Genomic DNA, 288,358 nt, shown 5'->3' with positions numbered 1-288,358 from the left:
TTAACGTGAGCTCCATCTTCTCAAACATCCAATGGGTTACAGAAGATGGCCATTTTCAAAAGGTTCATTTACATTAAATGGGAGACTTTTTTCCCCCCTCAACTTTCACTGCATGTATGCTCAAAATGAAAATCCCAAAGATCAGTAATACTAGATGCTGCAAGTCTGTGACTTGGTTAGACATTTTCCAGGTAGAATTTTTTTACTCTCAATTTTGATTCATCAACTAAACCTGACTGAATCAGTCCCTCCAGTTTTTCCACAATCGTTGACATTCACGCAAAAACAGATACATTTTCTTGTTGTCATGTATAATTATTGTTTTCCCTCTAAAAGTGGTCAAAAACATTGGAATTCAGTGACCGTCTCCCACCTGCAGGTGACAGGATTTCTCACTTCTACGACAGTTTCCCCAGCCTTACTTGAGGTCAGGTTATGATGAGGGACAAAAAGTCACATTTGACATCCTGCATAAGCATCTAAGCAATACATAAGCACACTACAATCTCTATTTTTGACTTATTTTATTATTCCTGAACCAGTTTTCAGACTGTCCAATATTGATTTGAAACATCTAAAGTTGTTCAGGTTATGTGGTTATTTGAGTGTCTGTAAATATTAAGCTGTTTAAGTTGTAGCCAATCTCTTATTATACCCATATTTTTACTCCTTATGTAGATGTTGGAAGGTGCTTAAAGGCAGGGAAAATATTGAATAGTTTTTGCAAATATCTCTGTGCGGTTGTGAGGTATGGACCCAGGTATGAAGAGTAAATAAAGGTTTAATGATGAAAGTACAGACATCCAGGCAGCACAAGTGAGCAGCAGCAATAACTCAGACACTGGTAGTAACTGGAGAAGACGAGAGACTAGCGACAAATGACAAGCGACAGCATAGAGAAGGAGCAAAGGACACAATGGTGGGATTAAATGCACAAGGAAGGAAATCAGGGGAAACGAGGGACAGCTGGGGACAATCAAGAGGTAGACGGGACACAGAAACCTTAAATGAATACTCAGAAAAACCAAATCCTCACAATTTCTACAGTTGAACCAAAAAAAAAAAAAAAGACTCACAAAAACAATCTCAAACTTTTGGAGGGACTGGTTGTTTTACAAAAGGAATCAACTTTGAATCTGTGGAATCAGTTTCTGGTTATGGACATCGTTTAATCATTTGCAATTATCTGAGAGACGTTTTCTTAAAACAGTAAAATGCTGAGGTAGTTCTTTCTTGAAAACGATCCAGTGATTTTCCATCAAAGCACAACTACATGTATAATGGGGGTAAAAAAACGAGATAAAAATGCATCGGGTTCCTCAGTAAACCACCTCATTCTACAATGAAAACGGCACACATGTATTAAAACTCTGATTAGCACCATTATAAACACTCACACATTGCTCTTTGTATCTTTGTGATCACTATGTCACTTTTAGCGACCCGCTCCCTCTCCTTCACACACGCACACACACATTAAATACACACTTGCACATCACCATGCATGACTGGCAGAGCTCAAGCCTGCTGCCCCGGGGGTTCCGCTCCCTTTATTAGAAATGTATTCTATCAGTGCTTTTAATGTAAAAGCGCAATAAAGTCATTTCACGGCATGTTGAGCAACTTTGCCACATTATTGTGGGTTCTCTTAGGCTTCCCGCACCGGAACAACAGGACCCACGCGCACAAACGCACCGAGCAACCTCGTGAACTTCCACTGCGACGGGTTACGGAACAGGAATGAACAGATGACTAGCTCCGCAAATCATTTTGCAGGCTACATGTGGGGCGAGGGAATAAAAACTTAGAAGAAAGGGTTGGTTGAGGTCATAGAAATGTATACCTCAGTTTCAACCGTAAAGTAACAGGATGCACAGCGATAACTTTTTTTTTTTCTTACACCGCATGAAACTACTTCTCAAATGTGCTAAAAACTCAGATAAAATAGCGTTTTATTAAATAAAATCAAAGGTTTTCTCAGTCCAACCTTTCTCGGCCAGCTGGCGTCATAACTCTCGTCTGAAACAAACTATTTCTACTAATCTTCCCATCAGACATTGCAGATGATCTTGAAATTTGATTTTTTATTTGATTTTTTTTTTATTATTCCTCCCTCAAACATCCCACACTCAGGAAACAAAGTTTTTTTTTGTTTTTTTTTCTTGCAAACTTTTCACAGCTGGTACTCCAGGGAGGGAGAGAGAGCTAAAAAGACAGTGGTGAAGGCACATGAGTTATGCAATCAAACAAGTCAGGGGAATGCTCATTATTTTACTTTTTGAATTGTTTGTTTTTTTTTTCCTGCAAGGTTTTTTTTTTCTCTCTCCTATACTGTCTCTGCTATTTATCTTTCAACTGCAAACCGAGCTTCTCATCTGAGCTCAATCCCTATAATGTGGCACATCCTCTCGATTTTCTAAGTAAGCCCCTCTAAGCGGTTCAAAATATTCCTTCAGCCTTTTCCTAGCCTGACATGGCAACAAACAAGTGGCCCGATGCTTTATACATGCGTAGCTTGTTTTAGGAGGAAACTTTGCCTTCTACAAAGGGAGAAATAGTTGAAAATTTGCTAAAGTCCTAAAATGGATGTGAGAACTTGAACACGTTCTCACTTTCACTGCACGAACAGGCTCAGCTGTTAGCAAGAATTATGTTTTGATGGTTTTCAATTGCAGCTGAAGTCTATTTCTGTTAATCAATCAACCTAACATCCAAAAGAAAAGGAAAAAAAATTCTTGCATCCTCATTTTATGCTCTGCTTGCACTTATTCAACATAAAGGTATTTTCTGTTTGACTTATTCCAAAATTCAACATGAACTAGTATGAAGCTATCGCTGCTTCTTTGTCCGTTTGTTTTTGTGAAGGATTCTTTTTCAGACTACTTTGCAGCGGTTCACAGCAGCTTTATAAAATGGTGAATTGAATATTGTCAAAAAGATGCATATTGAGCGTTCACGTGTTCGTTTCGCTTCCGTCCCGAGTGAGCAGGCTCATTAACAGTCATTAGAGACTTGAGACGTCACCCGGACTTGGAATAACGATTGATGGTCTGCAAGTGGGAAAATCTCAACATTGGGAAACACAGTTCAAAGAGCACAGAAGGACATTAAATGAGGGTGTGGAAAGATCTGGAAATACTGAATATTTTCTCATCAAAGTGAAGCGAGTCTCATGGAGCAATTGCTGCCTGCATGTAGCTCCCTTTGGTAAAGTAGGTGTAGGTCTCTAATACTATTATCAGCGCCAGATATTAAGAACAGAGATTTTAGCACTTCTTACTTTGAAATTTGAGAAGAAGTCATTTTGGCTTTGCTCCATTTTATTTTTCATTACATTTTTTTTGGTTTGTTTGGTTTTGCTTGAAAAAATATACATCTTATCCGTTATCGCATTTAGAAAGTTTGCCTGCTTACTTACATGAACTGAGTTTTAATTTAATTTAATGATCAATGAAGCTGTATTGTCATTCACACACACCCTGCCTTGATATTAGAAAGGGAAAAAGGAAAAAAAAAATTATTATCTTCAAAAGCTGCAGTTTCATTAACTGACAAAGTCATTGCTCAAGTAAATTTGAGTCAGAATTAGTTATGTTATTCTATTAGTCCAAAAGAAATGTTAGGAATGATGAAACGCTATAATTCCTCTGACAAACTTTGAAAAACCACAGTACATGACAAGGATGGATTTCTGGATTTCTGTGTGTGGAAAAGCCTCAACCACACACGCACGCACGCACACACACACGCGGTCACCAAGCTCGTCTTTTGTCGAGAGATTTTGCCATGTTAACAATTGATCTAAAAGTTTTTTTTGAAGTTTTTAATGTTTAAATAGAGCACTGCTTGGTGAAAACACAAGTTCTCATCTGTGTTTATTTTAGGTTTCTGTGTCTTTTGAGTCTCTATGTTGTCCTGTTTACCCCTTGATTGTTCCCAGGTGAGTCTCGTTCCCTGATTATCCTCTGTGTATTTATTTATACCCACCTGTGTTTCTTGTTCTTTCGTTGGTCCTTGTCAAATCTGTCTTGTCTAGCTGTCAGTGTTGTTGTCACCATTTGCTACCAATTTAGAGCCTTAGCCGTCTGCTCTACTGTACTGTGCTGCCTGGATTTTGGAACTATTTGTGTGCTTTTCTTCATTAAAACCATCATTTTGTTCATTTTAACCTGGGTTCATTGCGTCTGCCTCACCACCTCGCACTGCATTTCATGACAGATGTCTGTACCCAATTCCCCTTTCAAGGTCACGGGCAGGGGGTCTGGTGTTCATCTCCAGCGGTCATTGGGCAAAAAACAATAAAAATAAAAAACAAGGGCAAAGCACATAAAAAGTCATTTTAATAAGTCATTTTTCACAAATGGTGAAAAGACAAATAATCCATCCGCCAGGTGGCGGATGGATTATTTGTCTTTCACCATTTGTCACACGAAATGTGTGGTTTGATTTCATATTGGGCTTTTTTTTTTTTTTTTTTTTTTTTTGAAAGTGTACCAGAATTTGTAAAGAAAGTTTAACAAACTATGGGTTCGAGATGGAGCAGAGACTCAGATAGACAAACTTTGCAAGTCCTGCTTGCTGCATCCATGTTGTGCACATTTGAGCTGTTACAACCGCAGTACAGTTTGGACGATAAGAGCAGCTCTTGCAAAGCTGGTTTCGCGATGGGATATTTCTAATTTTGGATCCGTGTCAGCAAAAGTGTGCTGCAAGCGGAATGAGTTGAGATGCTCTGCATGCCCTGGCCCACAGCGAGAAAGGGAAACGGATCTAGTGCGATTTCAGCTCAGACCATCCTTGAAGTGGTAGTGATGGCAACACGGAAGGGATCATTGTTACCGTAATGGCCAGCAACGCTGACTCGTAAAAGTCCGAAAAGGTGTATATTTCTATCGTTCTGTTCTCCTGGCAATTACAAAACTTGAACTTGTACATTAAATCACCAGAAAGAAGGTTGTGGTCCTCTGCACAATATTTACCTCGGGATCCAGTTGTGTTCAGAAATGTTTGAGGGGCAGGGGCTCTAGTGTATAAAAAGGGCACCTTTTATTTTCTTCTTTTTTGCCCCTTCTGGACAATTGTCTGGACAATTTGTTACTCATAAAAAAGCTTAGCCTTTAAAGTTATTTTTCATTAAAACAGATGAGAATAATTTCATAAATTTGTAACGGAACACATACCCAGTCACCCATATGTATTAAACACCTATGAAGGGCTCGACCAGGGAAAAATACTAAGTCAATTCAAAACAAGGGTATATTTTAAGTGCATGTCACAAAATTCTTAAGATGAATAAAACTACAAAAGCACTATAGATTGAAGAAAAGGTGACATGCTTGTCTTGTTGGGCAAGACAAGCATGTGAGGCAGAAGCAATACAGATTTTCATGTTTTTTTTTTCTATAGGAACAAAAGGCCGGTGCTCTAGCACCACCTAGTGTCTGTGTGCCTTCCTGTCAGCATCAGTTAACCCAGTTACGTCTTTATTTGCTGTGCCACTAACATTAGACTGGAAAATTTTGCATCAAAGAGATATTTACTGCACAGGATGGCCTTCTATCATATTATCACTCCAGAATTCACTCAACTCCTGAGTGGCCCACTCTTTCACAAATGTTTATAAAAGCCGTATGTATTCGTTAATACCAGATTGCGTACACATGTGACAATGAAAGGGAGTTTCTGAATTTAATTGGCAAATTCCACGGTGTGTGAAATGACGCCATTGACAAACAAACCTTATGCTTACACCTCAGCTTCTACTTTAACACTTGAACTAAATATTTGAAATTTAGTTCAAGCCTTCTTTCTTTACTATGAAAGAGTTTTTTTTCTAATGAATCACTTTCAGTTCATCCACTTGATATTGAAAAAAAAAGTTTTTAATAACCAGCTATAGTGCTCAAGAGGATAACAGTTGATCATAAAACCAGTACGGTTCAACCTCATCCTTTACCCCGCAACGGTTCAGTCCTGAGAAGGGAAGAGGTGTGCTTGAGTTCAGTCTTCATGGCCGTCTACATTATGGTACTTCATGGCGACTGACGGCGCTGAAATCTGCAAAGCGACCACATCGGAGGTTAAGCAGTGGTGGACACAATTATCCGTCCGTGTTCTTTGTGTAAAAGCTTTTCTGTGCGCGTTTGCTTTCTGCCCCCTTGTATGTGGGTGTGTTGTTGCCACGCTGTGATCACTCTGACCCAGAAAAGCGGTGAAACAGAGAGCTCAGAGTCTGCCCTGTGACAGAAGGACCGGGGATTCCATGAGGCGGTACTCAACTCTGCGAAGGAAGACGACGAGTCTCACCCTGTTAGCGTCTACAATCGTTCCAACGAGCCACCGAAGAGATACGGCAGTAAGATCAGATTCTCAGTGTCTGCAGCAATCAGATGCTGAGGCACATCTTAGTAAATTTTGATTATCACAGGAAAGCTTATTATTTCTGGGATTCTTAAAATGGAAAAAAAGGAAAAACATCTTAACTACGTTGGTAAAAGATTTGAATACCAGAATTCAGTAAACAATTTCCACACACAAGTTCCCAAGAAGAAAGGATTTCATGGTTTGATCACGACATTGTCTATTTTCCTGTTGAGCACCTGCTGTTTTGTTCTGTAATGCCACACCTCACCAGGCAGGTGAAACTGAAAGTCATTTGGCTCTGATTTCCTGGCATTCAGGTGGTGTCCTGACTTTGTCATTTGGATCTTAATCACTAATTTTGTCAATTACTTCAGGCACTTATGGGTATTCATAGCTCAACCAAATCATTGTCGCACCACAGTGGTCTTCATTTTATCTGCATTGTTGGGTCTGATGTGTCTTATCTGACAACAGATACTCTATGGTCTGGCTTATTTTCTGGCTAATCAAGCACAGGATTCGGTGGTCGGTCAATCAGGTACCTTAGACAATGTGAGCAGGAGCTGAAAATGAAGTCAGGACCGACATTTTACTTTCCTTTATTTAAAACCCCATTGAGATCCAGATCTCATTTTCAAGGGGGACCTGGGCAGAAGTCTGCAGTGCACAGCAACCTGGTTACAAAACAAAATTGATTTAATACATATACACAAGTATGAAACAATTTAAAAACAGTGACAATGTTTAAAAGAATCTCGTTGCCTGTTTTTAAGGATCACTCGAAATGAGTCCAGTGAAATGAATTCTGACATCTTGAGTTCAGACTGGAGCTGATTCCAGGCTGAAGGAGCATCATACTGAAAGCTTGCTTTCCTTTTTCAGTTCGGCAACGTGGAACATGCAAAAGAAAAATGTTGTTGGAGCGTGAAGAATGGGAATTAACAGATCTATGTAAAAGAGTTTAAATATGCTGGAGTCAAACCGAGTAGAGATTTATAAATCAGGATCATCAGGTGATTGTTTCACCGTACGCTTAAAGGAGGCCATTCAGCTTTTGCATACAGTTCACAATGATGCGTGAGACGTCTGCTACCGGTTACAAACCTTAAAGCACAATGATGAACAGTATTTAGTGATTGAAGGAATTTGGTCGAAGCATTCATATTTAAAACATCTCCATAATCCAGGAGTGGCAGGAATGTTGCAGCTACCAATTTACTTCTAGCTTTGAGAGAAACGAGATCCATTTCTGTAATAATAAAACCCAATCTTCATTTTCAGTGTTTGTAGCAAATTTGCTATGTGATTTTTAAAAGAGAGCTCTTTATCTAAAATAAAGCCAAGATATTTATAATTACTGGCAAACTCAATTTGTGTCCCTACAGCAGTGGTAAGCAATGGAGGGATCTCTGATAGTTTGTTGATTTTATCTGTTTTTAGCTGCACCATGTAGCACTTTGAGATTTTTATTAATGAAAAGTGCGCTATAAATTAAATTTATTATTATTAGTTTCGTAGAGTGTGAAAAAACCATTGCCTTTCGACATTAAGTTAACAGAGGAAATGTAAAGTGCTCTATAATTTCCAGCTGTACTGATTTGGACATCATCATAACCAACAGCAACAGATGACATGTTTCACTTTGGACTTCAAGCCTTGTTGGTTCGGTCTCTCTCCACTCTCTCTTGTCTCAAGCTGCATTTCCATTGATCTGGAAATTGCACAAATTGGAAAAAGAATTTTGCTTAACTGAGATTAAACCAATTTGGACATCATTTCCAATAAGTTTTTGTGTCAGAATGATGTGGTTTTTCAGTTGTATCAAAATGAGTGTATTTCGAAAAACCACAATGGAAACTGGAAAAGATGAAGACAAAAGAAAGTGGCAAGAGTATGCTGGTGCGGCATGTTTTTTAATGACTTAATGCGTAAACAAACTTATTTACGTGTGATTTTAAGTGCGTTTCTTATTTAACGGAAACACGGCAATTGCGAAATTAGTTTTTTTTTGTGTTTTTTTTTTTCCCCGACACAAGCGGAATGACAGTTTTGCATACATTTGCAATGGAAATGCAGATTCTGAGACCTTGATTTCCAAATGAAAAGCCACATCTGTAATTAATATACTGTAATCACGTGCACCAACAATGAAATGTATAATTCACACAAGATAAAGTATACACAATATTTACTGTGTATATATGTATTTCAATGACTAGGTGTGTATATAGAAGCAGATTGTATTACGATTTTTTTATACTGCAAGGACAGTATATTTTATTACATTATACCTCACAATATATTGCGTATCTTGCATGTTTGTGTAGCTATATATGTAACTGGCTTCAGTGCCACAAACTAGAATACCACACACCATAGCAACCACACAATTTAGTTATGACAAGGGAGTGAAAATTAATAAATTTTTCTTCCCACTCACTTTCGACATGTTGTTGCTCATGCATAAATACAGTATGCATCATATTACACTTACGAGGTGAATTGGATAATTCCTTGGTTACACTGTAGGCATATTACAGCGTATGTGTGTGCGTGTATGTATATATGTATGCTTGTTAGTTCCCTTGACCCCTTAAGGGATGCAATATGGATTTTTCTCTATTTATGTGGCTTGAAATAAATCGATAAGAAATAAAATCAGTTTTACTTTAATTGAATTACTGAAACAAATGATCTTTTCAGTGGCGTTTCTATTTACTGAGATACAGCGGTGCTGTCTCATTTCACTGCATTTACAATGACGAAAACATGACATAGTCCGGGTTCATTCATGGATGTTAAACATCCAAACAATTTTCCATGGCTTGCAGTTCAGATGGTGCCTCAGTGTGCAGTCATCATACTTCCCTGATTTTTAATCTCTGGTGCAGCTAATGTGAGCGCACCTACCGGTGTGCAATATAAACACTTCGCCGTTTAACTTGCTCGTACACTGTAATGAAAAACAAAACAAAAAAAAACGGTGCAGAGGTGAAAGACGAAACACGTCTGCTGTGAATCAGTGCAAATGAGCCAGATGGAGGGAGGGAGTGTCAAAGGGAGGCCACACACAGCTGCACAATAGATTAGTCGCACACCCTCACAAAAATTAACGCCAGCACATATTATCCTGAAACATTAATCAAGCAGGAAGCAAGCACATTGTCTTCAGAATGGATCGCCTACTCCACACACTCAAATGAACTCTATTACACTGTAAGCTAAACCCACTATGTCAACTCAAAGAGAAAAGAGAAAAAAAACTCATTCCCACAAGCATCTTCTGCATCTAATTTTTCACTGACTGTTAATGCATCGCTCGCATTCAGTGAGAGCTTTGTGAGGCACAGGGCTGAGGTGGGTTTTGTGAATGAAGAGGCCAACCAATCAGACATCGCGGTCAAACCTATTCGCCTTGAACTTATTCGGGGCTTTTGTTTGAATCCAAAATGGCATCGCGCAAAATCTGCTTGTTAAGCTCATTCATTTCAAAGTAATCAGACGAGAGGTCACAATAGGTCGCGGCATGAGCCACCGACTTCGGCCTGTGAAAATAATGTTCTATCTGTTGCCGGGTTTAGCTTGTTGGTTCTCTGAGGACATTCAGGAATTGTTCTTTGAACACGGAGCGGGCCGGGCTACGGGCTGTTGCTCTGTCCAACCGATTAGCGTCTTTTCCTTCCGCAAAGGAATGGATGTTGACGTTCCGGTTGGGCGTGGTTTGAGGCAAGCGTGTTGATTTATTGCACCACTTATGCACCTTTTAGCCAGGCCACCAGGAGGAACCGCAAGGGTAGAAATAAACTCATAGGCTTTGATTTTTATCTTCAAGATAACATCTCCCACTCCTTCGCACCCCCCAATGAATCCAAACACACACACCCCATTTTGGAAAGCAGATATGAAACATTGAAGGTGACATAATGTGCCCTTTTGTCAGAAGCCGACAGTTTCCTGAGGTCTTAAAAAGCGTCTGTAAAATGCTGTAGAAAATACAGCAGGGATACAGATGGACTGCAGTATTCTCCACCCGGCTGTTGCACCTCTTTTTTTTTTTTATTATTTTGGCAGTCAATTTCTGAAAGTGAAGTGGAGTTAAGCACTTGACTGCACTTCTCCTTTCTCCCTTCTAAAGATTGCACAACTTTCGAGATCACTTGTAATGATCAAACCCACTGTGCAAGTCACACTAAATTGGTAAAAAAAATAATAATAATAAATTACACTTACACGAGACCCCGTCTGGCTAATAACCTTAACATGAGTTAAAATATGGTAGCACGAAAAGGGAAATGTTGTTTTTAATTTAAAACAGAAGAGCAAGAATAAAACACTCTTACAGCTTAGTTAATATAATGATTATTACTGTTATAATAATGTTACATATGACATTTAATTATTTGGATTGTGAAAGGTAGACTTTCGCTTAAGTCGGAGTTGCCTGTTATGTACTCAAAATCCTGATTTACCAGTTCAGATAAAGATAATTATGAAACTCCAGGAAGACTTAAGGGAGCATTAATGTAATGGGCAGCACTCCTTTAAGTTTCATACTAACACTTTCCAAACACTCCAATCTCTTTCTCAACAGCAAGAGAAATGAATAATGTATGCTTAGTGTCAGCTAGAGCCACAAAATGAGTAAGAGATAATCAACCCTGTTCCTAACAACCAACAAATAAAAATTTGGGTTACTAAAGAATTTTTACTGACATATTTTGAAGAGGATTTTAGACTATAAAAATAACATGAGTGTTTCCTGGAACTGGTGACCAGTCTGTGACTGGTGAATTTGATGGGAGTTCTAGGAAGGGTGTAGAATGTTATGAAAAGTTTTCATGGCACAGAGACGACGAACAAAATAATTTCTGAGAAAACCCGTCCTGAGATATATTTGTCTGTTTCTAAGCAATTGATTTACATGAAAAGATATTATGATATAACTTTAAGTCCATTATTATTTTAGCAACAGTAGAATAGATTGATTTTAGTCAGAAGAAGCAAAACAATCACAATGTCTATATTTCTAAAATATTCTCATAGTTATACAACAAGAATATCATTCCAACATCTGTCTAATTACAACAAATATATGTGATTAGAAGTGAAGGCGAAGGAGTTAAACGGCATGAATATAAACTTGAGGCTGACATTGAGTACAGGTTGGGGTTGAAGCTTTATGAATTCTGCAACATAAGCTCAGACGTAATTAGAATATGAAAAATACTATGTTGCTGGTTTCAAATCAAACATTTCGTGTATGCATTAAATTACCTCAACATTGCAGGAAGCTTAAAGTATTTAAAAAAAAAAAAGTTCAGTCTGATCCAAGTTTCTTTGGAAGCTATAAAAAAATCATGAATAGATGTCATTAGAGACTCAGAACGGAGTAGCTATCACACAGCTGACAAAAATATTTCAGAATATTACTAAGAAAACTGACCTTGGCTCTCCGTCTATATACCCAGCAGAAGCCGATCAATAAAACGTCTCCAAACGTTTGTCCACACACTGAAACCAGTAGAAAAGACAGTTAATCAAAAAAAGTCAAAATAGAAAAAAAGGAAACTGTTTCCAAAACCATTCACCCCTAAAACATTCTGAGTATTTAAATAAAAGGGGATTTAAGCATAACTGGAAGTGAAAAAGAAAGTCCTGAATGCTTTTTTTAGTGCTGTTTTTGGACACGATGTTGCATAAGCTCATCTGAATAAAAACCGCACAGGTGCTGTCGGGTAACTTGAAGCAATTTTGCCTATACTTTCAGCCGTATTTATGCTAACGAAAGCAAAAACGACATAACCATAATTATGTCTTTACATTCTCTCAACTGCAGGGATGCTAAATCGTGGAGCGGGGGGGGGGGGAAGGAAATATGAGCATAGACCATATCTCCACTTAAAAAAAAAAGAAGCTTTAGAGCATCCCCAGTGTGAAAAGTATGGATTATAATTTCAGTCTCTTTTAGGTCTGAACATGTTTGGAAAAAAGAACGTTGGACGTCAAAGGTATTTCCAGTTGCAGACTTTGATGAACTTGTATCACATTGTCAAACATGTTTCTTTCCTCTTGTCCTTCTCTTTACCTTTTTTTCTGTTGTAGATCTTTCCCTCCTTTTCTTTCCTTCTGAGCTTCCATCCTTCATCCCAATCTTCTGTCATTCCTTCCTTTACTCTCCCTTGGTTGCCATTGTTACCATCTTTCCTTCCTTGTGATGTTTCTTCTGCTTTTTTCGCAGGTGTCCCATTCATTGCCTGTTGAAATCTCTACCGTAAATTCTCACAATAAACTTTGACGAGACATCACTGCAAAGTGGTTTGGCTAATATTCTAAACTAGAAGACAAAAATTTCTGGAGGGGACCTTGGAAGTCTTATTAGTGACAGCTTCCACACCGAAAGGTGTTGCTGTTTCCCAACTCTGAAGGGAAACAGAGTTGCTGACAATTGTTTTGTTTTCTATTTTTAAAAAAACTAATGATTGGCAAAGCATTGGGTGTCTAAGGGAAAACACGTGACTAACAACTACTAACAAATTTTACCCTGAAGGAGCAATTTATGAGCTGGAAGGCTTTTCACCATATGTAACCAGCCTCAGCTGGAAAAATTGAAGATTTTGAGAGAGTGTAATTGAGATGGTGTTGGTTTAAGTGAAAACGTGTCGTAAGATAATAAAAACTAACCATACATCCATTCCATTTTTAAATGTTTATTATTATTACTTAAGTGAAGCCCTTGTAAAATGAGCAAAAGGGGCATTTTACTGCTAAGAAAAGAAGCAAAAACGGATCCTTACATTGAGTCCTTGAAACGGCATAATAAATGGATGCCGTGAAGTAAAAAAAGTTTAATATCGGCGTAATGAAGAGGACTCGAAATTAAGAAAAAAACAGTTTTGGAAAAAAAAAACGAGGCGGCAAATATGAAGTCTGCTTCGGTGGTGAGAACGTACTGAAAACAGAGAGAATGTTGGTCCTCTCTGCTGCAATAAGCCTCCAGCAGCGAGGGTAAGAGGCAGAAAGGCCAGGATTCCTGACAGAGCCTTATCTCATCTTCGGCCTGGAATAAAACCCATTTTCCAGCCCCGAGACAATAAAGCACAAGGTTACTAAACCTCACGCCCGTGACACCCCTATTTAGAGAGAGGCCTCGGCCCAACATAAAAATGCATAACACCATCACTGCGCCGAGAGATAGCGCATGACACTGGGTCTTAGCTTTCTGTGTCTGTGAGCATATATGTGTGTTTTATGATAATTCAACAGAGGAGTGTTAAGCTCCACTGTGCCGTGCTGGAGCTAGAGAAAGTCTACTGGGGCAAGTAGAGAGAGACGGAAAAGTCACGACGGTCCAACGCTGGCGTTAGTTTTTGTCTTTTTTTTTCTTCTTTCGCTGCTCGCACACAAAGGTTAATTAAATCACAGAGCAACCACGCGAGTGCACGTGCACGCTTTCAAACAACTAAACGGAGACGCACATGGAGTATGTCTGATTGCTTCCTCTGGGATTTCTTCCCCCCGCATGCTGAAGTGAATGTGACATGCGGTCTCTCATCATCACTAAGTGAATTGAGCATTGTGATGGGAAAATCGGGCACCCTTAGAAAAAAATGCCATACGGATAATGCGTTAATGCGATTCGCCTCTTTCGTAACGTGCAACTGGCGTTTCCCGTCTTTCCGTCCACCGTCCTTAGCCCTGTACAGACGAGAATGCCACCTAGTTCACTTCCTGAGCTGACATGCTAAGTAACGCATAGGTGGGATGCTGGGTTTATACGCTGATGGGAAAGTCTTCAATTTGATTTCAGTGGGGTTTTTTTTCTAATATTTGTGTCTTTTTTCTTTTGCCTTCTTTCCTTTTTGCTGTCTGCTGGGTCTTTGTTGTTGTATCTTTCCTTTCCTTTGCAGTCTGAGCTTTTTGTGTCCTTCCTTTCTTTCGTCTTCAGTTGTCTAACCTTTCTTTTGCCGTCCGTTGTGTCCGTCCGTCCTTCCTTACTTGTCTCTTTCCTATTGTCCTTTCTTTTCTTTATTCCTTCTAACTGTTCATCAGTTTTGTTCATTCCTCCACTTTTTTGTTTATTTTGTATATTTCAAAATAAGCATTGAGTACTTAGGAGATGGGATGTATTTTTTTACAAGTTGGTTAACTTGAGAGAAGAAAAGTAATCAGACAGGAGTAAGGCACCAAAAGATGACTTTATGGACTCCATAAGAAAGCCCACAAGTCTCAGACTTCCTTGCCTTGTTTTTTATCCCCGCCTCAAAAAAAGCACGAAGAAAAGTGAAATGTCCAGTATAAGGGCGAAATACTTTCTGGCGAGAGCAGATGCAAACACAGGGTGGCTAAGGCAAGCATCTGCCCAGAGCCAAAGTCTGCCCTACATAATTACTGGTATATCACACACGCAAATACACCCAAAGAGATAGAAATACAAAGCCAACACTGTGTGGGAAAAAAAAGTCTGCTCTGTTTTGTCATATCATTGCAAATTAGGTCAATGCAACCAAAGCAAGTTTGGCATCGGTGAAGCATTAAATTTTTTTTGTGTGTGCATGTGTTGCATCACTGCTTGACTCAGAAACAGCCACTGTGAGATGACCGATCTTGCGTGGCCTCACCTCGCTCATCAGAGGGTTCTGGCAGAAAACCAAAAACTGGGGAAGGCATCCACTGGTTCATTTAAATGGCAGAGTGGTAGCAAGCCAAGATTTGGCATTCAGCAAGACTGATAATTACATGGGAAGCTCCAATGCAGGGAGAGGAAAGCTATTTTGTCTGGAAGAAACACCTATCTAATCTTCCTTCAATTATCTAACTTGGTAATAAAGCTCTGGGAGGGATGGGTGGCACTTTTCAGCACATACCAAGGCGGATCTGAGTTTCGGTTGACTTTTCAAATCAGTCTGTTTATTTTTTGCTTTTGTTTCATGACACGAACTCCCAAAAAGACAAAAAATAAATAAATAAAATCCTCCATGCAAACACTATAATTACTATAATTTATCTCTACATTAGCATAGAGACAAATTATAGTTTACGGCGTAGAATTCATGGAAAGGAAAAACTGTAAAACTAGCCATTGTTTACTTGATAAGCGAAGTTATCTGTATTACCAGCCCTTTGTATGGTACAGGACACAACTTGAGTATTATATGAGCTTTGGAAATACTCATAACCGCCAGATAACCTCATTTGTTACTGGCAACAAAAACATCTCTAGAATGCAAGATATATTTCTGTTTCAATCTTCTATATTCTGAAGTGGGCGGTTGCAAAGAGTACTTGAAGGCATGCACCACCATAAGGCAATTTGCAGCGAGAAAAATAGCTATAGTTAGCCGGCATTATTTGACAATGATGAAATGTGAGCTCTACATTTTCCTTGAGGTGCTTCAGACAGTGCAGTAAACTGTAAAAATGTGACGGAGGCTGAACTCCTTCCACGGAATTAGGGTGCAAGTCTCACAACCTGGTGTTTTTATTCGCCCGTGCACACATGAGTAACTCTCTGCGCGAGCGTGCGCGTTTAATGTGCGCGCGCGCGACATCCAGAGGCCCTTTATCAGATGCTGGCAGAGTGGAGAACAGCCGGATCGATAGAGCGTTGGCCTGAAACAGGGAGACGGTACCTGGATCTCGACCGGCCTCCACCTTTCCTCTCATTGATCTTCATTACCTGAACAGACTGGAGCGAGCAAAGAAGGAGCTGCTCACACCGCCCATTAAAGACGAGAGGATAAACTGCGTGTGTACACACGCGCCGCACAAATGGGAACACGTGAGGCACGCACACGCTAATACGTTTCAATTACAGTCACAGCTATCTCCATGACTTTGTAAGGACCTTAGGTCTTCTACATTCAGACGGTGACCACCGCTGCTTAGAGCCACGTCCAAAACAAAGCCGACAAGCAAATCACCTGTAGGCTGTTAAAGCAAAAAAAAAAAAAAATGAATAAGAAATTTAGCTAGAAGTTACTTTAAATATGTTAATACTTGAGTAAAAATATTTAGAAGCAATGGTACTCTTTGGTAAATACCGTCTAAAGTTGCGTTTTGCCAAGTGTATTGAATTTCAGCTAGATTAAATCGAATCGTATGCAAGCGTGATTGATGCTCCATGCAGGTTTTTTAAAGTCATCCGAGAATTGGGCCTGTTTGAAAAATGTCACACAATTACTTTATCCAATTAAATTGTTGGAACAAGAATTTCTGCCAACAGCACAAAGAACAAGCAGAACAAAGAATTGATGAAATACCTATATACAAAAAAATTACTTGCCAAGTCAAGGCTATTTCCAAGCAATAAAGAGAAAGCAATGAGAAAAAATTAAGAAAGCAGCATGAATTTGACCACGTGGGTTGCTTTTGGCATTTTTTTAAATGCATCTTTCCTCTAAATAGCGAGTCATTTCATGCCGAAGTCGAGCGAGTTCGAGAGGAAATGTGAGGGGAAAGGTGGAAGTGAATAAAAGGCAGTTTATCGAATAAACAACACTGTCAGGTACCATTCTCTCCCTGTGTCTTAAGTTAATTTAATTCTCCCCCCATGTCCCATCAAGTCTCATTTGGAAGTAGACGGCATCAAAGCCGAGCCGGAAAACAGCAAATGAGTGTAACTCAATTGTTGTGCGGCCATCATTGATTGTTTGCCCGGAAAGAAGTTGGAAGAGAGACAAGACACTTATTTTCTTCACCTCTCCCACCCTCAGCAATCACTTTTTGAGATGGATGAAAGTGTATCAGAAAGTGCCTGTACCTGTTAGAACGAAGACGCCTCAGTTCACTTAGCTGTCAGCTGTTTCATAAGGTGCTGTAGGCACAAGAAACACTAATGGCACACAGAGGCAATTAAGAATAATGTGGTAGACTTGCATAAAAAAACGGATAAAAAAAAGAGAGCACTCCGTGGTCGCAGAATAAAACAGATGGATCTCTAATTAAGAGCCTATAGCAGGTCATTTTGCCCGTTGTTACTCTCTCAACACTGGCACTAGTGTCTGGATTCTGACAGCAAGGCAAACAACTAATGCTCTTTAGCATATTGGGCTCTTTAATTTATTCTTAAAAAAATAATACAGGAGTAAAAAAAAAAAGAAATCTGTTCAAAAACTCTACACATACAGAAAATGCTCTAAGATACAGATGGTCTCTGATTTTGTAACCACAAGGACTTAAATTCAACTGAAAGAGATTAGGTTTTGTCCACTGGACAGAGGCCATGCAGGAAGAAAAAAAACTACGGGGAAAAATCTGATTTTATTAGAAAGTCTGAAAACTAGATTTGAGTGAAAAAATAAACCAAAGACTGTTTAATTTTTACAATTATAAGAATATTGAACATAATATTTAATCTTTTTGTTGGGGAAAATTGTTTTACTTATTTTTTATTTTTATTTTTTTTGCCACGGTATTTCAACCTGGAATGCTTTTCTTAATTCCAATTTGGAAAAAATATATTATGTGCATCACTGCTTGTTCGTGTTGTACATGTTTTAGGGTATGGTTGGAACAGCATTTCTATTCCACCCTGGTATTGTTTTACTACGTTGAGCTCATATTTTTGATATGTTGCCGCTTGCTTTTGCAATTTTAAATACATTGGTGCTGTGTTAGTTTAGTCAGTCATCTTAAGAAGTCAACCAGGCTGTTTCTCCTAGCTGTTCCAGGACTTCCGATAAAATGTAAAGGTGCACATTTCCAGCAATCACACACCACAGTTAACTTTCTAATCTAGAACAGTAAAGAACTGTGTGAAGTTGTCATCAGCGGTTGGCAGAGAGTGGTTTTGCCTGACTGGCAACATGTTTGGAATGTGTTTGTAATGTGTGCTGGTTCATCTCTAGTATATTTAGACGGGGCCTAGTGGAAATACATAAAATCAGCATGACTCATTAACGCCACATTATGTTCTTGGGCCAAGTGATGTGTTAAATTGTATTCCTGTACCACAGAAAGCAACAAGCTTGTCCCATATTGGCTAAACGGTGTGTCAAAGCTGTGCTTACTTATATACCTCCTGGTTAAGATTGCAGCCTTATTTCATGTAGCTATATGACCGCAAAGGAGAGCAGTGTTACAAAGAAAGCCTAATTTACAAGCTGGCATTGTCATGTCTGCGTTCTTAATCGTTAAATAGAAGGTAGTTGTGCACTGGCATGAGAAGAAAATCTTAAAGTAGTAGCTTATCATTGTAAAATGGCTAAAATAAGGCACAACTGCAAACATACCAGGAAGTGGCGGTTCACCTTAACTGAAAGTCTATTTAACGAGAGGATTGAACAAGGAAACCAGCAATAGGATTGTGAAAATTATTGTAAGAAAGTAAATTTAAGACTCGTTTAAAGATTACCCTTAGATATTGTTATTACACAGTAATCAGCCACGCCCCTAACATCTCCCAAGTCTAACGGACTGACTACTGACCAGCTCTCCAACTAACGGGTCCGAAAAGCCTCTAATTCCTGGGTATTACCTCGGCTGAATTGTAGAGGACATTTTGTTTAAGCTGGCTGCGAGAGAGACACGTCTAAGCTCTAACTACCTTCAATCCGAACGTTATGACCCACTACAGTTCCTGTATCAGACATCGGAGTAGCTCGCCGGTGCCCGAGAACAAAAACCACATTCGTTAACGGTAGCTCTCTCTCTATTAATAACGTGCACTTGTTACAGCTTAGATAATTTTAGAGACTCGGCGTGAGTCCCAGGGTCATTATTTATCATAACCAAAGAAACGTCTGAAGCCCCCATTTTACTAGGATCATGAACATTGATTTTACATTAACCTGAAAAACTAGTTTCTAAGTGACTTAATTAATTTAACTGTCCACAGCATCAATTTAGACTTTAGTATTTTATTAGCAAGCAAGGGAAAATGACATACAGCTTCTTCAATCAGAAAGAAAAAATTAAAAGATTAATATAAGTAAAATTTTTAGAAATCACACTCCCTACCAGTCCCTACTGTGTCACTAACTAAAAATGAGAGGCTTTGGGATGCAGCTCCACTCGACCCCCGATGATGTTAAACTTGGCAGCAGAAAACTTTAACATCCATGGACAAGGTCCTGTCTTGAGAAGGCAGAATCCCATTTAGAATAAATCCAAAGTTGAACTGGTGAGAATCCTCCATGAAATCAGTTCTTTATCCATATGCGATCTTTGTTCATTCCCCATGTCTGCTGCTGCATCGTTGAGATGGTCTTGGGTTGAATGTAGGGTGGTTGTCGAATCAGAACTCGGGTTGTGGGCAACCGGATCTTGTTCCTTTCTCGAGCGGCGCAAAGTCTTCACCTCCCCGTAGTCCCGTTGCCTCGCCCTTATCTTAATGCTGCATCTTCGTGTGGTCTCGACTCGAACACAGAGGAACTAAGAACACCGTTTCCTCGCCTGCATATATTTTTATACCTTTTACATTGCGGGGGGGGCACATACACAGTTCTTTCACTTCCTACATCCCCGCGTACTTTCCCTGATGTCAGGTGCCTTCAGTTAGCCTCGACCTTTACTCCACTCAACTTCTGACCCTCCTTGTTCTTTAAAACTTCTTGCTGAAGTCCTCTATCTGTACTCACACCTAGTGCAGATATAGCCTAAAAATATCACTTCCTCTTTCCTCTCTGCTTACCTGTTCTTTCACCCCTCAGACACTTTTTATCTATCTATGGTCTTTTCATTTCTACTCCAACCTGTAACCTTTAAAGAAAGGATTACATGTATTTAACTCATCTTTAAAACATAATAAATTCATTTTGCATTTAAAAACAAAGATTGCATGAGTTTGCTTGAATTTTATTCAACATTAAATCATAATACAACATTACTAGTAGCCCCAGGCTTTTGTGACCTGTTTTCTGTGTGTCCTGGAAAGATCTCAACCAGTTCCAGCCAGGTTTCACGACAATATAAAAGGGATACAGCAAACATCCAGAAGAAAGTTCTCTCATCAGGTGAGATGAAATTCAACCATTTAGCCTACACTACAAAAACACATCTTTCCAAGAATTTTTGAATAGATTTTAGTGCAAATACGTTAATATATTTTAAATGAGACAAAACTAACTTACAAGTCATGTTTGAGGAAGGTGTAGGAGCTTGTTTGAAGTTAATAATTCCTTAATGTTGATTTAAAAAGTACCTGCTCCACTATCAGATTGTCATCCATCACCGATGGACTTAAAAATAAATTTGTTCTAAAAGTATTACTGATTGCACTTTAAAAATTAGGTAACTTTATGTTATTAAAGGTTAAGTTTAAACAGTAATGATTTCTTGGTTAATGTCAAGTTGTCAGAACAAAGACATTTTGAATAATGTCAACTTTGTATTAAAAGTGTCATAATTTACTGAATGACGCTTTATGACAAGTCATAGTCATAAAGGCTTATTCATGTTCATGACAGGTGTTATATCATGTTTATGATATAACTGTCATGACACTTTCATAAAGTGTCATGACAGTCTTATTCACCCCCCTTCAAATAAAGTGTTACCGCAATATCTTTGTGTGTGTGGGTGTGTGTGTGTGGTTGTTAATATTATCAATTAAATAAGACGACAATGAGATTTCTGTGTGAACCCCAAACTACCTGCATATGCAGAAGTAGACTTCACACAGCAGTGCACCGTTTTCGGAAGTAACGGCAGATAACGGAGGACTCGCAGCAACTTCTGCATAGAAGTCACTTTAGATGTGTAGTCATAGAAGTAGTGGGATTATGATGTGATGCGCGTCACATCATCTAAGATTTTATCATTATAATTTTCCCCCATTGTTTACACCCAGGTTAACCATGTCTGGTTTCTTGTGGGGCAGAAACATGATGCACACGCCACATCAGTGACGTAAAATTTGGATAAAATGCAACACGATGAGACTGCAGATGCTTTGAACACTATTGTAAAAGTTTTCAGATTTAGTACCACATATGAAAGTAGGACAATTCAGATCGTTTTTGGATGTGAATGTGGGCAAAAGAAATTGGATTTCAGTCAGGTTCACAAAGCGAGCAATCGTAACACCTTTGACACCAAGTTCCATTGTGAAACATAGCATCATTCTGTGGGGATGCTTTATGGATGTCCTCTCATCCATATTTAAGATCCATATGTCTTTGTTCACAGTTATTTTTTTTCTCTTATTACACTTACACTGCACATGTTTCTTATGTAGCACACACTCAGAATAGTCTCCATGTCTTCGCTCCGTTAAAGGAATCCACATTTGTCCGAGCATCAAACCGATTTACATCAGTGATGGATGACAATTTTTTTCTTTAAAACCATTTTCTTTTTGCTTGCACTCATCTCATTACACATATTTAAAAGGTCAAGCTCGAGACTCGAAGCCCCGACGTACTTAATAGACCTTTGAATTTTGCTCCCGTGAGCTGTGAATGTGGATCACGTGTGGCGCTTCTGATTTCGCTCGACGGCCGAGCTCGATGGGAATTCTCTCTTTCATCCTCCCTCCTCACACGCACACGGCAGTGTTTAGCGCAGTTCTGTTCCACGCAGGCCAGTCTGTTTCATTTTCATTCCTCGGAGCTGAGGCCAAGCTCGTTCACATGAACGTACGTCATTACACGTACAATTTCATGTAGAAGGCGTAATCACCTAACTCTGCCGAGCATGTCATTCTGATTGCCATGGCAATTACCAGTAGAAAGCTTTGCTCTGATTGACGGGATCCAGCGCACAGTGTTGTGCATACATATACCACTGAATTGCACAATGTTCTTGCATTTTCGAGTCAGAGTAAAAAACACCCATAACTATCAGTTTTTGTTGCCATAGTGTTAATGCAAACAAAGCACTTGAAACTAAAGCGCATAAGAAATCACTTGTTCAATTACAACGGTGTATAATCTGAGTTCACAAGCTGTGTTTTGTGAATTACTAGAGTGGGATATTTCAGATGCAGCAGTGAAGTCCATAGTGGGGGGAAAAAAGTTTGGTTTTAGATCCAGCATGCCTTCCAAAAATGAAAACATAAATGGAAACAGCCGGCTTAGAAGACTGTAGCCACAGAAGAGAATTTTGACTTTTTTCAGGAATCCTTCAATGCAACACAGATTGGTTGCCAAAGGTTGACGCATTCTGTCAAAATGTGTTTTTCTTTTTAACAAAGAAAAACATTTACAGGTTCTTTCACCACAATTCATTGCACAATTCAAATGAAAATCACATTTGAAAAGAGGAAAAGTGGAGAAGAAACCAAATTTTAAAAAGCTGTAGTAACCAGGTTGAATACATTTGCCACAACATTGAATCCTCTGTTGCTGCTCCTTTCAGTTCAAAAACAGCATTTTAGTTTTGTTAGATGTTGGCCAGCATGCCAAGTTCCCACCTAACCTCCCAGATTGCCCTCTGTAGTGGATCCCATAGATCCTCTGTCAGATTCAGTTCTGAAGTCTTGGCTCTATTCCAAAAGCTGCGATTGTTCTTTATTTGAAGCTCAAGTTTTATTGATTTAGATCAATGTATGATTAGACTCACTTTCCTGCTACAAAATAATAATAATAAATAATAATTCTTTTAAATCTACATTCTAGTAGGAAGGTTAAAATGTCTAAAATCTGAAATTATGCATAATTTTCTTCACTTTGACGAAAAGCAACCCCAAAGGGTTATCGTCCAGGTTATTCTGCTCCCATAATGCATCACTGTGGGTAAGGTGTTCTTTGGTTGATTCACACTGCTGTTTCTGTGCCAAACACAGCTTTTAGTATTGTGGACCAAAAACGTAACTTGGATTTTATCAGACCATAACACATTCTACCACAGGCTTTAAGAGGCTTCTAACTGGAGGTTTTGTTTGCCATCAATCCTATTTCATTGGCAACGTCACTAAACGGTTTCTATTGTTTTGGTTTTTGCAATTATTTACAAAATTGAATAATTACTTCTCCTTTTGATTACATTTCCATCTCCCCTTTCTTGACTGAATTGGACCAAACCGGAATGTCTGTATTTGAATCTATAACCCCTGGCGTCAAACTTATTTTCATTTTGGGCCCCATCATAAACCTCAATGTTCTTAAAGGGCCAGTTGTGCCAGAATGTATCAATAAAACTATTAAACTGTTAAAATATCAATAAATAGCTGTTTGTTTCAGCATTCAATAAGTGTTTCTTAAAATTAAATCTTTTCACGCTTATCAGTCCATCCAGGATTTAGTGGTTGTTTGCAATCAAAATCACAGATTTTGTGATGCTAATTTAGAAATATCTGTTAAAGTTTTACGATATTTGCGCTAATGTATGCCGTCAAATGTGACTTTTTATTACTCGCCATATAAATTACGGACTGTAAATTGACATCCAGTCAGGCTGAGGGCAGTAGTCACTGAAACCCTTTTTTTTTTTTTTGGCCAATTTTGAGAAAAAATCATCAGTAAAAATCAGAAAAAATGTGAGCATGTGTTGGATTTTGTGTGAATTTTGCGTATTTGTGAAAAACTGGGGGGCTTATTGATGTAATTTGGGCCATATAAAATGCTACGGCAGGTCAGTTTTGGACCACTTGCCTTAAGTTTGACCCATGTGATCTATATGACTGGACTCATTTGGCTATACATTTCTGAATATAAATTAAATCTGTTTGTCTTGCAAAGTCCCACAAGATGAATTTTTGTTGCTTGTGAAGGAATAATAATATGTGACCTTTTAATAATAAATGCAATACAGATGAACTGAACTGAACTTATAAATTCCTTATGGTCCAAGAACGCCTCAACAAGCCCCAGATCGACCCTGTAGTGACCCAAACGGTTTGCATTGTTTGCATTTGAAATCCTGAAGACAATGTATAACTTTCCTACAACTCAGCTATACTGTGCTTAGACCTTATATGAAATGCACTGAAACACTAACTCATTTAAATCAAGTATTACATTTCTGAGCCACAACAAAATGGAAGTACCATCTGACTGCGTAGGTATCGGAAGAATTACACAGTCAAGGCAGGCATCAATTGTCCAACATCATTGTGTATTGAGATTAAATGGATGTTTGTGAAGCAATGATTAATCCTGCTGTGAATTGCTCCATAGATTGCGAGAGAGCCCCAAAGGACGGGGAACCAATCTGCCGAAAATCTCCCCACAATAGCACTTGTTGTGCATGCGGCGCCATCACTTAGCATCATCCTAAACTTCATTACCATGCAGGAACAAACTCAAAGCCTCACTTTGTCGCCATGATAATTAAAGATAATTTATAAATAACACCATGCATTATTTATAAAATGAGGTTACATGATAATTGGCATACAAATTTGTTTCCTCCCCCCCCCCACTCATCCAAACTCATAACAGTAATAATAAAAAACCGAACAAAGAAAAAAAAGTAACAATTTTTTTTTACCAGCAACCACAATTAGTCTTCAATTAATTTGTTTCCCAATTAAACCACGAACCTCCAATTAATCAATCTTCAATTATGATGAGCATCTTATACACATCACATCGTGGCGTAAATACACAAAGTCAGATTTATGCTCTGGCAGACATGATAAACAATGTGTGGGGAGTTTAACATGCACCACACCGATCCCACATACACAGAGGTGCCTGTACTTTCTGGAATACCAATTGTTGCCAGCTCAGAATGGAAGAAAAGTTAATGGGCTGCACATGAACAATAAATCGTTGTTTTCCTCAACTAATCACTCACACACTGCGTCTTACATAAAGTATTTTGCAGATATCAGTTAGATCGGGTTACAAAACAATCAGAAAAAACATTCAGAAAAACCAGGAAAGCTGTAAATAAAAAGCAACATTTAACAAGGCTAGTTAAATTAAATGAAAATTAGCTACCGCAAAAAACTAAACATCTTTGTTGGTTAAAACGTCTTTTCTTCACTTCACTTCTTCACTTTAAAAAGAGCGTCTTTAGCATGTAGTTAGTGTGACCCAGCTGAAAAGATCACATTTAAACAGTGAGGCTAGGTATATATTTCAATCCTAATGGATTTCTCAGTCATTCCAAAAAACTAAAATGCAACTTTAACAACATTTAGATCTATTTGTACATTCCCGTGTGCTTGCTGCTGCTCTGAAGCACGCATTTTCAAGAAATGTTCTGTTGTGCCTGCATGAGACATGTATGGCAATGTATATAAAAAAAAAAACATTAAATGTTAACTTCCTGTTGAGCTTTTCCAATTTCTTCTGAATATCCTGATAATTTCTGGATGAGAGTGTGTGAATCTTCAGGAGGATTTGCTGAAAGTAAAATCTGTGTGAACACCATTCTTTTTACACTGTGTATTTCCCATCCACATCCCACCCACTCAATGTACCTGTCACTGTGTTCTTCGGTTGCAGTTCTCCATTTATGAGAAAGTATACCTGAAAACATTCCTGGTGTTAACAGAGTGAAAACAAATACAAAGCAAAAACCTCAGCTAAGAAAGCTGAGATGTTGTGTGGTCCAAACAAAATGCACATTGGGTCATTATGGCAATAACTCAATAATGTTACTTGGAGATGGTCTGTATGTGTTGATGAAGAGCCACTCACCTTAGCATGCTGAATGTTTGAAATGGCTCACACAGAAGGAGGGCTAGACTTGTATTAACAATTTCTGACCACTTTGGACCAATCAGACATATTATAATCTAAAGATAAAAAATTCTAAGCAAATATAGAATCAAATACTTTGTGTGTTGTTGGGTGTCAAATAGCTAAAAATGAATAAATATAGTTAATTTGAGTATAGCTCATAAGATGTGTACAAATGTATGTCACCAGTATGCATAATAAAAATCTATACTGCAACACTGGTGTTTCCAAATATGATATTGGGAGGGATTATTTTTGGATCAGTGTAAAATGTGTTTTAAAATGTCGGAACATTTGTGGCAAAACAAGGAATGGTGTTACACAGTCTAAGATTACAATAGTTTTCCTTAAGGTGCTGGTTGTATTCTGAAAAGTACTTTCTGTGGGTCCAAGGGAGAAATTCTGTAGCTTCTGTTACACCTTTGAAGTATGTGTTATGCCTTTTGTCAACTCTGGTTCTGAATAGTGTATTCATAATGAGATCAATAGAGAGAAATTCTCAGAAAGCCAGGGGATTATTAAAATGTTGTCAGACCTTACAGAACAGTCATTGTGCGCCAACATCATCATTAGCTGAATTAGTCAGACTGAAAGTAGAACCATAAGTTTTACTTTCATTTTCAAGCATTCTGCACCTAGAGGTGAGTAAGGACAGTGTGAGACTAGTTAATCTTGTCATGTTAATCTTATTTATCTGGTGTTTATGTCGCGTATAGCTGCGTAGAATGCATTGAAACTTGATGCGAGAGAGTTATGTTGAAATAAAAGTCAGAAACACACAGGTGATGGGAGTATTAGAGATTAGGTTTTCACTCATTGGTAGATAAAACATTTAAAAGGTTTAAGATAGAAGAGACAACTGCATTAGTAGCTGTGGAGTGCAACAAACTCCACAAAAACCATTTATTGAAAATTGAAACATTTATATCAATTTTAGGTCTTAAGATCAGGTGACTCTAACGTTAATGGGCAAAAAAAAAGCCCATTAGTTGAATTTTTCATGATGAAATAGAACACCGCTTAAGAAGCCAAGAAATACTGGAATAGAAGAGTGAGAATTTCTCCCCATTTCTTTGTTTTCTATTTTTTGTATGCAAAGTCAAACTGTTGGTTAAACACGAGGATTTGCGTAAAGAGTTGTGTTTCTGGAAGATACTCTTTTCATTGCTTGTCATTTTAAAAGGCATTTCTTTACTCTGGTGTCTAAGAGGAAAGGGAACGATTTTGTCGACATCCTTCAGGGGACATCCTGACATCATCCACAGTGACAGTGGAGATACGGTGCTGTTACAACACAGTGAAATGAGAGGGAGCTTAGTTTAGTGTCATCAGCTTCATCACTCAGGGGAATGACCTAAGCCTTAACAGGGACTGTGACAGTAATGGCCTGGGTTTCTGGGTTAAAAAAAAAACTGTTGCCAGGGCAAAAAGGTGCAGGGTTATGGAAAAGCTGTCGAAAGTAATAAAGTAGAACAGGTTTGATGAATTTCCACTTGTAATTTTTGATGTAAAGTTAAGAACTGACAGAGGAAAGTGGTTAGAAAAGTTGTGCCAAGCTTGTAAAGTGTATCACTTATTGAAGAGCTGGCACAACCTCACATTTGTTTGGGGTTTGTACAAAAATAATCATAGAAAGACCTTAAGTAATACGATTTTTTTTTTTCATGGAACTGACGTCTTCATACGTACGCAGTCAGAAAATGCTTCGAAAACCAATTAATTTGTCTGTAGTGAATGTAAATAAGCATATTGGCAGATTAAATTGTTAAGTTGAAGGTGAATGTGAATTTCCCTCTCCCATTCCTCTCTGCTGTCTGCTTTGAGCATAAATCTTAGGAGACGTAAATTTCATCATCTTTTCCTGGACTTATTCAGGATGAGAAATCTCTTATGGTGGATTCTCTCTGTAATTGGACTTGTGGGTATTCAAGTTCCAGATAAAAATAATAATAAGAAGAAGAAAAGGCCCCTTGGAGTGTAAATTTGAGCTTGGTCCATTGGAGAGCCCAGCCACCAAGAGGTTCACACTCAGTTTAGCTCAAGCACATATAAAAATTGAATGTTGTTGAAGTAAACTGTTATTTTTTTGTAAACAAAAAAACAAACAAAAAAAAAACAGTTTTATAAAGAAAATCTGTTGAAAGTATTCACTGCTCTGCCCTGTACAATATAAAACTAGCTTCATGCTGCACACCATTAATGGGAAAATATTAAAGCACCGATGGGAAAGATTCTGATTTAAGACATCTCAGCCAAAAGTTTCATCGTTATTTCTCTTACATGTCTTGGGATGGAAAATGTTTTCATGGTTCATTTACCGAAAGATAATTAAGTTGCTCCACTGTTTTATTTCGCACATTTTAATTAGGGCTTTGCCACTCATTAGTTTCTGCAATATGAGGACGCCTGCACGGTCAACCAGTCATTCTACTTAACCTTTCCATTTTACTGCAACGAGATTCATCTGCGAATCTGTCAGGGAGCACACGCTGTGCAGACTATTCGTAATCCGCCGCCTCAAGACGCACTGCTAAACAGTTCTTACCACTAGCAGTGTACGGGGGAAGAGTTGTCTGCCCTTCCCTTTAGATTATTTGGTCACAGTTCTCCTCCATATGCACTTCTATGCATACTTTGGAGAAAGCCTTATCAAAAAGCTCTCTCTGTTTGAAAATGTGTTTTTAGGGGGGGGGGGGGAAAACTCCAATGATGTATTCTTCCATTGCTTGGTGGGTGTTGCATTTTCATCACTTTCATTCTTCAGCCCTTAGGAACATTGTGAACCAGCGTGCTTAGAAAGACTCTCTCTCAGATTGCTACTGCTCAAATTTGCCCCGCTGATTCACAGAGGTGAACAGCATGTGTATTGTTACTTGTTTTCCCCCAGTTTCTTCCAGATATATTCTAATAAAAACTGACCTGAATCATATCTTTTTTTTGTCTTTTTTTAAACGGGTACAAAAAAGCAGCATGAGTTTTTTATTTATTTATTTATTTATTTTTTGTTATATGGATTTGATTTAGAATCAGGAATGAATCAACCTACCCACACAGATGGATGAAAGCAAGGAGAGACCTCATTGATTCTGTCTCTTTTATATCTTACAGTGATATAGGTCACACAGTGCCTTGAAAAAGCATTTATATCCAATGAACTTCTTTTGCATTTGCAAGCACAAACTTCAATTGGGATTTTATGTGCCAGACCTTGGTAAAGCACCTTTTGCTACATTTAGCAGCTTAGCACATCTGAAAACTGAAATTTTGGCTCAACTTTCTTTGCAAAAAAATATGAACATTAGCTTTACGCTCAGAAATGGTTGCTTGTTGGAGGCGTGGACTCTGCTGAAGTTTTAAATGTCACCCAATCACTAACGTTTGGCCATGACGTATGGAATGCACCAGTTCGACGCTTTGAAGCTTACCAGAAATCACGTGTTGTAAACAACCATCCTCCACCGTGAAAACGGAAATGCCGACCTGAACGAGACGGCTGTTGACGTTGGCTTAATATTTGGAGGCGCGGCCAACATGAACTGAAGGGCTTCCTTCACTTCTGTTCGCTGATTGACTCTTTTAAAATTTTACAGGACAAATCCAGGTCAATGGGAGAAATCCCACACAGAATACTGAATTGAGATTAGAATTGAGTGGAATTGTGTAGGAAGGCAATGGCCAGGCTAGCCACTAACTGGTTTTCATCCAGGGTCGCCCTGTGTTTGGATCAGTCCATGTTAGCATCAACTGTGACTTTGTTGATTATTCCTACTGCTTCATTCTGGGGTTTGGAGTGTTCAAGCAAAATGGAGTTTTAGCTTTCTGTCATACAGAGCTTTTGTATAAAGGTCAAAAGAGTTCAATAGCGATGTGACCTGTCCAGCAAACCTTCTTCCACATGTTCCTTGTGTCCTCTAGGTGGCTCATGGAGAACTGCAAAATACTTCTGGATGTCTTCCAACTACTTTCTTCTTGGAACCGTTCCATAAAATCTAAACACATTCAGTAGTTCCTACAGAGCTGCATTTAATTACCATTTAATTGCTGCTTTTTCTCAATGGTGTTTTTCAGCTTGCTTCACGTTCAAAATTCATCCAAGATGGCGCGAAGTGACAAAAACAAAATCACGTCTTTCATCACACCTCTTGTGTCTAAGACGGGTGTTTCCGGCCGCGTTTCCTGGCAAAGGCAGTTGACACCTGCGCCACAATGATGATGAAAAGTGCATGCAAGCAACCCACATGTTGCAAAACACCAGCAGCGAGGGGCAGGGCGGCAGAGATATGGCAGTGGTTGCAGGTCCAGCCACAGAGCTCAAGTTTCATCTCAACCACACAAACAAAACAAGTGCAAAAAAAACATCTTTTTTAAAGCCACAGGCTTTGTTGCAATTGATATCAGGTGCATTTAAGAGGCCATCTCTGATTGGCTGACACTATCCTTGGCGCTCATGTAACTAACGACAACCAGTTTTGCATGCCAGGCGGACTCTGTTTTTTTCTTATCCCTGAGCGTCCAGATGATATTCTTTTCTGTATTTTTGGTCTACTTAACAATACTTGCCTTTCTTTCTCTTTCTCCTTCCTGATTTACAGAAAAGAAAAGAGTATTAAAAGGATGGAGCATTAGCATTCTCTAGAGGCCAACAGAGGGAATGACATACTCTTTGTTGAAAAGTATTCATCTTTCCTCTCTGTCTGATCTTCTTCCTTTCTGTGTCTGCTTGGTGCAGAGATGGGATCATATTTATTGCAGAATTCTGCCGTCTCCAGACAGTTCTATTTTGAGCCGGGTAGACTCTATTAGTTTTTTTTTGTTTTTTTTAAGGGTTGACTTTTGTACATGTGAACATAACCTAAATGAAATAACCTGTCTCGTGGCTTACAAAGATCCTACAGGTAACTTTACTTTGACACACCCTAACTGAACTTTTAATAATTGGCTGTGGGGAACTTTGGGTTTCTTTTTTAGCTACTTTACCTCAAAATTTACACACACAAAAAAGAGCTCAATGAAAACGTCTGTTTTAGTTTCCACTTGACACATTGCAAATTCTCCCTGCAGGCGCCGTGCGTTGGGTAATTCCACCTGGTGAACATGTTGCATTCATGACAAACCCTGTAAGTAGGTGTGTCGGCATGGCACTTGGAAACTAAAAGGAAAACAAAGCAAACAAGCGCTCTTTATGGAAAGAAAAACAAAACCTCAGCTGAGACTAACCCTCCCTCCAGAGGAATGTGAGGGATTTTGTGCCATGAAGATGAATTTATTTGTTCTTTTGCAGGAAGTCTGAACTAGTCTGATTAAATTGTATGTGCTGAGATGGAAGAAAAAAAGAATTCGCTTTAGGGAACTTAAATGTGACGTTATAAGGGACTCTGGATATGTTTTTACTCGCACCATATTTGCATTGACATTGTTGCGCCTGTAACATTTTCCATAAAACATTTACTGATAAATCCTGCAGCGCGGTTTTGTTACACATTGTTTAAAGCTGCTGTTTTGATCTGTGTGAGATTTCCACGTTGTGTCGGCCAAGCCTTGGTCTGCAATGCTTTGCGTATTCAGCACCATGCAAATACCAACTTCAGTATTTTTACAGTTTGGCACCTGACAAACATTTTGCATAGCTGAACAACAGCATAATTGTGAAGTGCAAAGAAAATTATAAATGGTTTGTTTTATTACAGTTTGTTGTAACAAATGGAAATCTTAAAGGCATTTGTATTCACCCCGTTCCAATCAATGCTTTGTAGAATTACGTTTCAATGCAATTTTTACCCAGAGTTTTATCTCCGCCAGACTTGCACATCTAGATGCTACAATTTGGCCTCATTCTTTTCAAGATACCTTAAGATTAGACAGAGAGCATCCATCCACCCATTCATCCGTTGTCTATTCCTGCTTATCTTTATAGTGTCACGGGGGCTGGAGCCTGTCTCCATTGGTCATTGGGCCGGAGGCAGGAAACACAATGGACAGGTTGCCAGTTCATCCCAGGGTTACACAGAGACACACAGGACAAACAGCCATTCACTCACACTCTCATAGAGCATCTAGGGACAACTCAAGCTGCTTCTCAATCGTCAAGTCTCACTTCAACCAATTAATGTCTGGTTTGGTTCTAGCAAACTAATACTACACAGTTCCAGAGTTTCGCACCAAGGTGGCACAAAACCTTTGCTCCAACCTAATGCTGACCAGAATGCACCGTTTCTCGCTTCTTCATTGCATCCCCTTTCTGTCAGAAATCTTCAAAAATTGATGTATGTGCTGTTGGTGCTGCTTAAAATTAAACTCAGAATTGTGCTCCTCCACACTGTCAGTGTGTCAGTTATGTTTGTTTTTTTTCTGTGTTTTTACTGTGTTCTCTTGCCATGTTTAGAGTTTATGTTTGTTCCATGTAGTTTCCCTGGTCTCCAGTTTCTCTTATCCGTTTGTGTCTCCCATTGATTAGTAATTGCCTTCACCTGTTTCCTTTGTTTTTTAAGTCCGCACGCACCTTGTGGTGGCGCGGGATCCTCGTCTGACCTTTCCTGAGGTTGTGTGAGTAAAAGTGGAGTAGTTCCGAGTCTAGTCTAGTTCAAAGGAAGTAAATTCAGTTCCTTTAGATGGTTTTTGAGTTCTGACGAAGCTGTACCTCAGAGCCTAACTGCTGATCTGTGGGTGCTAAGATGCGAAATAAAAAGAAGACATCACGCCGCCGCCTGCCTGAAACTTTGACGACTCAAAGAATCTACTTTAGTCACTTTACTTTATTTTTAAGTGTAGCAAAAGCGTTTCTTTGCGTCTCTCTTTCTCTTCTGCGACGCAATCTCTCCGCCTTGAATTTCATCTAAACACTGGGCAGGTTTTCTCATGCCCAGCCAGGACACATTGGAATTACCTATGGGTGTCTGAGTAAGACGCTCCACCCATCCTCGACTGATCCGACAGGTCCACACCTAAAACCATCCAGGTGTAACCGAGTCATTTTCTGTCAACGCAGTAGGAGCTGACACACGACACTTCCTCATCAGCCAGGCAGGATTTCTGTGTTATGCCTTCTTCTCCGTGTCTTTGGTAAGGTTCTTTCTTTTTTCTTTCTTGTTTCATATAGACAGACGCTTAGGCAATTAGATGTAATTCAGATAAGTTGCCGACCTTCAGTACTTTTCTTTGAATGCTAAAAATGAAAGAGAAAAGACTATAGAAAAAACAATGAAACAATAAGAGGAGGTCATGTTAAGAGGTAAGATCAGTCAGACAACTTATGGATGACATACATAAGGAAAACTAATGAACCGCTACTGAATTGATTGCTCCCTATTTAAGACCGAAATTATAAACGGAGACGAAAGCAAAGTGAAACTGGTCAAAAAGAGGAATGCATGGGATGTGCTGTGGTGGTGCAGGGGTTAAGCACAACCCACATTTGGAGGCCTTAGTCCTTGATGCAGCTGTCGCAGGTTCGATTTCCGGCCTTGGTGACCTTTGCTGCATGCCTTCCCCCTTCTCACATTACCAACTTTCCTGTCAATTAACTATCAAATAAAGGCCACTAGAGCCAAAAAAATCTTAATAAAAAAAAAAAAGAGGAATGCATGGAAAGTTCCAAGAGAGAATGCGACCACCTTTTACAGTAAAGGGGCTTGGAGATGTATTTTTTTTAGCTGCAGTAAGATGCAACTAGTTTAACTCATAGAGCAAGTTTTAGTCAGTTTATTTCTTCTACCACGGGGGTCATGTACAACGTATTAATGCATTAATCAGAAATATAATATTGTATTTCTGATGCAATACGCTACATGAGAATTAAAACGGTGTATTTATTCTGTAAGAGTCGCATTGAGGTTCTATGAAATGCCGTTGCTTAGAATGCGGGTACATAAACTCATTGCACAGTCTGAGAGAGATTGTGTGTGCTTTGTGAGAAGAAAGAAAAGGACAAACCCTTAGCAAAGAGATGATGGGACCAGCTGCGGTCGTCGGGAAAGGCGATACTACATTTGGTAGCAAATAGGAAAAACAAATTGCTGGCCGGCTATGATGTGTTTTTCACTCTGAGATACACTCTGAGATTTCTTACCACCCATTTTTGAGATGTCACCTAAATTTCACTTGAATTTATGTGGGATTTGCTGAGGAATGGCAATACTTCCTGAAAAAGAGTTTGGAGACGGACCAAGAAGTTGGCTGGCGGCTGGAAACTAGTTATTCTCAACCGAAAAGACACCAACTATGATGTAGGACAGTTAAAAATAATGTAATCGAGGAAGGCGCCATAACTGAGCACAACCAACTCTTTAAAGTGGAAGTTGTTAGTGAGCGAAGATGACTCAAAGAATGTTGTTTTGACCTTCAGTGAGGTGTTCAAAGATTAAGAGAGATATCCAAGCAAGTCAAATTAAATCTGGTTTGATTTGATGCAATGAGATGAAGGAAGCTACTTAAAACAGTATGTCCTACAACACACAGAGACATATCTTCAGTCAAAAAGAGCAATACTTCTAAGAAGATAACAGGAAGGCCACATGTGGAGTTACCATCTTTGTCTCTGTAGTTATCAAGTAAACCCCTCTGGAAACAAGACATGAAAAAAGCATCTAGACTTTTTCCTGATGTCATTGGAGTTAGCATAGTGCTCTGAATGCTAACTGCCCAAATCATTAACTTAAGACAATACAAACATTTTAAAATATCAACTCCACAAACATATTGGTACTGAAATGAATGGAAATGAAATCACAATTATTTTTTTCAAAAGACGTATTGGTAGGACAAAACTTTACCAAAACCAGAGGTTAATAATTGCCCTTGGAAAAAGTTAATTATCATTAGGGACAAATGGGTGTAAATGCAAGAAGCCCATGCTGCACAAAATGACATCACAAAATGATTCCCAAAAAGCATCGCTCAGCATCCAAGTCTGAGAGGACCGGGACGAGGCGTACTCTGAGATTAATGCTCCTGTCTGGATCATCCACTTATGAGGAAAGGTAAAGTGTGGGTAGCATCACACTGTACATGTCTGCCTTTAAATAGACTCTTTTTTGATCCTGGTGACATTTGTAGAGTTGGGCCTTTTTATGCTGTTGTAATTTAATAGTCAGAAATGCTGGACGAGAAAGTAAATGGAATCTGATTTGACAGCTCAATATGTCCACAGTGATGCTGAAACGTTGACAGAGAGCATTTATTTGAATTCAGTTGCGAGGGATTAGACGAGACAGAGCTGAAATGGAACGGTGGGCAGTGAAGCTGTTATCCAACCTTTTTTTTTCCTCACTCCCTGTCAGACTGCCAACATTTATCAGAATGAGATGTAAATATAAAAAGGAGTTTTGAGAGTGGGGGGGGGCACTTTTTTCTTGTTATTGTAAAGTCTGACACTTAAAGGTACAAACTTTTTCTGATGACTACACTTGAAAAAAAATGTTTGTACTTAAATGCTTTGAAATACAAAACATTTCTTTACAATTTGTACTCGATCAGGACAGTACATTAACTATCAGGAGGGACTGACGTCAGTCAGACCACAGCTTCTACGTTCATACGCACAAATGAAAGACTTTTCATACTTTAAACAAGTTGGACTCCATTGGATAAACGGCATCAAACTGACGGCTGCGTTTGCCTGTTAAGCGACATGTTTCAAACACTGTTCAAACATTTCAAGCGGCTTGCTAATAGAGTCAAGAGTATTAGTTTGTCCTCTCTACAAAGGCAGGCTCTGATGATGACTCGCCCACTGAAGTGTAATGAGTCAGTTTTAGAAAACTCCACTCAGACTGAATGTGAAACATCTTTTTAACTGGGAATACATTTGTGAAAGTAATGCCAGGCTGGATTCCACCCAGTTCATTAACATGAACATTTTTTTTTGTTAGGAACTGATCATACCACTAAAAGAACAACTGCAGTGGTTCTATTGCTACTATTACAGTTTAAGCATCATCAATGCAAAGACTCACCGGAAGAATATGAAATGTGTCTTGCTTCCCTTTGCATTTTAAGATATTATCAGAGTAAACGGGGATCTAAAAAATATGATGTGGCACATACAGTATATTTTGTTTGAAAAATATCCTTTACTCTCCATTTCACAATTATCCACAAAGAAAGCCTTTGGGCATAGAAATGGCCAAGAATTTGGTCTTAATTGAAAGAAGTCAGAAGAAAGTCATTGTTTACAAAAAAATCCTTAAGAATTCCCATTTGCCACAACCACAATACATGGTTATGCGTTGGCCATTGTTTTCCTGAGTGAGTACAGGGAAGCGAAAGGGGGAAAATAACCAGTGCTCCATTATCAGCCAACATGGTTTTGATAAACGGGACTCAGCAATTTTACCCTGTCAAACAGCCCATATTGGGAAAACAATCTAGTTTGTCAACTGAGGTTAGGACTGTTAAAAATATCTTTCTTTGGTTTATAGAGATTATCATCCTTGTTTATAAAGCCTCAACCAAACGTCTAGGGAAAAATATTTATTATTTTATTTGTCAAGCTGAAACATTCCACTTTTGCTTTCTCAACCTTTAGAATTTTAATTCTTTTTTTCTTTCATCTCAGGTTTAAATCATCAGGACTTTTATCTAACTAGGATCCTGACGATTTCCAGCTTCTCTCCTGACCTTCTTCCATCCAAACACGCACCGATAAGTGGGCAATCATGAACTGGGGTTCTCTACAGGCTCTTCTGAGTGGAGTTAACCAATACTCCACTGTGTTTGGCCGGGTCTGGCTTTCTATGGTGTTTGTCTTCCGGGTCTTGGTGTTTGTGGTAGCAGCTCAGCGGGTGTGGGCAGATGAAAGCAAAGATTTTGTGTGCAACACTTGGCAGCCAGGCTGCACCAATGTCTGTTACGACAGTATCTTCCCCATCTCTCACATCCGCCTGTGGGCCCTGCAACTCATCTTCGTCACCTGCCCATCGCTCATGGTCGTCGGTCACGTCAAGTACAGGGAGAAGAAGGACATGGAGTACACTACCTCCCACAAGGGGAAGCACTTGTATGCCCGCCCTGGAAAGAAACGTGGAGGCCTGTGGTGGACTTACCTGGTAAGAAAGATGGATTTAGCAAAATTTGGCATCCTTGATTTGGCTTTTACATGAACTAGTTGGGCTTAGGAATTCTGGGGATACATTTTTTTTACCTAGTTTGACACAAATGCATCCCATTTTACAGGTGAGTTTGGTCTTCAAGGCGGGCTTCGATGCTGGCTTCCTCTATATCTTGCATTACATCTACAAGGGTTACGACATGCCCCGCCTGACCAAGTGCACACTGCCACCTTGCCCCAACACTGTGGACTGCTACATATCCCGGCCCACGGAGAAAAAGATCTTCACGCTCTTCATGGTGGTCTCCTCAGCTGTCTGCATCTTAATGTGCATCTGTGAAATGATTTACCTAATCTTCAAACGTATCAAAAAGCTTATTCTAAGGAAGAAGGAGCAGGACATTCAGAGGTTCGTCGAAAGTCACGAAATGGCCCCTCTCTCACATCTAAGGTCGATGAACAGATCTAAATCCTCAGTAAGAGTGGATCCTACAGTATCTCTTCAGAATCTCAACAACATCAAGGTTGAAGAAAAGCCTCTTAAGCGAGTGGAGGAAAGCTAGAAGTAAACTGTCCAGAGTGCTTTTGTCAAACTCCACGGAGAGAGGGAGTTCTCCAAGAGAGAAGACACCAGTTGCTTTTAAGCAATCCTTTAATGTGGATTTGTAAATAATTTAGATGATATTCTGAAGGACACAATATGCACCTCTTCTCTCTTAACACAAAGGTCTCCAGTGTGAAAGGATTGTGTGTTTGACTAGTCTTATTTGACTGGTTGTTGTGTCATGGTTGTAATTGTATTCTGGTTGCACTGACTGTGATATATGTATAAATAACTACAACACAAACAAATAAAGGCATGTGGCCACTGATGAGGATGTAAGCATTGGCTACGAATATAAATAATATTGAACAATGCTAAGCATCGTCTAGTACAACTGAATGACTCGGTTGGATTTCTCTCATGTAAATAGTCTTATCACAGCCTTTCATTGGAACTGCTTGACAGTAAAAGTTTATACTTTTTATGTAGCTGAAGTTGTGCTTTCATTATAGTCATTTAACAATAAAATAGTCAGAAAATAGAGTTTGAAAGGGGAGTAAAGACATTGAAGATGTTTTGCCTTATATTTTGTATTTATTGATTTATCCAATGAAGTCATTTACTGACAAATGAACAGTTTATTGCAGTTTATTCTTTGTGATAAAACTACATATTTCTTTCAAGGAAGAGAAAATTGTTGTTCATTATTGTCACAAGGTGACATAGTGAGTGACTCATTTAGTAAGTATTGGGTTGGATGCACAGTAGGGAGGGGCTTGTTGTGGTTGTTTTTTTTTACTCTCCTTTTTTTCTGTTCGTTCACATTTTTTCCCCCTCTGGCGTCCAATCAGAAGCTGAGCTCACGTCCGGGGTGTCAGCGTGACAGAACAAACGGACCAATAACACCCGTGGAAAAGCCGGCCTTGTTTTCCATATTGCAGATGTATTTTTGTAGCAGGAAGTGAAGAGTTGTCAAACAAATCAAGAGTTTTCATTACAGGCAGTGTAGGTCCTTAAGATGCAAAATATTGTTCAGTGGTCTCAAATCTGATTCACTGGGTGCATAATGGGAATAAATACAAGGAACAGAAACACTGAAAGGATATTTCCTGGGTTTTGGCGTTTAGAAAAAAAAAGAAACAATGCTGAGACACCTCATCTTTTATTCCAACCCACCCCCATACATTGTCATACATTGCTGGTAATGCAAAATATTAACACAAGAACAGAAGCTGTAATATTGGGATTAGATGCAGAAAAAGCTTTTGTCTCTCAGGTGGAATTTCTTATATAAGGTTCTACAAGAATTTGGTTTTGACAAAACATTTATCAAAACTATTCAATCATTATATTACCAACCCACAGCTAGGACCGAAATTAATGGGAACCTTTCAAAAGCATTTACATTACAACGAGACTGCCGCCAAGGCTGCTCCATTAGCCCGCTGTTATGTGCGATATATTTGGAATCGTTAAGCTAATGGATAAAACAGAACAAAAACATAAAGGGCCTACGCATGGAGGGATAATGCTAACAAAAGATAGCATTATTTGCGGATGATGTTTTGATTTAGCTATATCAACTAGGCAGGCCGCTTCCAGCACTAATCAATACAGTGGATGAGTTTGGTATGATGTCAGGCTACAAATTAAACACAAAGAAAACCCAAGTTCTCTTCTTCAACTATTCACCAGATTAATTAAGCAAATGGGAGAATGGAGATGGGTGTCTGAGTGAGACGCTCCACCCATCCTCGACTGATCCGACAGGTCCACACCTAAAACCATCCAGGTGTAACCGAGTCTGTCAACGCAGTAGGAGCTGACACACGACACTTCCTCATCAGCCAGGCAGGATTTCTGTGTTATGCCTTCTACTCCGTGTCTTTGGTAAGGTTCTTTCTTTTTTCTTTCTTGTTTCATATAGACAGACGCTTAGGCAATTAGATGTAATTCAGATAAGTTGCCGACCTTCAGTACTTATCTTTGAGTGCTAAAAATGAAAGAGAAAAGACTATAGAAAAAACAATGAAACAATAAGAGGAGGTCATGTTAAGAGGTAAGATCAGTCAGACAACTTATAGATGACATACATAAGGAAAACTAATGAACCGCTACTGAATTGATTGCTCCCTATTTAAGACCGAAATTATAAACGGAGACGAAAGCAAAGTGAAACTGGTCAAAAAGAGGAATGCATGGGATGTGCTGTGGTGGTGCAGGGGTTAAGCACAACCCACATTTGGAGGCCTTAGTCCTTGATGCAGCTGTCGCAGGTTCGATTTCCGGCCTTGGTGACCTTTGCTGCATGCCTTCCCCCTTCTCACATTACCAACTTTCCTGTCAATTAACTGTCAAATAAAGGCCACTAGGGCCAAAAAAATCTTTAAAAAAAAAAGAGGAATGCATGGAAAGTTCCAAGAGAGAATGCGACCACCTTTTACAGTAAAGGGGCTTGGAGATGTATTTTTTTTAGCTGCAGTAAGATGCAACTAGTTTAACTCATAGAGCAAGTTTTAGTCAGTTTATTTCTTCTACCACGGGGGTCATGTACAACGTATTAATGCATTAATCAGAAATATAATATTGTATTTCTGATGCAATACGCTACATGAGAATTAAAACGGTGTATTTATTCTGTAAGAGTCGCATTGAGGTTCTATGAAATGCCGTTGCTTAGAATGCGGGTACATAAACTCATTGCACAGTCTGAGAGAGATTGTGTGTGCTTTGTGAGAAGAAAGAAAAGGACAAACCCTTAGCAAAGAGATGATGGGACCAGCTGCGGTCGTCGGGAAAGGCGATACTACATTTGGTAGCAAATAGGAAAAACAAATTGCTGGCCGGCTATGATGTGTTTTTCACTCTGAGATACACTCTGAGATTTCTTACCACCCATTTTTGAGATGTCACCTAAATTTCACTTGAATTTACGTGGGATTTGCTGAGGAATGGCAATACTTCCTGAAAAAGAGTTTGGAGACGGACCAAGAAGTTGGCTGGCGGCTGGAAACTAGTTATTCTCAGCCGAAAAGACACCAACTATGATGTAGGACAGTTAAAAATAATGTAATCGAGGAAGGCGCCATAACTGAGCACAACCAACTCTTTCAAGTGGAAGTTGTTAGTGAGTGAAGATGACTCGAAGAATGTTGTTTTGACCTTCAGTGAGGTGTTCAAAGATTAAGAGAGATATCCAAGCAAGTCAAATTAAATCTGGTTTGATTTGATGCAATGAGATGTAGGAAGCTACTTAAAACAGTATGTCCTACAACACGCACAGACATATCTTCAGTCAGAAAGAGCAATACTTCTAAGAAGATAACAGGAAGGCCACATGTGGAGTTGCCATCTTTGTCTCTGTAGTTATCAAGTAAACCCCTCTGGAAACAAGACATGAAAAAAGCATCTAGACTTTTTCCTGATGTCATTGGAGTTAGCATAGTGCTCTGAATGCTAACTGCCCAAATCATTAACTTAAGACAATACAAACATTTTAAAATATCAACTCCACAAACATATTGGTTCTGAAATGAATTGAAATGAAATCACAATTATTTTTTTCAAAAGACGTATTGGTAGGACAAAACTTTACCAAAACCAGAGGTTAATAATTGCCCTTGGAAAAAGTTAATTATCATTAGGGACAAATGGGTGTAAATGCAAGAAGCCCATGCTGCACAAAATGACATCACAAAATGATTCCCAAAAAGCATCGCTCAGCATCCAAGTCTGAGAGGACCGGGACGAGGCGTACTCTGAGATTAATGCTCCTGTCTGGATCATCCACTTATGAGGAAAGGTAAAGTGTGGGTAGCATCACACTGTACATGTCTGCCTTTAAATAGACTCTGTTTTGATCCTGGTGACATTTGTAGAGTTGGGCCTTTTTATGCTGTTGTAATTTAATAGTCAGAAATGCTGGACGAGAAAGTAAATGGAATCTGATTTGACAGCTCAATATGTCCACAGTGATGCTGAAACGTTGACAGAGAGCATTTTTTTGAATTCAGTTGCGAGGGATTAGACGAGACGGAGCTGAAATGGAACGGTGGGCAGTGAAGCTGTTATCCAACCTTTTTTTTCTCACTCCCTGTCAGACTGCCAACATTTATCAGAATGAGATGTAAATATAAAAAGGAGTTTTGAGAGTGGGGGGGGCACTTTTTTCTTATTGTAAAGTCTGACACTTTTAAAGGTACAAACTCTTTCTGATGACTACACTTGAAAATAAATGTTTGTACTTAAATGCTTTGAAATACAAAACATTTCTTTACAATTTGTACTCGATCAGGACAGTACATTAACTATCAGGAGGGACTGACGTCAGTCAGACCACAGCTTCTACGTTCATACGCACAAATGAAAGACTTTTCATACTTTAAACAAGTTGGACTCCATTGGATAAACGGCATCAAACTGACGGCTGCGTTTGCCTGTTAAGCGACATGTTTCAAACACTGTTCAAACATTTCAAGCGGCTTGCTAATAGAGTCAAGAGTATTAGTTTGTCCTCTCTACAAAGGCAGGCTCTGATGATGACTCGCCCACTGAAGTGTAATGAGTCAGTTTTAGAAAACTCCACTCAGACTGAATGTGAAACATCTTTTTAACTGGGAATACATTTGTGAAAGCAATGCAAGGCTGGATTCCACCCAGTTCATTAACATGATCTTTTTTTTTTTGTTCGGAACTGATCATACCACTAAAAGAACAACTGCAGTGGTTATATTGCTACTATTACAGTTTAAGCATCATCAATACAAAGACTCAACGGAAGAATATGAAATGTGTCTTGCTTCCCTTTGCATTTTAAGATATAATCAGAGTAAATGGGGATCTAAAAAATATGATGTGGCACATACAGTATATTTTGTTTGAAAAATATCCTTTTCGCTCCATTTCACAATTATCCACAAAGAAAGCCTTTGGGCATAGAAACGGCCAAGAATTTGGTCTTAATTGAAAGAAGTCAGAAGAAAGTCATTGTTTACAAAAAAAATCCTTAAGAATTCCCATTTGCCACAACCACAATACATGGTTATGCGTTGGCCATTGTTTTCCTGAGTGAGTACAGGGAAGCGAAAGGGGGAAAATAACCAGTGCCCCATTATCAGCCAACATGGTTTTGATAAACGGGACTCGGCAATTTTACTCTGTCAAACAGCCCATATTGGGAAAACAATCTAGTTTGTCAACTGAGGTTAGAACTGTTAAAAATATCTTTCTTTGGTTTATAGAGATTATCATCCTTGTTTATAAAGCCTCAACCAAACGTCTAGGGAAAAATATTGATTATTTTATTTGTCAAGCTGAAACATTTCACTTTTGCTTTCTCAACCTTTAGAATTTTAATTCTTTTTTTCTTTCATCTCAGGTTTAAATCATCAGGACTTTTATCTAACTAGGATCCTGACGATTTCCAGCTTCTCTCTTGACCCTCTTCCATCCAAACACGCACCGATAAGTGGGCAATCATGAACTGGGTTTCTCTACAGGCTTTCCTGAGTGGAGTTAACCGATACTCCACTGTGTTTGGCCGGGTCTGGTTTTCTATTGTGTTTGTCTTCCGGGTCTTGGTGTTTGTGGTAGCAGCTCAGCAGGTGTGGGGAGATGAAAGCAAAGACTTTGACTGTAACACTAGGCAGCCAGGCTGCACCAATGTTTGCTACGACAGTATCTTCCCCATCTCCCACATCCGCCTGTGGGCTTTGCAACTCATCTTCGTCACCTGCCCATCGCTCATGGTCGTTGGTCACGTCAAGTACAGGGAGAAGAAGGAAATGGAGTACACTACCTCCCACAAGGGGAAGCACTTGTATGCCCGCCCTGGAAAGAAACGTGGAGGCCTGTGGTGGACTTACCTGGTAAGAAAGATGGATTTAGCAAAATTTGGCATCCTTGATTTGACTTTTACATGAACTAGTTGGGCTTAGGAATTCTGGGGATACATTTTTTTTCCCCAAGTCTGACACAAATGCATCTAATTTTACAGGTGAGTTTGGTCTTCAAGGTGGGCTTCGATGCCGGTTTCCTCTATATCTTGCATTACATCTACAAGGGTTACGACATGCCCCGCCTGACCAAGTGCACACTGCCACCTTGCCCCAACACAGTGGACTGCTACATATCCCGGCCCACGGAGAAAAAGATCTTCACGCTCTTCATGGTGGTCTCCTCAGCTGTCTGCATCTTAATGTGCATCTGTGAAATGATTTACCTAATCTTCAAACGTATCAAAAAGCTCTTTCTAAGGAAGAAGGAGCAGGACATTCAGAGGTTCGTCGAAAGTCACGAAATGTCTCCTCTCTCACATCTAAGGTCGTTGAACAGATCTAAATCCTCAGTAAGAGTGGATCCTACAGTATCTCTTCAGAATCTCAACAACATCAAGGTTGAAGAAAAGCCTCTTAAGCGAGTGGAGGAAAGCTAGAAGTAAACTGTTCAGAGTGCTTTTGTCAAACTCCACGGAGAGAGGGAGTTCTCCATGAGAGAAGACACCAGTTGCTTTTAAGCAATCCTTTAATGTGGATTTGTAAATAATTTAGATGATATTCTGAAGGACACAATATGCACCTCTTCTCTCTTAACACAAAGGTCTCCAGTGTGAAAGGATTGTGTGTTTGACTAGTCTTATTTGACTGGTTGTTGTGTCATGGTTGTAATTGTATTCTGGTTGCACTGACTGTAATATATGTATAAATAACTACAACACAAACAAATAAAGGCATGTGGCCACTGATGAGGATGTAAGCATTGGCTACGAATATAAATAATATTGAACAATGCTAAGCATCGTCTAGTACAACTGAATGACTCGGTTGGATTTCTCTCATGTAAATAGTCTTATCACAGCCTTTCATTGGAACTGCTTGACAGTAAAAGTTTATACTTTTTATGTAGCTGAAGTTGTGCTTTCATTATAGTCATTTAACAATAAAATAGTCAGAAATAGAGTTTGAAAGGGGAGTAAAGACATTGAAGATGTTTTGCTTTATATTTTGTATTTATTGATTTATCCAATGAAGTCATTTACTGACAAATGAACAGTTTATTGCAGTTTATTCTTTGTGATAAAACTACATATTTCTTTCAAGGAAGAGAAAATTGTTGTTCATTATTGTCACAAGGTGACATAGTGAGTGACTCATTTAGTAAGTATTGGGTTGGATGCACAGTAGGGAGGGGCTTGTTGTGGTTGTTTTTTTTTACTCTCCTTTTTTTTTCTGTTCGTTCACATTTTTTCCCCCTCTGGCGTCCAATCAGAAGCTGAGCTCACGTCCGGGGTGTCAGCGTGACAGAACAAACGGACCAATAACACCCGTGGAAAAGCCGGCCTTGTTTTCCATATTGCAGATGTATGTTTGTAGCAGGAAGTGAAGAGTTGTCAAACAAATCAAGAGTTTTCATTACAGGCAGTGTAGGTCCTTAAGATGCGAAATATTGTTCAGTGGTCTCAAATCTGATTCACTGGGTGCATAATGGGAATAAATACAAGGAACAGAAACACTGAAAGGATATTTCCTGGGTTTTGGTGTTTAGAAAAAAAAAAAGAAACAATGCTGAGACACCTCATCTTTTATTCCAACCCACCCCCATACATTGTCATACATTGCTGGTAATGCAAAATATTAACACAAGAACAGAAGCTGTAATATTGGGATTAGATGCAGAAAAAGCTTTTGTCTCTCAGGTGGAATTTCTTATATAAGGTTCTACAAGAATTTGGTTTTGACAAAACATTTATCAAAACTATTCAATCATTATATTACCAACCCACAGCTAGGACCGAAATTAATGGGAACCTTTCAAAAGCATTTACATTACGAGACTGCCGCCAAGGCTGCTCCATTAGCCCGCTGTTATGTGCGATATATTTGGAACCATTAAACTAATGGATAAAACAGAACAAAAACATAAAGGGCCTACGCATGGAGGGATAATGCTAACAAAAGATAGCATTATTTGCGGATGATGTTTTGATTTAGCTATATCAACTAGGCAGGCCGCTTCCAGCACTAATCAATACAGTGGATGAGTTTGGTATGATGTCAGGCTACAAATTAAACACAAAGAAAACCCAAGTTCTCTTCTTCAACTATTCACCAGATTAATTAAGCAAATGGGAGAATGGAGATGGGTGTCTGAGTGAGACGCTCCACCCATCCTCGACTGATCCGACAGGTCCACACCTAAAACCATCCAGGTGTAACCGAGTCTGTCAACGCAGTAGGAGCTGACACACGACACTTCCTCATCAGCCAGGCAGGATTTCTGTGTTATGCCTTCTACTCCGTGTCTTTGGTAAGGTTCTTTGTTTTGCTTCTTTTTTCATGTTTCATATAGACATACTTTTAGAAAATTAGATTAATTCAGATTAGTTGCCTGATCTTCAGTGTAGTTTTCTTTGAATGCTAAAAAGATCAAAGAAGAGACTAGAAGAATAAAGAAAAAAACAATAAAACTGTTACAGGAAGTCATGTTAAGAGGTAAGATCAGTCGCAGCACTTATAGATGACGTAAATATTAATTTTAAGGAAAACTAATCCTGAATTGATTGCTTCCTGTTTAAAACGGAAATTACAAAGGGAAACAAACTCAAAGTAAAACTGGTCAAAAAGAGGAATGCATGGAAAGTTCCAAAAGAGACGATGCTGACCACCTTTTACAGGAAAGCGGATTGGAGATGTATTGTTTTGGTTAGAGAAGTAAATGCAACTAGTTTAACTCTTAGAGCAAGTTGTATCAGTTTATTTCTTTTGTCTTAGGGGCTCATGTACAAAGTACTATTGTATTACTCAGAACTACATCATTATACTATGCATACTATATGAAAACGAAAACTGTATATATTCTGTGTCCTTTAAGAGTTGCCTGAGGTTCTATGAAATGCAGTTCAGTTGCTTAGGATGCGGGTAAGTAAATGTATTGCACAGTCTGAGAGGGAGTGATGTGTGTGCTTTGTGACAAGAAAGAAAAAGGACAAACCCTTAGCAAAGAGATGATGGGACCAGCTGCGGTTGTTGAGGGGTTGTTCAGAGGCCCATAAATGCTAATAGAGGGCTTTTTTTAATTCAGATGCGAGGGATTAGACAAGATGGAACGGTGGGCAGTGAAGCTGTTATCCAACCTTTTTTTTTCTCACTCCCTGTCAGACTGCCAACATTTATCAGAATGAGATGTAAATATAAAAAGGAGTTTTGAGAGTGGGGGGCACTTTTTTCTTGTTATTGTAAAGTCTGACACTTTTAAAGGTACAAACTTTTTCTGATGACTACACTTGAAAAAAAATGTTTGTACTTAAATGCTTTGAAATACAAAACATTTCTTTTCAATTTGTACTCGATCAGGACAGTACATTAACTATCAGGAGGGACTGACGTCAGTCAGACCACAGCTTCTACGTTCATACGGACAAATGAAAGACTTTTCATACTTTAAACAAGTTGGACTCCATTGGATAAACGGCATCAAACTGACGGCTGCGTTTGCCTGTTAAGCGACATGTTTCAAACACCGTTCAAACATTTCAAGCGACTTGCTAATAGAGTCAAGAGTATTAGTTTGTCCTCTCTACAAAGGCAGGCTCTGATGATGACTCGCCCACTGAAGTGTAATGAGTCAGTTTTAGAAAACTCCACTCAGACTGAATGTGAAACATCTTTTTAACTGGGAATACATTTGTGAAAGTGATGCCAGGCTGGATTCCACCCAGTTCATTAACATGAAGGAGCTGCCTTTTTTTGTTGTTGTTGTTGTTAGGAACTGATCAGACCACAAAAAGGAACTGCAGTGGTTCTATTGCTACTATTGCAATTTAAGCATCATCAATACAAAGACTCAACGGAAGAATATGAAATGTGTCTTGCTTCCCTTTGCATTTTAAGGTATTTTTATTTATTAGTGTAAACGGGGGCTAAAAAAATTCATGTGGCACATACAGTATATTTTGTTTGTAAAGTATCCTTTACTCTCCATTTCACAATTATCCACTTGGAAAGCCTTAGGGCATAGAAACGGCCTGACTTCTATTCTTAATAGAACAGAAGTCAGAAGAAAGTCATTGTTTACAAAGAAATCTTTAAGAATTTGTAAGGATTTGAGTTTTCTGTGCGTTTATTTACGTTTCTTTGTCAGTTGAGTTTCTGTGTTGTCCTGTCTACCCTTGATTGATCCCAGCTGTGTCTAATTCCCTTTGTGTATTGAAATCCACCTGTGTCTCTTGTTCGTTGTTTGGTCCTTGTCTAATGTCATTGTCTCCAACTGTGCTTCCTGTTGCTACCAGTTCCGAGCTCCTAGCCTTCTGCTCACCTGTGCTGCCTTGATGTTGTGCGTTATTCTTCATTAAGCCATCATTTTCTCTACTACCTGGGTCCACTGCGTCTACCTCACCACTCTACAACCGCAAAACATGACTGATTTCCCCTTTGCCACAATCACAATACATTGTTATTGCAACATTATGCGTTGGCAATTGTTTTCTTGAGTGAGGACAGGGAAGAGAAAGGGAGAAAATAACCAATGCCACATTATAAGCCAACATGGTTTTGATAAATGTGAATCTGCAATTTTACTGTCAAACATATTGGGAAAACAATCTAGTGTGCCAACTGAGGTTAGGACTGTTAGAAATGTCTTTATCTGGTTTATCTTCTTCTTTTCCTTTCGACATTTTCCCTTTAGGCGTCGCCACAGCAAGTCATCCGTCTCCATATAATCCTGTCTTCCGTATCTTCTTCTCTCACACCAACTACCTTCATGTCCTTTTTCACTCCATCCATAAATCTCCTCTTTGGTTTTCCTCTAGGTCTCTTTCCTGCCAGGTCCATCCTCAGCATCCTTCTACCATTGTATTCAGTGTCTCTCCTCTGTACCATGTCCAAACCATCTCTGTCTGGCTTCTCAGACTTTATCTCCTACACATCTGACATGAGCTGTTCCTCTCATGTATTCATTTCTGATTTTATCCATCCTTGTCACTCCCAAAAAGAACCTCAACATCTCTGTTACCTCCAGCTCTGCCTCCTGCCTCTTCTTTATTGTCACCTCCTTTAAACCAAACAGCATTGCTGGTCTCACTACTGTCTTGTACACCTTTCCCTTCATTCTTGCTGATACTCTTGTCACACATCACACCTGACACTTTTCTCTGCCCGTTCCACCCTGCTTGGACATGTTTCGTCACTTCTTTTTCACATTCACCGTTGTTCTGGACCAGGGGTGGGCAATCCTGGTCCTCGAGGGCCGGTGTCCTGCAACTCTTGGATGTCTCCCTGGTCCAACACACTTGAATCCAGTTACTGAATCACCTCCTAAGTGCAGTCAAGTTCTCCAGAGTCCTGTTAATGACCTCATTATTTGACTCAGGTGTTGTGAAGTAGAGATGCATCTAAAAGTTGCAGGAGACCGGCCCTCGAACCCTAACTACTTTAAATCTTTCACTTTCTTTATTTCTGTTCCCTGCCCCTCATGTCTCCACTTGGGTCACTCTCGTTCACACACACACATGTATTCTGTCTTGCTATGGCTAACCTTCATTCCTGTCCTTTCCAGAGCAAGCCTCCGTCTCTTGAGATTTAACTCCACCTGTTCTCTGCTCTCACCATAGATCACAATGTCATCTGCAAACATCATAGTCCATGGAGATTCCTGTCTAACCTCATCTGTCAACCTGTCCATCACCACAGCAAATAGGAAAGGGCTCAGAGCTGATCCTTGGTGAAGGCCCACTTCCACCTTGAACTCCTCTGTCCCTCCTACAGCACACCTCACCACAGTCTTACAGTTATAATACATGTCCTTCACCACTCTAACATATTTCTCTGTTACTCCAGACTTCCTCATGCAGTACCACAGCTCCTCTCTTGAAATTCTGTCATATGCTTTCTGTAAGTCTATAAAAACCACAATGCAGCTCCCTCTGACATTTTCTGTACTTTTCTATCAACCCCCACAATGCAAAGATTACATCTGCAGTACATTTTCTTGGCATGAAACCATACTGCTGCTCACAGATGTCCTCTTCTGACCTCAGTCTGGCTTCAACAACTCTTTACCATAACTTCATTGAATGACTCATCAGCTTTATACCTCTGTAGTTGCCACAATTTTGGACATCTTCCTTGTTCTTGAAAATTGGTACCAGCACACTTCTCCTTCGTTCCTCAGGCATCCTCTCACTCTCAATGAGCTCCTAATGTATGCCTTGTCAAAAACTCTACTGCTGGCTCTCCTCGACACTTCCATATCTCCACGGGTATGTCATCTGGACCAACTGCCTTTCCACTCTATCCTTTTCAATGCCTTCCTTACTTCCTCCTTACTCATCTTTGCTACTTCCTGATTCACAGGAGCAGCTTCTTCTCCTCTTTGTTCTCTCTCATTTTCTTCATTCATCAACTTTTCAAAGTACTCCTTCCATCTTCTTTTCACACTTTTTGCATCTGTCAGTAGAATTCCATCTTGGTCCTTAATCACCCTAATCCAGCGGTGGGCAATCCTAGTCCTCGAGGGCCGGTGTCTTGCAACTCTTAGATGTCTTCCTGATCCAACACACTTGAATCCAACAGCTGAATCACCTCCTTAGTGCAGTCAAGTTCTCCAGAGTCCTGCTAATGACCTCATTATTTGATTCAGGTGTGTTGAAGTTGAGATGCATCTAAAAGTTGCAGGAGACCGGCCCTGGAGGCCTGCAGTTGCCCAGCCCTGCCCTGCCCTAACCTGTTGTACATCCTTCCCATCTCTATCTCTCTGCCTCGCCAACCTGTATAAGTCTTTCTTTCCCTCCTTACTCTCCAGCCTATTATACAAGTTAATGTATGAACTTTGTTTGGCCTTAGCTACCTCTACCTTCACTTTACGCTGTACTCTTGGTGACTCTCTTCAGTCCTCACATTGTCTCACTTCTCCTTAGTTGCTCTCTTTTTCTGTACCCATATTTGCACTTCCTTATTCCACCACCAAGTCTCCTTGTCAACTTTCCTTCCAGAAGACATATCAAGTATTCTCCTACCTGTCTCCCTGATAGCATGAGCAGTAGTTGGCCAGTCATCTGGAAGCATGTTCTGGTCACCCAGAGCTCGTCTCAACTCCTCCCTGAAAGTCACACAACATTCTTCCTTTTTCAGCTTACACCACTTTTTCCTCTGTTCTGCCTTTGCCCTCTTCACCTTTCTCACCTTCAGAGTCATTCTACACACCACCATCCTTTGTTGTTTAGCAATATTCTCACCTACCACCACTTTGCAGTCACTGAATTCCTTCAGATTGTCTCGTCTACACAAGATGTAATCCACCTGCGTGCTCCTACCTCCACTCTTGTATGTCATCCTGTGTTCCTGTCTCTTTTGGAAGAAAGTATTCACTACAGCCATTTCCATCTTCTTTGCAAAGCCTACCACCATCTGTCCTTCTGCATTCTGGTTCTGGATGCCAAATCTGCCCATCACTTCCTCATCACCTCTGTTCCCTGCTCCAACATGTCCATTAAAATCTGTCCCAATTACCACTCTCTCACCTTTGTGGATATTTTGCATCACTTCATTTAACTCACTCCAGAATTTCTCTTTCTCTTCTAACTCACATCCAATCTCTGGGGCATAACCACTAACCACATTGAGCATTACACCTTCAATTTCTAACTTCAGGCTAATCAGCCTACCTCACACAGTTTTCACTTTACAATAATCCCTACACCATTTCTCATCTTGTCTATACCATGGTAGAACAGCTTAAACTCTGCTCCTAGACTTCTAGACTTACTGCCTTTCCACCTGGTCTCCTGGACACATAATATGTCCACCTTTCTCTTCTGCATCAGGTCAGCCAACTCTCTAGCTTTTCCTGTCATAGTTCCAACATTCAAAGTTGCTACTTTCAGTTCTACACTCTTACCTTTTCTCTTCTCTCTCTGTCTACGAACATGTCATCCTCCCCTTCCGGTAGTCCAATGACCAACCGTAGTCCAATTTCCACTGGTACCCTGTTGGTCACCAGCACCAATGGTGGTCGTTAATAACCCCGGGCCTCGACCGGTCCCGTATATTGGAGATCATATTCTTGAATCGCATGTCAGATTTTCAAATGTTTTACACCGGATGCCCTTCCTGATGCAACCCTCTGCATTTATCAAAGTCTCAAGCAAATTGCTATGGAAAAATTGAGATTATTTTATTTGTCAAGCTGAAACATTTCACTTTTGCTTTCTCAGCCTTTTAGAATTGTAATTCTCTTTTTTTCCCTCATCTCAGGTTGAAATCATCAGGACTTTAATCCAACTAGCCTCCTGACGATTTCCAGCTTCTCTCCTGACCCACTTACTTCAAAACATGCACCGATAAGTGGGCAATCATGAACTGGGCTTCTCTACAGGCTCTTCTGAGTGGAGTTAACCAATACTCCACTGTGTTTGGCCGGGTCTGGTTTTCTATGGTGTTTGTCTTCCGGGTCTTGGTGTTTGTGGTAGCAGCTCAGCAGGTGTGGGGAGATGAAAGCAAAGATTTTGTGTGCAACACTAGGCAGCCAGGCTGCACCAATGTCTGTTACGACAGTATCTTCCCCATCTCTCACATCCGCCTGTGGGCCCTGCAACTCATCTTCGTCACCTGCCCATCGCTCATGGTCGTCGGTCACGTCAAGTACAGGGAGAAGAAGGACATGGAGTACACTACCTCCCACAAGGGGAAGCACTTGTATTCCCACCCTGAAAAGAAGCGTGGAGGCCTGTGGTGGACTTACCTGGTACGAAAGATGGATTTAGCAAAATTTGGCATCCTTGATTTGACTTTGACATGAACTAGTTGGGCTTAAGAATTCTGGGGAGAAAAAAAATCAAAAGTGACACTCATAGATATTTTTTTTCCCCAAGTCTGACACAAATGCATCTCATTTTACAGGTGAGTTTGGTCTTCAAGGCGGGCTTCGATGCCGGTTTCCTCTATGTCCTGCATTACGTCTACGAGGGTTACGACATGCCCCGCCTGACCAAGTGCACACTGCCACCTTGCCCCAACACAGTGGACTGCTACATATCCCGGCCCACGGAGAAAAAGATCTTCACGCTCTTCATGGTGGTCTCCTCAGCTGTCTGCATTTTAATGTGCATCTGTGAAATGATTTACCTAATCTTCAAACGTATCAAAAAGCTCATTCTAAGGAAGAAGGAGCAGGACATTCAGAGGTTCATTGAAAGTCGGGAAATGTCTCCTCTCTCACATCCAAGGTCAATGTACAGATCTAAATCCACAGTAAGAGTGGATCCTACAGTATCTCTTCAGAATCTCAACATCAAGACTGAAGAAAAGCCTCTTAAGCGAGTGGAGGAAAGCTAGAAGTAAACTGTCCAGAGTGCTTTTGTCAAACTCCACGGAGAGAGGGAGTTCTCCAAGAGAGAAAACGCTAGTTGCTTTAAGTAGTCCTTTAATGTGGATTTGTAAATAATTTAGATGATATTCTGAAGGACACAATGTGCACCTCTTCTCTCTTAACACAAAGGTCTCCAGTGTGAAAGGATTGTGTGGTTGTGTCATGGTTGTAATTGTATTCTGGTTTCGCTGACTGTAATATATGTGTAAATAACTACAACACAAACGAATGAATGTAGCCACTGATGAGCATTGGACATGACTATAAATAATATTGAACAATGCTAAGCATCGTCTAGTACAACTCGGTTGACTCAAATGACTCGGTTGGATTTCTCTCAGGTAAATAGTCTTGTCACACCCTTTCATTACAACTGCTTGACGGTAAATGTTAATATTTTTCATATAGCTGAAAAGTTGTGCTTTCATAATAGTTTGAAAAGGGGATAAAGAAATATTGAAGATGTTTTGCTTTATATTTTGTATTTATTGATTTATCCAATAAAGTCGTTCACTGACAAATGAACAGTTTATTGCAGTTTATTCTTTGTGATAAAACTACATATTTCTTTCGAGGAAGAGAAAATTGTTGTTCTGCATTGTCAGAAGGTGACGTAGTGAGTGAATCATTTAGTAAGCGTTGGGTTGGGAACTATGGCAAGCCGTTTTAACATAAATTCGGTTTTACCGCCCTTACATTCCAGATATCAAATTGTTTTGTGACTAGACGTTTTAGCGATTTAAGATATCTATAATTATATTTCGACTAGTCCAAATGACGTCAGATTTACCATTGACTTGTATGAAGACTTCAATTCAAGATATCTAAAATGAATTACTGACATACTGACAATTGTAGATGACATACTGACAATTGTAGATATCTGAAATAAACATTTCAGATATCTACAATTAAATTATGATAGTCATAAAGTAAATTCAAGATATCTCGATTTTGTTTTTGACTAATCATAATTCTAATTAAAGATATCTCTAATGGCTCCATAATTCAAGATATCTTAAATGTCTTTTTGGATAGGAAAAAAATTAGTTTTGACTAGTGAAAACTGAATTATAGATATCTTATATGTCTTTTTGGATAGGAAAAAATTTAGTTTTGACTAGTGAAAACTGAATTATAGATATCTTAAATGTCTTTTTGGATAGGAAAAAATGTAGTTTTGACTAGTGAAAACTGAATTATAGATATCTTAAAAGCAAATAACGACTAGACAAAGCTAAATTAAATATATCTTGAATTGTGATTTTGACTAGTCAAAATTCCTTTTAAGATATCTCTAAATGAATTGGAGATATCTTGAATTACACAGCTTTTCTATTTGAGATATCTTAAATTGACATTCCGACTAGTCAGAATCACATTACTGATATCTTGAATTAGTATTCTGTCTAGTCAAAACGTCCCAGATTTACGTATTAATTTGAAAGTTTAATAAAACAATGAATAGAGAAAACAAAAAAAGATGTTTGAAAATCCACTGCTTTCATGTTGAAAATGGTTTGAGCAATTTTAGCTTTTCAAAACTTTTTAACTGCATTCGGTCAATCGAAAATGAATAAACAGGAAATTCTTTGCAGATGTCAGAAGCAATCTTATAGTTTATGAAATTTTGCTATCTCCGCATTTCCAACATTGTCGAGCTCTTTCTAATTTGTGGCATTTACTGACAATTGTGTGCAGGAAACATAAAATTCTGCAGGCAACTGTTTGGACATCTCGAAGGGGCTTCCACGTCATTCTTAATTCAGATATCTAAAATTGTAATTTTGACTAGTCATAATTGTGTTGAAGACATCTTAAATCGTAATTACGGATATGTGTCCCGTCAAATGACAGATCCAGTGATGTCATTTGAGATATATTGAAAGGAATTTTGACTAGTCAAAGTGTAATCGAAGATATCTTGAATTATTATTCTTACTAGTCAGATTGTAAATACAGATATCTTTAATTACAATTCCGGATAGTCAAAATGTAGTTTTGCCTAGTCAAAAGGCGTTTTTAGATATCTGGAGTGTAATTACGGATAGTCAGACGAAACCGAATTTATGTTAAAACGGCTTGCCATATAGATGCACAGTAGGGAGTGGGCTTGTATGTTTTTTTTTCTCTCTCTCCTTTTTTTCCTGTTCGTCTACATTCCCCCCTCACCTCCCCCTCCCTCTAGCGTCCAATCAGAAGCTGAGCTCACGGATGACGGGTCAGCGTGACAGAACAAACGGACCAATAACACGCGAGGAAAAGCCGGCGCTGTTTTCCATATTGCGGATGTAATTTTGTAGCAGGAAGTGAAGAGTTGTCAAACAAATCATGAGTTTTCACTACGGACAGGTAGGACAACTTCAAGTTTCTCTTTTGTTTCTTGCTATAGTGACATATTTAATGGTGTAATTAGTGGATTGTGTGTTCCCAAGCTTTCGTGTGACCCCGCCAGTCGTTTATGTTTTACCACAAAAGACTCTTATTCATGTGTTAGCTGAGGGGTTGTTCCAGCCTCGATTGTGTAGTATGTTCAGAAATATAGGCCCCCTGTCACCAAAACTACTCAGCAATAGCAATAGTTTTAATGTATATATTTTTTTTATGTGCAAGAGTTAAAATGAATGTGATTTCGGAATACTGCATATTCTAAAAGTTCGAAGTTGGTTTAATAATAAACTAAACTGCGCGTCCTAATTTGAATGTGTCTTTTAAAGTGAATCACCACACCCACTTTCTGAATGTTTAAAATGTTTCCTCAGTGTTTCATGAAATTTAATAGTAGCAAGCCATTAATAGAATCGCTTTCAAGTGGAAAAATGAAAAGATTGTTCTCCATGAGTTAAATTTTTATTCTAAGGAATATGAATTACAACACCTGATTAGCCACTAATTATTAATATTTCTTTTAATAGTTCCTGATATGTGGTTGATTTTCAACAACTTTATATTTGGACATTACTTTTCAACAATTTGACAAATAAAGCAAAACCTTTTCTCTATTATTATGCACTGTTATGAAATTGTAAACATCTCATTTATGATTAAGTCAGTTCATGTAAACAGGGAAATATTTAATTTGGGCCATGCATCAATATTGATGACCTTGACTGAAATGCATTCCTCCACACACTTATTGGTGCTCTTGTAAATATGTGTACTTATTTATCCTTTTAGTATCGATGTATTTTTGACTTTGGAAAATAATTTATTGTCTTGTTACAATAGCTAGATCTAAATTGTGTATCTTGAGAGAACATACAAACTCCACGCAGAAAGACCCCGAGCTGGGATTTGAACCCAGAACCTTGTCGTTGCAAGGTAACAGCGCTACAAGCTGCACCACTGCGCAGCTCAACTTTCATTTGTTAAATTTAGTTAGTAAGAGCACATCGTTAATATGTATATTTGCTGCTCTGTAGCTCCATAAACTTTCTTATCTCATGCAAATTTGCATGAGATGAGATGCAATTTATAAATTAACACAATTTATAATGTTACACAATTTATAACGGAAACATTGTTAAGATCTGGTTCTACTATTATATTTTTGTTCGGTTGCTGTAGAATCGACTCAAAATCACTTGAATTCACCTGTTTTCCTTTGTATTACTTTGTAGGGGTATCCAAGAGGAGGCCACCCACCTCAAGGTAACCCATATGGTGGAGGCCAAGGAGGTTATGGGGGTCCCCCTGGAGGTGGAACAGGCCCCACTGGGGGCCCATATGGGGATTATGGAGCTCCAGGTTATGGTGGGCAATATGGGCATGGACCTAGTGGCGCGCCTGGTGGTTACGGAGGACAGCCTTATGGAGGACAGCCTTATGGAGGACCTAACCAATACAACGCTCCTGCAGGTAATTCCACTCTGCAGCTGCAGCTCTGTAAAGACTTCTGTAGCTGTAAGAGTAAAATAAAGCACAATAAGACTGCAAGATCAACCTCATACTTCTTCTTTGTTGCTTCTTTCTTTTGCTTCGCGGTGGGATGATTGATAAAAAACAACCTGCGCTCCCAGATAGTCACGAAGAGACGCGGCTCAGTTTGTGGACCCTCTGCAGGTCATATGAAGCTGGAGTAATGACTCTCTGGTAAAACAGAGCAAGGCCTAAGCAGAAGTCGGAGATGGATGGGCCGGGAGCGTGTGTTTTGTGTGTGTGTCTGATTTCATCAAATTCTATGTTTCCATCTCTTCCCTGCAGAGACAGATGTCAGGATGTCACCTGTCGTTCTTCCCATTCATGTTCATGACAGTCAGCCATCTCTTTACTCCTCCTTTTTGCACACTACACTGTATTTTCTAAGTCTCCATGTATTTTCCACCATATAATCAGGTGGTGACCTCTTGGCCGAGTGCTGTTTCTCTCTTCCTCATAATGGCTTTTCCAGCCCTGTTGGGCATATTGACCCGATTTCTTCTTCTTTTTTTTTTTGTCTGGAGCAGTGAGTGTGAATGTTGTGGCTTTTCAAAATATTAACACCAAATTTTCACATCGCACAAAATCTGTTCAATGTGCTTTTGTGCTATTTGAAATAGGACAATGAAAAATTACATCCAGTTGTCAAGTGGAAGGAAAATGATACATTTTTTCACAATACACAGTATTTCTTATAAATAAATATCAGAAAAGTGTTGCTTTTTTTTTGCCACAAAGCACAGCATCTGTCTCATCCAACCAGAGCATCAAATTTGCTTTGTCCTCTACATCAGTGGTCCCCAACCTTTTTATTAGCGCGGACCGGTCAAGACTTGGAAAATTTTGCTGCAGCCCCGGGGGGTGAGTGAGGCGGTGTTGGTGTTCCCGCAAATCCTGAATATACTCAATTTGGGTTGTCTTGGAGTTTTTATCGCAACCTGTGGGGTTTTCCCTGACTGGGAACGAGAATATGACATTCTGAATGTGACAGATAGCCAATCAAAAAGCGCAGTGACATAAGAACAGAGGGGAATCCCAAACAGCTGACATATCGCGCAACAGTCCGGTGGATATCGGAGATGATATGTGGAAATGTTTATTATTAAATCTAAAGGTCATTATTATGTTTTTTCAGTTAAAAATGTTAACTATGAAAAAACATATTCACCTCCAAATCAATAGTGCAGCAAATAGTGCGGCTGCTCCGTCGTCTTTTATCCACTGCCTTTTCTTTTTGTTACATCTTTTATCTCTTAAAATGAGTCCACAAACTATCACTATTGCTTCTACATCGTCATCCGTGTTTGGTTATTCTAAATTCCCGCTATGTTGGGGGTTTTACTGGATTATCCTCTGGAATCGGAATGTTTGTGACTGGAATCGGTTCGTGTTGCTCCTGCCTTGGAGACACGAACTGATCGAACCTGTTGGACTTTAATCAGCTCTGTGGTCACAGAGGTTTGGAGAATCGGCCGACATTCTTAAATCTTTCCGTCTAAACCAGACTTAAAACTCACAAGCTCTACTCATCTCCTCTCGACCACTACCCAAACGCTCTGACTCTGGTCGCTATGGTAACGTTTATATATTCCTTCAAAATAAGATACAGATGTGGCACAAAAACGAACATTTTACTTTGTGAAAATTGTAACTCACAATACTGACTAATGGGAGCCCTGAGCTTGTTTCTCTGCAATGAGACGGTCCCATCAAGGAGTGATGGGTGACAATAACACCCGAAGTGTTGCTTATATCCACAGCCTGCTTGGTCTCTACGTGGCGAAGCAGCTTGAAGCTTCATGGCCTCATTAGCAGCCGGTCGCTGCATGTTACGCAGAGCGGGTTTGTAATGTGGGACTCAACTACCGGTTCGGGATAAATCCATCCTCCTGTCTCTTCTCTGGGCCTTTTCCCCTTCGCAAAGAAACTTTCCAAAGACATCTGATCTGTTTCTTACTCATTTTGCTGCTTGTGGCCTCAGTGTTGGCTCGCAAGTAACTGAGAGAATCCGGTTAAAGAATTTTCAAAATAAAAGATCCTCCAGACTCAAATAATACATAAAACGGAAATATTTCACTATTTCTTGCGCGGCCTGGTACCAATTGGTCCACGGACCGGGGGTTGGTGATCACTGCTCTACATGGTTTCTGAGAAACTTTAAATAGAATTTTTTTTTCTTTCAAAAGTGTTTTTTTCTTTGTCCACTTTTCCTTTTAAGCCACATTTTCGTTATCGTTGTGATGCTGTTTATTTTTATTTATTTAATTTTTTTCTATTTTTTTCTTTTAATTTTTTCTGTGTTTTTCTTTGTTCACTAATGGTTTAACAAACATCTGAGACCTTCACAGAAGAGCTGGATTAATATAGGGATTAGATTTTGCACAGGTGAACTCTGTTTACTAATCAATTTCTAAGGGGAATTTATTATTCAAGATTTTATTTGGGGGTTTCTATGTAAAAGGGTTTTATCTAGGTTTTAGAGTAGGTCCTTAAGAAATGAAATATTATTCAGTGGTCTCAAATCTGATTTACAGGGTGCAGAATGGGAAGGTTTTAGTTAAATACAAGGAATAGAAACGCTCAAAGAATATTTCTTGGCTTTTGGCTTTTAGAAAAAAAATATGAAACAATGCTGAGACTGCTCATCTTTCATTTCCCCCTCTCCTCTTATGTATATGTAGGTAACATCCCTCCTGGTGTTAACCCGGAGGCGTACCAGTGGTTCTACAGCGTCGATGCCGACCAGAGCGGCTTCATCAACTCGAAGGAGCTGAAACAGGCTTTGGTCAACTCCAACTGGTCCAACTTCAACGACGAGACCTGCCTCATGATGATCAGTGAGTCACACGGCTGCGAACGGTTTAAAAAGCCAAACACGGACAAACCGGTTTTTAGCATGTTGACAGTTCAACGACACAGCAGTGTGGCAGTTTTCTCCCTTCGGCAAAGTGGCACAAACGTCACCTGGAAAAAGCAGACATTAATTCAAGCCACAGCATTAGACATTTTTAAACTTTAGCTCAGTTTCTAGTCCAGGGGAAGGAACAGGAATGTTCTGTCTTGATTCCTGCTCCATTCCGATTACATTTGCTGGCAGGGACCTAATGTTATCTCCGGCCATAATGAGAACAATGTGACCTCTGTGGACCGGTGTTAGAAGCAGAAGGTCTGTGGTGATGGATGGGGGGGGGGGCTGCAGGGAAACACACTAAAACATTTATGCTTTAGTTTGGAAAGACTGTGAACAAAAAGTTGTCTTTTTTTTCTGAGGGTTGTTTGTCTGAACTTGTGTTTCTCGTGTCTTCTGCCAGATATGTTTGACAAGACGCGGTCGGGTCGGGTAGACTTGTTTGGTTTCTCAGCTCTGTGGGATTACATACAGCAGTGGAGGGCTTTGTTTCAGCAGTATGACAGGGACCGCTCGGGATCCATCAGCGGCACAGAGCTGCACCAAGGTATCCATGTTTCATTATGTTGTCTTAAAGGTGCTGCGGGTCATTTATTTATATATATATATATATATATATATATATATATATATATATATATTTCACTGTATACCTCTCACCTTTTTTCCTCTGCCGTCTCTCCTTTTTCAGTTTTAACTCAGATGGGCTACAAGTTCAGCCCCCAGTTTTCCGAGATGCTGGTGCAACGCTTCGGTGGGAGGGGCGGCCCCCACGGCATCCAGCTGGACCGCTTCATCCAGGTGTGCACGCAGCTCCAGAGCATGACGCAGGTGTTCAGGGAGCGAGACAGCGGCATGACGGGCAACGTCCGACTCAGCTACGAGGACTTTCTCACCAGCGCCGTCACGAGGCTGATGTGAGCGCGGCTTCGCCAACGAGCCCCGCTCACAGCTGTCGGAAGGCGCACCGTCATTTCGCACGCAGGCCGACAGCCTCCCGGATTTTCCCTGTGCTTCGCCAGAGGTGCCTCCCACCCCCACACATTGCGGTATATTCAGTGTAGCGGCAGTCGCTGCATTTAATTTGACGGTTAGAAGCCTGACGTTGCACTACGGATGAGGTGCAGAACATTCACTGTGTGACGGGGTTTCTAAGATCTGATCCTGTAAGATGTTTATCTACATAAAACCAGTCTGACCAAGGATAATGGTTATTGTTAGAGAATTTTTTTTTTTTTTTTTTTACTTTTTTGCAAAAGTCTTGTGGGGTTGAATTTGAGTTGATATGTAATTACAGATGATGGGAACATTACAGTTATTAGATTTATTGTTACACTGAGGCCTCACAGTTTCATCAGGCCTTTTCCAACTAAACTTGTAAAAACTTGTCTTTTTTTATTAGCTGTTTTTTTCTCACTGCGTTTAACACATTAATCAAATATTTCTTTGTACAACTGTACAGATTAATATACAGTATACAAAAATATTATGTGGACCTTTTAAAATGGACAAAATTGTGTGCAAATTTGAGTTTTTTCCGTAGTCTTGAGTTTTGCTAAATGATTTGTGATGCTAATGAATAAATGTTTTGCCATTTGTACTCATCCTTGATCTTATTTACTTACCTGATATGCATACAAAGCAGCTAGAAGCTAGTTTTTTGTTTTTCTGGTGATTTTAACAGCATACAGTAATTTGGTTGCCACTAAAATAATGACATGCCAATCAGTTTGCACCGGATTTGCTCTGACCGGTGATTGGCAGATCAACACTCAGAGCTTAATGCTCCTAAGTCTGGACATAGTTATAATATCAAGAAAGAACATCAACCAAACTTGATATCTGTAGATGTAAAAGGAAAGCAAGAAAGCAGTTAAACTAAACTTAGTATCGCTATTATAATGAGATGATTATTTATGTTTTAAAAGTTTTGAAGAATGACTGTCTACACCCGATTCTAGAGAAATATGCCACAATTGGCACCTGATCTCAGGATTATAAATGCTCACGATTTTGACAGAAAGTTGAGTCCGACCCTATTTGAGCCTAAAAATGCACATATAGTTACTTTGTTTTCTTTTTGTCTGTGAAGCGGTGTGAAAAAAATGAATAAGCAGTTGTCTCTTCTTCCCACATCTGGTTCTTTTATTCTTCACCATCTGTCCCCCTGCTTGATTAGTTTGTGGAAAGAATCGTTCTGCCTCACTCCGAATTGGGTAGACATGTAATATGAAAATCCTATTGTTATGGTGAGCAAACTGATTATGGTTATGAGTATTATCATGATTTTGTCAAAATATGCAAAAAGTATTACTACAGATTACGGGTAATTCACCAACGCTGGAAGACAATCGCATAAATGTAGTTTGTAATACCATTACCATGATGATCATTTGCATTTCCCAAACCTGGCCTGTATAGAAGAGTTGTGTTTGCAGTTTGCCACTAACTGTGTTCTGAAACGGCAAACGGGCCGTTTCAGAATTGTAGTTTGCCTGTACACTGTCGATGGTTTGGCGAATTACGGCGGAGGAAGTGAGCGAAGCTTTGTCCGCGCTGACCACGGTTCCATGTGTGGAGCAGCTAATGTCGGGACAAGAGAAATGCTTAAGACAGCTTGGTGAAATCGGATCAGGTCGTTTCAAATTTCAAGAGACCACTCCTTCAGCAAGCAATTGTTTCTGAGTAGCCGAGGATCTGGGTCCTCCGTACGAAGCAAAGCGTAGAATGAGGGACTGATCTTACCAGGGTAGAGTTGAGTTAAAGTTTTTATTAATTTCCTACAAATTTTCATCACTTCCTGTTGGTCTATCATCCCATTACAACACTTTATGATTTGTTATTACAATGTAGCAAAATGGGGGAGGGAACCGAATACTAAAGGACTTGAAGCATGTCCAAAGGTTTAACATGTTTTACGGTTCAGTTCACTGAAACCCATTTCCTTTTGCATGGACTTTTTTTTTTTTTCCTGACTTCTGTGATTCAGCAGTGATTTAACTTGAGTCCTGTCATTTTCCCCCATGTGTAATGAGGACATTTCCCACCACTGACCATGCCTGACATCTGTAATTAACTTTAACAAATAGGTCGAGTCTACAGGGCTTTAGTGTGACACTCTGCTCTGTCAGGCTGGGCTCATGATTTGGATTGATAGAAATAGCTGCTTTTTTTTTTTTTTTTTTCATTTGCAAAATATTGGCGAGCGCAGCTCTAAATCTCATTTAACGAATAAACGGACATTTATTTAATAAACCCACCGCTGCCAAGTTCAGCTGGTAAAGCAGAACTGGCACGGGCAATGTTGTTAGCCTGCGGGACTAAGTGTGTGTGTGCGTGTGTGTGTGACAGAAGATGAGCACATTTCTCCTTATTTGACAGCACTGATCACATGCCAGTCCTGGCAACTGAGGGATTCAGGGGTTTAAAGAATGATTTCAAACATAATCACCCACACAAGATTCAACTTGATCACAATTCCAGTTTCATTGAAACTAATTTTAACAAATCTAGACATGGATCAGTGTTTTTTTTTGTTTTTGTTTTCCTCCTCTGGAGCTTTACTACAAGAAACCATTAAGTGTTCCAGCCACCGCTCTGTGACAGGCTGCTTTCCGACTGCTATAGATCAACTAGGTGGCGAGGATCGTTGTTGTTGTTAAATGGAAAAGTTTCCAGAGTGGGGGCCGAATAATCAGTGTCATCAATCAGACATAGCTTTGCAAAGAAGGCTTACTGATTCACTACCCAGAAAACCATCGAACCGAGTCTGATATTGCTTCTCCTATTGGGTGAAAGGAATGCACTTTGAGAGAGACATGGGCTTCCACTTTAAATCTGTATTTCTTCACAGAAATGCACCAAGCTTTCTCTGTTAGTGAGACGTTTTCTCCGTTTCTTTGTTTTCTTAGTCTTGGTGTTTCAGATAAGCATGTTTTAGTATATTCAGGAATCAGAACCTGAATAAATACAAGATGCAGTTTGTAGGCAAATTTCTCTTGCAACATGAAAATGTTTTTTTTCATGTCAGTGTAAAGTATTTTACCTGGGACTTTAGCTGCCAATTTCGTCTGATCAGGAAAAGTATTGAGTGTGTTCCTTTAGGCAGTGTTTTTCAACCCTGGTCCTCAAGACACATTGCTTTGCATGTTTTAGATGTTAAAATACGGAAACATGAAGGGCACTGTGCCTTGAGGACCAGGGCTGGAAAACATTGTCTTAAAGTATTTTTGCAGGAATATGGAGTGTTTGTATACCCAAAACAAGATCCAGATACGGTGTGGTACTCGAGGCGCATGGAGAGGACGTTGTCTGGTTTGAGGTCTTTATGTAGTCAAGACCCAAACCGGTATAAACCAGTCTGCTACCGGAGCAGACTGGAGCTGAGATAAGCGTAAAGTCATCCAGGTCTGTAATCCTCCTTCCATGTTTCTTTGATCTTACATAAATTATATGTTCTCTGGGTGTGGAAACTTGACTGATTACTCAGGAATTTTTACCACATGTAGCTATGTAAACATTGTTTAATTTGGAAAGTTACCAGTTTCCTATGTTAAGGCTGCTTAGTTTGGAAAGTTACAAATGTTAAAGAGGTTTTTTTTGTGTGTTTTTTTTTTAGCTTAGACATGGATCAGATCCCTCGTAATAGGAAGAACTGGACTTGGCAAGGATGGAGCCAACAAAGAGAAAAGACCTACACCCATTAAGACTGTGGATTTTTTGTTTATTATATATAAACAAAAACAAAATTAAATACGAAGATACATTTCATTACACATCATTTTTAGTCACTGGAAGAAGTAGCTGAGGGAGTACATACTGCTGGGCATTCAGCGCAGTGTACTATATTTACCAGTAGGGGGTGGTAAAACGCAGAAGAAAAACTGGCGAATGACGTTGATACAGGAAGAAAATGGGAAACTCACGGAAATGACGTCTCTGTAGAACAAATGTGTTAACTGCAGAGGTGAGTGTGGTCTTATGAAATGAATTAACGGCGGTCAAAAATTGTCAAAATAAATAGTGTGATAGTAATTTGTTTCTTGATAGACACAGTAAACTAGTAGGTTAATGTTCATACTTCCGGTGCCCGTCTGGCTAAGATTATGAATATCAAATACTTTAAGCTATCCTACCGACCAGGGTGATGCTGACTTTGTTGACCGATATTCGTGCATAACTTCATCAAAACGTGTTCGTGTTTTGGGGGGGGGGGAGGTTTATGTCAGTTTTTAATTAAACTCGTGGTCAGTTTGGGCACCCTCATTCGACTTGTCATTTTTTGTTTTGCGGTATTTTAAGTCAAAAATGGCGAACTCTGTTAGAATGTTGAACTATATTACCAGTAAGGAAGGTGAAGCGAACGGTGTCGGACATCAAATGAACGCTGTAATAATAGTAGACACCAGGTTTTCCAATTCGACACTGAGAAAACTGGCAAATTTGCGACATTGTAATTACTTTTTGACAAATTTTGGTACAATAAAAATAAAGATTTGAGCTAAAGCAGCAAATAATCATGATAGAAATTTGCTGTTAGAGAATTAACAGTCCTCCATCTGTTAATTGTAATATTTTGGCTGACAGGATATAACATTGATATAGTGTCTGCACGTTTCTACAATTGCTTAAATCTGAAATATAAACAGAAAAAGACGCCAGATTTCACAACATTAAGTCATAATCAGTTGAAATACTTTTTTTTTTTTCTTTACAAAATTTGCCTCCGTGCTGCTTCTATGGGATTTTTGAGAGTAAGTAGCAGCCAGGTGTTGCTAAACTGCCTGATTAACTAATTATCAACAGGTGGCTCCTCTAGAGAATCTGGAGTTGCAGTCTGCATGCAAAGTGATCAGCACGCACCTTTTTAGAAACTTATTTTTTCCCCCTTTCTTTCAGATGAATTAAGTCTCTGCTGAGACCAATTGTCATAATCGACTATAATTTGTCAACATCAATATTTTTAATCGACACACTTAATTTTTTTTATTTCTTAATTATTTTTAATTTATTTGTATTACACGTTGAAGCCTAAAATCGTGAAACTGACTGTAGCAATTGATTATTTTCTGGTTAAAAACACTAGACTTTATTTCCCCGTCATTGGAACCTAATTTGGTTTAACTGTAGGGATCTGGTTTTGACCACAAGAGGGGGCCAGTAGACCGAAAATGACCACTCTGGCATTAGAAGTTGTTTCCTAAATATATATTTTTTTCTATTACTGTTCTGAAAAGAATAATCTATGCCACAATTTCTCTCTTACTATTATATAATTTACTTATTTTCTAACCTTTAGGGCACCTGGGAAATTAAAGCAGCATGTGGCCCGTAGTATGGACTGCGATGCGGACCTACGCTCCATACGTCACCTTCCCTGTCGCTTTCGTGGTCGGCGCTGTGGGCTACCACCTGGAGTGGTTCATCAGAGGCACTCCCAAACCTCGGGAGGAAGAGAAGAGCATCTTGGAACTGAGGGAGGAAAGAAAGCTGCAGGAACAGGTGGGAACAGACGGCACTCAGGTGCTTAGCCTTAAAGAGAAACTGGAGTTCACGCCTAAAGCTGCTCTCAACAGGAACAGATCTGAGAAGAGCTAACTCGTGTCGCGACAGACTTGTTCTTGCAGTTTTTTTTTTTATTATTTTTTTCCATCAAGAGGATGGTTCCCTGGGAACCGAAGAGGTGAACCGGAGGACAAAAATCAACCCGCTGTTCTACTCACCTGAGTAGTTTTCACTTGCCACCTCCTGAAGAATCAATGCCAGCCCGGCCGATAGTAAACACATCAAACCAAACACACTCTTGCTATTTCTTGTAACCAGGTACAAATCTTCCATCGATGAATTTTCAGAAGATTTGACGATGCATAGATGAACATTTTAATCAAGCCACTCACTTAAGTGTTGATCTAATTGATTGTTTTTACTTGCCCATCTCCACTTACAAAGAAAATCGTTTCTATTCATGTCATATTACAGCAGTATGAGCCAGATATTATTGTGGCTTCATGATTAAGTCACTCCCAATTTTCTTTTGGTAGTTTCATTCGAAGATATTTTCAAGATAAATGTTTCTCAAAGTGAGTGTCCTTTAATCTTTTCTGAATGTTAGAAAAGACGTAGCAATTATCTTGCTGGAAGTGGGAAAAGAAAGACGGCTCTGTGTTGTTCCTTTTATCTCATCTGGCCTTGGAAGGCGTGTGGCAAAACAAGCCAGCAGTACAGGAGGTTCCGTTGGAGCTGTAAGCTTTTTAGGAGTATTATTTGTAACCTGAACATGATGCTTTCATTTTAGAAAGTCTGCATGGTTAGTACTCCCAGGTGTATAAATTGTGTGTCCAAGAAATGATATGAAATAAAGGAAATCTATGTTCATAAATTGAAAAAGTGTCCGTTGCTGACAAATCACACAAAACTGGCTTAATATGCTTCACACACAAAAAAAACAAATACTCCCAAAATTTCCCTTCTTAATAAAAAGTAACTTTGCTCATCAAAAACCTTCTCATTCAGCTCTGAAAAGCTAAACTTATTCCTGAAGGGAAATCAGCTCATTCATCTTTACTCTGTTGGATCATGTCAAACATGATCATCGAAAAAGCATTGATGCATCTTGGATTTTCACATTTCACCACCATAATTCTATTTGTTAGCATTTTACTTTTGTTTTTTGTACTATTATTTTTTTGTAATCTGAAAAGTGCGGTTTGCATTTGTATTTTGTGCCTTGTATTCCGATACCCTTGAATACAATCGGAGGAATTGGAGTAACCAGCTACAGCTGGTTCACCACAACATAGCCTGCTACAAATGCTAATGTTAGTTAGCATAGCCACTGATGACTGCAGATAAGTACAGGTTTTTCTGTACTGGTAAGCTGATTTTCCGCCATTAGCACGTTGAACAGCATACATGAGGTTGATTGACAGCGCCAAGACCCTCCTCCTGGCTCTGATTGGTTGTTTTTGACTGAGAGCGGTTTGCTAACAGTAGCATTAGGAGGATGAGGAGGAGCTTGATTTTTTTTTTTTTTTTTGCACAGATTATCTGTCATACTGACGGCATGCTGTCTCAACATGGTGTAATTTTAATAGCTATGGAAAAAAAAAAATTTTTTCCTAAAAGTTACATACTGCAGCTTTAATACCAGACATCTTTAAATGATGCAGGTTTAACCTTTAATACAACCTTTAATAATAGGTTAAACTTTTAAGACTGTCAGCATCTTTGGAAATATAAAACAGGCTAAGTGTTTCTCTTCAAAGTTAACTTTTTTAATTTTTTTTCCACCGTTCACCTGATTTTTGTTTTCTCTCGCTTCAAACTTCCAAAAAACTCCCCAGGGAATGAATGTTAACAAGAGATCTGACATTTAATGTGCTGGTAAACATCCACGCTTGAGTCAAGGCCGCTTTTACTTTCGTCATCGCTGCAGTGAAATGCGGGTCTGAAAATAAAAACTAACTGGAATTAGTCACAGGCTGAATCAGACAAATGAGACAAATAAGCAACAGAACTGATCCCACTGTTTGAGGTTTTAAAAGTTGGTCCCAGACTAGTACTGTGGTAATAAAATAAAAGTGGTCTGCAGCCTTTCTAGTGTGCCAGGATACGTTCTGCTACATTACCCTGCCAGCTTGTGAAATAGGTAGAAATCATGAAGCCCAGACTTCCACTGGCACCACAGTGGTAAATGCTGTGCTATCTGCAGCCATCTCCAGCTTTTTCTTCTCTGCTCTTATGTTTGCTATCAGCGAAATGGCCCACTCCACGCCGGCGACTCTGGGTGAGACAGGTTTGAAGAAGCAATTACCGCAGGCTGGAGGAAGTTTCCATTCAAAAAAACAAAAAACAAAACAAAAAAAACACAAAGTGAAGATGCAGAGGTGCCGCTGGGAGTTATAGCGAGCGCGCTGTGAAAAGTGTATGTGTGTCCTCCTGGGAACAATCGGAGGACAGGTCATCCTGCGTAACAATGGCCCTCCGGCTCCTCAGAACGGGACGGCACTGTGGGAACGGAGGGCCGAGGTTCCTGGGAAAGGAGGAAGGGGCGGTAGCCATTGTTCCTACTGGATGATGGGGATAATGGGTGCGGGTGATGCTGGCTGGTCTTTTTTTATTTCAATCTGCTCAAGGAGGTTCAATCTAACATCCTGAATGGACAGGCTGGAGACTGTGTTCCAAAGTGTCGCATGAACAATAGATCTATCTGCCTCCAGGTCGGGCACCGCATCCTTTTATTAAGATACTGTAGCTACACACACATGAACAGCTTTATGTCTGTGGACCTGAGAAGTAAAAATGTCTGTCTTCATAACAAAGTCCTTACTTTAAATTAAAACTGAAAGCTGTCTCCTTCAAAGATACTTATATATAGCAATAAAATGTTATAGGCAACTTTCAACGTCATCCCTGTGACAATAAATGCAGTGAGTTCTTATAAGAGACAAATGTTTCAGCAAATCCAATTCCAAGCTCTCCTAGTATTTTTTTATTTATTTTTTTTAGTGAAGATAATGCTGAATTATTTTCCAAATGCATAGCCTACAGAGTAAACTGCCAGTCAGCTGATGTCAAGTTAGAAAATTGGCAAATATGTTTGTGTATTTTTGTTGGGAAGCTTTTATTGCAACACATACATTTATATATCGTATTTCCTTTGACAGCCAGAGACAGAATATTTGTCGTCATTCTTTTTTGTGAATTGATCAAGCTCTGATTGGATGAAGAATCAAGATAAAAATAAAATACAAAATAAGTTTAAGATACTTTTTCTGGAAGAGAATCTCAACTGGATGTAGGTCTGTAAATATGGTTTGATCTGAAATATTTCATTTTAACTTTGTTTGGTGAAAGTCAAAGTCAAAATGCTTTGTTCTTTCTGGTTCATCTAGTTTAAGTTTGGACAATGATTTGTGAGAATTTTCTCTATATTTTGAAGATTGATCTGTTGGAAACAAAAGATTAACATTCTTGACCGACTTGATTTTTGATAATTAGGTCCACATTACAGCAACAGCTTACTAATGAAGAAAACTAGCTATAGAGCTTTGGAGCTGACGTCACAGAGAATGACATTTACGTCGCTCGGCGCCATGTTTGCAGCCCACAGACCAAAACAAACTAGTCAGAACACTGGTGTTTTCATTGTATTACCGACCGCAGCGAAGTTGTTTTGCAAATTGGATACTGGATATTTGCCCTCCGCGGAGTAAGGGACGTTCAGCTCAAGGTTGATCCGATTTATAAACGGCAATTTCGGCCAGCTGTCCTCTACCGATGCCTCCTCAAGCGCTCGGAGGTTCACATAGGGACCGTAAATTTCCGAACACTCCTGTAAATAAATGCCTTGTCTTGTGACCAACTAATACAAAAAAGTGGTAATTCATGCTATTAAACGAGGCACACTATCCTCTATAAGGATTTAAGTCATATTCAATATTTTAAATATTAAATGTTTTCAATAGCTTCCAAATGGTGTGCCCCATTAACTCAAAATCTGTGAAATTATTCTACTAGACTAGCGGTTCTCAACGTGGGCGGTACCACCCCCCAGGGGGCGTTCAGAGGACGGCAGGGGGCGCTGGCGGACATTTTTACAAAAGGGGAGCGCTGGGATGCTTTTGGGGGGCGTTTGGTCGAAGGTAAACTTTACACCTTAAATCCACAACAATACCAGTTTAGACTTTGGTATCGATGGCAGCTCTTCTTCTATTCAGTGTTTGTAGCTTCATGGCTCCGCTCCGCATCAGTTCAGCGTTACACCGGCTGATGACGCTGCTGTGATTCACTTTGTCTGGTATTTATGTAGGCTACGTTTTGGCAGTTTTGTGATCATGTCAAAGCAGCAATTTATATTAAAAAGTGTTTTATTTCCGTTTGAAAGCTGCCCGCTTCCATGGAAGGACAACAGAAAATCGCTCTTATAAACATGTAATTACTAAAATCACGATACCCTCACTGTGTATCCCTCTGAAAAATGAACCCATTTAAATAAAGAAATCCCTCCATGGGTGATACCTCGATAGAGAGCTTTTTTTTTTTTTGCGTTAACACGGTGCTGTAAGTGGTCCGGTATGAAACGGGGGTAATAAAACAACACAGCACTTTTAAATTTCAATAATCAGAATGCAGAAATTGTTTCCGTTGTTTTAAAAGGTTCATGTCAGTCTGCCTTTTCCCCATCGACATGTTTCCCGACCGCCCTGCACCTTAGGGAGTTAAAAAAAAAACGCAGCGCACATTGCGCAAAACTCTAAAACAGGACAAGTGGGACATAAAACGGAGCGACAAACTAGATGTGAATTATGACATAAAAACAGAGAATCCAACGCTGAACAGTGAAAAATCAACACATGATGTAAAAATATCTGAGACAGTCGTTTTTGTCGGTGGCAACAAAGATGGCGCTAATACCCCTCTGACTAGAGCAGTGACGTCACATTCCGAAGCTCTATACCACTCATGGACCTTACCAAGCTCAGCCCAGAAACGCCCCCCCGAATGTCCCACGTGACTTCATGTCTCACATTAATCTCCTCGCAGAGCTTAGCTTCTATGGGATTTTTCGTTTCGACTGACTCTGCAGAGTATTTCTGAGTCGATTAGTTTAGCATTTCTGCCGGATTTTCACAAAATATCAGCCACGACAATGGACAAGGGAACCAACAAGTTCATGTCATCTTTTTTGGACGACATCAAGATGTTTTAGCCATGCAATGCCTCTAACATTGTGCGAGTTGCAGCTAAATGCTACCAGTCGATGAGGAAAACAGTAGATCCTCAGACCCTCAGCATAAATATAGCTGTGGACAAGATCACTGATGCCTATTGTTCTTGCAAGGCTGGTTAAGTCCGGCATTCATGGTTTTGAGGGTTCGAATGTGCCTAGGACTTATACACGGTACTCGGTGCTAGCGTGGCTAACACGATTACAGTTTAGTAAAAGTTAGCGTGGCTAACACGATTACAGTTTAGTAAAAGTTAGCGTGGCTAACACGATTACAGTTTAGTAAAAGCTAGTGTGGCTAACACTATTACAGTTTAGTAAAAAGCCTTTTCAGGTGAAATAAAATCTTTAATGTATGTCAGATACGGTACACATTGCATATTGATCTGTTCAGCTAACGTAAAGCTGTGTAACAGACAGGCTTCAGGATGTAGAAGTTGTATCGGTACTGTCATGCTGTACTTGGCTAAAAGGTTTTCATAATGGATGTGTTTATTATTGACTTTTTTTTTTCATTTACTAAACACAAAGAAAGCAAAGCAATAATACTTACACCAGCAGACACTTTGTTCTTATTGATACTACGATGGTTGAGCTGCAAATGCGGTCGTGCACAAGCTTGGATCCAAGCAAGGCTTTCCGTTTCAGATTTTGGAAATCTGTGAATTTTAGTTCCACAAACACGATCAGGATACCTGACATCGCCTGTACAGGTACCACACTGACGGAGAACCATTTTTTTTCGAGTCCTGACACAAAAATTTTCTGTCGGTCTGAGAGTCCACAATGTACATTAGCATGAGTTTGTGAGACGGTAAGGCACATGATGGCTGCACTGTGATGTAAAATGGGCATTAGCCAATGAAAGGTGGGCCCTGTGGTAAGGTCCATTGAGAGCTTGGGTCAAAATTAAATAGATACAGTCTCTCCTCCAGCAAAGTAACATTCTTTCTTACATGCCAACTGTTTGCAAAAAATACTACCGTATTTTCCGCACTATGAGGCGCACTGAAAAACCTTCAATTTCCTCAAAAGCCGACAGTGCGCCTTATAATCCGGTGCGCCTTATATATGGACCAATACTGAGCCACAACAGGTCTAGAAACTAGGGTAAGCAGCCGCCGATTTCATTTTGCCCGTACAAGAAGAAGTGCGCGGTGCATGCTGGGATAGTTGTCAGAATGCTGGTTTGTAAAGTTTGACTGACCTATCTACCTAAGGACCTGATAATCAGGTTGTTCAGGTCATTTAGCACCACGTTCTCCACGAACATGCTGTGCGCGAACGGAGAACGGTGACCATTGTCCGGCCACTCCCCGGCCCAGTCGCGGAAGGCTCTCCTCGCCAACCGAGGAGGGAGGGAGGACGGGGAAGAGAGACGGAGACTGCGGCGATGGCAGCATGCCGGTTGGTCTGTGTCACCCAGAAAGCAGTTGAGCACAATATCGCAACACCAACATCGTGAGTGAAACAATGATTGGGACATCCTACCATATAAAGTACTCGAGGACCACTTCTTTATTATTAAACATCCACATTTGTACGGGACGGGTGGCAACAATAACTATAGCGTCTATTCTATGCGCCTTATAATGCGCCTTTTTTCATGCCTTATATATGAAAAAAGTTTTAAAATAGGCCATTCCTTGAAGGTGCGCCTTATAATCCGGTGCGCCTTATAGTCCAGAAAATACGGTATTCAGGAGAATTCTCAATTTTTCATCTTCTCTAATAACTATGCAACAATTTAATAGCATGTGTTCCTTGTCTTTGTAAACAAAACACAAGAAACCATATCTTAAAAGGACTATTACATCGTAAAGCCAGCTGATAATTGCTCGTTAGTGTACTTTTTTTTTAAACTAATTCACTAATGCAAGTGTTCTGAGGTTTGGAGCACTGATGTAATATTAGTGTTTACCAGGAAAAGGGCTGGTAGGGGAACACTTCTACTTAAGCGTATTACAAATTAATCATTGCTTACCTAATCTGAAAGTGCTCCAGCAGAATATTCGGATCCTAGATGCACCCGAGAGTCATAATTACAAGCACATTTTAGTCTACTTGTGCAACACGGCTTTGAATGTTAAAAGCGAGGTACGCAGGTTCTACCCCCCCAAACCGTTCCCTTTTGCAATAAATTATTCCTACACATTAAAACGGTAATCATTTGCAGATGTTAACACTTCAAGCTACAGCGCCTTGCAAAAGTATGTTTGGCCGTTACATATTTTCACATTTTCTAAAGGTACAACAAAAAACAATGTCTTTCATTGAGATTTTGGGGCAGGCCAGCAGAAAGTAGTGCAACTCCAACTACAGCACTTGGTGAGCAAACACAGGGGAACAAAAAGCAAAATAATACTGGGATACCCACAACAGCACCATTGTCACGTGAAACAATCCCTGACCACCAATGCCCCCAGGGAGCAACAATACTGGAAAAGGAAACAGATACAGACTCACTTCCTGTCCCAGCAGTAAATTTAGAAATCGGCGAAAGCCTTTTCGGTTTGTTTTTACATGAATAGCACAAATGCCCAAATGAAATGCACGGTGCACAGACGGGAGACTGTTATGGATACAGACAAATCCGTCCTCATGCGTTGTTTGAACGGATGTCAAGGCAAACAAAAGGAGTTGGCACACGTCTGCCTTTTCCTCAAATGAGCTCTGCACAGCGTAAACAATAAATCACAGAGAACGGCCCCATGCAATGCCACAGAGCCCAAGCTCCGACTTGATCCAAAAATACAGATTTTTACATAACTTTCCTGACCTTGTCTACCCTGCAGCTGCTATTTGAAGGCCAGTTAGGTCCTTGTGGATCAGGAAAAATGTGAGTTTTTGAGGTGAAATTATGTCGGCCCTTTCTGAGTTCACCAGGGCACATTTTTACCTAACCACTACAGCCTTCGGAAATAAGTCGACCTTTTAGTTTGTACGACAGGTAGGAATGATGACACCTACTTAATGTTGTACATTATGTTTCAGCAATGCCCCTTTGTAAATTCTTGAGATTGTGATTCACTATATCACAAACTCTAATGTATATTACTGAAATGTTAAGTGGCCAACACAAAATGAAAAGAAAAAGTTTAAGGATAAACAATAAAGGACTTCTGCAAATACCAATGTCCACGTCTTTTCCTTGAATTATTAGTTCAATTTAAGTATGGCTAAATAATGTCTTAAGTCTTGAAAATAAACCTTACTTAACCTTAAAGCAGCGCAATTCAGTTGAAGCTTAAATGATCAAGGACGGCACATTAAAACAGTGTTGCATGTTAAAAAGAAAGCAACGGTTGTTTTGTCTGTAGATTTTCTAGCCACAGACTAATTTTCTAACCCAAAACCATCTGTTGGACCTTTTTTAAAAGACAGGAAAGTTGAAAATGAAAGATTCCCGTCTGACACCCACACACCGGCACTTGCATTAAATTTATGACTAATTACATGAAAAACATGAAAATGCATATTAGAGAAATCTCAACAACGTAAGCTAGTTATACATCAGTGTTCACATTTGTTTTTGTTTTAGCTGTTGTTTCACCTGGAAATTAAAACGCTTTAAGATCTGTTACCAGTTTTTATAGCTGAGCACACAGCCCAAAGTTACAATGGTGTGGTTTGTTAGCCAGTAACTTTCAAATTGATGTTAACAGACTCTTCCCATCAAACCTGTTTGATCTTTAACTGTTTTGCAAAAAAAAGAACAAGCAGAAATTTTGCCTGGTAGAGACATACTGCAAAGAAAGTTCAAGTTCAAGATTGGTGGATGTGAAAAGATGGATCTACAAAACGTTGACTTGGACTGGTTAAGTAAAGGTGCCCTCCAGGCTTTTGCTTTTTGAGTTTCTAAAACGAAAACATGTATGCTGTTCCTTTCACTTCACAAGAACTAAAATGTTACTTAAAAGAAAAAGGCCTGATGGGCTTCATTTATTTTCATTGGATAAATTGAGGAAATGGATCCACTGTGACTCCAACAATGTCGGGAAGTATAGAGTCAGTGGTATCTGAACTCTGATGTTCCCTGGGAATAACTTTAAGGGTTATTTGCTAAAAAAGTTGACTTTAGTTTGTACATTTTTCACAGTTTTACACAAGCAAAGGTCTCTGTTTTATTAGCTTTTTCTAAGGCACTCCTTAAACATTTTTGCCCTGAACGGTTGTGTTGAGGAAGGGAAACAGTCTAGACAAAGCAGATAATCAAACCAGTGATGGCTGAAAAGCTTTATTAATGCTCCATTGTTCTGAAGGAGGAACCAAACCCTTTCTAGACACTCATAGTGGGTTTTGAAGTTTCTTGGACTTGTCAGTGGGAGAAGCAGATGATCAAGAGTCACTTCAGTCAACCTGAAAGTTACTGAATGGTAGTGGAATGTTTAGTCTGTGAAAAAAGAATAGAAGGTGCCCATTTAGTTTTTTTTTCTGGTTTGTAATCTATAAGAACAGATGAGGCAAAAAGCTCGTCTGCAGATTTTGCTGCTGGCTTTGCCTGGCACCGGCGGGTTGCCCTCCGCAATGTGTTCCTTGACCCCTACGGCTTTTCGCTGAAAACACCGAGGCCGACGCATGCGCACACAATGGAAAGTGGAGATAACAGAACCGCTCACAAATGCCAGAACAGTTTGGACATGCGGCAGGGACTGAACCCGTTAGCCGTTGCTTCCTCAGCGGAACGTGCACATTTGTCCCCATCAAGGGCGTGTGATAAAAAAAAAACACATTCCTCTAAAGGTTGAGGCGTCTCATTCCTATCGTTATTGGAAGAGAAAATCATGGTAACCCACAGGGAAATAAATGATTTCACTGTTTGTTCCAGTTTTTTTTTACTTTGACCACTCCTGAAGTTGAAGCTGTTCCAAAAACTAGGTTCCCTTAAATTTTTCTATTAACCCCTTTTCCTGCCATAAAAATTGCTTATCATCACGCCAACTGGTAATGGAGGTGCCGCATACTGCTGAAAAGAAATATCACCTTAATGTATCAGAACACAAGCAGGAACTTTTGTTGAAGGCACTGACTTCTGGGTTTTATCAGTTGCTCTACATGAGAAAAGAAGAAGAAGAAGAAGGGAAAAAAAAGCATTAAGAGCCCGGCTTCTCCAGGGGAAATTAAATAGAGCACATAGTGCCGCTACGGCTTGTGCAAGCTTATGGTGCTGTATGAGTGATGCTCTCTTTTCACTGCGAAGCCATAACCCCCTGATTAGAAAACAGACATTAAATCAAAGTTATTTCCCTCCACAGGTTCCCTTGGCAAGCTGCACTGATGATATCGTGAAATATTCTTCCATATCTTTGTTTCTATTTATCCTGCAGGCATGAGGGATTCATTTTCTCTGCGTTAGCAACAACGCTTGGATGGCAAAAAGTGTATTGCTGGACAATGAAACAACAGCTTTTCCAAATAAAAAATCTCATTCTGTAAAATATCATGGGGGGGGGGAGGAACATAAACACAAGAGATCAACTTGAACTTCAGAGGTGAATAAATGGTCCAAAATTAAATTGTGTCCCTTAGACTTTATTATGAACTGACATCAAAAATTATGAATAATTCTTGTTTTTTTTTTCCAAACAATAATAAATATTATGACCAGGATTACTTTACAACACCATAAAAATTACATTTAAATACATTTGTCCAAATAATTCAACCACTCCCTTTCATTGAATTTGTACATTTCTGTACCGCTTTTTGTCCATTCAATGGGCAATTACTGGATTTGAGTTCCATAGAACAAAAGTAAAAAAAACCTTTTTGGCATTGTATTGCTCTGCAACCTCAAACCTCAGTGTATTTTATTGGGATTAAATGAGACAGATTTACATATAAGAGTGCATGAATGTGATGTTAATAAAAAGAAGGATATGTGGTTTTTATTACCCTGAACACACCACCACATTTGGAAACATGGTGTTGGTAGCCTTATGCTGTGGGAGTGCTTTTCTGACAGATGGTGCTAAACACATTGAAATCCTGGAGAAAAACTTTTAAGACACTTAAAAAGATCTCCACAAGCATGACACTACCACCACCTTGTTTTACTATGGGGATGCTGTATTCAGGGTAATCAAAACTGCATGGTTTTTTTTATGTGTGTGTATATATATATATATATATATATATATATATATATATATATATATTTACACAGGAAATAGGTCAAATCAATAAAATCCCAACATTGACGTTTGTGGTTGTTAAACAACAAATTGCAAAGAGGTGTATTTCTGGATGGCTCTGCAGCTATTGCTTATTGAAGTTTCCATCCGTAGGTTCACATTAATGCTATCACACGCAGCATGGTCACTTCCTCCAGTCTCTTCATAGCTGAAATGCTACGGTCACCATTACTGTTTCTCCATCCCACAAATCCCAATCTTTTGGCTTCTCTTCCCACTTCCAACCCCTCGCCTTCCAAGGCCACATCTCCAACTTTTGATTGACCGGAACTCACTGGGCGAAAGGAGACGAGCATATTGTGTGCGTGCATGCATGCGTGCCTTCATCCATGCCGCAATTATCCCTCTGGGAGCCGAGCAGGGTCCAGAGACCAGTGCATTCCACAGAGAGCACAAATCCATTAGTAGAGAGCAAAGTTCCAGAAGACTCTTGGGGTTTCAGTGCAAATCTCAGAAGAGTACGTTTAAATCTAAATTTTCTTGCATAAACACTTAGTAGCTCCCTTTGCCAGACCCCTCGGCCTGTTTTTTCCACATCACTTTGCTATTAAACTTAGCAGGGAGGCATCTTATGACTTAAATCTCATTATAGAGTCACATTTTTATTTCGCCTTTGGCAGAGTGTTCTCAAAATGCTTCATTTTGAATAGATTTGTTTATCAAAAAAACCCCTGCAAATGTCTGTGCCTCTGAGGCATGGAGTTCACAGTGCAGTGGTTGTTATACTGCTTTCCTTCAAACTGTGCACTCCTGTTTGTTAAGTGTCATGTGCAGAAACGTCAAAAACCAAAGGAAAAAAAGTACACCGAGCTACAATCAAACATATTGTTTCTGATTTTTTGCATGTCCATTATGGGCACCTTTCATATCCGTCCCTGTGTGATCTGAATGTTTCGAATGACTGCATCTTTTGGAACTTGCTTTTCCAGCGGATTTCATGCAGTTCATGTAGCTTGGAAGCAAGTTATCCCTGGTCTCTCCTGCATCCCAGTTCACTTCTATTACCGTTTCGGCATAGCTTTCGCAGGGGTTGCCCGGTAATTTAGCTTCCCTGCCCTGTGTGGGGATGTTGATGTCCCTGCTGGTGTTATAAACCTGGAGCGTCTCCATTCGTAGTGCTGGAGTTACTTGTACCTGCTTTCTTAGAGGTAGGCAGTCCTCATCCCACTTCTCTAGGCGATAGGAAAAGGCTAGGATCAATAGATGGATGAGTTCAATCAGGTTGAGCAGAAGGGAGATGCCGGCTATCACCTGAGAGTAGACGGTGAAGATGGTCTTCTCCGTGGGCCGAGAGACGAAGCAGTCCACCGTATGAGGACACGGGAATCTCGTGCACTCAAACTTGGCTGCAATGAAGAAGCCGTCATAAAGGAACCAAAGTCCGGCGATAAATCCCGCCTCCAAGAGGACCTTTAGGAGGATGCTGAACGCATATGCCCTCAGAAGCCTCCCTTTCAATTTCGGAGCTTCACTAGATGCCTTTTTAGGCACTATCCCTTTCCCACAACTGTTTTCTTTCTCTTTCTGCTCTGCAGTCTTTTTAGTCACGCTGGTATCCTCCCTTTCTTTCACAGTTTCACATTTTTTACTCCCGCTTTCACCTTTGCCCTCCTTGGCTTTTGGGTCCTTCCCACCTCTGATGGCCACGTATCCATAATAGAAGATGGAAGGAGTCGAGACGAAGATGACCTGGAGGACAAAGTAGCGGAAGTGGGATATGGGGAAGGCTTTGTCGTAGCACACGGAAGTGCAACCGGGCTGCTTCGTGTTGCAGACAAAGTCGGCTTGCTCGTCATCCCACGCCGATTCAGCAGCTGTTCCCAGGACCAGAATGCGAAACAGGAATAGTACAGTGAGCCAGATCCGACCAATAGCAGTTGAGTACTCTTGGCCCTCCTCCAGCAGGTGTTCCAGGAAGGACCAGTCAGCTCTGGACATCCTCTGCTCCTGAGAGGGACAGATTATAGATGGGAGGCAATGAGACACATTAGAAAATCAAAATCAACCCAAAAACTATGACTAAATGTTCCCTGAAAATGTACTGAAAGAAAATACTTTTTAAAGCAGAATTTTTTTAATTTTTTTTTCCAATTTAAATTTATTTAGCCAACTCCCCTCAGAGATAATGTTACCAATACAACAATGGGAATGAATATTGTTGATTTTAACTATGCCTTTGTACTGTTCTTTTCCAGAGCTGTGTCGAGTTATACAAAGTTATACATATAAGTTCAAACATAGGCATACACGCCTACTAATATTTGGATAAGTGCTGCCATTTCTAAAACCTACAGGCAGACTAGAACAGCGCAGAAAATTGACATCGTTTGCAACTTCTCCTTTTGTTTGCTGATCAGCCCGGTTGAAATTCTACTGGAGGAATCCAAGTGAATGGGAGAAATCCCAGTCTGAGCTGTAAAGAGAGATTAGAATTGTGCAGAATAACGCAGAAAGGCGATGGCCATGCTAGGTTTGTAGCATTCCAGAAGCTTAATATTATGATTATCCCTTAAAAAAAATTGATGTGTGTTTGGGATGTTTGTCCTGTTAGAACACCCAACTGTGCCCAAGTTTCAACCATCTACATACAAAAATCCTCTTGGCAAGGAACCAGACTCTCAACATGATAATAGCTCCTGACTTTTTAAATCTACCTGCTAAGTCAAACCAAGTAATGGGGTCAAGATGACCTGGTTATATAAAACTGTGGTTACCGTCACTGAAATCCAAAGTTTATTTATAGTAACTTTTTTACCACTTTTCCATTTCACTTGTTAAGGTTAGCGACTCACACCAGTTATTTCCAGTTTTATATCTGTAAATGAGCACATTCGTCGAAAAAGCACCGAAAAATGCTTTAAGAGTGATCATAAAACTCTGGCATCAATGCATAATTGCCAAAGCAAACTGAATGTACTGACAGCATAGTTTGTCACTTTAATATAACTTCATAAGTTGAAAGCAGAAGAAAGATATAAGAAATGTTGTCCGAGAGCTGCAGGTTGCAGCCGTATCAAACCGGCAACCTATCTAGGGATTTAAAAGAACCCTTTGGCCGGCCCAAGCTCACCTTAATCTGGCAAAGTTGCTTTGATGATCTTGCGACCGACTGTGTTACAGCTGTTTGTTTTACCAGTGACATGAACTGTGTCGTGTCAACATCCTGCAGCCTGTGGCTGTTCCCTCTCTTGAAGCCAAGATTTACATAATTTCAGGGCAACAAGTGTTTCAAATTGAGAGAATGTTTCACAATGGGCTAAATCTAAATCTACTCTTTTCACCTGTTTATTTTCACTGAGCTTGTCTATTTTTCCAGTGTAAAAAGGATTGTTGGGCCAAAGTAAGAGTGCTCACTTTAGGTTTTCTTTTCCCATTACCAATAAACAGCCATACGTCCTTTCAACAAACTTCCACAAGAGAGGCTTTTCGCATAGAGAACAATTAGCTTTGTATACAATGACTGGCTGTGACATCATCATCTTTACATGAAGCTGTGAAAAAGGTTTTGCTCCTTTCACATATCTGCTGTTTTTGCTTTTATGTCTCAAGTTTCAGACCCTCAAACAAATTTGGGAAAAAACAGACTTGGAAAAAAACTAATTATTGATATAATAATGGGAAGTTAGTGGAGGGGGGGGGGGGGGGCGTCAATGGGATACCTTAAAGGGCAGCATCATGTAAAATCAACTTTGTTACAATGTTATTCCCTCATCAAAAGCGCATGTGGAGTGTTGCCTTAATTCTTTTATGCACGTTTGAGAAATCCTTTAATCTCCACGGCAACCGTCCAGCTGTGAAAAAACACCTTGTGTGGCTCTCGAGGACAAATCTCCCCTCTGAGCTGTGGCTTCTTAGCTACCAAACTTCCACCACACAGAGCAGTCCGAGTCTCAACTCCTCCGCTCAGCTCAGCTCCTTCAGACTAGCCAGCAGCAGTTAGCAAACAACTGGTGGAACTGCGCATCTGCTGAGCTCATTATAGGAGCTGCTTCTCTGTGCAACGCCGGGGAAAAACGTTGCAAAAAAAGTTAATAGAGGAGCACTGTTGTGAGACGGAGGCCCAATTTGACAGCGTCAAAGCAGAAAGTCACATTTCTTTTAAGGCACATAGCATCTTTATACCCGAAGTTAACATAGTTACTTGATTATGCTATAAAACGGTACTATGTTCCTAGAAAACACATAATGCTGCACATTTAAAGGCACACAAACTATTGAGAGGAATATAAAAGACGTGGAACACGGGAATGCGGAGTGCCAAAATGAAAAGCTCACTTTCTCTACAAAGACTGTTAAGAACCCCAGATACTGAGAATCCCTTCATTACAGGAACCCCTGGAGTCGTTGTGTGGGGGATGTTCTACTGCAACGAGGACCGGGCTGCAAGATACACAGAGCAACCCATTCAACGTTGTTCAGAACTCCATGCTGGAGCAAAGTTCAAAGAATACAACGCTTACAGGTAATGACGGACATAAACACTGACACAGTAAAGCCTCGAAAAGGTAATGGTTCTAAGTTTAATTTGGGGGGGAGGGAAAAATGTCTAATTAGGTAAAAAAAAAAATACACTATATGCACCAAATGCATATTCTAAAATGCATCTGAAAACATTCCAACTTATGGCTATTTTTACAGCATGCAAAACTTTCCAGTGGAATTTTTTCTTTTTTTTTTTTCTCAAAGAGGTTCTAAAATCAGCATGTGGGTCCTAAATCCTGACTGCGTGTGGGGTGAAGACAAACTTTGAAACCATGGACAGTGAAAGCTTTTTTGGACTAATCTCACGAGTTTGGAGGGGGAGGGGGACAAAGAAATTAGATTAAGCAATTAGATGTAAGTGGACAATATCCTTTTACATGCAAGATGTGTTGCATTTGTTGCAGGAGTTTAATTTTTAAGGGCACGCAGCCCAGATACGCTGTGAGGACTGGCTTAAAAATGTACCAATTACATTTTAATTGGTACATTTTATTTCCATGACAGAATTCTCACCGGTTTTCGAGAAAAGGAAAAAAAAAAAGAAAAAAGCAGCGGGTTGTTTTATTCTGTAAGTAACAAACAAGCTAATTTTCTCCAACCTTTTCAGCATAATGGTTCCTTCTCCATGAAAGAGCGTGCGTATCTGGCGGCGGTGCCTTATTAGTTCTTCCATGAGCTCACACTGTTCTCAGGGGGCTCTGGGCCCTCTTCATCGAGCTGCAGAGGAGTAACGCTTCCATACACTAAAACCAACTAAAACAAAAACATATGGCACTAAACTTAGCATTTTATGTGAGCGGGAGTAGGGAGCGCTGCAACTGTTTACGACTAAACTTTGAAGGACCCGTCCAAAGAGAGGCCGTTATCCCTTTTTACAGAACACGACTACTGGCCATTTATGCGTTTGGTGAGTCAGGTAATGAGGGTAAGTAATGTGTAACGCGGCGTACTGTGGCTGAATTCAATAAAGTATTGTCCTGACCTGTGAGGATGTTGGGAAACGGAGGATGTTGGACATTGTTGAATGACACAGCAGCTTGCTCAAAGGGCAACACACACACACACACACACACACGCACGCGCACACACACAAACGCTCGCATACATGCACACACACATCTGAATAAACATCCTGTGTGGGGGAGTTCAGGCTTTGCTGTGATGCTTGTCTATTTGTTTATGCTATTAATGTTTTTATGTTATTTCTTCAATCTCAGGGAAGAAATAACTCTTCATATGTGAAAATAAAAACTCCTATGACAGGACGAGGAGACAATGGGCTGCCAAGCAACTGGGATACGATAATATTGTAGTAACTTTGCTGTTTCTGGGAAAATTCACAGGAGGAATTTGCTGACAATGTACCTTTGAGTAGGCTGGTATGAGAATAATAAATATACTAAACCTAAATGAAAATATTACAGTATCACTGAGTTAACACAAAATTAAAGCGTAAAATGATCCTGCTGCTACTGAAATTATATAAAATATTTCTTATTGCTCTTACAATAATGCCTATATTATTTATTGTTTTGATAAGCTACATCAGTAAAAGTGATCTCATTCCTTTTGCTTGGATACAATTATAGAATTAACTGTCACACACCTTAATATTAACACTATATCCATTTAAATATCTTTGTTTATAGTTGCTCCCTATATTTATGGTATTCACAACTTTTTTGTTCCCAGGAAAGAATCCCAAAATAAGCAACAACACGTAAATAGTAGCATCTAAACTAGCTGAGTAGCAGTGCGTAGCAACAGGTGGGGGAGGGACAGAGGTTCATGATTTTAAAAAGCTGGAGAAAATATACCTGTAGCTCTTTCTCTGGCTTCCAGTTAACAGGACTTTTAGCTGTTGGGGCTCAGCAGTTTTGTAAACTTTTCAAAAACCTCCAGACACTTTGAAACACTTTAATGGTTTTAATAAAAAAGATTCCTGTGGCATGTAGTGAGTCGTGACACATAGTGGTAATGTTGCTTTAAAATTACACTCTATTACACAACATGATAACAGTTCCTCTTACAATAAAAATGTGTAGAAAATTACACTCTCAGATGCTTTTATTAACTGATGTTTAATTTTAAGCAATGTAAAGGAGACAGTTTTAAACACACATCAGTAACAATCCTGATGAAAAGATAAATGACATACAAATCTAAATGCTGACATGTTATTTCTTGCTCCCGCAATCAAACTTTAGGTCATTTCAGGCACATTTTCTGTCATTTTAATAGCTGGATATTAAACTGTAGAAACATCACGACATGTAGGCTTAGGCTGTTTGGAGCCTCAATTGTTTCTTGTTTCGGTCTTACAAACGTCACTGGTTACATTACAGTTAAAAACACAGCATGGCTAAAGTTCATCTTACAATAACAACAAAGAAAAAAAAAATGTAAAAACAAATCTTCCAACTGCTTCTAGGGCTTCTAGATTTTACACAAAACTATTTGTAGGTTATTCTAGTGATGCCTGTAGGAATGGTGCATTTGCACATGTACACTAAAGTAAGTAAACTGGTGAGAAATTGAAATAAAAATGACAATGTGTGCCTTACTTTCTTTTTGAAATCTCCCTAAGGACTTATAGAGAAATGCCATGATAGAAATTGTTAGTTTTGAAAGCACAGCTTTCTGAAAACGTTGTGCATGTTTATACCAGTAACATAGTTGCCAAACTACATTTAAAAAAGTCAAGTTTTTATCAATCACCAAAAAGTCACATAAGAAGTAAGAGCCTGGTTCAACTCAGAAAGCAAAACTAGACTGAATGAAGGCATTGAAACCAGTCATTTCTCCCACTGAAACTTTAAAATTTACTAAGGGGATTGAAATAAGATACAGTGTCGCCTATTACAATGAGATCAAAAGCCTTCTACAGGAATTATCCTTAAAAATGTTATTAAAACGCAAAAATGAAACTTTCACCTGCCTTTCGCTGTAAACATAAACCACAACCTTTATTCAATCACGATAAAAGAGAGTTCACACTTCATAATGCTCTCACATTTCCATCCGTATTTTTTATTATTATTTTTTTTCTTATCCAGGTGAACCTTCTTACCTTTCTCTCTCTTAAAGCGCTTTATGTCTCCTCACCGGTTCCGAGTCCCTCTGCTGTGTACTGCTGATGTTACGCCGCTTGAAATGTGCTGTTGCCTTCTTTATAAAAGATCCGCTGTACTCGGAAAAAGTGGGGAGAACTTTCCCATGCCTGCTTCTCTTCCCCTCTCCGCTCGGGCCCTCCCTCAGGAACTCCGTCCAGGAAACGTGATGCATGAACTCAGAGCTGTTCTGGGTAACTGCGCTCCGACGCTCGCGCTCTGACCCCTGTTTAATGAAGGCGCGATCAGCGCGCGCGATAATTGCGCGATGGGGGAAATGCCGCCTGTTGCGCTTAGTTTGACTTTGGAGGTTCGCGGTCATTGAAGATGAAACGGAAGAACGAATGAAAGCTAATAATAATAATAATAATAATCAGCTTAAAATAAACCGATATAGTTATTATTATTATTACTATTACAAAAATAGAAAGCTATTTATCCTAATCAACATTTGAGCATCTGAATTTATGGCTAGAATGAAGACAGCTTTGTTGTTTTTAGGTAAATGACTCAATGTAATCTGCTGTATTTCCTACTTTGAATAATTGAGCTTACTGTACTGTTTGATAACTATATCAGTTGGATGATTTCTCTGAAACATTATTTTTCAGGTTTTTTTTTTTTTTGTGAAGTTCCTCGAGACATTTATTGTGAATTGATTTGAATTTAATTTATTTTCTGACGCCTTCGAGCCCCTTAGAGTTAACTTTTACGCATCAATTTACGAGATAGCTGATACATTATCCATCTGATTATGTCCACCAGACTGTAATTTTGCATTACACCACATAATGGCGCCACTTACCTTATTTCCAGTCAGCGCGCGACTTTCAGGAAGCTCTTCAAGCGGCTGAAACATTGTGTGGATTTATAATCTCTCGCTATATTTTGTAAACTGTCGGTCATAATGTATATAGCATCATGGAAAAATATTCATGCCCCTCGAATCTTTTCACATTTTTGTCTTGTTTTTTAACATGATGGACCAACGTGACCAATGTGAATATAGAGTGGATGTAAAATAATATATAGTTTTCAAAACTGTTTAAAAATAAAAATATGAAATGTGTGGAGGGTTTGTTTTTTGTTTTTTAAGATTTATATGAAATCTTCATTCTGTTGGGGTAAGAGTCTAATCTCTTTTTCCCCAACTGCAACATTTTCTTTAATTTACCTGAATTTAACTCCATTCACCTTTCGGTAAACCTTGTATCCACATCCCTGAACCTGCTAAACTACAGCATTCCCAAATCATGAAGGTGCCACCACCATGTTTTCATTGTGTTGTCAAATGGTAATTTTCTTCAAAATGTTCACAATGACCTATGTTCATATACATGTTTTTTTTAAATCTCATTAGTTTGATTGGAAGAAAAATCCTCAATTGTATTTAGGTCTGGACTTTGACTTGGCCGTTCCATTGTATCTCTGGCTAGGGGTTGTTCTCCCAGTGAAAGGTGAACATACAGCATTATCCTACCTCCACCGTGTGTCCTAATTTCTCCCATAGATGCTGTTTTTCATGTAGGTCAAAACTGGTCACTTTTGAACTAATCTGACCAGAAAACATTCTTCACAAGTTTGCCATACCCCTTTCGTGGTTCACATCAAACTGCATAGTTTTACTTCCAGCAATTTCTTTCTTCTTGCTGCTGTCCCATACAGCCAAACATGACCAGTAGTTGACCTGTGGTAAGATTTCCCCCATAAGCCGTGTATTTCTGTTCACTAAAACAGACTTCCGACACCTTCACAGGAGACCTGTATTTATTACGTGACCTCTGAAGGCAGCTGGCTTCTCTGGGTTTTTATTTAGTGGCTGGATTACAGAGCAGATGATGACACGGGTCGAGTGTGGTTAAAGCAACAAGTGTTTTATATTTCCACATTCAACACGTCTTCACGAAAGAGAGGTGGGTCAAGCTTTACAACAGCAGCAATCACCTTGTGTCAGTCAAACTACAAAGGGCTCTGCTGAGAAAGGATTAGACCATCACTCGCTCACTGGGGCAGACCAGATCCCATAATTTCACTACTTATATACAGAATGCATTAATATAAATGCATGTTATAATATTTAGCAGCTCACTATAAATGTGTAAATATCCAATCGCTTAACTTAACACATTATTCCTATTGTATTCATACAACCTCAGAAATTTCCCACACTCTTCGGAACCTTTAAATGGTGTCCAAGAAATTTTCCCCTGAACATCCCGGGGAAGACACAGCCTAACATACAATTTGTATTTATATATTTACATTTATTTATGCTATGATGTCACATGATCGTAATGGAATATATTAAAAACGGTTGTCTCATTCTGAAAAAGTTTAAAGTCTTTTTGAAACTGAACATTTCTGAAACTGGATTTTTCTCAAAATCCTAAATTTCCCCAATAGCTCTGTGGAAAAAAAAACAAACAACCCCCCTCCCTCGCCAAAACAATAGAGACCAGTTTAGCTTTGTTTGGATTCAGGTCAAGGACATCCCAAGGAGCGCATGAAATGAAACTGACGGCATTAATAAACATGAAGGCGGATGAGCAACTTTCTATTAGGTTTATGCGCAAATAGATTTGAGCTGCAAATCATTTTACTGTGACCGTTAAACCATGATGGGTTCTGAAATTATAGCCAAGCTTAAGCAAATGGCGGCAACGGCAGTAATCCTCTTGTAAAATGAGTTATTTTGCCTCCACCATTTCATTATTGTCTAATTTATCAATAAGGATGCTACTGCAGTCTTCACATTGGTCTTTAGCTGGAATGACGCCAGTGGTATTACCTGAACTGTAGCATGATACGGTAAACCGGTAGCATTTGGCTCCTGACAAATTTGTAATGTAATACTTTCATGCTGCTTTGGGTCTGCTTTACCTTTAATTACTATACTCCTTTGTTGTGGCACATCCATCTGCATTAAGAGTGGTTTATTTCCCAGAATCCTGTTTATGGTCACACTACTACATCTTTTCCTTTGTAGCTCATGCCAAATATTTCCCAAAGAAGTTTAAAGATGGTCTCTGCGGTGACTCAGAGCATTGGTTAAAATTATGTGTCATGCTTCCTGCAGAACTCTCTCACAGCCTGATCCTGTTGAATCATTCAACGTTAAATGGCTTTTTAAATAATGACAAGCTGCTCACTCCATCATTTATGATGAAGTAACTTGCTACCAGTAGAAACATTTTTATGCTATTTTTTTTTTATTTTTTTTTTACAATTTCTGGTTTCTGCATGCGTACCTATGCTCGTGTCGTGTGCTGGGGTTTTTGTTTGTTTTGGCAGGATATTGCCACCGTATATGTACAAAAAGAAACGCAACCTTTTTTCCCCCCCTCATTGTCTGACATTCCTACAAAAAGTGTGGCAAGTAGTCAAGCTTAAGCAAACAGTGAGCAAGTAGTACCAAACTAATACGCCCAATGTCAAAATAATGTAGCTATATCATCCAAACTACCTCTCTCAGACAATGTTTCCCCTCCACATTCTACTCACTGGATAAATCACCAAATAAATCTTCCTTTCAGCTTCAGTCTGCAGACTCTAATGGTACCATTTTTGACCCGGTTGAGCAGTGCTTGATTCACAGTTTGATACTCCAGACATGACATCACTCATCAGCAACTCTCAGCTGCATTTTTCATTTTTGACTGTTATGTGGCAGCTGCTCTGATACTTTTCTTGCACGCCATCATGAAAAGAACATGGTTGAGTGTATTTTGGGCTACAATAAATGGATATGATTGTTATTATTGTTATTAAAGTTTAAGTTGGCATTCCTTGTAAGCATATATGCTGAGAAGAACAAGATTTGGCGTGTGGTTGTGTTCGTGTTGAAGGTGCATGCAGCTCTTTTAAGCTTTAATACTCTCAACTCCTCTGTTTGGACTGCACACAAAGCTTCTCTTCTATTTCTGTTTATTGGGAGCTCTTTTATTATGTTCAGGGAAGGACTTGGCAGTGAGCGGGCTTTGTTTACAGATGTGCTGCCACAGTCGAACTGAACAAGCTGAATGTGTTGTCAAAATCTAGACTCTCTTTCCCTCCCTGAAAATAATCACCTAATATTTCCAAGTACAACTCTCACTTGGGAGGCAACAATAACAGATAGACAGTAGCTGTGTTTCCATCGGCCAGATAATTGCACAATTTGACATTACGGAAATAAATTTGCTGGATAAAAACATGGCAACTTCAAAAAAAAAAAAAAAAAAAAAAAAATTGCATGTTCATCTTGTAGGAAAATGTGGAGATGAAACACTGCTGTCAACCAAGGTTTTCAGTCCTAAGTCATTTTGGAAAACATTCATCTGCATGGAACTCCATTGGAAACCCCACTGGAACCCTATTGGAAGCCCATTGGAACCTCATTGAAGACCCATTGGAACCCTATTGGAACCTCATTGAAAACCCTTTGGAACCTTATTGGAACCCCATTGGAACCCTATTGGAACCTCATTGAAGACCCATTGGAACCCTATTGGAACCTCATTGGAAGCCCATTGGAACCCTATTGGAACCTCATTGAAAACCCTTTGGAACCTTATTGGAACCTCATTGAAGACCCATTGGAACCCCATTGGAAACCCAATTGGAACCCCATTGGAACCACACTGAAGACCCATTGGAACCTCACTGGAACCCTATTGGAATCTCATTGAAAACCCTTTGAAACCTTATTGGAACCCCATTGGAACCTCATTGAAAACCCTTTGGAACCTTATTGGAACCCTATTGGAACCTCATTGAAAACCCTTTGGAACCTCATTGGAACCTCATTGAAACCTCATTGAAAACCCATTGGAACCTCATTGAAAACCCACTGGAACCCCATTGAAAACCCATTGGAACCTCATTGAAAACCCACTGGAACCCCATTGGAACCTCATTGAAAACCCACTGGAACCCCATTGAAAACCCACTGGAACCCTATTGGAACCTCATTGAAGACCCATTGGAACCCTATTGGAACCTCATTGGAAGCCCATTGGAACCCTATTGGAACCTCATTGAAAACCCTTTGGAACCTTATTGGAACCCCATTGGAACCTCATTGAAGACCCATTGGAACCCCATTGGAAACCCAATTGGAACCCCATTGGAACCCTATTGGAACCTCATTGAAGACCCATTGGAACCTCACTGGAACCCTATTGGAATCTCATTGAAAACCCTTTGAAACCTTATTGGAACCCCATTGGAACCTCATTGAAAACCCTTTGGAACCTCATTGGAACCTCATTGAAAACCCATTGGAACCTCATTGAAAACCCACTGGAACCTCATTGAAAACCCACTGGAACCCTATTGGAACCTCATTGAAAACCCACTGGAACCTCATTGAAAACCCACTGGAACCCTATTGGAACCTCATTGAAAACCCATTGGAACCTCATTGAAAACCCACTGGAACCCCATTGGAACCTCATTGGCTCCCTGACGTCAAGGTGAATTTTGAACTGTTATTCATTGTCAATCAGAGTCCAATTCAAATGCAGACACCACAACATACACAGATTCAAAGGCAGCTTTCCTTCTTGTACTGGACAGAGACGGATCACAAGCTAAGACGGTCTTCATCAGTCCAACGTATAAAAAAACTAATTACGTTCTTTCTTCCTGAAAAGTCAAGTCCTGACAGTTATTCCTAATCATCCCTGTGTCATCTCTCAATATGGAGAATATAAAAAAAAGGAAGGTTTGGACAATGTACCCGACTGGTGCAACACTCAGACTTTTATCAAAAGCCTGCTGAATTGACAGTGAATCATTCTGACAGATCAGCGTCTTGCTCTTTTCTTTGGTCATTACGTCTGTAGATGAATGTCTCGGAGGGAAGTGGGGACAGCTGACAGAGAGTAATGGAACTGCTTCTATTCAGGAGACGCGTTACGTCTGCCTGTGTTCTGGAAGGAATCAGGGAGGGAGGGCGGCTGTCTCCCTTCCCTCACCAAACTGCCAGCTACAACTTCCATTAGTTCCTCTCACTGCAGAGGTTGTTTAATTTACCATTGTGCCAATTTATATCTAAATGTGATGTGATAAGGATAATAATGCAGATCCTTACTAAGTCGTTGATTCCCATTTTGACATGTTTTAACCACAAAACTTTATGAAGCAGGGTGACACCTAGAGCAGGGGTGGGCAACTCCAGGCCTCGAGGGTCGGACTCCTGCAACTTTTAGATGCGTCTCTACTTCAACACACCAGAGTCAAATAATAAGGTCGTTAGCAGGACTCTGGAGAACCTGACTGAACTGAGGAGGTGATTCAGCTGTTGGATTCAGGTGTGTTGGACCAGGGAGACATCTAAGAGTTACAGGACACCGGCCCTCGAGGACCAGGATTACCCACCCCTGACCTAGAGGAACAAAATTGCCAAGTAGAAGCAAAATGATTCATCGTTAAATTTAAAAAGGTATTTGTATTCAGCTCTTAAATCAACAGCCTTGGAATTTGTCTAGGCTGTTCTAACACAAGTACATTTGATTCTGAACCATTCTACTGAAGCTCTCTGGGCTGTAAGTTTGTGATTGTTGTCTTGTTTAATTGTTGAAAGTTGAATTCTGCTTCAATCTCAAGTGTTTTGATCTCTTTGCTCATCTTGTCAGTTTAAACGGACAGCCATGTCTTTGTATTTTTGCCATTGTGCTAAAGTCTTTATTTTAGGAAGATGAATTGAGTTTGTTTTATGTATTTGCTTGTTTTATGACCTAACCCTGTTGTAATCTTCTCAGCAGTTTTATTATTGACCTGACGTTTTCCTTGGTCTTAGTGATGCTGTACAAAATTACATAAAATTCCAACAAAATACAACAGAGTTTGTAACTATAACTTTATTTAGTCTTTATTTTAGGAAGAGGGATTTCGATTTTCTTTTTCTGACATTGTTTTATGGCCTAAACTTGGTGTATTCTTCTCAGTAGTTTCATTACTGACCTATTTGATGGTTTCCTTGGCATCAATACCTCATTTTTTAGAATTATAGTTCTAAAACAAAACAATACAGTTTTTTTTATTTATTTTTTTAACCCTATTAAATTGTGTACTGATTCACGCTAGTGTGCTACAAATTTAGTAGAGCTAAATGTGCTGACTATTTGGTCCTCCTCAGAATTGGTGTTAATTTAACTCTTTCAGAGTAATTTCAGGAAGCGATTGAGTCATTTTAACACTCAAAATGGTTAAAGCTACTCAACAGCTTATTGTTGAGTTAAACTATTCTGAGAAGGACCAAACAGACTCAGCACAGCGTTGATCAAACTCTGCCAAATTTGCTGTAAAACTCCCAACAAAATTCAATAGAGTTTACTATAACTTGCATAGCACTACATGCTGTAGCAGTACAAGTTTGAAAATCCCTCTGCAGATGTTAGGTCTTCGGAGTGTTTTCTGTAGGTTTTTGTTTTGGGGAAAAACTGATGGTCCGAGAAATAGCTGGAGACAGACGTGTCCTCACAGGTTAAACTGTAACAACAAATGGCTAAATCCATTCTCTTGACAGCTTTGGCTGCTTTAGAAGAGGGAAATTACGGAAGACCCTACAAATCATTTCTGTGTTTCTGTTTTTTTCTGCATGAATAAGTAATAGCAAGAGTATTAAATCACCCTTGCTTTACTAAATGATGAAGTGCGGCCACAGCCTGGAGGAAAAGAGGCTGCGCCATCTACACACACTCTTCCATTCTGACTTGCGACTGCTCTGCGCATTTGAAAAAGAAATGTATTTTTAGCCACAACCATCAGCTGCACAGAAATTCGGTCTGCGCTTAAATTTCTTAAACATCATTTAGTAGGCTGTCACAGCATTTAATAATTCAATTCATGGCTTGTAAGACCGGCTCTTACAGAGTTTGTGGTTCCCGCGCAGCAGCGCATTAAATTTTAACGCAGCTAAAGAAATATCTCGACATCAACTCAGAACGTCAGAGAGGCTTGTTCAGAGAAAGAAACTTGTTCCTCTGCTCAAAGGAATCATATGGGAATGTGGGCCAGATCAAATCATTTTAATTAACATTTAGATGAAATAAACAGTATTCCTAAAGTCTTTGTTTTTTGCACATGTAAAAAAATCATCCATTCTCAGCAGGTTTCCACTCTGTCATTGTTGAAGTAAACCTGGTAGAAGCTTTTCACGTTCATGTTGCACAAAATTAGAAATAATAATGATAAATCATTTCAAAAGTGTTTTCTGCCTTGATTAAAGCATGCAAACTCCTGTGACACGTGAATGCCGTCTGTTGAAACACAAACTTTAATTTCCTCATTCGCGTTTCATGTTTTACATTTTGGCTTACTACAGCTAGTCATAGTTTATTGTAGAGAGATTGAAATTGTTCAGAAGCATTGCATTGCATAGATGGACTACATAAAATTCACACCATTATTTATTTAACATGGTATAATGAAGGCAGTCATCTATTTTCTGAGAAAATAAGGGGGGTGGGGGTGTTATTTTACAAAACTTGATAAATCTGTTTCTGAAAAGGTCTGGAGTTTATGGGATAAGAAGTAAATTTTATATACAAAATCTTTTTCTGACAAGGAAAACACCTATGCCTGGCTTATATCTCCTAAAATATTTTTAGGACTATTAAACTACAAATTTATTACAGTTTAATGAATCCAAACTGTAAGTTTTGGGCAATTTTTCAAAACAGAAAATTTGGAAGAAACGCAAAGTCTGAGATTTTAATTTTTTTTTTTTTGCAAAGGGGATAAAACTGTGAACAGGTAAAAAAAAAAAATCAGCATCACTGTGAGTCTAATTCTAAAGATGGTGTAACTGTCCTCTTTTTGGTGCTCAAATGTCCTGCAGTAGCAAATGCACCACCATACCTTGATTAGGCTCGTGAGTTTCACCTGTGGGTGTGTGATGAAAAAACAAGGGCAGAGAATTGTCTCCATGAATTGAGATCATGGAGGGAGATTACACAGCTTTTGTGTGTGTGTTTCTTTAAGAACAGCACTTGCAGCAAAACTGATTTTATTTTTTTTTACTCAGAGAGAAAAACAAAAACATACTTTTAAATAAAACTAGCTGACTGCCCAATAAGGCACTGGATTGACCTGTTGGGGCAACCAAAAGAGAAGACGCTTTCTGAAGGAGTAAGAGAAATCCAGATGAGGTAGCCATAGCATTGTTTTCTCAACCCCGATACTTCAGCTGTAACTTTTTTAAACTACCAATTTTCTAATTGTAGCAGCTACCTGTGCTGCAATGCTAACGCTAATTTGTACACAGTTACGTCGGGTGGCAATAACCTATCCTATTAACTCTATTTTTGTCTCCACCAAAAAACAAAGTGCTAACAAAACACTGTTAGCAATTTAGGTTTGTGGAGAGAAACATCAAGCTGCTAAAGCTAGGTTGCAAATGGCTACGCTAACAGACAATGTTTTTCCAACAGCTATATATTTTTCCTACTCTAACTATTTTATAGCAAAACAAAATTTCACGACCATGCAGACTTCTGATAAAAATATTTTGCTTATATAAAAACACTGACCTTATTTGCTACTTCTTTTTTCTTCCCAACCACCCCAATGCTATAATCCCAAAACTGTTAGAAAAAATGTGGTAAACATTTCACTTTATCTCATGAATATATTTTTAGTGCAATGTAAAAATGTCCCAGTGAAATTCGGTCTTATAAAGTTACCCGACTGGATGATTAAACCGTGCTCATGTTTCCTGTGACCAGCTGAATTATTAATAATTAACGAGGGATGAAATGAGGCTCAAACGCTGGTTTAGGTGTATATCAATTTTTGTAACAAATGTATTGGTCTCCGGCTTTAACACAAACAACGCGCTGCTGTCCGTCCCTCAGTGAAACGGCGTTCACATTTCCACGGAACAGTTAACGTCACGAGCCGTATCGAACAAGATTTACCGTGCCTTGAAAACGTCGAACAAAACGTAGCTGCTACTCACGAGACGACGTTGAAGGAGCGTTTTCCGTCTGGTGTGGGCCGTGTGTTTGCGTGGGGAGGGGAACTGCTGCTGCGCGTCTCTTACTCCATCAGCCTGTCATGTTAGCAGTAAATCTCCAGCTCAGCAAGCTGTGCGTTCACTTATTGCTGCCGCTTGATTAGTAAAGATGTCAAAGTTACTGTAGATGAGCTACGGGGTCCAAGCTGGGCTTCACGGCTTTACATATTTTGTGATGAAATATTCATGACACTCGCAAAGCTGTGGATTTTCTAAAAAGACTATATGGTGTGCTGACTATAGGAGTCACAGCTTAAATACAGCTTCTATACCAGTTTGAAAAGAGGAGGTACAGACGAAACCCTCTGTATAACTATTGGTAAAGAAATGTAAAAAGCCTTTAAAATATGTTGATGCTTTTATTGCGGGAGCAAAATCTCACGCTGTATTCATTTCTGTTGTCTTTTTCAAATATGTTTTAAAATGATAAATCCAGTATTTATTGATTTAATCAAAGGCGGAAAGCATCCATTATGCAAAAATGTCAAAGAATAACTCGAGCAACACTTGCTGGCACCCATCACATTTTAGTTACAGGAAAATGCAACTGATTATATTTTGTTCGTGTCTTTTATTTATTGGCGGTGGGTTTATGTTAATTTGCTGTTTTGGAAGCTTGATTCAGAAATCTATCACTTTTAAATGTGGGTTGTGATCTTCCACAGTTTAACTTCGATTTCAAAGCACTGACTAATGCGCTTCCCAAGCTTAGAAAATTGCATGACTTGTGGAGTTGGATGACGGAACATCTTTTTTTTTCAGGCACTTAGTGCCGCTTTAGCTCATTTTGGCAATGAAGGGGGAAATTTGGAGAGCAACAATAATGAAAATAGTAATACTCCTGTAGCTTAGTGGATGAATATGCATAGTAACCGCAGTGTCAAGTGTCGTGTGCCTCTGTGAATTAGGTTCCATGTTTAATGTAGAAGTTTTGAGGCCCCATCTGTGCTCCTCATCTGATGTCTCCTATATTACAAAGCCCTGAAACCGCTCACTGACACACCATTGATCACTTCTGCCATCTTGGTGGAATGCCACGACAGCCCATATTGGCAGCTGTTGACAGCTTTAAAGGTAAAATGAGGAAGAGCTGGATCAGCAGCATCAAAACGCCTCGGGCAGTGAAAGCTCAGATTGACTTCATCATGTTTGGTCGGGGCTCAGTTTTGGGGATGAGTATTAGAAAGTGATCGATTTTTGTTTTGTCCAGTGGGGATTATACAGCCTGGCCACAGTATGCAGGCATTTAATGACATCCACTGGCCAAAGTACAACGTAATGAAAATGTCTGGTCCAGAAAAGTTTTCCGTTCGTTATCTGTACCTGCTTGTGAGGCTGGTGTTTATCTAAAGCGGTTGTTGGGTGAGATGGACAAGTTGCCAGTCATGATTTGGACCTGTCATATTTATTCTTCAGATGGAAAAACTCACCGCTTCCATGACACGATTCCAATCTGTTTTCAATAGATGGCCTACATCACAAAAGCTAATGTCTGGTCACTGCTTTTTTGCTGGCAACATTATTTGTAGTAAATATTTCTTTCTTTTTTGGACCAGGTTATCATTTTACTGTCTTGACTGTGGTTGGAGACTGGTAGTATCAGTGTTCTTTTTATTAATATTCTTTCCATGCAGCTGCAATGCAAACGTTCCAACAGAAACAAAAAGAAACTGATGCCGTTACTGTGAACTGTATATCCGTAGTTGAGTTGCTTGTTACCACCTCTCTCCAGTAGGGGGCTAATTTGAAACAGTCCTAAGATATAGAGCAGATCTGCAGATGTTAGCTTTATTCAAGGATACTAGTTTGTACATAAATGAGCTCCATTATGTAGAGTTGTGAGTGTGTGCCTTTTAAATATTAAGCCAATTGCTTCTCTTCCTGTGAAATTTGTACAACTTATATAAAAGTTGTACATTTATGCATTCAGAAATTCTTTATCAGACTAGGTTCTTTTCTCTTTTACTGTCATTGTGGTATTTTTGTTATTTTGCTGATGTTGCACAAAGGTGACTTCTTTCCTTTCACATTTTTGTAATTTGGAGATAATTTTGAGTAATAGACAAAATAATAGTCAAAAATGTCGTTTTCTCAGGATTTCCACCTTCTCCCTTTGTCTAGACACAAAAGGCTAACAGTAGCAATACCAAAACTGTCGTAAAGGTGATCAAAGCTGTCCTGTAAGCCTTTTGCTTTAAAATGCTAACAAATCTGGTGAAAGGGGAAAAAAATAACTTTTTAATTTTTTTCTTGAATAATCAATCTTGGTTAGACTTGGGAGATATAGTCTGTCTTGAATAAACCAGATCGTAAAAACTTGGGTATCCTTTTCAAAGCATTTTGAGCGATTCTGCATCTACTCATAAGTAGAAATTAACTTCTATTATTTAAAAACATCCCGAGATGAGAAAAAAAATGACAAACAAGAGTCATTCACTAGTTCTTCTGAAGGCATTTAGTATTTCAGCAGTGTCTGACTAAAATGGACAGGACACCATCTCCACGCCCGGCTAACACAAGCGTGGTTAATGAAGACGCGGGCAGATCTGGTGGGGGGCCGGCTGTGTGGCAGGTGGCGCACAGCCCAGACGTAAACGATCCTGGCCCCTGTGATGAATGCCCTGCCATGTACATGAGGGGCGGAAGCTCGTGTCGCGCCATGCTGGGGGGTGAGGAGGGAGAAGAGTGGATATTACAGCTTGACCCGACGAATCGATAAATATTCATTAGTCTCCTTTCTGCTGAGAGGGGAGAGTGTACAAAACAATCTGGTTGGAGCGCTTTATGGTAAAGTGGCGCTCCACGGTTGATAATTCAGCCGCCTGGGAGAAACGGGGCGCAGCGAATCCGATGGGGTCAAGAGATATGAGGATAAACTTCTATTCACTTTGCATTGTTAGTCACGGGCGAATTCAGTCTTCGGTTAGACCTGTTTAATCTACTGCGGCTTGAAAAAGCACTTCATCAGAATAGAAGGATGGGGATACGTGATTCTAACTAGTGGATTTTGTGTGTGAAGACAATTTGTATTTAGCCTGCTAAATGAAGTCCAAAACAAGCACTTGCCTTCAGAAGTCACAAACGGGGATTGAATGGAATTTAGCGAAAGTTGTCGAATTGGAAGCATCAAGAAAACCAGGGAATACACAAAACGCATCAATGATGACGTTGAGACGTTTAGAGCTGGGTTTGATTAGCATACCCTAAGCTTTCAATCCATCAGGAGAGAGTAGCATGGCATGACTGCAAGCCTGTAGAAACATGGCTGTTCACCTAAAGACAAAGGATGGGGAAAATACAAAAGAAGCCAAGGGGAGACGCAGATACAATAAAACTGGTTTATTATAAAGTAATCAAAGGCAGGCATGATCACACTGTTGGAGACGAAAGAGAGGTTTAGTTTTTCATCTCTTAACACTTTTTATTTTCCCCCTTTCACAGCCAACACTTCTCTTCCTTCTATTAGTTAGCGGTGGTGAGAACAGTTTTAACCGCACGCACACACTTCCACACCTCGTCAGTTTCACACAGTCACTGTCACTGACCGTGGTGCTGAAACATTCTGCACCCACAAAAACTTAAAAAGAAAAAAAGAAAAAATAACCCTCCAAAATGGTTCCTGTCCTCCTATCGCGAAAATCAATGGGACTATTCCCAGAAAGAAGTGAACGAGATCTAAAATCCGTGAACGCATCATCCAATGTGGTGACAAAAGATCCCCCCCCACCCCGAACTGCCGCAAAGATGCTGAGCTGTTGTTGGAAGTGGTGCAGCTGTAAATTAAAGGATGAGTGGAGAGCTGCCTGATTGTCAGTTGGTGGGTTGGGGTGTAAAAAAAAAAAAAAAAAAGATGTCGCTCTGCAGCGCCGGCTCGCTGCGAAGCCTCGGTTTCAGTGACTTCATTCCTCAAGCGTGATGAGAAATTAGCACTAAAGGCATGCACTGGTGCCCGCGGAAATGAGGCAGCCTCTTAATTATGGACTGCCAAACAAATGGGCAAAATACGGCAAGAAAAAAAAAGATAAACACTTAGCTAATGTACCCAGAATTTATAGAAAAAACGAATGATTATTTCCACAGCTTTCCTCTTCCTCTGCTGACACTGTTCTGACATCGAGACAGTTTCAGAATTTAATTAGATTCCTCAAACTGCAAGCTTTCACAGAAGAAAACAGAAAATGTGCTAGACAAATATGAATTTAGTTTGATATTATTCATCCTACCACTGTTCAGGATGAAAATCTCATGTTTATTGATGTAAAGTGATCAAAGCTCTGGTGTAGGTGAAAATGACTCTGTTAAAGTTTATTCTTTTGTATAGAGGTAAATCTTACCGCATGTAAACAACAGGGGTTTTTTTATCATTATTAAAATATTAATAAAGGAAGAGGTGGGAATGGGAAAATTGTTCTATTTACTGTTAAAAAGTAGAAAAATACAAATATCGACAGTGGTGGAGTATATTTGTATATTTATGTTATGCATACATGTATATATGCAAACATACTGAATCTTTCTATTTTTTTTTTTGCTTCTTTTCGTGTCCATTTTTCTGTCACAGTTTTTCATTCCACTAAACTTTCTTGAGTCTCTTTAAAATATTTTTCTTTTGTCCTTTAGCTGAATTGTACAGCACTTTGGTCAACATCTAGTTCTTTACACACTATGTAATTGACATTTTGTTCAGATTAAATGAGAAAATTCTACAAGTAACCATAACATTACACCGCCTCTGAATCCTCTCCTTCCTTCCTCCCTCCACCATCATTTCCTGCATCCTGCATCCTACATCCTCCCTCCGTTCTTCCTGGTCTTTTTATTTTGCCTCCTTTATTCACAATCCCTACTTTCTGAATCCCTTCTCCTGTCACTCCCCATCCATTATCTTGTCCTCCATCTCTCATCCCCACCTTCTTCATCTTACTGCCTCTTTCATCCTTCATTTCTGCCTCTTTCCACGATCCCTACCTTTGATTCCCGTTATTCCATCCTTATCCTCACGTATGTCCTCCCTCATCCCATGTCCAACTTACATCCCAGATCCCTTCCTCCTTATCCATCCAGTCTTCATTCCTTATCCACCTTTATGTGGATAAGGAATCCACATAAAGGATTCCTTATCCACATAAGGATAAGGAATCCTTATATATATATAAGGATTATATATATATATAAGGATTATATATATATATATATATATATATATATATATATATATATATAGTTTCTTTGTGTCCTTTGGAGTTTCTGTGCTGATTAATTCTTTTGCGAAGCAATAAAAGCTTAGCAAAAAAAGCTTTTGATTTGCTACAAAATAAAGCTGTATTTCAGACCTAAATTCTGAACATCATGGCATGGAGTGCATCCCAGTTTTCCATATCTGGCCATTCGTTTTAGCTTTTAAACTGGTTCTATTGATCCTGTGTCCAGACTGAGGGATAATCAGTAGCCCAGCATCATGACCTGTTTGTTCTGAAGATCCTGCAGCTTCCACTTCTCTTCCTAACATGGCGCCTCCTCACCCTGACACTCATACTGACAGGAGGAACCAGAGAGCTCTGTTAGGTTAAAGCTCATCTTCTGAAGTTGGGATGTTTTTCCTCCAACAGCTTAAAGTGGAATCACCTCAAACCAGATGTTGGACTGGATTTTATTTCACTGTCATTTGTGAATGTTAGAGCCTCATTTTCAACAGTGGAGCTATAAAGGTTGAAAAAGGTTATTATTTTGGAGAAAATCTCATCAGCATCAATATTTCCACTAAATAAGAGGCAAAAAAATTGTTTGATAAAGAAAAGGCCTCTCAGACTCTGAGCCCAACAGCACAATTGGACAATTAATTAAATTTCACATAATTATCGTGGTAGAAGCCATTTGTTTGTTAAATACGTAATGTAAAATATTTACTGTGTTTTGATATTTGTTGTAAATGATGTATTCTCACAAAGAACGAGGTAATTAGTCCAAGTTTGTCGTTTATTGAACGTTCAGAAACTACAGCGGCCGTGATGAGCCACAACAAAGGTAAAACAACCTGAACAGGTGATCAACTCTAAACTACTCGCACATTTTTACTCCCCGTCTCTTTGTCATTTAAGCACACCCGTTGCCATGGCAACCTCCTGCGCTCCACAAGCCGACCAGAGATTACGTTAAAAACATAACATTCAGTCCGTTACGATATCAGGTTTGCAGGCTTGATATTTATTTATGCGATCATTAATGAGCGCTAACCTGAACACAGCGGTGGTTGATTAGTTAATTTTAAACTGCTAGTTATTTAGGTAATGGAACCGAAATGCACAGAATTGCGCAACACCTTGTTGAAGCAATAATTGCTGAGATCATTATTTTAGTTGGGTCATTAATTTGAGCACGTTTTGTTGATTTTTTATTTTTTTTTGCTGTTATTCTTTAATAAAGTTCCAAACATTTTGATAAGCGAGCCGAGGACGTGCTGGTCTCAGCCTCCTGGCGGCGTTCAGTTTGTCACCTAATGCCGAGATCGACTCAAAACCTTCCCTACGTGTTGCAGCCCTGCTCTAGCAAAGCACCAACAGTTCAGAAACAATATAAAATGGGAAAAAAGGTATTCATTAACTGATTAAGTCGTGTTTTAGATTGTTCTTGAAAAACTAATCAGTCACGGCTAATTAGTATAGGTGCACTCACAGCTGCACAGCAAGCCCGTTGATTTTTTTTTACAGCAGACAGCCGCTCCCCTCTCTTGCAGGTACTGCTACCCCCTCTAAATCTTTTAGGGGTACGCAGTACCCTGCCGTACCCCCTTACTTTCACCCCTGGTGGTATCTGTCTTGCTCTGGGAGTTGTCATGTCATGGCTTGACCCCCACCCGACCTCCCCCCGCCCCTCCACAAAGTTGGGACGCAGAAAGTTTCCCAGTTTGATATAATGTGCAAAAAAACAAACAAAAAACAAACAAAAACTGAAAGAATTACAATATGGAATCCAAACTGGAAGGCAGCAGGAAGAGATTCACTTCCGATGCGTTGGCTCTGTCAGCTTCGACGGTCTGATTTCTTTTCTTTCTTTCTTTTTTTCTTTTTTAAGCCCCTCCTCGAGATGCGGAGTGGGGCCCCGCTGAGGAACCCGTGGACCAATCGGTTGCCGGTAATATTTCAGTGGGGGAGCGAGCGTTGAGTGAGGATGAGCCACTGCTGGTTGTCCTCGCTGCTGCTGCTGCTGCTGCTTCTCCATCCTCCTCTGCGCTCCCCGATCGGCGAGCTGTGGAATAGGCGTGTTTCTGTTCCTCCGACGCAGAAAAACGCAGAGAAGAAAGCCTAACTTAAGGGTAAGGAGGCATCGCCTTTAAAGCTCTTTTGTTTTGTTGTAATTGTTTTTTTGTGTTTAGTTTTTTTTAAAAAAAAAAAGAAATGTATTTGATTCAAAGAGAAAGGCGAAGGTACAGGTGCAGGAACGCACGGAATTGGGTTCATGCAAGAGGTGCAGAGGCTGTCATGTGCTGCCTCTGTTGGATGTGTGATGAAGATAGCTGACGGGTTGGACGGAGGGGTTTTCGCTGGTGCACTCCATCGTTCAACATCAGGGTGTTGTGTGGGTTTCCAGCTGTGTCAACATGACAGGGTTAAAAAAAAGGGGGGGGGAGCGGGGTGGCAGGGGGTTGGGGGGGCATCCTCACCCCCATTTAGCGCAAATGTGCTGGAAAAAACAAAAGCGCCAAATTGCCACGAAATTACGAACCTGAGATGGGAAAATAATTAAAAAAATGTTGCCAAGCGCCGAGTTTCGTTCGTGCGTAAATGTTCGCTGACCGTAAAAAAAAAAAAAAGCGCGTCCCGCTTAAAGCAATGGTTCTATCTGTGTGTGTGTGTGTGTGTGTGCGCGTGTGTGTGTGTGTGTGTGTTAAAGTGTGCGTCCCGGAGAGGGATCCGCACAGGCTGCAGGGGCACCACACTGAGGCACACCGCTGTTCAGTTCATCAAAGCAAAGTCGAGTGGAACACCATCAGTCCTGGCGCTTTGGGACAATGAGGACGATTCCTCAGGACCTCCAGGAATGTCTCCCGCTAAGAAACAAAGCCTAATGTTGAAATTGAAGTCATAAAATTGGAACACTTTGGATACATTTTTATGGATAGAAATTATGTATAGTGATGAGAAAAGGGTAGAGTTTTCCTAATTTAGCTTTTTCTTTTTTATGGTGTGTGTGATACCGCTGGAGGGGGTGGGGGGTGATTTTGGTTCTCTTCTTTTAATTCTGCATTATTGAATGCTTTTTGAGTATGAAGAGTCTTTCAAGGTAACACCATTGGTAAAATGCTTTGGATCATTGTCCTGCTGCATAACCCAAGTCTGCCTGATCTTAACCTAAAAAATAATGATTTTCATTGTACGTCATGATAGTTTGCTTGAGAGCCGAATTCCTGATTCTGTCACCAAGGACTTGTTGCCCCATACCATCACACCTACACCGCCATGTTTGTCAGGTGTTTTGTATTTCTGTGGGATGGAACGGGACACACATCCTACAGGAAGTTCCACGTGTGTCTCGTCAAACCAAAGAGCATTTTCCTTGAAGTGTTGAGTCTTTGTTTGTTTTGGTCAGCAGTGGTTTTGGCCTATTTCCTCTCCAGTGGCACCTTTGGCTAAGTCTCTTTCTTATTGTTGATTCATGAAACCCAATCTTAACTGAGGCGGTTGAGGTCTGCTGTACATTTGATGTTGTCCTGGACTCTTTAAAAACCTCCACAATAAGTCATTGATAGACTCTTGAAGTTCTACTAATAGCTCAGTGAATCCTGGGAAGGATTTGATTGATTACTGGATTTTATTAATTCTCAATTCTACCAACTGTTTATTTTTCTTAAACCAATCAAACATTTCCTTGACGTTGTCTTTGGAACCATTTCCTTCCAAGGTTGACTTGTTTTTGTCGACATGCGCTTCTCAACATTGTCCTGATTTTCTTCTTTTACCCTTCCAGTTCTGATCTGTGATGCAACCTTTCCTGTAGACATGTTGGGAGGGATTTGTAGAACCGCTCTTCCTCCAAACATGGCGTGTGTGCGATATCATCCTAAGGGTTCAGCTTTGATCTCATCTGTCAGCATTTCTCAGGCTTGACCAAATCTTCTGCTTTTAAACAAGCTGCAGCATGTTCCTCTTTTGTTTTTTTTTCTTTCTTCTTCTTCCACAGTGCATTGGTGCATAGAGAACAGTGTGGTTGAGTGAATTACTTTGTTTTAATGAGAAGTCATGAAAACGAGATCTTTTTGAAGCTCTCCTGAATGCTTCTTGGCTCTTGGATCCCTCTGTCAGGCGTTCTACAAGGGAAGCCTAATGATTGCTGGTTTATGATGAAATGATTTTCCCAGAAGGGTATAACTTTCAGAAGTTTAGGAAAGCTACATTTTTGGTTATATTTTATGTAAGAGACTTTTTTGTGAACATCTATTTGCTTTTACCAATCATACCACTCTGTGCAATATTTTAGCAAGGGGAAACCTTTAATCACCCAACAGCAATATTGTTTTCTAAATTTAGCTAGATTTTAGCTAGTTTCTTGGCTTTCTATACCGTTTTACACATCTTCTTCATGTGTTCAGTACTTATTTCCTGTACTACTCCACATAATTTATGAACAAAGTTGTTTTCCTTTTTAGTTTTTCTACTGTGAATTTCTTGTCAATGGAAATATTGTAAATGTGTTAGAAAAACGTTGACTTGTTCAGTGCTCACTTTACTCGCTGTATTCATTTATACTACCAGATAAGTGAGAATAAAAAATGTTTGATCAGTTACCAAAATAAAGTTGTCAGAGTTGCACTGTTGAGTTGAAAAAGTAATTCTCAAGATTTAAATTTCATTCATTTTTAATGGCGTGTATTTAATTCCCTTTAAGATTCTTTTTTGCAGTGTAGCGCTGGCGTGTTTCTAGACAGAGCACATTACTTCTTTACACTTAGGTGATTGAACGAGCTTTTAGAGCACAGCTGATCTGGAAGACATCGGGTTTCCCATAAATTGCCGCTGCCTGTTTCACACAGCCGCGCCGCGGCGAGACATTTTGACTCTTGGCTCTGGCTCTGATTTGATTGGCTGATGTGCCAGGAGATCAGATAGTGCATCAGGCAAAGAAATGGACCCAGGTTGCATTTTGAGTGATGTAGACTTACTTACTAATGTGTGTCCAGGATAAGCCTCAGAGCATTAATGTGGCTCAGTAAATTTAATGTGGCATAGACCAAGACAAAATGCTTAATTGTAAAGGACATAAATGATAAAAACTCTAAAACGTGTGGCATTTAATATCAACTTTCAGTGCAATTACATTTGCTAAATCTACACGAGTTTTGACATTTCTGCCTATTCTTTCCAGCTCAGTCAGATTGGACTAAATCAGGGATGGGCAATCCTGGTCCTGCAACTCTTAGATGTCTTCCTGGTCCAACACACTTGAATCCAGCAGCTGAATCACCTCCTAAGTGCAGTCAGGTTTTCCAGAGTCCTGCTAATGACCTCATTATCAGGTCATTAGATGTAGAGATACATCTAAACGTTGCAGGAGACCGACCCTCGAGGCCTGGAGTTGCCCACCCCTGGACTAAATGTTTGAATGTCCATATTTGGTCTTGCCACAGATTCTCTTTTGTCTTTGAAGGTTAGGCTTTGAATAGGCCCTGGAACATAAATTGTATTGTGGTTCTTATTTATTTTGGTCACTATTCTGCCTCTTACACTCAAAACTTCTACGACTTCTAGCAAGGTTTCTTTTAGCACTCGTCGCTCTGCGTTTGCCTCCATCCACTTTCTAACAACAGCTTTCATGTCCCTGCCAAATAAAAGCATACCCACAGCATAATGCTGCCACTGCCACTGTTTCCCACTAGAGGTCATGTGATGTGAAACATTTTTTAAAAATGACTTCTAATGGCTTTGATCATGGGAGTAAGAGCTTCTTAAAGTAACGGACACCAATTTCAAGGTGTCAAAGTTAAGTCATGTTGGTATTTTTATAACTGAACGTAACATAGTTACTTGGTTCTGCTATGAAATGGCCCTATGTGCCTGGAAACTGAAAAATACTACCATTTAATAACAATAAGTGATGGAGTATAAGTGCATTTGATGGGATGTATTTAGAATGAGCAAGTGTCTGAGTTTTATAATTATAGTTCATTAGGTTTAGCTCTGACTGCACCGCGATGCATAATTAAACGCTACGGAAACAGATCAGAGTATTGGCTTTTTATTAAGCATGTTGCTCATATTGTCCTTAAGAGAGACAAAACCAGTCAATTTTAGATTAAAAACTGTGTGGAAACGTTCACAATAAGTGGAATAGTTTGAACATAAAATAATTAAAACCCTTTAGGTTTTCATCATTTTATCAATAAATACTTACTGACATGGTGCACAAAAAAACAAAAAAAAACAAACAGCTAATGCTAAATGAATCTCCAGACATTGTAGGCCATTATATCTCAACTGACAAGGATATACACTCTGCAGGACAGTGTTATATTTGAGTAAAAATTCACTTCTTCTGCTGCCATTCACTGTATGCACCTGACAGATTCTGGTAGTCAAGACGGAAAACAAGCAAAAGATTGTGGGATTAATTAATTGCCTTTCTCTTTGCGATATTTAACATCGTAATTGCAACCGGGTGTTCTCCCAAATGCCTTACATCCCTAACGCCGAAGAAGTTATAAAATTCTTCTGCATTTCTCATGCGTCTTCCAAAACTTTCTGCGACACGACTTGAACACGCTGATTAAATTTAGTGCAAATTTCCAGAAGCGCATTTTGGAACAACCCCAATTTTTCTCTCCGAGCTCAAACTGCCTCCTTCATTAACCAGAAAAGACAGTTCATTAGCAAAACAAGACGCAATTAAAATGATTTCTTTATCTCAATTAGACTTAAAATTAAGTTTCCTTACTTAAACGACACACACACACACACGCACACACACACCCCCACACACGAGGCTCTGCTTTGAGGCACCAACACATATTCCAAACTCTTTGTGGGTTTCTTTGTTTGTTTGTTTTTTTCCCCCCACACAGAGGAGACTCAGTGGAGACTTGATGGTCACAGGATTAAATGGTCATCTTGGCATCATGTCTCGGGCCCCTGCATGCTCCCTTCTCACGGGGATAACTGATCAGGAAAAGAGGAGAAAGACAGAAGTGTCAGTCTATGTTGTGTGTGTATCTGCCAATACAGTTACTTGGCAGACTGGGCCCGATGCAGCCCCTCCCATCATTTCCAGTACTCCTTGTGAAGATGTGTTAAAAATAATTTTTAAAAAAACCCTTAAAACAAAACAATCTTTTACTGCAGCTATAAGTCGCAATAAGCAATAAATCGATTAATCGCACAATAAATAAAAATGAGCTCCGTAATTTCCAATTTGCATAATTTGTTGTTTTCTCTTCTCTCACTTTTTTACCAAAAACTGGATGACAAAAGTCTTCAGTCTGGTGCTTTGGTCTCATCTAGCCCCCTTTTTTTGACAGTTTTGCTTACAGAGACTCTATAATTCATTTTATTTTTCAGTTTTTTTTATTTTAGATTTTTTTTGTGGATATTTTACATATCTCCCAGTTCTAGTGTTAAGTGTTGATCAGAAGTTAAAGTTAGATTTTTGAGAATGTGTTCTTGCATTATTATGTCATATCTATTATATTACTATCATATTACTTGAAAATTGTCTCAAAACAATATTATTGTTTATCGCAATAACTTCTAAGACAATTTTGTCATCCAGCAAAATTTGTTACTGATACAGGCCTAGGCTGTGTACTCTTGTTCTAGACTTTTTAATTAGTTCCCTAACTGTAGATACTGGTGAGTTTAGGCAGCAGTTTTATCCTTTTTCTGTCTTGATCCACTTTTTATTTTTTTTAAATAAAAAAATAAAGGTTATGGATATAATTTAATGCACATGACTATGATAATCTCAAAATTCCTTCATTTTTCTTTTTGATTCAAACATAACTACCTCTATCAAAGCATCCGTGGGTCATTTTTAAAATCTTTTATAAGGTATTGTGCTTGGAATTAAAAAAGAAGTCGGTCAAAATTGAGCTTGGGGGGGACAACAGCCTGATGGTGCTTTTCTAATTAGAAGGGATTCATATGTAGGGTACCAAAAATGCCAAAAAAAAATTGTAATTTGAAGATTATTTATTATTTTTTGGTAGCTTTTATTGAGCATTGTGGATTAACAATCCATGACTAAACCCCTGCTTAATTCTTCTAAATGATTAATCAATTAACAGGAGAACTAACTGTAAAGATCATTTCATTAAAAGATCCCACAGAGAGCGTTGGCGAAAAATACAGGGGGGAGGTTAGTAACTCACAATTGAAATATTATGTAATGATGCTTATCAGATTTTAGCTGCTTTGGAGTCAGCCCTTTCAGATGTACAATCACTTAATTTCCTCAATCTAATCTGGAACTAGCACAATATCTCTATAGAGCTGTGTTATTGTTATTATTATTATCATCATCACTGTTTAAAACTAGGAGCTGACACGAGGAGAGAGGGATGGAGGGAGGGCAGTCGCAGTAGTAATCTGTGACAAGGTGAAGAGCTTGGAGTGTTTTCATATTATTACAGCTGCCTCTAAAGCCACCGCCGCATTAAAATCGAGAGCGCAGCGCAGATCGGGTCATTTGAAATTGCAGATGCATTCAAAGCCTGCGTGAATGGATGCGGCTCATGAGGAAGCGCTGCACGGATTTCCTTGTGTGTGTTACTACAAAGGCGCCCCCACCCACCTCCCGGCCTCTCTCCATATTTTCTGATCGCACCCACCACGACTCGCACGGCCCACGCAGAGGTCACTTTGCGTTCAGCATATAAATGAAGAGCGTTGAACTCCAGAGACGGAAATATTAGTGGAAATATTCGACCTTACGTGCTTAAGTGTCTCGACCATTTTCAAATTTTGTCATGTTAAAATCCCAAACTTCAGTGTCTTTTGTTTGGATTTTACCCGCTATACCAGCAATTGTGAAATGGAAAGAAAATGTTAAAGGATTTTGAACACAAATGCATATTTATCATACATAAGCAAAAAAAAAAAACCTTGATACTCAGGAGAGAGCCAAAGCTTAAAATAAAGGTTATGGATATAATTTAATGCACATGACTATGATAATCTCATAAATTCCTTCATCACTAACAAACTAGATTTTGTAATCTAGTTTGTTTGCCTAGAAAGCGCGGCCCTCTGTAGAGGTGTGAATGCTCCATCGAACATGATGCAGGCCTAAAAAGCAAACTCAAATCCTAGGTGTTGGTTCAGTTGAATTGAACTCTGGTGCGGTTCGAATGCGTAATGTGAACGTCGACTGCAATGCAGATCACTCCAAAAGCAGGAAGTGGACTAAATTGCAGGGCATTCTGGGAAAATGCAACCAAAATAAATGTCTAGCGTTTGTGGAAGAAATGGCTCATTGTCTTGTGCCAAAGACAAAAGAGAAATCCTGCAACCTCTCAAATCTGACACCGCTCCATTTTTGTTTGCATTTTGTCAAGAAGACATTTGTCCTCATGTCGTCTTTAGAGGATTTTGTGTCACTTACTTCAGTAGTTCTTGGTGCAGCGCCACCACAGGCGAGGAGGGCGAACAATTTTGACAAAGTGCTGAGTCCAAGCTAACCGCAGCAGCTGAAAATGTAACAAATGTTTCAATTGTCCGCCACTATCAAAACATCTGTTGTGTATAGCATGACATATGCCTCAAAAAAATAGATTTTACGTTAAGACTGCCCCTTTAAAGCCCCAATTAAATTCACTGGAGTTTGTGGCTTTAATGTGACAAAACATGAAAAAGTTCAAGCGACACGAACGTGTTTGCGTGGTACCGTAAAGATCCAATTACAAGATGAATGCGTGTTTTGTACTCCTAATTGGGAGTCATGCTGAAGCCGTTGAAGCGCTTTCAGAGACAACTGGAGTCGAATAAATCAGAGCACAAAAGCTGCAGATGTAGATATGGGAGAGAGAAGCTCGATATTTTAATAACCCTGATTGTTGGTTTTCACAGACCAACTCATAGGTACGTAGTAGATCTTGGCTGACGACGGAGGCAACCATGACAGATTCTTGGTCTAATTAGACTAGCTCGCTAATATGTCGCCGCGGTAATTAACAGCATAACATTTACCTTGGAGTTAATCAGTAGGTGTAGCATCAGACAGTTAAAGGGCCGCCTGTCCAGAGGACGAAGGAGGACTGGTCGGCGTTAGAACCGACGGGTGAGGACAGACGGGATGATTTGATGTTTAAAAATGTTGCTGAAGCTGAAAAAAGCAGCTGCATATTCTTTGTAAAGCAGAGCCTATCATTGTTGGAGGTTCTGTTTAGATATAGATGATAGCCGAAGCTGTAAAACGGGCAATGAAAGTGGGATGAGTTGAATTAATGATGTTCGATGGCACAAAATATGCCGAATTGTTTTGATCTCTTTGTCAGCATCCATTAAGAGCTGCATTACTTTGATGTTGATTAATCACACATGAATGACACTTTTCCTGGTCACAAGTACTCTTAGCTTGTAAAAAAAAAGAGCTACGTGATGTCATGAATCTCACTAATCAGCTTTTTAATATACGTATGTAAAACATAAAAAAAAAATAGATGCGTTAAAAGTGTGCACATCCTTAAGATTTGCTCATTTGAGGACCAGTTCTGCCGATTTCATTGCGAAACCATATGATGGCGATTGTGTTGAAAAAGACTTAAGTAGCCAGACTTTCTTATTTTTTTTAGTTCCCTTCCTGGAAATACAGCACAAGAAATACATTCTGGTAAAGATCCAGAAAGATGCTTATCTATAAAATAAGCATCTCGAGTGATATCTGAAAGCAGGAGATACAAAAAGCAACCGTATTGAACCGTTAAAATGAATAATTAAACATACCAAATAACATCTGTTGTCTTTTTGTGTTTTTCTGCCTTTTTAGTTCTTAGCAAAAGGATTCAACACAAATGAGCAAAATCCATTCGAAGCGCTGGTTTAAACGCATTAAAGATGTTTCCTGTCTGCAAAGTATAGCGAGAGAAATGCACCTAAGTTCCCTTCTTGTTTTTGTGTTCTAGTCCTTACTTGCATGATTTTATTTTTATTTTTATTTGTTGGTCACAAATGTTTTATTTCACCAAGTAACTGTACTCAGTCAAATATAACCTAAGTAATACGGTCCAAGCATCTGTTTGTGGCCTTATGTAGCAGGACAATGAGCCAAATAGGGTTTGGATGAAAAGTCAGGACTTAAATTGAATCGAGATGCTGTGGACTGACTGAATTTAAAACTAAATGTTAACCAAATTTCTCCCACAGTGACAAAAGAAAAACCTTGACTAGTGTAACTGTTATCACAAATGCATTATCAATAGCTTTTTCCCCTAATAAATGAACTCAGAATTTAAAAATCGCACTCGTTATTTAATAGCTTTGGGGAAGTATTTGTGTGACTAAAAGGATAAAAACAGAAGAAATCTGTTAATTTAAACTCTTAAATGAACTTTGCTTACTCTCGTGTACATGTACTTATCTATGTTTCAAGTTACACTTTTTCCCTCCACTCAACTTTCCATCAGTATGTTTGAAGTCAGGACTGTGATCTTCTATAGCAGTAGCGTTTTGTGGCTTACCCTTTTTGTGGAGTTTTCCTAGTTATTGTGTTAGTCATGGAATGGCTTTAGCAACATTTCAGGATACAAAGCCATTCATCTGTTGGTCTTATGTAACATTTAGACTTTCTGAAGCTGAATCATGGGTTTTCAGTAGCCACACGCCCCAATCATCACAATTAACAGAAGTAATCACTTGAAATGTATCCCTCTGCATGAAAGGAAAAATATGAGTATCACTTTTAACATGGAATTACTGAAGTAAATGAACATTTTCATGACGTCCTGCTCCATGCCGTCCGTTTGTCAAAAGCTCAACGTTTTCATTCCAGCCTGCAGCTAAAGATAAATCGCACAAACATAGATGAAATTCATTTTACTTTTCTTTTTTTTTCTTCTAGTTTTAATAGGAAAATATCATCTTCCCATGAAGATTTGCTCGTGTGATTTTGTAGATTTTAAGGGTCTCTAACACAACTTTAGTGAAAGGCCTCTATTTTCAAAGAAAAGGGCAGGACATGTCGACTGGTTTTTTTAGAACTAAACCTACCAGTACGGAGAGAAGCAGGTGTTGGTGGATTCCTGCCGTCTTTATAGATCATGTTGTTTTTATCAGGCGCTTCAGCTCATTCCTCCAGGGTCTGTCCCATCATCTCTGTTGGAGCATTTTTTGTTTTGTTTTTTATCACGAGATACTGCCTAAGGTAAACTTTTTCCTTGGGTTTAACTGGGTCAGTGTCAGCTTGCCCTCTCCAGCAGAGTGCAAACGCTCCAGATTTAAGATATGATTTGAAGATGTGCTTGTGGCACACACCGAGGGAAGCCGTTGTTGTTTATATCTTTCTGGTATCTCTGTGCTTTGCGGACAACAACCAGCTAGCTTCTGTGCTCTCTGTTTTTATTTGGGTCTTTGAATCAAAATGATTAACGTTAAGTGTTTTTTTTTGTTGTTGTTTTGTTTAAACCAGTTCAGACTTATAACCAAAAACACACACGTTAGTAAAATAACCATTTCTTGTTTATCCAACTGCAGTTTTGTTACAAAGCTAACAATTTACTCCTATACAAAGTCGAACAACCAAATGATTATGGACATAATTCTGACTCCCCATGTTGCACATTAATGAAATTACACAGAGAAAACACTCAGTCTGGCTCTTTGTGCCTAATAAAAACGCTCCTAATAAACAATGTTAAAAATAACCAGTTTACTGACAGAATCTGATCGTCCGGTCGGCTGAATGAGCAGGAAATGAAAAAAATCAAAGAACGGCGTAGAGTGGGAAATGATGAAAGATTGGGCTTTTTATTTTATATTTGACTGGCTTTGTTGGTCTTTTTCAAATAAAAATTGACTTAATAGGAGGGCTATAGTTTGGTATCATCATTAGACTGGGTACAACAAAAGTAATCAGACTGACGTGAGGTGGCCTTTAACCTACATTTAGTCAAAGCAACTAGTCTTACTTGATTTTCTTATTTTGTTGTTTTTTAGCCAATTAGGAGTACACAGAGATGCATATTTTAGATTTTATTGAAGCCTACCTCTCTACCTTCTCATTCTTTAATTTTTGCCTCGATTTTAAATCCACGTTTATTCCGAGAAACGTAGAGAAATTCCCTGCTTTCATCCAAAAGGCATCATTCATTCGAAAGAGAAAGTGGATAACTGTCCTTTCCTTCCTCCAGACTGACAGAATACCAGACTGATTAGTGGAGTTGTGCCCACTGGGATTAAAGCCAGCCCAGTTTCTCAGATACCCCCTACTTTTCCTGTTTACTTCTGTTTTAAAAAAAAAAGGAAAGCTTCATTGTCTCATCTCCAGGCTAAAAGAAGCCTGGCAACAATGCAGACGCTAATAAGAGCACCATATTGTCACTGGTCCTGGTTTAGCCGAGTAGGGAGAAACACACCCGTGCACACGCAAACACTTCACACTTCTCTTTCAGTTGTACGCACGGCCCTAAGCACATCCATCGGTGCCTCGGTGGAGCTACTCTTACTGGAGTGTTACCACCTTGTCTTGACACATTTCCCCCCTTGACGCTGCATATTTAATCGCTCCCCACTGCCACAGTTGCAGCAGCAGCATAACGGGGGCAACCGGAACCAAAAGCACGGCCACACGGTCATGCGTTTGCAGTACATGTCTCGAGACGGCTTGTCGTCTGTATAGATGATGTAACGGTGAGAAACGGAACGTCGGGCAAAAGCCGTGTGTTGGAACTCGTCTAGCGGATGGGACCAAAGAGAAGAAAAATAAATAAATGAATGAATAAAAGAGCTCGCAGGCGAGTAGCAAGGTTAAAGATGCGAGGGTAATTGCTGTAACTTATCTGGGTGGAAAAATGTTTGCTCATGTTCCCAGTGTGCTCTTGTCTGATGCACTTGGGCATGAAATTGTTCCCCTTTCCAACCTAGCAAGCCCCGAGCCCAAGTCCACTGCCCATTGTTGGCCAGCCAAGGTGGCCCGTTTTTTTTTTAATGTGTGTGTGTGCGCGCGCGTGTGTGTGCGTGTTTGCACGTCGTGGCTGTGTGTTTGCTCTTGGTCGCCTCTGTGAGTGTTTACCTGGAGGGTTTTGCTGATGAGTGTGTTACAGTTGGGAGTGGGAGGTCGGTTGAGGGAGGAGCGAGCGCCGGGCATCAGCTGGGCCCTCTTTATTCCTCGCCGACTGACAGAATGAGTGAACGAATGCTGCAGTGATTACAGGCTGCGTGAAGAACTGCAGAATGATCACAGAGGCACTTCATGCCTAAATCTGAGGCGAGAGGACCGCGGCTGGAGGGCTCCCACGAAACGGAAGCGCATTAGCATATCTTCATTCAGATATTGGCGGAAGGGTGTGTGTGTGTGTGGGTGTGTGTTTGGGGATGTTTGGGTTTCAATCCTGCTTTTTCCTCCGTGATTATCACGGAATTACAAAATCCAGTCAAACGACCATGAGTCGTTGGCATCAATTTCCCTGGGAAAAAAAGTTCAGGTCACACGGCAATTTCAGAGTCTGGATGCATTTTTGTGTTTTTTTAACCCAGTCAAAGCCAGAATTTAATACATTCAACTTAGTTCCTGCTGTTTTCATGTGTTTGGGGTGGGGATGCCTCACCTATTGTGTGTTTGCATTGCATCTCTGCTAAATATTATTTAGTAATAGGATCCTCTGCAGCAGTTGCCATGAGAGTTGGGTGAGTGAGAAATAACGGCTCCAGTTTGCACCCAGTTGTGGAAAGCATGTTATTCTTTCTTCGTTTCTTTAATTTTCACGTGCATCTCGACAGGCGATACTTGCAGTTCACTAAAAAAAAATATTCTATTAATGCTTCTTCTCCATCAAGGCGGGAATTACACATACAGTAAGTTCTGAGTTTGAAATATTCATGAGTTGTAGCAGCCAGAAAAAGTCAAATACGTCTTTCATCTGGTGGCTGCACTGCACTATTTCGCTAAAAGGTTTAATCCCACACCAAAGGGCAGCTAAGTGGACCACTTTACCTCAGGATGGAGTCAACTTTGTGTGTGGGGGAAAAAAAAAATCACTTGATAGCTTTTTTTTAATATATATATATATATATATATATATATATATATATATATATATATATATATATATATATATATATATTCTGCAGCCTAACCTCCCATACTTATTAGCACTCTTGTTTTAAAAAAAGCATCCAAATAAAATAAACTTATATGGTAACAATCTCACACACAAAAAAAAAACCCTCCACAAATCTTTAGGTTTACTATATTCTGTAGAAAAAAAATTCAAGAATAAGAAATGTTAAATTCACCAAAATACACTTTTGTTTCTTTGTTTTTCTTTTGTAAGACTGGAGTTTTAAATGCCTGTAGTGTTCATGTTAGAATCACGTCAGACTCACTGTTGGTTGTTATGCATGGAATCGCCTGCAACTATGACGGACGTCTCTTGCTTGTACTTGTCCCAGATCTTCACTTCAGCTCTAATTGAGTGTGATTTCTGCTTCTATAGACAAAGAGAAATCCTCCTACGATGGTATCGACTTCACAACAGCAGTCAGTTTACCAACAGGTGAAACTCAGCTACTGTTCCAATGTCCTTGATTCTTTTCATCAAAGAGAAATATGCTAAGTAAGTTGGACATAAATAACAGCGCCTTTATTTCATAGTGATTGTTGAATTCTTAACAATAAAACCATAGAATCATCGTTTCATGGCTACAAAAGGGTGAGTACTGGGCTTGGTTTATGGTACTTAAAACGGGTTGATTGATTAGCGGTGAAATTCTCTCTCCCAAGTGGCAGGAGAAATGGAAAATACATTACAGTAGAAGTAGACTTGAGGTCCGACTAAATGACTTGTTTAACTGGATCTACATGCAGTCCAGACGACGACGTACCCTCTTTTGCCTGGAGCCATGAGAAGGCTCCAGGCTCCAGATGATCAGAGGATGGAGAGACGGAGTTGTGGTGGGTGGCGGGGGCAGAAAAAAAAATGAATAAAGAGAGGGTAGGTTAGGACGATAGCCTAATGGAGTGGATGAACAATTGCATTGATGACTCAGATTGAAGGGGTGGCAGTCATTTGATGAATGGATGATGGGAAAGGATGAGATGGGGGGAAGAGACATGATAAATAATGAAGAGAAATGGTGTTTAAAAGCTACAATATGTGGCGTGCTTGTCATTTTATTTGCCCTTAATATTTTACTATGTCTTGTGTTCTTTTATACTCAACTCTTACATCTAAGAAGATAATTTTTTTTGAATGAGAAATTTGAACGGAATAATAATCACGAGTAAAAGCTTTGCTCAAAGATAAGACATCGGAGTCTTTTGAAAGATGAAGATGCAGCTGGAAATTAAAAGTTGAGGATATTCACATGTCTACTGATCCCTAAATACGACTGAAGCGTTTTTATAATTTTTCTGGTTATAGATAAAGGTTTTTTTATCTTTTTACAGTGTGCACAGTAAAAAGAAGAAAAAAAGAGTAAATAAATAATCTTGCCTTTACAAAAATTGTGAAACGATAATCACACATGGGTGTAAGATGATGATTTGAACATTTTTCAAATATGTTTGCTACTATTCTTTTATGTGTCCAACACTGATTTAAATTTCTCATTTCGGTTTCACAATGACTATGCTAAGTCTTCAGGATGTGACGATGGGATAGATGACGACCCCGTTTGGACCAGCAGCAGATAAATGCAAAATATCTAAGCTAACTAACCACTAAAATATTAATCTGTGAAAGTACTAATTGAGCAGAACATTGCAACTTTTCTGCCCTTTTCCACTTTACATCTGGTTGGTTTAATAAAGCAGCGGCTGATTTTTATTAAATTAATTTTCCTACCATCCATGACAGACCCATTAAAACCAGCATAAACTCCAAATTGTTAAATTTTATTCACTGTTTTTTTTGACAACCTAAACCTTCCCGTTCCTATTTTTACACTTCTTCCCACCGTCACACCTTCCTTCACCACATTTCTAATTTTCCCTGCCTACTGTGACTTTTTTTCTCACTTAGCATTTCCCACTTCCCCAGCTCCCTTCTTCCATTCTCTTTCCCTTGCATCTCAATTACCTCCAAACATCTTCCGTCCCGCTTTTAGTCTCCTAACCCATTTTGCCCAGCTTTCGTTTAATAACATCCGTCTCATTCTTTTATTTTAATGTTTGCCTTAACTCCTCTCTGCCTTACCAGATGTCTTTCCTTTAGCTGCCCTCGTCTCCTTGCGACCTCCATCTTCCCGTCTCTCTCTCTCTCTCTCTCTCTCTCTCTCTCTCTCTCTCTCTCAGTAATAACCTTTCCGCCACTCCAATACTTCTCTCTCCTGGTTTTTCTGTCTCTTTTTGCCTCCTCTCTACAGGCCCCTCTCTCTTTCTCTTATAAACGGGGCAGGTGGCAGAGAGTGCACTTTCGGTGGCACATGCCTTCACTCAGATTTAAATAGATAATGGCAGAGTCTAGTGCTTGTTGGGCCCTTTGAATAATGCAGGAGATCCTGAAGGCAATTGTTGCCAGGCATCACTGATGGCGACATGCATAAACCAGCTCACTAGCTTGCAATATTGATACCATGAGCAGATAGGAGGGATGGTGTTCAGCCTTCCATACGTTGGCATTTCTGACCGTTACTGTCGAGGTTAATGGTGCTACCATGTAAAAGCTTCAGCTTCAGTTGTTTAAACAAATGCACGTTAATGATGGATGTTTTTTTTTTTTTAGGTGTAACAAACAAACAAAGCGAAATGTAAACAAGCAACAGCAGTGTGAAAGGAAAAATTACCTTTTCAGTTTGAAACGTCCTTTTACTGGTATAATTTTTACTTTGGACAGGGACAACTTGTGCGACAAAAAAAGTAGTTGTTAGTGCAACCGGATGGCATGTTCAATAAAGGGATACAATATCTGATTATTAGGTTACAGCTGACTGTTTCAGTGTCGTACCGATCACAGCTGGTGTAGAGAGAAAGTTCCTGGCTCCAACATGCTACTGACGTTTTTCAAAGATTCTCTTTGAGTTCATCTGAAGGTTCCTTGGCTGGTTATTTCTAAATTGTCTGTGGTCTTTACCTCTGTGGATTTTATTGTGATTTTTATTTTTGTTTGATATATTTTTACTTTTTTTTTTCTTTTTTAAGTTCTTGCTTTTTCTTTTCAGTACAGTTTTAAGATCTGGAGTTTTATCCTCTTTTGTGCTGAGTCATGTTTTGTTTGGGGAATCTCCGCGTTAACCCATGAGAAACTCAAAGTCTTACTCACAATGTTTTTGTATTAATGTAATTTCCTGCTTCCTCCACCACAACAGTTTATGACTGTATTAATGTTGCAATGGGATTAAGGAGGTTGCCAATTTCAAGTCCTTTAAATGAGATACCAGAGAAAGGTTCAGATGCTTTTTGTTCTTGTTTGGAAGAAAGATAAATTTCACTGTTATGATGATGGAGTAGAAACTGAACTGGAGTTTGAAAGGCTGGTTTTAAACTCTGATTGTCTGATTGACTGTTAGGTTCGGGTTTAGTGGATGTTTGTTCAAAAATTTTGGTTAAATCTATCAAAATTAAATAAAAAAGAGACCATACTTAAATATCCTAACATTATGCTTAGTAAGGTTTTAAGGAGAAGTAGGAACAATTCTATTTTTCTTTTAAATAAAAGCATTTATTTATTCACAATTTCCTCCAAATGCCATCATTTTGTGAAATAACTCCTGTTTTTACTTCAGGTCATGATATATGTTGCCGAAACTGTCCAAAATATTTGTGATAAAGTGCGTTTTCCCAGTCAGTTCATCGACGCTTTGCAGGAACAACATTCCCTGCGTTCTCGCGGATGGGCATCAGAAGTCGATCCTGGCAGAGCAGTGAATTGTACCCGTCGCCGTACCTCTTAAAGTGACACCGTCATTTGATTTCACGTCACGCCATTATGAAACATAATTACCGGGATGATTTCTCAGCTGTGTCTCCTTCTCGCCCGAGCCGCCCCGCCGCCGACTCTCGGCGTTACTCACTCTGTCACGATCGCTCCCTCGGCGGAGTGTGACGCTGCTCATTTTGTTCTCGATTGTCTTCGTCAGAATGTCTGGCGGTGATTTGCGACGCTTCCTGTCAGTTCGGAAATGACGAGGGGAAATTTGGCCTAATGCAGGTAGATTTATTAGGCCCCTGACTGAAAAGTTTTATTTTTCATTTATTGATTTATTTTTTTAAAGAAACCTGCTCCACGCTTTTTTGGACTGGAGAACGATCAGACACAAAACAGAGAGAGATAGGAAACGTAGCTTAAAGGATGCAATAAGAGAAGCTGTAAAGAAGAAAAATACCTCCCATTGTCTCCTGGTATCCTTGCTGCCAGCTATGAACCGGTGCAGAGAGAAGAAGAGAATAAAGAAAAAGGGGGTAAAATGTAGATGGAAAGAGTTTTGCTAGTGATCGTGTTACTTACCCTCTTTTTGACTTTTTATTCACGTCTTTCCTCGGCGAAGCCTTTCTCCTAAATACTTTTTAAGAATAAATAGTCGCTTCCCGAGGGGGAAATATTTCATATAGAGGCTGTTTGTGTGTTGATGCCTTCAGATGCCTGCCGCAGACAAACAGGACCGCGGATGAAACCGGAGGACTGAGCAGTTCCTTCAATGGGCTCTTCACTCACACCGGGACAGGGTGGAAACACTGCTGCTTTTTCCCCCCTTCTTTTGACTAGAAATTTTGGGGAAAAGAAAAGAAAAAAAACGGACAAAATGAGTTTTAAGCCGTAAAATCTCAGCGGTCTCCTTCTTCTCAGCAAGCCATTGCTCATGGAAACGCAAATGCAGCATCTTAATTCTTTTCTTTTTTTTTTTCCCCTTTTCATCCCCCCACCGTTTCTCTCCGTGGGGGTCTGCTTTTGTGTCTGTGTGTAATCCGCGAGGTAGATGAGGCAAAAATCCCGTCGTGTATTTTTGCCATCCATCAGAGGTGTGGTATCCAGCATGTGTGAGACTGTCTGCTGTCAGCCGTACTCTGCCAGCAGCTGATAGATGAGGGCCCTGAGAGTTCTGCTTTTACACCTCCCAGCAACGCCGCGGCCCCTCCGGCGTCGTGCTTTTACGCGCACCGGAGCTGAATTCGTCCCTGCGTCGCGTGAACCTGTTGCCCGCGTCGGCACAAATGCACGACACGTTCACACGCTTCTCGGCCTGTCACAACAACAACTCTCTCACGCCGAAGACGGGAGTCGCAAACCGAGGCTCTGTGCTTTTAAGGCGGCGTACCAAGTTAATAATTTCAGGTTTGAGTTCTCAGTGAAGACGGTTGGTGGTTTTATGCTCACTGGGTTTGATAAATGTGTGACTTTGTAAGTATCTAAGCTACTCTGGTGTTGGAGACGACTGCAGCGATGAGGGAAAGATGTACAATACCAATCCCATGGAAGGTGTTTATACAGGAGCTTTGATAATGTGGGAAAAATCTAAAGAACAGAGCTACTAAAGTTAAAACCACTGTTACGTTTTTCAGTCGATTAAAGGCTCTTTAAAAGGCTCCTGTAATTGTGCATCCGCGCAAACTGTCCAGCAGAGCATTTTCCAGCTAATGTAGCCTTTCCATTCTCTTTATCCATTAACGTCCTCGTCGGAGTGAGGCGTCCGTTCAGGCAGGAAACAATTAAATATGATTTACATTGAGACGGGTTGAACTACTCTGCTGTTGACTGAAAAACACAGTGCATAACATTCTTCTGATTGATCCAAAAACTACATTTGTAACTTAGGTTAAATCAGGCCCCAATGCAGCCGTTTGGACAAGGTGATGTTACAATAATAGACGCAGACAGGTGCTGGTTATTTCGCCGCTTCACCTTTTCAAACATTCTCTGATGTCTTATTTTTTTTCTTCTCTATACCCGACTTCTTTCAGGTATGAATGAAATCCATCAGCCATGTCATGTTTCATATCGACCGGGCGTCTGTGTGCGGCTGGCTCGAATCCATTTTCTTTAAACCGTTTGACAACTGTTGATTTCGAGCTATTTTCTGTAGCCTACTTATAACGTTCTGAAAGGAAACGTGGTTATGCGGCGCCATCAGACATCAACCGTGAGGTCTGTCGGTTTTCTTGGCTCGGTTTGGTCAGAACTATTCAAATGGCCAAGAAAGGCCTAGAGTCACAATCACCAGAAACTGAGCAGTGTCAAATCTCGAGAAATAAGTATATTATTTTCCATAAAGCCCATATACAAGCCACACCTCACCTCAAAATTTGAAGAATTCTTAGCAAAATAAATTTGCATTTGGTGTGAACACTAACGTCAGTATTTTCAGCCTTGTAGTGATTAATCCTGCAAAGTTGTTAAAATAAACTTGTTTGTGTCGCCTGTGGAAACGACCCATCCATATTTTGGCAGCTCATGATTCTGAGTTTGTCAAACTGGAAATCTTGAGGTCTGGCTCTGTTCATGAGGAAGAGCTCAATATATCCTGCAGATATTTTCTTCTAAATGTTTCTCCTTGAAATATGATTAGAGAAAACTTAATTTTTCATGTTTTTTTATTCTATTTTTTTATTTGGAACGCCATAGTTAGCTTTAGTTTGACTGTTATTACTGCTTCAAACCTACAATGATCAAATAACTATACTTCACATCACCAACTTATCCAACCATTTGATTATTTGCTTGGCTAACTTAAAATCAATGTAAAAAAGTCAAACTGACTGTTGTTTTTAATTCAGATAATAGATCATCAACAGACCCAAAAACAAAATTATCCCACTGCTAAACATTGATCATATAAGTAGTAATCCAAGCTAAACTGCATATTTCATTGTATTTTATAGCAGGTAAAAGAAACCATGAATGCTCTGAAATGTTTGGTGGCTGATTTTCATATTTCATATTGTGATATTGCCCATTGTTGTTTCACATTGTCATCCTCAGTTGCAAGAAATGTGGCTCTGGCTGACACCATCCTAACATAACAAATTATGCAGTGCTAATCAGACTCATTCCAGTTACTGTCATTCTTTCGTTTTGCTAAACACAGCTCTAATTTAAATCTGTTTTATTCTTTTTTTTCTTTTTTTTTTGCTCAGGCAATCTGGTGAAACTCACCAAAAGATTTTGACTGTTAAATCAAACCTGCTCTGTACAGGAAAGAAAAAAGGCACCGAATTTCAGGTTTATGTCACTGCTATTAAACCGTTTGGTTTGGTTTTGGTTCCGTCCCAGCAGAATCCTGTGCCAGATCGAGAACAGCAGGGGCCCCACAGCTGTCACCCAGCTCTGACCTGACTACATACAGTAGACCAAAGGGCCTCTGGCCTTACATGATACAGCAGAGACCGTGGCCCACATGTGGGGTGTGTGATGGCTGCAGCTAATGAGGGGAGCATGCTGAATTAAAAACCCAGTGAGAAGCTACGTACCGCATGACAGTCGTGCTGAACGTTTTTATTTTCTGAAATCCGATTGATAAATCCTCTATGTGAAAACACTGGCGCTAACGCAGAGAAACCAGCGGGCACATTAATAGATAAGAGACAACTCCATAGGGGCAAAACCCTTACACAGCTTCACACCCCCCCACGCACACACACACACACTCCAACCACTGTGACAGTTAGTTGCATTGACTGGATTATTGTAGGGCTGCAGGACCGTGGCCATTAGAGAGAGAGCACCAACAGAGTTATGGTGGCTGCAGCAGCACCAACTAATGGAATATATTCCCCCCTTCCTGTCACAGAGATGACGTGTGCATGTTTGTGTGTGTGCGTACTGGTGTAGTGTAGCTGTGTAGCTCCTCAAAAGTAGATGTGCAGCACCTGTGAATATTGAAGTGTACTACAGTAAACACAGTATTGGTAGATTCACTTATTGGCAGTTTATTTTTTTTTTCATAGTTAAAATATTCAAAAGAAAATTTTGTTTTGGAAGCTGAAATACCCAGGTGTGGTGCTATACTATAGCTGACATGCTTTTAGCTGCTGTTTGGAGAGCAGCCAATCCAGGAGCCCCATATATTTTGCTTGGTACTGTTTTTTTCCACGTTTTTGGCTGCGCTCCGAGCTGTCATCATGTGGACTGAGCATCAAGAGCGTGAACTGATGAGAGTCCTTCAGCCAGGTTTCAGTCAAGTTTGGATGATGAAATACTGATTGTGCTTCTTGTTTCACGCCGAGAGCACAGAACATTAAGCTTTGATTCACAACCCTTTAATCATCCGCTTCAGCTTTAAAAAGCACTTAATCTTCGAATTATTAGGTTCTCACAGGTTAAATGTTTTTGCATTGTTGTCTGGGATAAACTCGATCTTTTGTAGCCAGGGATTAATAAAACGGCGGGGTTGTGCTTTGCTTGTGCTTTGCTTGTCTGCTTGTTTGCATGTATGCAAACTGAAATCTGTAGAGCAAGTCTACATGCACCAACACTTCTAACTTATAATTTCTCTTGTCAGTTATTCTTGGCAATTTTTTTTTTATTTGCTGCTGTTGAACCCAAACTCTTTTCAACCCATCTTTTCTATTTTTTGCTCCCTTTTCTCATTTTTGCTGTCTTGGTGTTGTAGCTGCCGTAACCGTATTGGCTGGAAGATGGATATGGGTGAGAGTCAAGTTAAAACCAGCAGGGGAGTTAAAGAGGAGCAGATAGAGAGAAATGTGAGGGTCAGTGGTCATAGACAGCTGGGGGATGAGGGACTGGAGGTCATCATAAAGAGGTGATCATATTGCTGTGCGAATCAGGAAAGGCCGGAGGATGGTGGAGTTGACTGTGAAACTAGAAGGCAGTGGTGGCTTTTTGTTGTTTGAAGTCTTTAAATTACATTTTTTTAGCTTCCATCGTGTGTTCAGAGTCAGTCGGGTTCTATTTAAGTGATACTCTTGCTTCACCAGATCTGGAAAATGTGGTTAATCACATTTATTACATGATTTAACAAGGTTGCTCAATTACATTTTCACACGTTTGAAAAATGCCATTATTGTTTTCTCAGTGTGTCTTTGTCTAGATTCAGAACTTATTTGATGCTCCAAGCAATTTCAGTGAGACAAAACATTAAGAACATAAATTAGAGAGCCGTTTCGACTAAGGATGCACAATTTTGAATTTTTGGTCAATATCCGATATGCCCATATATAAAAACCCATTTGGCCGATAACCGATACCCATAGTGATGTTTTTCTACGTCTACTTTCTGAAACTATATGGCTTTCTCTACTGTGGAATTAAAATACTGCATTATCATTGCCACTTCAGCCTGCTACCAAAAGCAAATGCCAAATAGAAGGCTGAGAATGATGTAACACTTTTAACTTGCATTATGTTTAATGTCAGATTTATTCATGATAATAACACTCAAACTGTGCAAATTTGTAAATCTTCACAAAACTCAACTCAACCTGTTCACAAGCAACAACTGAATAATACTTAACAGTTTCTTATGACGTTGTGCTGTTCTGTAAGCATCGTCACTGGTTTGTCATATAAAAACGCCTTTTATTTCTGTGGATTATGTTGACGGAATGGCTGATGTCCGATATGAAATTTTACAGCTAATATCGCCCGATATCGATACCATGGCGATAATATCGTGCATCCCTAATTTGGTCAAATACAATGTCATTGTTCCTGTCATCCTTTGGTGGCGAAGTGTTAACTCGTGTCAACCTGATTCCAAAATGATGCGTTCATTAGAAACCTTTTAAAAGTGTGAATTAGTAAGCTATTAACCAAACCTGATATCAATCGTCATGAAAGCCTTGGACTAACAGAGCTCAAATTTTTAACTCTTTGAATTTTGTGTGTGTGCATGTGTGCGTGACTCATTCGAGTGTGGCATTATTCTGGCAGACGCAACCGGCATACATGTCAAACATAATCATGTGGTCGTTAGGTTGACAGGTAGCCACCAAGGGATCCCATTTATACCCATTCACAGAAAGTCCACTTTTCAAAGTGCAGGTCATTTGTCCTTGTTTTGTCTCTGCCCTTCCCTTTCTCCTCTTTCTCATTTCGCATTCAGCGCAGCCGCATGGGTCAGTTCTAATTATCCCAGTTCAATTGGAATTGGCTTTTCAATTTTTTTTGACGTGGTGGAAATCGCACGTTGCCAGTTGCAGCTTTTCTTCTTGCCCCCCTTGCCTGCCTCACGGTATGTCGGCTACGTTCCCCTCACTGCGCCAGCACTTAGCAATGCAGCACAACCGTGTGAGAGGGAGTCGGGGGGGGGGGGGGGTGAGCTGCGATGCTACAAATGCTACAAGGCCAGGCGACGTGTGCACACAAGTGTTATGCACACATCTGAATCCGAATGCCAGGAAAGGGCTGCGTGAATATGTGATGGAGCTCTGCAGGGAGAAACCCAGAGAGAACGTAATAAAGAAAGAAAGAGAGAGAATCTCTGAAGGGGTTTGGGAGTGGCAGAGAGAGCCAAGACTTTTCTCCTCTGTCTTTCTTTTGGGTCCGCAGTGCAGGAGAAGAGAAGATTAAAGTGGAGACGCTGCTTTTGAAGTTGGGGCAATGTAGAAGAAGCAGCAGCAGCAACATGCGCACGCTCACACGGCGAGTTCTTCCTTAGAGCCTTATAAAGTTAGAATACCGCCGACTTTGATTCACGCTGCCAATATGATTCCTTATGACGTTTTAACGTCCTTCCCGCAGAGCTCCAGAGTGAAAATTTGAACCCTTTATATAAACAGGAATGATGGCAATAAAGGCGTAAACTCACAAGGCAGCCATTGCAGCTGCCTCCATGCATCGGCAGACCCACAGGCAGGGCCAAAACTGTAGCCATAAATGATTGAATGTTTACACTGGGTGTAAATAAGAAGGTTATTTGTCAATTTTTTATGGAAACACACGCACGCACACAAACACACACGAGAGGCGCAGGCCCACACCGGTGTCCAGTGAGTGAGGCTTAAATACAAATCTGGTGCGGAAATGTCAAGAGGTAATTGTAGGAGTAATACTCAGACTGGTGAAATGTCAGACTCACCCTCCCGGTCTCCAGTACGCACCCCAATATCATCTATCACAGGCTTATGGATTCCCACATCAGGGGTAAGTAAAGATCATTATAACCATTAGGTGGTAATGTGTTCGTACCAGAGCAAATCGCAAAAGTATTCACCCCCTTTCTACGTCCTCACATTACAACAAACTTCAAATGTATTTCAACAAAAAAGTGTGGACTGTTTGTGTGATTGGCGAACAAATCGGCCAATCCCACGATTGTACAGTGTTGAGAAATGGATGGAAAATTATACATTTCAAAATGTTTTAAGGTGTGGCATGTACGAAGCTCCCTTTACTCTGATATCCCTAAACACATTCTGGTACAACCTTCAGAAGTCACCTAATTAGTCAGATTAATCTAATTAGTTTGTATTTTAATTGCTGTATACAGATCTGCGAAGGGCTCAGTAAGGCCTGTTGGAGAGTATCGGTGAACAAAAAGACCAAAGAACACAGCAGACAAGTTGGCAATAAGGTTGTGGAGAAATTTAAACCAGGGTTAGGTTTTAAAACAAACTGTGAACTGTACACATCTCAAGAAACACTGTTCAGTCCGTCTTGTAAAAACAGAAAGCTTATGGCACAGCTGCAAACCAACCAGGACGTGGCAAATATCAATTGACGGGCCGAACAAGAGGAAACTTATTTTAAAAAAACACAAAAAAAAACTGAAAGGGCATCACTTTGGAGGAGCTGCAGAGATCTACAAATAACACAAGAGTCTGTCGACTGGACAAATATTAATTTTTCATCAAAGCCTTTTGAGTAAACCCCACGGATTGTGATGTAATAACTTTATTTTTCGCTACAAGCCATATAGAAGACACAGCAGTTGAATAGGTTGCTCTGGTTTGATGAGATTACATGTATCAGTTTGTAACCATGCACAGCTTTGTACTGATCTTTTACATGAAAGCCTAGTCGTGATTGATGTGAAAAAGTTCAAAGCGGGTAAATACTTTTGCAAGGCTCTGTGGCATGTTCTGCAGGTCTGTCCAATAAAAACCACCAAACTCTGCGGTATTAATGTGGCAAAATATCCAAAAGTTCAAATGATGAGAATGCTCTTATGTGGAATCCCAACACTGAAGGAGAAAAACTGTGTATTCAAGCATACTCGCAACCATCCATATGTTGGTGTGTGTGGTCACTGTTATTCCCAGCTTTCAGATCAATCTGCATTAATGGACACTGGCATATGCCAAGCAGTCACGAGGAGCGAACAGGCTGATGGTGTCCCCGGGACTGCAGCCAAGTGCCCAAAGTGACCAATTTTGATAAATACCACAGCTGACTCTCTAAAAGAGGGGGTCTAGTTTAAAGAAATATTAGTGTGTGTGCGTGTGTGTGTGAATGCGGAGGAGCTGTGTGAAATAGCCTTCCGAAAAGCGGAGGCCTCATAATGTGGATGTATTGGAGTTTAACGTCCTTGTCAAGTCGAATGGTTTCCTATTTGGAGTGCTGTTAGAAGTGCACACTCCATCGCTGCTTTCCCACTTGACCTAAAATTCCCCTTCGCTGCATCGGACCACCAGCCCTTTCTGATATCTTTGTTTTTCCTTCATCCTCTACCACCTTCTTTTCTCTTTCACACCGACTGAAATTTCTACAGGATAAAAGGCTCCGACATACTTCATACGAACTGCCGAAGCCGCCTCTCGATGATGTAGACGCATGATGAAGTCGTCAAACTGTTTTGACAGAGCTCTGTGCGAAGTGTCGTGTGATTGGTCAGAAGGTTGTTGCTGTATCTTTATGCCGAACCAATCTGCTTAAACTAACAGGCTTTTGTGTCTGCAGGAGGCGTGAATACTTTTGAGGAACATTTAACTGACACGGTGAGAAATTATGTACACTTGTATGATTCTTCACTAAGTACTACAATAATAAGACTAGAAAATGCTTTATCTGTACTGGAGCATCGTTGTTCACAGAGGTTGTCTGCAGAAAAGTATGGTGCTAGCTCTGTGACCGTTTCATAAAAGTAGAATGGAGAAAGCAGGGAGGTGTGCGAATATGAACGGACTGTGTCGAATGCTTGGCATTAGGATTTCAACATTTTCAAACATCTCCAAAATTCATCCAGTGGCCTTCACCCCGACATAGAAGAACGCAACACGAAGCTGACCACATGGACCCCTGCTCTCCCCCTTTTTATGTCTTCAGCATGCAAGAGCGCTCCTAAAACAAGCCCGTCTTCCTCCATAAGTGATGCTTGAGCTCTCAACGTCTTGGTCTGTGCCGCTGATGGGACTCCTGCCTCATACGGTGCATGTCAAGAAAAAAGCCGCTTGAATTATTGAAGGCGGAAAGGAATGAGATGCAAAACGAGCGCTGAACTTGTGTGCGTAGAGGAATGAAAAGAGGAGCAGAAGTGCAGGGACAGGGGAGAGGAAAGAGGCAGGGAGTATAAAGAAACGCACGGGAAGGGCCGGGGAGATGCTGAAAGTCGACGAAAAGCGCAGCGTTGTTTTCCCTTTGGGTTGTTTGCGCGATGATGCAAAGAGGGAAAATGTAGATTAAGCAGGGGAGTTTTACCTACACCGAGTAACTAGTTTCGGAAATACGTATGTGGTGCACTCTCCGCATGTGCACATGCCTTGTGGGACTCGACGAGATGAAAAGGGAAGAAAAACAAAGACTGCGCGCTAATGTCTTTCTCATGCTTATTTTACAAGGCTCAGTGGAGCTGCAAAGGCTGTTGGGAGTTTTGCACGTTGTTAGTTATGTCAGTGTTTATGCATGCAAACGATAATGTGCATGTGGTGTCTACATTAGCAAAGAGAGGAACTACATGTGGGTGTGTGTGTGTGCGCGCTTAAAACTGGCAAATCTAGTGGGAGTCTGACTTCCCCCAGTGCCGGCTTTGTAACTCTCAGCTGAACATGGCTGTGGATCAATGTCATCTACAAAACACACAGACACACGCACACACACACGCACACGCACACGCACACACACACACACACACACTTGGACTTGTTTACAGTTTAAACAGCAGGTGGCATAGATAACAGCCACTTAATCCGCAGCCATTTGGACAACCGAGTGCGATACCCCAAACTTTCCTTCCTCCATACTGCTTTCTTTCCTTTAATCTCCTTTTGCAGGCATTTGAATTAAACTTTCTGCTGCGTTACAGCAACCAGGTGGAAATTAGTAGGAAATTGGTCGCAAATTGCTCAAGATTGACTTTAGAAAATGTTTTGTAGCACACATATGGTCTGTTTATTTTTCCATTTTTGTACATAAATACCAAGTCCTAGTAAAAACATGTAAAAAATAAATATTTTTGCTGCTAATCAAATCCAGTAAATGATGACAAGCTATAGAGAGGATTACTTGTTCAATGAATTTATGTATGGAAGTGTTGGACATTAGAATATATATAATGTTTCATGTATAGGGCAATAGTTGTGTCCGAAACCATTTATAATACAAATTACAAGTAATTGTTTCTATTCCTTTGATATGTTTTTTTGTCCCACTGTTATCCTTTTAACATTTCTCCATTTCTCACATACCCTGTGCCTATGCATTGTATTTGTATTAGTTTTACGTTAATGCTTTCAATATGTAATAAAAATGGTAAAAAACAAAATGATTCCTAGCATGTGTGGTGACAGGTGTTGCAGGAGTTTCATTAGTTTCTTTCTCATGGGAATACAGGTGTGTGATAACACAACCGCAGACTGAAAGAAACTGGCAGTGAGACGATCCTGCTCGTCAAAATAAAAAGGGGTTTAAAGGCCATTTAAATGATTATTTCCAGTTAAATTTAAAAAGATAAAAGATGGAAGGATATCAGCAATAGAGAACCTCTTTGAAAGCTCCCTAATTTCAACTTTCGGAGAAAGTCGAAGTAAAAGACTGAAGTTTTTTTTTTTTTTTTAACAGTTGTCTACTGAACAAAACACTATTCAAGACAGCTGCTAATATCCCCAAGAATTGCTGCAAATTTATTCTGCCGTCTGACTGAAACGCTCAAGCGATTCTACTGGCCTCTATTAGCGTGTTAAATGTTAAAGTTCATCACTGTGGAATTTAATGAAAAATATTTTTGGGCTTGTTCTGAAGAGCTGCCTCCAACAAAACTCCAACATGACTTAGAATTACAAAGTTGCCTTTTACTGAACCAGAAGATTTCTGAATCGGTGTCCTTTGGAGAGACAAGATAAAGTAGAGAAATTTGTCCAGCACCATTGGAAAATGGTTTAAAGAGTGGTGCAGAAGTGAGAGCCCAGGAACTTTAGCAAAGTGAAGTAACTCTGTAAAGAGTGGTGGAAAATCATGCGAGAACACAAAGTGTTGCATATTATAATGTTACACTAGAGAAGCTGCTGAGACTCCCGATCAGTCACGGTGCTTACAAGATGGCAGGCTCGGCAGTCGGGAGAAAAGGTGTGAAGATTTCAATGTGATGTGCAGTCACTACTTCTTATCCACTGGAATAAGTATTTGTGCGGCTGGAGATGTGTTTCAGTTGTAGGATAAAGAAAAGGAAAAATGGGTTTTGACAACTCTTAAATGACTTCATTCATGAGTAAAAACTCTGAAAATATGGTGTGGAAGCACATACGGTGTTCCAATGGTCAACATGGACTGACTTTATTCCCTATTGAGACATAAAACTCAACACAAATAACCTACAGTATGTTTTGGTCTAAAATATCAACAAATGTAAGAAGGCAAAGTTGGAGACTCAGCAATCGGATCCAAGCAAGTAAACTGAACAGAAAGTGTTTTTGTCTTGGTGTTGATTAAAAGAACAAAGATTTTTCTACATAGCAGTACTCAAAATCAAATGTTAAGAAACGGCATACACTGACTTGCTCGTAACTTTTCAGCAAGATATAGGAGCTTGTTTTACGTAAATAGTTTATTTAATATTGATGGAAAAAGTACTCGCTCCATTGGCAGATTATTTCACCAATCGCAAAACGTTTTCCCATCATATAAGTGAAATAATCTGCCAATGGAGAAAATACTACTTCATCAATATCAAGGAGTTATTTACCTAAAACAAACTCCTACATATTGCTGAAAAGTTACTTGCGTTATTTCAAGCGCTCTAAGATATTTGCGCTAGAAACGAGACTGAAAATACTTGGTAAGATTTTGTGATTTTGTGCTTTTGCAGTGTATGGTTGTTATTTATCAGGCTGCCGTTCACCTTACAGCTTGTGGATTGAAGTTCAAGTACCAACAACGTTCTGAAAAGGTGTATTACCTTGACTGACGGCGTTGCCTTCACACCACGGAAACCATCGGGCGGCTTTCGTTTACTGCAGGCCAACCTTGATGTCTGAGCCTCCGTTCAGTCCTTTCTGCTGCACTGAGGCCCCAGGCAGAACTTTTCCTTCCAAAACCCGGTGTGTGTGTGTCTGTGTTTTGTTGCTCGAATTGTGGAGTGAGTTATTCCACGAAGAGCGCCGATTGGTGAGACGCACCCCTCCCACACCTGGAGCGGTCGCGCCTTCGGGGAGGCCTTCAACCGTTTTAGATCCGTCGGTGGAAAGTGGGAGATGATTAAGGGGCAAAGTGGGAAAGGCACAGATAAGGCAGGAAATACAGTGACACATAAAAGAGGGGAAAGCAAAGATCACAACTGATCAAGCTTTAGCTAAACGTAAGGCATGTGGCACGGCGAGGGCTCTGCCGGTCACCATAGCAACACTTAAAAGGCCGATCCCCCCAATGCAATTAGAGAGGCTTTGAGGCAGCCAGTCTGAGGGCAGAGAGTATGAAAAATAACGGCAAGAAAGAGCGGGCAGACTTAAGGAAAACAACCCAGGCCACATGAATGAAAACCAGCCATTACGAGAGCAAGCATGCCGGTAATTGTGCAGGGTAATTGTAGGGAGACTTCTGTTCCTCCCCGACCCGCAGTGGGAAATTTTCATAAGACTACACCTTTGGCGATGTCTGTGCGTTTGTGCTTTCAGCGCGTTTGTATTGTTTATGAGAGAGAGATTATTGAAAAGAAGCTCGCCGAAGGGGCTGACCGTCGTTTCGAATGCAAACTCGCGAGCATTAGCGGCGCGTAAAACCAGACCGGAGGAGTAAAACAAAGCAGGAGGGCGGAGGTTTGATTAAATAAAGCCTCGACTCAGGCCGCCGAGGTGATCATATCAATTAAATTAAACCTGCAAAACTTCAGAAGTGTTGTTGTCGAATATCCTCCCCAGTCCAACATAAGCTCTAAAGGTGCAAAAAGAACACATGTATCAGATTCTGAGTTATCACGCTTGTTGTATTCCTAGAGTGTTTTGATTTGTCTTCTCATTTTTGCTCATGAAATCTGACCAACTTCTGCAGCATGCTTGAAACTAGCTGCATTTAAAGACTTTAGCACATCCTGCATTAATCAGCGGATGTTCGGTTCACCTGTGTTGGATATAAATTTTTTTGCAATGTAATTCTGCTGTTTGTTTCCCCAGTGTTATTCCTGGGCCATATGTTCCTTGGTGTTTGATGCTTCTCGTTCACAAATGTATTGACTTCTGCACATAGACAGATCCTGATCACTGATAAAGGAGGCTGAATACAAATGCTTCCCACACAATTCAGATTTTTTTTTTAGTTTTAAGTTTCCAATCTTAAAAAACGTCTTACTCCTCCAGTTCAAAATTATGCATGGTCCCATGAAATATGCAGATAGTGACAAAATGTATAAAATTTTAAGAGTATGAATACTTTTTTTTACAAGGCATTGTAAAAAAAAAAAAAAGAAAAAAAAAAAGCTGTAGCTGTGAGATTTTATTTCTCTCAGTCTTGGGAAATGTTATTTTCAAAAGCTCGGTAGCTAAAAACCACATTGTAATATTTTTCCTCCATCTCTCCCCGCTGGCACGTCTTAACAACATAATCTCTATGTGAGGTGGACCGCTTACTTTTTTCTTTTTTTTTTTATCATCAGCCGGATCACATTTGAGTCCATTTGCGGGATTAGATGCTCAATCGAGAGCAGGCCAAATTCAATAAACCCGTAATGTGTCAAAAAGCCCTTAGCAAAAAAAAAAAAAAAGAAGCAACATTTGAGGTGGAGCTCCTCGTTAAATGAATTTCAAATAAAGTGCGCGCTCGCTTTTTCTCACAGCTACAGTCTACTCTTGTTTGTGTTAGGAAACATCAGCAGCAACATTTAAACTGTTTGTTCCTCTTCGTGAGAGAGGAGGATAGCCTGAGCCACTCTGTAACGACCTCAGGCTTTCACGAAGATCAAATAATAACCGGCTACATTTCTATCAGGATCTGAAAGCTCGAGAAATTTGTTTTAAGTTGTTTTGTAGTTTTTTTTAACTTACAGCAAAAGAGAAAGACAAGAACTGTTTTTGACTTGGAAGTTGGTTCTAATATTTATTTAGCTTGTTAGTCTCGTAAAAATCTTTCCTGTACGGGAGGAGTATTATGTAAATGTGACATGTGTTTAGGTCATTCCCTCGTCAAAAACATACGTGGAGCGTTTCTGTATGGATGTTTCTTCCATACATTTTTGAGAAACCCTTTCATCTCCTCTGGCAACCATTCAGGAATGCCTACACGGTTTCTCTTACCTAGTGGAGCAGCTCCCCCCACTCAGCTCCTCCAGACTAGCGGCAGCAGCAGTCAGCAAGCAGCTGCCGTCGCTGCTCATCCGCTGAGCTCCTCACATGAACCACTTCTTATGTGCAACACACATAAGAACTTGTTAAAGGTTTCGTGGAGAAGCACCTATGTGATGACGCTCTGACGGTGGAGTGTCCGAAAGAGTAGGAGCTTCTTAAAGAGACAGAGGCCCAAGTCAAATTTCTTTGACACATTTAGCATTTTTGGAACAACTGGAAAATGTTACCTGATTGTATTATAAAGTGGAACTATGTTGCTGGAAAATCCACACTACTACCACTTTAAAAGGTTTCTAGTGCCATTTCCTGTATTTCGTCCAGTTAATTTTGAGAACCAAGTTTTGTTGTAATTACACATGCATGTTTCCATTTATCTTTGTAGAATGGATTGTGCTTAGTGAGATTTAAACCATCTTTGAAACCAAGTTAGTCCAGATCTTCAGTTAGATCTGGGTCTGGCTTTTACCTATTCCACTTTAAGATACAAATGTTGTTAGTCTCAGACATTCAAAGGCTATTCAAGCATCCCCACAGTATGATGCTACCACCACCATGTTTAACAGCAGTGTGCATTGTGTTGTGTATTGTGTTAGTCTTCCTGCACACACAGTGATCCACATGTTGGCTAAATTGGTTACGATCCATGGCTCTGATAGCGGCAGCAGTTGTTATAGAGAACAGTGTGGAAAACAGAATGGAGGATTCTTTCCTTTGAACTGCGGGACCTTTAGAGAGTTAATAGCAGATCCATTCATGTTTAAAAAAGAAAAATAAGAAAAAGCACTTCACAGAGAAGCAATGTGGATATTTTTCACTGCACACCCAGGACAAATTGATGGCTTGTGTTTTAGCAATAGCCTACCGAGTGATAATAGCGCAGCGTTTTCACTCCACTGACCCGGTCCGGTGACCCCCAGAGGGAGTTGATTTTTGCCACTCTGCTTCCTTTTCCAAATCTCCATCTTCTTTTATTTTTCCCCCCATCTTCTCCTCTGCTCACTTCCTTAAGCGCATACATGTTGATCTCATGATTCTGCACAGTCCCTTTTTTTTTCTCCTTCATTTACTTTGCTCCCTCTGGCCTCCTTGTCAGTGCAGCTCGTTTTATTGCCTTCTACAGCGTCTCCAGACCCCCAGCTAGTCTTTGTGTCGTTCTTTTGCCACCGCCGCTACGGACTCGTTTTTTTTTTTTTCTTCCACTCTGCTCCTCGCGCCTCTCCTGTGTTTACACCCTCCATCTGTCTTTATCACTCGATCGTCTCCTTTCAGTCTTTCCTTCCCTGTTTGTCATTCTCTTCGTATTTCCAGCCCCCTCCTCTCTGTTTGTGCCATCATTGCCAGTGTTATCCCTTCCTCCTCTTCACCGTCTGTCTGTGTGTACCGGATCCCGTCCCCGGCGCGCGGCCCGGGTTGACAAATGGATTATCACTCCCGACGACACACGTAAAACCTCTCCAGACCGCTTTATTTTTAACAGCTACAGCTACTTTATTAGTGTCGTTTTAGGAAACGAGAAAACCGACCCGGGCGACGACGTGTTTGCGTATATTTTGTATGCAAGCTTTTCCATCGCCTGGGATGAAACCCCCGGTTTTATTCAGAAGGTCAGCAATGTTTATGAGTTTTTTTTTTTTTTTTTACAAGTATATGTTCTGTAATAAATATAAAATGTGTATTTTCAAGCTTGATTCAAAGCAGCCGTCGTTTACTGTGAAAGAGGTTAGTTAGGGGCATAAAAGTTTGTAGAAAATGTCAATTTTCTGGTAATTTATTCAGAAGTCGCAAAGTCCCAGCAGTCACATCTGACCTGATTTCTTAAGTATCAACAGTGGAACAGTCGGAACATTGGAGAATAGCCTAACATGGAAAGAAATCGAAGTTTATACCTCCACATTTTCTTCCGTCTTTTATTCTTCCCACTTTACTTTGTGTTGCTGCACATATTTTAGGCAACACAATGAAATCAATTCAACCATTCTTGTCTTTATTTTGGCACTTTTTGTTGACCTTCTTAGCCTTTGATACTGCAATAGCGATTTCCTCTGTTTTTTGTTGTTGTTTTTATCGGTAAGCAGTGATGCTACAAAGGTCAAAGGCCACATCTGTGATAAAGGATACAAGCAGCTTACACCCTGTAAAATCTTTGGAAATTGAATCATAATACAGTACAATAAAATAAACTTCAAATATCTGTAGAAAAATGTTGTTTACTTTCTACAAGGTGCCTTTTTTTTTCTTTTCTTTTTTTTTTTGCACATAAGGCAGCCACTAGAGATGTGCTCCCTACGAAAGGCCGTCCACAAACAGTCATCTCTCACTTGCATTAGGAGCAGACGGTAGAAAGCAGAATTTTTCTGTTACTTTTAAACAACCAAAATATGTTTACAGAGTTGACATTTTAAGCTGCCCTTAGAGGTTTATACTAGCGATTAGCTAGCACTGCTAGCATTACAAAAACAACTTTCCTGCACTCATTAAAGAACGTGGATCTTTATCCTCACTCTGACATTTCCTTTCCTTTTTTTTTTTTTTTGCCAGGATTACAAAATCCAGATTGTTCCACAATAGACAACGGTTTAAAAACGTGAAACATCTGTTTTTGTAAATCAGCCTGAAAAATAGTATTTTCTGCTATTGATTCAGACTGATTTTGTTTTTTCATGACATGTTTAGACGGGTCATAAAATGTTCCGTTTTCGTTCTAATAATTGCTTTTGAGTAGCTCACAGATTGTGAATTGCCTGACTTAATTCTAAAACGCCAAACACTAAATCATCTCCGCTTAGTACCAGCATGCTGTTTCAGCCAAACGTTGTTGTTCTTAGCATGGTGCGATCCTCGACTGCAGAAAGAGATTTTTGCTTTTCCTTCAAACTGGTCACAACCAAAACAAAACAAACAAAATCGGCCAATTCTGGTCCCGGTCGCTCTGTGTCTTTCTCGAGATTACACGCTGTTTTGTTGTTCTTCAGAAATGCTGGGAATTGCCACCTGTCGTTCTTGTGTTATGTATATTGTTGGTAGTACTGTAGTTCAGCTAGCTTCCACTGGAAGTTAGAAAAATAGGAGACTATGGATACATGCTGTACTATGTATCCTTAAAGATAAATCATCAAAATATGCTGATCAGCTACGTGTAACTACGTTTTATTTCTATTATAGCAGCAAATATGTTTCATTGACAGAAAAGAATATTGATTCCAAACTGATATCTTAATGTTATGCTATTTCTTTTTCTCTTCTTTGTTGAATAAAAATAATTTAAAATCTAAATCTGCCGTGGGGGGAAAAAACGATTTGGGGCTTAACTCTCTTAAACTGTTGGGTAAAAGTACAACAATGATTTTGGATAAGCAGATGTTTAGCATGATAAGTCAAAATCATGCTTGCAGTGATGTTGACAATAAAGAGCTTTGATATATCTGGTTTAAATGACGTAGACTTAAAATAACCTTGTACCTCAACTGTTATCAGATAACATAAGGACTTGTATATATTTAACAAAAATAATGCATTCTTGAAATTAATGTTATAAGAAGTAGGTCGTGTTTTCAACAAGAAACAAAGCAATCCATCATTTATTTCTGGTTTGATAGCCTAGCTAACTAAACAACAAACATAGTTTTTCCAGATAATGACAAAGACAGAATAAACATTTAGCCTGCACTGAGGACAACTGATAAGGTGAAAGCTTATTATTATCCTTATTATTGAAAGGATTTCACCTCATCGGTATCTGCAAGTAGATTCCTGACAAGACAAAGCACAGCCAAAAACCACAATAACATTACAGCTTTACATTTTTCACACAAATAGCTTGCAGATTATGTTAAGCTATCTGTGTAATGGTTATTCAAACGAGGCGTTCTTTAAGCAACACCATTCATTTCATTAAAAAAAAAAAACAACAGAAATGTCTTACATTAACTTTAAGAGTTAATTGTTGTGCCGAGTGATTGGCGTTGTGGGGATTCGTGTTTGTGTATCCATCCTTTTCATAAATGTTTTTTGTTTTTTTCCCCCCCTCTTCAGTTGGAGCCGTTTCAAGCTCAACTGATCAAATCACTTCTCTCACACCAGCAGGTAAATGGCTTTCTCTGTTGTAAGGAAAACATCATTTATATGGAGCATCACGTTAAGATTCTTCATGTTTTCCAGCGTGCGCCACTTTTGTTTTCCACTTGACATATCTGATTGCTGCTCTATATTTGGTAATGGAGAGCATGGTGCATACTAACACAGAAAAAATCTAATGTATTATTCAAGCGATTTTTTTTTTCTTTTCTTTTTTTCCTCAAAGCTACAAGGCCGGGGGCACAACACACTTACTCTATGGATTTTTGATGCCGTGGTTGTGCAGTAAGTTCTGAGAGCGTACAGTGTACACAAACACAGCAATCCTTGTTTTTGGAGGGTCGGCAGATACTGTGCTGCATGCAGGCTTGTTATCGAATAGTTCTTTCATAGCATGCCCACGTCTGTTTTTGTTTTGCTTTCCCTTCTCCGCATTGCAAACTTTAGCGCACGGATGCCATGCTCCTGCAAAGGAGTTGCAGATCCAAGTAAAGGAGCTGCAAAGGAAATTAAAAAATATATATATATAAACTCTGAGTGCCAATGTTCCAAACGGAGGAGGTAGAATGTTTCTCAAAAACTGAATTGAGAATTCAGAACCTCAAAAAAGTATCTACCGATTAATTTTTCCGTTTTTAATTTAGTTTCTCAAATTGTTCTACAATATTAGGAATCCTGAAAATACAACCTTGTCTTAATAGGAGGTAAACTAACATGGTGCTATTTAAAAAAAAAAATTGTCCTCCTTGTTAAATCATTAAACACTGTTTAATTTTCAGCCAGGACTGATTACAACCAGAAATGTACAAATCACTCCAACAGAACCTCTGAAAACATGAAGTAGGTTGGCGTTCAAAAGCAACCTACATTTGATCTGAAGAAATTAAATAACCCATAAGAAATAGTCAAAAGTCAAACCGTTTCTACTCTCTGGCGTTGTGAAGGCCTTCTAAAATGACCATGCATTGACGACTCGACCAGGAAGTCATAAACGAATCCAGAAAACGTCTAACACACATCAGGCCTAACATGCATCAGTTAAAAATTGTGCTTATGATTCATTAGTATAAAAAAGATTGAGCAAAAACAACAGAGCAAAGTTCCCAGGTGAAAACTAGAGCTGACCAAAGAGAACAGAACGCTCCATGTAACATTTGCCAGCAGAAACACTGTGATCCTCAACACTTATGGGGAAAATATTAAATGGACAGATGAACAGTGGAGCTTTCTTCAAAGTGTTTGTCATTACATTAGGTGTTAACACTGACTTCAAACATGGCTGTTGTAGTGTGATTATCGCTTTAAGATCTAAGAAATGCTGAATTGCTGAATTAAGACAGTCCTTTTCCAATTACATAAGGTGTATTTCACTGTAGCTACTCTGACAAATACTCGCATCTTCATGCAGCAGTATGCAGATTGATGGGGAACATGGGATCTAATACCTTGCCCAGGAGCAAAGCGACGTAGTTGGAATTAAACCCACAACTTAGTGATTGCAAAACGACTTTTTCTATTGAACAACAGTCGTCCCAGTTGTAATGACAAATGGTTGCTGAATTACTGGGGTATTTGGGGTACGCCGTAATTGATGGGAACACAATTTCTGCTAAAGAGAATGTTGGGATTTCAGTTTGTGACTAAACAAATAAAAAAATAAAGGGTTTTCATGTGGCTTAGTGAAAAGCAGAGGTAGCTTAGATAGCTTTCAGTGAAAGAAACCTCTCGACATTTGCATTTTGCATTTACTCGGGTCTCTTTTTATTTTCTTTAAAGCAGTTTGATCTGAAACAGGTGTGTTCGCCTAAAGGAAAAGTCAAAACCGAAAGGAATCTTTAAAGGGACATCTCGTGTGTTTTTTTTTTTTCCCACGGCACAGTATAGCCAAGAGTGCATCGGCTCGGCCTCGGCAGGTGCAGCGGCCGCAGCCGTAGACTGACTGAGAGACGGAGGCAGTGTGAAAAATTGATGTGCCCTACTTACAGCAGCTGAGCGGAGAGAGGAGCAGCGGGGCTGAAATGATGTCAGACTTTTGAAGAGTTTTTTTTTTTTTTTTTTTAACTCCGCATTACATCACTCAAATTAGTTTTCGGGTGTGGGCGTGCGCTCGTGATTCGCCTATGCGACGCATGTGGTGTAATCTCGGCCTACTTTTGATATGTTTACAGATTTTTTTTTTATGGGTGTAAGCGAAACAGGGGAAAAAAGAAAGAATATGTTTTCTCCCTGTGGAACAGAGGGTTCACGTCGGAGGCTGCGGCTCTCATTAGCTCCTACCCTACAGTCTTTGGCACCGTTTGACCAAGCGGAGCCCTTTATCTGCCGCCCCACTGTTGAAACGAGGCGGGGAAAGGAGCGCGGGTCCCACTGGAAGTCAGCAGATTCCAAACCGTTGCGCGTTAATCAACACTGTCAGACGCCACAAAAGGCACGACTGCGGCGCTTTATCCCGTTTACTCCCAGGGACGTCTTAATGACCGAGGAGGATTTATTGGGGTTTACGCTGCAGGCCACAAAGGGGTTCTCCAGGCCTTTGGAGTTGTGCTGGTCTCAGCAGCCCCGTCTTAATGCACTGAAGTGACCGTAGCTCACGTGAACTGCCCAGATGGCCGTCGCAGAAGGCAAGCTCGAAGCATTTAATTCTAATGATTTAATAAGGGTTGTTAAATGGCTTTTTAGATTAAGGTTCAAGTAAATAAGTTTCTGCTATTGGATTTTCCCATCACTCGGATGTCACTTGCAAATCTGTCTGTGCTGTTTTTATTGATCCTTTTTCCTTTTTTCCTTTTTTTTGCTACCCTCCGTTTTTATCTTTTTAATATTCATCCCTTTTTAGAGCCATAAAGCAGACTGCATTCATGCCTGACTGACAGGATGGCCTTTACTTGTTACCTAGGAGTTAATGTTACCCGTGTGGCAACATCTTAATGAACGGCTTGTTTGTTTTTTTTGTCTGATGTTAAATCAGACCAAACTTCTCTTGTTTTTAGGTCAGTTAAAATTACTAAAATTATTCCTATTTGCTAAATGCCTCAAAATTGAGACACAAAATGTCAGACTAATTTCCTGTCTTTAAAATCATAAGTTTAGGTAAATATCCCCAGTATTAGGTAGCATTGCCTTTAAACTGTGACCTGGGTCAACATGTTTTTTTGTTTTTTTTCAAGGTGATTGATGTTTTCCATTGAGCTGGATTTCTTAGGATGCGTTTCATTCTGGCCAATCAGCAAACGGAAGGTGTTTTGAATGATGATGTTAAGTTTCTGTGGCATTTTTAAGTTGCAGTCTGCCTGTGGTTGTGATTTTTGCAAGTGAACGAAGCCGTTTAAAATGTGTTGAATCACGCTTACAAATATTGAGCAATTAGAGTTGGAGAAAGAGGGATATTTAACCCTTGTGCGTGCGAGGACTGAGGCAAACGTTGAGGACTATGTCAAATGATACAAGTTTTACGTGTGTCGGGTCGGTTGGACCCCATTTCCACATACAAGGGTTATGAAGTTTTATTGCTGCCAGCTTGGCACTTTTCAGTTAAAAGCGATTTTATATATATATATATATATATATATATATATATATATATGATTATTTTTTTTAACAGGTTAACAGGTACGTTTCATAGCGTAGCTTTACTTGCGATTGAACTGGAACATTTTATACGTCACCGCCAAACATTAGCGATTGGGTAAAATCAGAACAAGTCGTTTCAACAGAGTCCATCCCTACAGCCTTAAGTGACGGTTTCTCAATAGCCAAGGGTCCAGATCTTCTGTACGAAGTAAAGCGAAGAACAAGGCGCAGCTTTAAAACACTTTTTTTTCCCCCATTTTAATATAAATATATAAATAAATAATTACCTACATCAAAGATGACATGTACGGACATCTATCACCATTTCCATACATCAAGTCCAGGTTTGCATTTCTAGTATATTGAACTGTTTTCTGCGTGGTTTAAAGCTAAGAGCATTGCACTGTGAAATGTGTGTTCAGTCTTGATGGAACATCTGTTAAAACACAAAGCGGCAACATCATGAATAATAACACAGGCGAGCTTTGTGCGGATCTCAACAATGCTGTCATCACTTACCTGAACTACCCTAACAGCTTATTGAGCATTAACTCAACACGCACATTAGCCAGAGCATAAAAGTCATCTGATTGGAGTGATAATTACAGCACCTGTCATGTCGTCTTAAAGTATTTATCTGTGTTTTATGTCTGTCCATCTGTCTCTCTTCCACGGCGCTCGTTTCTCTGTAGAGGTGAAAGGCATGCTGGGTAAGTTAAACAGATGGAGACGTAGAGTGCGCAGAGTTTGTGAGAGTGTGCTCAGGCGTGTGGAGGGCGGCGCATGGCAGAAGTCAAATGGCTGTGGATTCATCAGCTTCCCAATAAGGGCCAAAAGGAAACGCTTGCCAGATTCCACACTTTCTCCCATAAATCCCGGAGCACACGCAAACTCCAGTTCTTACTCGTCATACCTGTTCGCATTTGGGTAAAGCAGCCCGTTTTAAATCTGTGCATGAATTTATCTTATGTATCTTATGTAAGTTGATCAGTATACAACTGCTGGTACTCGTCTCCTAGAAGAAATGTTAGCAGTTAAGTGGTAAAGAGAAACAAATTAATTGTGATATAAAATTAATAAGCACAAAACAACAAGTTGTTCAAGAAGATTGTTTTCAAATTATAGCACAGAGTAAAGCAAGCGCAGCAGAGAACATTTTGAGAAGTACTTCTTACCGAAGTGAACCACAGCAAACCAGCAGCATGTGCTTCTGAGCGCTCCTGCTTTGCCTCATTAGCCTCTAAACTCACAACTTGTCTCAGAATGAGTTTTCTCAAACATGAGCCCAAGTTAAACGGGTTGCCGTGTCGACGTCGAAAAAACAGTTACAATTGCTGCTTGATAGCCTGTGACCAAGCTATTATTAGCAATACAAGCTAATAACATTGTGTTTTTCAGAATATTGTTCTTTCAAATGGTGCAGCAGGATGTTAGCTGAATGCAAGGAAGTTGCTTAGCACTGAAGGTTAACGAGATGATACTACTTCTAACAATAATTTTCAATTTTGTTGGGAAATTCCTGGACGTTTCTACTTAGAATTTTGATTTTCTAGAGGCCATCTTTGTAGATTTTTCCCAAACATAAGCTTGGGATCCTTTGTATACCTTGCCTTACACCAAATAACCAGCAGTGGAGACGGGAACCAACCTTTCTGTGACTCAAGGAGAATCGGGTATTTACAACAGATGGATCATTTTCCCCCACTTCACAATTTGCACCACTTTGTGTTGGTCTGTCACGGGAAAGCAGCAGATCGCAGTTTCTTTTTTCATATTGTATCAAACTGTAAAAACATTGAAAGCTGAGCCACTCTATTTTTTCACAATATTCCACTTTATCCAACACAACAGATGGCAGGAAGCCGGTCTTTTAGGATATGCCCTCATCTCTCTCGACTTCTCATGAAGACCACTGTTGTTTGTCTGACTCAGAAGACGTCTCTTTCATTTTGAAAACATCTTCCTGCAGTGGGTTGAAGGGCACGCTAGGAGAAAAAGGCTTCGTGTTTTATATCTTCTGATCTTTTTGTTTTTTTTGGACTTGGAAGTTTGTGGACCTTTGAATGTCACAAAGGCAGGTGCGGCTGATTTCACGCTGCAGGGTTAGAGCAACCACTGTTGCTGCAACCGTGAGTAAAAATGGTTCCAGTGGAAAAACTGGAAATTCATCAGATCATATCACTTCGTAAGCATAAACTTTTTGACTTGAATTCCGCAGCATTTAGCGAGCGACAACGGAAACCGTGCCAGGTTGCCTCTTTGCCACTTTGTGTCCACTCATTTCCTTTTAGCCCACTTCCATTTGTTACCCATAAATAAATCAGTTCCTATTCATGAATGTAGCCACAGTATATCAGTTTACATCCTTTGGGTTACAAATTAAGTTGAGTTAATGTGATGAACTCTGATGCAATTAAGTTACTTGTACAGTATATTATTTGCCTATTAGCTCGATAGTGGTTAAATGTTGTCTATGCTGGTACAAAACGCCTCTGAGGCAGACAGGAAATGACAAATGCTTGGTACAGAGCGTTCGCCTCTTTGTCGCACCCCCAAAACATGAAAATGGAAAAACTGCCCGGCACCAAACAAAAACGCTGACAAAACAAACGAACTTGTGTTTCGACCGCATTATGCCACAGTCATCTAGTCTGGATTTTAATAGATTACATCACAGTGAAGAGAAAATAAAAACCCGTAAAACCATAATACGTCTGCCTTTAAAGAGACTCGTCAGAGATCGGTAATGACTCATGAGCTGAAAACCTCTCAGTTCTGACTGAGTCGAGTGATCGCTCCTCCCCACTGTCGCTTATATCGAAGAAAGAAAGAAAGAAAGAAAGAAAGAAAGAAAGAAAGAAAGAAAGAAAGAAAGAAGGAATGAAAGTGAGCGTGCGTCACTGAGACAGAAATTATTCGGCGTATTCGCAGGTTGTTGAATATGCTGTAGCTGTACTTAGCAGCCATTGCATTAGGTACATCTGTTCAATTAACACCAACAGCAAATCAGCCAATTACTGCAACTCAAAGCTTTCAGGCATCCAGAAGGTTGATTTGTTTATGCATCTCCCTGATTTATAGAAAAAGGTCCAAAAACAGATACAGAACGATCCATAGAATACCTTCAATGAAGGAGAAACGCTTTGAGTCTTGAAGGAGGTTTGCTCTTCAAATTTTAAGGGGTGAATATTCATGTTATAGCCACTAACCCACTTTACCAATATCTTATGCTTTTCCCCTCTTTGCCATCAGTTCCAGATGGTAAAGAAGCTCAAGGATAAAGAATGAAAATGAGGCCTGTTTGTCCTGCTCTTTAACTTCCTGTCTGTCTTTTATCAGCAGATAACTTTTAACAGACTGGTGAATGTTTTCTTTGGGGTTTTAGTTCCCCATAAACAGGTGTCGCACACAGAAACGAACGCAACCAGATTTTCGATTCAACCCGAAGCATGACTAGATTTTCAGAGTAGGAATAGTGGCTTTATTCCAAAAAAAGAAAAAAAAGCTTGTCCTCTCTGAGAACTAGCGGTCACTTTCCTCAAAATCGCATTAAAACACTTTGGATGTTTCAGAAGAAACTGTTTAATCTAAATCTCCACTCTCTCGCCTCCTTGAATGTTCATTTAGGGATTTTAAAAGTGCTTCTTTGAGTTGCTGAGGGGGATATAATCTACTGTTTCTATAATCCCTGTGCGGATATAAGCACCCGCCCGGTCGCTCTCGGACACACACCCGCCCAAATACAAACGTGCGCGCCGACACCCGTCTAACCGAGGGTGCGGTTGCGCGTGCACACATCAGCTTGCTGCAGCAGTTCTGGAGGATTCACTTCAGAAAATAGTCTATTGGCTTGTGACAATGATGTGCTGCATTTCCAGCAATACCTTCTGCTGTTTTGGAGCTTGAAAAATAATCGTATTTTTGATTTCTGACCAGTCGCTTTGAAACGTTATGACTTGCGCTTCAAAAACTGCCATGTGTACTGCCTAGCAAAACCATTTGTATCTCCACTGTTTGCATATTTCTTGACATTATAACCACATTTTATTTTAATTGTGTACGTTGGATGACAACTTCTCTATTTCCTGTTGCAACCGAAAAACAGCGCCATATCTCACGCTCGCAGTGACGTATGATGAAATCTAAAAACACAATTTAGAGTTGCTCTCTACTAAAATGTGGGTAAATAAGACGTTCTCTTTCTTACTGAAGCCTGACTGTGAAGGAGGATTTGCCACTTCAAGAATTTGCTTTTCTTTCTGTTCAGACGATTGGCAAAGCTTGCGAAACGCTTGGCATTTTAACCAACAACCAGCTCAATTTGCTTTAAAGTTGACAACAGAGAAAAATTATAACACGGCTAAATGCTTTAAAAAGCCAGTATTTTTTATTTTTATTTTATTGGCTTACCTGATGCCATACGGCACATCAAGAAGATGCTGTGTTATTTTAGTTATGCCTTCTTGGCATCAAAGAGGAACCTGTCTATTGCCTGGCAAAAAAAAAAAAATATATATATATATATATATATATATATATATATATATATATATATATATATATATATATATATATACATACACACGCTTCTGCACATATACAGCTGCACAATGAAAAGCTGTAAAAAAAAAAAAAAAAAAAAGATCAGATCCAGCTAAAAGCAGGCAGTTTGAGTGTCAGGGTTTAGATGTTTAATTGGCCAATGTGTCTGTGGAGTAACAAGGTGTGAGAGAAGTGTGGACAACTGCAGAGAGAGAGAGAGTGCATCATCACCTTCAGAGCGCTCTCTGATTTAAGAGGTGTAAGAGCCATAGATGTGCTCCAGCCTGATTGTCGGCTTCCCTTGTGACTTCAGTGTTCAGCGTTGCGAGCAGGAGTGAGAAAGATGGGCTTAAAGGTCTGTTATGTTGGATTTAAAGCTTTCTTTTGAGCACCTAATAAATGACTGTTTGGTGCTCGTGAAAACAAAATGAACACAATTTATAAGCTAAGGTTTTAAAGGAAAGAAGTGGAATAAGGAAGTCCAGGGTGCACTGGGAAAGGCCATCGGTATAAAATTGCCAGTTTTGTCATCATGAAATGTTCGATTCTCTGGGCTTAGTGAAGGTGGATACTCTCAGGGCTTGTTGCTGGAGTATGTAATTGCTGTTGCTACTGAAGCTAGTACTTGTTAGTCACAAAAAAAAGAATCCCCTGAGCTTTTTTATAGACCTACTTTCTCTATAGTGTGCCATTAACTGCGTTCCGTCCTTTAGACTTCGGGGCTGCACATCGTTTCACTCAAGGATAAAAGCTCTTCTAGCTGGCAAAGTTTCAGTAAGCAAGTTAATTACCTTGGCTTAGAGCAGAACATCAAGTTCACACACTTCACACTTATTCTCAGTATAAAGAAAATTCTATCAGTGCTAATATAGGTTTTGAATAGATGTTTTATTTACTTGAATTTCACAGAAGAAGTTGGTTCAAGGTCATTATGTTAAGTTTATTTTTGTTCATCTTTAGTGAGTCTAGTTTTATTTTTATTTTTTAAATATAGTTACAAGCTTACTCCATTATAATATTCATAATTTAAAACACATGTAAGCTACGGTTGGCATAATGTAGTGCCTATTTTAAGTACATTAGCTAATTATAGCAAAAGGTAGTTTAATGGTAACACTTTATTTGAAGGGGGGTCAATAAGACTGACATGACACTGTCATAAACATGAATAAGTCTTCATGAATATTTATGACTGTTGTCATAAAGCGTCATTGAGTAAATTATGACACTTTTAATACAAAGTTGACATTATTCAAAATGTCTTTTTTATGACAACTTGACATTAACCAAGAAATCATTACTGATATAAATTTGTTATAAAGGTATTACTGATTGCACTTTAAAAATTAGGTAACTTTATGTTATTAAAGGTAAAGTTTAAACAGTAATGATTTATTGGTATCTAAAGATTAGCACTATCTCAAAGAGTACAAAGTCTTTGCAAAGGACACTTTGTCAAAACATCAGTAGTAAAAACCACAAAACTTAAACTCATGTTGTGATCATTATCACATCCATGGCATTTTAGATAAAACAATGTTTTTATTTTCCCTGCGTGTCCGGATGTGTTTACATTTGCAACTGTTTTCTCCCTTCTAGCAGAAATGCCAATAATGTTTTAGTCTAATCACTAAATTTCAGTCAGAAATTACAAAAATTGCTCCGAAATGTTTACAGTGAATATAATGTCAAACGGCATTTTACATTTCTTTCGTGCATATTTGCATAATTTCCAGACCTTGGTTGAGCTCCTTGCATAGGTGCAGTTGTTAGCTGCGTAGTTAGCGCCGAATGCTGTCCAAATGATGGCTATTTGAAATCCTGCCTGTGGTTAGGAAATATTCAACATGAGGAAATATCTATTGTTGATAGATATGAATATCTAAATTATACCTAGATCACTTTATGTAAGCATATATATATAGTCTTTTCTGAATGCAGTTGTCTATCAGAGAATTTAGTCGTCTATTCACCATTTTACATTATGACAGATTGACAACACCACAGCATGTAGGTTCTACACTCAGACAGGCTTTTCATCAGTGATAATTGGATTTTAAGGTGAAGCAAAGTTTGGAAAAAAAATGGCTAAATGTAATCACTTTGAAAGCCTTCATGAATAATTCCTAAAGATGAAGCTACACACAGTTTTGAGAGCATTACCCAAGTTAGGTGTAAGTAATTGGATGATATCAAAATCCTCAGCAAATGAAAACAGTTTTTTTCTTTTCTTTTTGTTTTTTATATGCCTCTATGTATTTGTGTGTGAACATTTCTGCAAAGGCAACTAAAGGGTTGGAGAGCTCCCTGAAGGAACGACCTCATTCCAAGGCCTTGGCTGTCGATATTACAGCCACAAATCAGACCTCCCACACAGCTGAGAGCAGCAAATAGCACACACTCACACGTGCGCTCATAGACTCCATTGACTAAAGGAAAGTTTTATTACCAGTCTCCGCTGCAGCTCCCCTGCTTACAGTTTGGTCTGTGTGAAAGCAGCTTCATTTCTGCTGGGCTTTGTTAATCCGGTACACAAAGCACTTTTTTTATTATTATTATTTTTTTAAATCCTTGCATGTTTTGTTTTTGTCTCTTTTGGGTTTGCATGACTGCACACAAGCATGCCTTCTGAGTATTGACCTGGTCTGTTTGTTCAGCTATTCTGAAATCTGCTTTCCCATCTGAGATGCAAAGTACGAACACTTTGACACCATTTCCTTGTACAGAGCATGTGAACTTTCCTTAAGTCTGTTGCAGCATTTGTAATTATTTGTGTGGCATTTTGCGAGCTCAGTTATATTTATGGTCTGACGTAATTACATGTAGGTTGGTGTTAGCGGTGGGCAATATAGACTTAAAGTTTTATCGCAATAGTTTTTGTGGTTATTGTTATAAGTGCCTGTAAGAATTTATTATATTTTGTATATAGTAAATGATACAATAAATGTCCACTGTAGTATAGTGGGCTTGGTTGCCTTACAGTGTCAGTGGAAACTTTGCAAGGCAAGATAAATATTAAAGAATGTGTGGACATAGGTTTTTTTGTTTTGTTTTGTTTTGTTTTTATTGAATTGTCACGATTAAACTGTTATTTACTAGTTAACCCAGATGTGACTTTAATACCAGCAGTTTTTATAAAGACAAAAGAAAGACGGATATAAAACCATGCGGCAAAAAGCTAAAAGAGAACAGGAAGTGATGCTGCAGCAGTGGTCGTGGCTCCTTCTTCGCTCACACTTTTCTGTGCGTTCTCTCAATTCATGTCCAGATAAAAAGAATGAACCAAACCTCATTTATAGATCACTTTTCACACAGCCATGTGCAACACAAAGAGCTTTACAGAGGCTGAAAAGAAGACGCTGAGCCACTGAAACCACCGCCGACACACATTAGAAATGCTAAGATTCTTTAAAAACATGAACAAAGCAAAAATATTTGAAATGAGGATACAATTTTTATACTAACAGGTGTTGTATGCTTGTGAGATAAACACTCCATCCCAACATGGGATGTTTTTTTTTGTTTTTTTTTTTATTTTAATTTTTGTTTACCCTCCCATTTTCAATTTGTTCAATATATGCATTAAAATGAGGAAACGAAGAGCAAATTGAATGTGTGACAGTGTGACCTTTAGCCAGTGAAAACGCACACTGAAGCCCGGAAGAGCTTTTTGTTGCTTCTTGGTCCAAGCAGTGGCCTTTTACCGGCATAACAAAGACTGATTTTTAAACAGAATATTTTATTAACAGCAAAAACACCAGCTTGTTATTTTTAACAGGCTATGATGCCGCTCCTAGTCCAGCAATGCATTTTTGTCTTTTTTCGTGAATACGTTATCATCCCACTTGTCTTTGAAAAATGTGCACGACCATTTCAGGATTTGCCTAAAAACACAAAGGAGTCAAACCGGGGACACCCAGCTGTGTTCACCCATGCTGAGTTTATTCTATTTATTTATTTATTTTTTGTTTCTTTTTGATGCAACACAGCATATCAAAAATGGATTTCAGGAAAATGGTTGCTCATTTTAAACAGCTACTAAATGCTGCTGTTTAATTGGACACACGTTTACAGTGCATGTGTTGAATCAAATTACTAAACTTTTAAATAATCCTGAATGCTTAATCCATTTAAAAGTTTATCACATAATGCTTACAGTAGAGCAACCTTACTGCAGAAATAGTCCTCTAGTTTACTATTACGAGGCAAAGAAAGGGAATCTGCACAGTGTTGGCTACCTTGACTTTTTTGCTTTAAATGTACTGTCATAAGTGCATAGAGATAAAATACAGTATCATATATTGATGATGAACCGCTTATGTAGTGAGGAAACATCAGCGCCATGGCATCAGGATTGAAGTGGGTTTCTAGGGTGATGTCAGTTCCTGCCTTGGCCCAGTTCTATCTGACAACACGCTGTGACAGAGCGGAGCATGATGGTTTAAATATCACTCAGGTTGGCTACAGGGTGCTATGGACGAAAAAAAAAAAAAAAAAAACAGGCTTGTAAGAGCATGGAAATTAAAAAGCAAAAACAGTCTAAACACAGGTAAAGCAAACTTCACTTTATGTTACGTTCTTGCTCTGTGGCTCGACAATATAAAAATAGATCCTAAAGGACCAGAGCAAGAAACTATATGTAGCTGTGGTTCTGATGGAAGGAAGGGCTTTTTGAAGATGCTTCTGTCCTCATTTAATGACATATAGGCAGCTTTCTCCTTCCATCAATGTAATAACAGAAGCAGCGCAGCACAAAAGAACAACATCTTCCGTTCTTCATTACAGGATTTTTGAAATGCAGTTACTGATTTGAAACCTTTTGTTTCTTTTTCATTTGAGAGACTGATTTGTGCGAAGTAGATCCCCGTTTATCCCCATAATCGCGTCCCATGTCTTTATTTTTATTAATTTGTGCCGAACGGTGGTGATACTTCAAAAAGTATCGTATTTGATGCACATTTTTCTTGCTTTCCTGACGTGTCCAATGTATAATGGTAAATGTTTTTTTTGTTTTGTTTTTAGTTTTAAGACATGTAGTGTTCGTTTTTCTGATAAATGCATAGATATAAATGACTACTGTGCCCAACAGAAAAGCACAGGTGGCCATTATTATTTTTTTAAGCTTTTTAGAAGGATGCAATATAAAACTTCCATCCATCCATTTTCTTTACACCCTTTTCCCTCAGTGGGGTCGGGAGGGTTGCTGGTGCCTATCTCCAGCTAACATTCTGGGCAAAAGGTGGGGTTCACCCAGACAGGTCACCAGTCTTTCACAGGGCAACACAGAGACACACACACACACACAGGGACAATTTAGACAGACCAATTAACCAAACAGTCATGTTTTTTTGGACTGTGGGAGGAAACCGGAATACCCAGAGAAAACCCACGCATGCACAGGGAGAACATGCAAACTCCATGCAGAAAGACCGGGGCCGGGAATCAAACCCAGAACCTTCTTGCTGCAAGGCAACAGCTCTACCAACTGCGCCATTGTGCAGCCCCAATATAAAGCTTAAAAACATATACATATAAATAAGACTAATTTAAGGCTATGAAGGGTTACATTTGTAGATGAGGCTGAAGGCAAATAATTGATGAGAGTTGGCAAAATTACCATTTCTTCACAAATATATTTTCGCTGAAATCCTCAATTGCGTGTCTAATTTTTATCTATCTTTAAATTTTTCTCAATCGTGTTTACATGGTCATATTTTTATTGTAAAATTATACTCTTCCAATATTCCATCCCCATTCTGTAAGGATTAGCTAATGTAAACAAAGACCATTAGACATTAGTCCTGAACTCAGACGTAAAACTTCCATTACAGATTTTTGGTAACTTTTCAAGGACCTGAATTAGCTGCGTAGGTCTTGAGATTGAGTGGCGAGTTGTTTGATGAGAGATCAATCTGGAGTACATGACAGGTGTTAAACTGCGGGAAAAAAAAGAAAAGGGAAAGAAAAGAAAAAACGCTTCTCACTTGGGTGGGTTACACTTAATTCTTCACCAACTGTTCTTCTTAGGGTCACAGCTGACACCATGTTTTATCTTGTACGCTGACATTCAAATAAGATCTGAGACGAGTTTGATGTTCCGGCACCTGCCAGAAAGTGTACTTGCTGCAGTAAACAGATGCTCCAGAAACAAAGACTGGGCAGAGGATTCAGGCACATTCAAGGTGGAAAACGTACTTCAGCTAGCGCTCAGATTTCCAAAGGACTTTAATGCTGCTTCATCAAAGATGACAGTTCTTAGAAAAAAAATAATAAAATTCTGTTTTTTTTACATATTACTGTAGGAACCTTGACTATTCTGGGTTACCTTGCACTAATTAAACCAGGTAGAAATGATTGTCAGAGGAGTAAAAATGAGGGGCGATGAAAGGTGGTTTTTGCGAGCGGCGAATTGGGAGAAAGGAAAAAGTCAGGAAAGCTGGAAGTTAAAGTCAGATGGAGACAGACTTAGGAGAGAGCAGATGGTTTCAGCGTTTTGCCCGAGGCCCTCCATACTCAGAAATGACTACAAGGAAAAGGAGAGAGAGAAGAAGAGAGAGAGCTGGGAGAAAGAGGACTTGAAATACTAACTACACATCTGCCCTTCCTTTCCCCCAGTGCGTCAGAGGGGTGGAGAGTAAAGAGAATACTGGAGGAGTTTTGACAGGCATCACCATCACTGCGCCGGAGCATTCATAGACAAGAACAAAAAACAGCTGACACACAGCATCCATCATCTCATGATGCGCATCTACTGGCTCACTTTCTTTCACAATTTGCTGAACCTACCAGATATTTTCATTTTCTGTCATACAGGTCTGCAGCAGTCTTAAGACTCATGAATATTTTACAGTTTGGTTTACTGTTTTTGGGGGTTTTTTTTTACTATAAATTCAAGCTAAAACACAGCAGATCCCTTTGACCCTGAACAGATCCCGTCTGACGATCTAAACGGAATTTGATAGTCAGTCAGGATCTCAACTAATATCTCCTTTAAATCATTTATATTTGAATATTTTATTAGTTACACCTCCAAACGAAGTTACTTTAGGCCATTAAATTACAAATGCAACTTTTGGAAAGTTTTGGCAGATTTTAGCTGAGTCAGATTTCTCGCTAAGAGCTGCAATATAAGAAGAGGTTTTTGCAGTTTTAAAGTTTTATTTCTGCAGTTTAGGGGAAATGTGGAGGTTTTAAAACTTCCTCAAAAACAAAATATTATTCATAGAAAAACTATAGTTGGACTGGACATCTCTTATTTTAAAATGTGATTTTTAATTACACTTAAATTTTAATTACAATTTTGATGAAGCTTCATGTAACTTTAGACGTGATTACATTAGGTTAATGCAAAAGTAAAGCACCTGTTTTTATCACACAAAATTTATACATATATTTGTAGACCAGACTTGTTCTGGAGTTCTTGGAGGCCCCCTGTTGGCCTGGCGTCTAAAAAAGTGTTTGCTGGGTTTGCTTATGCCTTGGACTTGCTCTGACAGATGGGAGCACTGTTTCCATTTCTCTGTTAACTAAATGGTAAACGGTGGACGTGTGCGACTTGGTAATGTCGCCGTCTGTTCCAACATGAGGACGGAGAGCGGAGGGGTCCGTCCCAGTTTTCCATCCACTTCCTGTATGAGCTCCTGTGACACCTTGATGGATGTCTGCCTGTGTGCTGAAAAGACTCTCAATAAACCAGTTCCTCTCAGCCAGGGCAGCTCAAATTACAAAACGATCATCGTTTAAAATTATGGTAATGCCTCACAGCATCAGCCTGCAGTCTGCCCAGAAGCTCATCCCAAAAAAAAAAACAAAAATCAATCCACCCTGCTTCTCTTCTCTCTGAGAATCCGTCAACGTCGCAGTGCCGCGCAGTCTATTCTCTCTAACTCGCTCTGGTACCGTCTGCGTCACCCCTGTGCACATGTGCCACCGAACTGCCTCTCCATCTCTATTACACGGCCCGCCGTTCCCTCTTTACACGGCGGCAGCCACTCCAGAAACAATTGACATCGATCGTCTCGTTCCTAACGTTTTGATCGCTTTCTCAGACTTCACTGCAAGCAAGATGGAAGCCACGGGTTCCAGCCGCGTTTTTAAACACGCGGTGGAAGAGGGAGATGATGTGGCGGACCTCAGCTCTCATCCATTCTGGTTTCGTTCCATTTGCGTCCAACGCCTTTTGACTGATTTATTTTTTTCGCCAGATGAGTCACGGACAATATGACATGATGGCAAAGTGCGAATGGCCACGGCATTACCAACTAACAAACGGGCAGTCGTGCAGAAATGCGGCCTTCAGAAATGTGTGCGGCGTGACGCAACTCTAATTACCGCCAGCTACGATTGTGTTTGTGAGTGTGAGGCCTCCCGCGTCTTGTCCCCTCACCCTTCCCACCTCCTCCTGCTGATGACTGGAAGTTCACCGTCAGAGTGTCACACACTAAAGCCAGCAGACAATTTTGCCCTTTACAGCGGAGTACTGGTGCTAATTAGACACTGTAAGCATGTCGCTGGACTTAATGTCTGTGACCGTCCATGCATGGAGCAGCGGCTCACCTTCAAATGATGGAGTAGCTTTAGTTCACCTGTCACCTTAGTGGGATGTGAGGTATTGGTTTTCATTCTGGTGCTTATGTGATTTCGAGGTTACAGATCTGATGGGTGCAAATATTGTTACATTTGAGTTTCTTGTATCTTTCCAGGGTGAAATTAAATATACAATATACAACTGCTGTATGTGCTGAAGGGAATGATTGGCTGCTTGGATTTATTGTTGCAGTTTCCTGTTGAGGACCAGTTCTGAAATGATTTATTGAGCCTCAAAAATATGGAGAAAAGTGTACAATAAAGTAGCCAGTATGACAGGGATGTCAAAGTCAAATACACAGAGGGCCAAAAAAACAAATTTGCTACAAGCCGAGGGCCGGACTGGTTTAATGTTTATTAAAACATATTGAAATGATTGCACATAGCCTATTGAACCAAGACCTAACACAGTGTATATTATTTAACGATTAAATGAATAAAGCAATATTTTGTTATGGCTCTGTCAGTAACTTCAAGGGAAAACATTTTTCAAGAGGCAAACAGCAACAAATTTAATTGTTTTTAAAAACAAAATATGTTTCTTAATATCAAGATAAATGCATAAATCAAAGTGCATGCATTATAAACTGAAAATGCATTACTGTGCTGGCTCTATGATCCTACCGATCACTGCTTTCAAATAGTAAAGTAAAAAAATAAATCAAATCAGTTGTATTCTTTCTCATGGCTCTTATCTGCAATTTTACCTGAATCCATTCAAATGAAAAATAAATAAAATAAAATAAAATACAAAAATATATGGCACACAGACAAAACAATACTTCATTCAAAGAAAAATCACGTCTTGTAGAAACAAATGTAAAAATTTAACTGAAACTTATAAACTGAAAATACGTTACTGCTCTGTGATGCTCACTTGTCTGAGGCTGAGCCTGATACTTGGAGGTGTCTCATCTTTTGTACAAGTTCATCAATGTTCGGGGTGAGGCTCTGAATAATGAATAATGAAGCCGTTTGGGCGCGCTGTAGTCACTTCGCGGGCTACCGTTGCATTATGGGAAATGTAGTGTTTGCGGGCAAAACACGAGCGGGCGGCTCTGGCTTGCGGGCCGGTTCTCATAGTAATTAAATATCATTCAGGGGGCCATAGATAATTGATTTGCGGGCCGGATGTGGCCCGCGGGCCTTGACTTTGACATATGTGCAGTATGATTTCTAACATATTTTGATATCAGTTTTAACTGTAAGTGAAAAATGTAGGTACTGTAACCAAGCAGTAAAAGAATACAAATCTTTTTGTCAAAATGTTATTAAAAACACAGGCTGGTTATTTTATTTTAGTTGTTGATGTTGGAGGAATTAAATAGGACACCCTTAATTTTTCTAAAACAACTAAAAATCTATTAAGGTATCTTCTTACCACCATCTCCACTCTGAGTTTGACCTTTTAACCTCCGGATCAAACTTTGGATTCCCTTCTGTTCAGATCATAAACATTAATTTATTCCTATTGTATTTCTCCATAATGTGGTCAGAGGTTGTTGGTCTTATAGTTGATAGAAATGGTTTGTGTTTTTAACCACTGGTCTGAAATGATATGCTGTTGTCTCTTAAAGTGAGAAATTTCATATTTTAAGCATTTATTGGTTTATTTATTGTTCACCTTTTCCACCTTTTCAGTCTTATGTTTATATATATATAAAATATAAGTGTTGTGCTTTAACCTGCATTGGTTTGAAGTGGAGGTACTCAGTGCCGCGCCCTCTTGTTAAATATTAACTATTGTTGTGGCGTTCTTTTTATTGACTTGCTGTAAAATCAATCGGCTGTTGCCACTCGAGTAAAGACCTGACATCGAATGAGTTTAAACCTCTGACATTTTGCTGGCTGTTTTCCTCCGACAATAAACTCCGTTGTAAGATCTAAAGAACTGTCTCAGATCTTCAGAAAAAGGATTGTGGCAGCTTATGTATCTGAGCAGTGACTTAAAATCAGTTTACATACTGAGGTAAATAGTCTGCCATCTGAGGACGTTCAAAGCAAGTTCCCCACGAAATTGACTGCAAGATGCTAAAAGAAGCCTCCAAGAACCCCAGCATGAACGTTTGACTAGAAGAACATTACAAGAAATGTTGTTATGCTGTTCTTTGGACAAATTACTCTGCAATTGAGGCGACTTGTGGCATAAACCGTATACAGTAATCCAGAAAAATCTTTGAAATGAGCTCAATTTTTATATTTTTTTCACACAGGTTCTCAGTCTCAAAACACTCTTTTAAATATTCTTTGTTTGAACTGGCTCTTGGTAAATGTTGATTCAAATGTTTTGTTTTCTCTTTTTATGTCTTTTTTACCTTTCCGTTTTAGTTTAACAACCTTTGAAGTTGTTTTTGTTCATTTTAATATCTTGGCTGCTTATGCTTGTTAACTTTTTGTTTTGTTGCTTTCCCATGTAAATAAACGTGACCTTGACCAATGTCAAATCCTCTTTTAAGCTCGTAAAGAAAAAAATAATAATTCCGACAGTATCGTTTCATAAATTGTCATAATTTTTACTTGTTTGCTCGCACATATTTGTTCACTTTTTTCATTAGTTCCATTTTTATCTTTTCCACTAACTGCTTTTGAATCTAGGATGTTTATCTTTCCAAGAAACGGCGTTCATTCTTTGTCTGAACAAGCGGGTTTTTGAGAGGTGCTGGCCTTTCATTCGCAGCTTGCTGGTAGTTTTTGAATACTTGCTCAAGGTCGGTGGAAGCAGACAAATTGGAAAATAAACATCTTACTTATTTTTTACATGTTTTCTGAACACTTGCCATTCCACTAAACCCAAAACAGGTGCTAATTTTAGAAAATATGACTGGATGAAGATGTAACGGATATGAGGGGGAATAAAGACCTACAGTGATGCTCAAGGCAGCATGAGTCTTCACATAGCGATCGCACTTACTCTAAATTACTCTCTAAACCTGCCTAATTTACATAATCCATGTTGTGACATTTTAAAAGCTTACTTTAGATTAGATTTAGATTGCTTTAGACCTACTAGGCTCACTGTGCACATATTTGGCTGACCTGCATTAAAAGAAAATCTATTTAAAGTGGGAAAAAAAAAAGAGAGAGAGAAAACACCGGTGGTGTTTGTCTAAAACGTGAGCGCCATCGGCAGCTGAGTGAACTGAAGAAAGGCTCGTGCTGCTTATTACAAAATCTAACAGATTTTGTTTTGGCGCCTAAATCAGAAAACTAAAATGATTTAAATTCTGCAACAGAAAGAAAAACGAATCTGTGGTGTTTTTAGAGATGAATAAGAACTATTTGTTGAAGACTTAGGAAATATCAGGATTATTTACTTGGAAGTAAATTGCTGGATTTCATTGCGTTCGACTGAGGCTCAATAATAAACAGTTTAATTTCAGTGTTTGTGTTAAAACAACAAAAAGTCTAAATCATCAACAGCAGCTGCTTACAAATAACTTTGTCCACCATGACTTTATGCCAGTAATACCTTCATAGTTTGTTTTTCTTAACGCTTTTTGGGCTTTTGTTTTTGTTTATAACAAAAGAGCAGTTCCCAATAGATATTGTAAAATTAAACGGTATAAGTGATCAAATTAATTTGATGGAAAAGTCCAGAACATCTTGTTATTCACCGTTTAATAACTAGAATAAAATTGGAATCTGTGTGATTTACTTTCGGTCTTTCTGTATGAATGGATTGAATTGATTATGTATTCTTCTTTATAACTACACAGATCTTTCAGATGACTCATGTTGTTGTTTGGTGCTATAAAGGGAACTGAAACTCAACTGAAATGACAACATGAAAGAATTTTGCAACACTTTCAATGGAATTGAAAACAAGGTCTTTAGTGTAAATAACCTAAGATTTAAATGTTCAAAGGACTTCTAATGCAAACTTATTAGAGATTAAAGCCTAACAATGAATCTGGATACATTTCTAACTGTTTTTTTTTATCAACTTTGGGATGACATGCTTTTAGCGGCACCTTTCTGTGGCGGGCTCCTCCTTTTGTTCCTCCAAACTGATTAAACTGTGCATTTTATCTAAAGCAGGCAAGATATTTGCCGGTAACTCTGCATAACCCCCTCTTGACAAAAACAACCTTGCAAACATCATCGCACTAAACATTGATCAACCAATCAGTCTCTTTTCCTCCGTACGTACATCGTGCCCAAGTGTGGGAGTTAAAATAAAGTTAGTAAAAAAAATGCAAGCTTTTCCTCATGATTGGACACATTTCGATTTCAGATTCGGTAACCTGAAATCCGTGATGTTATGAGCAGCTGCCCCCGTCCATTACCATCCAGATTTCCAGAGTGCCATGAAAGCGTGCAGTCACGCTGCTGGAAGGGTAGAAGTGCTCACTCGTGAAGCGTCCTCCGCCAACTGCAACAAAGACGAGCAGCACTTTCCAAGTGTTGTAATGCGCTGTTAGAGTCGAGTAGCTTCCTCAAAGTGCTTTGTTCAGTTCGTTTTACCTTTTTATTGAATCAGCTGTCTGTGTTAAGAACCTTTTGACAGAAAACAATGAGCCTCTTGAGGCTATGCTGTATTGAGTTGTAAAGATGCTGCAGCTACAGTCTCTGGCCTTTTTTTCTCTCTCTCTCTCTCTCCTTCTGCATAGCTAAACATTATTAACTCGGGGAGCTTTTTCAAAACTTTCGACAAAAGAAAAAGTTTTGCCAACGGTACAATAGTCAAAGTTGTGAAAAGTCCCTCACTCCTGTCATATATTTTTCTTTCAAAGAGGGTCTGATTGATGCCGTTATGACGGGATTGTGTCCAGGTTTAGTACCGATATACCTTCTGGTGCACTTTAAGATGAAATCTGTCTCATTGGACGCCAGTTTATTGCGTCCTGAAGGATCCGGTGCTGGCAGTAAGCTCGCCCTGGAGGAATAAACGGGGCGTGATGCGGCGTTCTGAGTTAGCTTGCGTTTCAAGCTTTCACTCTCTCTCTCTCTCTCTCTCTCTCTTTCTCTCAGCTAGCTCTCTGAGTGTCTCATGGTCTTCCAGGCTGACAGACTGTAACCGTTAGCCGCGCCGCTCGTTTCATCGCACTCCTGCTCTCTTATTGTGCCAACTCAGAAGTTTTTGTGTGAACCCAAATCATCAAGGGCAACCTTGACTCGGCTTTAAACGCATAATGGTGACTTAAAAGAAACGGCACAAGCTAGGGTTGGGTGGTTGTTAGAAATCATTTTTAACCGCTTTTTTTTTTGACTGTGAAAGGGAGGTTGGGGCATGTAGATGTTCTGTGTTTTCTTCTATTATTTCAGTTTGAATGAAACATGGACTTCATCAAGATAAAAAAATATAGTTTAAGGAGACTAATTTCGTCACATATTCTGTTAACCTCTTCAGACTCACTTCTCCTGTATGCATAGCTGATTAACTTCCTCTTCGAGGGTTGAGTATACCAACTCTTCCCATGGCAACGTCAGGGTGAAGACTTGGCATCTCATTATCCATATTTAAGCAAATGCTTGGAAACTTTGTGTAATATATTCTTTTTTTTTTACAATCTCCTTTAAGAATTTTCTTTCTATTTCTGGGCATTGCTTCTGTTACTTTACCACCCGTTTTGACGAACTGGTAAACAGGAGAGGCAGATGTAGCCGATCGTCTGCCCTTCATTTCTTTTTCTCTGTCTAAAAAAGAAAGAAGAAAAGTCGGCTGTTGAATTGTTGTGAAACAAAGAGGTGGAAATGAACCAAGAACTCACTGCGAATGCATAATAAATCGTAAATCCTAATAAAAAGGATGCAGGCAGTTGACTCAAAAGCGTAAACTTGTGGACTCGAGCTTTAATGAGTGTTTCCAGTTGTTTTTCTAATTATAATGGAAATCTAAATGTGTGGGGGCGACAAAAAAAACCTAAATACAAAACACTGAATGCATAAGCAGGAACCGTCTCCATATTGAAACAAGCAGCTGCAATTGTCATCTACTTAAATATTGCTGTTTTGTTTTGCATCAGACGATTAAAGTTGTTATTTTAAAGTCATTGCAACAGCAGAATAAGGCAAATTCTATGATGTGTTACATTTTTTTTTCCTTTGAATATTTTGCAAACTGCTCACAAGCACTGTGAGTCAAAATATAAAGCCACTGGAATGTTTAGTTAGTACATTTCTAATGTCCATATCCGTAGAGACGGACGCCCGTTTGTGCAGCAACGTTCTCGTTTGCGCCGCGGACGTGCTCCGACACGACCGCCGGCGAGTTGGAAATGAGCAGCAGGCGAACCCACTGTGATGATATGCGGTGCTACAGCTCATGAGAAATGGGTTTCGCAACACATGGTCTGAGCAGCGCGCTGTTATTTGGTGCTGCGAACTGCTCTGTGGAAGTTTTACCGGTGCGTGAGAAATGCATGAATTTAAAACGAGCAGAGACGTGCACGGCGAGCTGGGACAGTGATCACGGCAGACAACTCGCTGTGGCTAAACATACACACTGCTCCTGCTCCTACAGAAGATCAGCTTGCCTCCTTAGCACAGCATTAACCGTGTTGTTGTTTTTTTCCCCTTTTTTAAAAATTTGATTGGTTGAATTCAATGGAATCATATTGTAAGAGTAAATAGTTATTTTTTTTAGTATTTTTGTACGCATTGTGTCAGTGTCTCCTCGTACGTCTTGCGCTTCATTCCTCTGGATGTGAGTGGATGTTTGTGCTTTGTTTCATCATCATATTATATAAGAATTAACACAGCAACATCAACGTTAGCACCAGACTCATCAAACTCTGCTCCTTTATGATTTGCTGGTCGAACAACACCGATTGGCTGTGCCACATGGGCGCAACCTGATTAGCAGCTGTTTATATTAGCTTAGCCATGGCTAATGTCTACAGTACTGAAGATGCTTTGAGCTAAACCGTTCTGTTGTTGTTTAAGCTGTGTGTTTAGTTATCTTGTCAACAGATTGTCCAACCTAGCCTTCTGGATCTCTGCAGTACCGTTGCCAGGGAGATGTTCTGTGTTTCTGTGTTTAATGCTCATCAGTCCAGGTGAAATACTGTTTCCTGGCAGGCCTGCAGTCATGTGATTCTCCTTAATTTTCTCTGCTTTTCAAATGATGGACTGATGTGTGAAATGTTAAAAACTGTGGCTTTTACATTAACATTTAGCTTCATAACCTAACCCTCGACTGTATTCTTTGGTCATCATAAGATCAAGTATCGAAATTGGGCGACTTCTGAAATGGCCGGTTGAATTAGGTTTCATTTTGGGGTGTCAGTCAGATTGGGGTTTCAACATGTCAAGTTTTATCCTTAAAAGTTCTTTTCTCTTTTCACTTTACAGCATTGCTCAGCTCGGTGTTCCTCTGTCGCATTCAGATAAACTACTCTGAAGTCTTTATGGCTGCAAAATGTCAAGATATGAAAATGATTGCAGGATTTAAATACCTCTGCAAGTCACCATAGACTTTTATGGATTTTCTTTTCACACTAAGAGACAAAACAAATGTTGTTTTAATAAAAAAAAAGGTAGAATAAAACCCTGTAATAGTAGATATTTCTTTGCATAACTTGCCACCCTTCCTCTGAAAACAAACTTCATGTTACTTGGTAACAAAGTGAGAGCTGAATTCTGACTTCATTAGAAGAAATAATCATTTTACGTTTCCCCTCTTTTCCTCTTATCATAATAAAGTGAGATATGTATTTTTAAGCTCACTTCCACTTTGTTCACTAGGAGGTTCACAGAACAAAAGTCTAAACTAATCCATGTTTTTTTTTTTTTGCCTCAGGGCGGCGAGCCAAACGGTAAAGATGGCCTCGCACAATTCCACACCTTGCAGATGAATCTCAGTAGGAGAGAAAATTTGTTATCTCACCTTTTTTATATTATGTGTAAGAACTGATTTTATCTGATTCTTTTTTTTGTTTTTACTACTTACTTTCTGTCTGACTCCATACAATCTGAGCAACATTTATTTTTTTCTGTTACTTCTAAAGCTTTATAAAACTATAACCAGACCATATGTGGACATGGCACACAAAGATGAGGCACTTGGGTAACACACAAATATACACACACACACACACACATTGGCATTTTATCTGTTCATTATTACCTGGCTGGCATTTTCCACACTCATCCACTTATGATAGTTTTGCCTGACTTCCTGACCTCTGTTCTGCATGTTCAGACACCGGCACACTACCTGCTGAGAGGGAGCCTGAGAAAAAATATGTAAAAAATATGTAAAAAGTATCAAAATTGATAGATGGATGTAGCTGGTGTCAGAGAAACAGGTAGGAAAAGGAGGGAGAGGAAAAGAGACAGTTTGTATGCATGCGTGTGTGTGCGTGCGTGTAGGTCACCAGAATAATCAGCATCATCACATCATTACTGCAGGCGAACCGCAGACCGCCGTGGTTTGATGTCGGCGATCACCTTGTGCGATCCCACACAAACACACGCACACACACATATAGTAAATGTGCATGAAGACATTATGGTGTCAGCCAATTAGCGGGAGTGATGGGATGGGAGAAGAGGAAGATGAGAGGAAGAGTCTACATTACGACATTTCTCATTGTCAAATCTCTTAGCGCCTCTTTGCACCCGTCCGCCAATTAGTGTTTGGTTGTCCCTCAGCCGCCTCTCTTTCCGTCTGTCTCCGTTGGCGGTGCATGTGGGTATTTCTGACATTTTGCGGTGCACAATAATCTTCTGCAGACATTTCCTTGCTAATTGGTGTAAATCTAATATACATATACATGCGTACTGCCCACCGCCGCCGCCACGCCTCCCCGTTAGCGCTCGTTGCGGGAGTTCATATCATCAGCGTTTTTCTGGGTAAAGCTGAGACGCTTCGTAGGTCAGTAAACGTTTTCGTGCCTAGCTAACTCTTTTAGTCTCACCTGATTCCCAAGTTTTGTGATGTTTTGTGCAAACTAATTGCATGGTGTCTTCAAAACACAAGTCCAGCAGTAGCCAAAGTTCAGAACCATTGTCTTATTGTCACCTTCCTAAAAAGAATGGACTATTTATTTATTTATTTTTTTCCCAAAATTGAGTTTTGTTCTACCTAAATCATCTTTTGGGCCAAAAAAAAGACGTATGCCATGATTTTGTGTAAATGTAGTTAATTTGGTTACATCACCTTAGGGAGTAGCACGTCTCAGCTATAAGTTGTTAAACATTAAACATGTCTGTGCCGATTCCAGTCCTTGGATCTGAGTTTCATCATACGTTAAAGCATGTTGGCTTGAAAAGAAATCCTTGAATCCCAGAGTTCAGGTCTAGACTGGGTCTGATTTATCAGCAATCGAACCATGCAGGAACATTATTTTATGTATTTTAATTCTGTAAATAAGAGGAAAGTGATTTGACAAAAAAACTACGTCATGTTTTATCACAAGGTGACAACTCAATCGTAATTTATTTTCCTACGTAAATCAAAGCTCTTGAAGAAAAAACATAACAGCACTTTGTGCGAAAAGCATTTCCAACCATATTCTAATCAGTTTGTACAATTTTTAAACTAAATACATTTATTAGTAACAGTCTGCATTGTTTTTTTATCACTTTGTCAGACATCATTATCTGTGATGGGTTTCCGATAGGATTGGATGGACATCAGCCTCCATGTTAGGAAAAGTTGCTACGGACGATGAATGTGTTTCGCCTTCAGCATAAACACAACCAGCCCTTATTCTGAACATGAACGAAGATGATTATGTATGTCTTTTTTTTTTTTTTTATTTGTTTGTTTGACGCTATTTAAAGTTCACTTTGCTTTTATATTTGGAACAGACTCTTATTAAAAAAGTCTGCCATGATACTATACAACGAGCAAGGAAAATTTAAAACAGAAACATGATTCAATTATTTAACTATTCATTTCTTTTTAGTAACTCAATTAGCTAAGTGAAAGGCATTGTATAGATTAATTATACACACACTGGTGTTTTAAAGACTTTATTATGTTAATAGTGAGGATTCTCCACTTATCGCTAATGAAAGCACATTTAAGATTAGAATATTACATCAGACCGACAAAATAAATGTTTTTAATAGAACAATATGGGCTTAGAAAAATTGAGTTTTAAAGGTTAATTACAGAGCTACTTTTGATCTGCCTAATCTCATTAGTTCATTAAATATATTTGCACTGTAAGCGAAAATGTCACATTTTCCTAGAACAGATTTTAATGGCAGAATTTGGTCATTTTATTTTGACCTTTACTCAGTAAAGATAAAATATGTTTAAAATGAAAGGATTGAGAATCAGTTCAACTGAGATTTATTTAATGAACAGTTTGCCATAAACTGACCTAAAACATTGTTCTTTGTTTTAAACAGAAAAAAAATACATTTACATCTTTAATTTTTCATTGTTGATTTAAGTTGCTTCTCTCATGTAAAAAGTGAAATTTGCTGCATTTGTTTTTAGCGATCTTTTGCATTTTATTCATAAAAAAAGACAAAATGATTACAAAGTGTAGGTTTCAAAGTCTTCTGGTATCTTGTATTAGTGATTGGTGAGGCTAGCTAGCATCACTACAGATCCTTATTTTACCTAAAGCAGTTCCAAAAGGTTGAAGACATTTCAAAAATCCACCATAATCTACCAGACAGTAGTTGAACATTTTGAAAAAGATGAAATAGATCAACTTGTTTTTAGTACTTTGTTCAACCAACCTGTTTAAAAATAATCCCACTCTCTCTCAGCCTGAACGAAGCAGTAGTCGTCCCCTGACATGCCCACAGTTTTCCTTCGCATGGCCTCTTGCATTGATAACTTTCCTCTTCTTTCTTTTGCCGTGATGCTTACAGTGTCACTTAATTTTTGTGTTTTTCAAAACACACAAATAAAAACAGATTCGTATGGGCGCCCCGCAAATGACTGTTTAGATCAGCACCCCAAACAGAGGAGAGGTGCAAGCAGTTCAGACGTTTGGAAACTGTAATTAGACACTCAAATCAACTGCGCGCCTTATTATGCAAAGGGAGAAAGATGCAAATTGCGGCAGAGGCAGCCGCTCTGTGACGAAAAGTTGGGACCCAGCGGTTTTGCTGGTAAACGCATTAATGACCTAATAAACTTTCTTTTTGCTCGTCTTAAATATCTGAACCCAAGGGTGTTTGCTTCCCTTTTTCTCAGGTTTTCCGTTCCAATCCCTGTTGTCTTTTTTTTTTTTTTTTTTTGAAGCATTTGTTTGGTGCGCCACTTTTTTTACCTGACGACGGTGGCCTTTTCCAGAAAATGTGTCTGACCACAAGCGCCACGTGCTTCTTCAAACTCATTTAGCACCTGTGCACACATGTACTCAATGCGGGCATACGAAAACTAATTCCCCCTGCTGCAAATTAGGCTGGAACACACACAAACACAAGCGACACGTGCGTGTACACAGCCCTGATTGGTGAGGCTAATTTGCCCTGAGCGGACAGAGACTCAAACGAATAATGAGGCTTTGATGACTTCATGTGAAGAGACTCACCGGCATCATCTGTGACCTCGGCGTGACCCCCGCCTCCCCCTCCTCCACCACCTTCCCCCTGTCTCTGCTCTGATTCGTTCACCCCCTCCGTCCCAGCCCCGCTCCCCCGTGACAACCGCCTCTCCTCATTGGATGCCGCTCCCTGTGCCAGATAGAACGAAACGAGAGCTGATGCCACGATTTCTCACAGACTGTCAGCCGGGATGTGTTTGAGAGGGGTTAGCGGAGGAAACAGGATTTGGTCCATCGAGAGCGAATCAACAGCTGATCCTCTGTGGCAGTAAAGCTGAGCCAAGGCTTGCTTAAAAATCAGCCTGTTCGGAGATTTGAAAGGAAAAAACAACACACATTCTGTTTTGTGGGTGTATTTGTTATCTTTTATGCTGAAATCCAGTTGTGAACAGAGTAGAAAATGTTGTTTTATTATTATTATTTTAAGCATTGTTATAGCAACTGGATAGTAAGTTAAACATTTTAAACTGAATCTGTTTTGGTCCAGGCTAATTATGCAGTAACTAATTTCATGGTTCTATGATGGTTTGACTGATATTTGCTACCACAGGATGATGGCCAAAAGCTATTTTTTTTGGCAATTTAGAGATTGGCGATTTGGGAAGGGGAAAAAAAACCCCAAACACTTTTTGACAAAAAATGACCTCACATTATGTTACGAATGCACTGACCGAATATGCAAGGGTCGAAACAGTGTATGACTGCTTCAAATGGTCAGAAAAAAACATTTGCTGAATAAGAAAACTGATCTAACTCCCCCTGCTGTGTCATCCTCTCCATGCATTTGTCATGCTGTGTTGAGTGAATCATCAGCAGTGCAAACAGAGTGTCTGCATAGTGCAACATGGGATTAAATGACAGCACTGAGTCACTGCTGCGACATTTGAATTCCAGCATTTGCAGATTTCATAGCAGTAGTGCATGAAATGAACCACATTTGTTTGGCGCCACTGAGTTGAGTCTGGAGATCACATGAAGTATGTATGCTGGAACTTTTTGTTACTTAAAGTCTCGTATCTTCACATAACACGGTAAGGAAGGAAGATAATTAATATGAAATGGTTCCTTGTTTGGATGGTTGTAGGTTGTAAATAGAAAGATGTTAGTTTGTGGACCCAGGATGAAACTCTAACCCTTTGCTTTTGTATTATACGGTATAGAAATTGATCCACCACTACTGAACCTTAGAGTTACACAGGGAAACAGCTAATATATGCATCATTAAGGTGCCATCGCTGCTTCTGTTTGATGATGCAATATCCCAGAGCCAGGATGGAGTCTGTGCATGCTAATAGACTTGTATTTAAATCACAGAATATACGAATGGCCAGCTGGAGAGTTGCAATGTCAAGTTCATTGTAAGTTTAGGAGATAACAGGTACACGGTACACTGAGTACAACATGAGGTGATCCCATGAGATGTATGATGAAGACATTTAAGCACAAAGAGTAGCCAAAGTTTGTACTGGTGAAAAGGTGAAGGGTGAGAAATGCAAACGTTTTTTTTTTATTACAAAAAATAGACCTTCTCACAGGTTGTTGATGCAAAAATGGTGAATTTAGGAACTGTAGATGATCTGCTTGAATTCACAGCGTCAGATTGAAGAAAAACGCTTCAGAACCTGCTGATATTCTCACATTCTCTTGGGTTTTTCAGAGATTGACTTTAGCAAGAGAAAACATCTAATGAGCAGCAGCTTTGCTGATGTCATAGGAGATTGGGCAGACTGGTTTTGGAACAACTGAGATGTGAAAAATAGCTCAAATTACTACTCATTTAAACAAAGTTATTTCAGCTGCAACATTCAGATCAAATGACGTCAAACTTTTTGCTTGAACAACATAAAAGCATAGGTCCTTCCTCCCTTCAGGGTCCCGGTGGCAGTGCAACCTTCTGGGGAGACTTTCTTGGTTCACTTTGTGTATGTTAGTCAATTCAGCATAATTTAAATAACACAGTCTACCAAAGTATTGTGGCTGATGGTGTCCATGTGTTATCGTCCTGTCCGGTCTAAAACCGGTCCTCTGAACATGGAAATATTTTTACTGTGCTACCCCATAAACCAACATATATTGCCGGGTTTCTGCTTCCCCAAACCTTGTTCAATCTTTGTGATCACACATTGAGGCAGTTCCACGAGTCCAACCAAAACTACTGTGAAGGTTTTTCTAATCAGATGGCTGGTGAGTGAATACGTGTGGCTATTTATTGATACAAATCCTGGAATGCTCCATCAGGCTCCTAAAGTGACCTTGATACGGAGCCATTGAGGAGGTTTAGGATGACACAGTGCACTCTGGCTTGTAACCCTTGTGTCACATTACCAATACTGTGCAACTAATGGACGTTTACTCATTGCCTAACCCACACTGACCTCTCTGAGTGCGACTGAGCACACACACAAGAGCGTGCAAATGCTCCGGCGCACACGTACAATTGAGCAAAAACGGCACGCATCGTTCATTTCTGTAATCGGCGTGCCAGCAGTATGTTTGTCTAATGATCCGTGACGCATTAGTAAGCTTTGAATTGGGTCTCAAGTGACTAGACACGCATAAAAAATTACACTTTAAGCATGATGCGTGTGCGTGCACACTTTGAATATGTTCTGTCACTTTTAAATAGAGGACGTTTTGAAGGTCTGCCATGAGGAAAATATTTACTGTTTGGACGCTCCGGGGGAATGGCAACCGCTCGATTCACCAACGGCGTCTTCCGAAAGAAAGGAGTAGCACAAAAAGAAACAGAAGCAATCCGGGGTTGCTCAAAACCAAAGTAGATTTCATGTTGTTGGTATGTTTCCAGTGCTTTCGCCATGTCTACTTTGTTGTTGCTCATCGGCCAGGCCACATCGGCAACGCTCGGGGGCAGGTGAACGAAAAGGTCAGGCGATGCTGATAAAAGAGGAAGGAAGGGGAGAGAAGGTTCAAATTGGAGAAGTTCAAGGTAACGAGAAGATAGGAGGACTGATTGAATGGATGGTTCAGGGGTGAAAAAAAACGCCCAACAGTTATTCCCAGCTGCTCCAATGGAATCGCTTAATGAGAATCCAAGGGATCCTCAAGACTAGAAAGAGAGAGAGAGAGAGAGAGAGAGAGAGACAACACTTAGCAGTAAGTGATTTGCCTTGCTGTGAATGATGAGCCGCATCTGCAAAATAAAGCCATCACACAGGTGTACCATAATCTCCCACATTTATACTTCCATCACGTCCATCCAGCCAGTCAGCCATTGTGTCATCCGCTTGCATGAAACCCCATGAAACCTTTATCTTTTTTCGCTGCAATCTACCCATTTCCCCCAGAACATCCCGTCTCTCCGTGTCCCCTGTCTGGCCCTTTAACCCTCCTTTCAGCCACCCGTTGCCCTCGTCTCCTCTTCTGTCCAGCTCAGCGGTGCTGGCTCTGATTTATGCGTGCACTTCTGCCAGCCTAAAAGCACCGCCGTCACCGCCGCCTCACTTTGATGCGCTGTACGTCTCCGGGACGGGCTCTGAGCCGATCCCCTCGTTTTTGATTTGTGGACAGTCGGAATATGGTAGAAAACCTGTTTTAAAAAACAAGACGCTCGTAACGTCGGTTAGGCATCTCGGTTTCTGTAAGTGTCAAGGCTGTCTCTGAGAGGCGATTATCACGATTGAACAGATTTGAAAAGCGAAGCACACTTTGACTCGGTTTTGTTGCCAACTGCCTCGAAGCACCTCTAATAAATGATATGCTTTTAAACAACGTTACCCATTTGACAGGATCTCTCTTAAACTCTAATATTAACTACACATGAGTACACACTGAGTTTTCTGGGGTGAATGAGTACATGTTGTTTTTTTTATTTTAAACTCTCTGCTGCGTACTGAAAGCTCTGATGTCCAGGCCCACTTTTGCAAACAAACATGGACTGTCAGCAGTTCTTTGTTTCCATCAGGTGCCGACGCGTCCTCGTTTCATTTTCAGAATATTAAAGAGACTTGGAAAAGACCATCCTGTTCCCATAAAAGTCACCCCAAAAACACTTCTATTTATATTAAAGGGTCCATGAGGATGTCGGTGCCCTTATGACTGTTAAAGGGTTAATCTTGTCGTCATATTTTCACATTACAACCACAAACTTGTTTGTCTTATTTTGATTTTATTTGACGAAGACAAAATAGCAGCTTTGAAAGGGTCTTTCAGATTTTTGGAGTTTGCATTTGTAGAAAAGGCGTTTGTGTCTTAGCGCTACTTAACTCAAATGTATTAAAAAGCAATTAATCGAGGACCAACCAAAGAATACTGGTCAACATAAATTTGCCATGCAAGTCGATTTTATATCAGAAATGTGGTCAAGAGATCCATTGCAACTCTGGAGAAGATGCAGAGATCGACGGCTCAGGTGGAAGTCTGGTTTTTGGAGTGAAATGGAAAGAAGAAAGTCATAGTTTAAAGTAAACCTTAAAGAACGTGACGCTTTCACCACCATGTTTCACTTTGGGGGACCATGTGTTAAATGATGTGAGCCCATAAGGTTTCATTTTGTGTCACATGACCAGAGCGCCGTCTTTCACATGTTTACCATGATCGCTGCACCGCTAGGTCAGACTGCAAAAGGAGATATTACACATCTTTGAATCTTTAAATGCACGACGCACTGTTTTTATTTGTAAAAAGAAACTGACTAGCATTTATCAGTTTTCATTCACTCCCGTAATACACATCTGCTGCTTTTGCGTTGGTCTGTCGCGTAAAAATTCCTTCGAATTGCATTGACGTTTGTAACTTATAAACATAGATGTACAAAATAAAACTGCCTGAAATGCTGCTCACCAGTATTTCACTGAGTGTGCGACCTTTTAGTGCCCTTCATTCTTGTTAGCACAGTTTATACAGTTTATACATAAGCAGAGAGGAATTAGTGTATTCTTTTTTTTTTATCAAAGGTTATGTCTCCATATTTTTCTGTTTATATGCATTTTTGTATTCTTCAGGATCAGCAACCTCTACAAAGGAATAGAGATGAGTGTCCTGCCTTTTAATATAGCCACATATTAGCATGGAAAACATTTTTGCACGTACACAGCAGACAGCTCTGCTGGAATATGAGTAAACAGCTTTTATTGGTGTAGACCTTTTGAGTAGGTAAAAAAAAATAAATAAATCTGCCATTCGGTAGTGTTTATGTTCCGTCTGCACTTAGGCGTAATGCAGGAAAAACGCTACGATGATATGATCACAGTGGAGTGGAGTGTGGGCATAAAAGCGAACAAAAAAAAAAAAAGACGAGCAAAAACATCAGGAGGTGCGAAAACAAACATGGACGTAATAGGATTTAGTAAGACATGCCTTCTCTTCCTATGCAGTGGATCTCAAAAGTGTACACACACACTTCTCTACACCCGAAGATCACCGATGGAGAAACATGATGGATGAACTTTTACTCAGATACCATTTTGGTTGAGGTGGATGAACTTTTCCAAATGCTGGTCACTTTACTTAAAACTTTCCGGCTCCTGTTAGAAAGTTAAAAGTGAACATTTAAAAAGCTCAAACTGAAACGATTGTTCTGGGAATCAGGTTATCGCACATTTTTAAGACTTTACATTTTGTTTCATTTGTCGGGTGGAAAAAGTTTTGCAGTGATTTATCATCAGAAGAACCTGGTATTTTAACAAGGATCTACTGTAAAATCCACTCTTTCCCTCATAAAAATTGAAAATATCTTGATTATGAGTTGCTGTGTGTTCAAGTACAAATACATTTTTTAAAACGGTACAATATCTATTAATGTACATACATATGTAAATACATGAGGTTATAGCCAAGTGGCTGATTTCCATTTCTAGTCCCATTGAGCGGTTGATGCTAAAACGCATAATAAAAAAACAAAGATAAAAACCACAAAAGAAACATGCAAGAAATGCATAAAATCCATTCATATTTGCATATTGATGCTGTCCTAAGGGACTTTCTCTAAGCTGCTTCCAAGATCGCACCCTGGTAACGGTGACATGTACTTGCACCAGACACAAAAGTTAAGAAATATCTCTTAAAAAATAAGGATTGATTTCAGTTTTCGATGGGAGAAATCCAGCAGAACGTATGTGCAGCAAGGCCTGGAGCAAAGACTGCTGCGCTCCTCATCCATTAAAAACCCAGTTTAATGCTTCTCTCCGTTATTAGAGACAGTAAATCTCACATTTATACCCAAGTTAACCTTATAAATGAAAACTCAACTTTGTCTGGAACTATACAGCCTTCCTTAATGTCTTTTTTTTTCCTTATAATATTCTCAAAACCCCATTGACCACTTCTGTAGGGCTTGAGACGGTAACGTATGTCAGTGTTATCGGTAAACGCTAAGAAACTAAAATCTCTACGCATTTATTATCACATTTTTTTTCAGATGTGAAATAAAACGGCAGAGCAGAGATATTAAGGTTCATATCGCTGATTTAAAAAAAAAAAAGGCATTAAAGCCTTGCCTCCAAGTAAAAACAATCATTTCTTTCACCTTTCATTGCCCACCGTTGTGATCCCGCTTCAAAATCTTCACCTACCTTTGCAGCTAACCGGGGAAAAGCGTTCATTTCTCCTCTCTACAAACACCTGAAGCCCTGTTATTTTCATTTTTTTTTTAGCATAAGTTCCATCATTCCTTCCAAGTACATATGATCTGCTACACCAAAAGCACGCAGCGCGTATATGTAACGAGAATTATTCCTTCCTTCTGCGTCTGACTGAACGATCGGCACCGTTGGGCGTCTCCCACATCTTCACAGCACGATGGAAAGAAGAAAATCAGAATTCATGCCAGCAACTGTTTCTCCAGCTTTTCCCCCTGAGCTAATCAGAATCCTCTATAGGGTGTTTGCAGTCAGTGTTCTGTAATAGGATCTAATTTGGAATGACTGGGTTGTTAAGGAAGTTGCTTGGGTCGTCTAAAGATAATCCAGCGGAAACCCTGAGGAAGGTATTAAAAATCCGGATGCCATGTCATCGGTGTAGGACTCCGGTGTGCAAATCTTTTAGACTTTCAAGTTTGTTGTTTTGCAGTTTATGTATTTTTTAGAGAATTATTATGACAAATGTTAAAACTGAAGGGGGGGGGGCTAGAAATAGCTGAAAAATATGTTTTTTCTCCTAAGATATCTTGGATATAAGCTTGAAAATGTGTTTCATTACTTATTCAGATGTCTTGAAAGCTTTCACAAGGATTCCTGGAGGGTCAAACCATGCACTATGTTTCTAAAACATAGTGCATGGTTTAAAAACACTGCAAAGACAACGTTCCATTTTCTGAAAAATATTTTATGCACTTACATTTCCTTTAAATAATACATCTTTGGCTATTTGTTCACACGCTGTTTCAGTTATTGTTGAGAAATCTACCCAGAATGCATCACACTCTGCAATACACATTTTATATGTGTTCATATTTCTGAGTTTTTACCCCCACCCTCCCAAAAAAAACATAATAATAATCTTAAGACCCCCCAGCCTACCATAACATGTCCCACTGAATGGTAAAGACACTAAGGAATATGTTTTACTCTAGATTTAGCCTATTTGAAAAATATTCAATGAAGTCATTGCAAAATGCCTCTTTATTACAAAACCAAACATGTGATCCCTGACCTTACCTTGCCTTTGTTTGGCTTGTGAAGACGGATCCATTAGGTAAATAAAATTCCCACAATGCATTTGATGTATTTATTTATTTGAGGCTGTGACCTATTTAATTATATCAACATCTATACCTAGCTGAGCAGAGATGGTAATTTTATTTTTGCTTATTAATCCCACTGAATCAACAACAACCAAGTTCACATAACTTGTTGTGTAAATATCGTTGGAGGTTGAAAATATTATTACCCAGCATAATGCTACTGTATGCTGACGCTCTGTCTGCGATGATGAAGATTTTTCTAATCTTGGCTTGCTGAATGTTTGGAAGCACGAAGGTTCTTTTTGGAGATTCTTTTCAGCTAAAATAAGAGCAACTTAGTTTGTTTTTAGGTCCTAAAAATATTAATAATTATCCAACTGTAGATACTCTGGTTAGTATTGGTTAGCACTTGGTTAGCAATCAGGAGTAATTTTAGAAGTCCACTGTTTTTCTCAGTCTCAATGTAGCCAGAATAAGAAGCATCCTGTCCTTGACTAATGGTAAAATCTGCTTCTGCTCCATGTACTTGTCTCTTTAGGGCGTTTTAAAGAAACTTTGGCTACCCGGCACTCCAAACACCTTCCATGAGGATCAAACACTGCAGTCACATCATCGACTTCCACTTGGCTCCCATGTTAGCCTTTCTGTATCTGCTCTCTGTAGCCTTTTGAATTACATCAGTCTCCACTGAATACAGGATTGTGAAATCGTTTTTGAAGACTTTTTATATTCTCTTTGAAGCAAACATCTACAACGTCTTGATTACGACTCGTTTTGAGTTGTAATTTGTTACTGATTTAAATTATAGTTGGTATAGCTCAGTGCTTAAATCAAAGCTGGTTTTTAGAGCTAATAAAGTTAAGATTGCTCTGTGCCTATTGCCATTGCTATTGTCCCTTGTTGTCTCCTGATTGCTGTGGTCAGGGCCCAGCCTACCATCTCCTGACCTGGTATGAAACGGCCTCGGCTCTCAGCCCTGCGGAGGGATCGTTGGAGCATGTCTGGCACTAATTAATGCCCTTACTGCAGTCTCTTGTTAGACTAGGAGATAAGGGGGTGAGGAGAGAAAGCAGGAAAACGGGGGACAATCAAGTATCGATTGCATTTGCATAAACCGCTGCAGTTGTTTTAAGCCCTCTGTGACCCCGCCGGCTCACAAAAAAAAAAACAAAGATGGACCGAACAGGAGAAGAAAAGAGGCGATTAGTCGAGTCGAGAGAGCCTCTCCTGCAATGCGACATAGGCGAGAGCTTCTTAATCTCACTGTTCCAAAGGCTACGCCACAACTTGTTCGCTTTGTAATTTGCACCAATTACGGCTCCATTAGTGGAACCACTGTAGGGCGACAGGAGATAATGATGCTTTTCTCTTCAGTTGGTCATCAATATAATAGGTTGAATAAAACTCTGGAGGTGATGAAGTCACTTTGGTTTTGTTCTTCGCAATGGCTCCGGCACTAAATAAATTAAACCTCAGAGAGAAACAAAGTGCAACGCAGCACATGGGAGAGAATGATGTTATTGCTCTCCTCTCTCATCCGTTTGCTTTGTGCTGTCCGTCTGACTGGCAGATATTTCGGCCTGGTTGACAGATGATTTGGAAAGTGCCAACCACTTTCTAGTTGGGCTTTGAGAACAGATTTTGAGTTATTTAAGCCATAGCCTTCTCTATGGACACGCTTCACTTTTTTTTTTTTTTTTTTGCTATGTTTGCAAAAGAGTGCAAATGAACATTTTACCTATGTTTAGCTGTGCTAAAAAATAAAATGTTAATTACTAAACTCACATGTAAGCTAAGCAATATTCATTTGCATTTAGTCGTAAACAAAAACCACAACAAAAAAATAAATCAGCAAACGGGATTCCTGAGGATATGAGGTTATGCCAAGTGGATTGTTGTTGCATATAATTAAAAATTTTTTTTTGTTAATTTATAGGTATTTTTGATGTGTTTGGGATCATTTTCTTGTTGGAAAACATATTTTGGTCACGTTTCACCATCAGACCCACAGTAACAAAGGAAGGTGGAAATTTGACCCAAGAACCTCAAAATCTAAAACTTATCAATTAGAAAGTTCTGGAACAGTTAAGCAAGTTTAACACAGCAACCAGCTCTAAAACTGAGACCATCTTTGACATACAACTCTGCAACAGAAAGTATTTTGTCTTTTGTTATTAGCTGGCAATTCGTCTTTTTTTTTTTTCTTTAACTGCATATCATTTAAAAAAAAAAAAAAAGTTTTTTGGAAGCATTTCTAAACTTGCTTCCCGTTTTAATTCAGTAACCAGCATCGCTCTAAACTACTTCCATTTTACATCACTGAGTATGGGGAGTGAAATGCTACGCTGCTCAGCTCATCATTTGACCTTAAAGCAGATGAATGAAATTTCATGGATTATATCTCGCATTTGACTTTTGCTGCAAGCGAGCAGACTTTAAATAACTCATTTGCTCTCCTCACCGTATCCATGCATAGGGGGCCGGCCGGGTAAGCGTCCCACACATCTGGGGCCATCCCTGGAAGCGTTACCTGCTGTGTGCATCTGTATGAGCAGAGCACAGACTGTATGTGCCATCAGCATGCAGTGAGCATATCTAATCATATGCGTGTGTGTGTGTGTGTGTGTGTGTGTGTGTGTGTGTGTGTGTGTGTGTGTGCGTGTGTGTGTGGGTGTGTGTGTGTGTGTGTGTGTGTGTGTGTGTGTGTGTGTGTGTGTGTTCGTGCGTGCATACGAGTTTTAATTTCATCTCGTGTGTGTACGTGGGAGCTAGCAGAGCAGATCAGTGTCCATGCTGAGGGCTTTGTCACAGCTGACCTATATTAGATGAAAGCAGCTGGATCAGTGGCCTGCAGGGACGGCAAAAGAGTTGTGTTCTAATTATCTCTGCTGCAAGCTAGCGACACATCACACACATGCGCGCTCGCGTCTGCGCGCGCATGCCGGCGTACCACGCACACTTCCCTGCAAATCGATAAGAGCCCGAGAGAGAGCATCTGCCATGTTCTGTTTGATGAGCGGCGGCGGCGGCGGATTCTCCTGTGCCTCATGTCATACAATGCATATTAAAGCCTCGTTTTTGTTGTTGTATTTATTTTTTTTTGTTTGTTTTGTTTTGGTGATGATGGTGTCCTGCGGTCTCCGGGTGCAACGGCACATCACACATCTCGGTTGTGCGTTGAGAGACGTAATTACAAGGTGATCACAGCGAAAATGAAATCAAACTCTTGTTGTGGGGCTAGGGAATTGGAGGAGCGCGTCTCCTCCAAGACGGTTCAAACTGAGCTGGTGCGGCGCGTCTATTAGCCGCCGTTGCTATGGAGCCCAGAACTAACACATGCTGAGGGGTGAACGTTTGTTTTAATGAGGCGGAGGGAAAGAAAATCAAAGAGAGCTAAGGCTTTCAGTAATCACTATAGTAATGCTAAGGCTAATGGAGGGGTAATAAAAGCGCGTGGAACCCCGTGGCACCGTTTATTGCGGCTGCAGTTAGCTCTGTTGCTCTTAGCTTACGTAGCATGGGGGCGGAAGGGATTTATGCGCCAGTTTTCTTTTCGTCTAATAATTAGCTCGATTTGAGTTAACAGTGGCAATGCAAACATGTTTTTGCATTTTGTTCAAACGTTTAACAATGTTTTAGTCGGTCATTTGAGTTCTTTACATCACTGTGAAGCAAATGATCCACTTTAATTTGGAGAATTGCTTAAATTCAGGCACATGGAAGTGTTTCCAGAACAAACGGCCTTGTCACGGCCATAACATTATGAATAACATTCAAGTAAAGACTTTGACTTGGTCAGTAGGGGTCATTCTTGCTGGTGCTATCTTGGTTTTGTTTTGCTGGATTCGTCAAGCGTGCTTGGGGTTAAGGTCAAGAACTGATTGGTTTGATCTTCTACTTCAGGATTTATTGGTAGGTAACAGGAGTCATTGTTTCATCAACTAAAGCACGTTACCTGTGTCTCAAAGAAGCAAAGCAGTCCTGCATCAGGATAAAAACCACCAGCTTTACTGTTAGTGTTTTCTGACGTGGTGTGTTAGTTCTACGTCAGATTGAATGCAGGGTGTAGACTCCAAAAGTCTCCGCTTTTGTTTCACTGGTTCAAAAACTATTTTGTCCAAAAGGGAAACTGAACAAAACCCTTCATGTTATGATCATGATGAGTTTCGTCTGTGAGCTATTAGCTGTGTTTCCATTACAAATGTGCTCAGAACTTTCAGTGTTCCGCTAATGTAAAAAAAAACAAACAACATTCACATTTGCTCTATTTGCAATAAACAAGAAATGCAATTAAAATCACACGTGAATTAGTTTGTTTACACAATAAGTCATTAAAAAACATGACGAGCCATGATTCTCCAACTACTTCCTGTCATCGTCTTTGTGGTTGTTGATCATGTGACTTGTGTGATGCGGAAAAAAAAGTGTTTCCATTGCAGTTTTGCTAAATAAACCGATTTCAATACGGCTAAACTTCCTTGCACCAAAGCTTTATATTAGAAAAACTGGATTGTTTTTTCAAAATTGGCGTGTTCCCGTTAAACAATTTTATTTCTCAAAACGTTAAATCATGCATTCTTAAAATGCAGCTACGCTCTTGGAGTGACTTTGGCAGTCAGGGCTCTGTTTCTTTAAACCGGATCGTTTAGCCTACTTCATGCTGCTAGACAATTTCTATTACAGTGATTTTTTTTTTTTAAGTCACTCCCAACCACAAAAACATAGCTAATTACAAATAATTTATGGATCAACATGCAAGGGCATATGTATTTTCGCATGCTTGGTTTGGATATGTTTATCATTTGAAAACAGCTTTTTATATTAGATGCTAAGCTGAAGTATTTAAGTTTAACAAAAAAGCAAAACAAACAAAAAAAAAACATTCCTCCCCCAACACTGTACATGGAGCAACACTATTTTGTTCTTTTCTAAAGTTCAAATCATTTCACACATGCTACCTTTAGGATGTAATTGGGGACACCATGCACTCAATTAAGCCAGTTTAGTCATCCCCTCTTCTTTCTTCATTTCTCTTTTTTTATGACTTCCGTTTCTTTCCCGTCCTTCACACACAGCCCTTTATCTCCGTGGCAAATTTCGCTGCGCTGTTCCCTCCCTCTCCTCTTCTTCATATCCTTCTGCCATCCCACCGTTTGTAGCTCCAGGGCCTGTGGAACAGAACAGTGGGAAGCTGAAGTGTGTTAGTAAGGCAGTCGGGGGAGCTTCTTGTTTTGGGACCCGAAAGAAAAAAAAAAAAGGAAAAAGAAGGAGCAGCACACAGGCGCAGATTTTCCACCACATTGCAGGCGCCGCAAGGGACCCGTTTACAGGTCAGAGCTTATGGGGAGAGGTACCTTCCCCACAATAGGAGGGTGAGGTGAGGTGAGGTGGGGGGGGGGGGGGGTGCAGTGTAAAGAAATGGAGCTAAATACTTACTGCCAGAAATGTGTGATGCATGATGTGAGGTTTCTCTTGTGTGTGCTTCCCTGACGGTTCTCTCTTTTTCTTTCTCTTTGCCGTTTTCCCCACAGACTGACTGGTTCTGATTTATTGCGCTGTCCCCTTCTACGTAAAGACATGGAGAACCTTTTTCTGATGAGACTGTGGTAAGTCGATTGTGGGCATGAGCACAGGACTGATTCCTGGAGCTGCTTGTCACCTGAGTTCTGTTCAAACTCCAGTTTTGTCCCGTGCGTCCTTGAATTCCAAGCCCTGGAGAGATTAACCCAGATCAAGGGAAAAAGCTTTGTGAAAGGGGGAATTGGAAAAAAAATGCATCTGCTCAATACAGCGCCTTGCTAATATCTTCACACCACTTAATTTTTTCTCGCATTGCAATTGCAAAGTTGTATGTATTTTATTGGATATGTCAGTACAGTGTCCAGTCAAACCGGAAGGAAAGTAGTAAAATACTGGGTTCTGGGTTCAATTCCCAGCCCCCGTCTTTCTGCATGGAGTTTGCATGTTCTCCCTGTGCATGCGTGGGTTTTCTCCGGGTACTCCGGTTTCCTCCCACAGTCCAAAAACATGACTGTTAGGTTAATTGGCCTTTCCAAATTGCCCCTAGGTGTGAGTGTGTGTGTGCATGGTTGTATGTCCTGTGTGTCTCTGTGTTGCCCTGCGACAGACTGGCGACCAGTCCAGGGTGTACCCCGCCTCTCGCCCGGAACGTTAGCTGGAGATGGGCACCAGCAATCCTCCCGACCCCACTGGGGGACAAGGGTGAAAGAAAATGGATGGATGGATGGACGATGCATTTGCATTCAGGATCCCTGAATCAGTATTTCGTATTAGTTCTACGAAGCATCTTGTGTTGCATTTAAAGTAAAAATTTTGATTGGTCCTCTTTGCCAAACAGCTGAAGTTCAGTCAGATATGGTGGACGACTTCTGTGAACAGCAGTTTCCAGGTCTTGCCACAGATCAGGGATGCATCCAGGACTCCCATCACCCAAAGACCTCCAAATCATTTCCATGCAACTGTGGCTCCATGTTTAGGGTTGCCGCTAATGAGTTTTCCTCCAGAATCGCTCTGAATCTGGCTCCATCTATCTTTCCATCAACACTGAGCAGTTTCCACAGCTCTGTGGAAGGACAGCAATCCCAAAACAAGACGATGCCGCCACCATATTTCATGATGTCCATTTCATCTTATTCAACCAAAACACCTCCTTCTACATGATTGCTTTGTCCCCCTCTTTGCTTGTGTGAAACTTCAAACTTTCAGTATTCCCTGGAGGCGTAGCAAAATCTCGTCTTACAACATCTTCTGATTTTAAAACGTCATAACATTTTTCGTTGAGGTAACTACTATCTCACAAGTCCTACCAAGTTGCTGTCAGCTTGGCTTTGCCTGATGACGTTATAATAGCGGATGCCCTAACCACCATTTGTTTGGCAGCAATTTGAGTTACCAGTCGGAGCGATAAATGGCCTCGGAGCGACGGACAAAACCCAAACAATATGTGAGCACTGGAAATTGTATAGTTGCTGAAATGGGCAGAGAGCATCACCATAACAACTGACGAAATGTCTGAGGGTACAAAGAGCGACATCACAATCACAGCCGCAATCAGTTGGACCTAGGAAACGGTAAGCGTCGTACTGCAGATCATGCATAGCTGAAGCACTGTCCTAAGCTCTGTAGAGATAAAAAATAAACCAGAAAAATGCATGAGTTTGTTGAGTTTGTGGCGAAAATCAATAAAAATGCAGACTGCAGGCCTTTTTGAAGCATAAAGTAGATTTTTGAAGTTTTCTTGAAAGTAATATTAAATCTTATATCTCAAAAAAAAATCAGAGTGACTTGTCTCGTCTTGTGAGTTTTAGGTATTTCTGCATCTCTAGTAGGTACCAATTAGTTAACTACTGGAAGAAGTTGGTGCAGGATTTTATTTATGCATTTCAGAGTAAGATGGATTCATTAGGAATACATTCCACGAATTGGATTTTTCCAATTCACAATTGCATAGTACTTTGTATTGGTCTCTCATAAGTTTGCAACATAACATGACAAAATGCTACGTGGGCGAATAGTGTCATCTAAACACTGTATTTAATGGGATGTATAGAGTTTTTATTCATGCCCCTAAATTGAAAGGTTTTTTGTGCTAAAGTTGATGTTTTCAAGCTATCACTTAAAGTTCCTCGGATGATATACAGAGATGCGGCGCTTCTCAGGAACCGGGTCGGCCCGGTTGAACATACATATAAGAAAGTTCTACTTTTAGCTTTTCTGTTTGCCAGACGAGGAGAGCGAAACAGAACGAGATGAGAGATGTCCGACATGCGGCTGACACAGTAGTAAAGTAAAAAATAGCAGCCGGGGCTGACCGATTGTGCTGGCTCGAGGTTGTGCTTCTATTCTTGGACTCGCTCTCCTCCTCTCCCTCCCTCTTTCCTCTTCTTCTTTCTCGTTTGTCTCATATTAGTGCTTTGACATCAGCGCTCAGTCCATCTGGTGTCTAGATGTAATCTGGATGCATTGCCTCTCATAGGGCTGAAAGGACCTAACTATCTTCCGTGGATCTTCCTCACGACCGACTGTCATTTTTTTAATCCGCTGCCCTCATTTCCCCCCTCTTTTTTATTAATTTTTTTATCAATCACCTCAAGATCTGATAGAGTTATGCATCTGTTTGTTGTCCTGAGATGGGCTTAGTAAACTCTGAGGCTTCCACTTAATTACAGCTGCAGAGAGAGAGTGCTACTGAAAGACTGAATGCGTTCTGTGTTTGTGTGCCTGTTTTGCTGATGGCGTTAAACCTCCAAATGACTTGTGATGCGCCACACTCCTAAAATTGCATCAAAACATTGCTCTTGGAGCTGAAAAACCTTTTATGTTTAATATTGCTAAAATGGCTTTGGACTGTTGCCATAGCGATATGTGTTCATACATGTGGGACGTGGAGGTCTGGAGCCCCTCCATACATCAGTGCTGAGATAAGTACGGTGTATCGTTTTGACGTTATGCAACACCGTGCTTTGATTCAATGTGTGTGTTGATGTTTTTGTCTGATTTTCCTCTTTTCTTATTGTCCGTTAAATCTCACACATGTTGAGTTCACGTGTGTGTGAACGTATGGCTGATCTCCAGGCTGACATAACACAACAATCAGCTGTTTGTCCATTATCCAGAAATTTGCCGTTGGCGCTTGATGTGCGACACTGAATCCTTGCATTTTGATTTTTTTTTTGCTGACTCATGTTTAGATTCCTAAAAAGTTACACACTGGCTAACTTTTTATGTTACTCCTCTTGAGTTTAGTCAAGGCTTAACGCAGTTCTTGGTTTCAGCAACCATTTATCGTGGACACGTCTTATAAAGCCTCCCAAAAATGTTGTCAGAACTAAAAATAAGGTAACATAAAACTCAAATTAGTTCACAAGAAATAGAGGATTTACATACATAAAAGATGCAAATAAAACAAAACTGTACCTCATTATCCACATCAACTCCAGAGGAGTAAAGATGAAAAACCTCTCAATCACCTTCTTCAGGTAGAATGTCCCATGTGGCTCTAAGTGCACCAGCTAATGTTTCCCCGGGGCAACAACATGGCGAAATATAAGTTCCCCCTCACATCTGAAAGCATCCTTAACCAAACAAATGTACGGCAACACAAGTTCACTGAGAGCTGCTGCACGTATATAACTTAATGTTTCATATTAAATAACACGTAACTACTGCCACCTTGAACCGTACAACAAAACAATGAACCAAAAATACTACTGTTGCCTTGATGGCAGCTACACCTTAATAATGATGGTTTTTTTGGGGGGTTGGGGGGGTTTATAGTTTTTTTTGACAATTTTACTGCAACATCCAAATCAGCAACATAGAATACCTTTTTAGCAAAGATCATTACCGCTGGGAAAAGTCAACGTTGGGGGTTTCAATGAGGTCTTGTTCCCAGGAATCCCACGATGCTGAAATTTCTGAGTTGAGAACACTGTGTGAATCGAATTAACTCTGACACTTTATCAGGAGAGGTAAACAGCCTAATAAATAAGTGTTGAACCCAAGACTTGTCCAAATTAAGTGTTAGTTTTCCTGGCTCCCCTTTATTCTTGCTTCAGCCTGTTTGTTTGTTAGAGGATGCTGCTGGTCCCTTGAGTGACAGAGTGGGCAAGAAATGGCTGAACCTGGTGGAGCAGTTTGGGTGTCTGTAAAGGTCACCAGTCCATCACAGGATGTTCCTGGGAGTATATGAAGCGCGCCCCACCGAGGCTCGGGGAGGGCATGCAAACTCTACAGAGCGACTCTGGCTAAGATCTGAACACGGCACCGTTCCAACAGATGTCTTTACATGGCTGTTTTATGTTTCCTAGTCCTTTTTTTTATTTATTTATCCATGAAAAGAATACACAAAATACTGGACTTTTTTAATCCACAGATTCTGTCCAAATGTATTCAAAGCCGAATCAATTTGAGCCACCAGAACCACATCAGTCAACATCTCCATGTAAAACATCTTTTCACTTTTCAGGGATATTTTCTTGTTGCTTTGACAGAGAAAAAAATTATAATCTCCTCCTTTTAGGGGTATTTAGTTGGGTGATTCTTGCTGTGAGGCAACCATGTAATCACTACTCTCCTGTTCTTGTCCTAAACAACTTCAGTTCACTGTACAACTAACAGTGAAGAATCACAGACTGTGTTGTTCAGGTCAAACTCAAAACAACATAAAAGGGGACAATTTCTGCGGCCTACATGTGAAGTCCAGTAACAGCCGAGATTAAAACCATGGAACTTTGTGACATGAGTTGTCAATGTGGACAACTTTTTTATTTATTTTTTTGTTGTTTTTTTGAAGACACTGAATTAGAGCGAACTGGATTTCTGAATGAACTAGACCAGGAAGACCCTAAACTGTGCTTCAGGCAAGTACAAAGCCACACAGGTCCAAACTGTTGCCTAAATTAAATTATGTAGTTTTGCAGCATTAAAGCATTAATCTACCCAAGTGGAACCTAAAAATAAGACTGTAAACCTCCCCACAAATGAGCATAACATTGTCTCTTTAACAATATGGTAAGCTCCGCAAAAACGTCAAAAGATTACTCAGATAAAGCCTCCCATATCCTCTTACACTGGCGTGACTCCTGAACCGTTGCCTTGTGTGCAGCACAACACATGTATCTTTATTTCACGCGTGTGGGAAGTGGCCGTGTGCCCAGCTGTCCTGCTGTTGGCCGACTGTTTCTGGGCAAGTGACTTCATACGGCAGCTTTTTGGAGAGCTGATGGACAGCATCTCATTAGAAAGCACATTAGGGTGTTTGTAGTTTGGTTTGCACTGCTGTGATGAATTGGAAAGGGGGGGTGTTCAGGAGAGCCCGTTACCATGTGAGCAGGGGCATCGGCATAATAATTGCTTGGGGTGACGTTTCTGAAGCTGCTCTGTAAATCAGTCTTTTATTTAATCAAAAATATTAGAGTAGGGATACCATAAAGTACATGATTATAAATTGCACGTCTTATGTGACTCCATAAGAGCCATTGTTGTTTGTTCAATGTGAAATTGTATTGTTAAGGTGAAAATAGGGACACCAGAAGTCACAGAGTTAGCACTTCCTGTTTAGCGATGTGCTTCGTTAGCAGTTTTTCTTTAGGCCTGTAGGTTTGTGAACAAAAAAAAAAACTCACATGTAGAAGCACATGTCTACAATGTACAACTAATTATATTGGGTAAAATACTTGATATTTTCAGCTAATGAAAATAATTTAAGAACTAACAGCACATTTAGCATTTAAGCTAGCGGCAACATGAATTAGCTTCACTTGTCATTTCAGCATCCTGATGACAGCTAATGATGACAACTATTCAGGCATTGGGAAGAGTTATCTATCCGTTTAGCAACCACAGTGAGGGCAGAAAATATGGTATGAAGACCTTGAACCTTTTCAAATTTCTTTTTGACTTAAACATATATTAGTCGTTCACTCTACAAATCTGGCCTTTAAAAGCTTTTGTTCGAAGGAAACCTCGCAAAGCTCCATTTGCAGTTTGCCACAAAGCCAAAACACACCATTCACAACAAGAAACATAGTGGTGGCAGCATCATGTTGTGAGGATTTTTTATTTTATTTTCATTTTTTTTTTTGTTTCATCAGCAAAATTAAAGTTGAAGGGAAGAAGGACAATGGTCATACGCATACTATCAGACTTACTATACAAAGGCTTAGACCAAAGTATATTCATTAAAATAGTCCAGTCAAAGTCCATATCTAAATTTAGCTTCTAGTATGTAGCAGGACTTGAGCATAAGTATGAATATAGATGTTAATAGGTCTGTGTGTAAATTATTTCCAGGAGATTAATTACAATAATCCAGAAATGTACAAAGATTCATTCATTCATTCAAATTTACTTTCAGAATATGTTTCTGAAAGTTTTTCACACCATCCAAAAAATGGTTAAAAAAAAAAAATCATACACTGGATCGCTTCACTATAACTGCTTGAATGATTTTCGGTGGTAAGAAGTAAGGGCTTATAGTCTGTGTGAAATGTGACACAAGTCTGGTTTAATCAGTTTCTAATATTCACTTCTTCCCTCAAACTCTGCGCTTTATCCTCCAGCTGTCAGTTACTTCCCTCTCTTCCTCTTTCAGAGTGATTTATGGATATCTTTTATCATTTCTGAAAGTAGGGTTCATCTGTTCTGAACTACACAACTCCCAAAACGAGGAAAAAGGAACACAGTAAAGATTCAAATAAAGAGGCTACATGCCCGTGTGGGCGTGTGTGTGTGTGTGCGTGTGTGTGTGTGTGTTAACAAGAGAAGAGGAGGAGAGAAGGGGAGCGAGGCTCTACTGTCTCAGACTTCACATGATTTAATCAATCCCATCCATCACATCTGGGTAATTAGACAGCAGCATGGATCGCATGACCAGAGTCCATCAGTCAGAGCGCAAACACACGCATGCACATGGTCACACGCCTCTCCAGTCTTACACAAACATATTGCGGCTCGACGACGAGAGGAGAAGGTTTCGTCACCAGCACTGTGTCCATTGAAGGATAGGGCTTTTAAAACGTGCAGACACAAAATGTTTAGGTTTATATTTTAATCTAAATTTATAATTTATGGGGTTTTTTTTTACTATTGTCTTGTTCTAAAGAACTCTGCTCATCCTTTGTTGAAATAATTTTTGAAAAATTAGCTCCTCTTTCTTCTGTCTTGGCTTTTCACCGAGCCACGGACCAGGCGGGCAAATTACAGGTACACATACAAATACACACTATTTTTTTACACTTCTATTTGTAAAAAGAAAAAAAATAACCATTTATGGTCACACTTTATTTGAAGTTGTACCAAAAGTTGCATTAAAAGTCCATTAATAGCATTAATGTTGCATTACGTGTCATTTACCGAATGATTCTTCATGACGACAATCATAAACATTCATAAAGACTCCTTCATGTTCATAACAGGTGTTATAACATGTTTTTGACTATGTCATGTCGGTCTCATACACACCCTTCAAATAAAGTGTTACCCCATTTATTATTTTCATTCCTCTTCATAATTGTGTTGGTCTACAAATTAAAATCCCAGATATCCAGAAGAATGTTTAAAACGTGAAAAAGTTCAAATGAATTATTTTGCAAGGCACCGTACTTCAATGGTCAATATAACTCTTTTGTCTCCTCAAGTAGATATTGTTTAGTTTTACGACAGCAACCTTGATTAAAGTTTAATGTTTTTCATCAAAAGGCTTTTTTCAGGTGCTTTAATTTTGGTAGAATTAACGTGCTGACCATCTAAATGTTTCTGTAGCGTTAACCGAGCACCACTTGAAATTTGAAGCTGAGACAGCAAAATGCTTTCCGACACTGCAGACACATCAAGCCTTCACTTAGATCCTTTCTCGAACCGAGAAAATGTTCCCGTTTGCGTGAGGGTTACATTTCAATCTCTTTCAAAATGAGGATGCAAGGGAGCTGTGACGTTGCAGAGAACACAAAGCGGATTTTGAATAGAGATCCACGAACATGATTATCGTGTAAGCGGCTTGTTTTCAGATTGATTAGCCGTGACCGTCCTGTCAGTCTGTGATGAGTTCCGTTTCCTGACGTTTAAATCTGCAACCCAGAAGAAGCCTGGCACAATTACCCCAGTTACGTGGAAATGCACAAAACGCTTCAGCTGCATGTGAAATGTTTTCTTGTTCTTCTTGTATGGGAAGTTGCGGGAGCGAAATATTGGGCTTTTCTCCTTTAAAACAATGGAGGCTTTTTGTCGCAGCATGAAGCTCATAGCGTCTGCTTTGTGAAATTCACAGATTCAAACGCCAGAAATCGGTCGCTTATGATCGAACGCGTTGAGGGACAAAACAATACCCCTTTCATTGCGAGCTGCAGTCTGAGCTGGTGCAGTGCAACCCGGAAATGAGCAGCAATCTCTGGTTACAAAACAACAGCATTGGAGAGAAAGAACCAATGCTTCAGGTGTTGGCATTTTTATGTTTTTCTGCATTTTTGTTTCTTTTTTTGGTTTTAAATTCAAAATTTAATCTGTGCCTTCAAGCTAACTGAGACATCACGTTGCCAAATGTGACGCAAATTTCTGTCAGTGTCGTTTCCCACCGTATGGTGAAAATAATTACAGTATTTAATAAATCAAAGACCCCCAGAGCATAGTATGCATTTAGCGTGCAGATTAGTAGTAATCCCTTTAAAATGAGTCGCTATTGTTAATCTGTAATCGATACAGAATAGAATCTGTACGCTTTGGGTTTACGTTTACATTAATTTGATGGGAGAGAAAACGTGAGATTATATAAACTCGTGAATGTGTGCCCGTTTCATGAACGCCTGTGTTTATGTTAATGTCACTGTCAGGATAATTTACTACAGATTCTTTCTGCGTTCAAACACTTATCCTTTTAATTTCCTCTTTAAAAAATGCAAATATTCCTACAGATTTTTAATGAAGAATTCCGAATGTTTTACAGCTTAGATAACTTGGCATTCACTTCTGAAATGTAAATAGAACATTTTCCGGCTTTAAGGAAAAGCATAACTAAATAATAGATGGATGGATGGACAGATAATCAATGCACGGATGGAAGCAGTCTTTAAAAAGAGGACAGAACATAAAGTCTGTGATGAATAATGTTTTATTTTGTTTGTTTTTTTTCCATATTTATCCAGACTTGGAAAATAGGCGACTTGAAGAAAATTGCTTACTTTCCCGAGCTGCATAGCAGTCCTGTAATTACCTCAACAGATGACAGAGTTTTGTTGTCGGAACACGTGGCAACGGAGTATTTCCTCAATTTGCCTTCGTTGGTTGTGACATTTATCTTGTCGTTTCCATCTCGTGCTTTGGCTTCCAGCGCGCGCTCTTAAAAACTGATGCAGCAGCAGATCTCATCCTCATTTGCCATTATCGCATCTCGCGTTCCGTCGTCGTGTTTGTCGCTCCGTTTCATGTTTAGCACTCACAGTTGTTGTCTGAGCAGGTAAGAAGATGACTTGCATTAAAAACGAAGCACATTTGTCACAGAAAGCAGAGGACGAGAGGCGCAGTTGTAGAGTTTACAGGATTTAAATCTTGCTCGGTGTACCAGTCTGCTGGCCTGTCTGTGTGCACAGATGTGTGTTTTGGTCTCATGCGTACCTGATATACACAAATAAGGTAATTACATAACTTGGTAACTTCTACATGTTTTAAGTTCATGTGATGCCTGCAAGATCCCACATAGCGAAGGAGAGGGAAGTAGGTCAGTTATGCTAGCTTGACATTGACAATAGTAACATGTGGATGTGCTGTGGAAATCTGTGGGTTTCGGTTCGGTTCAAATAAGACGACCCACACACCAGCTCTACATAATCTACAGAGTAGAGTAGAGCAGGTGATAAGTTAGCTGAGTTAGGGCAGTCACTTATTGATACTAACCGCAAAATAAACATCAAGACTGAAAACGCAACACTGTAACGGACTGAAGTTTCTGTTCTTTGCGTGGGGAAATGTTTGCGCGTTTTTCGGTGTTGAATCTTGATGTAATAATGAAGCTGTTGTCAGTTGCTGTAGCAGCGGGTCTGTGTGTAGAGTAGCCGACACAGATTGTAAGGAAAAAACGGAATACGAGTGGTGTTGAGTTATTAGTCAAAGGTTTTTCTGTGAGTTCTTGTGCTGTTGGCGCACTGCATTAAATGAATAATACCTACGGTACATCCCCAGGTTTCATTTTGTTAACAGCCTTTTTGCCGTCTAATGTTGTGCGGATGCTCAAGATTCCCGGATGAAAACAACAACATACAACGTGTCTACAGACACCATAGCAGCTACTTTAGCGTTGTATTTTTGTCCCGGATCCAAACCAGAGAATTGTGTTTTTTTCCCCGTCTCCTGCTCTTGGTTCATGGTTGCATTTTGCTTTGTTAAAGTTGAAGCCGGTGAAATATTCTCCACCTCACTTCCCTTTATCAAATAGTTTCTGTTCGAAATGAAGATAATTATCTGCTTGAGCACTCATCCTTTTGGTTGTTTTTGACTTGGGCATATTAGCTCTACATCACAGTTAATTAGCTCTGTATTTACACCAAATGTTCTTTTGAGTGCCACTGAAAACAACTCGAGCACCTCAACTTTAAAGAACGCTTTGAAGTCGAGCTTTCTCATACCGTTTTAATTCTACCGATTGTCTAATGATACAAGCCGACACATCGGCTCGCCGAACCGTTGTGCGTCTTGATTCGTTCCGACGGTAACGTATCGCCGGCGTTCTATCAAAATCCAAAGAAACCGTTCACACGTGTCAACTGATGTATTCATTAATCACATGTTTTGAGATGATGCAGTTTAGTGGCTCTTGCTAAGCTGGCATTTCTCATTACACTTTCTGTGGACACGTGCAGACAGATTACCCGGCGTGGATGCGAGGGAAGAATGAAAATTTAAAAAGGCCGATGCAGATAAAAAGGAGCAGTTTCTTTTAAGTCAAGACATGACAGAACACCGGGAAGGAGAGTGCGGGGTACATGAAATGCAATGCATCACTGAGCCACCTGAACTGCGGAGCACTTGACTTTTTCCTCTGATTATATATACGTCCCTTTCCACCGCCGCCGCACGTCTTTTCACATATCCCCTTCTTCTCTCCAACCCGGTCTTTCTTTTTTTTTTCTTCTTTTTTTTTTTTATCTCGGCTCCCCTGACTGTGCCCTGACACTCCAAAGCTCTGCTCCCCTCATTAACTCTCTTTCATGGAGCTGCAGATGACAATAATTGGTTTGAAAACTGGAGACAATGGCAGACAAGGATTATCCCCGGCTCACACCCACCGCCACCCTCCAAAAACCCGCCCCCTGCCCCCCACTCCCACATGGAGGACGTGGGCATTCTGCATCCTCCCCACTTCATTCACTTCCTTCATACATCTTATCTCTCTTCCTTTTTTTTCTTTTGAGAGTTTTCTTTAAATCATCCTCCTTTCTGCGTCGCTCAGGGGGCTGCGAGATGTCTCTCTGCGGGGGAAACATCGCCTTGTTCTTGTTAAAAACCAAACGTGACGTTGCTGACGCAGCGGCACACACACACACACACACACACACACACACACACACACACACACGCAAACAAAACAGAGAGACAGCTCCGTGAAATGATGAGGGCTTTTGATTAAACGGTGTGACTGATACGATGTCATCTTTCCAGGGAAAGCATGAACTTGTGACGGAGGGAAAGCGGAACAATTTTGCACATCTAGAGGCAACTCAAGCTGAGATTTATAATATTCAAGTCCTGCAACAAATTCTTGATTGAATTTGGGGTCTTTACTTTGACTGAGCCATTTGCAAATATGCTTTCATCTAAACCAGCCTTCTAGCTGTGGCTTATGTTTTGTGATTAGTGTTGCATCTCTCTCTTACATAACACAACGCTGTTGCTGCCTTGTTACTGTGCAGGTTGGATGTTCATGGTGATGTGCTAGTGTTAGTTTTTCTCCAAACTTGGTGTGTTGCATGTGCAACACAAAGTTGAACATGTCTTCTGTCCTAGAAAGAAGCTGCATATGGTTTTCTTTTAACAATCATGCCAATTTTTCGTAAAAGTCCTATATGTGGAGCGTACTAGCAGTCTCTCACCCGAGCCGTGGATCTGTGCAGAGATGAATACAAATTCATGCTGCACTTTTCTAATTTTCTTTTGGCTTTTATATTCACAATAAAAATGACGGTGGATGAACCGCAGAGCTTTCTCTGCTTTGTGTTTTGGTCTATCTCTATCATGGAACAGCCCCAATAAAATACACCAAGATTTGTGGCTGCAATAGACAAAATGTGAAAAATGTTCCTGGGACATAAATATTTTTGAAAGGCCCAGTCGTACAGCGGCAGCATAAGAATCGGATTATTATCCACTCCCCCCCCCAACCTCACAAGTCGTTTTATCTCCGTTGCCTTCTCCCAGTCCGTGGTCTTTCTCTCTCCGTTTGTGAGAAACCTCGGCTGTGGCTTATCCCTCCCTCCCATCTCTTCCATCCAAAGGGGCTCTCGGGTTTCCCCTGAAACTGCTTTAGTGTAATTGATAATGGTCTGTAATTCACTTCTGGCTCCTCTCGGCTGGTCAGAGGTCCACTTGTATACGAGAACAGAGGAATAATCAGCAGGTGTGTGAGTGTGTGTATGAGAGAGACGGGATAAGTTGAGAGTCTTGTAGATTTTGCCACCTTGTTATAAGAGTTTCTGTGTGCTTGTTCTTGCGTGTGGTGGAGATTGCAGCCGCCATTGGGGGAACTTTGGTACCTTTGCTACTGTGGGCAGTAAGGATGTAACACTACCTCATTTTAGGCAATCTAATGATAAGGAAATGGCACAATTAGAACGTTCTGTGGGAACAAAGAAAACCAGTGGAGGTTGTATGATGCTTTGGAGAATGTGAAGCTGGGAAACCTTGCCCTACCCTCCATTTGGATGTTGCTATGAAACATACCACTCACCTAAGCATTTATACGAACCATCTACAGTACACCGTTTTACTGAGAAAGGATTCCATAAAAGCCATGGGCTGTTCTTGTAGGATCATGACTCTAAGGTAACTACAGTGCAGTACATGTTGAGGGAACCAACAATGCATTAAGGTGTTGCTGCAAACGTCTTGGTGCCCTGTGCAGCACAACACACCTTCATGGGTGGACCAAAACACTGTTAGGCAGGCGGTCGTTATGCGACGCCTGATGATGTGTAAATTACAGAGCAATGCTAAATTGGAATCACCTGACGTGTTGCGTAACTTCCAAAGTTGAACGTGATTTCCATCCGCAAGTAGAGAACACAAACTCAGACGTTGCGATGAGGCAACAAGGAAGCAACAACCCTCCCACCCTCAAGCAACAGAGGAGAATGAATAATAAAAGGATCCCATATGTTGCAGCTTGTAAAACTAGTTCACCAACTGTGTGCCCAAGGATGTTTGGGATGCTCAGGGGCACCTCAGGGCATCTGGGGTGGTCGGCTTCAGACCTAGCAGGCTGTCCGCTGCACGTTGCCCACCTCAGGGTGACACACACACATGCGCACACACACACTGTGAGGACTTACAGCGACCTCAAAAAACATGGCAGGAGCCCCTGTAAAAGTTCCCTTTTTCCAACAGTTTTCAAACAGTGGACAGCAACAGTTTATTTAATTGAGCTTCTTAGGTTTTTATTCAATAGTGTACATATTTTACTGAGATTATCATTATCAAAAAGGGTGTCCATTACAACATGCCAAAACGTTTTCCATGCGTCGCATGCGTTAAGATGCAGTTATCAAAGCAAAAGGGTAAAACATTTTGCTCATGGTAAGATAAAACTTCGGTTCTTTAAGTACTGGACTTCATTACTAACTATTATAAATTAGCAAACTACTTTGAGTTAGGCAGAAGTGTTAGCATAGGGTAGATATTTTTACAAGTTGTTGCTTTTACGTCCATGTCAAGAGTTCAGTCTTTTATGTCGAGTTAAAGTCAAGTATCAAATCTTTTGTCTGAACTAAAGGTGAAGTCCCTGTTCTTCCATCCCACGCCCAATTTAAGTTTCAAATATTTCATCCCATGTCAAAATGGAGGTCTTTCATTTCATTTCCGGTTTAGTTTTTTTTAAGAAGCAAGTTCTAGTGAGATGTCAAGTCCCTGAAAAGTTGCTTTTTAAGAGGTCAGTTCAAATCAGCTCTCAAGACTTCATCCAAAGCAAAATGTAAGTTTTAAGTTTGTCAATCTAAGTCAATCTAAGTCCTTGAAAAGTACCGTAAGTACAAGCCAAGTTCCAATTTAAGTTTTGCTTTTTTTTCAGTATTTTTTCCCCAAGTTCAAATAAAATCTCAAATCTTCTCCTGTGTCCACTCCCAGATATTGACAAACCCCCAGGGTGGAACCCGAAACTCAGATTCTCAAATCTACCATCCAGAGTGGTACTCAGAATGAGGCACGGGTCAAAAGCCCAAAAATCACACGATCGATGAGAGAGGCTGGAATGCAAACAGGGGAGAGAACCTGAAGGATTAGATGGGAGAGAAGTGATTCTGAAAGCAGGTGTACAACAGAATCAGGAAGACGCTGGACTTCAACACCCCAGATAACAAAGGAATAAGGCAACCAAAGCACAAGGTGTGACGGATATAGCTGTTATAGCTAACTTTGTAAACTGTAGAGATGGTCTAAATGATTTCTTGGTACGTGGCAGTAAAAATATGGCAAATGTCAACTCAAGTAATAAGTAACATAATTTTTTGTCTTATAGTGTTGTAGTTTAAAGGGAAAAAAATCAACAATAAAAGCATGTTTTATAATTAAAACCATAAAATTTCGATAGAATAAGGGAAAAATAAGCAACCCATAATCTCACAAAGGGTGACTTTTGTTGCAACATATTTTTTTCCTATAAATATGAAATGGTCAAATGAAGTCCTAATCTGATTTCTGGCCTATATTTTATATTCTACATTTAAGATGAATGCAAAGTAACCTCAAACCACGATGACACCTTTCACAAAACACCGAGAGTTAGCAATCATAAAGTACACCAGCAAACTCCCGCCTCTCCCCGCTTCTATTTGTTGCTCCGCTGCACTTTCGAATTAAGCCCACGGATTTGTTTTCTCTCCAACACTTAGCGGACTTATCAGGTTCTGACATGGGTGTGCTGTCGCTGTCGCAGCGCCGGCCCGTCCCCTCTGCTGGCAGCGAGCGGGAGAGTCGCTTTGTTTGTCGAGATGTGTTCAGCAATTCAATTTTCTCTGCTTCGCAGGAAGGCTGGTAAAAGCAAAAGGATTGAGGAGGCAGTAATTGAAAGCCAGCAAAGCTCATAGCAAGGATCCTTTCGTAGGCCTGTTTGTCCCCCCTTTTGGGTTTATAACACCTACATTTACTGTACATTTGTCATGTCTGTCTGATCAGAAGTCTGTGTGGACAGTCCGCCTGGTTATCCGTGAAATGATCGATGGTCATGCAGAAGTCTGTTTTTAAAAATATGCTTTGTTTTCTTCTAAAATCTAGATTTCTGGCCGTGTTTTGAACCAAAAGATTTGAAAGATGTGACATTTTCATGAAACATTTTCCACAAATTCCTTTTGTAATTATTGAAAATTTACCAAATCTATATATATATATATATATATATATATATTTATTTATTTATTTTTTTTTCCCGTCATACAATTATGAAGATGAGTGCATCAAAAATAATTGTGAAAAAAACTACAATCAACTTTCGGTGCAGGTTTAATTGGGAAGGTTTGTTTTTTTTCTAGCTTCTGTGACTTTGATTTCTAATGAATGTAAAATTTACTTTCATCTGAAAAGGATTTGGATGCATAAGGAACAATTCAGACCATTCTCCACTGGACAGTAGGTCAGCTCTGATATGGTCAAAACCCCAGGAAGAGCAACGACTGCAGTTGTTTCTCCCCAAAACTCTCTGCCGTTCCTCTCAAGACCTCAGTTATCTTTGGTGTTTGTGCACCTTTTTCTATCTCAATTTTCCCTTCCACTCAACTTTCCGCTACCTTCTTTCGATCTAGCGCTTTTTTAACAAGCAGATTATGATTTCTCTGGAAAGATATTGTTTTAGCCTTTAGTTTCAATGGCATCACAAGATGAGGGTATGTGACAAAGTGGTTCAGTTTGTGTTCACCACTTGTCCCTTATTCTTTCTGATTCACTTACTTTCTATATTTGGTTATAATGATTAATTTAAACATTGCAATTTTGCTTCACTTTCTATCCCGGGTTTGTTTGTGTTAGCATTATGTTGCAGTGTCCATCTATGTATGTTTAGGTTAAAGTTACTATTTCTGGACTATAGGCTGAATTTGTTTCAAGGTATATTTAAGGTATTTATTTTCCTTTGTACTCACCATCAATTGTCCTTGTAGATCTGCAGCAGGGCAGGAGTATGGGAGGGGCCGGCCCAGTACTTCCTGCTTAAATGGCTGTATGATGTCAGTGATTACCTTGCTCGGTTCGACCAATTAGAGGGTTTTCTTTTGTGTATTGCTCTGTCTGTTTTTCTTTAAAGTAACTTTTTGAGTTATTTTGTATTATGTAATTTATTTTTCAGACAACTTCATTATGTAGGAGTTTGTAGATTAATTTGTAATTTTAGTGTTTCTCCGTTTAGATTTAGTTTGTTTGACCTGTTCCATTGTGGCTGTGTCCAGTCAAGCACAGGTTTGGTGCCAATTGGATATAAAAACAGTGAACTTTTGGATGCCCGAGAGAGAAGTCAGTGAAAAGAATGAATAAAAGTCATCAGAAGAAACTAAACCGGTGGCTAGTACTGATTTTCTGTTCACCTTCTGACCCTTGTGCCTAAACTACTTTACAGGGTAAGAAGAAATAAACTGAAACATTTTTGTGGAGGTTGAATATGACCAAGTGCTAACAGGTGTAAAGTCATGATGATTGTGATGATCATAACATGACCGTAGCAAAGCAGCTTGGTATTCAAATATACACTTTTTATCATCATCATTATTATTATTATTATACTCAACGTTATTTACTACCTAAAGTATGGCAGCTTCTTTAGCTAGCAACTAATTCATCCCCTTTAAAAAAGCTGTTTACTTGAGACACTTCAACCTTGGAAACTTTTTATGTTCACATTTGTAGCTTCTGTGATCTCATGTTCCATTTACAATGTTTTCCTCAAACAAAGAGGGTCTTTTTACGAGCGCATAACTGGGTCTGTGTGAATGTTTCTGGCTGTTATTTTGGCCCGAGACAAGATGTGGAGTCACGCTGCATTATTCAGATGGGATGGAAGATTATGCACCATCTGTGTCCATTTCCCTGTGGCCCTGTCAGAATTGATCCACAACCCTTGACCTTTTCGGAGCGCTTTCCAGCCGATCCGTCCTGTCAGTGTGTTGCTCGGCAGGCGTGTGGGTGTTTTGTATATTTGCCATGTTTTGGGCATGACTCAGCCCGCATTTCCATAACCTTTTCGCTCGGTAACAGAGTGCAGGTCGGGCACGCTCGGAAAGATGTTTCTTTCTGCTTTCACGTTGTGGCGCACATCAAAAGGTCAAGGTTTGTTTTCGGGTTGTTTTTTTCTCCTGCTAGGATGGGATACTAATACACAACGTAAACTGTTTTTGCTAAATGGGTCATTCTAAATAATGAATGTATTTCTAATTTTATTTTTCGGCAAAGTGTTTGTGTTCAAACAAGCGAGCTTCGTAAATAATACACAGTCCTAACCTTGATCACAAAATAAAAGACGTGATGGTGCTTCAAAGTGTTCGACTACACATCAATGTAAAATTGATGTTGGTTTTTATTGAACAAACTCAGTTCTACAGTAACTACACTATTTAGTGAAGGAATGATCTCTGTTACTGGTGAATGTGTGTGAGGGATTGAAAAAGGGTAATGGAAGTTTTAAGTTTCATAAACATCAAGGCATTAACAGTGATGACCCACAGGATGGAGGTGTTTCGTTATCCTAGACCGTTAATTAAAAACTGTATCCATTTTGTGGCCATGTTTGCATGGATGATTACCGGAAAGCCTGGAGATTTCTGACCAGACTGCTCAGGAATCAGGTTTTTAGCAACTCAGTGTGGTGATTAGGAGAGAAAACAAAGAACCACAGAAGTGATCCTGACCATCCTTTCATCTTCTGTCAAATCTTTTTGTGTCTGAAAATGACTTGAGGATGTCCACCAACAAACTCCATTCAAGTGCAGAGCAGAATAACTCGGTGTGTCCAGCTTTTTCTACAACATACAGAGGCAAGAATTCCAGAAATATATTTTGATTGTGCTTGTAAATTAGATCCTATTGTAGTGAAGTAATCTTTGTAACTGAGAAACAACAAAAAAAAACATACATACATCTACATACATAACACACACACTTTTAAAAATCACTTTCGGTTCCTACACTCTCTGATTTCTCAAGGTGAAGTTCAGAAATGTTGCTATGAAACACAGTGCCCATAAATAACAGGGAAAAAGTTGTTGGATTGAAAAGCGGACACTAGAGGGGTCAGATATATTGCTAAATTAAGCAACCAAGATGTAGGCAACAATGCTTTGAGTCTGCATCTCGCTGTCATATCAATATTAATATCTATTGAGTATAAGTGCAGGACTGCAAACTTAGTCTTAACTTTAAATTTTTTTCGTTTTTGTCATATTTCTTTTGATATATTTCTAACACACGGATAACAGCCGACAAGTGTTAACAAAAGTTTGCAACACAAGAAAATTCAAAATAGAGTCACACAATCCTCAATGACTTATCTTCTTTGACGACTGAATACAGTCGTGTGCTCCTTCTCGAACCGGACTGCGCTCTCGCCTCACTTAAGCGCGATCCATTGGCTTTAAAGAGACAAATTGCCCGTGTGATGAGCTTAAACTAAACGACTAACTTACAGTAATTCTGGGCCAGGAGTGGGATGCCTGAATACAAAGTAGAACATGAAAGGCCAGGAGCCTCGGCTCTCTAACAGAACACATCAAAGAGCAGACAGGCGAGTGACACCAAGCTTTCCTCTGATCCTCCACAAGTCAAAAAATGGGAACAAGTGCTTGACGGTACTCCCTAAATCGCTCCCTACCTGAGTGATTCTCCAGACTCTTCTTCTCTAAGCTATCTGCTCTTCATCTCCCCTTCTCAGCTTCTTTGATTTTTATTTATTTTTTTGCCTTGCCAGGGCACAGCTGGTTGAGAAGTTAAGGTCATTAGGGGTCAGTATGGTTTTTGATGAGCATAAATTGTTCCGCTTTAATGGCAACCTTTGAATGTCGGCGAGGTCGCCCGCCACGTGCCTCTGCGACCGACGTGAGCCAAACTGAGGCGTTCCCACCCATCGAGTGGATTCCTTTCTGGGATGCCTAGGTAGTGCTAATGTGGTGCAAGATTCTCTCTCTGATTGGAGTTAATTAGACCTTGTGAAGTGTGGCACTGACAGGCTTCTTCTTCTGATTAGAGAGATCGGCTTCCTGCGAGAGGCAGAACTGATGAGGCTGTCTTACGCAACGCTATTCTGCCCCGCGCCTTCAGCGTCTGAAATCGACGGGTCTTTGCTTCTTTTTTTTTTTGGCTCGGACGGTCAAATTGGATTTGAAGGAGGTTTTTGTCCCGTCACCGCCGCATCAACGCACGATGACAGAGTGACAGCGGTGCCGGGAGCAAACAATGTGGCTTGCCGAGCTCAGTGGGGGACAACATGGAAAACAGCGGTTCATGGAAAGATGCCAGAATAATAGGTTGCGCTCATGCTCGGGGCTTGATACGGATCCAGTCTGAATCACTTGCAAATACCAGTGCAGGCAGGCTGTCCTTTAGAGAGGGTTTGAGGAACACATTTGGCTGGCTTGTTTTTGACAAAGGCTTTAGCAACTTCTAAGAACTCTAATGTAACAAGACCGTCATGATTCAGAGTAGCTGGGTGTGTTATGTGTTGCACTGAGTACTGTCTTTAAAACTGATGCAACTCTGAGTGTGGTTTTGAAGGTGTTTTGTGTTGGGTGCTTACTATAATCAGTGACACCTCAGGGAGGCGTACTGCATTGAGTGCAACTGGCATAAACACTGGATAATGGTGAATTTGCAACTCATTTGGTTCAATTAAGCAATACACAAATATATTTGGTATTACCACGTTTATATCCTAGTCAAAGACCCAATCTTTAGTAGTAGCAATCTGAGTTACGTCGGCTAAATCAGTCAAAGCAAAAATGTGTTTGTGAATTTTAAATGAACACAATAACCCATTATTTTTTTAATATGATCAATGCATATATTGTAGTGGGTCTGCAGCCTGGCGGGAATGAGCTAAATAAAGGAAAAGTTAAACGATGCAGCAGTGGGTAATGGACTGGAAATTACAGAGGTACAGTTATTCACAGGGACATGATGAGAAGTAGAATGGCATATTTCACACATGTTAGACTGTTTCTTATTTTCAGCTGGAAGTTTTATGGCCTGCTTTCGAGCCCTAAGTGGAAATCGTCAATTGTGGAATTTTTTATAAATAATGTAGAATTTGGGAATTTTGTCAAATCTTTAAGTTTTCCTAGTTAAACAATGGAAACGTATTTATGAGGTAGGAGAACAGCTCTAACCCACTTATTAACACTTATCAGCAGAACTGAGATTTTCGTGAAGCCATATGTTACTGAGTCAGAGTCCTTTAGCAGTAAATCTGAAAATAAATACAAGTTTAGTTGGTGTCAATAAAACATAAGGGCAGCTCCCTAAACCCTGCTTAAACACAGAGTGGATTATTCCCCTCAGAAACTCGTGTGGATTCTGCTTTATAAGTGGATAAATCAGAATCCACTTTTTAATAAGTAAGGAAACAAGAGCGCAGTCATAATCCTACTGTAAATCATGTAATGTGTTTTGCTTTGTGGCGCTAGTGCTAACAGCACAGGTAACGGGTATCAGAAAACACAATTGCAGTGACAAAAACTGGAAGACATGCAACAAACATCCCCTATGCTGGGCTTAAATTTTAAAATTATCCTCCCCATTCATGTTTTTTTTTTTTTTGAACAAATTCTTGCTTGTATTTTTATCAGAGAATTAAATAACGTTAAAGATTCAACAAACTAATTCTCCAATATTGCACAGTAGTAAAGGGGAACCTTTATTCCGGACTGTTTCCAGTGCTGTACGCTGTGTTGCTAAAAGCTGAGCTAGCTTACGGCATTTGACCTATCACCTTTGAACCACATTTAAAAACCAGTGGAACTGTTGAAGTCTTTTCACCTTTCACTTTTCAGCGTCTGTTTCTATTTTGAAGCATATTTCTATATATATTAAACAGGAAATTGTGGATAAACCAAATGAACTGCAGCCATTTATGTGGGACAACAGACAATTCCTAGAGCCAGCAGAGTTCTTCCTGTTTGATTTTTATATCTTTGGGACTTGGGGATCAATGCACCAGTGCACAGGATTGGATTTATATATTTTTTATCTTTCTCTTCCTCTTCATAGAAGAGAGTTTGAAGGCTCTCCCGAAATGAAAACAAACTGCTCCCCTTCACGAAGGATCGGTCGACTCTTCTGCAAATGTGTACAGACTGAGTTAAAGGGGATTTACTTTGTGTAGAATGTTTTCTCAGCTACAGCAGCCTGGCTCTTCTGTTTCCCACAGATGGCTTGTCAGTCATGCCGTCTCTAACTCACCAGAGATCCACAAGTCTTCTAAAGATTTTTTGCTAAACATATCCGCGTGAGTCATTCTTTGTCAAACTTTGCCTTTCTCTCTTTTTACTTTGGTTCCACCTTAGAAATAGTGTTTTCACGACGCACAAATAAAACTCACTTTTGGGGCCTACGGAGCTCTTATACTTTGCAATACATAATGCAGCTCCAGCATGCATAAGTAAAAGGGTCAAGGAAAGGATAGAGCGGTGGAGCTCAGAGGTGTTTAGATAGCACAGACACTCTGAGAGAAACTTGAATTTAACTGTTGGAAACACAGTAATCATGGCTACATTGTGCGCCATTACCGCGAGTCAGGTAGGCAATCAAGAGGCTGTTTCCATGAGTTCTTTCCTCATTAGCTCTCATTAGCGCTTTCCTCTTCACTACCGCTTCCATCTTCCTGATAACGACATCTTTAGATTTGAAGAAGTTGGCTCAACAAGAACAGAGCCTTGTTGAAAAGCAAAACTACAAAACGGAGCTCATTTATCCACCACACTTGTCCTACTTTAACAGAGAAATTTCAATTACCTGCGAGGATCTGTAGATGGATTGCATTCAGGGCTTTAATCTCCTGATCAAAATCTTAAAATCAGGAGGGGGGAGAAAAAAACTGCAGGTATTTGCATTTTGTATCGCCTAAATCCTTACCAGGTTTTAAGTGGAGCTTCACAAATGAAAGCAGGAGAATCTGGAGCAGGAGACAAGAAGAAAAACTAAGAGTTTGCAAATGGTTGAAAATTGCTTTGAAACTCTAAGAAATTATCAAAGTCTTAAATAAAAACCCAAAACAAAACAAAGAACCACTTGTTAATTTGTAACCATCAAGCAAACCTTTAATACTCGCTTTGACAAATTATTGATTTAAAGTAATTTGTGGATAGTTGCATGGCAGCTCCGCTTCTGTCAGTGTACCCCAGGGTAGCTGTGGCTATAACCCACTAGTTTGCCACCATCAGCGTATGAATGTGTTTGTGAATGGGTGAATGTAGTGTGAAGCGGTTTGGGATCCTCTGAACTTGAAAAAAAAAAAGCACTCTACAAATACAGGCCACTCAAAAATATGAAGTAATTGGCTGGAGAACATCAAAAGTTTGAGTTAATTGGGGTTCATAATCTGACATCCTTAAATAGAAACAACTGCCCCAAATGGGCATCAGAAAGGAAATCTCCACTGTTCACAAAAATGTATCTAGAAGCTAAAATAAGTGGATACCAATGATATGGATACAAATGGTTTGCTTCAGATAAGACACAGGAGTGTTTCTGCCACACCGTAACACAAAATGCTCCACCAGTCAAGAGTCACTGGAGTCTTCAACTCCAATCACTGCACAATAAATAAACTCCTGAATCCTGGCAGTTTGCTTGGATGGGGCCAATAAAAGTTTCTTGAGGGCATTCAAGGTTCCAAGATGTGTTCAGGGCACTCTGTCTCCATCGTTCTCAGTGGCTGACCTGTTGCCCTAACGTAACCTGTTGCATTAGGGCAACAGGTCTGCAGTCATTAAGGACACACAGATGACATTTCTCGGGTACTGAAACAAGGCAGGATGTCTCCCTCCGCATTAGAGCTTTCTCCCGGGTCAGGCGAAGGTTACCGAAGTGCTACCTAATGCCACAAACCTGGAGCCCACAACCCTTTGTTTGTGTCTTTGGAGCTGAAACTATCTGGGCCGCTTTAGTGTCTCCAGCAGCCATTTTCACCTGACTCCTACAGACGGTTAAATGGAAGGGAGAGACGAAGAGGCCACCAGCGTTAGAGTGGAGCATTTCTAACCCTGTTTTACTACCTGCTTCATTGTGACAGGATGATTTTTATGGTTTATTATGTCCACCAATGCCTCTCAGGTGACTACAAGCAGAAGTAGATTTAGATATCACGTTTCTGTAATGTGTCAAAGTGATTGAAGCGCTTAAAGCGTTGGAGAGTATCATTGTTCTGCTTGGTGTTTTAGCTCCTATATGGGTCGGTCTTTATTGAGCAACACTGTAACCCTGTTACGGAGTGTTGCGATGTGTTCATGTCATATAAACCTCTTAAGGCCACAGGCATTTTATTTGAGACTTTTAGCAGCATTTCTACATGGCACACCACCACAGGAGTGCAGGAGAACACTCTGCTGTTACTCATAACCATCTAGAAGGAAAATGAGCGGCTGTGCATTATTCATTTCGCATAACCCAAAGTAGAAACCAACTCTGTTCCTTTCACCAGATAAGAAAACTCTCCATTGAACCTGTCTATTTTGTGTCTCTAACATTTCATTGAACCTGCAGCTTTCATAGCTGTAAAAATCAAAGGCGCAGTGAGCCGGTAGCAGCAGGGTGACGCTGTTCTTCCCGCCTCCTCCACGCCGGGAGCTGCTCCGTTGAATTGATTACGTCTATAAAGGTGCGCGCCACCTGCCATGCGGCGCAGCGTGAGCACGTGGAGATGTTTGGACGCCTCCTCTGGGCGTATATGCCGTCTTTCGGGGGGGTGCTGGCAGTTCTGCTGATTATTTCGACTAGATGGCAAGTGTGAAAGTTGCCACAATCAGGCCCTTTTTTTTTTTTTTTTTTTTGAGGACATCTCGCTGGAGGAATTTGTATTGCTTTCAACAATGGCGTGATAAACGAGGGCTTGTATCAGCACTGATTAATGAAGTCTTCATTATCTCCAGCTTTCCCTGCGCGTTTCACTCTCGCTCGCTCTCTCATCGCCTCGCATGGTTAGGCCGCATAGATTTCGCACTTTGTGATGGGGCCGGGAACAATGGGACAGTGCGCCTTCCCGTTCTCTTCCTCGTCGTAACTCGTTCTTTTTGTCTCTGTTCTCGGTGACAGATTGACTCGTCTCGTGAATGTCACTTTCTCGTGCGTCTCTGCCTCGTTTTCTGCAAGCCGTGAATGGTAAAGGGGGATGAATGAGGAGGCATCTGTATTTAGAACGCAGCTGACTTTTCATCCACCGCTGTTTTGTAAACGGCTATAAACACCGATTCATAAAAAGCCTATTGTTGTGCATGTGTGGTTTTAGGTGACGTGTCTAAATGTCAAACTCTGCCAGCGTTGGGTGACATTCAACACTCGGAGCGCTCGGCGGTCGTAATGCTACAAGGTACCACGCACATCCTGTTTGATGGAATCTATTAGAGAAATGAAATTGCCCTGAGTTAATTTGATCTGGGTAATATTAGCCTAATAGAAGAGCATCGCGTTCTGAACTGAATTTGAATCAAGGAAGCAGAATTACACATTCACGCGGCACACAGCTGCAACCTCTGGAATGCAAAATTGGCTGTTTCGAGTATTTTTTTTTTTTTCCCCCACACACACACACATGCCCCCTACCCTCTTCGTTTGCTGTTCCTCCTTCATACTCTGTCTCTTTTTTCCCCCCCTTTTCCGCTTTCTGTCACACACTTGACACAAAAGACTACAGTAATAACAAGAACCAGCGACTGTGTTCTAGCGACAAAGTCTTCACTAAGTGAAAGGGATCGCTTTAGTCTGGCGGTGCGCCCCGCAAGTGACGCAGCATCGGAATTACACGGCTCAGTCATCTCTACCAAAAAGATGAGAACTTAAATTCTTCTGACGCTGACAAACAGGCCATTTTCAGTTCAGCAAAGCACCGCGTAGTGCAAATGAACACAGGCATGCTACTAGATTGAGCTCTGGTTATTGTGAACTTATTGTCCTGTTCAAGACAGCAGCTTACGATGATCAGTTGATCTTTTTGACGCGGGGTATTTACCTGCTGGAAGAAGCCATCAGAAGACGGGAACACCGTGTCTGTAAAAGCAGTAGGTATGGTCAATCCTGTTGGTTTAAAGGGTTAGGTGTTCCTACGAAATATCGCCCACACCACTATGCACCTTTCCACGAACCAATACATCTCAGGACATGGCTTTCGTTTTTAAGCAGCCTGTCCATTCTACTTCTGAACTCAACAAGGTTTTTTCCCTCCCACAAATACTGTTCCTTTCTTCTTTCTCTGACCAAACTGCTTCTGAGTGAACGTCCCAGACTATCAGCAATTCTCAAAATACATAGACCGGCTCGTCTGGCACTAATACCATGATTTCTTTAAGTCCTCCTTTAGTTTAGTTTTTTTTTATGTTCAGTTTGAACTTTAGCTAATCGTAGTCAACACATCTAGATGTTGCTATAATGTGATTATTCAGATTCACTAATTGTGTTAAGCCTTTAAAAGGAGCAATATGTTCAGAGGCTGTACATATTAAGTGTAAGTCTTGACACCACCTTTGTCTTCAAGCCAGCTGGAGGTTTTCTGCATTTTTTTAGTAACAAAAATGTAGAATAAACACCAAACTTTTGAAGTTTTCCAGTGACTTTTGCACAACGTTCGTTTTTACTGTTTTGCTATTTCAGAAATAACTCATAAAAACCTGATACTACCTCATCAATTAGTCAGGCTATTTGCTCAGGTAGTCATTCCACAGTCCGCTACTTGACGTAAATGCGGCTTGTAGCTTTCCAAATGTAGCTGTAAAATGATATAAAATTTTAGCAATTTTGCAAATTTCATTTTTAAAACCTGATAAACCTCTGTGCCAACAAACTGCCCCATCCCTACTAGACAGCAAATTCTTTTGTTCTTGTTCTGAGTGAATTCATTTATTTTCTATGGCTAATTTGCTTCCTTTAACCTAAAAGGGAATATTGTGGTAGTTTTAACTAGAATATGTCACAGGTATAGCACTAAAGTAGAACATCATTCTGCTAAAAACAACCTGTTCCCTTTAAATTGTTGTCCTTCTACAAAGGACAACAATTTCCTTTCTAAGCTGTTGTTTTATATTGCTGACTAAATTAATAATTTTAAGTGCTAAGCTACATCACATCTCTCAAATTAAAGTCAAGTTGTTAATTGTGATTTCTTACTGTTAGCATCTTAGCAACAAGGCTAACTTTGTGTCATGTATGTTTGGTCAATGTTAGGACGGCCCTAACAATGGAAATAACTGTAGAAGTCCTGTTTCTGAAGCTCTTTTCTCTCTTAGACCTTGTGCGTGCATGTGTGTGTGCGTGTGTGTGTGTGTGTTTGATTGTGGCGATACTGTCTTGTAGGATGCAATCTCTAGAAGGAGCTAAGCTAGTTCTACAAGCCTAGATAGTAGAAGAAATCCCACTATCTCTGTCAAGAAACAAGTGTTTTCACTTTTAGCACAGTTGCACCTTTCCTGAAAAGACGCTTCCCATGCTGAGGCTGTTTCAGAGTTGTGTGTTTTGTGTTTGTACCTTTGAATGTGAAATATGGGGCACAGCTAGCAAGGCTGCCCATTAACCTAATGACATAGACTTCTACATATTCATTTTGCACCTTAATGACTTGAAGTGTTATTGGGTCTCTTCCATCTGTTCATTACCGGAGCTGTGCAGACCGCATGTTTCACTTTGGGCAGTGATATTAGTTAGCTCTAATAAGGCGTTGTGAGGAAAAGTAAGTGAGGCCCGTTTGCAGGGAAGAGATAACGTGAGACGAATAATGTAAAGAAGGGAAATCCAAAACAGCAAAAGGTAAGCATTAATGTTTTGAATTTGCTCTTGCATATTTTATGCACATTATGCAAATTGCTCAAGCTTTTCACACATTTTTTTTAATTTTACATCTCATTCTTTCATTTTCTTGTCAAACATTTTGAATTAAACGATGACAAAAGTTAAGGTAAGCACTTACGACACTGTACCTCCGTCATCTTTCATTCTCACTTTTCCATCCCACAGAGCAGCAACACCCCATGTCAGATTTATGCAAATGCATTCTACATGTAGTAAACCAGTTCACCAAGTAACCTAGCAACACTAGAGTCAGCTGGTTATTGTGTGGCCATCCCTCAGCTGGTCTGTCTTTGATTTGCATCCTCGGACAGAGCTGCAGCTGCAGCACTTGGAGGAGTTTTGAAATGTTCAGGAAAACATCAAACGATGGTGAATTCGTCCACTACCACCAGAGTGATCCTCCACAATGCCTAATATTCATTTGTGAGTAACTTGTGATTTTTCTTGGTTGTTTGTATTTTGATGGTTTATGTTGCAGGCCCATTCTTTATAAAGGAAGAAAAATTTAATGACTTTTTACTGAGTGTTTTGAACACCTGAGTTGTCTTTTTGTTGTTTTTTTGCCTCAATCATGGAATAATAACAGAAACACGACGATTTCAAACAAACTTATATTTTTCTATAAAAAGCTTTTGCGCTGGGATGAGGTGAGTTTTCAGCCATATCTAAATCTATTTATTTTGTTAAACTGCAATGGAATCACTTTTTTAGCATCAGGCGAGTCGTGTGATCAACAGCCGGATGTTACTACTGGCGAAAACATTGAAGAAGACAACAGGAAGTGGTTGGAGGACGATGTTTTGTTTTTGGTTTTTTTCCAGACAATGTGCACTGGCTCCACCAGAGTTCTCACAGCATGGCACGGTTCATAAAAAGTTGTCATTTGAACACGTTAAATGGAGAACTCTTTGGTAAAATCGGCGATTACAATTTCCCCAAAATGCAGCACGAGTATAAAGAAGTTGTTGCTTGATGCTTGAATAAGACGCCAACTTCTTCTCTGGAGGCGGATGGATACCATGGAGGAATTATGAATAGATTTCATGTGTTTACATTCGTCGCTGCCATAATTTCAAAAGACTAACCGCATGAACTGACTTATTCGTGTGTGATTTTAATTTCATTTCTTATATAATGGAAATACCGCAATTGCGAAATTGTTTCTTTTTCGACATTTAGCAGAATGTAGACAAAGATTTGCGCACATTTGTAATGGAAACGCAGTTGATGTTGGTCTCAGCTTTTCACATTCTAATATGCAAACTGTATACCTCTGGAGACAGGAAGGATGTATTTTACAAAGAAATGTTTTACCTGAGCAACTTTACCATACAACCTTTACTTGCTCAGTTTCTTTTTTGACTGGTCCTGTCATGGTCATATAACATGCTATAAAATTAGCATGTTAACTCGGATAACGCCTTAAGAAATAACTGTTTTTTCCTTTTGTCTTAGTGTTAAATGCTGTGACATTGTAGTTTGTCTCTGATGTTCACTCCTGTGAAGGTTGTGCTTTCCGCTTGTAACTAACCTGCAACATGCTAAATGCATGGATTTGAAATGGTCTGTAAACGTCATTCGATTAGCAGCGCCTGCTGCTGCTCTCCCTCGTAAATCCCAATCAGCAAGAGTCTGCCTACTGCATTTCCATTCACTGCATTGACAGTCTTAAGAAAAATCAATGCTGCAAATCAATGACTGCTACATAAATTAGCAGTGAAAAGATTTTGTCTCTAAAGAGCATTGATTCATGTATTAAATTCTCAAGGTTTTCTAAAAGATTTCTTTTTTTTTTCAGGTGATTCTGTGATTTTTGTACATCTCTTTGTATAAAACCTTGCCTAAGTATTAAAAAATGAACATAATTGATCTACATTTGTTATTTCTGTGGAGACATTTAAAGAAATACCAGCCAGTGTCATTGTGGCGGGATATCAGAGAGCGAGTGATCCAATCTGTTATGTGTGGAGACAATACCAGCTGGCCCCTCGGGTAACGTTGCCTTTTTCATGCTTGAATGATTCATAGGTCAATACTGAGTCTTTAAAACACTCAGCAGCCCAAAATTGGTCAGGCACAATTTCTGGACTGAAAATGAGTGAAGAAGCAGCAATTTATTTGATGGTCAGACCCCCCAGGGAACCTGTCAGCCACTCGTTGCAGCACTTTAACTAATAGAAGCAACTTGTGGTTTGCTTTAGATTTAAAAAAAAACATAAAAAATCCAAAACTACTCATTTGCCCTAACCATGGAAGAGATGCTCCTGTTTAGAGGGATCGAATGCATCAGGCAAACAAATGAACTAATTATTGACCAAGGTTGGACAATGGTGAGCTGTGACATTTGAGAAAGAAAACTAAATTCAAGAATTTTCCTTTTAAAAACATCAAAATGTAAAATAAATGGCAACAGTTAAGAGTATGATGAATGAGATGTGGGTCTAAAGATGTAGAAAGGTACATTTTCCTAAACATAAAATTGTTTTACATGCAGCTCTGGAAAAAACTAAGAGCCCACTGCACTGAACCCCATTGAAAACCATCAAATGTTGATTTCTGAACTCTTCCTGAGGTAAAACATTAGTATTGTTGTTTCTAAATGAATATGAACTTGTTTTCTTTGTGGTGTTTGAGGTCTGAAAGCACAGAATTTTTTTTTCGTTATTTTGACCGTTTCTCATTTTATGCGAATAAGTACAAAATTTATGCTTGGAATTTCAGAGACATGTTGTCAGTAGTTGATAGAATTAAAAAAAATACAAAATAAAACGTACCTATAAAAAGTAAAGTCAGAGAAAATGATCATTTTAAGTGGCCTCGTAGTTTATTTTTCCATAGCTGTATACAGTATGTGTTTAAAGAAAGTGTATAGTGCATGTAAACAGGGATGGAAGGTTTTCTTTTTTCCCACCTTTAAGGATCAAATCACTGTGTGGATACAAATGTTGAATTCACCGTGAGTGCCCCTAGTGGTCAGCTGAACTAACTGCACAGTCTGTGTTACGATCTGGCCTCGTTTCCATTGGTCAAGAGGAAGAATGACTCAATCTTCTTCCTCACTAGGCTTTGTTGTTTGTTGATGGGATTCCAAAGTTGATTGGAAAGGAAATTAAATGAAAGAATAAAATTCATGGTCCCTTTTTAAACAGGTGGACAAAAACAAAGTCCAGACCTTCATTTCAAAGAGAATCTTTGGGACAGTTTGAGGTAGACTTTATTCAGCAGGTTGATTTAATATTATTATTAATAATAATAATAATAATAATAATAATAATAATAATAATAATAATAATAAAGTATTCACAGAAAGATTAAAGAAACTTGAGGCGGAAATGAATGCAGTGACATTTCATAAGCTAGCGTCATGACAAAAACAAGGATGAAGGTGATGCAGAAAAATCGTAACATATTGCTTTTTTTGTTTCGTGCTGAAAGACAACAGGGTTAAAAAAATAGATGTTTTAATAACTTTATATTGTGAAAACAGCTGAGGTAACCTCAGGATACCCTCATGCTCCACCTGTCTCACATATTTGTGATTCGGAATCGGGGAAACATTTGCGTCTTGTACAGAAAGTTCTAAAGATTGGCTCTTTATATTGAAGCTACTTCATGACACCGGGGGAAATGAAAAGCTGCTGTGTGTGTGTATGTGTGTGTTCTGATTCTTTGCCACGCCGTAACTTTCTGCATCAGGCCTTTGATTTCCTGGTAGCAGGGTTTGTAATGAATCGCAACAAAAGGAAAGAGATATTTAGGAGGAACAGACGAGAAAGCCTCTGATGGTGAGCGTGGCTGCACACAAGATGACCTATTGAGGACTTACGGATGGTTTTAAAAACCCGTGGAGGTTTAGCTTCAAGGCGGACGGTGAATCTTCTTAAAAGGCTTCGTAAAAAGTTGCGGTTACAACTGCGGTGATGCAACAGAGAACAGAGAGGTGTGTTGTTTTAAGATGGACACAGGTCACATTTCAGTGACTGAGATTAGTGAAGTCCAGCTATAGGTTATCAGAGGTGTCGAACTAATTTTCACTTCTGGTCGTATGGCGCATGCATTCAAAGCGCCGGTTGTAGCAGAATAAAAACTACTGATAAAACTAACATTAAGAAACTGTTAAAATATGAATAAATTGCTGTTTCAGCATTTAGTGAGCATTTCTTTTCATATTGCTGTAATTTGGTGGTGTACAGAAAAAAATAACTGCTTTGATTTGATTGATTAAATATTTAAGCACGCAGATGTTATCCTGAAGGTTCTGTTTATGTGTTTGTCTATATAGAATTTCTGAATTATTTGCGTCGTAAATTGTTTTCAACTTTGTTGCCCAATTTTTTATTTTTTTTTTAACCATCATTGAATTGTGGTGAGAGAACAAATGAAATAATTTGAAGGACCACAAATAGGCCCTTGGCCACACTTTAGAATATTACTGAAAAGCCCTTTTATTTTGATAACTTTATCACTAAGTTGAACGTTGTATGAATTACACACAGACGGATGTTTGAATCCTGATGATTTTCTGCTAACTAGTGAAAACATGACACTTGAAATTAGAATATTGCATCAAACCAATAAAAATGTTACTAAAAAAATGAGAAGTATCCTTTATATCAACGGTTGTTGTTTTTGAAAGGTGTTTTGTTGAATGACGGTATGTAATTTTATTTCAGTATTTTCCAGATTTAGACAGGTTAGAAAAAAATAAAAATCAAGCAAAATATTTGTTTCCAGGCTGTGTTTACTATGCTATTGTCAAAATAGCATAGTAAACACATAGTGTATAGTATTTTTAATCTCCTTTCTTGCATCCTTCCTTTCTGCTACCTTTGTTCATCCGTGTGTCCATCCTCCATTCCTTTACATGTTTTCCATATTTTCCTGTCTCTTTGTCTTTTCTACCTTTTGTCCTTTTTCTCCTTCAAGTTCCAAGTTTAAAGTTTTTCCACTGTACAAATTGCCGTCGCAAATTTGTAGTGAACTTTAGTATTACACATTTCCAATGATCGTAAAGGAAGTTCAGCCTCAATGTGTCGGAACCCTGAACGGTACGTCTCAATACAGCCTCGGCTCCGTTCCACTAAACGCGTCCTGCGGTTCTGTGCGTCTTTATTCGGGTGAGAGTTGCTCAATATCGGTTCGTAGATGACGAGAAGGAGCTTAAGAGGAGTTGATCTTTTTGACCAGAACTATTTTTGTGAAACTATTTAACAAAAAAGAAGAAGAAAAAAAAAAAAAATCACTTCTGAAGAGTTGCAGCTTGCCTGAAACTCTCCATGCGCCGTGTGGGTTTGTGTGCGCCGTGAGGCTCTCCAGAGAAGGTCACGGCCTAATGTGTAATAACTGCCTCTCTCAATGAGTCCGTTCTGCTATTCTTCTATCTCCTTTGATCGCTAACTCGCCCCCCGACCCACCATCCACTCTCTCTCTCTCTCATGTTATCAGAAGCAGAGAGGGGGAAAATGAAGGCCAAGTGCAACTGAGCAGCCCTTTGCTAAGTAGTGTTGGTATTTTCCTTCTCATTAAGTCTCAGTCAGAAACCCTCTCAGGCTGTTTTCAGTGAAATAAACACACACTTTGCATAAAGTTGTAGATTTTCTTTTTGGTTTGTTTGTTTTTCATTAATTTCATGAGTCTGAATACGACTTCAAGGCATGGGGGGAAAAATGGCCAAAACTAAAAAGATTTATTTTCTTTATTATATTGATTATGATATCAAAACCCAGGATTATATTTTTCTATTGCAGCAATGTATTGGCCTGTTGAATATTTCATGAAAATATCTGTATTAGGTCCAAATAAATGACTATGTATTAATCTAGTCGTTTAGCTTTGCTACCTTGACTAAACGGGATAAATTATGTCCCATGCAAAAGTATTCAACTTCAACTTTTCACATTATGTAATGTCACGACCACAAACCACTGCATTTTGTTAAGACTATGTGACATAATTGCAACAAAGTAAAAAGTTATGGTTTCCAAAACTTCCTTTCAAGTAATTTTTGTAAAGGATGGTATTCAGCATCAATTTTGTCTCATAGACGTAAATAAAATTTTAATTTTGAGTGTCAGAGATTTGCTGGGTTGCAAGACTATTTCTTCCATCATCATTGTTTTCTGCAGTTAAAGATGGAGATGTACTGAAACCTTTCAGATGCTTTAGAAGAGTCTCGCAAAAGGAGCGAACGTTCCCCTTCCAGCATGACAAGATAATAAATCTGCCGACTCAGCTACGATGAAATGGTTTAGTCACAACACAAATTCATGTTTTAACTGCCTTCTCAAAATCCAAACCCACAAAAAGCGATTGAGAATTTGAGGCGAAGCTTAGAAAAACTGTTGCTGTCAGAGGCTCCAGACGTGGTCTGACTTATAGCTTAGGTTGTTGTACAAAGTAGAATGGGTGAGAAAATAAAATTCTTAGACGTGTAAAGCTGCCAGGGACCTGCAGCTGTGAAATACAGGGGTGGAAAAAAAAAAAGTGGTTTGTAATATCACCAAATATGAAAAAGTTTCAGAGGTAGCAAAACTTTTTGCAAGGCCGAGCAATACATTTTACAGCTTAGAAAGCAGAATTGTTTTCTTCACTTTCTCGGCAAATAAAAGGCTGAAGGTCGGTGAATCTTTGTTCTCTTTGGTTTCAGCTGTGGGAATGCGCCTGCTCTGTCGGTAAAACGCATCAAGCCGATCGCGCCGTCTGTAACTCCGGCTGTTATTTACGGTGTACGGGGTTTCTGGTACTTCAGGCTCTGCTCCCATCTTCCTCGTTCTGTGTAACTCATCGCCAAAGAGGAACAAAAATGACAGCGCCAGAACTCAGACGCGTAACAAGATGGTAACGGCCGTCCTGGAGCTCGGCCCCGTCTACACGCTTTAATTTAATTTCCTTCATCGACAGGAACTTCCCTGCTAGAGGTAGATTCTGCTCTGCTGCATCCAGACTACAGCTGACCTCAAATCACCTTTTCGAAGGGAAATCTCGCTCAGCAAAAAGCATAATTGTCTCGAGTGAATTTGCATTCGGGTTGCAGTTCAACACTTTAATAAAATCTAATCACACATCGTCAGTGTTTGTTAGTAATGATTAAGTCTGATATCACAATGAACACTTTTATGCTTCAATACTGCATAGCCTGGTGATTTCTTCCTTTTTTTTTGTCTGGAAAAGTTGTGATGAGTTCGAAAAATGTGTATTTTGTTGTAGTGTCAAAGATAAACGATACGTTGGTGTAATATTTTTATGGGATGGATGCTGGTTATTTCTGCCCTTCAACATCTTTGTACTTTCGTATCTTTGGTCATTTCAGTTTTACACGCAGGAAATCAAAATGGCCGCCATGTTGTCGTGCAAATCTACCGTGAGGACATTTTGTTCCAACAATTTAAAGTTATTCTTTATATAATGTACTCGTAGTGTAATGTAAGGATATGTGGTTTTGTGACTCTAGTAAATCGTATCGACCATAGGAAGTTACTCATAGTTACTTCGATTTGGACTTTGGTCTTAAACTGTCAGATAATCCGTGAAAGTTTAATGATCCAAAGAAGTATGGATCTTGACGGATCTTCACACTAAATATACATATTTTTTAAGACAATAGAATCGTACCAACAAAACTCGGTGTGAATTTTTCATTTTTAACAAAGAACAGTTACAGCATGATTGGCGCAGAATACACACTGTATATTTTTGCTTTAATTTTTTTTTTGCCATCCATTTGGATTTAACCTTGTTAAACCAATTAAGTCTCTAATTTGGTCATTATTGTTTGTACAATTATCTGTTATTTAGTCAATAAACTTAAAACTTAGCAAAGATTTCTTTTATTCTTTTATTTTGTTAAATGTTAGGTCAATCGGTTGACATAGTGACAAACTGTAATATAAAAGCCAGACAAAGCAGCATTTTTAACTCTTTCTGTGGCTAACATTTGTTGCCACAACTCTATTTTAATGTCACAGGTGTATAATGTTGATATATTTGTAATTTGTCCATCAATAAAGTGATAGTGGAGAGAGACATTTTAGGAAAAGTTGTAAAATTTGAAACTTGAGGGTTTAGTTTTACAGACAGGCAAAAAGGATCACTCCTAGGGTGACTCGCCATTTTACCTGAAATAATAAAATCATCTAAAGTTTTTGTGCCTCGGACAAATGAAGGGCGTCTCCGCCTCGCCATCAGACTTTGCGACATTTTTATTTGCCCGTCTAACGTTGAAACTGAACAATCATTTAGTGACAGCTTGACTAAATCCAGTGAGATTGGATTCTGCTGCTGTACAAAGACAAAAACACAAGAATAAAAAACTTTGTCTCCCAAGACAAAAAGTCAATAAATCACTGTTACATTTTCAGAAACTGCTTTAAGACTCTGCATGAAGTTTATGTATTTTTTTATTTTATTTTTTATGACGGTAATGTTTTTTCTCTGTTGTGCTCATTGTGCTTTTTATATATTTCACTTTGAAATACTTTTAATTTACTTAGAATTTTAATTGTACTATTGATTTAAAATTAGTGACGTTGCCCTTCACTGCATAAAACTCAAATCTGAAAGTATTTTTGATGTTTCGAGTTCACTAAGATATTTGCTCTAGAAACTAGACAAAGCTAACTTGCAAGTAACTTTTCAGCAAGATATAGGAGTTTGTTTTGAGTTAATAATCCTTAATATTAATTTAAAAAAATAGTTCCACAGGCAGATTATTTCACTTATAATAAGGGAAAAATGTTTTGTACTTACAACTTCCACTGCCAGAGTCTTGAATTTTTCATTCATATTAAGGAATTAGGCTGCACAGTGGTAGAGCTGTTGCCTTGCAGCAAGAAGGTTTTGGGTTCGATTCCCAGCCCCGGTCTTTCTGCATGGAGTTTGCATGTTCTCCCTGTGCATGCATGGGTTTTCTTCGGGTACTCCGGTTTCCTCCCACAGTCCAAAAACATGACTGTTAGATTTATTGGTCTCTCCAAATTGTCCCTAGGTGTGAGTGTGAGTGTGCATGGTTGTGTGTCTCTGTGTTGCCTTGCGACAGACTGGCGACCTGTCCAGGGTGACCCCTGCCTCTCGCCTGGAACGTTAGCTGGAGATGGGCACCAGCACCTCCCGACCCCACTAAGGGACAAGGGTGTAAAGAAAATGGATGGATGGATTAAGGAATTATTGACTTAAAACAAGCTTTTATATCTTTCTTAAAAGTTACTTAAGTTATTTTTATCTTATTCCAAGTGTACAAAGATGTTTCTACTAGAAATGAAAAAGAATTAAAAATACTTAGTGCAATTGTGTTTATTGCAGTGTTTAATTGAGAACTATGTCTGAAATTGTGACTTAGACACCACTTTTCAGCAAGCAAAACTAAATATTAAAAATGACAACAACAGAAATGTATCCAACCCCAGCTGCCCTCTTAAATGGTTTGCAGGACAGTCGGACTGGGAAGTTGCCTCCCCTCAGTCAGAACATTTAGAGACAGAAAACAAGCTGAATCTGAATCAGCTTCTTTAGTGTTACCACAGAGCTGCATCTCTTTTGCTCACTGAGTCGGATTAAAAAAATAAAAAAAACGGTAGAAGATCTACCTGCAGCACCAAAACATGAGCTCACAGACACATGCTGAGTTTTGTTCACAGGGTGTGGGGGGACAAATTGAATATCCTGTATGTAAGGCACCTTCAGGCAAAATATGTTCCGACTACTACGCTCATGATTTTCTTTTACTTTTATTGCTTTTCCTCACACTCATCCTCCCTCCCTCTTGCCTACACAACAACCCCACCACCCTGCACACACACACACACACACACACACACACATATATATATATATTGGGCACATATAAAAAAAAAGAAAAAAAAAGTCACCACTGTATATAAGAATAAACAAAAGTTTGGTTATGTTGAATGAGTGTGTTAAGGATGAGAGAAGGGAAAACGGGGCAGGAGGAGGAGGGCCTCTGCCAGAACAGGACATGAATTGCCCCCCAAGGCACTCTTCAGTTTTACCCTTATGACGGGAGCATATTTCCCCTGTGTTGTGCTCATCATCTCTATCTCTATCACACACACAAACATTTCAAGCCCCCACCCCGCCCCACTATGCATCTCCTCCCAGCACTTCCCTCCATCTCCCCGCGTGTTCTCCGCTTCCTTACCTACTCCAACATCTTTGTATATTAACACTCGGCCACTTCTCAACAAAAAGACTTCCACATCCATGCATGTTCCCCTTGAAAGATACAAACGGCGCCGCGTGAATCCTTATTTTTCAGTCGCTTATTTTACACTTGGAGCCCTCTGTGTGTTTAAAGCTAATGAGCTGCAGCCAGACGGGGTTTTTTTTCTCTTCTTCTTCTACGGGTTGTCTTCCCAGGGTTGCCCTTCGAATTTGCCATCTTTCTCATCATCCTTGATTTTCTCTGGATCGTTGAGATTTAGTTACGGCACTCGCAGCTGAAGAAGAGCATGTGGAGTGTGTGTGTGCGCGTGTGTGTGTGTAAGTTTATTTGTGTGTGTCCAAAGCAGAGAAGGAGAAGGAAAAAAAGAAAAAAAAACTGGGGAAATGAAAATAGATAATTCTTGGCAAAAAGCTGAGAGAAGCAACTCCGACTATCTGCCAGGTTCTCAGCGTGTGTGTCTTTGTCTGGCGCCGAAGGAAGAGTGCCCAGCACAATACCCTGCCAATCACTTGTTCACACATTTCACTATTGTCTGCCTCATTCTCCATTATGGGCAAACAGTATGCCAGTGGTTAATAATGTCTTTGAAGTTGACTGGAGGGGCACATATGGGAGTGACACCAAAGTTAATGAAAACTTCCCCCCATTATCCCGCGACAATCCCGCGTGTGCGGTTTTCCCGCTCATCCTCCCAAATGGGTCGACATATCTGCCTCTCGCCACGCTGTGGCTCGGCTCATTGTATCTGCAGTCAAACAAAGCCAGCATTCAGGCCCACAAAGGACGCAGCCGTGCAGCTTTAGCACATTTCCATAATGGACAACGCCGAATCCGAGTTGTCAAAATAGATTGCCCTCTGTTGGCTGTCGGTAAACGTACTCTCTGGTAACAAAGTAGGAAGATAATAATTTGTGTCACTTGGTGTCAGATATTTGGCTATTGTTCACACCAGTGCGCTTTCATCACACTCCAGTATGTTTGCCTAGAAAGTCCGGTTTGCTTCAGGGGATGTAAATCGAACTCTGGTGCAAATCAAAATGGCAAACTCTAGAGAGCCTTGTCTCGGTTCGGTTGAATAGAACTCTGGTGCGGTTCTGATGTGTATGTGAACGCCAGGTGGACTGGACACTGATTCCAAAAGCAGGAAGCAGATTTTGAGCAGGGCATTCTGGGTAAATACAACCAAAACAAACTTGTAAGTCTAGAGTTAGCTGGAGAAGTGGCTTGTGGTCTTTTGTGTAAGACAAAAGAAAAATCATGCAACTGCTAAAATCTAACGCCACTCTATTTTTGTTTACATTTCATGAAGAAAGATGTGTTCAGTGTCTTCTTCGGAGGTTTTTGTGTCGTTACTGTCTGCCATTCTTGTTGCAGCGCCACCACAGGTGGAGGGGTGAACGGCTTGCTCAAAGGGTTTGGTTTGTTTGACACAGTAAGCCAGTGTTGCAGTTTTGGTCCCCAGTTGGTTTGAGTCAACCGGACTTACGAGACCATATCAGCTAAACCTTAAATATAATATTTTAGTTTATGTGTACATATTTCAGACATTAAACCAGATGCATTATGACCTGATCACACCAAACATATCGCCTTGGGCACTATGTCAGCTGCTTGTTTTGATGTAACAAGCTAATAGGGCTGCTAATACGTCTGCGATTTGACCCCCTTTTAAAACGGAAAATACAAATATTTTGGTCACTTCCTACAAGCTTTGCAGTTCTGGTATTTCTTGAGGGACCAGTGAAAGACCTGTGTTCGGCATCTGAAAATTCAATTATAGGTCAAATACAAGTTCACCTTGCTTAAAAAAAACCTATAAAAGCTAAGCTGTGGATTTTAGAGGAAGGTCTTGGAAAACTTTTTTTTTCCAATGAATTGCCAAAAGGATTACAGATTGGTGACTAAAATAAGCGACTGCATCTACAACCTGCTAGAGAAACTGTTTTGTCCTCGCCTCTTAATTATGCATGGCTTACGCAACCCTCGCTTGATTAAAAACATTAGCAATCACCTGCGGGGTGTGTTACTTGATGTGACTGCCACTGACTTCACTGCATACTTGGGCACATCAGATACAATTCTAATTAATCACAGAAGTGCATGAACAGCAGCTTTGTGGATCTTGTGCATCGGGGTATATGAGCAAGCAGTCAATGAGTTGCTAAACCACAAGACTGCAACGCGTGGCTGTTTGGATGTTCCACAATGGCACTTCATAACTTTGTATGAATTGTTGTTAGATGTGGGTGTAATGATGAGGTTTAGGAGGGGTTCTTTTCTCTATTTTTTGCTTCACTGTGGAGGAATGTTGGCCTCACTCTTCCTTGCAGAAAGGTCTTATTTCACTCATGTTGAAGGATTTTTTTCAGTTGGCTTGTCGGTGTGGTTCAGATTATTATCCTGCATCATAACTTAAGTGTGCTTGAGGTCAAATTGATGGGCGGCCATTCTCCTTAGTGCAGAATTTATATTTTTTTCACATACAACAGGTCATCCGGTTCCTGAAGCAGCAAGGAAGTCGAGTTTGACTGTACATATGACATAACTTCTAAAACGTTCCACCTTTTCTATAGAACACTGTCTAAAACGATCTTGGGATTACTGCAATACTTTTTTGGGAAATGTGAGATGAGTCTTTGTATTGCTTGTGGCCAGCAGAGGTTTTTGACTTGGATGTAAATTTTCCCCAAACTCTTGGCTTATGTTGAATTTTGAACTCTGATCCTGACTGATGCAAAGTGTCAGTGTCATAGATGTTGTTCTGGTGTTGTAACGCTTTTTAGACTGTCAGACACATATTCTCCCATCAGTTCTTTGAGTTCTGTGGAAAAGCTTGTGATGTGATGTGTTGCTTTGCTTTAAGGGATTTCTGCAGGTCTGGCAGTAATCAGATCTCGGCATGACCAGTAAAATTTAGCACGGCATTACAAAGATAATCACAGTTAATTTGTAATTTCAAAAATAGGGGCCATATTTTTGCCATATTTTTGCCATATTTTTGTTTTCCTCCTTGGTCCAGCATGGTTTGGATAGCTGTTTTTCACACAATTGAAAAATGTATGTTGCATTTACTCAACTTGCCTAATACACAATTTGTTTAATCGTGTAAGATGTCGTAATTCACTGTTTCACTGAATTTAATAACTACCACATTTAGAATACATCACAGACATGTCTGTGCTATAAAAATGCAGGTATTGAGATATTAGCAAAAATGTGTTGATAAATCACAATGAGCAGAGACAAGAAACCTTGAAAATAAAGCTAAGTAAACAGCTTTACTAGGCACCCTGTGACAGTTTCTTTTGCAGTTTTGGAAGTTAATTTCCTGGAATGGTAAACCTCGGTTGCATTGTTGCTTTTTGGTGACAATTTTACAACTCCATACTTTGGTGTTTTTACTTTAATGTCATAATGAAGCAGAAAAAAAACTTCCAATCAAATACAACTCTAACTGTTGAGAGTTTCATGAGATGGATGGGAATCAAAGTGCTAAATTGAACAAAATGTTGCTGAGGAAGAAGTTATTTCTGTTTTGCCAAACACAGACTCTGTACTCTTTGGTGAACTTGTGGTTCAACCTGTTTGGTTTTCTAAGAGCTTCATTGTTTTTTCCAGCTATGGTTCCTTTGAGAAAAGGTTTAAAAATGAAAAGTTCCATCCTTAAAACTTCTGTTTGAGTTTTATTTTTAAGACACAGCAATAAAAATACTTAAACTCTAGATGACATGAAGCTCTGCAATGAGTCATGTAACTCATTGTTTAGGTCAGGATGGAGGTTTGTGCTCCAGCTAGAGACTCATTTGCTGTCGCTTTCTTCAGCTAAGACTATAAAATCCATTATGGGTTCTGTTTATAAAAGCTATTAAGTCTTTTTGTCTCTTCATCTGGTTGTTATAAATTCTGCTTGAAGCAGTTTGAAAGACTCATATTTCCAGTTCTTACAAATTGAGATCGGCCGCCATATGGGCAGTTTCCCAGGGCGACATTAGAACGGGGGTTGCAAGACCATCGGATTTTAAAATATAATAGAACATGTCTGTCAGATACGCATATTCAGGCACCGGGGAGTGAAATAGAGAGACTTGGTCACATGCTTTGTGTTGAACTGAATCAAACCCCAGGATGTCAGGGAACCATTTTACAGTGTAAGCGCCACCGCCATTCAAAGAATCATTTTTAGATTAATTTAGTCACTTTTATGGAAAACGCATAGAAGTAGAAAAATAAATAAATAAAAATTATACTCTGATAGAAATTTGTCACTATGATTTTTGAGCCATATATGCTATAGAACCATGTATAATTGTTTTTCAGGAGTCGGCGCGTAATAAGCGGCTTTGTTCAGTTGAGCTCTAACAGTTTGCTTGTGGACCAGCTTCTGGCTGACACACGTAAATTATCTGTCCACTAAACGCTGGTGTAATTATCTCTAATGATGTCCATTCCCTGCAAACAGTACATTCACGCTGCTTCAGTTTTCTCAACAGAAACAATTTTTTTGAGCATCATTATTATCATTCCTTTTCTGTTTAATCAGATTGGAGTGAATATATGAGATTATTCTCAAGGCAATAATTTTTTCCCCGAAATTATGTCCATTTATTTTTGATTGTATGTTAACCATAGATTTACTTTAACAACTAGTTTTATGCCTTGTTTTATACCAATAAAACAGGATTTCTTTAACAATCTAATTAAATGCTCTGTAAATATCTGAAGATGTTCCTGATTCTTGATTTTCATGCATATCAGCTGTCAACTTTTCAATTGTACTTGCTTCCAGACGGACAAAAACTAATTTAAAAAAAAAAGTAAAAAAGAAAAAAATAAACCATCACCATATTAGTTGCTCTTTTCCAGATATTTAACTTACAGTATTCCACTTAACGTGGTGCCGCTTCTGACCCAGTATCCACCGAGACGCCAAAAAGCAGGCAGAATCAGCTGTTAGCAAAGTGGGTCAGAGCAGCTGGCGTGATCGCATGAATATTTAAACCGAAACGGCTCCGGACCCGAAAACCTCAGTGACAACCCAGTCCACGTCAAGCGGCGTTAAACGACGAGAGGACGTTTAACAGCTCCGACTGGGCCACTACTGAGCATTTCAATCGACGTCGGGGAAGAGGGAGGTGGAGCGTCGGCTGGAGAGAGACTGAGATGTGGGAGGAATAAAAGTGACATGAAGCGAAAAAAACGGGGAAAGCATTGCTACGTAGGATCAGTCTGAGTAATGAGTACGTTGAGAATATGTTTCGAAGACATGTTCCGCCTGCTTCTTGAAATAAGAAGAAAAAAATAAATAAAAGAGCCACCTTAAAAAAGCCTGTGTGTACAACATAACATACCTTTCATTGCCTATTTAGAAACATATAAGTGAAAGTACCAATTAGACCAGCACATGCCAAGAAATTTTAAATGGAAAGTAACTTCATAATCTTCCTGACGAGAAGTCAGAGAGACAGGATGGATTGACAGGTTTAAAAAAAAAATAAAAAATCAAATTAAAAACCAAAGAGGAAAAGCTGGGTAGGGAGGGAAATGACTGGAGGATGGATAGAAGTAGGTCAGGAGGAGAGATTGAGAGGATGAAAGACGAACAAAGATAGAGAGGGCATCCAGGAAAGCGACAGCCGACATTAAAATGTGTGTTTTATACCACATTATGCGTATTTCTCGCTCTGTGCGACAGCCCTGAGTATTTGGGCCAGGGCTTGTGCGCTGGCATGACTGACAGCTCCGAGCCGGCAGGGTGTTCCAAAAACCAAAGGCTTCATAATAAACGCAACATGGTTACATTTACTCCTCCAGGCAGAGGAGCGCCGCTCACTTTGCTGTCTGTTCAGAATTAGGGACACACACTGTCACAAGTGACTGCAGACGATCTGTCACAACATGCTATTTGATACAGTCCAAGTTGCCGCCAATACATTAGACGCATACTGTTGGTTTGTAATAATAGCAATGTGGGGTTTTTTGTTGTTGCTCTTAAATCACCCAACTCACAGTACTTGTTGTTTTCGTTTGACGATGATGGTGCTTGGACGGGAACTTTTAATTCTTAATGAGACTTTAACTTAAACTTTGAATCTCTAATTTTAGCCTATTTTCATCTTAACTTCTTTTTTTTTTAAGTGTTAAGTGTTTAGGCCTCTGTCTCTTTAAGACCCAAGTTTTTGAAAGTGCTGCTGTGCCAAAATTGGCTTACAATTGTAAGATAAACATATAATACCACTTTCCTAAAATAATGATCCAAGTAATTTTTTGCCAAATTTGTGGGGTTTTTTTTTTTTCCACTTTAATCATCTTTTGGCAATAAAAGCGACTTTATTTTGGGAAGGTCACAATAGTTGCTAAGTTATTGACCAAATTTGGTAAAATTATGCTTCATAATTATCGTATCTCAGTTTATTCAGATACAACGATGATATTAAAATCAACTTAACTGTTGTCCAATCAGAGGGTGCCAAACTAATCAGATTTGCAAATATTGTGTCCAGTAAAAAGGCTATGTGCTATCAGAAAATGAAAACAATGTGTTTCTCTGCGTTATATGTATTGAAAAGAATTTGCAGTACTTTTGATAGTAAAGTTCTACACCATCTAATGTTCCAGTTAAATATTGAAAACTTAAGAAATTGAAGAAAATCCACAAACAAAGCATTTAATGGAGATGGTGAGAGGTTTTTAGAAAGCCATAACTCTGCAGCTTATACATGGTTCACTGCCATAAAATATAATAAAAATAACCTTTATTGTCCCTCAGTGGGGAATTCAGAATGTAGAAAGATAGACACAGCTTGAGTAAAATCCCATTTTGTTTCTATTAATATACAACAACAACAACAAAAAAAGGTTCTGTTTTGCAAAATTGCTCACAATCACCTAATGAAAGGTAGGCCGGTCCACCCAGGTGCTACGGCTGTCTGAAATCGGTTCACGGTGGAAATCTGACTTTGAGAGGGGCCGTCGTCACGGCTACACCGATGTCACAGCTCAATGCGAGTGAGCTTTTTCACTGGCAGCTTTCATTCACCCAATCAAGGCAAACAGGCCACGCTCTATTTAATGATTATCCCAGCATCTGTCCTCCATCTCATGTCTGTGTGAGGCCAGCAAACACCGGAGCAGGAGCCCAGCGAATATGATCCAGCTTAAGCAGCTTGATTCTGGCTCTCGGCACGTAATTTCATCTCGAACTGATCACATTTGGAAATGACGACGAATGCTTTTGGGCCTCGTGAACCGATTGTGTGACTCTGATTTATCACATAGTCAGTGCAGGGGTGGTTAATAGAGGATGTGATTGCAACGGTACCGTTTAATGCAAGCTCAATAAAGAGCATGATTACAACACTTAGGATGTAATCTTGGTTGTTATCCATGAGCTGGAGATAGCAATCCAAAGATGTTCTTTAACCAGTTTTTACTGGGGGTTTTTTTGTTTGTTTTTTTACTTACAGCAGTCAGGCTTTGTGGATAATGGGAGTTTCGTTGAGGCACATTCCTGCTGCAGGGTGTGTTCATTCCATTTACTGCATATGCTTTGTGGAGAAGATTGCCTTCTCTGTGGAGAATGACGCATCAACTGCTGGCTGTTTTTTTTTTTTCTTCTCTCTGGTCACCTGAAAAATGTGACTCATATTACTGGGGGGAAAAAAAAGAAAACTTTTCAAATTAATTATTAATTATTCAAATTCCCTTTCAGATATTTCAGCTCCTCCACCACTCAACAGAGTGAAAAATCCAGTCACACTTTACACAATACGCCTCTGTTTTTCCTACTCACAAAGTGTTAATTGTAACTCGGCCGCATGTCAACTTTCTGCTCCTTCTATTGCTGCATGTGCATGAATATGAATCGAGAGGTCTGAGTTAGTGGTGAGCATTTATCGTATCGTGATACTTTTCTTATCACGATAAATGTTTGATTCATCGTTGTCAGAATAAATCCCAATTAATGGCTTTTAAAAGCCCCTAAAAGGTTTGTTTTGTCGCGATTATTTTTAGAGTTTATATCCACTGTTTGTTCAATAAAGGCGCATCCATAAATAGCAATAAATAGTTGTATAACTTTTATTGTTATCACAGTAGTACCACAAATTATCATGATGAAACTTTACAGTCACAATGTAACGAAGAGCAACAAAAATGCAAACCTGTCTTCACCTTAAGGATGCCTAACCTTAGCAATTGTTTGGTACTCTTCTTTTTGCTTCCAAAAAAAAAAATCCTTTTCTTCGGTTACCAACGCTGTAAGTCGCCCCTTTGGAAACCAAGATGCATTTTAGGTAACTGTCCACGAAATGTTCTGTCTGCATCTGTGCATGTGCCATCGACACAGTTTGCTTTACTGCTAGCTAACGTCTTAGTACATTACTGCCACCTTGTGGTTGCCGTGTCGTATTAACGCAGCGACGATCACAGTTTTTGTCGTGTGGCCCAAAATCATCTAGTCAAATGCGTTTCTGATGTGCTTTGTCTGGCACTATTTCCGATGTCACCAAAGCAACAAACAGAAACGCATAATTTTCAAAAACAACATTTTTTTAAAGAAAGGAATTGATTTCTCTGTTAAAGAACACACAGAGAGGAAATGCGTTCATTTCCTCAACACACCCGTTGAGGAAATGAACGTTGGTGTTTTTGGAGAAATATCACTTGTTCCCCTCTCGTTGTGTTCACTGTTCTGTATGCTGCCTCTCGGAAACATCATAATTTGGAAATGGGCAATGTGAGGTCCTTCTTTCTGACTTTCTTTCTCTCTGCATTTTGGATGCAAGTTGATCAATAAACGCATCTTTGCTGCAACTCACAACAACGCCTGGAAATTCCCTAAAGGGCAGGATGGAGTAGACAGGCAACAAGGACGGCCACGATGCGAATCTAACGAGAAATAGCAGAAAGAGGGCATAGATGCTAAATAGGGAAGTAACGCCACAACAGAAGAGAGGCACAAAGAGAGTCTAAAAGAGGTTATTTTCTTGATTTTTCAGCGCAGTGGTCTTTGAGATGAATGTGAAGAATAAAGCTGTTGGTAATCATCTATTACTGTCTGATGGATGAATGTTTACCCCAGCATTGTCTGTTCCGAGTTGAATAAAACATGAAGAGCCGCTTATGTGACAAAACATGTTGATCTGAAACAAACCATTATTCTTCTATCTTTGGCTGTTGTGCTGACTCTAAGAAACGGCATTATCTCTGCACTCTCCTGTAACAAATGCAATTGTAATTCGTATACATGCAACAAATTATTTTTTTATTTTTTTTTAATGAAAGGATTCCATCTCTGCAGTGATGTACTTTGTCGAGGAATCTGGTATGGGTGTGAGATCTGTCGAGGTATACGCAGAAAAATGGAATAAAGGCCTGGGAAATAACAGTATAACCCTGATTAATGATTAAAAGATGATTATAAATGTTAAGTGATTATAAGATGATGATACTCATGCCAATGAAGCAATGTGTGATGATACTCATGCCAATGAAGCAATGTCTGTGATGTGTAATTAAAACATATACTCTGTACTTTTAATCAAATGAATGTTATAGTAATGTATGCTCTGTATGCTTAAATCAGTTAATTCTACTACATTGTGAAAGACTGAAGGTGACGTTGTGGAGTTAACAATAATTAACATAACTATGTATGGTTACCATATATTATTAAAATTGTGAAGACTGAGGAAAGGAGAAAAGCAGAAATTCTCCTCACTGAGTGAGAGGCGAGAGGTGGGGGCGAGAATGGAGCCAGATGGCCGGGGAGTAAGAGGCCTTGGGAAGGTCAGGCCGCCCGGTCTTGCGAAACGTCAGGATGATAAGGCAGATAGGCGGGTTCCAAGTCAGGCAGCCCGGCCTTGCAGGATGTCAGGATGATGTAAGGAAAGTAGGCGGGTTCCATAGAAACACAGTGCATAAATACTGATGGTCAAAAGAAAAGTTCGTACTTCGTCTCCGGCGCAGAAGAGGAGCCAGCAAAGGGAAGCAAACTAAAGGCCAGCAGAGGACTACACTCGGGACCGAGGAAAAAGCTCAAAGACTTCACGCCGACAGCAAGGGACAAGTTCCACCGGCCACCAACTCCGGTTCCAGATTCGACCGTATCCTCTGCTTCTACCCAACGCTCTCTAAAATCATCGCAGCCGACTTGGAAAAGGGACGGAGGTCTTTTAAAGATAAAGAGTCTGCACGTTTAATGGAAAGCGTGAGTCTTCTCTCCGCTTCTCTTCATTAAAGAGGACTTTGCTCCGGCTGGACAAAGACTCTGACCAAGGACACCGAAAGATTACAGCTGCCGAGATCAAGAATCATCGGGTATGAGTTGACCTGCTTCCCCCAAAGCCTCGCTCAGTGAATTTAGTGAAACAGGTTAGGAATGAGAACAAGGAAAGGAGGTGATTAATCCTAGTTGATTCATTATATTTTTGCTTCTTTTATAACTCTTGGAAATTAATTTGTTGTTATATGCCCCTGCTAAAGCTTGCTTAATAAACTTGTAATTCTAAAATTCTAACGAGGATTGTGAACAGTGAGTTTAATTGTGTCAGTCTTAATTATTGTTGGTTCTCCTAAATATAGTAAAACAACATACATGATGCTAGAGACAGGGTGGCTTTGTGTTTTCCTCTGGTGAGTGTTAAAATAATGACCTTGGGACTTAACTCTAAGTCACTAAATTTAATCTAGCCGTTAACAAGTGCCGTTATTTTAGGAAAGGAGCTACCGTTAACAGGAGTGGTTGTAGGGGTTATGTCGCTGTGAGGGCTACTCAGCGGATTGCCCCTCAACTGTAAAAGGTCATAACTTCTGGATCGAAGGTAGTCAGAGCTAGACGTGTCCTTTCCGACCCCAGTTTAAACAGATAATTCTCCACAAACTATCGCTAGGGTAAGACCCGAGTTTCTGGGGGTTTTCCGGACCTGTTAGACAGAGAACTGGGCAGTAGTGAGTCCAAAGAAGTTGTGAGGAGTAGGCGGGACTTACTATTGGGTAGTAACAGACATGGCGTCCCTGGGTGGGCCCCACCCTAATGAGTAGGAGGGCCCTACTTTGACCAAGTCAGTAAAAACAGACGAGAGGGTCTGAATAGCTCACTTGGGAGACCAGCTCTTAGGAAATAGAGTTGGGAGCGACTGATGAGGCTTATCAGTCGCGACCCTTGCAGTAACTGTACAGCGTGCAGGCGAGGGAGAAGCTTCCACTGAGGCTGAATAGCTATATCCAGGAGGGAAGCCAGTAGCCAACCTAGCCTAGACCCATCCCTGCTCTGAGGTACCCTGAGAGGCTTTGGGGGATAGGCGACTCGGAGACAAAGACAACCATGGAGGCTGCAACTGAAGCAGCAGGGCTCACACCAACGTCGAACATGGAGCTGGATACCAGCCCCGACAGAACCGAGAGGGAAGAACGACTTCGCCTCTCCCAAAGTGGGTTACGGCAACTTCCAGTGAGGCTGATACTGCTGGGCGACGGGTACAACACCTGGACGATGCCAAACCAGCAGATGCTCTGCGAGGCCCATCTTGCTGGAAACCCAAATGGATCACGAATCCTGATGGAAGTGACATTGGAGAATCAACAGATCTACTTATGCCCCAAGCTCCAGGACAATCACCGGCTGATGATCGCCCGGTGCCCGGTGAAAATCGTCAAGAGGACGGAAGTTAAAGAATGGCTGGAGTGGTTCGCCGACCTCCTGGAAGAGTGGCCTGACGGCCAACTACGGATACTGGACAGCCCGTCAAAAAGGTACGACAGCATAGTAAAGCTGGCGACGTTGGCTGCCGGTGTGGATGGGATCCTGGTGGACCATTTGGCCCGACAAACGTCCCGCTACACCGAGTGCGCAGAAGTCTTGGAGAAAATTGGATTATACAAGAAAAAGAGAGAAGAGTACCAAAACCGGGACCTTGTGGACTCGGAGGTGGCCGAACCTCCGTCTCGGCAGGATAGCCGAAACCCGTCACCTCAGCCGGTACATCCCCTGATAGATCTGACGGGGGACCACGACGACGAGGAACTTCAGGACACACACCCTGGGCCGTCAGACCAGGGAGTCCCTAGTGGATCACAGGTCTGGACTCCGGCCAAGGAGCAGTGGGATAAAGTGATAAGGGAATGGTCTCTCTGGAGTGAACCGGAAAACAAGCCCCTGCCGCAAGCTCACAGCACGGAGAGAAAGGCACCAGCTTCTCCGCCGCCGCCATCGGGCGACAGCTCGGACGACGAGGAGAGCGACGCGGACAAGGGCAAAAGAGGGACTTATAGCCCCAAGAAAAAGACTCAGAAATCAAACACCCGGAGAAGGGCCCGAGAACTCCCCCCACTGCCAAAAAAAGCACTCAACATCAAAATGCAGACTGGGCTCAAGGTGTATCAACTCATCGGAGAGCCTTGGGGAATCGAAGGCGACGGGTTGATCGTATTCACGGATAAAAAATACAAAGTCCACAACCGAAAGTTTAGGTCGGAACTTAAACTCCAGGCCGGGGACGATTACCAGAAGGATCTGCACCGACTGAAAGCTGCGGACAGTACGATGACGGATAGGGAGGTAGTCACATTAAATGGCTACAACCTGACCTATGGGGAGATTATCCTGGTCCCTGTTGACGCTTATAAGAAAGGAGATAACCTCGAAGATTACCGGAAGAAGATGTGGCACGGCTTGGAGCGGGGACTTATAACCGCCCATAACCGACGCATGAGAAGGGTTGTGGTGAGCGTGCAAGGACTAAGGTCACCGGATCTGCGGGGAGACACTGCCCAGTCGGTCGCGGAGAGAGGGGTAATGTCCATAGTCACAACTACTGGCCACTTCTTCACTATGAGTGAGGTGGTGGTAGTAGTTGACCCCTACCTACACCAACTTCAGACCGAGCAAGGTGTGCGGAAGGCTGCAGAGACGGAGAGGCAGTACCGCGCCGAACGCCAACCTCCTGAAACCAACGACCACCCCTGGGGGGTCCAGGGAAATGACCTCCCAGATGACACTCCGGTTGGACCAGCTAAAGTCATCAAGACGGCGAAAGTAAGATTGAGAGCATATCCAGTCGAACCGGCGGACAGGGCAGCAGAATACATCCGGAAGCTCTCGATCGAACCGGAGGATGAAGGACAACAAAATCATGATGTGGACCGGCTAAAGAAGGGACCCCAGGTGGACGCTGGAGACGGAGTTACGAGACCAGCAAAGATTCAGCCGCTGAATGCCCCCTGGAATACACTCCTTCGACAGGCTCAGTTTAGCGACATCAGCGACCCAGAAGAGGAGCAAGGGCAGCAGGAGGGCGAGGACCGTGCGGAGGAGGGGGAAGAAAGCGAGCATGAGAGCGCTTTTTCTGACCCAAGACTCCCCCTGGCTAGCTACAAACCACTCCGAACGGGCCAACATCGAGGAACAAAGAATGAAGTGGAGGTGTATGACATCGAGAGAACCTCCGAAAGACTGGCGAGAGACGTAACCTGGGGCCCGGTTCAAGCCAAAGATGGGAGACGGGCGTATGTACCGGAGGTCGGCCAAACCGACTATCAGGTACCACCGGAATGGTCCAGCCGCCTGGAAGACCGAGTTACCCTCGGGGTCGAGGCGACCGTGGGAGAGTGGGCCAATATTCTGATGGCGCCCTCCCGTTCCACGCTGGCGGTGTACAATTCCCTGACTTCCAACTTCAGGATGAACTACATTGGAATCATGCACGACGTAATGCTGAGGCGTCTAAAGAAGGCCGCCTTTAAGCATTCCCGAGAGACTCAGCAAAGGCTGGATGAGGTGTCCGCCGACGAGGAAGAGCCACCAGAAGCCTCAGCAAGGCCATCGCCACGGAGCCCTGTGGCTCCCGGGAGGGAGCCTACTCCACCGGTTGCCACTGGTGCCGGCCAGGATGCCTATGCTGAGCTCAAAAACCTCAGACTGGTGATCAGAAGAAAGAATGGGAACGAAAGCAATGAGGAATATTTGAAGGATGTCTGGCCAACAGTATTGTCTACCACCACCCATGAGGGAGCTAAGAAGCTATGGCTGACTAGTGTGACTGCGGACCCGATGGTTGGATCAGAATCCGCCCAGAGTAACTACGAGCGGTTGGTGCTGGAAGACGCGGACGATGAAGAATCTCAAGTGAAAAGAGCCAGGGGGCGGCTCGACAAAGGGAGTCGGTTGGAACCCCTCTGGCACACACTCAAGCACACCATCCCCCCGGCGAAGTATGTGAAAGTGCTGCGTGATGTGACGAGAGGCCGAAGGGGAGAAATAGTGTTTGTAAAGATGCCGATTAGAGGCACCACAATCGCCCAGATGGATGTGGCCGTGAAAGGATTCGACCTGGAGCAGCAGTACTACGAGGAAAAGAGGAAAAAGGAGGCGAGTCAGCCAGTGAAACCGACCAACAGAACAAATGTAAGGCCACCAGCCAACTCCCAAGGAAGACCATCACCCAACTTCCAAGGAGGACCATCACCCAACTTCCAAGGAGGACCATCACCCAGTTACCAGGGCAGGCCACCGCCCAACTTCCAGAACAGGACGTTTCAGCCAAGACCACAAGGACCGCAAGGGAGACCAAGCGGCCAGCCAGCACCCCCACGCCAGCCGAGAGGAGGCCCCTACCTCTCGGATGAGGAATACAGAAAATTAAGCCCTGAGCAGAAAACGGCTCTCCGCGTTGCCCGTGAGAATGGGACCGGAGGGCCGCCACAGTAATGACGTCCAGGTCGCGGGTCACGCTAGAGAATGCCTACTGGGAGGGAGACGAAATCTACGCGAGAGTGGAAGGAGTACCCTACCTAGTGGACACCGGAGCAGAGGTGTCGATGACCCGCAAAGACCTAAAAACAACAGGACACCTAAAAGTTCAATTTGCCAACGGGAAAATAGAGAAGATGCCGTATGGAACCTGGAAAGGAGTGGTATGGATCAAAGGTCCATACAACCTCCTCACCGTCAGAGACTTGGAAGAAATAAGTAAGAAAAAGTGCAATTATCGTGCTCTCGAACGACGGTTGACAAGCCTAAAAGCCAGACTGGTGAAAGTCGGCCCGACACAGACAGGACCAGAAGCGCAAGGCTGGTACAAACCAGTGGATATACCAGCAGTGACAGAGCAGAAAATCGAAGAGAGTGACTTCTCCCCGGCTGGGAGAGAGAAGTTGCTTAAAATCATCGCCTCGGCGGAGGTGGCCAGATTCAAGAACGACTGCGGAGATTTGGGCCAAAGGTTTGTGCACCAGATTGAAGGCGGGGTGCACCCCCCTGTTCGACAATACCCCCTGAATCCAGGAGCAGTCGAAGAAATGGACAAAATAGTGAAGGAGCTGAGTTCCCTGGGAATCATCAGAGAGGAACTCAACCCTATCACAAACAGCCCCATTCAGGCGGTGAAGAAACCCGAATCGGCAGGAGGGGGTTGGAGGCCAGTAATCAACTTTAAGGCTCTGAATCGGAGAACGGTGGCAAATAGGGCCAGCCTGATCAACCCACAAGGCACCCTTAAGACACTACGGGTCAAGAAATTCAAGTCCTGCATCGATCTGGCTAATGGATTTTTCTCTCTCCGCCTCGCGAGACAGTCCCAGGGTAAGACAGCATTTACCCACAAAGGCAAGAGCTATGTTTGGCAGAGATTACCCCAAGGCTATAAGAATTCACCGAACGTTTTTCAGTCAGCCGTGATGGAAGTACTGGGAGACGTGGGGGCAACTGTGTACATAGATGATGTTTTTATTGCCGATGACACCGAAGAAGAACACTTGGTGAGGTTACGGACTGTGATCGAGAACCTCACCAAGGCAGGCCTAAAACTGAACCTCAAGAAGTGCCAGTTTGGACAATTCCAAGTGAATTACTTGGGGTTCCAAGTCACGTCCGATTTGGGACTCTCGGATGGGTACAGGGACAAGTTAATGGACATTCAGCCCCCTCAGTCAGAGAATGATCTGCAGAAGATATTGGGACTATGCAATTATGTCAGGGACCACGTACCCAACTACCAGAAGTATGCCAGACCATTGTATAACTGCCTGAGGAAAAAGGTGGAGGACGAAGACGCAGGGCAGAAGCAATGGGTTTGGACAGCAGCAAACCAACAAGATCTGGAGAAATTAAGAAAAGCGATTCAAGCCGCCGTGAGACTGGAACCAAGGAGTTTGTCAGAACGAATGGTGGCAGAAATCAGCTGTGAAAACGACGATGCTATGATCAAAGTGAGTAACGAGAACGGAGGCCTGGTTACTCTGTGGAGTTACACCCTGACTTCTGTCGAGAAAAAGTACCCGCAGGAAGAGAAAGAACTGGCGGTGCTAGCTCGATACTGGAGTGTGCTAAAAGATCTGGCACAAGGGCAACCGATCAAAGTCATCACACAGAGCCAGGTCCACAAGTACTTACGCAAAGGCACCGTCGAAAGTACTAAAGCAACAAACACACGATGGGGAAGATGGGAAGACATCTTGCTGGACCCAGAGCTTGAAATCGGGCCAGCACAGCCCCCAAACAAGAGACGACCGCAAGAGGCACCTGAGACAGCGGAGCAGCCAGAGTGGACACTCTACACTGATGGATCAAAGAAAGGGTCGGACCACGTGGCCTACTGGGGGTTCATCCTGAAACAGGACGGTACAGAGAGGTACAGACAGAAAGGGAAGGCCCCCGGCAGCGCCCAAGTCGGAGAAGTCACCGCAGTGTTGGAAGGATTACTGGAGTTGGCCAAAAGAAAAATCAAGAGCGCCAGGTTAGTGACGGACAGTTACTACTGTGCACAGGCCCTGAGAGAGGACCTAGCCATTTGGGAAGAAAATGGTTTTGAAACTGCTAAGGGCAAGCCGGTGGCCCATAGAGACTTATGGAAGAAGATTGCTGAGCTAAAGATGCAACTGGAGCTCCAAGTGGAGCACCAACGAGCCCACACGCATGAGGGAGCTCATTGGCGTGGAAATGATGAAGTGGACTGTTATGTCCAACAGAGAAAAATTGTCTTTGTCGGAGCCGAGAAGTGGGACACTACTCCCAGAGGACGGGAGGTCCCAGAAGAGTACGTGGATGAGGTCGTGCGGAGCGTGCATGAAGCCCTTGGACATGCAGGCGTACGGCCTACCCGTAAGGAGCTGGATGAGCATGAGCTTTGGATCCCAGTGAAACAAGTCCAACGCGTGCTACGGGGCTGTGAAGTATGTGGACAATACAACGCAGGCCGCCGAGGGCAGCGGTTGGAAGGATTGACCATCAAGAGCACAATTCCCTGGGGCTCAGTCTGCATGGATGTAGCAGGCCCCCTGGGAATAACGGGAAGAAAAGGTGAGAAGTACCTTTTAGTGCTGGTGGACTCAATGTCGGGATTTGTAACTGTAAAAGCAGCCAGGAAGGCTAATGGCAACAGTGTTGTCGGCATGCTGGAACAAGTGTGCAGCGTCCTGGGAATCCCAAAGGAGCTACGTACGGACAATGGGACTCATTTCCGTAACGCGCAGGTTGACCAATGGTGCCAAAAGTTTGGCGTGATAAGAGTTTATTCACCCCCTTACACCCCTCAAGCCAACGGGGTGGTGGAACGGACCATTGGATTAGTCAAAGGCTGGATAGCTAAGAATGCTAACGACAGCAGCTGGAGCACCGTGGCTGTGGAAATAGGACGGGCCCTGAATGACAGGAACAGAGTCGACAGGCCCGCCCCATCCATGGAACTCAACCAACGACCGTTCACCACGAAGGAAACGGGGCGGGGCTCCAGTGATAAAAAGGAGAAGCTGACGCCCAAAGTGCCATTCAGAGTGGGACAGCGGGTGTGGATTAAAGCAAGAGAACAACCTGTGAACGCAGCAGTGAAACCTAAGTTTGAAACAACAGACATCATCAAGCAAGTACTGGACAGGAATACAGTACTGCTGGAGAAACGGGGGATCCAAGGAGTTGAGCAGCTCAAGCCAGTTCCTGACTAGAGAGAAATAGAAGCCGGTGAAATGGCCAGTGCATCATGTATCGTTCCACCCTATCTCGGACTGGCCACCGTGAAAGGGGTGGTTGTAATTAGGAGAACAACTTCAGGGATCTGGGCAGGACGAGCCCTGAAGAAATTGGATTGGGCCAAAAATGGAGTCCTGTCAAACGAACCTGAAATGCTGAAGTGGAGTAGCACCAAAGACCGTTGCCCAGTATGTCTAACAGTCCTCCAGCTCCCCCTCACCTGGGAAGGACCAGGCCGCGACAAACCCTGGCGGCAGGAGTCAACGGCGGACGGGCTGCGAAGCCTCCCCGTCTCCCCGGTTTCGGTTATAAGCATTACGTTTTGCGGAAATTGCCGAATAGGATACCTGCCACGAACCCGGGTGATAAATCAATGGGGATGGCGAGAAGAAGAACCAAAAAGATGCCTCTGCCAGTGGGACGGAGAAAAACTGATCTACTGTGCGACCTGCGAGGAACAAATCCGCAGGGACGAGGTGACAGCAGCGGGACAGGCTGATGGCTGGCAGGTGAGAAGATACTACAGCTCCCTAAGATTCTTCCAACCTTGCGTGGGGGCCCAACCCACTTATGGGAGCCCCATACCCTCAGTATATTGGCCTCCAGGACCTTCAGCTCCCCCTAACACCCCAGAGGGACCCTCGGTCAGAGAGGACTGGATTTGGAGAAAGGCGGAAGGGCCGCATGACTTTCTTTGGGAGTCTGTCCACGCTGCATGGCCCTATGATCCTGCACGAGCAGGCCTGTCCTTCCCGCCAGTGAACACCTCATATTCCCCAGTCATTTTCCGAGTGCTGCGGCCTCAGACAGGCCCCAATTCTGTAGAAGAATTAAGTTGGCTTCCGGATGACACCTTAGCACAGGCAGTGAACGGAGGCTGGACGGGCCCCTGGGAACTGACTACCTGGGCACATCTGATTTTGGAAACCATCAATGACTGCACCATCCCGATAGTGGATTTGCCGGACGTGCCAAGAGAGGGTGAGATACGCACGTCGGATCTGTACTATTGCACCACTGAGCTGGATGGGTGGGGTAGCAACGCAGCAAGACCCAAGGAGAAGTCGGCCCTGTTCCGTGTAACAGCAGAATGCAACTTTCGTGACGGAGTCCTGCAGGTCCCAGGAGGCGTGGCCCATAGAGTGAAGACGCCCTCTGATCCTGACACTACCCGTTCGGTTCAACTGTCAGTGCAGATGCTCACCATTCCATATAAAGGAGTCTATTCGGTGGGAGCAACAATCACCGTGGTCTCGGACGACCAGGTCTACCCCACTGTGTCCTGTACTGAGCCAGAGAAGCCAAGAAGAAGACTCGGAGGCGGCGCTTGGCGGTCGCTCTCCTCCACTTTTGCACGAAGGAAGAAAAATTAAAAAAAAAAAAAAAAAAAAACTGATGGATACACCGGCAGAAGGGGGTCAGGTCGTCAAGTCTACGAATCAGCGAAAAGATAAATATCAAAATGGGAAGAAGTATTTTATAAGCAAATTATTTAAAGTAGGAACAGAAGTCTGGTCCGGACTCTCAGACAAAGGACCCTTTCTGAAACTCCCAAATAGTTCAATCTTGTTGGATACCCCTCGAGAGGACTTTACCGAATCCTACCCGCTTTCGGAGGCTTATTTCCTTAACCACCTCGTCTATGTTCGACCCACAAATCTACAAGAGGTGAAGGTAGTACGGGGGAGTGAGGAGGCAACGCCACGGCCGTGGCATGACTCATATTTCTTCCTCCCTGCGGAGTTCCCGATTTGGAAAGGAAAAATGTCTCCAGAGGCCATCAATCACACAGGGAGTACGCCGACCTACCAACAACGACTCCCGTGGATCTTTAATACAGTAAACCTGCCATTGGGGGGAAAAGAAATACAGGTGCGATGGGGACCCCATTATCTGGAACCACTGCAAGGCCTGTACTGCGAGATATCAGTGAATGGCGTGATCATCTGGACTACGTCACCAGGTATGGCCAGAACTGTGGTGAAAATGGAAGCAAACCCAGAAGATTTCATTTTCAATAATACCAGACTCCCACTAAAATTGGAACTAGACCGAGTTTATCCCAACCCGCCACACCTGAAGATTTACACTCCACCACCGTGGGGATACCGCACACGACTGACGTTACGTGGGCAATCGTTGTGTACGTACGTCACAATGCCAGTGCCGCTAGGCTACAAGCATGAGGCCTGGCAGGATCAGGCACTAAGAGAAGGTACGATCCAAGGCCCATTTCCTCGGCCAGATAGTTGGAGAGTATTTCTGTGGAGGTGGGTGTGGAGGGGGTTGGAACCTAAGTTGCCCTACCCCTCTCCAATATATAACTCGCTGCTACAAGGACGAGCCACCAGACGTGCAGCTACAACCGCAGGACGTCAGCGACGCCCTAGAGCCTTAGCAAAGATCGGCACCGCACATGGTACGACAGATCCCAGACTACCACTGACCTACGCTTTGAAGAACCCAAAATGGAAGACACCCGCTTAAGACGAGTGGGGACAAGAGCGAGTTTACTGGATGACCTTACGGATTCGGATACCACCACAGACGACGAACCAGACACCCCTGAACGACCCTTGCTACGAAAAACGACTACGAGAACGAAAATACCACTTTGTATTAAAGCTTTGCTTACGCTTTTGGCTCTACTAGTTACTGCTACTATTCTCATCGCCATCCTGTACTTCATAGGAGTTGGGCCATGGCACCTTACGCATACAAAGGTTACCTATGGTCGCTCCAAGTACTTCACTTTCAATTGTTGGAATACCAGTACCACCTCTATTTTTGTGCCATGGGACAACGAGTCTTCTGTTCATAACCAAAGTCAATTATTCAAGAAGGAAAACGGGAAAAAATATGTGGAAAGCAGAGCTTATAATCTAAATGACTCCATGATTGATGACCTCCTAAACCGCACCTGGGAGATCTACAGCTACAGCCTCCTCAAAGATGGAGTGATCTGCTGGGTAAGGATCATGCATCAGAAAGAGCGACAGACGGCCCGATGCAACTGGATCCATCCAGACCACGGCATGCCAGAATGGCATTGCAACAGAGCCTGCCGACCCCTGGCGCTGGCACCGTCCCAAGGATACTGGGACACCGAGGTGATTTATTCGGCCCCACACAGGTCCTCAGGCTGCAGGACTTGGCTCCCACGGAAGGAGTTTTGGGGAGATTATCATCTGAATTGTGAAGAAGACGAAATTGACACCGAGACCCTGTATCAGAACCGAACTGCTAGTAACAGCACTCGGACACGACCGACGGGGCAACCAGCACAGCCCGTCTGGGAAAACATCACAGCCTTCCTGATTAGACAAGGACCCAGACGGTTCATGTATCAGGCTGACCAGCAAGAATGTTATAAGACTAAATTTGGTGTCCTAAATGCATGCCTATGGAACAAATATGTTAGTTGCACCGGACAAAATCACATAGTTTTGGCTCTGAAGGAAGATTGGTCATTCTCGTGGACCCGAGCCAGAACCGTGCAAACAGAAATAGAACCTTGGTTGAATGACTCGTTTCCCTGGACTGGTATAGCAACAGATCAAGTATTCTTCATAGGAGATTTCCCGGAGGGGGCAGTTCGCTCCCCTGCCGGGTTGAAAGGACCGCACTTTGCTGACATGCGCACACAACCACTTCCAACTCCAGATGACCTCCTAAATGCCCCTAAGGACCAGTTTGCACAAATTGATGAGTGTGTAGCCCGACGCATTTTTGATAGCCTTAACGACACAGAATGGGTGAAGACGATGTCCTCCCCGCGATGTGACCTATGGCAAACCAGCAACACCTTCCACGCTGCATGGAAATATCACTGCCCGAGTCCTGACACCTTCAAAACAGCGAAACTCGTCCTCCGTGCCTGGTACGAGGACTACCATCGTGCCTGGGATTGGGAGTGGTGGGGACTTCAACAGGAAGAACTGCAAGCTTGGGTTCTGCCTTGCCTCAATGTGTCCCATAACTATTGGATTAAATACCAGTACATTGCCACTGTCTACTCTAAAGATCGGATGATTTGGCCAGGTATTTTTTGGAGACCCGACAACTACGTCCTCCCAAGGCCCTGGCGCATGACTTGCAATGAAAACAAGACCCAATGTACCATTGGGCTGGCAAGAAAACCATGTCAGACAATCCCGGGTTGGGAAGATTACTGCACGGAACATTATGCGGATGAATATGACACCCATGCATCTGATGTAGTTTGGCGAAAGATTGCAGGGACATGGCGAAGAGCGATCGTAAGGGCAAAAACCTGCACTGATGCGATTTTGGGATACCAGCTACAAAAGCGCAAGAAGATTGTAGGTCTCCCTGTCCCTGCCATCCCCGACACTCTCATAGCCATCGCAGAAGGCCATGCATTCCGGAAAAGTCTTTGCGACGGAGAAGTGGACTCTGGTTTTGACTGGGTAGGCCCTAACCTTCTCTATTCTAACCTCACCTGCAACAGTTCCAAGGAAGTGTGGCAGAAATGTGGAACGGGTGAGCAACAGCATGCATGCTACTGGTACGAGACTTTGGGCTCTACCCTGACTACTACCGTCATGGATGTAGTTGAGGAGGTTGGAAATGTGGTTGGTGGAGGCCTCAGTATTATCGAACATTGGTTGCTAAATGCTTTGAGCATGTTATGGCCATATTTGCTGGGCTTCCTGGGCGGAGCCATTGCCCTAATCCTGGGAGTGGTTGTAGTGAAGGAGTGGCTAAAAATGATTTGCCATCGCGAGAGGAAGGACTACCGGCCCCTCCCCCCAGAGGAGGAGCCTGTTTCAGCATAAAGGCAGGCTGCCGGGAGCCAGCGAGCCATTCGCGGATCTTCACTGCTACAATCAAGACTGGACCTAAACCAAGGGACAAGAAGGGACGACATGGAATTCAATTCTTCAACCAACTTCTCTCTTCCCTCTACACTTTTCGCACCCATCCAAGTGAGTACCACTGAGCAACTCGGGTTCATCCTGGCCTGGGTTGTCTACTGCCACACTGGGTCCTGGTCCACCGGACAGCTCCTGAGGGTGCTTGTCTCGGTTCAAGGGCTCATAAAGATCATCCTGCGCCCAATCTTTTTGGGGCGCTGGGATCTCGCCCCTTCCCTCTTCGCCTGTTACCTCATGGGTAGGACCCGCATCAACTGGCGACGAGGCGCGGTGGCATGCCTTTGGCTTTCCATTGACACCGCGGCCTTTCTGATGGAATTGATCCTCGGGGGAATTCATGCTACCCGAGCGGCGCCACTCAAGATCCTGGCCGCTATCGTCGAGGGCATTCTGGCCGTATCCATCCTCATTTACCTAGCCTACCAAGCCCTATCCATCAAAGGCAAGGGTAGGCTCCGCTGGCTTCGTAAGTGGGCTGCCCTGACCCTCTGGGCAACAGGGTGGGGAGTTTTTGTGCTTCTGTATTGGTTAGGGAAGTCGTCCCCGCTGCCCATTGCCGTATGGCTCATGACCCACGGGGCCATATTTCACGATCCAACCCCGATGTCTACTCCCGGGTCCCCGGAATATGAAGATCCTCCTCCTATCATTAATTCCCCTTGGCTCGCGGCTCAACGAGGCACATCAGTGTAGAACCAGCCTTGATCCCTGCTCCTGCTTATGCGCATTTAGCTTCTTTTTATCCATTTATGTATGTTGATCGATCGATACCTACTAATCATGAAAGTTACCTGAGTTGCTGTTTCTCCTAGGCTCCAACTTGCTGTGTGGGATGCGGAGCGTCCGTAGAATCCTTGGGATTCATGTGGGTAGCATCGTCTACCCGATGGTGTAACGCTTGCGTGCACCTAGATAACGTTACAGCGATCCACTGCCTCAATGAGCAACGGGACCTGCCGTACGTCTCGACCTCTGCATCTCGATCCCTGGAACGAGTACATAAAGTCGTGTGGACCTCTGCGTTGAACCAAGACGACGACACTCTCCGAACATCGTACTTGGGAAACGACCGGATATTACCCATAGTCCAGAAGCTATGGGAGAATCAGATCACTCGTCAATGCCTACCCACTCTACACCTTCTGGATGGCCGAGTGTTGGCGGTGGGAGACCCCCGTCCACCTGTTTGTCCGGCGTCTCCTGATATGTACATCGACGTCGGGTGCCAGACCAGCATTGCAACTCACGTACAGAGTACCCAAACTGAGCCCCTCAGTTCATCTCAGCAAGCATGCCAGACCGACGATATACCTGTCCCATCACCCCAAGGCCAAAATGGCAACGTCAGCTCCTCTGTCGCCTGCATCTGCCAGGCACAGTCTCCTTCGTTTGCTGTTGACTTCGAGAACCTGCTGAAGGAACTCGAGGAAAGTTGCAGTTTCCCAGCGGCCCCGCCACAGGATTTGGCGGCCGATGTTCTGTCTCCAACCTCACCACCTCAGTTGGAGCGTCAAGACCCCTTTGGGCCGTCTGGGTCTACTGTGGAATTGGGACTAGACACCGACATCTGGTCTTCTCCACCTTCCCACCTAACGGAATACGAGATCGTGGACACATGGACGCCTTCGTCTTCTCCTGTGACCTGCTACGAGAGAGACATTTTAACTCTCCATGGTGGTGATGAACTGGACTTTTGGTAGTCGGAACTTATGTTTTCTGCGAAGCCCCGTCCGATCTCACGGAGGGGGTGTCGAGGAATCTGGTATGGGTGTGAGATCTGTCCAGGTATACGCAGAAAAATGGAATAAAGGCCTGGGAAATAACAGTATAACCCTGATTAATGATTAAAAGATGATTATAAATGTTAAGTGATTATAAGATGATGATACTCATGCCAATGAAGCAATGTGTGATGATACTCATGCCAATGAAGCAATGTCTGTGATGTGTAATTAAAACATATACTCTGTACTTTTAATCAAATGAATGTTATAGTAATGTATGCTCTGTATGCTTAAATCAGTTAATTCTACTACATTGTGAAAGACTGAAGGTGACGTTGTGGAGTTAACAATAATTAACATAACTATGTATGGTTACCATATATTATTAAAATTGTGAAGACTGAGGAAAGGAGAAAAGCAGAAATTCTCCTCACTGAGTGAGAGGCGAGAGGTGGGGGCGAGAATGGAGCCAGATGGCCGGGGAGTAAGAGGCCTTGGGAAGGTCAGGCCGCCCGGTCTTGCGAAACGTCAGGATGATAAGGCAGATAGGCGGGTTCCAAGTCAGGCAGCCCGGCCTTGCAGGATGTCAGGATGATGTAAGGAAAGTAGGCGGGTTCCATAGAAACACAGTGCATAAATACTGATGGTCAAAAGAAAAGTTCGTACTTCGTCTCCGGCGCAGAAGAGGAGCCAGCAAAGGGAAGCAAACTAAAGGCCAGCAGAGGACTACACTCGGGACCGAGGAAAAAGCTCAAAGACTTCACGCCGACAGCAAGGGACAAGTTCCACCGGCCACCAACTCCGGTTCCAGATTCGACCGTATCCTCTGCTTCTACCCAACGCTCTCTAAAATCATCGCAGCCGACTTGGAAAAGGGACGGAGGTCTTTTAAAGATAAAGAGTCTGCACGTTTAATGGAAAGCGTGAGTCTTCTCTCCGCTTCTCTTCATTAAAGAGGACTTTGCTCCGGCTGGACAAAGACTCTGACCAAGGACACCGAAAGATTACAGCTGCCGAGATCAAGAATCATCGGGTATGAGTTGACCTGCTTCCCCCAAAGCCTCGCTCAGTGAATTTAGTGAAACAGGTTAGGAATGAGAACAAGGAAAGGAGGTGATTAATCCTAGTTGATTCATTATATTTTTGCTTCTTTTATAACTCTTGGAAATTAATTTGTTGTTATATGCCCCTGCTAAAGCTTGCTTAATAAACTTGTAATTCTAAAATTCTAACGAGGATTGTGAACAGTGAGTTTAATTGTGTCAGTCTTAATTATTGTTGGTTCTCCTAAATATAGTAAAACAACATACATGATGCTAGAGACAGGGTGGCTTTGTGTTTTCCTCTGGTGAGTGTTAAAATAATGACCTTGGGACTTAACTCTAAGTCACTAAATTTAATCTAGCCGTTAACAAGTGCCGTTATTTTAGGAAAGGAGCTACCGTTAACAGGAGTGGTTGTAGGGGTTATGTCGCTGTGAGGGCTACTCAGCGGATTGCCCCTCAACTGTAAAAGGTCATAACTTCTGGATAGAAGGTAGTCAGAGCTAGACGTGTCCTTTCCGACCCCAGTTTAAACAGATAATTCTCCACAAACTATCGCTAGGGTAAGACCCGAGTTTCTGGGGGTTTTCCGGACCTGTTAGACAGAGAACTGGGCAGTAGTGAGTCCAAAGAAGTTGTGAGAAGTAGGCGGGACTTACTATTGGGTAGTAACAGACAACTTCCATAGATCAGTTGCTTTTTAGGATTCATTAGAGTTGGTAAGGTGTTGTGATTGTCAGGGTTTTTGTCCTGTGACTTAAAAAAAAAAGAATGCTGCACAAAACTATTTGTTTTTAGATCAAGGGTTTGTCACCGTGGAAACAACAGGAAAATAGAAAACTGCTCCCTCCGCGTCTTTCTAATCCAAGGCTGTTTCAGGCAGAAACGATCAAAACACAAACCTATTAATGGGAGAAAATAAGCCAGACACTTAATGTTGCTGGTTAAAAATATCACTTATTACTGTTGAGGAAGCCAGGCTGAAAGAGAAGCTGTTCATATGGCAATGACCTGCAGGTTTCACTTTGGAGTAGAGAGAAACAGACGTAGATTCTATGCAAGGCCGATCAGCTCTTTGATTATTTTTTTTTTCTTTTTCTTGTGATAAGTACTAATATCAACATACTGAAACTAATCCTACTAAGTTAGATAGTAGAGCAGACCTTCAGGGGTCAAATGGAGTCCATGCCTCAATGGTTCAGGGCATTTCTAGAAGCAAACTGGTACCAATGATCTATTAGGCATCTGATTACAATGTCATTGAAGCGTAGCAGAAAATAGGTTTATGTTTTTGCAGTGTAGTTACTACTCCCGCTTCACGTTTTGGACCAATCACAGATTAGCTCTCAGAATCCACACAAGAAAAGGTTCTGCTAGGATTCTGTGTTGGCACCTAGCTTCAAGAACCAGACTGAACAAGGATGTATCAGCTTTTTGGCCTTGGGATTGTCTACTTGCTAGCACAGCCACAAACCCAATGCAATTACAAGGCATTATTAGTGTTTTTCCTTCTGCTTTCAGGTGAGACCGGTGCAGCCCTGTCACGCCCACAGCGACCCCTTTCGGCCCGGACGGCCCACCACGCCCCGGCGCCTATGAAAGGGTACCATGTCAGCCGTAGCATGTCTCAGCATTCCTCTGGTGGTGGCGGAGGAGGGCCCTGCCACTGTACGCCGGACGACTGTGACGGCCCAGGCAGAGACTACTACCATGGCCGTAGCGATGGGCACTACTACTCGGGTGGTCCAAACGAGGCTCTGGCACTGGAGAGGCATCACTCTCATTCGCACGCACACTCGCACTCGCACTCCCATAGCCACTCTGGCACCTTTCCCCGCTCCCACCCCAGCCAGCACCCGCCTCTTCAGTCGTTCGACTCCTGCGAGGAGTGCCTGTCTTCGGGCCATGGGGGAAAGATGCATCGGATTCCTCCGAACCTAATGGACCAGTTTGAGAAGCAGGTTCCCTTCCACCCAGACGGCTTCCACACCCTACAGTACCAACGCACGGCGAGCGGAGGGGCCGAGCAACGCAGCGAGAGCCCCTCTCGTATTCGCCACTTGGTCAACTCCGTCCAGCGGCTCTTCGCCAAGTCCCATTCCCTTGAAGCACCCACCAAAAGGGAGTACAATGGCATGAGGGGCGGCGGGGAGTACCGGGGTGACAGGGGAGGGGGCCACAGAAGCGGAGGGGAGGAGGTTCACTACTCAGGCCACCAGTCTCGCTCAACCAGGAGGAGCAAGTCGCGAGAGCGCAGCAAAAGTGGCGACTCTCGGCACGAGTCGGGGCGACGTCACCGCAGCCGGACGGCCGGCTGGTGGAGCTCCGACGACAATCTGGACAGCGACAGCAGTTTCTTGGTCAGCGGGGGCAGACGGGGTTATCCCACTGGACACGAGAGTCTGGATGCCGCCATTCAAGAGCTCACCATGAAGAAGCCAAAGGAGCGCAGCGGAGGACCCGGATCCGCTGAGTGCATGGCCTGCACCACCATGGCTCTGACCGGCGGCGAGGGCGGCGGGCACCATGGCCACCACGGTCACTCCCTGAAGCGGAGCACCTGGTCGGCCATGACAGTGAGTCAGGCCCGGGAGGTTTATCCTTCCACCAGGGGAGGAGGTTACGATAAAGCACTGGTGCCCTTGGAGAACAAGCTGAAGGAGAGATCATTCCACTACCTGCAGGTTTGTGTGTACCAATATTTTCAACAGATTCATACAACAGCAAAAGAAACACATTGTTTCTTTAAATATGTGACGCCTTTCATGCCAAGCTGCCACACATGGAAACGGGCTTAAAGTTTTCACAGGCAACCCTTCTGAAGGATCCGATGCAGCTCGAGTTAAAAGTACTGTGAGTTTGAGTAGTTCATGTCAGAAAGTGAAGCTGTTTTCCAACACAGTTATAAATAACTCCTAAAAAAGCTTTATTCCATAGGGAGAGATAAGTAGTCCACCCCCACCTTCTTTTTTGTTTTTGTCACTTATTGCTTCTAATACACGCATGCAGACACAAAATCTCTCTACTGTATAGAATAAGTACCAATTGTTAGATTTCCCCGCTATACAGAAATTAAAACACATTTCAGGATTATTTAAATTGTAAATATGTGCCAAATGTTTGGCCTGATCATGAGATCAGTAAGCAAATCGAAGCAGTTGAAACCAAGGTTTGCCTGCTTTCGGTTGTTTTGGAGCAGGTGTTCCTAAGACACTGATTGAAGCTATCAAACGTCTGAATGCCTGAAGCGCTGAAGCAGCAGTAAACGACATAAAAGCAAGTTTCAAAGTGAACTTAATTTCAGTCATGACTCATGCTCAGTCATGTTGTAAATGGTCAATGGACTAAGTTTATGTAGCGCTTTTCTAGTCTTGTTCGACCAAACTTTACACCACGTTCACAAACGTCCACACATTCAGTTGGGGCTTAAATGCTTTTCCCAAGGGCACATTGACGTGTGTCAGGAGAAACCTGGAGTCCAACCTGCAACCTTCTAAATGCAAGATGTCTATCAGCTATTCTCCCCAAACCCTTTGCTGTTAAATTAGAACAATGATCAACAAACTAACCTATTTTTCCCCCCAAAGTAATAACTCCTCACTACTTTAAACCTGTTTTTCAATATTTCTTTGTCATTCATTCAATTACTTCATGTAGTGTATCTCAGGAGGCAGCAGCATTTTCCTTTGGTGTGTTTTTTCTTTGGATTAATGCGGTGGACAAACACAAAGTTGTGCATGATTGTATTTTGGAGGAAAATTCATGCATGGTTTTATGACTTCCCCAAAAGCCACAATGAAAGTGAAGAGCTCAATACAAATGCATTCAGATTTGTATTAGTATAAAGATTTGAAAACCCTTCATTTTCTACTGGCACTTCACACAAAATTTGTGGCAGGAAGAGAAAATGTTTTTGGAAGACTCTTTTTTGAAAGTACTTCTTACTGTTCAGACTAATATTGTTTAATGTTGTTTTGGTGTCGATAGATGTTTTCATCTCATGGTAACAGATGAGTGCTTTTGCAGTCAAATGAAGAGAGCAGATGCAAGGTGGGGTGACTTACTACTGCTAAATGCTCTTCTTCAACACGGCCAACATCTACACAGTCGTATGTAATGACGAGTGGTTTCATAGCAACCGTACTCTTTCATATAAGGAGCAACCGTGGCCTGTTGGTAACGGTGCTGAACTCTATTGGTATTCCATCAGAGCGGCTTCTCCCTGCAGCTCCTACACTCGCAATCCACATTCCTGATGTATGTTCAAACATTTAAAAATTCAGATGCATTTGAATTCCTCAAGGATTTTTAATTTTTTTTTCAAGTAGAAAAACATCAACTTTGAAGTTTCGACTGTCGAAAGAGTGCTTAAAAGTACCAACCCCCAAATTACTTTCTTGGTATTTCACCGCTACAAATTATTGATCCACGCCCACACGTTATCTACCTTTCTCTCGAAACAATCGTGTCTCCTACTTCTCGCCACTCTTGTTGATCCCAAACGGAACAGAAACAGACGGGTGCCCTTCCGCTGCTCCGGCGGACGCAGGCCTCCTAAAATATTACGTGTAATTGCTGCAGCGTTGCTGAAAAGGCAACCGAGTGAGCACAGAAAGAGGAAGAACTGCAAACACACGCACACGCGCACACATCAACCTCCAGCTGCGCTGAGCTGGAGCTTCCATGCAGGGCTGTGTTTCTACGGAAACAGCAGGTAGTCACAGGAGTCCCTGGTGTTTTTCCAACTCTCATCCTTTACAGACAGCTGAGGTTTGCCGATAGAAGGGAGAGCGAGGTCATGCGAGTTGCCGTTCTGAAAGGATAAACCTCACACAATTTGCCTCCGTTCTTGAGGCTGCCGTCGCCTTCGCACCTCAGGTCACAGAGAGAACTTCCCTTGCTGCAGGTTTTCTCATCTCCGGGTGTCACTGTCTTAGCAGTGTTGGGGAGGGAGACAAAAATGAGGAGGCAGTGCATTGGCTGAATTCTGTGTTGTGTTCAGATGTTGTTGAACTCCACACATTTATGGAACTGCAAAGATCTGGTTTTGGACAAGACGGTTCTTTTCATTTTGTACAAGGTGTAAACTCCCGTATTATTTGAAGTATAAAGAATGTTTATGTAGTTGGTTTCTTGTCTCCAGCAGATAAAAATCAACCCGTTATCTGTGATCTGATATGCAAGCTGATGTGCATTCAAGGCTACTTAGCAACAAGCATACTTTACATGTGAAAGCAGCACAGCACAAGTGGCTTTAAAAATGGGAAATATGGCTCTTTGCCCCAGGGGCATGTCTGTGTGAGCGATGACGCCATTGCCCAAAAAAAAAAATTTGACATGGTAATTCAGACCTGCATAAAAATATATTTCAGATCCAGTTATTCTGTCATTTTTTTCCCATCAAACGCTTAGTTTTTGAGACACCAACCAAATATCTTAAGTACAGCACATTTACTGCAAATCCTTATTAAGTGCATAAAAAAATGTGTTAAATTTAGCCTATGTTTCAACTGCATCTCAAACTGAAAACATAGTTGCAGTTTTTGAAAAGTTTCTAACAACTTTGGAGAATTATTCTTCTGTTTCATTGTCACAAGAACGAGTCGGAGCCTTGTCTTACTCGTTTGACCCAGATACAGCTTTAAAAACTTTTTAATTATTATTCTGAACATCTTTAGTTGTTTTGAAACTTGTGAAGAACACATAAGACTTGCTTGAGTCGCATGTTCACTCGTCTTTCCCATTTCGAAGGAGTTGCCAAGTAAAACTGACCTGTGACTTTATATTTATACTCCATTGAAGCAAGAAGACATGGGTTACTAACTAAACTTGTCTATTTTGTTTCATACGGATTATTAGAGGAGATTTTGTTAACAACCAATTATTTCTTATCATGGAAATTTGTCCCACACTGAATAAATGTGCTCAAATTGGATTTTTAATTTCTTTTTCCTTTTTTTTAAAGATTATATAACTGCAATAAAAGATTAAACTACTTCAAGACTCAGACCATATTTACCAGGAGGGCAACAAATGAGGATAGCGCCCATCCAACATAAGGCATCTCTCAAAGGCACAGATATAGATAATGACAATCATCAAGTCATCAGACACCTACTGTATACTCTCACTAATGTGCCTCTAATGTTGCTTAATTTGCATTCAAAGCAGGAACTGATGCAGTAGATGAATTGGTACACACCTTCTCATTTCCTGTCAGCGGACTATTAGCTACCTGCCAGCTACCTGCCAGCTTCGTGCCAGCTCGTCATTGCTCTTAATTTTGTCTCCTCTGCTGCACCGTAGACATGTGTGCCTGTGCGTGTTTTCCAGGCTTTATGCTGTATGTGCTTTTGTTGTGTAGATCCCAGCAAAAACTGATTGCAAATTCACAGAAGCAAAAGAGCAGTTACCTCTAGGCTTGCTTCGAGGTATAAATAACTGAGAAGGAACGTCACATGTTTGTGATTTATGAAAGCAATCTTCTGTTTCTAGAGATGTACATTTTGATTTCTTAGATGTGAACAAGAGTTTATGTTGCTGTAGTAGTTTGCCAATCCTAATCCGTGAATGCATTTTCTTCTCTCAGTCAAGTTGTTGTGTGTTATGTCAGTCTACACAAATACCAGGTTCCACCTTGGATACGGGATTCACCTATCCACTTTTTTCACTTCCAATACCGATACAGATATCTGGAGTACAGTATCGGCCGATATCGATCCGATACGGAAAAGTAGAGCTGAATTCACTGAAAGCTTTTCTTTAAAAAGAAAAAAAAAAGACATAAATGTACTGAATTGCAAATTTATTTGATAACTGCACCAGTACAGCACACTTGGATACCACAATAGCTTCACATGCTTGGCCAAAAAAACAACACAACTTTAATTTGTTCAGTCGGTGCAATTAGAAGTATAGCAATTAATATAAAATAATAATAAAGAAACTGACAAAAACAATAGATTAATGTAAAAATAAACTGCAACAAAACTTCCTTCAAATGGTTCAGAAAGCACAATTAGGAATTATACATACAATACAATATAAATAATAATGAGGTTGCTCAGAGCCAGAGTTGGGTAGTAAATAATTACAATTACTCAATTTCATTTACTTGAGTAAGTCTATTGAAAGAATTTACTTTTATGTGTATTTGTACAATGCTGCACTTTTTACTTTTACTTTAGTCATTTTATTTTGAAGTTTCACTAATCTTACTTGAGTAAAATTTCTGGATTTTCAACCCATTGAATAAAAAACAAACATGTTTTACCCAAAAATTCACCAGACACACACACCTGCAGTGTTTGTCAAAGTTTCATGAGTTTTATATTGAAAGAAACTGATTTGGAAAAGTTTTCTCTGTCTGATTTTGTTCTTTTTTGTTGCCAAGATGAATTACTGTCATTATGGTCCTGAAAATGCCAAAATCTCCACTTGACTTTATATTTTGGTCCATCTGATTGTGTAATTTTTAAATCTGAAATGTTTTATAATTTGATCAGTTACTTATTACATGAGTCGTCTTTAAACCAAATACATTTTTGCCTTTTAAAAATATGTTGAAGTAGTGCTATTTTTACTTGAGTACAATTTTGGGGTACTCTACCCACCTCTGGACAGACCACAAAGAATATAATTAGTCTTAATAGATCTGCCCCTATGGTTGAGGCACATTGTCACCAATCTAGAATTTATTTCAGTATCGGGACCAATACCAATATTAATATCGTATCGGTACTTTACTACATTGGATGATGGGTCAAGTGTCCAGCCATAAAAGCTGAACAGGACAAAGAGAGTCTTGGCAAGTTTTAGATTACAGCTGTCTAAGATAGATAGATGTGTGTAAAGTTTCTCGCCCACAGCTCAAATGCCAATCAAAATGTGTGGCACGTGAGCCCGACACTCTTCGTTCCCTGTCCCTCTTCCCCCATCGTCGGCCTGTGAGCGATAGATAAGAAATGATTAAAAAATGAGAATATGGAGTGAGGATGAAGTGAAGTCGGACGAGGTGAGAGAGAGAGAGAGGGCGGAAAAGACAGACTTGCAGAGAGCAAGAGGGACGCAGAGATAGCAAAGCTCAGGGATAGGAAATAGATAAAGGAGGTTATGGTAACCAAGGGGCTAAGATAAAGGAAGGAAGGGAGGTTGTGGAAATAAGAGAGATAGTAGAGGGGGGGTGGCCACAGGGATCAGGAGATTAGGCTGAATCATCTTTTAAGTGATGACCTTAAAAACACACACTCAGCTGGTTGCCAAACCCTGGGGCCCTGACGATGAGTGTCTCAGCGCGTGTAGGTGTTTTTCATTTGGCCCCACACTTGTAGGGGACTGCAAACCTGACAGCATTTGCAAAAACTGGAGGGTTGAGAGGCCCCTTCTGTGTAAGGGGGCTGCAGCAGGCTTTCATCTTCCTAGAAAAAGACGGGATCAGGTGTAAGAGACGGACTCGCACAGACGAATGCCAAACTGAACGGTCCTTTAACAAAAAGGGAAACTCGGGTGATGCTTGGTGCTAACATAAAAATGTAAATAATAAATTAAAAAAGGTTGTAAACTTACTATTTGTATTTTACCCTCTTGTTCTTAATGGTTTTAGATGTACGACAGCAAGTGGGGTCACTTAACGTTCTTATTATATTTCTACATGTCTTTAGGTGAATTCACACGTTAAGAACCAAAGAGATTAAAAATGTAATTTGGTAAGCAACCAAAAGTTTATTTTTGACAAAAGGGCAACATTTTTTTATATTTCACAATCAAAAAATGATGTTTTGAGCTTTACTCTCAAAATCATAAGTTGGAGAAGAGGATGTGTTTGTTTGAGAACATGTCTGTCAAAGCCAGAGCACCACCCAAGACTTAAAAGTATGGGGAATTAATAAATTGCAATCACACTTTTGTTTTTGTTTTTTGGTAAGTGCCTAAATAATTTTCATCCTGCCAGAATTTTAGATTTTATCACAAATAGTCCTTCATCAGCACACAGAAATAGAGGTAGACTGGTGTCAGAAAAGAGACACTTTTAAATTCCTGTCTGGGTTGCCGGTTTGGTACGTCTCAAAGCTACAGCTCTCAGGTAGAATTAGGCAATATAAAACATAATGTTGTGTAACTAAATTTGAACCGAAGATTATTGTACCTCTATGTATCACGACTTTCTTCCTGGGAGGCCAGAGTGTTATGCATTAAAGTCTATTACTCAGGTAGTTGAAGTATGTTCTTGGATATTTTTGCTTTTTTTTGTTTGTTCGTTTATATATATATAAACACTGCTCAAAAAAATAAAGGGAACACTTAAACAACACAATATAACTCCAAGTAAATCAAACTTCTGTGAAATTAAACTGTCCACTTAGGAAGCAACACTGATTGACCCGACGACGGTCCCCGTTGTCAATCAGTGTTGCTTCCTAAGTGGACAGTTTAATTTCACAGAAGTTTGATTTACTTGGAGTTATATTGTGTTGTTTAAGTGTTCCCTTTATTTTTTTTTAGCAGTGTATATTAATACAACTGTTATGTAACCAACACAACAAAACCTGATATGATAAAACTTTTCCTTAGGCAAACTACAGTTTTAACATTGCAGTTCAAAATGTAAATAAACCATATTTGTAGATGATAAAATTCATACAGCTTAAAGAGGCTTCACTGAGAACATGCTGGGGTTTTTTCTGCATATCAGTTCAACTGTCTACCTGTGTTTTTTTGTTTTGTTTTGTTTTCCCACCTGACTTCCTGTTGTCACTCCATTGATAATTCGCTCTCCTGTTTTATGTTTTGCTATCTGCTCACTCTGTTTGCCACCTCCTCCACACACTATTTTCTTGTCCTTTGTGCTTTTTTTCCCCTCCCTCTGCCTTTCTGCGTATTTGTTTATTTGCTCTCCATCTGTCGGCTTCTTGCTCACGCTTTTTTTTTTCCTGTTTCTTTGTGTCAGTGTTTCTCCAGCTGTCAGAGTTTCTCTCTTTCTGTAAGTTTCTTTGTGTGTTTCTCTCTTTCTTCTCCCATCATCTACAGTGAGCGTTTGGAACGTACGCATTTGCGTTGCGTGCATGTGCATGTCTTTTTCTTTTTTTTTTGTTGCTGTCATCGCGTGCACGAGCATGATGGAGCTCAGCCAGTTTGTTTCCTTTACAACCCGATGGCGTTTGCTCGTGTTTTAAGGACTGTGTGTCTGAGTCATCGCTGTCCTTCTGGTCGGAGTGCAAAAATATTTTCCCGTGAGAAAAATATAATTCTGTCTTTTGGACTGTATTAACAGATATTGTGACAACACGTTCAATATCTCACGACTAATGAATTCATTATATGAATGGTGTTTGTTTTTTTTCCCTCCTAACATCTCATTTTTCAGAGCTGATCTTACTGTTAACACATTTAGTCTGTTTACTACAATAATAAAAATACCATAAAACCTCTTCTTTTTATGTTTTAACACTAATCACACCTTTTTGGTTTTGCTCATCTAATCCAAGTTGTGCGTCTATCTGGTTATGTCGGTAGCAAGAGTGTGGCTAACACTACATGTGCTTCAGGTCCCCTCAGAGGACTGGGGGGGCGGCGGCTATGGCGGATCGGCCGACAGCGGCGGTGAGATCCCGTGCCGTCGGATGCGCAGCGGCAGCTACATCAAGGCCATGGGCGACGACGACAGCGCAGACTCTGAGACGAGCCCTAAAGCCTCGCCCAAATCCACCCTGATCGCCCAGAGGGACGCCTTCAGACGCTCCATAAGCATGGATCAAAGGTTAAATGCCACAAGAACCGCATATATGTCACCACTGATAGAGAGCCCACGGCTTCCCCCCCCCCTGTCTGGGTTTAAAGGCGAGATGGCACAAGTAGCATTTCCTGCAAAAAAACAAAAAAAAACAACAACCTGGAAGAGAGAGAGAGATACCCTGATGTGAACATTTACAAAAAGATAGAATGTGACTATGGAAGGGAGGAGGCGAGCCTGGGGAAAATGAAAAAGTTAATTCTTCCTCAGTAAGCTGGCATTTACCATGTTTTAGCAAACCTTAAAACACTTTAATTGGCATAATTAAATCCTCAGCTCAAGCAGCCTCATACTTATGTCCTTGATTGTGCCAGACACATCCAGGATTCAATTGGCTTAAAGCTAGTGGTGCATAATTGTGCGTAAAAAAAACAAACAAAAAACGAGACATGAATGAAAAAAAAAATTATTTTAAATTTTGCGCTGATTAAAATCATGATACCATAGCAACTCTTTTAGCTTGGAGAACTTCATGTAACGGGTTTTACTGGCAGACCAGCAGGATCCAAGCTCCACAGCACCGAAGGGTCAGCTGGTTTTACTGCTGTATAAGCTGTTTAATGGCTGCTGGGGAAGACGAGTGTTTTGCTGTTGACTTATTCAGAAAACACTTGTTGTATTCTTGTTGGTTGTGCAGGAGGCACCACTTCTGCTTTGCAAATATGTACGGTTGTATAATTGTGCACCTGTTGCAGCCATTTTCATATGCAAGTGTAAACGTTGATTTGGGCCTGGGGGGCGTGGCCGGCAACAGCTTATTTAGATTTAAGCGACAGGACACCCTAAAAGAACTCATTCTGAAAGAAGCTCAAAGTAGGCAGAACTGAGCAGACTAAAATCTTATTATGTAACATTGATTTTGTGCAAAAAGAACATGTAATGAATTTTTGTATGACCCATAGACATATCCTTACCTGCGCAATAGGTCACCTTTAAGATACTGCAGCCTGTCATCTCAAACCAATCTGCCCGTTCTGCCTCCGTTATCAAAACATTTCCATCCATACAGCTGCCACTCACTGAATACTTTCTCTCTCTTTTTTTTGTGCCTGATATTTGAAGGTGAATGTGTATACGGGTGAAACCACATTTTACCATTCAACCTTCTCCTGTTTTAGGAATGAGATGTGATAAACAATTCACAGTTTTAGTAGAATTTACACCATTTACTTGATGTTTAGCATTTTGCGCCCCGCTTTGACAAACTGGTGCATTTTCACAACGCTCTGAATGACGGACGCTTCAGCACTCATAAAACATGACTCATAATATTTATGATGGCTGCGGCCAAACGAACTGTGATTCACGTTTGCAATAAACGTGGCCGGTGCTCATCAGCGCCGTGTTGGCTTAGGAGAAAATAAAACTTGCATTAGTCTGAGATTTGTGCTATTGAGGTCACTATAATGCTGTTTTCTTTCTGTTACCTTTTAGGTACTCCTGTAAGCAGTGCACAGATTCCTACCCAAACAACAGAACGGCACCTAAAACCCACACTCGCTCTCGCAGCTACACTCGCTCTCTGACCAGCTCACAGGTGACTAACTCCATCGTCCTGGCGTTTCATTTATTCTGGAATATTCCAACGTATACGGAATACCTTTGAACTTTTTCCACATTTGATTAGGTTGCTACATCAAACTTAAATATCTGTCAGGGTTTTTTTTTTCTTCTGATTTGCCCTGTATTTGGCTCCATCTGCTATGAGCAGCTTTCTTGTCCTTGCTGAAGAGAAGCATCATTACTTTTCCTCCAGACACGATGTTTTGCTTGAAGGCTAAAATGCTCAGTTTTGGTCTCGTCTCACCAGTTCTACTACGTTTCCTGTGTCCCCTCCACGGCTTGTTTCAAACTGCAGACAGGACTTCTTGGGCCTTCCTTTCTTTTACACTCTCAAGTCTTGTTGAGTGCTTGACTAATAATTATCCCACTCAATTATTAGCGGTTTTAAGTAATGTTCCTTAAGAGGCTCAAACAACTGTAATTACACTGAAATGCAGGCAGGTTGTTCGTATTGGATGGTGTGAGAATAAATGGGCAGGATGCAAATGGAAACGGCAGATTTTAGGTTTTTGTTCTAAAAAAAAAAAAAAAAAAACTGAACTCAATTTGTCAGTTCCAAGAATACCCAACCCTTTTTGTTCATTTCTCACACAGTTATCATTATTTATTTATTTTTTTACATAAGCTGGGAGACACGCTGAACCATCAGTTCGAGACGGTGTGCGAAACCATGTTCGGCGAGGTGGAGTCGCAGGCTGTCGAGGCCCTGGATCTCCCCGGCGTGTTCCGGACCCGCAGCCACAGCTACGTGCGCGCCATCCAGGCGGGCTGCTCCCAGGACGATGACTGCCTCTCCGTCTTCTCTATGTCTGGCCCCCAGGGGAGCATCAAGGGCGGGGCCGGTGAGTGGACTTAGCGGCGTGTGCATCCGGCTTTTTTAGCATCTTGACTTCTCCGTTCTCTCTGCCTCTAATTCAGCCTTCTCTCCCTCTCTGTGTCTGAGTGTACGTTTGCTAGCTATACGCACAGACTCGCATGTGCCTTATTGCTCATGCTGTTTCTTCTCTCCTACACCTCTCTGCTCTTGTCTCACCCATCACACTCCCTTGTGTGACTGCAGGTTTCTCGCGGTTATTACCGTTGCTGTTGCTTCAGTCTCTATCTCTTTCTTGTCTTCCTTCGACAAGAGAAGATGAGATCTTATCATCTTCAATCCTTTCACTCAACACAAAAGTCCACCTGTGCAGCCGTTACTTCATTAGTCAAGTTTATTTGTGCAGAGCATTTCAGCAACAAGGCAGTTGGAAGTGCTTTTGCATCATGAAAAGTCACCCATTATGAAACAAGCCATAAACATTACATTTTTGTCAAATGCCATCATCAAAATCAAGCAAATACACATCAGATATGTTAATCAGTGTTCAAGCTATTATTAATCAAAGGCAGCTCGAAACACGCCGGCTGGGTTTTTAGCCTTGATTTCAAGGAAGACGGAGTTTCGGCTGTTTTTTTGTGGTTTTCTGGAAGTTTGTGATTTGTGACGCATAGAAACTGAATTATTACATTTTGCCACATAACCGCCACCGACTTCAAGGTTACTCTTTGTTGCCCGTATTACATAAAGTAGTGCATAATGGTAAAGTGAAGAAAAAATAACATAGATTTTTCCTTTTTTTTTTTTTCAAAATAGAATCATCGTTCTGACCCTTTGCTACTCTGATTCCCCTATGCTCTCACAGAGCAAATGAAAGTTTACATTTAAGACTTGATTTTCTCACCAAGCTCTATTCAGTGTGTCATCTGAAAATGGAAAGAGTAAAATATGGTTTCAACAGCAAACTTACCAAGATGTGGTCTTCCTACTGAAGTGACAGGTAAGGCAAGGAGCTCCATGGTAACTGGAGGAAGTTCTGAGATGTATAATTAAGGTGAACCTGTTGACAGGAAAACTACTATGTACAACTGAATATTTTTGCTTAAAAACAAAGTTCAGACCTCAATAAAGTTAAAATTATGTATCAAGGTTTGTGTTCACAGCTGATTTTGCTTGAGCTATGTGCGCAGAAGTTTTCAGTTCTAAATCTAAACTTTCCCAAAAACATGTACCTGTAAGTACCTGTCGCACTTTTCTTTCGACTTTTATTCATAACATTTTTGAATTATTATTATTTCCCTTCCACTTCAGTTTGCCGCTGCATTGTGTTTGTCACATAAAATCTCAACGAAATACGCTGAAGTTCGTGGTTGCGATGTGACAAAATGGAGACTGGGAGTTGAAGGCCCTGTTTACGCATATATTACACAGGTAATTGCTGATTTTTGTCAGCTGCGTGTGTTCGCTAATGTTTGTTTGCTCATCGGAGACGGTTTAGACCCTCGCAGGATTCAAATTTCCCAGCTTCCAGTAAGTCCCATGAGATTTATTAAAAGCGCTGCGAAGTATCATCCGCATCAAGCGCGAAACATTCACGCGCTGCACGTATACCTCCATAGCGCAGACACGCGCGCACCCAGGGGAGGGCTGAGCTTCAGCTAGTATCTTTTACACTGTGGAAATAAACAAGCTGCACACACAGATGCGAAGGGTGATGAAGAAAGGGAAGCGGTATGGATTGCTTTTGGTATCCGTCAGGCAATTGCTTTAACTTTTAGAAGAAAAATTCGCCCAGGGGAAGAGGTTTTCTGTTGTCACCCTTGCTATAACTGACATATCCACCGCTTTGCTCTCTGCCTTTTGCTAAAAAGTGTATTTTTCATGAAAAGGAATACTAGCCAAGCTGTTGAATGTAGAAATAGACACCAGCATTGTCTTTTTTTTAATGCTCTCCGTGTTCTCTCTTCTCTCTCTTGTCGGTTCACGTCAAAATTCCTCCCTTTTTTTCCCACTTTAACATTCCTCTTCTCCCCTCTAGTCTGTCGCTTCTGTAAGTATCCACCCGCTCTTTTCCCTTTTCACATCGTTTACTTTAACCTCAAACACCTCTGTCTTCTTCTCCCTCGCTCTTCTTACACTTCAGTCTTTCCTTATCGTAAAGGTGCTCCCCCACCGCTCCCACCTCGCATGTCCAAGTCTTCTCTCTCGGTGCGCGCCCAGAGCAGCACCGAGTCCACCCAGGACGCCTACTTCCAGAGCGGCGGACAAATGGCTCCGGGCGCCGGGCACCCCAAGCAGCACAGCAACTCCATAGACCTCGGTGGCTCCGAGGGGCCGTCGGGTCGCGCCTCCAGGGGAGGCTACTACACGTCCAGTGGGCCCGGACGCTCCCGCCAGCACAGCAACTCGGCGGAGAGCCTTGACGGGGTCAGGGGTTCCAGGGAGCTCGTGCCCTACGGAGGGGGGCCCGGTGTGGGAGTCAGGGCAAAACACAGCTGCTCAGCCGACAGCCTGCTAGAGGGGCCGCCACGGCCGGCTAGGGACCGGGACGGCCGGGTCGGCGGCGGCAGCCTGGGGAAGTCGTCCTCACTTCCTCAGAACAACATGATAGTGAGTAAGATGGGCGGGCAGGACGACGGGCGCGCGGCCAGGAAGTGGAGGCCGTCCATCGCCGTGCAGGTGGGGATGAGGAAATGTGAAACGCATAGAAAATAATCTTTAAATGATTTTTTTTTGTTTGTTTTTATGTTTTTGGTCACACTTAACAAAACTTATCAAATAAAACCTCAGTTTAAAAAAATGCAATGTTCAAATGGTGATTCAATTTGTAGTTTTTTTTTTCATTCCTTAAAGTAGGGGAACGTCACTTTTATTTTGTTAAAAGTGTATTTGCTAAAAGTGTCAGCATGTCATGACAATATGAGTGATGTGAAAATATCAATCTTCACCTCCTCCATGAACTGCTGTGGCAATCTGAAGAAATTCCCCCCTCCACCAAAAACAACCAATCAGAGCCAGGAGGAGGGTCTTAGCGCTGTCAATTGTGCTCATGTACGCTCCTCAATGTGCTAATGGTGGAAAAACAACTTACCATGTCAGAAAAACCACTTATACGCCGTCATCAGTGGCCATGCTTGCTAGCCTTAGCATTCGTTGCAGGCCAAGTTGTGTTGAACCAGCTTTAGCGTAGCAGAAGGATGTGAGCTGATTGACGGAGCTAAGACCCTCCACCTTTCTCCTCCCGTTTCTCCTGTTTCAGACGGAGTTGTGTATTTGTTTAAACGGCAGGTGCATAGCGAGAAGGCAAAGGAGCTTGATTATTTTTTTCCACAAATTATCTTTCTCATATTGTACTGTCAGGACATAATGACAGTTTTAGCAAATATGTTAAAAACGAGAGAAGCAAACTATACTTCCACATATCAACATTGTCTATTTTACTATGTTCTAATGATATAGCTTTTATGCTAATATGCTAACATTGAATCTGAACTACTATACCACTAGTAGTCAACCTGAATGTATAAATTACTGTTTGTGGAGTTGAATGCTTGGATAATCTGATAGACTTTGTGTGTGTGGCAGATTTCCAAAAATTGTATCTTATTTTCTATTTATTTCAGTCATTTTTAACTTCCTTACACAGTAAAAAAAAAACCACAATGCTGAAAAAGCAAAACAAAATGAAAAAAATCAAAAGAAGAAAAATAGAAGACAAAACTATTACAGAAATGGACAAACAATACTTAAATTCTTGTCAATGACAAGAACACAAAGTGTAGACCGACAAAAGTGTAGGTGTAATTTTTTTGTACATTACTGCATTGTCAAAATCAAAGCTGCAGAATCTTTTCTAAAACACGCCTCCAAGGAATTCCAGCCGAGTCTGGAATGGAAACGGAAAATATCCGAGCCAAAACTTCAGTTTTTTTTGTCAGATCACACATTTGTACTCCGACAACAAACACATTGGAAACAGGAGCCAGCAAGTTCCTCCTACAGCCGAAGTAAATCTATTTCCATAGATTAACCCATAGCAGTTGTAGCTTCTTTTTTCGTTTTGTTTTTTTTTTTTACATTTATTTCTGTGATAAAATTCCCTCTGTCCCAAAAAAATATTGAACTCATGTTCTGTACTTGTGGTCTGCTGTTCCAGGTGGACAGCTCGGAGACTCTGTCCGATTCCGACACGGAGGGAAAAGCTCTCACCGAGGTTCACTCCATAGGAGTCCAAGTGGAAGATGAGAAAAGGTAAAAAAGAAAAAAAAAATCAGAAACAAAGCAGCAAAAAAATATATATATTCATCTGTAGAACTTTCTCTCCCAGCTTGACTTGTTTTGGTGACATTTAAGTTTCCATCATCACGGATGCCTCTCGCAAACTCAGAGTGGGAGTTCGAGGGGTGTTTGTTTACCCGCTAATTTATCTTTGTTCCAAAATATGCGGCTTGATCAGGAGCGGCTGGTCTTTGTGCTGTAATTTATGTGAATAATTCTGATTTATATTCAGAAAAAGCCCTCGTCTTCCTGCGCGCCCGACAGCGTCGCCATGTGTACGGCTGATTTCTCTTCTATGTCCAATTAATTCATTTAAGATTTCATCAAGCAGCACAGCTTGAACTCGGAAACACTTTGTTCCAAGAATGTCTCTTTTATTTTTTTCCCCTCTTTATTTTTTTTTCAACCATGTTTGTAACCCCGTCTACTGCAATCCGTAAACACAACGTGGCTTTCACACATGACTCGGCGCTTTTCCTAATTAAATCCATTCTCGCGTTTGAACGCAATCGCCGAAGATGACATCAGGACATCCGGCGCTGCGGATCTGAGTCACGCTGCGGACCCGAACAGACTGAGGAGACAGATGAGGGGAAGGTTGGGTTTAAAGTTGCAACAGTGTAAACACTCATCAGTGAGCACACTGGCATGACATTTCCACGCATCGATGCGTCATATGCCAGGGGATTTAGCAGGACTCATCACAACCAGGCGAGTGGCGGTGATTGCCGTGACAACACGGCCCTGCTCAGTTTGGAATGTGAAACAATAAGAAGGTCGAAAGGACAAATAAATAAATAAGAAAATTGAGAAAGCCTTCTGCAGGCGATTCAGTTTGATCAGATGGCTCTGAGCCAGCTGTGACTCCTTGTGTCTTTTTGCAAGGCGGGCTCGATTCAAACGCTCCAACAGCGTGACGGCGAGTGTGCAGGCCGACCTGGACCCCGAAGGCTTCCCGGGGCTTAGCGTTGCTGTGCCAACACAGGACAAGAGTCTGCAGTTTGGCTGCTCCTTCCAGAGGCACTCGTCAGAGCCAGAGTCCGCGTCGCAGTACACAGAGTGCCACCGCACCGTCCACACGCAGGGCCAGTGGGCTTACAGAGAGGTGGGTCCCTGCCCAGACGTCTTCCTCATGAAAGATACAGACTTTACTTTGAATGGTTCTTGCTAAAGAATACTACGAAAGAGGATTAGGGAAACTGAGGGGGAAAGGAAATGAATTCTGACTTTAATCTTCTGAGATACTATGTCAGAATTCTGATGTTAAAGTGGGAATTCTGAGAAAATAAGTCAGAATTGTGATATTAGAGTCAAAATTCTGAGAAAAAAGGGAAATCTGAAGGAAAAAAGTCAGAATTCTGAGGGAAAAAATTCTGTAAAAAAAAAATTCTTAGATTAATGTCTGAATATTTATTCAGTGGCCCTAATCCTCTTCTGCAGAATACTGAAGTTACACACAGATATGATCACACTCTGAACTTTCTCATTTTCTCAAACACCAATGAATATTAGGATGACAGAGGGCAGCAGAAAGTTTAAGGAAGTTATTAAACATCATTCCAGTGTATGAACATCTCAAGACACACCGTTCCACTAGTCATCCAAAAATAGAAACCAAACAACTGAAAACCAGATAAGACATGCAGCTAATCTGTTTGGCATTAACCAGAGACTCAGGCTCAGGTAGGGGAATCTGTTGACATGACAACAGTACACCGTGTACTTCTCAAATCTGGTGTTTATGGATGAGTAAAATGAAGAAAAGATGTAAAAATAAAACCATATCAAATCATGATTGAAGTTTTCCCTTCATGTAAAATACTACTCTTCTGAAAATACTCCAAAAACACAATTTAATGCTGTATAGAGCTTAAAGCATCTTGCAATGGGGACATTTTCCTTCAACAGTGTGGACAGTGAGTCTGGTCAGAGTTCTTGAGTTCATGTGTTTATTGGTGTCATTTAACATCCTAATCCTAAATATTGGATATTTAGTAACTGAATGTGGAAAATCAACATATTTAACAGAAAGGCTTGAAAAGTCTGTAAGTCATCAAAATCATGTGAAATGAAATAACTATTATTGAAATAATAGAACTTTTCAATTACATTGAGTTTTTTCTTTTTTTTGCTAAACTTTAAAAAAACAACTGAATTATTTTTCCTTAGTTTTAAAAATTGTGCATTTCTAAAAACCCAGATAAAACACATTTACAGCTGTAATTAGACCAAATGTGAAAAAGTTTAAAGTGTATGAAAAACTTTCCAGATCATTGTTCATTTTGTACATTGAAGTCTCGCTATTTCCTGCGCTGCATTTTCTTTTACCTCAGTTTGTTTGCTTTACTGTTCGCTGAAAGCTTTTCACATCTATGGAAACCTAAAGGACAGGCAGCAAAAAAAAGAAAAGGACGTAAAGCTTGGTGATAAAGCTTACACGTCTTTAATATGTCTATAAAAAGGCAAATACTGAGACATATAGCAGCTATTTGCTTAAAGCTCTTTCTCTGTTTGAACATCTGTGGAACATTTCCTCGATTTAATTAGATTACATTTAAATCTAATCTATTCAATATTAGCAGCAGCTAATTGAGTATCGTTGGAAAAACCGCATTAAACAGCCAATTGGCTCCTGTTAATATATATACATATATATATATATATATATATATATATATATATATATATATATATATATATATATATATATATATATATATATATATATATATATATTATTATGCATCTGTGGTTTTACATTTTACATTCAGATGTCAGAAATTATAGATTGTAAATCATCTTTCTGAGATATTTTTATATATAGTGGTTAATAGTAGTGATAAAGTGCTGAAAACACATTTATTCACTATTTTACTAGGGAAATAACTACAAAATGCACAAATTCTAATTTTCCATTTCTTTCTGTCCACTTCAAAATTTCAATTCTGAAGAAGGAAGGCATTTAGTATTTTTTTTATTAAGTACACGTTCAAAAAATAGTCAACCTATGACATCTTTGTCTATATAAATTTCCCACTGATTCATTTCGTCTTATTTTTTTGCATCCATTCTAAGAGCAAGAACATATTTAGGATGAGCCCTGCATTTTAAGCTGTAATATAACCTAGATTCCCTCTTTGAAAATTGTGAAATTGTTTTCCATAAATCTAATCTCTGGCTCCTCAGCTGCACAATGTCGATGTAGATTGGCAGATTTTATTGTACAACACAGTTGGTAATCCAAATTACCAACCGTGTTGGCATCTGTTCATTGCCTTGTCGTCTATTTCTTTTTAATGCTTTCGATTTGGAGTTGTAGGCCTTCCAGGAGGTGTGGGGTTATGTTTTTGAACTCAGAGTGTCATTTCTACAAGTAATGCATCCCTTCTGCTTCACACAGGACCTCATTCAGGGCAACTACACCACCGAAGCTTGCCAAGTAGACACAAGGCCCCACCAGCACCCACACCTGCCGCCACGCTCCCACTCCCCCCTGCCTATTACCGCGGAGCGCGCCTGGACGGCCACACCGTCCCTGGAAGGCCCGCGCAGCCTCCCCGACTCGGGCCGGGCCTCGCCCTGCATGAGGGACGGAGAGTTCTTCCTGCGCCTGCTGCAGACGGAGGTGGAGAGGATGGAGGGCTGGTGCCAGAACATGGAGAGGGAGGCGGAGGAGAACGAGCTTCCAGAGGACGGTGAGTTCAAAAACTATTTCTCATTTTGTTGCTGCTCTTTTTATTGAACTGCATTTCCACTCTCTCTCCCTCTCTCTCTCTCTCAGCTCTTGAGCTAATTCGAAGCGCAGTTGGCAGTGCCCAGATGCTCATGTCTCAAAAGGTCCAGCAGTTCTTCCGCCTCTGTCAGCAAAGTATTGTAAGTGCATGAAACGTCACATCAACACACATTTCCATATAAGCTTGTTTCTATGCATGTTGGATATGTAAGTTCAATTTAAAAAAATACTTAAATGATCCCAAAGGGAAATTAAATGTTGCTATAACTCATTAAATCAGGATTCTTCAGAGTTATTGTAGGAAAGATTTCCTGTCGAATACAAAAGCATACTTCACCTTTATATATACATTCTATACGTTACTATGTATGTCGGGGTTTTTTTTTTTGCTTTTTTTTTAAAAGTTGTGCCACTAAATTTTTTTGTCCAGCCTGGTTTGGCCACTGCTAATAAGATTTTCTGGGGGCGCCACTAGCACACCTCATAAATCTGACCTTTATAGAACAGCAAGAGGAAAACCATCGTCGTTAGATGTCCAGTTTGCAGTTTGGAAGGAGTTTTAGTCGCATGAGCTCAATAATTAACATTTTTGACTATTGTCTAACATTGTGCATTACCCTAAAACAATATCCTCATATCAGTGGCTAAATAATGCTGTGAAGATGCTTTTAGTCAGTAGGACACAGAAGTCAGGAAGAAGTGAGAGAAGATGAATGGTGCCAACTCCAGGGCAATCCTGAGAGAAACCCTGTTAGTGGTTACCTTCGCATGTTCTTCTGTCAGAATGGTCCAGTCAATGTTCAAATTGAAATCGAAGAGAAACTTGATTTGCATAGATCCTCTTTAGCCAATCTGGTTGGGTTTGAACTATTTTACAAATAATTGGCAAAAACATTCAGTCTGTAGAATCTCATTCCTGAGAGAAAGAGTTCTAAAACTTGCAGCTGTGATTGTGGTGATTGGTGGAGCTGCACCAAAGAATCGACACAGGAAGCCAGGATACAAAAGCACGTAATAATTTTCAGATCGTTTAGCCAAACATTCTGTCAACTTTCTATGCTCAGGACCCGTCCGCCTACCCCCAGCCCACGTCGCAGGACCTGGCATCCTTCTGGGACCTGCTCCAGCTCAACATAGAGGACGTAAGGGTTAGGTTTCAGGACCTCCAGAAGCTCAAGGACTCAGATTGGAGGCTCCCACCTGAAAAGAAGGTGAGGGACCGGAGGGTCCGGCCTACCCTGGTTTCCCTTCAGCATTCTCCCAGAGCTAAGATGGCTCTGTGCCGCCGGGTAGAGCAGATGGCCGTGGCCTCCAAACGTTTGCAGGCCACGAACGCTGAGAACAGACCAAGAGGAGCCGAGCAGATCTGCCCGCGAGGCAGCGGAAGTTCAAATTGATAGGGCTTTATTTTGCATTTAATTTTAATTTATGTATATTTAAGTTTTTATCTTTTTTACTTTTCTTGCACTCTGTCAAGAAAAAGACAGCTTTTAGCATTATTTTCTATCAAACCTCTCCAAAACTAACTCTCTTTTCTTCTTTTTTTCACTTTTCCCTTGTACCTCTCCTTCCATTTCCTTTCATACAACTCAACACTGATGCATGCTGCGATACCTTTTGGGGGCTTTTTTCCTTTCTCATAATGCGTTTGATTACTTTTTATTTATTTTTCCCTCTGTTGTGGGTTTTGTCTCTTATTGCATGGGTTTTCCGTCACAAACCCCTCTTCTTTTCCACCACCTAACATGACAAATCCACTGTCCTTTTCCCGCATCTCATGTCAATGTCTCATCCTCAACGGGTCAGGAGGATAAGAAACTTCCTCCGCCCCTACCAAAGAAGCCAGCGGGCGGGGTGAGCGGCAGCCTTCGGGCCGATAGCATGGGAGACGGGGTCTCCGGGAGCGCCGGAGGCGGCCCGGGGGGGCTGGTGGTGCCCCGCATTGGAGGGCACACCCTCCCCATCAGGGAGAAGTCCCTGGACCTCGGAGACCGTCAGAGGACAGAGGCGCGAAGGAGGCTGCTGCAGACCAAGCGTACCGCCTCCTTCAGGCAGAACTCGGCCACCGAGAGCGCCGACAGTATCGAGATCTACATCCCCGAAGCCCAGACTCGACTCTGAACCCGCGACGGCACTCGCTTCCCCCCCTCACCCGATCTTCTGCGAGTCATTGCTGTTTATACGCTACGACCCACCGCCAATTTTAGCACTTTCCATCAACTTCTGTCATCCTACATCATTACTTAACAAGCAATGACAGCCATTTTAGTGTCTTGAAATTCAAACCACTTTACTGAGGCAGAGGCCTAGAACCTGAGCGGTATCTAGCCGAAGACGTTTTTACTTCCTTCTTAGTCGGAATTTCTTTTTATATATGTATATATATATACATATATAAATATATATAATCACTCTGGCTGAAACCAAGTCAGAAATCTTTTGTAAAACTAGGCAGCAGAGGTTCACGCAGTAGCATGCCTGTGCGTGTTCACTTGGCACAAAAAAAGGGCTTAACAGGCAGTAGACCTCTGAGGAAATTCTCCCCACACACCCCGCCCCTGATGCCGTTCGGAGCGAAACCGACCCCCACTTACGGGCTTTCGCCGATAACAGCTCAGCCGAGTCGAGATCTATTGATTTCTTGAGCATCCTCAGTTGGCTCCGAGAGCATCCCTGAGGAAATATCAAACACAGAATCCTTAGTCCCTCTTCCCGTCTGTCCACACAAGCACCAAGTCACAGAATATAGACCAATTTCACGTCTCACTCTGTTGATGCTTTCGAACCACCTGTCCGTCAGCATTGGACGGCGAGGCTCTTCGATAGTTGTGTTTGCCAAAAGGAGCTTCTTCAGTGTAGCATCACAGACAAAAAAAAAACATGAAGAAAAGAAAAAAAAAACAACTCCTTGTGTAGTCTCTGAAGTCTCAAGAAGAGGAGGGTTTGGACATGGGATTATTTCAGTGGCTTTTCTGGACTTACTTGAAGATGCTCCCCCTTCTTTCTTTTTTTTTTTTACACTGTGAGAGTAGAGCACCGCCAAGTGGTCAAAAGAGAATCCCGCTTCAACAGCAGTGGTCTTTACAGTTTCGATATATCTTATTCAGGAACAAGTAAACACCCCTTAACGAAACAGCCATTGAAGTGGTCGGGACTGCTATCTTCCCCTCCGAAACCCTTTCTTTCTTTTGAATATTGCTTGGACAGACTTTACTATCGTGTTTATTCGTAACTAAATATGGGTTTTTAAGTAAAAGAAGAGCAGCAGCTTGAATTTTCGGCAGGATTTTATCACCAAACTTTATTTCGTTTCCCTGATGGCGTTGACGAAACGAGGAATGATTTCGTTTTGCTGGCAGATAAAATGAGGCCTAACTGACCTTAAAATATCCTTCCAAAGAATCACCAAGTCGAATCAGATTGGGATTATGTCCAAAAAAAAGAAAAGTGGTATTTTATAACTATGCTGGGAATGTGAAATATGTGATATGTGTGGAGCTGCGGTGCCTTGCAAACATTCATATCTGGTGAACTTCTTCACCTTCTTTTCAAGTTGCGACCATAAACTTCAGTGAATGTTTGTGATGGACATCGAACCAGCATCCCTCAGCATCATGCTGGAGTGAAGTGTTTTCCATCACAAGGTGTTTTGTTTGTAGGGAAACTTTTCAGTGTTATCATCTGGTCTGAATTGAACATGTGGTTTGTGCCAAACAGCAAACAGGACTTCTTGTTTTTATTTCAGATGCTTGTATAAAAGTTGAATCTTCTGTTTTTGGTGTCAATTTCTTCCACTTTCTCAGTTGCTGGCTTGTATCCTCTAAAGCTGCCATGAGCCTCTTGGCTGCGTCTCGGATTAATGTTTTGCTTTTTTTCATTTATTATGTGAAAACTTAATATATGTGAAAACTTGCATAAAAGTCCAAAGTACAGAAATTCCCTGAGGTTTGTGGTTGTAACATGACAAAATGTGGAAAAGTTAGAGAAGCATGAATGGTTTTGCAAGGCTTTGTATGTCATTTTTTTCTTTTTTATTAAGTTGCCTATTGAAACAGGTCTAAATTATTTCACAAAGTTAACTTTTTTTGAAGGATTCTTATCAAAAATATGTTGGTGTTTTCTACGACTGTTGGCTCATACGTGAATTCACTTGAGTAACTGAATATGAAAGTCTGTGTGAATCCCAGTTAACACTAAAGAGTCAAAATGTATGGAACAGAGATGACAAAATGTCAGAATTTGTAAGCATGAAGTGTTCTTTCTTTCCTTTTATTTTGGTTAGAATATGTTGGAAATATAGGATATTTTATTGGAAAATGTATATTTTATAATATAAACTACATTTCTAGATTAGTAGAGATTATCGAGTACAGTACATGTACAAAGATCATATATCAAATGTGAAACACTGCAGTATTGTTACGATAGATTATAGCTGTGTGGCATATCCAGACTGAGTCCATGTGAAGAAGACTTTCAAACGGCTCTTATTATCTTGAAATTGTGAGTCAGGTTCACAGGGTATCTCTGGCAAGAAAGGTGGTTGCCAAGGACGATCCTTCCTTAGGCCTATTTAAATATCTGTGTGTGGTTCTCACAACTTGTACTGCTGTTCCCCTTTTCCTCCCTATATCTCCTGTTTAGAACCAACTACATGTGCCTAACCAGCTATGTGTGGAGGTTTCCTTTGAACACAGTTTACACTTTGAATATATACGTAAATATATAGAAAGAGAGACAGACAGAGGGAGATGTATATAGAGATGTATGAAATCTGAAGAGTATTGTTGGGAAAAACTGTTTTTGACTTCCTGAATCTCCCTCATGTTGCAATACACACCCGCGAGACTGGCACACTTTGTCGATGTGGAACACTGCATGCTTTCCGACAGCCTCCTCTGAACAATTTAGCGGAGTCTCATTTTGGAGAAGAAACACGTATTTTGTAGCCTTTAAATCTTTTTCTTCTGTGTGATTGGGGGTGAAAAAAGTAATTGCTAGGGTTTTACAACGCAGTTATTCCGACGAATCACACGTTTGTACAATTCTGTCCTTTTAGAGACAATGATACAAACATCCTTGGAAATGCCAACCAGTGTTTTGCTTTTTGGACTTCAGCAGGTGAATCTTAACCTCCTTGTACAAATGAGGCGCCCCGGCATTGAAAACAACGAGGGCCGTCGTGTGGAATGCGTCCTTAGCAACGCGAGTTGCGGAGCCGCCTTCTCTGTTTTGTTTTTTTTGCGTCCCTCTCTGCGTCCGATACCGCTAAAACCTGATGACATCCGTGCGGTGCCTGCCACAGGCCCTCGTCAAACGAAGCACAAAGAACTGCTCTACTACTGTTACGCCACTGTGACGGACTCTTGACCCCACCCTCACTATCCTCAGTCCTACATGCGAGGGGGGTGGCAAAGTCTCTGGATCACACAAGTTGCCCTTGAGGGACACCAGGATTTAAAGAGACTTTTGTTGGATTTTTATCCGCGGTAGCAATCACGACTACTTTCATTCGTGCTGACTTTCTTCTCTCTGAGTTCTACAAGTTGAGGTGTCAACCAGCCGCACCTTGCCTTGAAATAGGTCCATAGCAAACACAGTTTTTGTGGTTGTGATTTCCATTTTATTTATTTATTTTTTTTGTTCTACATAATGTATCTATCACATCAGCATCGTACAAATCACAGTTCCTGGTTGTGTTGTAACATTATCTTAGCACTGACAAAACACAGCAATCAAACTATCTTAAGCCTTTCTTCCCACATGGCCAGACAAAATCTGAGTACCTCAGTTTTTAGCAAGTGTCCCTCTGTCCTCAGGGCATTTCCTAAACCCACCGTAAGACCCTAATAATACGAGGCTACGCTAATCCTCGCAGGAGTGTTGCTGATATTCTCTGATCAAGACGGGGAGAAGGAAGAAAAAATCTCTCGCTGCTTGAGCCCAGATTCACTGTTAGCCATTTATTTCCCCAAGACTAGGAAACAGCGTGAGTCAGTGTGGTGGCAGAGGCAGCAGCTTAATTGTAGCTGATTTGTGTGTGTGCTGCATACTGTGCCTCTGGAACAAAGCCAAGCTGGAGGCCTGTGGTAGCAGCAGATTTGAGTTTTAGTTGACATTACTGTAAGGCAGAGCTGCTCTGGAGTTTGAAGCTAGCATATGTCTGTGGTGGGGGGGCTAGCTAGCCAGCCCCGGGCGCTAGCTAACCATGTTCATGCTAAGTTAAAGGAACTTCACTGTCAAAAAGAAACCAAATTGATGTGTTGTAAAGATAGTTTTATAAACTAATAGCCTGCTTAGTCTTCAATCACTGTCAGCAACAGGACATGTTGTGATAGAAGTTGGTAAAGCTAGTGGTAGCATTGCTTTCAGTGAAACACATAGAACTTAAAAAGTTCTGTTTGTACTCCAAATTGGAAATATTCAAAATTTATATTAAAGACAAATCAGCTGGAACACCCAATGAAGTCAGATTTGTTAGCTGGAAAGTAGTGATACTCCTCACCCAGATAAATTTTATATTCAACACTTGCCAATATGGTTGGCAAGTGTTAAAAAATATATAATAGTAACAAGCTGTTTCTTTGCTATGTTGATTAAGAAATCTGTTTTATGGACTTTCCTTAGCGAGAATGTTCCTGAAACCTTTATGAGGCATAATTTATTTGCTATCAACAAATGTTTAAATTAAAGTAGCTTGGGGGAAAAAAATCAAAAGGCTAGAAGGCTTACAAAAGGTAAAGTTTGATTTAGAAAATTTGTGGCTAAAAATATTGTTTGACATTAGATGCATCCAAGACCTGTATAGATTCTACTTTTAACCAGAGCTATCCTGAATCAAACCTATAACCAACAATTAACTTGTGACAGTTAATGATTGTATATGGGCAGCTTTTGTAGCCCATTTACTGTCTAAGCAGGACATTATGTACCTGTAGTTTACATGACCACAGCAAACTTGAAAAGCTTTCTGACTTGCAACTGTAACATTGTCAACTCTATTGTGAGGTCCTAATCAGATCTACTTTTTACAAAACTTGAAAGCACTTTGCTACCACTAGTGACTAATGCTAACAATTGTATCCTTGAGGGATAACTTCATGAACAACCAGCAGAAAATATGACTGATAATTAGCCAAGAATCAATTCAAGAGTCAAATTTCCTTATCTTCTACAATTTCAGATTTCTCTCATTCATTGATTTTTGCTGGCGCCCATGTGTACAGTCATGGCTGGAAACTTGTTTAATATTCAAATTACATGTGGGGGATCCTGAAGGTGCTTATCTACATAAGAAAATGATTCATAATTGCACATAAGTATCATCTTCAGTGACTCCCGCTTGTGCAAGCAGAACTTTGTATTTGGCGTGTTATTGGCAGACCACACCATAGGCAGGGAGTTAATTACAGACCCTAAACGCCTTCAGTTGCTATTGCTGAAAATCACTGAGCATAATTAGAATCACTCTGATTTAATAAGAAACTTAATGCTTTAATTCATGCTGTGGCCAAACTACTGGTTGGTTTCTTGCCTGTGGTTTACTCCGCCCGCCCCTCCCCCCTCTCTGTTGCTCCAGAACAGGTCGGACTCGAGCAGATGATCAACTGAAACTCCAATGTGCCTTTAGCACTGAGGTGTAATTCTGTTTGTATGTGTACATGTGTGCATATGTATTAACGCTGTAATGTGGATTTACAGGACACACACAGCTAACCATGAGGGTAAGAGACAACTGAGCGATTACTGTGTAATTATCAACAAAATATATATATCTACACCCTAACTTCGCCATGTTTACAAAGTGTAAATACCTGTTATGGACATTGCTTATCTTAAAATTGCATTTATTGTTATTAGAATATAATTAACATGATTACTGTCATTAAAAGTTTTAATTAGTGCCATTACGATCATTATTAAATACAGTGTTGTTGAATATAGCTATGAGTAAAAATTGTTCTGTAGGCTGATCAAGGGCAAGTCACGTGTATAGCAACAAAAATATATAAATATATAGTTTATTCTATGTTCAGTTCAATAAATCGCTGCTATTAAAAGGGGATGGAGCAGAAGAAGAGAAAGTTGATTAACTCTGGGAAGACACTTTTCCCCCCCCCCTCTGGGCTCAGTGATGCACACTCCACCTGAGAGGTGAGGAATCGCTGAAGGAAGTGAGCTGTAGGAGTGGACCGTCCTAACAATAGAACCTCTTTCTCTGTGTGCTTTTACTCGACTTTGAACTCTGTGCCAGCAAGAGGAGAAAATCAAATTGGGAGGGCCTCGAACCGATGGAGACACTTCACACTCTTTATTCAACTCTATAATGTAGCAACGGCAACAACAGCCCTTCGTTCTCGACTCCCTCCTCGTCTTTCTTGTGTTATCGGTGACCACTATGATTTAGAGCAAGTTTCAGCATGGATTCACTCGTTTTATATACATCATCAACTCTGTGCCAAGACAGCATATTGTACATATAAACGTTAATTTTTGTTTGTTTGTTCTATGAGAACAGCTGACTCCAGCAGAGCAATAGAGTCACAGCAGAGTGTAAATGTTTGTTACGCCACCAAGTGGTCGTCCACACGTGGTGCACAAGAACACACCAGGAAGTGTCTGAATTCAGTCTGAAGGCCGGTGGAGGCAGAGTAAACCATGCTCCTGTTTAGTTTGGGTTTTTTAATTTCTCTCCTCCCACCGTTTTGTACATACAAGTTTATTTCTTGCTCTCATGTTTTTGGGTCTAAATGTGTCCAAACCGAAGCACGTTTGATGGCGCTGAACCCGGAGAGATGGCACACTGTGACGTGGTTTACTCCCAACACAGAATGTAACACTTTCAACGTTGTCTGAACATTTTCTAATGGCTAATATTATTACTATCAATATTATTATTATGATTATTATAAAGCTATTTTAGCGAGTTAAACAAACGCCGCTGTGTCTCCTTTGTCTTTTTTGGTGTGTTTACTCTGAATGTTTTGAAGAAAATGTGAAATGAAGCAGTAAAAACATTCTTCTTGGGGGTAAAAGCAATGTTGTTTTGATTGAAGGTATCTTCTCAATATGAGCTTAATAACAGCTTAATTTTCTGGATTCTAGCCGGCCCCTCCATTGGCTTGTATGTCCAAGCTTGATTCAGTTCCAAAAATTTGGTTTATTAACTCAAAATTACATCTGGTGCCAAGTGGAGAAGAGACATAAGTAAAATGTGAACCTGTGCTTGCTTGACCTTCAACCTTTTGGATTTGTATGGGTGTGAATATGTTTGTGTGAGTTAGTTTGTCACCTGGAATTGAGAAGATACCACTGTGCCATTCCACCCGAATGATTGTTTCCAGGTTTGGAAAGATATATTTTTAGTCCTCGGTTGAAAAATATGGCCACCATTTCTGCAGCATGCAGAACTTGACGTAGTAAGTCTGATAAATTTCCTTTTAAATAAAAGTTTTGGGATTGTGTGCAACAAGATGAAACTGTTTTAAGTCGAGGAATTTCAACAACACAAGAAGTTAGATGTATTAAACAGTAAAATGGAGAATTTTGGGGCTGCACAGTGGCGCAGTTGGTAGAGCTGTTGCCTTGCAGCAAGAAGGTTCTGGGTTCAATTCCCGGCCCCGATCCTTGTGCATGGAGTTTGCATGTTCTCCCTGTGGATGCGTGGGTTTTCTCCGGGTACTCCGGTTTCCTCCCACATTCCAAAAACATGATTAATTGGTCTCTCCAAATTGCCCCTAGGTGTGAGTGTGTGTGCATGGTTGTTTGTCCTGTGTGTCTCTGTGTTGCCCTGCGACAGACTGGCGACCTGTCCAGGATGACCCTGCCTCTCACCCGGAACATTAGCTGGAGATGGGCACCAGCAACCCTCCTGACCCCCACTGAGGGACAAGGGTATAAGAAAATGGATGGATGGAGAATTTTGATCCACATTTCTAAGGCTATTTATTGATGGGGTAACCCAAGACTTAAAATAATGCAAAATGTTAAACCTTTAACTTACGATGACTGTAAAAAGGGTTGTGGGACACTTAACCTTTTAACTGCTTTTAAAAAATTGTGAGTATAATTCAGGTTTTTAGGCAGGAAATTGCAGAAATAAATCACTTATATTCAAAAATGTAACTGAATTTCAGTTGCTTTCACATAAGAATGGTAAAGAACTAAATATCCACATTCAGATCAGTATTTAGTAGATGCACTTAATAGTCTCAAACACATTGGCTCATCTGGACACAGCAGTTGCAACAGAACAGTTTAAGCGCTGTGAGAATGTTTGGGGATTAAGTTTGAGCAACTTTTTACATCCAAATTCTCATGGATTAGAGTAGAGGTTTTGAACATGCTAGAATTTTCACCTTGTTGGCTTTAAACCATTTCTACACACTTTTTGCTCTAAGCTTTGTGTAGTTATGCTAACCTCCCAAACTGAAGTTCAAATCAGATTTTGTGGACTGGTGCTAAATTTGCGAGAGAGTGTTTATTTTCCACAAAATTGGAAACAATCAGCTGAGAAATCTCCACAGGTTGAACAGGAATGCCACTTTTCATTTATGGCAATAAAAACTTATCAAAAACATTTTTAAAAAAATAAACACATTTTCTGATCAGTAAAGCAATGATCAGAGATGTTAAAAAAAATTCCCTTAAGCATTGTCCCATTATTCCTTCAAAGTGGAAAATTAAAACATTAATTGAATTTAATACATTGCCTTACATGGTGAATATTTTGTAACTTAAAATTTCACTGGACATTGTCCAGTTTGAGTGTCCAGGCTTGACCAGGAGTGAAAGGTAGCTCAGGCAAAAGGACAGAGAGTCCTACATTAGGGTAGACTGGTGCCCAAGGTAGGGGGGACGGATGCCCCAAGAGAGTCACCTAGAAAAGAAACGGATTCCTATTTGTTCCTAGTCACTTTTAGATTATCGATCATGGGTTTGGTCATGTACTTGTTCCAAAATGGCAACACATAATCTTAATAATCCCATTTACCTTAGTTGTTGCTGATGTTTGGGGGATCAACAGCTTCAGTATAGTTGTTGGGGGTTTGGCTGTTATAATGGCGTAGACCGTGGCACCTTTTGAGGTATACCTAGAAGAAAAGTAACATTTAGTTTTATGTTGTTCTTTTTCCACTAAACCAAAACTCATACTGAGTTTCTGGTAGCATGGAAGGAGAAAACACCAAAACTGAAGAACACTCAGATCCTAAATATTCAACTTTCCAGCTTTCTTACCACACTGGCACGGTGCCATTTTCCATTTGGACCCTCCAGGGTTTGGTGGCGTAGATGGCCTCTCCGTTGGTTTCCAGCCAGGCGCCAAGACCCCTCAGCCTCTCCTCAAACACACTGGGAATTGTCCCGTCGGCTGTGGGACCTACATTGAGAAGATAATTACCCCCAAGAGCCACTGTGCTGACCAGATCCTGTGAAGAAAATGAGAAAAATTCAGTCCTGAAGATGAGGCGGCTGCATGTTCAGCAATCTGAACGTCATCTTGTGTCTTTACGTCAATAATAGCAGGTAAGTCCATCAGTTCTTTGAGCTTCATGTTTCGACGGTAACCCCAGGATAAAGTGTCCACAGATGTACATTTCTCCCACTTGTGTTTGGGCAGCTGGCCTGGCGTGTATTTGTCCTCGCAGTTATAAAAGCCACCGTGTTTGCAGGCAGTGCCTTGCCCCCATCGGTCATTGGTCACAACAGTCTCCTAAAATCCAGGAAGATAGGGTAAATATCCTGAAGCTGCCATTTTAATTTTGTGCAACGCTTTAAAATAAAGTGTAGACAGTTTGTGCATGGCAGTTTGTGTTTCCCTAAACTAAAAAGGACTGACTTTGACAGGGCTGTCGTTGTAGAGCCACGCCAGAAACTGGGTGGAGTTCCAGTAGGTGTCTGGTGCTTCCCAGTCGCCGTCAGACCAGATCACCTCAGGTCTGTACCTGCAAGGTATATATAACTATCATGTTGCATAATAACTGAGCACTAGCTAACTTAACTAAGGCATGGCTGCAGTTTGTGCAACAATAACAGGGAAACTGAAAACAACAAGCGGTGTGATCGGTTACTACTAAAGTTTAAAACCTACTAACCTTACGACAATGTTATAGAGTTCAGGAAGTAGTTTCTGCATCACAAACTGTTGGGTTTTGAATCCATTCTTCTTGTCCTCCAAGTAGAGGGGGTTAAACCATTCATACAAGGAGTTGTAGAGGCCATAGTGCAGCGATCTAAGTGATGAAAACAACAAATCTCTGAAGCTCTTGTTTTGTACCTTTTCGTACAAGACATGTTTTCAGTTATAGCTGAAGAGGTTCAGGTGGATTTGTGCCGAGTTTCATATGCCTATTGAACTCATTTACCAGAATCTACCGTTAGATATTTCCCTCCATTAAACTTCTTTGAGTTCACCCACCGGTTGCGAACTGCATCTCCCAGGTCTTCCACTAAGTCCCTTTTAGGACCATTATCAACAGAATTCCAGTTCCAGGAGTATGGAGACCCCCAGTTAGTGAATCCTTCATGGTGTTTGGAAGTCAGGACAACATATCTGGAAAGAGTGCACTGTGAAACAATGCCTTGCAAAAATCCTAATGACATTCATTAAGGTTTTTGAGGTTGTGGTTTTTCATGCAACAGAAGGTCCAACACACACCCTACTTCCGATTTGGTGCTACCCGGATTTGTAATGCAAACACCTTACTTTGCACCAGAGGCTTTGAAGATGTCCGCCCACTCCTCCGGGTTGAAAAACTGCGCGTGGAACTCAGGGGCGAAATCCGGGTAGCTGAAGCCGGGTGGGTAGTTCTTGGACATGTAGCTCACACACTTCGGGTCAGGCGGCTGCTGACCCTGCCAGTGCCACCAGAACCACTCGCTGCCGAAGCCTGGCACTGAAAATACTCCCCAGTGGACAAAAATTCCCACCTTGGCTTCGTCGTACCATGAAGGCAGCGGTCTGGCGTCCAGACTCGTCCAGTTCGCGGTGTAACGAGCCGCTGCGGGAGCCGCGAAGGCGAGGAGGAGGAAAACAGCAGCCATGACTGCTACAAGTTGGCCTAAAATAAGATTACATGGAACTAATTTAAAGTCCCTAAATCTACCTGGTGAGACTCTTGTTGCTGTTTGAGTTGTTTCCTCGTCACATGACTGGTATCACGTGGAGCATCACATGATTGACTCGTTTTGTAGAACTGCAAGGTGCAAAAGTTAATTTGACCTCTTAGTAAAGGACTTAAAATATATCTAAATATAATCTTTGACTCGGATAAAAAGATTTCAGAAACAAAAGGCATAATGCAAACAATGTAACTTTAACTTGCATTTATATTAGTTTTTTTATTTAACGGCTTATTTTGTTTTCCATTGATCTCAGATAAAATAATTAAACCACTCATTGGTCTACTGCAATATTTGTTTTTAAAGCACACCTTCTATTTTAATCCGCTCGTCTCCATGCTTAAGACACCTGTATTAACTTTATAAATGGTACTTTTTAACCACTAGATGGCGGCACATCTATGAGTACCTCTGCTTTCACGAGCCTTGTAAACTTAAACTAAGAATGCAAAGTCGACATACAAAACACAGATGGAGAAATGCTCATTGATCACTGTTAACATTTTTATAGTACAGTACACATGGAAGTCCGCCATGCTCTAGCTTATACAGGTAATTTATTTGGTCACTTCTTTACACACTTGGCTGCCATTTCTGTAAACAATTTAAGTTAGTCATTTATAAGTCGCATTTCAAGTACACATAAACAGTTGGAGACAATTATTTATTTGAATTCATGATTGACGTCTTAATCCCAATCCTGCTGGATGAGTACAGAATCTTCATTTCTCCGTACAACATTGAAATGTAAATTTCTTTACATCCACGTACAATGCAAACAAAAAGCATTCATATGCTGTATTTTAAACAAGATTTGTGAAATTTTCATTTCCTAACAAGCTCCAAACAAATCTCCATAATGACGAGGCAGAAACTGCTTTTTAGAACCGTTTTTTTCTCCTATTGCCAATATTGCCGTAACCTTGTTGATCCATTCTTTCATAAATATTTACATCAAGGCTTAATATACTGCTCAAAAAAATAAAGGCAACACTTAAACAACACAATATAACTCCAAGTAAATCAAACTTCTGTGAAATCAAACTGTCCACTTAGGAAGCAACACTGATTGACCCGACGAGGGTCCCTGCTGTCAATCAGTGTTGCTTCCTAAGTGGACAGTTTGATTTCACAGAAGTTTGATTTACTTGGAGTTATATTGTGTTGTTTAAGTGTTCCCTTTATTTTTTTGAGCAGTGTATTTTATTGAATGACAACCTTATCTCCTTTTCGAAGCTAATGATGCTCACAGATTTGTGATTTGACACAATAAAATCTCTGATGTCTACAGACAATAAGTAGTTTGACTTCTTTGCTTGGTTTCTGTTTTGATGCACACCATTCTACTGCAGTTCCTTAAAGACACAGGCGCATGCTCCATCTCCATTTAAAATCATGTTTCATTACTCAAGTTCCAGAAGGTTCTGAAAAAGTTAACAGCTGTGAATACTTTTTGTTGGCACTGTACACGTTTGAAATTTAAAGTTACATCTAGACGCGATTTCACAAATGCCTGACAGGTTTCCTGCTACTAACTAATCACTGACACATAATGACAGGCAGCTTTGGACCGGAAATCCAGGACACAAATGAGTGAATGAATAAATAAATAACCTTACAGTAATAATAAGAGCACCGAGGCCCTGTTTTATTACTAGTTGATGGTAAAATTCACAGTGTATGGCTGACATCAGAGCATTCAGCAAGCTGTCTTTCCAGCATCTGTTTCTCCACTAAGTCCTCCACTCTGCCAACCTCCACCTCGTCCACATCGTCCATAAAGCTTGACCAGTCTGTGGTCCCATCTGCACGCACCATGGGCTCTGGCTGGCTGGACGGGTCAGCGGGCGCAGAATCTTCATGAGTGGTGGTCACGCAGTTGCAGCTGTCGCAGATGCCGAAGCGCCTCAATCCCGGGGAGACGTTTGACCCTGTGAACGTTCGCCTGCAGCTCTTGCATGATACTGGCCAGTAGTGCCTGTGAACCTATGGACAGACACACAGTGGGTATTGTTTTAACTTGGATTAGAGTTTGGAAGGAACAGATTACTGGAGGTCGTTGTAGGACAAGTCGTACTAACAAAATGGGATGCATAAAAAAACATGATGGCCACACTTCACTCTTACACTAAGGGCGTGGGTCCGGAGATGCTCCTGTCGTGTGAACCTCTTGCCACACATGGGACAGGGGAAGGGCCTCTCTCCCGTGTGGCAGCGGATGTGTCTCTTCATGATTCCTTTCTGCTTGGCAGTGTATGGACAGAAAGGGCACTTGTGGAGTTTTACTGGCACTACCAAGCCATCGCCTGCAGGGGGAGAAAGACAACAACTGAATACGTATAAATCTTCTGCTTTCGGATTTACTGTGTTTAACTTGGTCTTAGGTTATTCTAGCTCATGCATTAACAGTTAAAACTGACTGAGGTAATTACCTGTGTCCTCTCCGAGCCAATCAGACTGGATCTCCATGATAGATGACCCAACAAAGCCCAAACTTTCATCCATTCTGCTACTTCCTGTGCTGCTGCCAAGTCCTTGGTTGAAGCGCTGACCTACTCGGTCCCCTACAGGGCTGGGGCCTCGGGGGCCTTCACCTCTGGACAGAATCTCCATCAGCTGCCGGGTGTTAAATGAAGGGCTGTATCCTAAAGGGGAGCGCTCATTGGAGGCTGAGGGACTTTGAAGAAGTAACCTGCTATGGTGTGTGCCATGCAGAGAGGACCCAGGATACGGCGCAAGGTCTTTGGTGTCGGGGGACTCTACGAGTTCCTCATCAGGGTCATATTCTATTTTAGGGTTCACTAACTCTGGGGTCAAAGCAGAAGATGAGGAGGATGAGAGATTAGTCTGATCCATGTGGCCCTTTTGGTCTTCCCTCCCAGGTGGAAACCCCTCCCTAGAGGAGTAAGCGCTGTCAATGTTTCTACTGGAGCCCGCTGGGGTGGCAACTGCGGTAGACAAGGGGGTACTTGCTGAAGTTCCTTCCTCAGGACCTAAACCCGACCCCCCATCTACTTCTGCAGCCTCTGAACTTGTCCCTGTAATACCCGTGTCCCCAGCGACGGTTGCAGAAGGAGTTCCACTGTCTGCGGGTCCAATTGCTTCATTGTCCTTCTGGTTCTCTTTCTTCGTGTTTCTCTCCTTATCCTTGTTGCAAATCTCCAAAGATGAGTGGATGTACTCTTTACAGAAGTTCACCAGCTCTGTCATTTGCAGATAGCTAGCCGCTGACATCACCTCAATCACATTGTTGCTGTTAAGAGCCAAGCGGCCAGAATAGAGGAAGTCGAGGATGACAGAGAAGGCGTCGGCTGTAACAATGTCCAGCGACGCTGTGCTGTAGCGCTGTCCGCTGTCCTGAAAAGTCATTCCCAAGTTTAAAATTAGAAATCTGCAAACACTATAACGGAACATGACTTTGAACTGTAATAAAACATCAGTTAAAGTTAATGATTTTGTGTAACAGCTTGAACTTTCAGTGTACTGTCATAGACCAACATGCCAATTACATTTAATCGATGTATAACATGTACTGAATACGTAGATAAATTTATCCGCAATTAACTGAATATGCCAACATTTTATTTAGGCATATTATTTAATCAGATTTTATTTTCATTTTAAAATGATACAGAAGTATTTCTGCCGAAAACTGTATGATTCGTTTTCTAGCTTTCAGTCCAGTTTCAGAGTTCACCACAGTACTGAGACCGCCCCGTCAAAGTCTTCAAAGAGATCCACATGAATATGGACCGTGGAAGAACCACAGTGCCAGTACTTTTGGATCTTAGTGCAACATTCGACACTGTTGACAATGACAATGATATTCTGATTAAGCACCAGAGAGCTGGGTAGGACTCTCTGGTACACTACTTAACTGGTTTGAGTCTTGCTTTGAGACTCAAACCAGAACAGGAACAGAAACAACTTTGTGTCAATAAGTAACTTCTTGTCAGAGCGGACAGAAGTCACAGGTGGGGTATCCCAAGTTTAAATTGGGGCCTCTTTAATAGCTACATGCTTGTGCTGGCTCAGATTACAACAAGTAATAAGATTATCTCCCATAACAACACAGATGCTGATACAAAGCTATAAATTATGATGTCACCAAGCGTCTCCGAACCCATCCAAGCACTGAACTGATGCTTAGAACAAATGTGTGGATGAGCCATAAATCTCTCCAGCTGAACGGAAACAAAACTGAACTTATCTTTGGACCCAAAAGGTCAACACAAAGCTTCAGTTATTGCAGCTAAAAACTACCAGTCAAGTCTGAAATCTTGGTGTTATGCACCAAGACCATAAGTTTCAGATACACCTAAAGACAGTTAGAAAGTCGGCCTTCCATCACCTGAAGAACATTTCCACGATCAAAGGAGTAATGTCTCAGCAAGAGCTAGAGAAACTCATCCATGAGTCATTTCTTGTCACATTGATAACTGCAGCTGTGTCTTTAAAAGTCTGTGTAAACAGCAGTGGTGGGAAGTAACGAAGTACAAGTACTTCGTTACTGTACTTAAGTACAATTTTCGTGTATCTGTACTTTACTTAAGTAGATTTAATAATGGATACTTTTTACTTTTACTCCACTACATTTTACAGTAAGTATCTGTACTTTCTACTTCACTACATTTCTACAAAAGTGTCGCGTTACTCGTTACATCCAAGTCGCGTTGAGCTTTTTTTCCGTTAAAATGTGAAGTTCAGGGATTTAAGGTGGCGCCGTAAAATCCGAGCAATAACGTGACTTAGTGTCTGTTGTCACCCATCGGCTCCACCTTTACTCGCACGAGGAGCTCCAGACATGCGCAGTGGTTTCCTCATAGCGTCAGTAATATAATAGCTCTGCATAAATCGATATGGCGACATGTAAAATCAGCAGCGCTTCACTTTCACAGACGGTGGGGACTTCGTCCAATTTTTAACGTCACTTGGAAGGAAAGCTTAAAGAAAGGTAAGCTCCGTGGACGTGATGCTAGCAAAGCTAGCTGTATTGACTGAAACACATGTTGCATCTGCGATGAAAAAAAGTTGTCACTCATGTGCTAAATTATTGTGTGGAGGTGTTGACTGAGGTGTTGCATATATGGGACAACACTGTGACCAAAGTGCAATATAGTAATATGACATTCATGGACGATCCGATTCTTCTGGACGGATCTTGACCAAGTCCTATAGTGCTGAAGCCTCACTGAGAGCCGTTCTTTGTTCTTGTAATGCTCTGCGTACACTGCAGTAGCTATTTTATTTCATTAAAATATCTTTATATTTAATTGACAAATAAATAAAACAAGAACGTAAGAACGCAGAGCATGCTCATTGCTCTTTGCTTTCGTCACCTGTCATGGTGGCAGACGTTGCAGCAGGAGGGAGGATGAGAACAGTCACGATGCTCCTTCTGCTTGGTTACTTGTTGCTTATTGGGCCTTGGACAGTGTTCATAGTTGAGCGTTGTTAATTGCTATGTTTAATGGTGCAATTTCTGACATTGGCAATATGGGCAACCACCCAGGGTGTTATTTTTTTTAGGGATGGCAGGAGACCTCTGTGTATTGTGGCACAGAGATGAAAGCAAAACAGAATGAAGAAGAGTTTGAATTGTCACTGGATAATTTATTTCAGCTCTAAGTGTTTAATATCTAGGTGTTTTTATAGGAAAGTGAATCTTTCAGATCAATTTGAGAAGCAATTTTGATAGGTGCACTTAATTTTATTGTCATGTAGCAAGGGGTGCTGGTTTTGATTTGGTCTTGGGTTCGGTGGTCTAGACTACAACTCTGCTATGTGGCTCCTTGGTTCCATGTCCTCCTCTGCCAGTTGGATTTCTTTCAAAATAAATGTGTGGCAAAAAAAGTGAAGTTCATGTTATGTTAGGACAGGAGACGAGATGTTTCCTTCCCTGAAATTATGATGCATAGAATCACATATCTAAGTCAAAACTATGTTACAGAGTAAACTCAATAAAAACATGCTTTATCTGTAGCATTGTTCATTAAAATGGCACATTTCTGATGTACTAAAATTAAATACGATCGGTTCACTTAATGATATTAGTGATTAGGTAATGCATTCAGCAAGTACTTTTACTTTTAATACTTAAGTATTTTTAAAAGCCAGTACTTTTTTACTTTTACTTAAGTAAAATGTTAATGTGGTACTTTGACTTTTACTTAAGTACATTTTTGACTGTGTATTTGTACTTTTACTTAAGTAAATTTTTTGAGTACTTTCTCCACCACTGGTAAACAGTCAGTCGGATAGATGCTGCTCGCATTCTCACTAAAAACAGGAAAATGGAGCAAACCACCCTGGTTGCAAAGTCCTTACACTGGCTCTCTGTAACTCAGAGAAAAGACTTTAAAACACCTAAACACCGATTTTATAAATCACTGAATGGGTTAGCATCAAAACACATATAAGATCTGTTATTGTTGTGTCAACCTTCCAGATCACTCAGGTCTTTGGGTTAAAATCTACTCTGCATCCCCAGAATCAGAATCGAACATGAAGAAACAGCATTCAGTTTTATGCTCCTCTCATCTGGGAAGAAAAAAATTCTAGAAAATTTCAGAAATGCTGAAACACCGACTTCTTTAAAACCAAAAACTGACCTGCTTACAGCTGCCTTGATAAATAATAACTGGAACATTGATTAATTTGTAATCTTTCAAATATTTCATGAATTCTACAGATGACATTTTAACATTTACTCAAAAACGCTGTATACATATTCTTAGCACTAATAGAAAACAGACAGAAGCAGAGTAATCCTCACCTGCAGGTAGTGAACCAGAAGAGCCCGGAAATAGCCGCTTCCAGCAAATAGCACGTTACGGTGGGCTTTGAATACACGCCCCTCTACCAGGATACTGCAGTCGCAGAAGAAGTCTCGCTTTCGCTGCTCATTGAGCTCAAACAGCAATTTGGGCAGATAACAGGGAACCTCCATGTTTTTCCTTCTCCGTGATTCTAGTAGGGGGGAAAAAAACAAACCATGCGGGTGATTATCAGGGGGAGGGGATATAATGCGATGTTAAAATGACCTAAAACTACACAATTGAGGAACAGTTCTATTTTCGATCCTCGACACTACCTTAGTATGCAAATCCACAACATTTTTAAACAAAACTAGCAAATGCATATAGAACTTAATATTTTATAAACAATAACATTGCTGAGGGGCTCCTAATAAAATCCGATAACGAAAACAGGAAGTGATTTACGCTCTGCTTTGTTTGCTAACGTGACAGCCTGTGCAGCTAGCACTAAGTAGCTAGCTGCTAATACTTTGTCTAGCAACACAACACAGCTGCAGCATACAGTAGGCCTTTACGAAGCGTTTTATACCTTATACGTTTTATAAAACCCTTTCATTATACACTTACCTGTGTTTTCAGAAGTACTCTATAAACCTACTCGCGAAAGAAAGACAGCAGCCTGCAGGATTCATTGTCCCATGCCTACAAAAGCAAATACTTCCGCTTTCGTTGAACACTTACGTACATTTTCCTCGTCCAATCATTTGACGGAGCGAGAGTCAAACGCCGTATCCCTGTTTGTATCGCGTTGAACATGAAATAGCCTTAGTGACATCACTGAAGTCTCCACGGAGTCATTTTCGTCACAACATATCATATGGCTCTAATAACTAAAAGTGTGGAAAGTGCTGTAACGGTATATGCAAATAAATGAAAATATTGCCCATATTAATTTTGGGTGCCAAAATGATTTTTCCGCAGCCCACAGAAAAAAAAATTACACAGAAGAAGAAGAAGAATAAAAAACACAGATACAGAAGACATAAATAATTAACACTATTTAAACACTATCGTATTTGTTTCTGAAATGTTTACAAATGTTGCTAAAAATGGCGTTGTGACTGGATGATGCAACATAATCGCAAACATGCTTGTCTTCACATGCCATGCTGCAGTATTTTCTGTTCTCTTCCAGAAAGCATTTAGCAGGGATGGAGGCCACACAGTCATACGAAGGCACAGCTTTATGTGTATCTGTCACAGATAAAAATATCAGTCCTTTCCATTTGGATTAATTGGTGCAGAACTGTGAATAGGAAGGAAGATGACACATACCTGTGAGCTTTTTTTTTCTTCTTACAAATAAAAACCAGGAAAGTGTAGCACATAAATTCAGCCTTGATTACCGGTACTTAAATGCCACTAAATAAAATCCAGTGTGGTCTATTGCCTTCAGAGGCCAGTTAACTGTAATTGTGCAATTTTATTTAAGTATAAATTCAGCTATTATGTTTGTTAGAGAAGATGAGAGAACAAACAGCATCACAAAGAAAAGGGAACACAGTCAAGAAGTTTAAAGCAGGACAAGGCTATAAAACAATAATCCCAAACTTCAAACATCTCATAGAGGATTGCGGTATCCAGTGTGAGGCAACTGCTAAAAGACATGCTCATTATTACCATGTCTTTTAGCAGTTTAGTTTGCCCAACTGAACTGACAGGTCGGGCAAGGAGAGCATTAATTGGAGAATAAGCCAAGATGCCCATGGTAACTCTGGGAACCTGCAGCAATCCATGGCTGAGGTGCAAGAATCTGTCAGGACGAAAACTGTTTGTTGTGGGCTCCACAAATTTGGAAAATACATTGTTGTAAGAGCAGCAAAATAAATCCCATCTACAGTTTTCAGCAGGCCTGTGCAAGGCTGTGTCCTGCCATGTACAGGACACAGCAGTCATGTGAAAGCAGGGACTCATTACTGAGAGATATGAAAGAGTTCTACTCCTTTTTATTTTATTAAACAAATAACACATTAAACACATTGAACAAATAATACTGTAGCTAATTGTTTTATGCCTACAGAATACCACATTTCAATCACATGATAAAAAATCTATACAAGTAAGGCTGTTTGGTAAGGGTTATTCATAAATGTGAATGGCCTAGTCAAGGTCCAGACCTAAATGAAATTAAGAACCAGTGGCAAGATTGTTGTAATTGCTTTGAAAGCTGGTTCCCCAAAGTACTGACACTGGGAGGCATAATGCGTAGCTGTAGCATCTTCTCTCTTTTTTTTTATTTGTAAAATAAAGTTTGAAAACTGTGAATAATTTCTTGCATTTTACTTTATAAATAAGCATTGCTTTGTGTTTATCTATCATATAATTTCCCAATAACTGAGAATATGTGGTTGTAATGGTAGAGACTCTTAAATGTATTCAAGGGGTATAAATATTTTTGCAAGGTATTGTAAGTGAAAATGCATGTTTTACTTCAAAAGCCTTGCAAAAATGTGATGATTCATTTTAAAAAGCTCTAAATTCTTAAGCGCTATTCACCTTTAACATCACCAGTATTAGTTACAAGAAGTCATGCCAGTGAGCTTGAAAATAATCACCTCCTCTCCTACTTAACCACTTGGAGCTCGCAGCAGCACACCGGCCTGCCCTCATTGTCTGCTCATGAATACTTGTTTATTTGCCTTCCATTTTGGAAAGAAAATAGTTCCTTTCTCATTTTCAGACGCAGCGGGGATAAACAAGAAGTTCCTTTAGAGCTGCACCACACCCTCAATGCACAATCCGCAGCTTTTAGAAGTGTTTTTTGCGCTGATGGGTGCCGACCAGGCAACTTATTTGTTTCAGATATTTTCCCATGGCAAACAGCGTGAATACAAAGGCTTCGTGTTGGCCTGATGGAACCACAGAACCGCCACACTTGAGTCTCCTCTCTCTCTCTCTCGCTTTTTTTTTTGCAAAATAAAATTTATGGTGCCTCATAAAAAGAAAAAAAAACCTCTATTCATGCTTATTTGTGCTAAATATAAAGTATCGTAGCCCAGCGGGGGTTCGGTTTAGGCCTTGTAAAACTTGACACAAAGTCATCAAGGCCCAGTTGACCCATCAGCAATGACTCGAACCCGAAACGAAACTTAATTAGGTTAAGCTTTGTGGTAGTTCTGGGTGCTGACCTTCTTCTTCTCACTGCGCCTCAGGGGAACACAAGACCTTTTGTTTTGGTCATTTGTTGACTGCATGACAGGAAACTCCCTCTCATGCAGGACTTCCTCAGCCAAGGCCATGAAGCTCCTTCAATGCCACCGATCCGGGTGACAGTTTAACGCCCGTTTACACCCAGCAACCCTTTAGGAACGAATAACATTGGTGATTTACGATTGGGCTTTGCCCCATGCCTGTGATTATGACGGCGCGTGATTTACCGATGGAAAGCCAGACGAGCAAAGTAAATAGACGTAGCGATCACTGCTGTTATGTAAGGTCGCCTCCGAGCACGGGACCTCACTCATTGTGCGCGTTAGCCACTCGGAGACCCACGGCTGGCACAGAGGGCTCCAACGGCACTCCGATGGGTCCCTGTGGTCTGCGCCTCAGCTCATAACATCCACTTAGGCCGGCATTTTCCCAGGCTGAGACAACACACCACGGTGGCAGCGGGAGCCGCAGAGAGGGCCTGATTAAAGACTAGAGACAATGGAGGGAGAGTGAGCCGGGGACCATGGTGGCATTTTCCATCTCCGCCACTGTCTCCTGGGGGGACCAAGTATGTGCCGTGAAACGTTTGAATTATCCCAGAATCTCTGGAATTCAGACGGAGGCACCGCGGAGAGGACCCTCGACCGGGGATCAAAGAGCTTCGAGAGGAGTGCGGTGGACTGGTGGTGAAGTCGAGTACATGGTGGAGCATGAGCGTGTGTGTTTGTTTGTGTGTGCGTGTGTGTGTGTGTGTGCGTAGGGGCATACTTGTGTGCTTAAGAGCACTCAGTTGAAAAAGATAAAGACAATGTTTAAGTTTGAAGCATTTATAGCTTCATGTGATGTTTAAAAACAAAAAGAAAGGGGGCCCATGTTTGGTTTTTGAGGAGACATTGATCACTGAGTGGTGTATAAAGGCATGTGGGGAGTATGTGTCGCTGTCCTTTTATCCTTCACAGGATCAAATAATGCAATCATAGCCAATCATTGCAAGTCTAATACAGTGGGCGCCCCTCTTTAGCTTGGAGACGCCACTCTCTGTGGTGGCTGAGGGACAGAAAGAGCAAAGCGAGAGACGGGGGTGAACCTCGTCTTTCTATGGCCGTCTATCGCTCTGTAATTATCACTTAATGTTCCTCTGTGTTCTGGAGACATCTGTCTCCTGCTCTGTCTTTTCTTTTCCTACGGAAGAGGACAACAAGCATGAGTCAGAAATAAGTCTGCCAGCCTTTTTATCATCGTATATTTAGCCTCAGAGCAGAGTGGCGAACGAAGCCGTCCCAGACCGCCAGCTTCCGGTATCGCAGGGCCTCAGCGATGGCTGGCTGGCCGTCCTTGCCACAGCTATATCCAAAAGATCAAAGCATCCTTTACTGTAGCAAAGTCAGCTTCACAAGTTTTGACTTTAACTGAGAGAGAAAAAGCCAAAGTCACCAATAATCTGCAGCATGCAGTGCCTTTGCATGTGCCATTTTGTCAAGTTACAGCTACAAATTTTATAGGAGTTTGGTGTGCGTTTTCTCTACCAGTTTTGAACATCTAAACACCAAATGTTTTTGTCCATTCTTCTTTGTAAAACAGCTCAAGCCACATCAGACTGAGTAGAAAGTGTTTGTGAACATCAGTTTTCAAGACTCACCACAATAACTAAATTGTGTTGAGGTCCTCAGTCTTAAGTCTTGCCAGTGCCACTTTCTTAATTAAGGTGTTATGATCCTTG

At 40.7% G+C, this 288,358-nt stretch overlaps 9 protein-coding genes across 17 annotated transcripts; 6 read left to right on the top strand and 3 right to left on the bottom strand.

Annotated features, from left to right (window-relative positions):
- Positions 1-32,440: 32,440 nt before the first annotated feature.
- On the top strand, positions 32,441-37,861 carry LOC103461506 (gap junction beta-4 protein-like). The gene is made up of 3 exons (XM_081612754.1): positions 32,441-32,993; positions 36,487-36,976; positions 37,104-37,861. Exons 2-3 carry the CDS (start codon positions 36,587-36,589, stop codon positions 37,539-37,541), a joined length of 828 nt encoding a protein of 275 aa, XP_081468880.1. The 5' UTR covers positions 32,441-32,993; positions 36,487-36,586; the 3' UTR covers positions 37,542-37,861.
- A 1,389-nt stretch (positions 37,862-39,250) lies between these two features.
- On the top strand, positions 39,251-44,424 carry LOC145553790 (gap junction beta-4 protein-like). Its single transcript, XM_081612784.1, has 3 exons — positions 39,251-39,412; positions 42,900-43,389; positions 43,518-44,424. Exons 2-3 carry the CDS (start codon positions 43,000-43,002, stop codon positions 43,953-43,955), a joined length of 828 nt encoding a protein of 275 aa, XP_081468910.1. The 5' UTR covers positions 39,251-39,412; positions 42,900-42,999; the 3' UTR covers positions 43,956-44,424.
- Positions 44,425-45,701: 1,277 nt separating this feature from the next.
- Positions 45,702-53,410, top strand: LOC145553649 (gap junction beta-4 protein-like). 2 transcript variants are annotated; one of them, XM_081612401.1, is made up of 3 exons: positions 45,702-45,826; positions 49,131-52,261; positions 52,417-53,410. In XM_081612401.1, the coding sequence occupies exons 2-3, from the start codon at positions 51,872-51,874 to the stop codon at positions 52,849-52,851; spliced, it is 825 nt and encodes a 274-aa protein (XP_081468527.1). In that variant the 5' UTR covers positions 45,702-45,826; positions 49,131-51,871; the 3' UTR covers positions 52,852-53,410. The 2 variants fall into 2 exon arrangements, with proteins under 2 accessions (XP_081468527.1, XP_081468526.1); XM_081612400.1 differs by having other exon boundaries at positions 45,704-45,826; positions 51,772-52,261.
- Positions 53,411-55,111: 1,701 nt separating this feature from the next.
- pef1 (penta-EF-hand domain containing 1) lies at positions 55,112-61,311 on the top strand. The gene is made up of 5 exons (XM_008421592.3): positions 55,112-55,237; positions 56,506-56,743; positions 59,485-59,640; positions 60,115-60,258; positions 60,403-61,311. Exons 1-5 carry the CDS (start codon positions 55,217-55,219, stop codon positions 60,630-60,632), a joined length of 789 nt encoding a protein of 262 aa, XP_008419814.2. The 5' UTR covers positions 55,112-55,216; the 3' UTR covers positions 60,633-61,311.
- Positions 61,312-63,916: 2,605 nt separating this feature from the next.
- smim12 (small integral membrane protein 12) lies at positions 63,917-67,097 on the top strand. The gene is made up of 2 exons (XM_008421590.3): positions 63,917-64,677; positions 66,010-67,097. The coding sequence occupies exon 2, from the start codon at positions 66,033-66,035 to the stop codon at positions 66,306-66,308; it is 276 nt and encodes a 91-aa protein (XP_008419812.1). The 5' UTR covers positions 63,917-64,677; positions 66,010-66,032; the 3' UTR covers positions 66,309-67,097.
- A 10,463-nt stretch (positions 67,098-77,560) lies between these two features.
- Positions 77,561-85,440, bottom strand: gja4 (gap junction protein alpha 4). Its single transcript, XM_008421591.3, has 2 exons — positions 85,186-85,440; positions 77,561-79,580 (listed from the first exon to the last, which is right to left on the bottom strand). Exon 2 carries the CDS (start codon positions 79,569-79,571, stop codon positions 78,450-78,452), a length of 1,122 nt encoding a protein of 373 aa, XP_008419813.2. The 5' UTR covers positions 79,572-79,580; positions 85,186-85,440; the 3' UTR covers positions 77,561-78,449.
- Positions 81,696-272,484, top strand: dlgap3 (discs, large (Drosophila) homolog-associated protein 3). 6 transcript variants are annotated; one of them, XM_081612616.1, is made up of 16 exons: positions 81,696-82,095; positions 102,297-102,537; positions 137,994-138,044; positions 138,262-138,320; positions 179,363-179,437; positions 243,893-245,055; positions 252,916-253,127; positions 254,595-254,697; positions 255,349-255,565; positions 257,681-258,216; positions 259,694-259,788; positions 260,701-260,920; positions 263,216-263,510; positions 263,597-263,688; positions 264,613-264,759; positions 265,355-272,484. In XM_081612616.1, the coding sequence occupies exons 6-16, from the start codon at positions 243,967-243,969 to the stop codon at positions 265,667-265,669; spliced, it is 3,321 nt and encodes a 1,106-aa protein (XP_081468742.1). In that variant the 5' UTR covers positions 81,696-82,095; positions 102,297-102,537; positions 137,994-138,044; positions 138,262-138,320; positions 179,363-179,437; positions 243,893-243,966; the 3' UTR covers positions 265,670-272,484. The 6 variants fall into 6 exon arrangements, with proteins under 6 accessions (XP_081468742.1, XP_081468744.1, XP_081468743.1 ...); XM_081612618.1 differs by lacking the exons at positions 137,994-138,044; positions 138,262-138,320 and adding an exon at positions 162,475-162,490; XM_081612617.1 differs by lacking the exon at positions 138,262-138,320.
- Positions 272,485-274,009: 1,525 nt separating this feature from the next.
- LOC103472125 (alpha-L-fucosidase 1) lies at positions 274,010-276,714 on the bottom strand. Its single transcript, XM_008421518.3, has 8 exons — positions 276,255-276,714; positions 275,967-276,101; positions 275,644-275,781; positions 275,388-275,493; positions 275,061-275,261; positions 274,787-274,977; positions 274,542-274,641; positions 274,010-274,427 (listed from the first exon to the last, which is right to left on the bottom strand). Exons 1-8 carry the CDS (start codon positions 276,590-276,592, stop codon positions 274,293-274,295), a joined length of 1,344 nt encoding a protein of 447 aa, XP_008419740.1. The 5' UTR covers positions 276,593-276,714; the 3' UTR covers positions 274,010-274,292.
- A 606-nt stretch (positions 276,715-277,320) lies between these two features.
- zbtb8b (zinc finger and BTB domain containing 8B) lies at positions 277,321-284,306 on the bottom strand. 3 transcript variants are annotated; one of them, XM_008421520.3, is made up of 5 exons: positions 284,174-284,306; positions 283,446-283,639; positions 279,103-280,027; positions 278,798-278,976; positions 277,321-278,656 (listed from the first exon to the last, which is right to left on the bottom strand). In XM_008421520.3, the coding sequence occupies exons 2-5, from the start codon at positions 283,617-283,619 to the stop codon at positions 278,342-278,344; spliced, it is 1,593 nt and encodes a 530-aa protein (XP_008419742.1). In that variant the 5' UTR covers positions 283,620-283,639; positions 284,174-284,306; the 3' UTR covers positions 277,321-278,341. The 3 variants fall into 3 exon arrangements, with proteins under 3 accessions (XP_008419742.1, XP_008419741.1, XP_008419743.1); XM_008421519.2 differs by having other exon boundaries at positions 284,056-284,213; XM_008421521.3 differs by lacking the exons at positions 283,446-283,639; positions 284,174-284,306 and adding an exon at positions 281,022-281,129.
- Positions 284,307-288,358: the final 4,052 nt, after the last annotated feature.

This window comes from Poecilia reticulata, chromosome 11, assembly GCF_904066995.2.
Source record: "Poecilia reticulata chromosome 11, P_reticulata-male-v2, whole genome shotgun sequence".
Classification (NCBI taxonomy): Eukaryota; Metazoa; Chordata; class Actinopteri; order Cyprinodontiformes; family Poeciliidae; genus Poecilia; species Poecilia reticulata.
Note: the sequence above shows the minus strand (reverse complement) of the source record. Positions and strands in the feature narration are given on the sequence as shown.

Coding starts and splice junctions, on each gene's coding strand:
- LOC103461506 (XM_081612754.1), top strand. CDS start 36,587: ATGAACTGGGGTTCTCTACAGGCTCTTCTGAGTGGAGTTAACCAATAC. Junction 36,977..37,103: donor GCCTGTGGTGGACTTACCTG/GTAAGAAAGATG, acceptor CCCATTTTACAG/GTGAGTTTGGTCTTCAAGGC.
- LOC103472125 (XM_008421518.3), bottom strand. CDS start 276,592: ATGGCTGCTGTTTTCCTCCTCCTCGCCTTCGCGGCTCCCGCAGCGGCT. Junction 275,782..275,966: donor GGAGATGCAGTTCGCAACCG/GTGGGTGAACTC, acceptor TTCATCACTTAG/ATCGCTGCACTATGGCCTCT. Junction 274,428..274,541: donor AAACATCAGCAACAACTAAG/GTAAATGGGATT, acceptor TTTCTTTTCTAG/GTGACTCTCTTGGGGCATCC.
- dlgap3 (XM_008421515.3), top strand. CDS start 243,967: ATGAAAGGGTACCATGTCAGCCGTAGCATGTCTCAGCATTCCTCTGGT. Junction 253,128..254,594: donor TCCATAAGCATGGATCAAAG/GTTAAATGCCAC, acceptor GTTACCTTTTAG/GTACTCCTGTAAGCAGTGCA. Junction 255,566..257,680: donor GAGCATCAAGGGCGGGGCCG/GTGAGTGGACTT, acceptor CTTACACTTCAG/TCTTTCCTTATCGTAAAGGT.
- pef1 (XM_008421592.3), top strand. CDS start 55,217: ATGAGTTTTCACTACGGACAG. Junction 55,238..56,505: donor TGAGTTTTCACTACGGACAG/GTAGGACAACTT, acceptor ATTACTTTGTAG/GGGTATCCAAGAGGAGGCCA. Junction 56,744..59,484: donor CCAATACAACGCTCCTGCAG/GTAATTCCACTC, acceptor ATGTATATGTAG/GTAACATCCCTCCTGGTGTT.
- smim12 (XM_008421590.3), top strand. CDS start 66,033: ATGTGGCCCGTAGTATGGACTGCGATGCGGACCTACGCTCCATACGTC.
- gja4 (XM_008421591.3), bottom strand. CDS start 79,571: ATGTCCAGAGCTGACTGGTCCTTCCTGGAACACCTGCTGGAGGAGGGC.
- zbtb8b (XM_008421520.3), bottom strand. CDS start 283,619: ATGGAGGTTCCCTGTTATCTGCCCAAATTGCTGTTTGAGCTCAATGAG. Junction 278,977..279,102: donor TTGGCTCGGAGAGGACACAG/GTAATTACCTCA, acceptor CTCCCCCTGCAG/GCGATGGCTTGGTAGTGCCA. Junction 278,657..278,797: donor TCCGGACCCACGCCCTTAGT/GTAAGAGTGAAG, acceptor GTCTGTCCATAG/GTTCACAGGCACTACTGGCC.
- LOC145553649 (XM_081612401.1), top strand. CDS start 51,872: ATGAACTGGGCTTCTCTACAGGCTCTTCTGAGTGGAGTTAACCAATAC. Junction 52,262..52,416: donor GCCTGTGGTGGACTTACCTG/GTACGAAAGATG, acceptor CTCATTTTACAG/GTGAGTTTGGTCTTCAAGGC.
- LOC145553790 (XM_081612784.1), top strand. CDS start 43,000: ATGAACTGGGTTTCTCTACAGGCTTTCCTGAGTGGAGTTAACCGATAC. Junction 43,390..43,517: donor GCCTGTGGTGGACTTACCTG/GTAAGAAAGATG, acceptor CTAATTTTACAG/GTGAGTTTGGTCTTCAAGGT.